Source organism: Mobula birostris, chromosome 2 (assembly GCF_030028105.1).
Source record: "Mobula birostris isolate sMobBir1 chromosome 2, sMobBir1.hap1, whole genome shotgun sequence".
NCBI classification, from domain to species: domain Eukaryota; kingdom Metazoa; phylum Chordata; class Chondrichthyes; order Myliobatiformes; family Myliobatidae; genus Mobula; species Mobula birostris.
This window is the reverse complement of record NC_092371.1, coordinates 147,213,703-147,502,060: the sequence shown is the minus strand read 5'-3', so window position 1 is coordinate 147,502,060 and position 288,358 is coordinate 147,213,703. Positions and strand designations below refer to the sequence as shown.

The 288,358-nt window shown below is 40.7% G+C and overlaps 3 protein-coding genes and 1 long non-coding RNA gene across 5 annotated transcripts; 1 reads left to right on the top strand and 3 right to left on the bottom strand.

Moving 5' to 3' along the window:
• Positions 1-45,594: 45,594 nt before the first annotated feature.
• On the bottom strand, positions 45,595-146,049 carry lca5 (lebercilin LCA5). Of its 2 annotated transcripts, none has more exons than XM_072250170.1 (8): positions 145,773-146,049; positions 121,377-121,748; positions 83,185-83,708; positions 80,615-80,752; positions 79,661-79,757; positions 75,963-76,090; positions 66,315-66,471; positions 45,595-49,102 (listed from the first exon to the last, which is right to left on the bottom strand). In XM_072250170.1, the coding sequence occupies exons 2-8, from the start codon at positions 121,741-121,743 to the stop codon at positions 48,360-48,362; spliced, it is 2,154 nt and encodes a 717-aa protein (XP_072106271.1). In that variant the 5' UTR covers positions 121,744-121,748; positions 145,773-146,049; the 3' UTR covers positions 45,595-48,359. The 2 variants fall into 2 exon arrangements, with proteins under 2 accessions (XP_072106271.1, XP_072106276.1); XM_072250175.1 differs by having other exon boundaries at positions 66,321-66,471.
• Positions 146,050-154,074: 8,025 nt separating this feature from the next.
• Positions 154,075-237,624, top strand: sh3bgrl2 (SH3 domain binding glutamate-rich protein like 2). The gene is made up of 4 exons (XM_072250187.1): positions 154,075-154,140; positions 199,935-200,120; positions 224,663-224,743; positions 235,123-237,624. The coding sequence occupies exons 1-4, from the start codon at positions 154,096-154,098 to the stop codon at positions 235,135-235,137; spliced, it is 327 nt and encodes a 108-aa protein (XP_072106288.1). The 5' UTR covers positions 154,075-154,095; the 3' UTR covers positions 235,138-237,624.
• On the bottom strand, positions 230,412-254,238 carry LOC140192680 (uncharacterized). Its single transcript, XR_011884399.1, has 3 exons — positions 254,202-254,238; positions 233,225-233,306; positions 230,412-231,394 (listed from the first exon to the last, which is right to left on the bottom strand). It is a non-coding gene; the product is annotated as an uncharacterized lncRNA (long non-coding RNA).
• A 1,159-nt stretch (positions 254,239-255,397) lies between these two features.
• LOC140209651 (SH3 domain-binding glutamic acid-rich-like protein 3) lies at positions 255,398-268,362 on the bottom strand. Its single transcript, XM_072277982.1, has 3 exons — positions 268,259-268,362; positions 257,722-257,889; positions 255,398-255,675 (listed from the first exon to the last, which is right to left on the bottom strand). Exons 1-3 carry the CDS (start codon positions 268,301-268,303, stop codon positions 255,604-255,606), a joined length of 285 nt encoding a protein of 94 aa, XP_072134083.1. The 5' UTR covers positions 268,304-268,362; the 3' UTR covers positions 255,398-255,603.
• Between the last annotated feature and the right edge of the window lie 19,996 nt (positions 268,363-288,358).

The window sequence follows — 288,358 nt, the reverse complement described above, 5'->3', positions numbered from 1 at the left end:
GACAACACAAACTCTGTTAAACACTAACTCTGTAGTAAATAGGAGAACGGTTTATTTCAAATTGGACAAGCAGATGATCATATCAAGTTCAGCACACATCACCATTCAGTTTTTGCTTTATATAAAACAAATTCAAAAACAGAAACCAAGGTTACATCTCCACTTTTTAAAATCACATTTGAAGTAACCATTTCAAACAATTAAAGCCCATTGAACAATCCATCCAAAATTTTTCCAGGAAAAAGCATGTTAATGAGTCAAAAATTCTTCCAATTAGAAAACTGTTGCCTTTTAGTTAGTGTACGAAGTCTCAAATGTCCTTATTCTCTTAATGTATATCAGCCTACATACACTAAAAAGTTACAACTTATCCTAAAAATAATTGTATTTACAAAATACTTGATAAAAAATATTTTCAATTCTACAAGGAGGTACACAAAATTGTTTGAAGATGGTGGTAGCTTTCTCAGTCATTCTGATCATTGGCAGGCTCAGTTTTCTGTTCCTAGAAACAGCAATAGTTTGATGAGACAATCACAAATTCAACCAGTCAGATTCACTATAAACTATCCTTTTTCGTTAGCTGAACTAACTCATTATTTCAAACATGGTGCACATTCATATATTATAAAAGATAGTGGATTCATCTATTTAAGTTACTTAAGTATAGTTGACACTCTATTAAGGTCATTCACCCTTGCAGGATTCTCAAAAAATTTGAGGTAGATAGTAAAATAGTCTCTCAGTTTTTGTGTGATGAAAATTTAAACGTGTTGATTTATAACTTATTATCCGATGCATAGACAGATGATATGTTACAGAAAAACGGGAACACAAATTGTTTTCTAAGAATCTGCACCCTCCCACCCACCCACACGTTCTCCTCTATAATGTAGGTTTTGGCTTTAGCTATTTTCACGGAGCTCAGCATGGTATCTGCAATGTTAAATAGCACCCTATAGTAGGCCATAAATTGGCATGGACTGCTCAGGCTGTTTCTCAGCTGCCAAGCTCCATTATCTGCAAGGAAATGGAGCTTGGCAGAAACAGAATTGAGCAACAAAGAAAACTACTTCTGCCCTGCTCCATGGAGCTGAAAATCTGCATTGTAAACACTCTCGCTGTCAATTTTTATGCCACATAAAGATATTTTAAAGTAAGACTTAAAATGCCAAGATACCCAATTAACTATATCACAAAAGGATTCCTCTCAAAGCAAGGTGCATACTATTATTGCATAAATAAATAAGCCAATTATGAATATAAATTTATTGAATCAGCTATTTTATGGAATAACACTGGATAACCATTGCATACAGGGTTTTCAAGATTAGGTTTTTGTTCAGCTATCTTAAGGCATTCTAACTTCATATTTTGCAATTTATAAAAGTGCAAAGCTCAGCATGGTTAAGACTTTTGTTCTATTACTTAGAAATAGCCTTCAATGTGGCTGTACATTGAATCTGGACTGTTAATCTCATATAGGTGACTTGCGAGGCTGGAATGCATATTCTAGACAGAAAGCTATGGATTGCTTGTTCATCCATCAAAATGCAATACGCAAGCTACTGCTTATTTGAACCATTATTTACTACCCAACAAAACTAAATTACTTGTTCAATAGATAAAATTACTAGAGATACAATTATAACAAAATTGCAAATGTACACATCTAGTAAAATACTGAAAATGACAGGAGCACTGCACTCAAAATCTTAACTACAGCACGAGGGAACTCTTTAGTTTTAGTAACAACCAAGCAACCACAGCACACGGTTATATATACACTGCAGATTTTTTTTATACCATCATACCCTTAACTGTCACATGCTTAATCTGTCCTTTCACTGACAGGGAGCTGGGTGGGATACTTCTAGCTGATGTCACGCTAACAGAGGATCGAGAAACATGGATCTGCAACAAGTGTTGAGTAGAAAACAACTGAACATGCAATCAAAATGCTATAACACCACAAGACATAGAAGAATAAGGCCATTCAGCCCATCGAATCTCCTCTGCCATTACATCATGGTTGGTTTATTATCCCTCTCAACCTCATTCTCCTACCTTCTCCCCGTAACTTTCGATGCCCTTACTAACCAAGAAGCTACCAACCTCCACTTTAAATATACCCAATGACTTGGCCTCCACAGTTGCCTGAGTCAATGAATTCCACAGATTCACCACCCTCTGGTGAAAGATATTCCTCTTCATCTCTTTCCTAAAGGGACATCCTTCTATTCTGAAGGTGTGCCCCCTAGTCCCAGGCTTCCCCACTACAGGAAACATCCTCTCGATGTCCATTCTATCTAAGTCTTTCAATATTCGATAGGTTTCAATGAGATTTCCCCCTCATTCTTCTAAACTCGTGTACTGTTTTAATAGTTTTTTTTTCCTTTTTAGATGCAAGTTTTACCTTTTCAGCTTTTGTTTCACCATTCTGAGCAGGTGCAGCTTCTTCCTTAGTTACCTTCTCTTTGGACTGTTTCTTTGGTTTTGGAGAAATCTTCTACAGAAAAACAAAAGTCCAGACAGGGCAAGCATTAAAAAGGGCCACTTTTCAGCATAATTGTATAAGGGTTCAGAGAGTTGTAAAAGGCTTTGTGTGTCAATGCAAGGAGCATTCGTAATAAGGTGGATGAATTGAAAGTGCAGATTGTTATTAATGATTATGATATAGTTGGGATCACAGAGACATGGCTCCAGGGTGACCAGGGATGGGAGCTCAACGTTCAGGGATATTCAATATTCAGGAGGGATAGACATGAAGGAAGGGGAGGTGGGGTGGCGTTGCTGGTTAAAGAAGAGATTAATGCAATAGAAAGGAAGGACATAAGCAGGGAAGATGTGGAATCGATATGGGTAGAGCTGCGTAATACTAAGGGGCAGAAGACGCTGGTGGGAGTTGTGTACAGGCCACCTAACAGTAGTAGTGAGGTCGGAGATGGTATTAAACAGGAAATTAGAAATGTGTGCAATAAAGGAACAGCAGTTATAATGGGTGACTTCAATCTACATGTAGATTGGGTGAACCAAATTGGTAAAGGTGCTGAGGAAGAAGATTTCTTGGAACGTATGCGGGATGGATTTTTGAACCAACATGTCGAGGAACCAACTAGAGAGCAGGCTATTCTGGACTGGGTTTTGAGCAATGAGGAAGGGTTAATTAGCAATCTTGTCGTGAGAGGCCCCTTGGGTAAGAGTGACCATAATATGGTGGAATTCTTCATTAAGATGGAGAGTGACATAGTTAACTCAGAAACAAAGGTTCTGAACTTAAAGAGGGGTAACTTTGAAGGTATGAGACGTGAATTAGCTAAGATAGACTGGCAAATGACACTTAAAGGATTGACGGTGGATATGCAATGGCAAGCATTTAAAGGTTGCATGGATGAACTACAACAATTGTTTATCCCAGTTTGGCAAAAGAATAAATCAAGGAAGGTAGTGCACCCGTGGCTGACAAGAGAAATTAGGGATAGTATCAATTCCAAAGAAGAAGCATACAAATTAGCCAGAGAAAGTGGCTCACCTGAGGACTGGGAGAAATTCAGAGTTCAGCAGAGGAGGACAAAGGGCTTAATTAGGAAGGGGAAAAAAAGATTATGAGAGAAAACAGGCAGGGAACATAAAAATGGACTGTAAAAGCTTTTATAGATATGTAAAAAGGAAAAGACTGGTAAAGACAAATGTAGGTCCCCTGCAGACAGAAACAGGTGAATTGATTATGGGGAGCAAGGACATGGCAGACCAATTGAATAATTACTTTGGTTCTGCTTCACTAAGGAGGACATGAATAATCTTCCAGAAATAGTAGGGGACAGAGGGTCCAGTGAGATGGAGGAACTGAGCGAAATACATGTTAGTAGGGAAGTGGTGTTAGGTAAATTGAAGGGATTGAAGGCAGATAAATCCCCAGGGCCAGATGGTCTGCATCCCAGAGTGTTTAAGGAAGTAGCCCAAGAAATAGTGGATGCATTAGTGATAATTTTTCAAAACTCGTTAGATTCTGGACTATTCCCTGAGGATTGGAGGGTGGCTAATGTAACTCCACTTTTTAAAAAAGGAGGGAGAGAGAAACCATGGAATTATAGACCGGTTAGCCTAACGTCGGTGGTGGGGAAACTGCTGGAATCAGTTATCAAGGATGTGATAACAGCACATTTGGAAAGCGGTGAAATGATCGGACAAAGACAGCATGGATTTGTGGGAGGAAAATCATGTCTGACGAATCTCATAGAATTTTTTGAGGATGTAACTAGTAGAGTGGATAGGGGAGAACCTGTGGATGTGGTATATTTGGATTTTCAGAAGGCTTTTGACAAGGTCCCACACAGATTAGTGTGCAAACTTAAAGCACACGGTATTGGGGGTAAGGTATTGGTGTGGGTGGAGAGTTGGTTAGCAGACAGGAAGCAAAGAGTGGGAATAAACAGAACCTTTTCAGAATGGCAGGCGGTGACTAGTGGGGTACCGCAAGGCTCAGTGCTGGGACCCCAGTTGTTTACAATATATATTAATGACTTGGATGAGGGAATTAAATGCAGCATCTGCAAGTTTGCGGATGACACGAAGCTGGGGGGCAGTGTTAGCTGTGAGGAGGATGCTAAGAGGATGCAGGGTGACTTGGATAGGTTGGGTGAGTGGGCAAATTCATGGCAGATGCAATTTAATGTGGATAAATGTGAAGTTATCCACTTTGGTGGCAAAAATAGGAAAACAGTTTATTATCTGAATGGTGGCCGATTAGGAAAAGGGGAGGTGCAATGAGACCTGGGTGTCATTACACCAGTCATTGAAAGTGGGCATGCAGGTACAGCAGGTGGTGAAAAAGGCAAATGGTATGCTGGCATTTATAGCGAGAGGATTCAAGTACAGGAGCAGGGAGGTACTACTGCAGTTGTACAAGGCCTTGGTGAGACCACACCTGGAGTGTTGTGTGCAGTTTTGGTCCCCTAATCTGAGGAAAGACATCCTTGCCATAGAGGGAGTACAAAGAAGGTTCACCAGATTGATTCCTGGGATGGCAGGACTTTCATATGAAGAAAGACTGGATGAACTGGGCTTGTACTCGTTGGAATTTAGAAGATTGAGGGGGGATCTGATTGAAACGTATAAGATCCTAAAGGGATTGGACAGGCTAGATGCAGGAAGATTGTTCCTGATGTTGGGGAAGTCCAGAACGAGGGGCCACAGTTTGAGGATAGAGGGGAAGCCTTTTAGGACCGAGATTAGGAAAAACTTCTTCACACAGAGAGTGGTGAATCTGTGGAATTCTCTGCCACAGGAAGCAGTTGAGGCCAGTTCATTGGCTATATTTAAGAGGGAGTTAGATATGGCCCTTGTGGCTACGGGGGCCAGGGGGTATGGAGGGAAGGCTGGGGCGGGGTTCTGAGTTGGATGATCAGCCATGATCATAATAAATGGCGGTGCAGGCTCGAAGGGCCGAATGGCCTACTCCTGCACCTATTTTCTATGTTTCTATAATACACAACAAACTAAACAGTAATTTTACTACATGGGGAATACCAAATTCATGACTCAGATTTCCAGTACCTGCCGTGTTATATTTTTCAAGACTAAAGCCATGTTTTGCACAAATTGTAGATCTATACAGCATAAGTAGCTCAAGATGATGCAGAGAGTCTGCGGATGCTGGAAACCGGAGCCACACAGTGCTGGCGGATCTCAGTGGGCCACGGGAGGTAAAGAAGTTGTCAATGTTTCAGGCTGAAAACCTGCATCAGACCCAAGACTGGAGAAGTTGACCAGCATAAACAGAAGGGCTAGGGCAAGAAAGGATTCTGAGGCAATTTGTAGCCTGAGGAGGATGTGAAATGACAGGCAGATAGAGCCAGGTAGGGAAGGTGAGTGACGGTGGCATTCAAAGACTTGACAAGTGAATGATAAATAATGGAGGCAAACAAATCAAGAGGATAAAAGAGAAAAAAATAGATGGAATGGCAGAGGCTGGGAGTGTGAAGATAGGAGACAGCTAGTGGAAATGATCTGGAACAAAATGCTGGATTTGGATTCGGATAAGTAAAGGAAGTGAGAAGGGGACCCATTAGGGGAGAGATGACTGACAGCTGTAACTGGATGGGGTGGGGGCACTGAGTGGGTGGATGATGAGATGGGGGACAAAAGTGAAAGGACTATGGGATCAGAGGCAGAGGCAGGAAAAAATAACCTAAAATTAGAAAACTCGCATATTCACGCCACTGAGTTGTAGACTATGCAGGTGGAATTCAGTCTCCCAACATGGGCTGCTCTACATCGGCGACCATTTCACAGAACACCCACGTTCCATCCAATATAAGTTCACGGTTGCTGACTATTGTAACTCCCTTTCTCACAATGACTTGTCCACCCCTGGCCTTCTGTACTAGCAGGATGAAGCACAACGCCAACTGAGAAGCAATGCCTCTTAGATAGGAGCCACACTCACGTCCCCATCTACATCAACGGAGCTGTAGTGGAGCGTGTATCAAGCTTTAAGTTCCTTGGTTTCCACATTTCTGAGGATCTCACCTGGTCCCTGAACTCCTCCATCCTGATCAAAAAGGTGCAATAGCGCCTTTATTTCCTGCAGAGCATCAAGAAAGCTCACCTGTCCCAGGATACTGACGGACTTTTACCGCTGTACCATTAAGAGCATACTCACCAACTGCATCTCAGTGTGGTATGGCAATTGTCCCGTATTGGACCACAAAGCACTCCAGCGTGTGGTGAAATCTGCCCAGCGGATTATCGGCACCCAATTGCCCACCATTGAGAACATCTACCATAAGCGCTGCCTGGGCAGGGTGAAAATCATTATCAAGGATGTATCTCACCCTAACCATGGACTTTTTACTCTCCTCCCATCTTGTCGGCACAAGAGCCTCCGCTCCTGCACCAGCAGGCACAGGAAGAGCTTCTTTCCTGAGGCTGTGACCCTGCTGAACCTTACATCACAGCGCTAAGCAGTACTGCACCCATATTGTACTGTCTCAGTACTTTTATAATTGTGTGCTGTAGCACTTACCTTTTATTTGCAGATATTTTGTAAATAACACTATTCTTTGCATTTCTGGTGAGATTCCCCTAACCACCCACCACCGATCCTCCCATTTTTGTCCCCCTTACATCTGCTAAGATGGCAGCACACCTGGACACAGCTGCATCTGCATGGCCAAAGTTGTTATTGTCTTTTCTTTCTTTTTTTTTTTTAAAATGTCACAAGATCTGAATGTCATTCACCTGCCAACGTCTTCTAAGTGCAGCTCTGGTCACCTCCCCTGCCTGTCTGCCACCTCATTCCCCTCCTTGGAATCGTCTCACCACTCCTCTTCTCCTCTCTCTGTTGACCATCTCACCCCTCCACTCTCTGTCCTGATGGTGACCCGAACCATTGGCAACTTCCTTCTTCCCTCGGTTCCTGTGTGACCCACTGAGTTCCTCCAGCACTTTGTTCGTAGCTCAAGACATTTTATTGCTTCAACAGTCCTGCAGCAGTTGTGTATCAATGGCTTTCGAAGGCTTCAACTTTTATACTCTTATAGGTGCAGGGGCAGAATTATGCCATTTGGCTCATTGACTTTGCTCCACCATTCCATCACGTCAGCTTTATTATCCCTCAACCTCATTCCCTGCCTTCTCCCTCTAACCCTTGATGCCCTGACTATCCAAGAACCTAACAATTTCCACCTTAAATGACCCAGTGACTTGAACTCCACAGCCATGTTTGGCAATGAATTCCACAGGCACCATCTTCTGGCTAAAGAAATTCCTCCTCATCTCTGTTCTAAAGGGACGTCCATGTTCCAACACACTGTTCTCTGGTTCTAGACTCCCCACTATAAGAATCATCCTCTTCACACCAACTCTATCTAGAACTTTCTATATTCGATTGGGTTTTATTGAGATCCCCTTCATTCGTCTGAACTCCAGAGAGTACAAGTCCCGAGCTTATACACAATGTGTGTATCTACACACATACACATTCACACCTATTATACCTCAAACATTTTGCTATTTTCCCTTTTACTTTGAAACAAAAATCATGACAGTTTATGCTTTTACTACAAACACATACAAATTGATAAGAATCTTTGTTTTTATTATCTTTGTCATAATCTTTGTTGAATAGAAACAGCCCACCAATTTGTAGTGATTATTATCTTGGCCACGGGACCTTATGATCTGCTTCTAAGGTTGTCAGAGCTGAATACCAAGATTCTAACTGTGAAATGAATATTGATTTGCAAGCATTTAATTTTGCCACTCACTTCACATTCTAAAGCTCTATGCACAAATAAAAGAAAACACATAACATATAGGATTCTAAAGCAATCAATATTCTCCCACTGTGAAAAGCTCCTGCACCTTATTATGAATGCCCAAACTCAAAATAAAATGGGAAGGACAAGAGAAATTTAAGATATGAAAAAAAATCATGACTGCAAACCACCCACCTACGCTTTGCCCTCGCTTAATTTGCTAATGACAGATTTGAACTCCACACAAACACACATATCGATTTCAATCTTGTCAAAATAAACAAACATTTAATCTTTAGTAACTATCACTGCAGATTGATTTTGTATCAGTTTCTACATTATAAAAGCAATTAAAGTCTGCAGAGAGTAATTAACACTCATTTTGAATTAAAAGTTAATGTTTGAATCATCAACATTTTACCTTGAGGCTTATTCAGCACTGAAAGTACTTATAAAAGGAAGATGAAAAATCCAAACTACCCAACAAGACAGACAGGAGTTCTCAGTAAGGTTCACTGTCACCAATTTAATTATTTCTTTGACATTCACAAACCTAAGAGCAACAATGATGTTGAATTAACCCTCCAAAGGAATTTAAATGACAGGAGACAACAAAAAGACACAATTTAATTTACGTAAGAACGCAAGAAATAGGAGCAAGAATAGGCCAGCTGGCCCGTTCAGCCTGCTCCACTATTCAATAAGATCATGGCCGATCTGACCATGGACTCATCTCCACCTACCTGCCTTTTCCCCATAACCCTCAATTCCCCTGCTATGCAAAATTCTTTCCAACCTTATCTTAAATACATTAACTGAAGTAGCCTCCACTGCTTCATTGTGCAGAGATTCAGCACTCTCTGGGAAAAGCAGTTCCTCCTCATCTCTGTCCTAAATCTACACCCCCAAATCTTGAGGCTATGTCCCCTAGTACTTGTCTAACCTACCAGTGGAAACCACTTTCCTGCCTCTATCCTATCTATCCCTTTCATAATTTTATATGTTTCTGTAAGATCTACTCTCTCATCCTTCTGAAATCCAGAGAGTACAGTCTAGATGACTCAGTCTCTGCTTATAGTCTAACTGTGGAATCAACCTGGTGGACCTCCTCTGCACCCCCTGTAAAGCCAGTATCTCCCTCAAGTAAGGAGACCAGAACTGCACGCGGTACACTAGGTGCGACCTCACCAGTACCCTGTACAGTAGCAGCATAACCTCCCTGCTCTTAAATTCAATCCATCTAGCGATGCAAGCCAACATTCCACTTGCTTGATAGCCTGCTGTACCTGCAAACCAATCTTTTGTAATTATGCACAAGAACTTCCTTATACATGGCAGTATGCTGCAATTTCTTACCATTTAAATAATAATCTGCTTTCATTTTACCTTCCAAAGTGGATGATCATGCATTTACCAACATTGTACTCCATCTGCCAGACCCTTGCCCACTCACTTAACCTATCTATATCTCTCTGCAGACTCTCCATATCTTCTGCAAATTTTATTTTTCCACTTAATTTAGTATCATCAGCAAACTTAGATACGCTACACTCGGTCCCCTCTTCAACATCGTTAATGTATATTGTGAACAGTTGCAGAACAGACTTCACTCTTTATACGAGAACAAAGACATCAGAAAAGTCAGTTTTAATTTTTTTTCAGTCCATGTTGGACATGCTAATTCTAAGTGAGACAGTGAGGCTGCTGAAACTAATTGTAGCAAAATACATTAAATGCTATTGCTATCTACCCTACCATCAAATAGTCAATAACACTAAAAGTGTGTGCGTGGAGATGTGAGACAATCACTTCAACATTCTTGGTGCAACATCCTTCACAGCAGAATAACCTCCACCATGTTGTGTCAGCTTGCATCACATCTGCAGATTATTTTGTGAATAGAAGGACATCTCTTTAGAACACAGTTGAGGAGGAATTTCTTTCAACAGAGGGTGCTGTATCTGTGGAATTCATTACCACAGACAGCTGTGGAAGACATGTCATTGGGCATATTTAGTGGAGGCTGATAGGCTCTTGATCAGTACGAGGGTCAAAGGTTATGGGGAGAAGACAGGAGACTGGTGTTGGGAGGGAAAATAAATCAGCCACGATTGAATGATGGAGCAAACTCAATGGACAGAGTAACCTAAATCAGCTCCTTATGTCTTACGGTCTTCAGTGTATGAACAAGCCATTAGGAGCTGCCAGATATTACTAAAAGCATCAGTAAGGATACTATTTTCATTGAACACAGTATTCTGTATAAAAGTTATTACATTTCAAAATCACTGCAAAATTAAAATATCATTTCTCACCCTGGCACGTTTCTGTGGCTTGGCATCTTCCTTGGGAGCAGCAGCAGCGGCAGCTGCAGCAGCTGCAGCGTTCTATGATGGAAGGGTTAAATAATTCAAATTTACACTAAGTCAAATAATACCAAGTATACTTCAAAGCTAGTAATTCTGTGATACACACTTGCAAGCTGGAAGGGGGGGCACTAGAAAGAATTACTAAAAAAAAAAAGGTAGCCAGTCTAATTTTGATACAGTGCAAATTACTCGGATCTGCATGTCATTTGAGCAAGCTACATTAAAACGTTTTTTTTTGCCTCATCTGCATTTCAATGTATGTGTTTCAAAATTCCAAGTAAATCTATTATCTAAGTATATAAATTGTATGTCCCTATTTTCATCTTTGAGATTTATTTTCTTGCAGGCATTCACAGTAGAACAAAGAAATAAAATACCATCAATGAAAAACTACACTGACAACGATGAGCAAAAGAAAACAACAAACTGTGCAAATACAAAAATAAAAATAAAAACAAACAAACTGAGAAAATGAGATATAAAGTTCTTCAAAGTGAGTGCATAGGTTGTGGAATCAGTCCAGTGTTGAGGTGAGTGAAGTTACTCATGCTGGTTCAGGCGCCTGATGGTTGAAAGGTAATAACCGTTGCTGAACCTGGTGGTATGGGACCCAGAAAATAAGTGATATGTCACAAAGGAAAGTCAATAAAAGTAAAAACCTTAAAATAAAAAGATTGCCAATCAGTAGCAGTGGATGTGGACAATTCCCATGTACATACAACTTCAAGATACCATTTAGTGATAGATTGCAACATTTTTGTTGTTCTATTTACAGTTACACATGGACTGGGATGGGAAGAGTAAAGTTTTCCAGAATGTAAAGTACATGCAGTACACTGTGATAGTGAGTTATTCGAACAAGTTCAAAGACATGCTAGAGCTAGGCAAGGTTCCTCTATCAGCATCCTCTCAAAGTTAATCGCACTATTTTTAAACAGCAAATGCAGCATTGTTCCACTGGCAAATTCACTGATGTACATGTGTTGGGAAATGATTATGAACAGGTCCATGAAATTCCAAAGACGATTCCGGTAAAGAGCTATTCAACTAAGCAGCTCAAAATGCTAACTAGACTAGTAGTTCTCAACAACACTGAAAACCCCTGTAGTGATGATGGCCAATATTAAAGCTCGCAAAGCAATTTATTTCATTTTCATAGCATAGCTGGATTGTAAACAACTTACTCTTTCCAATCTGTTTGATCTTCTGAGCTGTAAAATAAATTTTAATTTTGTTAGATACATTGAAAAGATTAGCAAGAGAAGACACTGCTGTTATTAAACATTCTCTGCTTGGCTAAGTAACTACAATTCAACTAAGAAATAAAGTTGTATAACAGAGCAACACTGAACTGAAAACTAAACCAAGAAACTCACCTGCTTAACTGCTTTTGGATCCTGTTTTTGTTCACCATCACTTGGTGCCTAAAAAGACATTGTATTTAATTTTAATCTGCAATCTGCCCAATTTCTCAAGAGAGAAGATGCTCTTCCTCTCCTTATGATAACAAAAGCTACAAAAGGGTGTAGACAATATTGCAAGGGACTGAGCAAAACTGATAGGTGACTAAGTCTGAATCATCCACTTTAGATTCTCAAAGGACAAACAGAGTATTTTTGTAATGAACAGTCATGAAGCTGTAAAAGAGCAAGATGCTTTGGAAATCTAAAAATTCTCTTTTCCTGAAGGCTGTCAACATTGGAAACTTAAGCCAGGCTAGATGCTTGTGAGCAATGGCTCTGCCATTCAGACAGTGAAGAGCACAAGGTTCCTTAGTATATACGTACAGACAACCTAACCTGAGCCACAGCAGCATCACTTTCTGAGGAGACTGAGGTGCGCAAGACCTCATTCCCCATTCCAACGACTTTCTACTGGTGCACCATACCTGGCTGCATCATTGTATGGTATAGAAGCTGCAAAGCATCGGACTGCCGAGAGGATCACCGGGCTCTCCCTCCCCCCACTTGTGTCACTTACCGGGAGTGTTGCAGACGAAGAGTTCAAATTATTGTTCAGGATCTCTACCACCATCACAAAAAATTCTTTGACCTACTACCATCAGGAAGCATCAGAACTAGGACTGCCATACTGGTTAACAGTTCCTTCTCCCAGGCTGCGAGATTAATGAATACCCTGTCACTAGGACAGTGAGTTGTTTACTGTTTACCTTTGCTGCACACTACATGCACTTTGAATTATACTTCATTGACTTATTTGTGGTAATATTTTGTTTTATGTGCTATGTGTGATATATGTTTTGTCGGTGTACCATGGTCCAGAGAAACATTGTTTTGATTGGTTGTATATACGCACAGTCAGACAACAATAAACTTGAATTTGAATTTTAGCAAGGACATGGAATGAGGAACAACAGAGATGTGGTCAATAATGCAGACCTGCCTTTATTCAGCACATTATCCTTTGGGCTGAAAGAACTTTTCCACCTGGTAATGTCCTGCCAGTAAGCAACAGTATCCTCTGCAACATTTATACTCTCCACTCACTCCCTTACTGGGCAGTGACATACACTGTTTGTATTCATTTGCACTGCCAGCTATTAGACAGAGAGATACAGCACTGAAACCATTCCTTCCATCCTGAGCCTGCACCAACTATCAATCATTTACAGTCATCTTGTTTTATTCTCTCATTTGCATACCACCCTCCCCCCCCCCCAACTATTCCAATTCTATTGCTCACCTATACATCAGGGCACCATAAAGTGGCCATTAACACACCAACCTGCGGAGTTTAGGGATGTGACTCACATGGTCACAGGGCAAAGGTGAAAACTGCACAGAGACAGAAGAGTGGGGATCGAACCCAAGCCTCTGGAGCTGCGAAATAGCAACAGCACTGGCTACGGGTGCCAGGAACCACTATCAATATCCTAATTGACCCAGCAATGTCACCATGTTGCTGGCCTCCCCAAAGAGCTAAGTGAGTTTGTGTTGTTACCTCCCGACCCTTTTGTAACTGGAAGGCCCCGTACTATCGATGAACAAAGCAGTGTCAATTCTGCTGAATTTCAGGAGAGTACAGCACAGTTCTTTGGCCTTCACAGTTGTTGCCTAGCTTTGCCCCTCCCAAGCACATCCAACTCCAGACATCAGGTGACATCAAGTAATCTTTTAGCAATATTACACAAGCACAGGGATCAGAGATACAAGTTTGCAGTCCAGCAACCATCCCAAATTGACAAGCTGTTATAAAAAAAATAATAATAATGAAAGTCTCCATCCCTCCCAATTGCCTTTTGATTACTAAGTTCCACAGGCCACCATGGACTTAAAACCATGTGCCTTTTGTTCCCCCTGAAACAATAACCTGACCAGTTCTCCTTGGCTCTCTAAATCTGTCCTCACTTCAAACAGCAACTCCTTGGGTTGTGTCCCCTTTCACAGGTCTGGGAATTGGGGAGAATCAAAGTTATGCCTGCAATTTTTTGGGGCCTTGGTCCTCTTCTTTCACCTCACTCCCCACAGTACATTATGGGCTGTATTGCTGTCACTCACCAATCCAGTAAAGCAAATCAGCTTTGCTGTAAATTCCAGCAGAAGTGGTTGAGGCAGGTTCAATGTTGTTGTTTAAAGTTAAATTGGACAGCTATATGGATAGGAAAGGAATGGAGGGTTATGGGCTAAGTGCAAGTCGGTGGGACTAGGTGAGAGTAAGAGTTCGACGCGGACTAGAAGGGTCGAGATGGCCTGTTTCCGTGCTGTAATTGTTATATGGTTATATAAATTGCAAAAGCTTTCTTCCCATTCATGTAATCTATGATCAAAATCACTTGTGGGTGATAAAAACACCCAACATGAAAGACAAATACACCTCCTCCAACTCCCTGTCTTGAAGGACTATTCCAATCTAGTTCAGGGGTTCTCAACCTTTTTAATGCCATGGACCCTTACCATTAACTGAGGGGGTCCATGGATCCCAGGTTGGGAAATCCTATTCTGGTTTCTACACTGCACAGGTTCCAACAGCCCAAGATAGTCTTCAGTCCATTTCATGCTGTTCTTCTTTCGCCTTGAAAACAGGAGTTTTTTTAAAAAAATCTTGTCCTGACCTTTCATGCCACCAACCTCTTCTTGCACAATTCCTAATTTTATTAAGTCCATCCCCACACTACCTCTCAAAATATCCTTCGGGGAAAACTCAGGCTAAATCCTTCATCTCCATCTCTCCGTCTGCAACCACAAAAAGATAAAACACTGGCCCTTTTACAGGGATTCGCTCTCCACTTGGGCTACCTGCATTTGGCCGCACACAACCCCCTGATCTTTCAGTGACTTACTCCTTTAATTCTTCCTCTTTGGTGAGATGGTCCTCAGTCCATAGCTTGTTCCGATGAAGCAGCTCCGGGCACAGCACCCTTCAGCTTAGCACGTTACAAGCTTCTGGACTTGCAGAGCTTACAGACTTTCACACTGGCTTCTATCCGGACATCACATTACTGCGCCGCATCACAAACCCTCCTCTTCTCAAAACCTATCTAAATCTCTAATTTCCAGTCCTGCTGCTCCAGGTGTCGACCTAAAACGTGAACCTTTAACGCTCGTCCCCGTGCCGCGGGTGTCGCGACCCCGAGCGAAGACAGGTACGTGCCGCGCAGGAGGGCGGCGACGCGCGCTGGGCTGAGTGACAGGTACATACGGGCTCCGCTGAGAGCCCAAAGACAGAGATTAGTTTTAAACATGGCTTTGGCTTTCGAAGGGGGGGGGGGAGACACTCCGCACTAAACACCTGATCAAAATATACATCAAATACAGACATTCGAAATCCTTTGGTCCTTTTATTTGTATAGACTATGTGCAAAAAAAAATCTGCCTCGAAACATGTAAGGTATTAAGCTTCAGCATTTCCTAAAGTGAAGAAAGAAGACCCATTTGCTTCAAACATCATGGAGGGAAGAGGACGCCAAACGAGTCAACATCGTTTGCAATTTAATTACTACGCCACACTTTAGTTTTTAAATTTAAAAGTTTTTAGAAACTTCAAAATGCAAAGATTTAAAATTGACAAATGCAAAAAAATGTGCCAAACAAATTATGCACTTTGTAAAAGCAGAGGACTCTTTGAATTACGAGAGAAATTAATACATATAATCGAACTTACCGTCCTTTTAGGGGGCATGATTACTACACTAGGCAGAGATACGTTAATGGGGAGCACTCCACAGCTACTGTTGCTAGTTTTAAGTCCCAAGTAGCGCAGATCAATTTCTAAACACCTTACTAATCGGATGATAATATCATGCTGATCAGATGCAAATTAGGTCCTGCAGTCGGCGCTGGAGTGGTGGAACGTTGATTTGGTCCTGCCCACTTACTCAGGGCTAATGATTTTATTGGTGAAAGGACAATCGAGGATGCCAGGCAACACTGTACAGTTTCACTCTGGTTCGGGATTGGTTCCACAACTTGTCAGTATTGGGTTTTTTTCCTGAAATTACTGCAATTTATTTGAAAATAAAATCATATGAAGGGCGAGATAGACCAAGGGAAACACGCCTTGTCTACTTGAGTCGTTAAACACATTGTGGCTGCTCGGAGCAATTATATTTTTACATCCAATCAAAATGCTGGAAAAAGATGCAATTGCCTGGTTGGTCATTTTGAATCCCTTTTTGAAAAATACGAAGATTTATGCAAATAGGAAACAAGAGCACAAATGCTGAAAACACGTACATAAATCAATATTTCTGGGAATGAAAAAAGTGTACCAGGCAGTCTTTTGAATAGACTCTTGTGATATTTAGCTGTTTTCGTTTAAACAAGTTGGATAACTACCCTCTTTTTTTTACATAAAAGCAAAGTTAAGGCGGCAACAGGAACTCATTTCACATTTTTTCACCATGGACACATTTTCTTTATACCGAAGTATTCACAGCCGGCATCGGTTTAATGTAACTCTGCGCTACAAAGAGCAACTTTTTCATAACAATGTAACATGATTACAAAGATATGAAGAAATATTTCGAAGCAGAAACGGAGGAAGGCGTAAAAATAAATAGATTTATTTTACAAAATCCTATAATGTACGCAAGAATTTAACAATGCTGTGTATTTTTGTGGTAGGATTACAGCCAGCTGCAAAATAGTAGATCTATTCGCGTATGCGGCTGGCTATGCGTGTATCTGGCGACGCCCCGAAATTCTTTCTCCATTCCCAATTTCTCTTCAGGAGGTGGTGATGATCCGTATTAACACCTCCGCAACACTGGTAATAGTGTTGCGAGGTTGTAATGTTGTTGGAGTGTGTGTTCCATGCCCCAGTGGCGATGGAAAAAAGGGAGATATTTAGAAGTAATACGCATACAAAACACCGAGGAACTCAGCATATCAGCCAGCATTCTATGAAAGGAAATGAAAAACCGACATTAGGGGCTGAGACCCTTCCCCTGGACCGAAACAGTGTTAGTTTTCCCCCATGGATGCTGCCTGATGCTGGGAGGTTTGCCAACGGGAGTATCATTGGATGTGAAGGATAGGTGGTTAGATTCTATCTTACTGCCTGGCCGGGTTAATAATCTATTGAGTAGAACCTTATTAGAAGTGATAAGATTGAATACCCAGCACTGCCTATCTGAGGGATAAGGTTTCACAAGGGAATTGCAGGTATATGGTACAAACTACTAGAGGTGGTGTTTGAGGCAGGTACAATTACCGTGTTTAAAAATTATTTGCACAGGTAAATGGGAGAAAAAGTTGAGAGATCTATGGCCACAGGCAAATTGGATGAGCATAGACAGGTATCTCAGTAAGCCTGGACAATTTGAAAGGTTGAAATTGATAAAATTGAAAGAGTGCAAAGAAAAATTACAATGATGTTGCTGGGACTTCAGGACTAGGGAAAGGTGAACTAGGTTAGGACTGTATGCTCAGGAGTGTAGGAGAATGAGGGGAGGGTTGATAAAGGCTTCCAAATTTTGAGGGGTATAGAGGTAAATGCCATAGAGCTCATCTGGTCTGCTCCCTGCACATTGATCACCACTGAAATTCATCTTTAAAGTAAATTTAAGGTAGTTCATCATATTAATTAATATGCTCTTAATTAACATAACTTGTTGTAGGCCAAGTAACATATTCCTCAACACTTCAGCACTATGAAGGTCATCCAAAGTAAATTGAATACAAGGAGGAAAATAACCAAGTATAATGAGGAACATGTAGGAAAGCTGATGCTGCACTGGGAAACTGTGAAAGACCAAGATAATAAAAAATAAAGTACATTAAGTCTATATAAATGGAATCCAACAGTTTATATAAGCATAATCTCAGTTTAAAATTGACAATACCTGCTGTACTCTATTATGTTGGCAGCCATGTTAAAAATTCCCTAATATTACACTATCCCAATTGAGCAAACTACTTATTCACCATGTTACCCTCAACTGAAAGAAGCTTGTTTAAGTCTTTGCAAGGTTGCTTCTCATACCACGAAGATGAAAGCTCTTTAATCTCTCAATATTGTTAAAGGTCATTTAGCAGCTACGTGGAAGAACATGCAGCCTTCAGCACCAAACCAGGCACTGCACTGCTCAGCTTCGCAGAGTCCCAACCCATTTTTCCTGAGATCATCCTGATAATCTTTTATTCAATAACTCCAAAAACCATAAATGCTGAAAATACGAAATAAAAGTAGAAAGTGTAGAGAACACTCAACAGGCCAGGCAGCACATATTGAAAGAGAAAAAGAGTTAACAAATCCGGTTGATTTGTTAGAACAGATCAAAGTAACTCTTCAACTGGCAGAAATAACACTGGTAAACTAGAAACATCACATTGAAAGAAGTCACTTGGCCCTCAAAGCAAGCTCCGACTCTTTTGAAGGGCAAAGAAATTATTTCATTCTCCTGTCTTTTCTCCCTCAAGTGTTTACCTGACTACAAATAAATCAGGTACTCCATATTCTGGCCACTTGTTTTGTAAATTGTTATGCCTCACTGTCTCTATAATCATCTTACTTTGAGTGCTGTAGTTAATTAGTATTCTGTCACTGAAATAGTTTCATTTTATTTACTGCAAATTCTTCATGATTTTAAGCAGCTGCCCATACCTTGGCCTTTTGTGTTCAATGAGAATAACTCCTGCTACCCTGGGCTGTGAACTTAGTTATAGCTCCACAATTGTGAATCCCTTCTGATAAACCTGTTCTATAACCTGTCTAAAACCTTCATTCCTTCCCAATGTATCCTTAACAGAACTGCGATCAATACAAACTGGACATTTTCTTCTTGCGGGTTTTGCATCCTTATGTGGTGGAAATTTTAGCACATTAATATGATGTAGCAGATAGGCATTGCACCGAGATGCCAATCAGCATTTAGATCATAGACCTCCCCACACCGTTGTAAACTTCAATTCTGCTGTTTGATAGTCCATCCTGATCTGGGATTGGACAGTTAGGACAAGCCCATGGCTATGACCCTCATTAAGCCTGTGCTACCATCAGAGAGGGAGCAGCAAAATGGAGAGCAACACTCCAATGGTCATATTAGGTGAGGGGTGTGGTGGAGAGATGGTGGACAATGAGGAAGGGGGATTAAATTGAGGGTTAGGTAGGATTCGCTTTATTGGTCACATATACATCGAAATGTACAGTGAAATGCATCACTTGCTTCAAGGATGTGCTGGGGGTGGCCCACAGGGGTTGGCCTGCTTCTGGCACCAACATACCATGTGCATGATTTACTAATCCTAACGTGCATGTGGGTGGAAACCAGAGCACCTCAAGGAAAGCCATGCAGTAACAGGGAGAACATAGAAACTCTTTGCAGCGGTAGCAGGAATTGAACCTGGATCACTGGCACTGTGAAACATTATGTTAACTGCTATGTTACCTTGTTGCCCTTAGTGTTTAAACTCCTTACCGACAGCAATGGTGATTGATGATTGATGGTGTTGTACAGTGATGTGATAACTGTTACACTGTGGTGTAGAGTTTCTTTACTGAGAGCTTCAAAGGATGGCAAGGCCAAGCAGTGAGAAACTGGAGCACTCAAGCAGCATGTGGGGTGGAATACAGAACAGGGCCAACCTGATAAGCCACCTTCATCTGGCATTATTCTGGAAGTGCCCAATGACAGACTGTCCTAAGGCAATACTGGTAAGTTGTGTTACTATTGTCACGTGTACTAAGGTACCTTGCATAATGTCCATACAGGTGAGTGCATTACAACATTGCATTGAGATAGCACAAGGTAAGACAATAACACAGTACAAAATAGGTAGCTATTAGTTACAGAGAAAGAGCAGTGCAGGTAGACAATAAACTCAAAGCTCATGATCAGGAATTCTGCAGATGCTGGAAATTCAAGCAACACACATCAAAGTTGCTGGTGAACGCAGCAGGCCAGGCAGCATCTCTAGGAAGAGGTACAGTCGATGTTTCAGGCCGAGACCCTTCATCAGGACTAACTGAAGGAAGAGCTAGTAAGAGATTTGAAAGTTGGAGGGGGAGGGGAGATCCAAAATGATAGGAGAAGACAGGAGGGGGAGGGATGGAGCCAGGAGCTGGACAGGTGATAGGCAAAAGGGATATGAGAGGATCATGGGACAGGAAGCCCAGGGAGAACGAAAAGGGGGAGGGGGGGAAAACCCAGAGGATGGGCAAGGGGTATAGTCAGAGGGACAGAGGGAGAAAAAGAGAGAGAGAGAGAGAGAAAGAATGTGTGTATATAAATAAATAACAGATGGGGTACAAGGGGGAGGTCGGGCATTAGCGGAAGTTTGAGAAGTCAATGTTCATGCCATCAGGTTGGAGGCTACCCAGATGGAATATAAGGTGTTGTTCCTCCAACCTGAGTGTGGCTTCATCTTTACAGTAGAGGAGGCCGTGGATAGACATGTCAGAATGGGAATGGGATGTGGAATTAAAATGTGTGGCCACTGGGAGATCCTGCTTTCTCTGGCGGACAGAGCGTAGGTGTTCAGTAAAATGATCTCCCAGTCTGCGTCGGGTCTCACCAATATATAGAAGGCCACATCGGGAGCACTGGACGCAGTATATCACCCCAGCCGACTCACAGGTGAAGTGTCGCCTCACCTGGAAGGACTGTCTGGGGCCCTGAATGGTGGTGAGGGAGGAAGTGTAAGGGCATGTGTAGCACTTGTTCCGCTTACAAGGATAAGTGCCAGGAGGGAGATCGGTGGGGAGAGATTGGGGGGACAAATGGACAAGGGAGTCCTCTTCTCACCCTGTCTCTTGCAAAAATGCCATCCCCTTCTCGCAATTCCTCCGTCTCCGCCGCATCTGCTCTCAGGATGAGGCTTTTCATTCCAGGATGAGGGAGATGTCCTCCTTTTTTAAAGAAAGGGGCTTCCCTTCTTCCACCATCAACTCTGCTCTCAAATGCATCTCCCCCATTTCACGCACATCTGCTCTCACTCCATCCTCCCACCACTCCACTAGGAATAGGGTTCCCCTGGTCCTCACCTACCACCCCACCAGCCTCCGGGTCCAACATATTATTCTCCGTAACTTCCGCCACCTCCAACGGGATCCCACCACTAAGAACATCTCTCCCTCCCCCCCTCCGCTTTCCGCAGGGATCGCCTCCCACACAACTCCCTTGTCCATTCGTCCCCACCATTCCTCCCCACTGATCTCCCTCCTGGCACTTATCCTTGTAAGCGGAACAAGTGCTATACATGCCCTTACACTTCCTCCCTCACCACCATTCAGGGCCCCAGACAGTCCTTCCAGGTGAGGCGACACTTCACCTGTGAGTCGGCTGGGGTGAAATACTGCGAACGGTTCTCCCGATGTGGCCTTCTATATATTGGCGAGACCCGACGCAGACTGGGAGATCGTTTTGCTGTCCGCCAGAGAAAGCAGGATCTCCCAGTGGCCACATATTTTAATTCCACGTTCCATTCCCATTCTGATATGTCTATCCACGGCTTCCTCTACCGTAAATATGAAGCCACACTCAGGTTGGAGGAACAACACCTTATATTCCGTCTGGGTAGCCTCCAACCTGATGGCATGAACATTGACTTCTCTAACTTCTGCTAATGCCCCACCTCCCCCTCGTACCCCATCCGTTATTTATTTATATACACACATTCTTTCTCTCTCTCTCTTTTTCTTCCTCTGTCCCTCTGACTATACCCCTTGCCCATCCTCTGGGTTTTTCCCTCCCTCCCCCTTTTCCTTTTCCCTGGGCTTCCTATCCCATATCCCTTTTGCTAATCAACTGTCCAGCTCTTGGCTCCATCCCTCCCCCGCCCGTCTTCTCCTATCATTTTGGATCTCCCCCTCCCCCTCCCACTTTCAAATCTCTTACTAGCTCTTCTTTCAGTTAGTCCTGATGAAGGGTCTCGGCCCGAAACGTCGACTGTACCTCTTCCTAGAGATGCTGCTTGGCCTGCTGCGTTCACCAGCGACTTTGATGTGTGAAGCTCATGATGAGGTTTTTTTTATATTAGTCTTAAAATAGCAGGATAGAAGTTGTCTAACCTAGTGGTATGTACTTTCAGGCGTTTATATCTTCTGTCGGATGGAAGCGGGAAGAAGAGAAGAGAAGATATCTGGGGTAGATGGTGTCTTTAATTCTGCTGGCTGCTATATTGAAGCAGTGAGAACTATAGACAGAGTCCAAGGAGCTGAGGCTGGTTTCTGCTGTTTTTTGCAGTCATGGGTAGGGTATGCTATGCTAAACTGTGATTCATCCAGATTAGATGCTTTCTGTGGTGCATCAATAGAAACTGGTGGGGATTAAAAAGGAAATTAAATTTTCCCACAGTGCTACAAAGAGAGAAAGACAGTGTAGGATGACTTCATCCTTAGCATCCCAAGATGTAACTGCCTGGCTGAATTCCTGGAGTAACATGAAGTGATCTGGAAACAGTCTTGTGTTTCACCAAGGAGGAGAAAAATAATGATATCCTGTCACATAAAAGACATTACTGGACTCTATTTCCGGGATTGAATTCTTAGCCTGTCATGTCATCTCAAATATTTTCATGCACACTCCTCGTGTCATTCCCTTCTTGACTGCTCTTAATATTGCACCTTTTTGCATGGATTGTCTCTCTTGATTCTTGCTAAGAATGAATTTTCACTCTTTCCACCATTGGATTTTATCTGCAATGTGTTGGCCTGTTCCATTTTGGTCCCTGCTTTCTTTAAACCTATTCCTTTAATTCACTCTATTTACCACACTGTTTCATTGTGTCTGGATATTTCTAACTGGCATCCTGCACCTTTACATCTAAGTCATTAAAGAATCATGCAAAAGGGGCTGCTCCAGTATGAAATCATGGAATGCCACTGCATATTTTTCTCCAGCCGGATAGAAAACAGCCATTCAACACAACTGTTGTCATGAAAGGTCATTGATCTGGTCTGCTGAGCTTTCCAGCATTTTCTGTTTTTATTTCAGATTTCTAGCATCTGGATTATTTTGCTTTTACATTCAGCACAAACCTTTTGTTTAATTTCTCTGTCAATTACAATTACAGCCTTATTACAAGACCTGTGCAGATTTATCTTTATTGGTCAACTGGCTGATGTTTCTCTCCCCAACCATATTTTCTGAAACCTTCCATTGACCACTGACAATTCCTGTATTTTTTCTTCACTGCTTTTTTTAAAACTATGAATAAAAGTTACCACCGCCTCCAGCCATTTATAAAAATAATTGAATAATTGTGTACAACACTTTAGTGAGATCTACCCCTGTTTCCCTTAGCAATCTTGATTGCATTCAATCCAGTTTGCAGCAATACAAAAATGAGCTAAAGGAACTCAACAGGTCAAGCAGCATTTATGAAGGGAAATGGACAGTTGATGTTTCAGGTTGAGGCACTTCTTTTCGATGGGAAAGAAAGAGAAGATAGCCAATATAGAAAGAAGGGGAGAGGTCAAGGAATTTGCTTGTGCCTTTTGGTGAAATAACAATTCTCCTCAAACTCTTAATGAGATATAGCTGTTGTCATGTCTTCTTTGTAATTGCATCAATATGTTAGACTCAGTATAAATCTTCAGAGATGTTAACCCTCAAGAACCTGATACTACTCACCCTTCTGATCCTTCGATGAGGACTGATGTGTGTTCGTTCCCTCCATTTCCCTATCCTTAAGTCCACAATCAATTCATTGGTCTTACTGATGTTGAGTGCAAGGTTGTTGCTGTGACACCACTCACCAGCTGATCTATCTTGCTCTTGTATGCCTCCTCACCACCATCTGAAATTCTACTAACAGTAGTTGCGGTGTCAGCAAATTTATAGATGGCGTCTGAGCTGCGCCTAGCTACACGATCATAGCTTTAGAGAAAGTAGATTAGTGGGCTAAAAATGCATCCATCTCCTCACTGACAATCAACACCTGCAAGTGTTGATTGTCAATGAGGAGGAGATGTTATTTCTGATCCACACAGACTGTGGTCTCCCGGTGAGGAAGTCAAGGATCTCATTGCAGAAGGAGGTACAAAGGCCCAGGATTTAGAGCTTCTTTATTAGAACTAAGGGCATGATTGTGTTGTGTACTGTTATTTACCACGAATCTAAGAGATCTAGATTTAAATCAGAAATATTTAAAAATTTTCAAGCAACACATAAATTAGGGGTGTATATAACAGAGAAAGACTATAAGAATACATAAGTAAACTTGTAGAACAAGTACATAATTATCAAATGATGTTTGGTGTAAACAAGTCAAACTAATGCATTTTCATGGTGCTGCGGTGCCACGTATCTTCCAGAGAAAAAAAATCTTCGTAAAATATTTAAGGAAAGATATATGGTTGTATAAATATGCAAATCAATAAATTCCCACTAACTATTTTTATAATGTTTACATATGAAGTTATCAGTTTAGAGTCCGATTTTACCAATCACAGGATCTAGGATATAGGAATGAGATATGATACACAGTCCAATTTATACAATTTTAAATTTGTGTGAACTTCTTTTTGTCTCACAGCTTCAGTGATCTCTGGCTTCTGTGCTTGGAAAAGTCAAGCAAAGCCAAATATAGACTTTTATTGTATATGCACGATGTTGTGTATTTAGTATTTCAGTAATATTGTAAATATATTGTTTGACTAAGCATTGTTGTTCATTTAAATAATTCATCATGTCTATATGCAAGTAGTACATGAAGGCACACATTATCACACCGCCAAATCATATCCACACACCTCATTAAAAGTAAACTGAACTGCAAACATTTATCCCCTGGCTACTTGTTTTGCTTTCAATTAGTTTTAATACTTTGAAGTTGGAAAACATAAAAAAGGTGACAATGTATTTTTTAAATGAATCCAAGATGACTACCTACCTGTTGAAGCACAGCATTCAGGTTAAGAAAAAGCACAGTGGGAAATTGTCGGCTTAAAAAAAAAGTGCGGCAACTTTTTCTGCTTTGGAGGAATACATTTTCTTTGCTAAAGAAAAGACTATCGAATTTATAAAAAATGGGAGTAAATGGAAGAATTCACTGGTTCATATACAGTGAATATCAGATGAAAATAATCATTAAAAAAAAAGAGCAGAAATGGCTGGCTACTTCAGAAAGATAGATGTGTTTGATACAACAGATAACTGGATTTTATACACTGAGCAAATTGAGCTGTATTTTGAAGCAAATGAAATAGCCAATGATAAGTGAGTGCCAATTTTGCAGAATGTATTAGATTTAAAGGCATACGGTTTGCTTTGAAGTTTAACTGCTCCAACCAAAGTTTTTTAAAAAAGTAGTGAAGAAAAAATACAAGAATTGCTTTGGCGATATTGTGAAAGTAATGTAGGAACATTTGGAACTGAACTATCGTTGATTGCTTTAGGTTTCAGAGTGGAATCAAAAGTAAGGGGAGTCCATTTCAGCACATGCGGTTGAATTGAAGAGAATGCGTCAGTTCGGTAATAGGCTTAATGATGCACTGAGAGATAATTTAGTTTGTGGAATCTTAAAAGAAAGCATTCAAACACAGCTCCTAACAAGCGCAACTTGCATTGATACTGAACTGAAGCCTGCAGATATCTAACATTAAGGTTATTGCACGGAACATCAAGTGGGAGGACAAAAAAAAAACTGTTTGTAGAAGTAGGTGCAAAGACCAAAGTTCAGCAGGATGAATGGAAGGCCAAAAAGAAAGGAGTCAATGGAGGCAGGAAAACAGAGGATTTGTCAGATGATATTGTGGATGAAGAACCCTGGAGGAGAGATTAGATCATAAAGGGAGCAACTGAATCCACCTTCCCAAGAACAAGATGCACATTATAGAAGAAAGAAGAAGAAAGAGGAGGATGACATAAGTGCTACGTAAATGAAAGAGGATTAATTTCTTGAGAAATTCACAAATTCAGAGATATTCACAATAAACGTGAAGAAAAAGGCAGGTGAGAAAAAGAACAACAAGAAATTGACAAGCAGAAAAGAATTGAAGTAGATCCAGAGAGAAAAGCTGAGAAAAGGAGAAGAAAGGTATTCAGAGCTGTCAGAACTACTTCCTGCAGTCTCAGAGTCAACTCTGACAATTACCATGAAAGAGACCCCAGAAACTGAGATTATTTTCACAGCCACAAGTCTCACCTGTCAAGCAGAATGACCTCACCACCCCTGCCCCCCCCCCGCCGTGTCAGAAAAGATGATCATACAGGAGTAAGGAATCTTCCACGGCAATTCAATCTCTAGGCATGAATGGGACAATTTAAAATTTACTATGCTATGGATGCGTATATCATAGTTGTATTATATAGTATACTTTGTACAGTATGTACATGTACACACATATGCACATATAGCATATGTATCTGTAGATATGTGTTCATCTCTCCCCTCTATCTCTATGTGTGTATGTATACAAGTTGAGATGCATTCTTGTTTGTTTAAACAATTCGTTATGTTTATATGTACGAAGTACATGAATTGCCTACATCATCAAACCACGATGTCATATTGGCACACCTCGCTTAAAGTAAAACAAAGTCACCTTTATCTCCCAGCTCCTTGTTTTGCTTTCAACCATTTTTAATATTTTGAAATTACAAAACATAACACACGACAGAAGTATAAGGTATGAATTGCACTGTTCAATATTAGCCTACCTCAAATATATTTTCTTTTACCTGGTTCTATTGTAAAACTCTTGGCTTGTTAATTTTAACCAGAGTAATAGCTTCATTAAAATAAGAGACAGAGTATGTTAAATGAAAGCAGTAATACATTAAAAATATAGCGCAAAATGCCAACCAAGTAAAAGGCAGCGCTCAGTAAAGGTACCATCATTGGTGATCCCTAATATACACAACCTAACAACTCAGATAAATTGACTGTCATAAGGGGATGTTGTCAGACAACTGTCTTGGAAGCATGCTGTGTTCAAATGATGGTTTCAGAGTTCAACTATAAAACTGGTACATAATATTCTTAGTTATGGGATTGTTTAAATTTTAGGAATATCTCAATGCTTTTCATCAAATCATGTGCCTGCTGGGTCAATATCTGTTCTGCAGCACTTGGTTGACTAAACCATCATTGAATTGAATTGATTTTATTACTTACATCCTTCATATACATGAGGAGTAAAAATCTTTACGTTGTATCTCCATCTAAATGTGCAATGTGCAATTTGTAGCAATTTCTAATTCAGAAACTTATATGAACATTCAATTTTGAACGTTTAAATTTACTTATTTATTGAGCTACGGCGTGGAACAGGCCCTTCAAGCTGCGCCACCTAGCAATCCTCAATTTAACCCTAGCCTAATCTCAGGACAATTTATAATGACCAATTAACCAACTAATCAGTAAGTTTCGGACAATGGGAGAAAACTGGAGCACCCAGAGAAAACCCACATGGAGGACGTACAGACTCTTCACAGATGATGTCAGAATTGAACTCTGAACACTGACACCCCTGAGCTGTAATCTATGTTGAACAGGGCTTTTCCCTTTCATCTCTTCTGAACACAAGAGTTTACTAGATGTGGAAATGCACAACCAGTTTCATGAATGCCTTTATGGTTCTTATTGTAATTTTTCAATTCTCAACCTGTCTTCAGGCAGTCATTGTCGTCTCTGCATTGGATATTTGTTCTGCTTGATTAGCTGGCTAAACACTACAGCTTACATGGGAGACGAGAAAAACCAAACCTCTGACTTGGTGTACATTGTGATACTAAGCAAAGGCAACAGCATGCAACCAACAAAACAAATTCAATTTTATTGAAATATCCCATTAGGGTTCTCCACTCAAAACTAATGAAAACATTCAGCTGATCAGGTCAAGCACAGTCACAGAAGATGCAAGCACAAGGTACCTGCCTGAGCCATGACTGTTGACCCAGTTGTAACCTTTGGAGTCAAACCCATTAGCATGCTGCATGTGCATTCTGGGCATTACAGCTGTTTGTGTGGAAGCAGATATGACAGCAACTTTTGAAAGGAAAATAGTACATGGAGCTTAGAAAAATAGTGTGCTATGGGTAACCCGAGGTAATTTCTAAGGTAAGGACATGTTTGGCACAGCGTGTGGGCCAAAAGGCCTGTATTGTTCTTAGGTTTTCTATGTCTCTATGTTTCTAATATACTTGAATATATACAAACCTGAAGTCAGACAGCTAGTTAGGGTCAGATTGCTATAGCATCCGCAGAGCTGCTATAGTTTGCAGCTAGTTGAGTTCCTAGGGGCTGCTCCCTTTAAACACCCAACCTAAAGTAATGATTTAAGTCCATAAAACCATAATACCGTAGTACAAAAATCAGAATAAGGCCATTCAGGAGAGGTCTGCTCCACTATTCCATCATGGCTGATTTACTATCTCTCTCCTACCTTCACTCCATACAGTTTTACTAATCAAGAACCTATCAACCTCCATCTTAAATGTGCCCTCTACAGTCATCTTTGCCAATGAATTCCACAGATTCACCATCATCGAGTAAAGAAATTCCTCTTCATCCCTGATCTAAAGGGATGACCTATTGAGGCTGTGCCCTCTGGTTCTGGACTCTCCCACTATAGCGACCATCTTTGCTATGTCCTCTCTATCTAGGCCTTTCAATATTCAATAGCTTTAGAAAGATCCTCCATCATTCTTCTAATCTCCAGCTAATGCAGACTGAGTTATCAAATGCTCCTCATATGTTAACTCTTTCATTCTCAGGATCAATATCGTGCATCTCCTCAGGATCCTGTCCAATGCTAGCACATGCTTTCTTGGGTAAGGGACCCAAAACTGCGCATCTGACCAATGCTTTATAAAACCTCAGTCTTACATCCTTGCTTTGATATTCTAGTCAAATGAATGCTAATATTGCATTTGCCTTCCTTACCAATGGCTCAACCTGCAAGTTAACCTTCAGGAATCCTGCACAAGATCTCCTAAATCACTTCATACCTCTGATTTCTGAATTTTTTCCCCCATTTGTTAAATAGCCTATGCCTCTATTCCTTCTACTAAAGTGTGTGACCATATACTTCCCACGTTTTATTCCATCTGCCACTTCTTTGCCCATTTTCCTAACCTGCAGATTCCCTGCTTCCTCAACACCATCTGCTCCTCCATCTATTTTTGTATCATCTTCAAAATTGTCCACAAAGCCATCAATTCTGTAATCTAAATCATTGACGAATAACATTAAAAGAAGCAGTCTCAACCTTGAGCCCTGTTGTACACCACTATTCTCTGTCTGAGACTTCCTACAATGCTCAACTAGGGCCAATGAAAGCTTGCAGAATAGCACCACAACATTACTGCCTTTCAAATTCAATATTGAATTCAACAACTTAGGGCAACTCATTTCCTCTGTATCAAAACAGGGCAGTTCTGCTGTTGATCAGCCATCTGTAATATTGGCTACTCATCTCTTTTCAGCAGTCTCTTTCCAGAGGCCCTGCCTGACCTGCTGAGTGTTTACTGTTCATATTTCAGATTTACAGCATTTTCTTGCTTTCTAATTAAACTTCTAAGATACATTTTCACCAGTAATGTATCTAGGAGTCATGAAAAGCATGAGAAAACCGCATGTGTTTCTTCTGTTTGAATACCAGCTGTTAGAAAGACATTTTTGGTCCAGTCGTATTGGATACAGGTATTAATACCAAAGTGCAGATAGCATTAGTGAACACGGCATTATTAGCCAAATGTTTTTCAGCAGTATCTAGATATTCCTGCTAACACTTTACTCAAGAGTATTAGTTATGCGATTGGCGATCATTCCCTTCCCTACATGCTCCACAGACTCCACAGTATCCAGTGGTTCTGTATTAAGTGACACTTTCTCAGCTTCCATGAATGGTTATGTATTACTTTACAGGACTGACCTTTCACTCATTCAGACAACTGAAACACATTCAGATATCTTGCATTTCTATGCCCTCTACATACAGGGATCAAATTACAGGAATATATTGTCAGTACCGCACTCAAAAGCAGCAAATGATTCCCTTACAAGAATGCCTTCTATATATCCATAGCACCATTTATAAGTACCACATATACCATGTTTACTAGCTACTGTCAACAGATACCTTCCCCTGGGTGACAGATAAGAATCGGACTTCCCAATTAGCATCTGAACTGTAGTAATTTCATTACTGTTTACACATTAATGTTAACTTTACACAACCCTGCAGTTCACTGATTCATTATAGTGGTTGTGTTCCTCAACTCCTTATGCTTAGAGGTATAAAACTGATGTGTCAGGAATCTGCTGCCAAACCCTGCCCTTTCTCACTGCTTTGAGGAAAATCTTGGCTTGAATCCCTGCCCTTCCTATTGTTGCACACATACCATTGCCCACCCTCTAATGCTGCACATAGAACCTGGAGTAAACCACCGTCCTCCACACTTGCTGCAGGGAAACCTGGAGTGAAACATTGGGGTAGTGATTCAGACCACAGAACAGTACTGCCAACCTATACAAACCCACTTCATGATCAATCTCACCCTTCACTCCCACACAAACCATAACCCTTCAAGTTTCTTACATTCATGTTCCTATTTAGCAGTCTCTTAAATGCCCCATTTGTGTCAGCTTCTACCACCACATCTAGCAGTGCATTCCAGGCACCAACCACTCTGTGTTTAGAAAGAAACTACCTCCAACATCGCCCCTAAACTTTCCTCCACTCACCTTGAATAGATATCCTCTGATATTGGCCATTGATGTCCCAGGAAAAAGGTGCTGACATTTCACTCTATCAATACCTCTTATGATCTCATACACCACTATCAAGTTGCATGGCTGCCTGGGAGGGTTTGGGAAAAGGGCGAGCCGACATGAGCCATGCAGTTGCTTAGTGCTGCAGTGTGAGGCTGAGGGGTGCTCCTTGGCCATCAGGGTGAGTCTGAGCCATTCCTGGGGAGTGACTGCACCTACTCTAGGGGTTGATAGACTGCTGGGATCCTAGTTTCTCCATGACACTCCTACTGGATGTGATGGAATCACTTCTTTGTTTAGCTCCACAGCTCCTGACAGCCCGAAGTTCTTTATGCAGTAACAAGCTCAACAACTAGTCGGTGGGAAGGGTTAGATTGATCTCAGAGTAGGTTAGAAGGTCAGCACAACATTATGGGCCAAAGTGCTGTACTGTGCTGTAATGTTCTATGTTCTAAGATTGTTCTGAGGGGTGGATCTACCAGTCATCTCCAGTTGGATAAGTACCAGAGACCCTGAATTAAATCTGGAGAGTTAACTCAGCCATTACACCACCAGCAGGCCCAGTGTAAACAGTACACATGGCAATAAGAAAAACAGAAACAAGTGCAAAACAATGGAATAATGCAAACTCTGCAGGCATGTGAGAGGTTCAGATCTTAATTCCCAGTGCTCAATAACACAGAAGCCAAAAGAAGCTAAAAGGGTGCACTATGAAGGCCAGCTTCCTTGCTTTTGCCAAATGTTAGTTTATAATGTTGTGCACGTCCAGTGACGTGATCCCAAGGTATCTGCAATTTAAATTGGTCCCCTGCTCCACTTGGACTTGTGTCTTATTTAATCTAAAGTAAGGGAAAATAAACTGGTGATGTAACAGCAAAACATGTCCAAAATGTAAAGTACCTACTGCCCTTCCCATGTGATCCATATTTTCCTATGAAGACATTGCCCAAGGTTCTGAGTACAGTGGGGTGAGCAGGTATTGGAACAAACTAGGAATGTGTGACTGGAACATGAACTCCCATGTCTGCTGGACATGATCTCGAAAATCACAGCTTTAAGCAGAACAAGTTCAATATGGGTTTACTACTTTGAGCCTCAATTTGCAAGGAAAAGCTCTCATCTTCAAACAGTCAGGCTCCTCTCGTGCTCAGGGTGTTGAGGGGGGAGGGGTGAGGCCAGTCCTGCTGGAGTAGGTAAAACAACTCTGACAACCTTGCTGGAGAAACAGACTTCATTATGCTGTCAGCTTGCTAGGAGTGAATTGCCTGGAGGATCTCATGAAGGTGTACAATACTTTGCCAGAAGCTTCTTAACAGTACAGAATGCTCTACAAAAAAATTGGAATTGTCTAAATAATGACAAATAGGACCAAAATGTAATAAGAGACATATCATTATTTAGCTACTGAATGTCCAGTACGAATAGATGGAAAGTAGATCGTGCACAGTTCAGAGTATTTGCACCCGAGATTTGTAATTGATGTTCCTCATACATTTCCATTGCATTGGCCTTCTGCCTGAAGATAGTGTCCTGTCTAGCTTAGGACCTAGTCTATCGCAAGGCAATGAAAAAAACAGAACAATGACCTGAAATTATATCCAGGCCTTTCATGACAATATTTACATCAGACCAAGTTACATATGACCTTATTGCTTTAAATTTTGCTCATTCTAATTAAAGGCAAGTAAAACTTCATTCTTAAATCACAGTTCACACATTGGTAAGACCGGACATAGATTGGGTGACCAATTCACTGAGCATCCTTTCTCAGTCTTTCCTGGCTGCCTGGGTCTCCCAGTTGCCAACCTTTTTAATTTGTATTCCCACACCAACATATCTGTCCTTGGCCTATCCCACTACTAAATGCAAACTAGAATTTTGTAGTAATGTACAACCTGGCAGCATGAACACCAATTCTCCAATTTCCAGTAACTGCTCCCCCACTGTCCCTTTTTCTCTACCTCCTCCTGATCCATCTGGCACCCCCACCCCCCTCCCCATCCCCCACACTACTCCCACAGGTACCCCTCCCCATTTTCCATGGTCCGCAGTCCTCTCCGATCAAGTTCATCGGCTTCAGCTGTCACTTCCACCTGTCACCTCCCAGCTTCTGAGACCATTGCCACTCCCCGCTTACCCTCCTATCACCTTCCTCGCCTGGATCCACCTATTCCCTGCCAGCTCTTGCTCCACCCCTTCAACCGTCCTTTTCCCTCCATAGATGTTGCCTGATCTGTTGACTTCCTCCTGCTTTTTTTTTGCGTTTAACAAGAGATGTCTTTGTAATAGCAGATCAAAAAGTATCAAGGAGTAACATGGTAGCACCGTGGTTAAATTATTGAATGAATAATCAAGACCAACAAGCCAAGGCCTTCCTTTCTAACCTCACCAAAATGATAGCGGGTGTAAGTAAAAGGAATGTTTGTAGTAATCATAGAATCATATAGTTGTACTGTGCAGAAACATTCTCTTCCATCCAATTTGTCCTGGCTGACTGGGAAGCCCACCTATGGCAATCTCATATTCCTGCATTGGACCCAAACCCATGGTCATGGAATCATAGCACAGCACAGAAACTGACCCTTTGGCTTAACTCATCTCTGCTGATGTGATGCCGGTGTTAGTCCTACCTGTGCCCATATCCCTCTACCCCTTTCCTATTCCGGTGTCTTACAGATCTTGGATGTGCTACAATTGTATCTGCCTCTACCATTTCTTCTAGCATTTCTCCCTATATAACTACCATCCTCTGTGTGAAGTGGTTACCAACAAAGTAACAGACTGTTGTAGAAGCTCATCCATGTCAGTGATGTCATTTAGGGGAGGAGATATACTATTCTCATCCAATCTGCCTACATGGTCCGATCTATCAACCTAGTTGAAATGGCTTATAAGCTACTCAGTTCAATGGAAATTAGATTTTGGCACAAATAGGACATAAACAATACAGTTGAAAATAAAAAACTGGGAGTTATTTTGAAGGAAAACATACTTACTAATTTATGAAATAGAACACAAAATACTGGAAAAACTCAGCAGGGCAGGCAGCTTCAGTGAACAGTGAACAGAGAACAGTTAAGGCAGGGGTGGCCAACCTTTTACATTCCATGCGTCAATTTTTTCATGCACAAGTCTATATTAACATATTTTTACAAGAATTGAATGGGGGTACAAGAGTTGTATGGCACATCTGATCTTGTGAGTGAAAAAATTGACGCATGGAATGTAAAAGGTTGGCCACCCCTGAGTTAAGCGATCCTTCATCATAAGCGAGAAAGAGGAAAACTAAATGAGTCCCAGTAGGCCAACTATACAACTGCCCAGAATTAGCACACACTACACAGACAAAGGCCCCTAACTGCTGCATTATTTCACCCTATCAAAGACAGATATTATGTTCCATCCATTGCTCTCCCCCAACCCATGTTATGTAGGCAAACCTTCATCAGTTCTGAAGGTTCCCAGACCTGAAACTGTTTCTCTTTCCACAATGTCACCTGATCGGCTGTTTATCAAGCATCTTCATCTTTTATTTCAGATTTCCAGCACCTGCAGCTTTAATTTTGATTTCCATCCCTCTTTTACAGACAGATGCTGGGGAGAATGCTTCCTCCCCAGATTTGGTATGTCACAAAAAATACTCAAAAATTTCTATAGATGTATTGTGCAGAGCATTCTAACTGGCTGCATCACTGTCTGGTATTGAGGGATGGTCGGGGGGGAGGGACGAGGGCGCTACTGCACAGGATCGATACAAGCTGCAGAAGGTTGTAAACTTAAGTCATGTCCGTCACAGACACTAGACTTCATAATATCCAGGACATCTTCAAGGAGCAATGCCTCAAAAATGCAGTGTCCATCATTATGGACCCCACCCGCCCCACCATCACCCAGGTCATGCCTTGTTCTCATTGCCACCATCAGCAAGGAGGTACAAAAGCCTGAAGGCACACACTCAACGATTCTGGAACAACTTCTTCTCCTCTACCATCTGATTTGTGAATGGACATTGAACCCATGAACATTACCTCACTACTTTTTTTATTTCTATTTTTGCATTTGCACTACTTATTTAATTTAACTACTTAACACACATATTTTTTCTCACCCCTTATGGGGTTAGTGTATGTGTATTTTCCCTTCAATCTCAGGTTCTCTATCTGAGGCCTGGGAGCTTGAGGTTTCAGTGCAGTATCCTTGCTGTCCCGAGTAGTGCAATTTTCTGGACTGCGATCTCAGACATTCTTCCCAGGATTTATTGGAACCACTCTCCCAATCCAGGTGCCACATCTCCAAGTGCTCCCATCACCACCAGGATTATTCTGGCTTTAACCTTCCACATCCTTTCTATCTGCTCTTTCAAGCCCTGGTATTTCTCCAGCTTCTCTATTCTTTCTTCCTGATGCCACATCTATTACAGTACTATTGCTTTCTTCTGTTCCTTGTCTGGTTGGTTGGCCAGTACCTGCTTATCAGTCGGCATTTGGAAGTCCCACAGGATCTTAGCTCTTATGTACTTACAGTAATTCATTTTTTTCTCTATTATGTATTGCATTGTACTGCTTCCACGAAGTCACAAATTTCACGACCTATTCCAACATTAAACCTGATTCTGATTCGTGTCAAAAATCTTCAACAAAATAACCATCATTTTATTATCCTTTAAAATGAATTTTCATTTGCCACTTTAGTAACCAGTGTTCTTCATTCCTCACATTGTAGAAAACAAGATATTGTTTCACATTTGTCTGTTAACTTTCCTTCCATCTGGTAATAGCCTTATCATTTGCAGTGACCTTATATACTAGAAGGTCCTGTGCACATTGTGGTCTTCTCTCCTGAGATGTAGGTGAGGTGGTCGTTGCTAGTTAGTTGATCTTGTTATAAATGTTGGAAGAGAGAAAGAAACATTATTTACTTTTGGTAAGGGACATTGCTATCACAACTAGCATTGATTTCCCTTGAGAAGGTGTAGTGAGCTGCCTTCTTGTCCAACTGCAGTCCTGGTGAAGTAGAAGGAACACTCATCTGGTGAATTAGCCTGGACCACGAATGGATGATCCGTGTGGTGAATTCCTCACACCATCGGAGTGCAGAACACATACTCAGCTGTACCTGTTACCTTCCAGCCATAGTGACTGGTAAACTCGTGGTTTTCAGGGCAAAGAATGGCTTTTAAATGAGCTAACATCCCATTATTGTCACTGGATCAAAATCCTGCATCAGGCTTCCCAATGTAAAAGTACAATGCAGTGGGTGAAGAAGGCAGATCACCATCACCTGCTTTTGGATGAGTGTGTTAGCAATAAATGTCAGCCTCATCTGCAAAGTCCACATCCTAAAAGAAGCCTACAAGCCCAGCTCCTGTCTCCAACAAGGGCTTCATACGCAAAACAGATGTGTAGCTGCCATGGTATCCTGGACACCATTTTTGAATAAAGGGGCTCTGGAGACACACTTGGATGGAGATTTGCTGCACCCTCCTCAGCCTAGTTGCAGAACAGGAGGAGGAGCAGCAGCAGCGGCAAAGGGAGATTTTTATTTTGATTTACTTATTAATCACATGTACATGGAAACATACTGTGAAATACATTGCTTCTGTTAACAAACAACACAATCTAGGATGTGCAGGGGGACAGTCTTAAAATGAAGACACACATTCCAGCACCAATGGAGCACACCCAGAGAGCTCAGCAAAACAACATGCAGGCGACATACAACAGCAACACAAACCCCATTTCCCACTCTGCCCCACACACACACAGGCCTCCAACCCCAAGGAAGATAACCCAGATGTCGGGCCTGTAGGCCTCCTACCTCCGGACTGTAGCTCTAGATTCACAGACACTAGGGCTATGGACTCGCCAATTTAGAGGCTTGAGATGACAATGTGTGGCCTCCCTGTGCTAAGGGAGAGTCCAATTCTCTGGTCAATCCAGTGAGGAGGCTAAACCAATTTGCTAACAAAGCTGTACAAGGCTGCATTGAGCATGACCTGTACAACCTTCAGACCTGGTCTGGATTAAGTACAGTTAACCTTTGTGCCAGACAATTATTGGACAATGACCACTTCTGAAAGGAAAGGATTTATACATGGCACTTGGCATTCAATGACATTCCTGTCACTGTAACTCATTTGGGATTAAGACTTGCCAGAAACTTACCTGAACCAGATAAGTAACTGAATGATGCAATGATGTGGCAGTGATTGAGAGCTGAATTAACAATCCAGAAACCCAACTTCAAATTCCACCATGGCAGTGGAAATAAATTTTAGATTACCTTCAAAATTAAAATCGGTAATAATGTGCACAAAGTTACTGGATCGTTGTTAAAAAGCCACTGCCTTTCCGGGGAGAAAAGCTGCTCCCATTCTCACCAAATTGTTACTCCAGACTCTCAGCCATGTGGTTAATTCTTTAATGGCCCAGTAAGCTAGGAGCAATTAGTGACAGTCAATAATTGCTGACCTTGTCAGTGATCACATATCCTAAAAGAAACACAAATAAATGGAAAAGGTAATAAGTTAAAAATCCTACAATGAAAAACTCAACTCATGTTCAAGATTCACAAACAGGAGAAAATCTGCAGATTACAGTTGATGTTTCAGGCCGAAACCCTTCACCAGTCCTGCCAAAGGGTTTCGGCCTGAAACATCAATCTTATTATTTTTCATTGATGCTGGCTGGGCCTCTGAGTTCCTCCAGCATTCTGTGTGTGTTGCTCATGTTCAAAATTGTTTGACAAGGATCAGGTCATAAATATAGTGGAATACTCTTCAGTTTCCTGAATGAATGCCTCAAAAAAGACCATGTGGGTTTCCTCCAGGTGCTCTGGTTTTCAACACCATCCAGAACAAGCCAGCACATTGGTTTGATAAATCACTGACATTGCTCCACTTGACATTGAATACCGCCTTCCTCCTCAGTCAACTTCTGTTGCATGGCTATCTGAAAGGAAGACTATTAGAGGTCACCTTGGCGAGGGGAGAAGTCATTGCATAAAGAGGAGAACTTGGATGCAAGAATGAAATAAGTGCAAGGGCATCATCAACCATCTCTGTGCCATGGCCATGGCCATGGATGTCTTGGAATCTACATCAGTCTGCCCAAATTCCTCAAGCCACTGACAATGGTGGTGCACATTAGTGTGTTGGTCGGTTTCTTATATTTGTCATGTGCAATTCAATGGCAGCCTGTGGAAAGCATGAGAGATAGGTGTGAGATCTGGAGCATTGGAATTTATGTGAGGTTTCGGTTGAATATACGAATGTTAGCTAAACATCCTGATTGATGGAAATCCTGACAGATGACTGTTGGGGTGTATAGGATGGTGTACGGTGTCCAGTGGTGTAGCTGTTCAAGTGCTTTGACCACCCTGTGAGGTCCTCTAAACACTCCACTGCTGCCTGCAGGTCCTGGCACTGACCTAGGGTTCATCACCCTCACACTGACAATGAATCAGACACTAGAGGGCTTCCTGTCCACATGTGGTTATAGGATTTCTAGATGCTGTTTTTCCCACTCTTTCATCAAGACAATCAAAGGTGTAGCAGTAGACAGAAGATTCCACTTTCTCCTCCATGCCTCTTCCAATCTTCTAGAACCCAGGTTTCTGCTGCAAGTGCCAGCACTGCACATACTTGGTTTAAAAAGTTACAAACATCTTGAGAAGCAGGCATACCTTCAGTCCACAACATCCAACTTCAACAGGCTTAACCATTTACAAAATTATCTTCCTGGACGCTCACGCAGATAGTAGCAGTTTGATGTTAATATAATGACAAGGTTGTAGCATAACATTTTCTGCATCATGCACCAGATGAAAACGTGTAAGGTTGGATTATTTACATTTCACATTTTTATCTCAGCACACATTTTCTAGCCGTGTTCAATTTATACCCATTTTAAAATGTCTTCCACATTCCAGTGAGAACATGTGATTCAGCACTGCCATCTACTGGTATTGTACCATATGACATGGAAAGATTTTGCAAAGAGATAAGTAGATTTGAAGTAAGACATCTGCTCAGACTAGGCTAGGCGTGAGGAGGTTAGTTCACAACAGGGGGATGGGAACCAGTGCAGAGACACAGAGGGGTGTAAAGTGAGGGTAGAAACAAAAAGAACTATGGAGAAAAGTAAAAGTGGCAGGCCGACAAATCCAGGGCAAGCATTAAAAAGGGCCACTTTTCAACATAATTGTATAAGGGCTAAGAGAGTTGTAAAAGAGCACCTGAAGGCTTTGTGTGTCAATGCAAGGAGCATTCGTAATAAGGTGGATGAATTGAAAGTGCAGATTGTTATTAATGATTATGATATAGTTGGGTTCACAGAGACATGGTTCCAGGGTGACCAGGGATGGGAGCTCAACGTTCAGGGATATTCAATATTCAGGAGGGATAGACATGAAGGAAGGGGAGGTGGGGTGGCGTTGCTGGTTAAAGAAGAGATTAACGCAATAGAAAGGAAGGACATAAGCAGGGAAGATGTGGAATCGATATGGGTAGAGCTGCGTAACACTAAGGGGCAGAAGACGCTGGTGGGAGTTGTGTACAGGCCACCTAACAGTAGTAGTGAGGTCGGAGATGGTATTAAACAGGAAATTAGAAATGTGTGCAATAACGGAACAGCAGTTATAATGGGTGACTTCAATCTACATGTAGATTGGGTGAACCAAATTGGTAAAGGTGCTGAGGAAGAAGATTTCTTGGAACGTATGCGGGATGGTTTTTTGAACCAACATGTCGAGGAACCAACTAGAGAGCAGGCTATTCTGGACTGGGTTTTGAGCAATGAGGAAGGGTTAATTAGCAATCTTGTCGTGAGAGGCCCCTTGGGTAAGAGTGACCATAATATGGTGGAATTCTTCATTAAGATGGAGAGTGACATAGTTAATTCAGAAACACAGGTTCTGAACTTAAAGAGGGGTAACTTTGAAGGTATGAGACGTGAATTGGCTAAGATAGACTGGCAAATGACACTTAAAGTATTGACAGTGGATATGCAATGGCAAGCATTTAAAGGTTGCATGGATGAACTACAACAATTGTTCATCCCAGTTTGGCAAAAGAATAAATCAAGGAAGGTAGTGCACCCGTGGCTGACAAGAGAAATTAGGGATAGTATCAATTCCAAAGAAGAAGCATACAAATTAGCCAGAGAAAGTGGCTCACCTGAGGACTGGGAGAAATTCAGAGTTCAGCAGAGGAGGACAAAGGGCTTAATTAGGAAGGGGAAAAAAGATTACGAGAGAAAACAGGCAGAGAACATAAAAACGGACTGTAAAAGCTTTTATAGATATGTAAAAAGGAAAAGACTGGTAAAGACAAATGTAGGTCCCCTGCAGACAGAAACAGGTGAATTGATTATGGGGAGCAAGGACATGGCAGACCAATTGAATAATTACTTTGGTTCTGTCTTCACTAAGGAGGACAAAAATAATCTTCCAGAAATAGTAGGGGACAGAGGGTCCAGTGAGATGGAGGAACTGAGCGAAATACATGTTAGTAGGGAAGTGGTGTTAGGTAAATTGAAGAGATTGAAGGCAGATAAATCCCCAGGGCCAGATGGTCTGCATCCCAGGGTGCTTAAGGAAGTAGCCCAAGAAATAGTGGATGCATTAGTGATAATTTTTCAAAACTCGTTAGATTCTGGACTAGTTCCTGAGGATCGGAGGGTGGCTAATGTAACTCCACTTTTTAAAAAAGGAGGGAGAGAGAAACCGTGGAATTATAGACCGGTTAGCCTAACGTCGGTGGTGGGGAAACTGCTGGAGTCAGTTATCAAGGATGTGATAACAGCACATTTGGAAAGCGGTGAAATGATCGGACAAAGTCAGCATGGATTTGTGAAAGGAAAATCATGTCTGACGAATCTCATAGAATTTTTTGAGGATGTAACTAGTAGAGTGGATAGGGGAGAACCAGTGGATGTGGTATATTTGGATTTTCAGAAGGCTTTTGACAAGGTCCCACACGGGAGATTAGTGTGCAAACTTAAAGCACACGGTATTGGGGGTAAGGTATTGGTGTGGGTGGAGAGTTGGTTAGCAGACAGGAAACAAAGAGTGGGAATAAACGGGACCTTTTCAGAATGGCAGGCGGTGACTAGTGGGGTACCGCAAGGCTCAGTGCTGGGACCCCAGTTGTTTACAATATATATTAATGACTTGGATGAGGGAATTAAATGCAGCATCTCCAAGTTTGCGGATGACACGAAGCTGGGGGGCAGTGTTAGCTGTGAGGAGGATGCTAAGAGGATGCAGGGTGACTTGGATAGGTTGGGTGAGTGGGCAAATTCATGGCAGATGCAATTTAATGTGGATAAATGTGAAATTATCCACTTTGGTGGCAAAAATAGGAAAACAGATTATTATCTGAATGGTGGCCGATTAGGAAAAGGGGAGGTGCAACGAGACCTAGGTGTCATTATACACCAGTCATTGAAAGTGGGCATGCAGGTACAGCAGGCGGTGAAAAAGGCGAATGGTATGCTGGCATTTATAGCGAGAGGATTCGAGTACAGGAGCAGGGAGGTACTACTGCAGTTGTACAAGGCCTTGGTGAGACCACACCTGGAGTATTGTGTGAAGTTTTGGTCCCCTAATCTGAGGAAAGACATCCTTGCCATAGAGGGAGTACAAAGAAGGTTCACCAGATTGATTCCTGGGATGGCAGGACTTTCATATGAAGAAAGACTGGATGAACTGGGCTTGTACTCGTTGGAATTTAGAAGATTGAGGGGGGATCTGATTGAAACGTATAAGATCCTAAAGGGATTGGACAGGCTAGATGCAGGAAGATTGTTCCCGATGTTGGGGAAGTCCAGAACGAGGGGCCACAGTTTGAGGATAGAGGGGAAGCCTTTTAGGACCGAGATTAGGAAAAACTTCTTCACACAGAGAGTGGTGAATCTGTGGAATTCTCTGCCACAGGAAACAGTTGAGGCCAGTTCATTGGCTATATTTAAGAGGGAGTTCGATATGGCCCTTGTGGCTACGGGGGTCAGGGGATATGGAGGGAAGGCTGGGGCGGGGTTCTGAGTTGGATGATCAGCCATGATCATAATAAATGGCGGTGCAGGCTCGAAGAGCCGAATGGCCTACTCCTGCACCTATTTTCTATGTTTCTATGTTTGGGGTCGATAATTGCTAATTGAATGCACTGAACTTAGAAAGAAAAATTATTTTATATGCAAATATTTGATTTATACTAACTACAATCTTAATTTTACTCCTCGTATGATTAAGAACTCTCGATATAAAATTGAACTTCAAAGCACAATTAGTCATACCCAGTGGCTTGCAAACATTTTTCTGATGAGGCACAGAATTTGCTGCAGATGAAAAAAAAAATAACTTTACAGTATATTGGAATTAAATAATATTAAAGGTATGTGTGTAAAACTGTATTTTGTAATTCTCCTTTTGCAGATTTCAAACCACTGGGTATGACTAATTGGCAATTCAAACAGCCAATTAGGTATATCATTCAAAGAAGACCTGAACTATACTGCTCATGGTGAGAATAATGTATATGTTACCCACATCTTGAATATATGCTGATTGTGGCCAGTGATTTTATGGGTAACATCAAAGTGGGACTCTTCCCCTCTTGAAGAGAAGAGAATCTTTAAAAACTTCAAAAGAAATTTGATTGTTAGGACAGAATACTTTCATCTAGGAGAATATATGGAAAGTAGTTTTGAAGTGGACATAAGGAGTCTACAAAGGAATACAAGGTGAAGCAAGTGTACAAACATCGGAGAATGGAATGTAATGTGGGAAAATGAGAAATTATCCATTTTGGTCAATAAAATCCATAAATATGTTACCCAAGTGATGAAAGAATGCAGAGACATTTCAGTGTCTCTCACCTATCTTAAAAAAGACTGATGTCTAAGTATAGCGAGTAATATGGAAAACTAAGACGATGCTGATTGTTCAGGAATTAAAAATGAATGTAGAGCTTAAAGTTCATCAGTAAAATACTATATTTAGCACAAAGATGTGGCAGTTAGTGCTGCTTCCTTGAGGCTCTGGCAACCTAGATATGATCCCAACCTCTGACGCTGTTTGTGTGGAGTTTGCATGTTCTCCCTATAACCATGTGGTTTTCCCCAGGGTCTCTGGTCTCCTACCACATCTTAAATATATGCTGATTGGTAGGTTAATTGTTTATTGCAAATAACCCCTTATGTAGGTGGATTGTAGGAGAATCAGTGTAGATTCGATGGCCATGTTAAAAAGAGTAGGGTTCCAAGGAAAAATATGGTGAATGGGATTGATGGAAATGCTCTGAGAGCTGGCATAGACTTAAACATCCATTTCTATGTCATAAGAAAACCAGAAAGATTTTCAGCACAATGTACTGTATTGGTCTTCTATAAGAAAGAATGTAATGTGGCAGTTGTAGTTCAAGGATGGCCATTAAAATAACACCTGGAATGGATAGATTGTCTTCTGAAGAGAGGTTGTACAGACCAGGCTTGCATTTGCTAGAGGTCAGGGAGAAAGAGGTGACTTGATTGAAACATGCTTACAGACTTGACCAGTGAATGTAGAGAGGACTTTTCCTCTTTGGAGAATACAGAACTTGGTCACTGTTTAGAAAGTATTGTAACCCATTTATCAGAGAGGTATATTATTTTTCTCTCAGACAGTTGCAAATCTTGGGAGTTTTCTTCCCCAAAGGACAGTACAAGCAAAGTTTTGGAATGTACCTAAAAGCAGAAGCAGATTCGTTGGCTAACTTCTACTCCTAATTTGTATAGTTGCATGAATATAACAGACCTGCAAGTACCTAAAAGCCAAGGGCCAACAAAACATCTAAATGTATTGTGACCTAAAGAACAGGTCAGACGATTGGTGGAAAGAGTGCAGCAGTTCTGGCTTCTCTCTGATAACCACAATATGGATGGTTTCATCCGGCCTGTTATAACCTAAATATCAGGGATCAAATAGACTCAGTGCCAAAAATACTGTGCTCTTATTGAGGCAGTTAATTCTCTTTGGAAGGAGCACTTTCAAGATCTCCTTTGACACAAATCTATTGATTCCATTCTACAGCACAATCTGTCAACTATTTTAGCAGTATCCCAACAATGAAAGAAGCAATCAAAACTACTGGCACAAATTCAATCACACTCTTCGGGAACAGACAAGACTGGGGTGGGGGTTGGGTGCTCAGCTACATTGTAATCATAACCATTCTCAAAAAGTGAGACAAGTTGTACTGGTGTGATTGGAGAATATTCTTGCTGCGTATTACAGTGGAAAACATGACAGGAATCCTCCACAACTGCTCCACCTAGCGGCCAAGTAGTTTTCTCAGAATCACATAATGAATTCAGTTTGCCAATAGGCTCAGTGGACACAATCTTCTCCAGCTATAGTACATGGATATGCTTGTGATCAAACCCTAAACCTCACCTGATTCCTTCAGCAAAGAATAGGAGGGAATGTGTCTTACGTTAAACATCCATAAGATGAAGGTCTTAACCAGCTTGATTGTGATGACATTGCTGCAGTACATCAGGACCACATCAAATCCCTAATAAATGTGAATCAATTCCCACATTGCTCCATCCACTCATAGACCGATGATAAAATCCACAACTGTCTCCACAGTGCAAGAGAAGCCTTCAGCTGGCTGAATAAAAGAATGTTTGGTAACCAAGTGAACCAACGCAATGCAAACAAAATGATCCTTGTTCACTTCAGAGTCATAGACAACCTATGACAGACCCTTCAAGGCAACAGAGAAGTATCACTAATACTATCTCTACAAAATTCTAAATATATATTGGCAAGAAAGGCAATTCAATGTCAATGTCCTTTCCCAGACCAACATTAGGTTGCAATCATGATCAACCAATTCTGAGAGGCTGGGCTCTCCAAAACGACTTCAATCTCTGTTAATGTAAGTTATTGCCAGGAGGACAGAGAAACACTTTAAGGATGTCCTTCAAGCTACCTTCATATTCTTGGAGCCAAAACTGTGGTCACCAAGATTTTGAATCTCTCTGAGTACACATGGAATTCTGACAGGAGAAGCCTAAAGAACATACAATGATCCTAACTGCCCACCTGCTCATTCCATCAAGCTCTATCCGCCCCACCTATGGCTGAATCTGTGGGTCTATATTGAATGTGTCTGTCATACCAGAACCAATAAAACAATAATGAAATCAAGTCATGCTCAACTCTAAAGAACTGCATTAAGAAAAAGACAGACTTGACAGGTAGCTGCAAGAAATAAGTGATAATAAGTTAAGGGAGCAATGGGTTTTGGATTACTTCTATTGAGAACTACTGCTTCTGTGGAAGATTAACACCAATTTGAAATAGTTTCTAGTTGGTGTTCAGTGAGTGCTGCAACTTCCATTTTTTAAAATTTAAAATGGCTATCCAAGTCCAGGTAAGCATCAGCTCATCAGTTTGTATAGAGGTTGCATTGTACATTGTTTTTCCACAAGTGACAAATCTTGTCATGGGTTCCTGATTTAACAGGTAATCAGTTACACCATTTTTTTGTGCTGTCAGTCAATGAGCAGAAAAAGACCTTGAAATGTCCATGTGTTCATTCTCTTTGGATGCAATCCCCTTTGGAAAATTATAACAACAGTAACAGAGGTAATATAGACATTCACATAATAGAATTGTCACTCTTGGTCAAAAGTGAATCTTCAGAGATGTTAAAATGTTTAATGCTGTACTTGAATTCATAGTAATTTCCATTATGTGGAACAAGCAATTCTACATTCAGGGAATGTCTAATTTATTTGGTAAAGTTAGCTTGAACAACAAAGTAGGCAACGGAATTATCAAGTACAATTCACAGCCGAACTTTATTTTTAGGATCAAATATGTAGCATAACAGTAAGGTAAGCAGAAATTAACAAATGGTTTAAAACTGTATAAAAATACAATGTGGCAATAAATAGGCATTTATAACTACTTGACCTATTCTCTGGAAATTGCACAATCAATATGTACAGTAATTAACAGGCAAACGGTTTTGGAAACTTAATCATCATTAGGAACTAATCAGCAAGTGCTCCAAGATAAAAGTAAAATTTTGCAGTAAATCAGACTGTTCTGAATTGTATTTTTAAGCAGCTAAATGAGGAATAAGCCAAACCCTTTATCTAACAGACCTTCATATTCCAATAATCATTTTTAGAAAATGCCACATCAAAATAATAAAATTACTAACAAGTTCCTAGCAATTATGGCTTGCTACACCGTTGGCCACCCTGATGGCAAGTGCTACATAGCATGATTTTTTTAAAATTAAAGGTCAAAAAAATCTTTACTCAAAAGTCATATCTCACACAAGTATATTAAATGCTTTTGAAGAAACATTTTGGGAAATGCAACATGATTAATCATGGAATTCAAAGTATATAAATTGCAAATTTTTCTGCTCTTGTTCTTTACCTCATATATCCATTTGGTCTAAATAACAATTATTTATTGTCTTGAAAGTTATATATTAAGTATTTCAAATGTCTATTCACTTTATAAGAATTGTATCAGGAGTGAAGGAGCACAGTAAACATTGGAAATAATCATCAGCAGGATCACAAGGCTGCAGAGAATCCCTTTCTAATTGTGCATTAAAATTGATTAATGGTGTCATCCTTTTCTCCTGATACAGACCCAGAAAACACTATATTATTGTAGATAGCGTGATATAATGGTCAGTGAACTTAAATATTTCATATTAAGAACAAACTAACAATTGGAAGTTTATTCCACCTTGAAAATACATTATACTACAACTGATACGTAGACCACAAGAAAAGGGATGAGAAACAGAGAAACTGATGATCAAGCTATATTTTTTCATTCATTCATTTAAATGAAGGCTTTCAGTTAAAATACTCCTTATATCACAGTGGCCTCTACCATATTACCTGGCAAACAATTCAGAGTTAACTAGAATTTACTGATTAGGGGTTAAATTTGCTTAATCTCACCCATGTAGTATAGGATAGTGATTGAAATTATTATGACAAATAAACTGTTCATTTGATGTATCTGTATTGTCTTTTGTATCCACTTGTCATTGTATAAAATTCCCCTAACGTTTTTATTTCCCCTGTTACCTGCTCTGGAATTAATAGTTACAATTTTCTTCAATAATTCAAATGCCTAACATTATTTATGGAGGTTTTGAATATAACCTTCAAGTAGATATTGCTATAGCAATCAGACCTGAACCCAAAATGGTAAGATCCCAATGAACCCATTGATTCATAACAATATAAGTGCATCCTTATTGATTTGTTCGCTATAACTTGGCAACAGATTATTTCAGTTTTCAGACATGGTTCTATTCCATCATTTCCCTACCCACACAACGTTGTTCAGATTATAGGTTTCCTAGATGGTACATCAGAGCTTGTACCCAGAGAAGGCACAAACACCGAAAAACACGTAAAGGATGATTTGTCTCCCTAAGCTTACTGTTAGTTTTGAAGTGGACAGAGTGGAGATGCACAGAATCATCTTGATCAGAGCACATTTGATAGAACCCTTCTTCAGGGATCTGCAGGAGACTCCTTGAGGCCAAAGCAGAACAGATTATGCTACACAAAAATCACTGTATTGACACAGGATATCTCTGAGCTATAAATTTCAGCAATGGAGCAGAGGTGAATGTGAACCTACAATATACAGTCAGAGGCAATTAAAACTGGGGAATTAAAATAATTGCCAAACAGATACCAGCAAACCTTTAAAACTAATATCCAACAAAAATGAAAATAGGAGAAAGAATAGAAGCCAATACCGTTTTCCATAGAATGGAACAAAAGAACAATCGGTCAGATGAAGCTCACTAGCCAGGGGTTCAGAGAAAGGCTGGCATATGGGCGCTACACTTCTAGGCCAGTGCTTTTAACTCTGATTCTACCCTTGGATTCTATTGAATATAAGGGCATGCCATATTATCCTGAGCTGAGAGATTTGATTCACTTCACATCTGTTCCCTCAGCTTTGCAGTAGCTGTATCTACTGTATCCAGTATAACGTCATTTAATTAAACATTGAAGTTTAGGTGGGCTATTTTCTCAAACTTTTATTTTAATTATTATAATCTAATTATTGCTATAATTTAAATATGCATTTAAGTAAACTTATAAATGTTGGTAATTTCTAAAAATCATAGAAATATTTAAAAATTAATCAGAGGCTCATGGAAACACTTGAAAACAGAGAGCCATCTATGGTTTTGTCATCCCTTGCAGATGGACAAAGATGGTGTTGACAAGAGGATATTGAATCATGTGACTACAGAAATGTTACCACAGGCTTACTGTGAGTGAATGTGGGATACAGGCCAATTTAGAAAATAAACTATAAACTCACAAAATGGATCAATATGCCTACAATTGACAGGCATATATAAATCATTAATTCAGAAACCTTTTAAATAACAAAGATAAACATTTTATATTTTGATACAAATACCTTTTAACAATCTGAGCTAAACTAATCACTGAGTTAGTTCACTTTGGAAAGTTTGTAGATGTAGTGTTGAATATATTACTGTTTTCTGTGGGAAGGCTCCATATGTAAATAACATTATAACACTTCTGTTTTCACAATACTACCTCTTCTATTTCATCCTCAGGAGAATCAATTGCTTTTATGGCTGGTTTCACTGAGGTGTACTTGGAGCGGTGACGATTGGAACTGGTGATAGCATCAGTAAAGACATGATCACCCATCTCATTTTTCCTTGTGTGCAAGCTTGTTTTTTCCCAAGGGAAGGGGTTGCTATTCCAATTAGACTTCTGTATAGGATTCAATAGTACATCATCCTCCTTGGAGGTGAATCTAACACCACTCCCAGAACCAAACAACTGATCTATCAAATTAGACTTTTTGTCTTTAACAGGAATGTCAAAATAACCATTAGTTTGTTCCCCTTTGTTACTGCCCTTCTGAATAACAAGTCCAGGTCTCCCATTTCCTTTCCCAAAGGAGGGTGCATACGTACCAAAGCTCAGCTCATTACCTATATCTGTGGCCTTGTAGATTCTACGACCATAAGTCTCTGCTGGTGTTTGTCCCGACTCTGGAAAGTTCCTGTTTTTCTGTAATCTTTCTGGGGAGTGGTTGCCAATGGAAAATGTGTATGAAGTATTTTCATGTGGAGAAAACAAGGAATTTCCACTGGTTTCTTCATCGATCTCTCGCATCTTTGCCAACAGAATTTCTTTTTTACGCCTTTCATCCATTTTTTCTGCGTTTTCATGTTCTTCTTCTCTTAATTTTGTTCCTTTCTTTTTCTCTTTTTCTTTCTCCTCACTTTTTCTTTCTTGCTCTTCCTGCTCCCATTCTGTAAATCCAAAAGAAAGTCTCAGATGATCAGTTTCTTCATCACCATTTCTAAGCAGCATAATGTGCAAACATAACACTTTCTGCTTAAATTTAATTTGAAGCACATTTAAAATTTATTCAAAGAAAAAGAATGATAGCTACGACCAGAATATATCATAGTGCTGTAATTGGGCAAGGATGTGTCTAATAGTAGGCTTAGAACACCTTCTAAGTTCACAGTCTGCAAACATTTTGTGCCCCTAGTTGTAAAAGTCTAAATAAAATTCTTACTGTACTTGAACCAAAATTTAATATCAGTTGTTAATAAACACAAGAGTTTTCAAATGAAAGCATATCATTTGATATAAGCAACTGATAACTTGCAGGCTAAAAGTTGTAATTTGTTACCCTGGTTATCTGAAGTGCCCATCTATGGCCTTAATTTATTCATTTGATTTCAGCTTCCAAAAGCCACACAACTTAAACTCAGTTCCTGCAGCAAAGTAGTACTTTAATGTATTTCTGTCAGGTTCTGCTGTTAATAGCAAGTCGAAACATGGCAAAAGGAGCTCCAGCAGTTATTCCTGGGAGTGTTGCCAGTTTCTCAATATAGAATTATAGATTTTGGTTGCATAACACTGTGGGTGGGAATAAAAGCTTTAACTTTTATATTTTTGGAAAGGTTTAAAATTAAAGTCTAACAATAAAAAATGTACTTTGTTCATTATGTAGGAGGAATTTTAATGGGACATGTGAAATGATGCACAATAACATAATATTTTCTTACTTGGGCAGTTCGTAGGTGACTCAGTTTTAAAACTGTTTCAATAAAAAATATCCACGTGCACTATTTGTGAAGAGACTCTAAATAGAATTGGCGTTTTGATTTAATTGGGTCCATAGGGCAAGTGGATTAAAGGCTATGGAAACATGGAACACTGAGATGGACTGAAAATGCATATGTATGTTGAAATATAGATTGAAAAAAAACATACTCCATATGCTTACATTGTTCCTTTTCTCCTCTAAAATTATTATCCTGTTTCCAATGGACAAATGCCATATACTGTAACTCAAGACATATCAGCTATTATAAATAGAAATAAAATGGAGTCCAGATTTTTAGCAAGATTATTTTAAGCATCAGCACAATACCATATTAATTATTAGCAACTTACATGCCTAGCCTGAACTTAATCCCCCACTTTCTGATCATACTTATTGTGAAGAGCTGACAGGCAGAGAGGGATGGGCAAGTTATTCACTCTAATGTCACCAAGTGGCCCGTTCAGCTCTCCACAGGCCAGGTCAGTTTTTAAACTGGCTCTATACAATTAAAGCCTGAGAAATATAAAGATGAAGTAGACAAAACTGAAGATCTTGTTAGAAAAGACCCATTTCAATGGAAGATACCATTATTTTTATCTTTAAAAGCCATTGGGTTGCTCTGTTTGCATTGGCGGAGCTTAATTAATGAATAAAATGAAGGTGGCACAGCGGATAGAACTAAAGCCTCTCAACTTCAGCCACTTGGCAATACTCAAAGAATATTCTTGGAGGATGATTCAATGAGGCGACGTAGGTGGAATTTAGGAATATGTTAATTATTACTTCGATGGGATGGTACTATAGGACTCCAGTGGTCAACAGAATTGCAAGAATAAATAAGTAGGGAAATCACTGATAACCGTAAGAATAATTAGGATATAGCAGTAGGTGATTTAAACTTCCCTCACATTGATTGGGACTGCCATAGTGCAAAGAGCTTGGAGGGAGAATTGTTAAATATGTCCTGAAAAGTTTTCTTAAGTAGTACATCTGTGACTAGTGATATTCTGCAGGACTGCTGCTTACACTGTATGGTATACATGACTTAGATGAAAAAGAAGATGGCTGGGTTAGCAAGTTTACAGACCATGCAAAGATTGGTGGCATTGTGGATGGCAAAGATGACTGCTAAAGGATACAGCAGATCATCAGGTCAGATATCACACATTAACAGTACATGGAGTTCAATCCGGCCAAGTGTGAGGTCCTCCACTTTGGGAGATCAAATATGAAGGAGTGGTACACAGTTAATGACCCTTAACAGCACTGATGTTTAGCGGCATCTAGGGATCCAAGTCCATGGCTCCCTAAAAATGGCTTCACAGTTTGATACTGTGGTAAAGAAAGCACATGACATGCTTGCCTTTATTAGTCAATGCACTAAGTTTAAGAATCAAGAAGTAATGCAGCAGCTTTATAAAACTGGATAGGCCACATATGGAGTATTACATTCATTTCTGGTCACCCTATTATAGGAAGAATTCGGATATCTTGGAGGGGAGGTTTACCAAAATGCTGCTTAGATGTGCTATAAGAGGTTGGACAAACTTGGGTCATTTTCTCTGCAGAAGCAGTGGCTGAGGGGTGACCTGATGGAGGTTCATAAGATAATGCGAAGCACAGTCAGACAGCTGATACCCTTTTCTTCAGGTTGAAATGTCTAATATTACAGCAATTAAGGTGAGGGGGGCAAGTTTAAACAAAATAAACCAACTGGTAGGTACCTGAAATATGCTGCCAGTTCTGGTAGTGGACATAAATATGACAGATGGGTTTAAGCTTACATGAATGTACAAAGAATGAAGGAATATGGGCATTAGTTACCTGTTTAATTAGTTCAGCACAATATTGTGTGCTGAAGGGCCTAGTACTGTGCTGTACTGTTCAATGTTCAGTGACCATAATCCTATTAGTTTCAAAATGACTACAGAAAGAGGCAGGACTGGTCCACAATCCTAAACTGAGGCAAGGTAAATTTTGAGGGCAGTAGGCAAGAACTTATAAGGATTGACTGGGAGAGGCTGCTTGCAGGTAAAGGGAAGTCTGGCAAGTGTGAGGCTTTTGAAAATGAAATGGGGGAAGGGATCAGGGCAGCACATCTGGTTAGAGAGAAAGGCATGGCTAGCAGAATGAGGGAACCTTGATTGATGAGGGCTAGTGTGACAATGATCTGGGGGAAAGAAAAAAGAGGTATATGTTAAGTATGGGCAGCTATGATAAAGCAAAGCCCTTGAGAGTTCAAAAGAATTAGGAGTAGACATAAGAGGGAAATCAGTAAAGCAGAGGACAAGAGATAGATTTGACAGATAAGATAAAGAAGAATCTAAGAACTGTGAAAAGGGAACTAAGGAAAGATCCTTTTGATGAATGATATGGTTGTCTATGTATGGACCCATAATAAATGGGTGAGTTATTAAATGAATATTTATCATTTGTATTTACGGTGGGAAAAATCATGGAAATTATAGAATTTTAAAAAAATGACTGATGATGCATTGGAGCACATGCATTTTACAATAGAGGTGCTGGTGGTCATAAGGCATATCATGGGGTTTCATGCTTGCCTTCATCAGTCAGAGCATTGAGTACAAGTGTTAGGACCTCATGAAGCAAATATTATATACAAGACGTTGATGAAACCACACTTGGAGCACTGTTTCCCACCAGTAGGCATAATGTCAATAAGCTAGAAAGGATGCAAAAAAGATCAACAAGGATGTTACTGGGACTGGATTATATAGACAATATGATTAAAGGAGAGGCTGGACAGGTGGGACTTCTTCCTCCCTGAGCTCAGAAGGCTGATGGGGCCCTTGGAGATATCTAAAATCATGAGAGGTATTGATAATGATGAGACACGTAGGAGACCTGAGATAGGCAAATGAATATGCAGAGAATGGAGGGATATGGGCCCTATACAAGCAGGTAATATTAAGTGTCATTAGCTAAAGTAGTTTGAGACAAATTCATGGACTGAAGAGCCCCTTTCTGTGCTGTAGTGTTCTATGTTTCAATTCTGTGCTGTAGTGTTCTATGTTTCAATTCTGGAATCATTTAAGAACTAATTGCATGGAGCTTTAGGATCTTTGGGCCCTTTTGGATAAACTTGGAGTGACCAGATCACCATCTCATCTCAAGATTAAAATAAGGGCATGATATTTTATTCTGTGCAGCTTGATCTCTTCTTTCTTTTTTGGGACAATGAACACAAAGTTCCTTTGTGTGCATATAACGGATGATCTAACCTGTACCACAACATTTCCACACTAGTCAAGAAATCACAGCAGTGTCCAGTTTCTGAGGAGAATGAGGTGTGCAAGGCTTCCTGCCCCCATTCTGACAGGTTTGTACAGGAGCACCATTGAGAATGTCCTGTCTGGCTGCATCATTGTGTAGCATGAAGGCTGAAAGGCATCAGACCATAAGACCCTACAGAAGACAGTAAAAACCGCCAAGAGGATCACCAAGGTCTCCCGTCCCTCCTACTTCTGTATAACATTTACTGGAAGCATTGCAGGTGAAGGGCCCAAAGAATTGTTGATGATCCCCACAACCCATTCCACAATCTCTATAATCCACTACCATCAGGAAGGGGGTACAGAAGCATCAAGACACAGAGAGAGGTGTGTATGTGGAATGGGCGGCTGGCAACGGTGGCGGAGGCGATAGGGTCTTTTAAGAGACTCCTGGACAGGTATATGGAGCTCAGAAAAATAGAGGGCTATGGGTAACCCTAGGTAATTTCTAAGGTAAGGACATGTTCGGCACAGCTTTGTGGGCCAAAGGGCCTGTATTGTGCTGTAGGTTTTCTATGTTTCCATGATGAGGACTGCCAGACTGGGTTAACAGTTTCTTCCCTTGGGCTATAAGACTAAAGAGTATCCTGCCACCACTGAGGTCACATCAATAGGTCAGCATGCTGTTTATAATTTATAACCAGAAAAATTACTAAACTGAGCCAAACAACAGGAATTCTGCAGATGCTGGAAATTCAAGCAACACACATCAAAGTTGCTGGTGAACGCAGCAGGCCAGGCAGCATCTCTAGGAAGAGGTACAGTCGACGTTTCAGGCCGAGACCCTTCGTCAGGACTATCTGAAGGAAGAGTGAGTAAAGGATTTGAAAGTTGGAGGGGGAGGGGGAGATCCAAAATGATAGGAAAAGACAGGAGGGGGAGGGATGGAGCCAAGAGCTGGACAGGTGATTGGCAAAAAGGGATATGAGAGGATCATGGGACAGGAGGTCTGGGAAGAAAGACAAGGGGGGGGGACCCAGAGGATGGGCAAGAGGTATATTCAGAGGGACAGAGGGAGAAAAAGGAGAGTGAGAGAAAGAATGTGTGCATAAAAATAAGTAACAGATGGGGTACGAGGGGGAGGTGGGGCCTAGCGGAAGTTAGAGAAGTCGATGTTCATGCCATCAGGTTGGAGGCTACCCAGATGGAATATAAGGTGTTGTTCCTCCAACCTGAGTGTGGCTTCATCTTTACAGTAGAGGAGGCCGTGGATAGACATGTCAGAATGGGAGTGGGATGTGGAATTAAAATGTGTGGCCACTGGGAGATCCTGCTTTCTCTAGCGGACAGAGCGTAGATGTTCAGCAAAGCAGTCTCCCAGTCTGCGTCGGGTCTCACCAATATATAAAAGGCCACATCGGGAGCACCGGATGCAGTATATCACCCCCGTCGACTCACAGGTGAAGTGTTGCCTCACCTGGAAGGACTGTTTGGGGCCCTGAGTGGTGGTGAGGGAGGAAGTGTAAGGGCATGTGTAGCACTTGTTCCGCTTAAACAGATAAGTGCCAGGAGGGAGATCAGTGGGGAGGGATGGGGGGGACGAATGGACAAGGGAGTTGTGTAGGGAGCGATCCCTGCGGAATGCAGAGAGAGGGGGGGAGGGACAGATGTGCTTAGTGGTGGGATCCCGTTGGAGGTGGCGGAAGTTACGGAGAATAATATGTTGGACCCGGAGGCTGGTGGGGTGGTAGGTGAGGACCAGGGGAACCCTATTCCTAGTGGGGTGGCGGGAGGATGGAGTGAGAGCAGGTGTACATGAAATGGGGGAGATGCGTTTAAGAGCAGAGTTCATAGTGGAGGAAGGGAAGCCCCTTTCTTTAAAAAATGAAGACATCTCCCTCGTCCTAGAATGAAAAGCCTCATCCTGAGAGCAGATGCGGCGGAGACGGAGGAATTGTGAGAAGGGGATGGCGTTTTTGCAAGAGACAGGGTGAGAAGAGGAATAGTCCAGATAGCTGTGAGAGTCAGTAGGCTTATAGTAGACATCAGTGGATAAGCTGTCTCCAGAGACAGAGACAGAAAGATCTAGAAAGGGGAGGGAGGTGTCAGAAATGGACCAGGTAAACTTGAGGGCAGGGTGAAAGTTGGAGGCAAAGTTAATAAAGTCAACTAGTTCTGCATGCGTGCAGGAAGCAGCGCCAATGCAGTCGTCGATGTAGCGAAGGAAAAGTGGGGGACAGATACCAGAATAGGCACGGAACATAGATTGTTCCACAAACCCAACAAAAAGGCAGGCATAGCTAGGACCCATACAGGTGCCCATAGCTACACCTTTAGTTTGGAGGAAGTGGGAGGAGCCAAAGGAGAAATTATTAAGAGTAAGGACTAATTCCGCTAGACGGAGCAGAGTGGTGGTAGAGGGGAACTGATTAGGTCTGGCCCTTACACTTCCTCCCTTACCACCATTCAGGGCCCCAAACAGTCCTTCCAGGTGAGGCAACACTTCACCTGTGAGTCGATGGGGGTGATATACTGCGTCCGGTGCTCCCGATGTGGCCTTTTATATATTGGCGAGACCCGACGCAGACTGGGAGACCGCTTTGCTGAACATCTACGCTCTGTCCGCCAGAGAAAGCAGGATCTCCCAGTGGCCGCACATTTTAATTCCACATCCCATTCCCATTCTGACGTGTCTATCCACAGCCTCCTCTACTGTAAAGATGAAGCCACACTCAGGTTGGAGGAACAACACCTTATATTCCGTCTGGGTAGCCTCCAACCTGATGGCACGAACATCGACTTCTCTAACTTCTGCTAGGCCCCACCTCCCCCTCGTACCCCATCTGTTACTTATTTTTATGCACACATTCTTTCTCTCACTCTCCTTTTTCTCCCTCTGTCCCTCCGAATATACCTCTTGCCCATCCTCTGGGTCCCCCCCCCCTTGTCTTTCTTCCTGGACCTCCTGTCCCATGATCCTCTCGTATCCCCTTTTGCCAATCACCTGTCCAGCTCTTGGCTCCATCCCTCCCCCTCCTGTCTTCTCCTATCGTTTTGGATCTCCCCCTCCCCCTCCAACTTTCAAATCCCTTACTCACTCTTCCTTCAGATAGTCCTGACGAAGGGTCTCGGCCTGAAACGTCAACTGTACCTCTTCCTAGAGATGCTGCCTGGCCTACTGCATTCACCAGCAACTTTGATGTGTGTTACTAAACTGAGCCAACAAGGATAAAACAGCAGGAATGGATTTCTCAGGGTTAGAAATATACAATAGCAAATCATCTGCATATAATGATAACTTATGTATTTCATTCACACGAGTATTACCAAGAATATCAGGTGAGTCTCGAATAGCAATTGTTAAAGGTTCAAGGGCAATATCAAATAATAACGGACTAAGAGGACATCCCTGCCTAATACCCCGAAATAAGCGAAAAAAGGGAGATCTTTGGTTATTAGTAAAAACCGAAGCTACAGGGATATGATATGTTTTGTGGAGGGTGCACTCTGGTTCAGAGAAACATTGTTTCATTTGGTTGTATATGTACAGGTAGATGACAATAAACTTGAACTTGTACAACAATCTATTCAGTCCAATCTTCATTTCAGTTTCCATAGCTCTGCATTTATTTCATTTCTTTGGAAATCATTAATTATCTCTGCTTCCACGATCATAATGAGAATCAAGATCCTGATTATTACAGCTAGATGTCTTTAAAAGAAAGTCATCATCCCCCCGCCCCCCCCCTACATTTCTTACCCAAAGCCTTTAATTTGTGCTTGGCCTGTCTGTGCTTATATCATCAGCTCACAGCAGCAGCAGCTTCCACTTGCTATTTATAGCAAACAGCAGGAGTTTTTTTCCTATGTGTCTTTTTTTTTGTTGAAGATTATCAGATCAGTTAGTCTCTTTTAAATTCAATTGAAGTTTCCCAAGGGAATTCACTTCAATGCCTGTCTTCCTGATTTACATTATAACTGTCATGTTGCCTAACCACGATTATACTATGTAACTATTTAGCTGCAGTCTATTATTAAACTTAGTGCCTGTAGCAAGGACTGAATTCCTTTGCTTCACACATCAGTCAAGTGCAATCTCCATCTTTGAATCACTGTATCCATGGTGCAGTAAAAGCATGAGTCATCCTGTAGCAGTGGCACTTCTAACTAAGAAGCCTTTTCAAAACTCTTGGAAGGGCCTGGTTCACTGCTAAGGTCATGTCTGAGAAGGTGATTTTGAAGCAAAAATTTGATTCAGTAAGCAGTAGTCAAAGCAATTTCTGTAGATTGCTAATGCTGAAAATACAGTCTTGCATGGATTTCCTACTACATTCAGCAGACACGCCAAACAGCTCAACCATTTTCACCTGAGTTGTCTCCGCAGACTCCTCCACATCAGGTGGCAGGACAAAGTCCCCAACACGGAAATCCTGGAACGAGCTGGGCTCTGCAGCGTCTACACCCTCCTGCTGAAAGCCCAAGCCAGGTGGGCTGGACATGTGGTCAGAATGCCAGACAGCCGATTGCCTAAGCAGCTGCTGTACGGAGAACTGTGTCAGGGCAAGCGCTCAGTCAGTGGGCAGAAGAAACGTTACAAAGACTGCCTGAAAGCGTCCCTCAAAGGCCTGGGTGTCGACATCAACACGTGGGAGACGCTTGCCCTCGACCGTCCAGCTTGGCGCAGCAAGATCACCACAGGAGCCCGTGCAACTGAAGTCAGGCGCATCATCGAGGCACAACGAAAGCGTGCTGTGCGCAAGGCCCAAGCGGCATCCACTGCCACGACAGCACCCACCCACTTGTGTCCCACATGTGGGCGAGCCTTCAGGGCCCGGATTGGCCTCATCAGTCACCTCCGGACCCACAGCCACCAATCTCCCATTTGACTTTGAAGCCATGGTCATCGTCGACTACGAAGGACGAACAACAATATCAATGTACCAGGAGTCTCAAAACAATATTTGGCACCGGTAGTGTCATTATCTCCATCTGAATTTTAGATCTGACTTCCATGAATAACCTATGCGGGAAGTACATTTATACTAATTAAGCAACATATGATTATACTGATTTGATTCAACATATATCTATTAAGTTGCATTACTCTGAAAGATTGTTTACTTGAAATAAAACAATTGAACTATCCTATCAGACCTAACCAGTGCTTTAAAAGGGATTTTCAGAGCTTGATTACCACTCCACCCCCCACCAGTGGTCAACACCCATGAGATCCAAAAGTTAGTAAATGGGAACCAAAATTGGCTTGGTGATGGGAGATACAGAATGATGGTAGATAACTGTTTTTGTATTTAGATGTTAGTGACTTATGATGTTCCACAGGAACAAGTACTTGTAATACACGTGAATGATTCGGTGCGGATATAGGAGACAGGTTCAGTACAATTGCATATGACTCCCTCCTGTTAGGCTGTTTGTGGCAACTTATTTTTCATCCTTTCTACTTCTCTTCCAATATTTATATCTGTGCACTTGTAATGCCACTGTGACACTGTGATTTCCTTTGGGATCAATAAAGTATCTAAAGTAAAGTGAATAGTGGAGTGGTTCATCGTGTGATGGGTGGTCTTAGGTTGCAGAGGCATTAGCAATGATCGTTCAAAAATCATTGGACTCTGGCATAGTGCCAGAGGACTGGAGGACTGCCAATGTCACTCCACTCTTTAAGAAGGGAGGAAGGCAGCAGAAAAGATATTATAGACCAGCTAGCCTGACCTCAGTGGTTGGGAAGATGTTGGTGCCAATTGTTAAGGATGAGGTTATTGAGTACTTGGTGCCACAGAACAAAGTCAGCATGGTTTCCTTAAGGGAAAATCTTGCCTGATGAGTCTGTTGGAATTCTTTGAGGAGGTTACAAGTAGGGTAGATAAAGGGGATGCAATGGATATTGTATACTTGGGCTTTCAGAAGGCCTTTGACAAGGTGCAACACATTAGCTGCTTACCAAGTTAGGAGCCCATGGTATTATAGAAAAGTTACTAACATGATTAGAGCATTGGCTGATTGGTAGGAGGCAGCAAGTGGGAATAAAAGTATCTTTTTCTGGTTGGCTGCGAATGACTAGTGGTGTTCCACAGGGGTCAGTGTTAGGACTGCTTTTTTTATGCTGTATATCAATGAATTAGATGATGGAATAGATGGCTTTGTTGCCAAGTTTGCTGATGATATGAAGATTGGTGGAGGGGCAGGTAGTGTTGAGGAAAAAGGTAGACTGAAGAAGGACTTGGACAGATTAGGAGAATGGGCATGAGAGTGGCAAATGAAATACAATGTTGGAAAATACATGGTCATGCACTATGGTAGTAGAAATGAATGTGCAGACTATTTTTTTAAAAATGGGGAGAAAATCCAAAAATCTGAGATGCAAAGGGACTTGGGAGTCCTCATGCAGAATACCCTACAGTTTAACTTGCAGGTTGAGTCAGTGGTGAGGAATGCAAATACAATGCTAGCATTCATTTCAAGAGGTCTAGAATACAGAGCAGGGATGTGGTGCTGAGACCTTATAAAGGCACTGAGGCCTCACCTTGAGTATTGTGAACAGTTTTGGGCTCATCTGAAAAAGGATGTGCTGGCATTGGAGATGGTCCAGAGGAGGTTCACAAGGATGATTCTGGGAATAAAAGGGTTACTATACAAGAAATGTTTGATGGCTCTGGGTCTGTACTCGCTGGAATTTAGAAGGATGGGTGGGGGGGATTTCAAGAAAACCTTTCAAATGTTGTAAGGCTTTGACAGAGTCGATGTGGAAAGGATGTTTCCCACGGAGGGGAAATCTAGGACAAGAGGGCACAGCTTCAGTATAGAGGCGTCCATTTAAAACAGAGATGCGGAGATATTTCTTTAGCCAGAAGGTGGTGAATTACTGGAATTTGTTACTACAAGCAGCTGTGAAGGCCATGTCATTGGGTGTATTTAAGACAGAGATTGATAGGTTCATGACTGGACACGGCATCAAAGGTTACAGGGAGAAGGCCGAGGAATGGGGTTGAGGAGGGAAGAAAAGGATCAGCCATGATTGAATGACAGAGCAGACTCTATGGGTCAAATGGCCAAATTCTGCTCCTTATTGTATGGTCTAACCTTTAGTCCTCATTAAATACAAGAGCAGGTAGATTATGTTTCAACTTTATAAAACATTGGTCACACCTCAACTGGAGTACTCCCTAAGGTTCTGTCCCCATACTATATATAGGAAGATGAGACACTTCTGGAGAGGATGCTTAGAAGATTCACTATGATGTAGCTTGTATTGAGCAGTTCAGTTACGAGGGGAGACTTGAGAAGCTAGATCTGTGTTCCTTGGAACAATGGAGGTTAACACAAGGGTCATGATCAAAGTGGATAAAATTTGTGAAAGGTATGGATTGGGTAAAATGCAGGAAACATTTCCACATATCAATGTTAGATAAAACTAAAGGCCATAGACTTAGTGTAAGGGGCAAGACATTTGGAGGGGATTTGAGGAAGGAAGCTTCTTTGCCCAGGAGATGGTAAATACCAGGAGTAAAGGCGGGAGGAGAAGATGGTGGCGCGCCTGCGTGTGCGCAGCCCTCCGGTGAAAAATGATATCGTATCTGTTAAATAGGGGCCGTGGACAATTCTGATTTAATGGAGAATGGACATGAAAGCATAGAGGAACATCTGGAGAAATTTCTGAAACGCCCGTTCGTTGCTGTCGTTACTGTGTGGTCGGGAATCTTTCGGAGGGTAGGCCTCAAAATCCCCGGCCTTGCCTGCTTTTGGCGACCGAGAAGGAGGTCGAATCGTTCGGACAGAGATGGCGCTCAGTACTCGGTGTCGGAAGGCTGATCAGAGCTCGAGGTTTTCAGATGACTCAGAGTCGAATTGTGGTCGGCATGGCAGGGAGAGTTTTTCTTCCTTCTCCCGTCTCTGTGAGATGTGGGACATTTGAAAAACCTTGAACTTTACTGTGCTCATGGACTTCATCAAGTTACGGTATTGTTGCACTGTTGTAACTCTATGTTATAATTATGTGGTTTTGTCAGTTTTTTCAGTCTTGGTCTGTCCTGTGTTTTGTGATATCACACCGGAGGAAATAATGTATCATTTCTTAATGCATGCATTACTAAATGACAATAAAAGAGGACTAGGTGTCTTCATAATCCTAAACTGTTTGAGCAGTGGTGGAAACTGTTGATGATAGAATTTAATTTTTAACTCAGCACTTGAGTTCCACAGTACAGAAAGCTGTAGGTCAATTGTGAGAATTGTGAGAAGTGGGATTAATACAAATGGGTGCCCACAGGTTGCCATTGATGTGGTGAGTTGAATGGCCTATTTTTATGCTATGTAACTTAAATCATAAATAAAACAGAAACAGGTTCTTCAGCCCAACTCATCAATGCCTACCAAGATGTCTACCTGTGCTACTCTCATTTCCCTGCTTTTTGGCCCATATCCCAGTAAACCTTCTCTATCCACGTACCTGTTTACATGTCTTTTAAACATTGTCATTGTACCCTTCCTCGAGCAGCTCACTCCCTATACCCACCATCCTGCTTTAAAAAAAAATGCCCCTCGGGTTTTTTTTTTAAAAAGATCTTTGCCTGGTGTTCCCTGTTGTTAGACTCCACTGTCTTGGCTGTGTAGAGGGATTCTCATCACCGATCCTCCACCTACCATTATTAGCCCCTTGTTTTTCTTTACTAATTTTACTTAATTCCTGCTCCAGTTTAAACTAATTTTGCTACCATTTCACATTGTTTATCATATTTTATCAGTTATCATTTTTTAGGTCTATAAATTTGAGTTGTATTTTCGTGCCAGTTTTTAGGGAGGCCATAAAAATCCATATTCTACAATGCAGAATATCCAAAGCATTGTAAAGACAAAAAAAAGCACATCCTAGTCCTGCATTCCAAACCATACTCTAGATTTTTCCACTGCGATCTGTCATCTTGGGAGAATGATAAAGGAAGACATTAGACAGGAGAGTGGATAAATATCACCTAGAAGATGGGATAAGATTGGGGGGGTGGTACTAAAGGGGGAAAGAGTATCTGGATTTATGCAGGATCTTGGTGGAAGGAGCTTGGAGCAGGGGTGGACAGAAGACAGTGAAGAGATAACAGGGTGGAGAAAAGCTCATTGGTATTGGGTAAAGTTCAACTGCTGAGGGGCAGCCTGAGTGTCATTCAAAACCTGGTCAGAAACCAGGACTTAGGAAGGGGATCAATATCCTGGCGGGATAGTTTAATAGAGCTGTTAGGGAGGGTTTAAACTAATTTGGCAGGGGGATGGGAACTGGAATGACAGAGCAGAGGAAGGGGAAAACAGAAATACATCTAAAATAGTGAGCAGTAAAGATGTCAGGAAAGACAGGCAGGTGATGGGGCAAATTTGTAGCCATTGGGATGAGTTGCAGTGCAATAAAGTTGCAATGAAATCAAAGCGAAAAGTATCAAATACTGGTCTTTAAGGTGTTATACTTAAATGCACGCAGCATAAGGAATAAGGTGGATGATCTTGTTGTACAGCTACAGATTGGCAGGTATGATATTGTGGCCATCACTGAGACCTGGCTAAAGGATGCATGCCTCTGGGAGCTGAACGTCCAAGGATACACGGTGTATCGGAAGGATAGGACGGTAGGCAGAGGGGGAGGCATGGCTTTATTGGTAAGAAATGATATTAAATCATTAGAAAGAGGTGATATAGGATCGGAAGGTGCAGAATCTTTATGGGTTGAGCTAAGAAATTGCAGGGTAAAAGGACCCTGATGGCAGTTATTTATAGGCCTCCGAACAGCTGTAGGGATGTGGACTACAAATTACAACAGGAAATAGAAAAGGCTTGTCAGAAGGGCAGTGTTATGATAATTGTGGGGGATTTTAACATGCGAATAGATTGGGAAAATCAGGTCAGCACTGGATCTCCAGAGAGAGAATTTGTAGAATGTCTGCAAGATGGCTTCTTAGAACAGCTTGTTATTGAGCCCACTAGGGGATCGGCTGTACTGGATTGGGTATTGTGTAGTGAACCGGAGGTGATTAGAGAGATTGGGGTGAAGGAACCCTTAGGAGGCAGTGATCAAAACATGATTAAGTTCACTGTGAAATTTGAAAAAGAAAAGCCGAAATCTGACTTGACAGTATTTCAGTAGAGTAAAGGAAATTACAGTGGCATGAGAGAGGAACTGGCCAAAGTTGACTGGAAAGGGGCACTGGCGGGAAAGACGGCACAGCAGCAGTGGCTGGAGTTTATGCGAGAAGTGAGGAAGATGCGAGACAGGTATACTCCAAAAATGAAGAAATTTTTGAATGGAAAAAGGAAGCAACTGTGGTTGGCAAGAGAAGTCAAAGCCAAAGTTAAAGCAAAGGAGAGGGCATACAAGGAAGCAAAAATTAGTGGGAAGGCAGAGGATTGGGAAGTTTTTAAAACCTTACAAAAGGAAACTAAGAAGGTCATTAAGAGGGAAAAGATTAACTATGAAAGGAAGCTAGAAAATAATATCAAAGAGGATACTAAAAGCTTTTTCAAGTATATAAAGAGTAAAAGACAGGTGAGAGTAGATATAGGATCGATAGAAAATGATGATGGAGAAATTGTAATGGGAGATAAGGAGATGGCGGAGGAACTGAATGAGTATTTTGCATCAGTTTTCACTGAGGAAGACATCAGCAGTATACCAGACACTCAAGGGTGGCAGGGAAGAGAAGTGTGCGCAGTCACAATTACGACACAGAAAGTACTCAGGAAGCTGAATAGTCTAAAGGTAGATAAATCTCCTGGACCAGATGGAATGCACCCTCGTGATCTGAAGGAAGTAGCTGTGGAGATTGCGGAGGCATTAGCGATGATCTTTCAAAAGTCGATAGATTCTGGCATGGTTCCAGAGGACTGGAAGATTGCAAATGTCACTCCGCTATTTAAGAAGGGGGCAAGGAAGCAAAAAGGAAATTATAGACCTGTTAGCTTGACATCGGTGGTTGGGAAGTTGTTGGAGTCGATTGTCAAGGATGAGGTTACAGAGTACCTGGAGGCATATGACAAGATAGGCAGAACTCAGCATGGATTCCTTAAAGGAAAATCCTGCCTGACAAACCTATTACAATTTTTTGAGGAAATTACCAGTAGGCTAGACAAGGGAGATGCAGTGGATGTTGTATATTTGGATTTTCAGAAGGCCTTTGACAAGATGCCACACATGAGGCTACTTAACAAGATAAGAGCCCATGGAATTACGGGAAAGTTACATACGTGGATAGAACGTTGGCTGATTGGCAGGAAACAGAGAGTGGGAATAAAGGGATCCTATTCTGGTTGGCTGCCGGTTACCAGTGGTGTTCCACAGGGGTCCGTGTTGGGGCCACTTCTTTTTACATTGTACATCAACGATTTGGATTATGGAATAGATGGCTTTGTGGCTAAGTTTGCTGACGATATGAAGATAGGTGGAGGGGCCGGTAGTGCTGAGGAAACGGAGAGTCTGCAGAGAGACTTGGATAGATTGGAAGAATGGACAAAGAAGTGGCAAATGAAGTACAATGTTGGAAAGTGTATGGTTATGCACTTTGGCAGAAGTAATAAATGGGCAGACTATTATTTAAATGGGGAAAGAATTCAAAGTTCTGAGATGCAATGGTACAGTCCTCGTACAGGATACCCTTAAGGTTAACCTCCAGGTTGAGTCGGTAGTGAAGAAGGCGAATGCAATGTTGGCACTCATTTCTAGAGGAATAGAGTATAGGAGCAAGGATGTGATGTTGACGCTTTATAAGGCACTGGTGAGACCTAACTTGGAGTACTGTGGGCAGTTTTGGTCTCCTTATTTAAGAAAGGATGTGCTGACGTTGGAGAGGGTACACAGAAGATTCACTAGAATGATTCCGGGAATGAGAGGGTTAGAGGGTTAACATATGAGGAACGTTTGTCTGCTCTTGGACTGTATTCCTTGGAGTTTAGAAGAATGAGGGGAGACCTTATAGAAACATTTCAAATGTTGAAAGGCATGGACAGAGTGGATGTGGCAAAGTTGTTTCCCATGATGGGGGAGCCTAGTACGAGAGGGTATGACTTAAGGATTGAAGGGCGCCATTCAGAACAGAAATGAGAAAAAATTTTTTTAGTCAGAGGGTGGTGAATCTATGGAATTTGTTGCCACAGGCAGCAGTGGAGGCCAAGTCATTGGGTGTATTTAAGGCAGAGATTGACAGGTATCTGAGTAGCCAGGGCATCAAAGGTTATGGTGAGAAGGCGGGGGAGTGGGACTAAATGGGAGAATGGATCAACTCATGATAAAATGGCGGAGCAGACTCGATGGGCCGAATGGCAGACTTCTGCTCCTTTGTCTTATGGTCTAATTCAGAAAGATCAAAATATCCTCAAACACATATCAGCAGAATCTCTGGTAGTGGCATGAGTGAGGATATATCAGTAGCAAATTCAGATCTGTCTCTATATTTGATGCAACATTTACCTCTTGAAAATAATGTGGTCTAAAAAAATGAACATATAATGTAGTGTTCTATGTTATCTACAGCAGCAACCTTATAGGATGTCACATAGGATATCATAAAACAATTTACAGGAGCACACTGAATATGCACAAAGTATACAATTTGCCAAAATCTTTAAAACATTATATAAATTTATTTTGTTTTACCTTGAAAAACAATTTTCAGAATAGGTTCTTTTGACCCATCTTTAAAATCTGAATGTCTCCCTTCTATATTCACTTCCATGTACTATCCAAGGGATGACCAATCAGTGCCTCAAGCAGTTTGATTTTGCAAACTGACTTTTATTTCCGTGCTACACAATGAGGTGACTGCACATTGCATTCAGTGCTCTGAATGGTTATAGGAGTAAAAGGAACCAAACACATTGTTTTCTCTTTAAGAGAACTAACAATTGCAGGAATGAAATACAAGATTCACAGATGTTACTTCATGAAAATTTTGGGAAGGTAGCATATTGCATATCTGTTATATAAAGTATGAAACCTAGGATTACTCACTTGGAGCTGGCAATGACACAATTGCAGAATTAAGAGATAACCTTACATGAATATTATCCATTAAATTTTAAAATAATCTAGTAAAACATTTTTTTAGAAGCCAGGATTTAGTCAATCCCTTGGGTATCTTCCATTTTACTGCAAATATTAATAAAATAAATATATACCCTTACTTTCCCTGAGCTTCTCCACTTTTAACTCCAACCTGTGTTGTTGTTCTTCTCTTTTCAGCTTCTCTTCCGATTCTTGCACAGTTTCTTGTATCTCCTCTTGTCTTAGACATTCTGTCCATCCCAGAATCTCTCTGTCATGGTGTTCTTGTATCTAAGGGATTTATTATGACATATTTATAGTATTAAAAGCCTAGTGGATGGAAGAGTGTATTGGATTTCTGATGCAAAGAGTAATTCTGTACAGGTTCATGTGATTCCCTAATTTAAATCTCCAATTCCGGGGTGAGTACTATCCAAATAGTTCCTTAGAGATTAAGATTAAAGTCAAAGACTAATTTTGAAATCATGCTCATGATTCAAATTACACAAATTTTAATAAATCATAAAAAATGCAAACAAATAATTACCCTCAGTTTGCAATCATCATACTATGGATAACCTTTGTTTCATAAGTGAATACGGAATCAACCTCACTTACTTATAAAAAGCATTCAGCCCCCTTGGAAGTTTTCATGTTTCATCGTTTTACAACATTGGATCACAGTGTACTTAACTTGGCTTTTTTTGATACTGATCAACAGAAAAAGACTCTTTTGTGTCAAAGTGAAAGAGATCTCTACAAAGTGACCTAAATGAATTACAAATATAAAATACAAAATAATTGATTGCACAAGTATTCTCCCCCTTTAATCTGACACACCAAATCATCACTGGTGCAGCCGACTGGTTTTAGAAGTAACATAAATAGTTAAATGTGGATCACTGTGTGCAGTCGAGGTGCTTTAGTTAATTGTAGTAAAAATACATCTGTAACTGGTGAGTCAGTACCCTGGCAAAAAATACACCATGAAGTCAAAAGAATGCTCCAAGCAACTCTATGAAAAGGTTACTGAAAGGCCCAAGTCAGGAGATGGATACAAGAACATTTCCAAGTCACTGAATATCCCTTGGAGCCAATCATCAAGAAAAGGAAAGAATATGGCAAAGCTGTAAATCTGCCTAGAGTAGGCTGTCCTCAAAAACTGAGTGACGATGCAATAAGAGGACTAGTGAGGGAGGCCACCAAGAGACCTATGACAACTCTGGAGGAGTTACAAGCTTCAGTGGCTGACATGGGAGAGACTGCGCATACAACAATTGTTGCCCTGGTGCTTCATCAGTCGCATCTCTATGGGAGAGTGGCAAAGAGAAAGCCAGAGGGCATGTGGAAGACTCTGAAGTCAGCTGGAAAAAGGTCCTATGGTCTGAAGAAACCAAAATTGAGCTCCTTGGCCATCACACTGAACGCTATGTTTGGCATAAGCCAAACATCACATATCATCAAAAACACACCATACTGTGAAGCATGGTGGTGGCTACATTAAGCTGTGGGGATACTTCACTGCAGCAGGCCCTGGAAGGCTTGTGAAGGTAAAGGGTAAAATGAATGCAGCAAAATACAGGGAAATCCTGGAAGAAAACCTGACACAGCCTGCAAGAGAACTGTGACTTGGGAGAAGATGTTTTCCAGCAAGACAATGATCCCAAGCATAAAGTCAAGCTAACCAGGAATGGTTTAAAAACAAAATTAATGCCCTGGAGTGGCCAAGTCAGAGTCCAGACCTCAATCCAATTGTGAATTTGTGGGTGAACTTGAAAAGGGCTGTTCAATCTTTCAGAGTTTCAACAGTTTTGTACAGAAGAATGGGGGAAAATTGCAGTGTCCAGATCAGCAAAGCTGATAGAGGCCTATCCACACAGACTCGAGGCTGTGATTGCTACCAACTGATACTGACTTGAAAGGGGTGAGTAATTATGCAATCAATTGTTCTGTGTTTTATATTTGTAATTAATTTAGATCACTTGCTAGAGATCTGTTTTCACTTTGACACAAAAGTCTTTTTTCTGTTGATCAGTGTAAAATAATGCCAAATTAAATCTACTATGATTCAATGTTGAAAACAATAAAACATGAAAACTTCCAAGGGGGATGAATACTTTTATAGGCATTGTATACAAATAATTCATGTAGTACTTGGCACATAAAATAAATATCTTCTTTCTTACAATTTGAATTCTATATGATGTTTCACGGTTTCATAAGTCGAGGGATAGAGTTTAAGAGTCGCAATGTAATGATGCAGCTCTATAAAACTCTGGTTAGGCCACACTTGGAGTACTGTGTCCAGTTCTGGTCACCTCACTATAGGAAGGATGTGGAAGCTATGGAAAGGGTACAGAGGAGATTTACCAGGATGCTGCCTGGTTTAGAAAGTATGCATTATGATCAGAGATTAAGGGAGCTAGGGCTTTACTCTTTGGAGAGAAGGAGGATGAGAGGAGACATGATAGAGGTGTACAAGATAATAAGAGGAATAGATAGAGTGGATAGCCAGTGCCTCTTCCCCAGGGCACCACTGCTCAATACAAGAGGACATGGCTTTAAGGTAAGGGGTGGGAATTTCAAGGGGGATATTAGAGGAAGGTTTTTTACTCAGAGGGTGGTTGGTGCGTGGAATGCACTGCCTGAGTCAGTGGTGGAGGCAGATACACTAGTGAAGTTTAAGAGACTACTAGACAGGTATATGGAGGAATTTAAGGTGGGGGCTTATATGGGAGGCAGGGTTTGAGGGTCGGCACAACATTGTGAGCCGAAGGGCCTGTACTGTGCTGTACTATTCTATGTTCTATGGTAACCACCAACACTCTGACTGATCGCTCCTCAATGAAGTATAATTTTCCAAGTAGATGCAGTTTTATACAGTTTAAAACTAAGCAGGAAATATGGGGAAATTGTGCTTTGGACTGTCCTAGTTTTGCCTTTACTAATAACTTCAATACATGTTTGCCAAACAAAGGAATGGTACCAGTGACGATGAAACAGAGCTTATGACAGAGACAGATGTTTGTGACTTTGATTGTCCCAGTACTTACACAAAAATTCCAGTTCATTCAACACCAATTGTTAGAGGAAGAGTTATATTATCAACACACATAAAATGCTGTAGGAACTCAGCAGGCCAGGCAGCGTCTATGGAGAAGAGGACCGTCGACATTTCGGGTTGAGACCCTTCAAGCAGGACTGGAGGGTAAAAAAAAGATGAGTAGATTTAAAAGATGGGAGGAGGGTGAAGGGAGAAACACAAAGTGATAGGTGAAACTGGGAGGAGGAGAGGTAAAGTAACGAGCTGGGAAGTTGACTGGAGAAAGAGATACACGACTGGAGAAGGGGGGAATATTATAGGAGAGGACAGAAGGCCATGGCAGGAAGAAAACGGGGGAGGAGCACCAGTAGGAGGCAATGGTCAGGCAAGGAGGTAAGGTAAGAGAGTGAAAAGGGGATGGGGAATGGTGAAGGGAGGCGGGTGGTATTACAGGAAGTTCAAGAAATCAATATTCATGCCATCAGGTTGGAGACTACCCAGACAAAATACAAGGTGTTGTTCCTCCAACCTGAGTGTGCTTTATTTTGACAGTAGAGGAGGCTACAGATAGACATATCGGAATGGGAGTGGGAACTGGAATTGGAATTGAAATGGGTGGCCAGCAGGAGTTCCTGCTTCTTCTGGTGAACAGCACATAGGTGCTTGGCAAAGCAGTATCCCATTCTATATTGGGTCTCACCAATATACAGGAGGCCATACTGGGAGCTTCGGACACAGCATATGATCCCAACAGACTCACAGGTGAAGTGTCACCTCAGCTGGAAGCACTGTTTGGGGTCCCTGAATGGCCCCGATTATGTCAATCTAAGACTTCCTCTACTTTCGTGATGAAGCCACACTCAGGTTGGAAGAACACCTTGTATTCCTTCTGGGTAGCCTCCAACCTGATAGCATGAACATCAATTTCTCAAACTTCTGAGAAATGGTGAAAACCCCTTCTTTTTCACCATTCCCCATCCCCTTTTCCCTCTCTCACTTCATCTCCTTGCCTGCCAATTGCTTCCCTCTCACGCTCAACCCCCCTTTTCTTTCTTCCATGGCCTTCTGTCCTCTCCTATTCGATCGCCCCTTTTACAACCTGGTATCTCTTTCACCAATTAACTTCCCAGCTCTTTACTTCCTGGTTTCACCTATCACCTTGTGATTCTCGATCCCTTGTTGCCACCCCGCCCCCCCCGAGCTTTTTAAAATCTACTCATCTTTTATCTCCAGTCCTGCTGAAGCGACTAGGCCCAAAAGGTCAACAGTGCTCTTTTCCATAGATGCTGCCTGGCCTGCTGAGTTCCTCCAGCATCTGCAGATTTTCTCCTGTTTGTGAAGAATTATATTCTGTTGGGTGTTAACTGTGTAGATGTGAAAACTATATTTTTGGATGATATTCCTGACAGGCAACATGTGGATAACAAATGGGGGGATGTCAAGAATAACACAAGAGATTCTGCAGATGCAGAAAATCCAGAGGAATACACCCAAAATGCTGAAGGAATTCAGCAGGCCAGGCAACATCTAGAGAAATGAATAAACAGTTGAAGTTTTGGATGAAGACCCTTCATCAGGATGTCAAGAATGATCCTTGAGAACAGGTAATAGCAAAGATCTGGGTAAAGAAAATATTGTGGGTGAGATTAGCTTACTTGAATTGGGTAAATGAGAATGGAAGCTGATCAATGTGGTACCAACAAACTGGTAAATTAGACAGATGCTTAAGATGACATAAACAAACAACCAATAGTTGCAGGCAGGTTGAGAAGATAAAGGATAAAAAGAATTACCTTTACCAGAATCACATATAATGTTGAATACTGTGGAATGTCAAATACCATGATCCGAGTGCTTCAATGCAATGGCAGAGGCAGGATTAAAAGAGGGATAAAACTGACACAAATTTGGGAGCCATATAATCTGAAGTATGTCTTCAAGGATATTGGAGATGGCATTGATTTTCAAAGAGATTCAAAGATTGTTTTTCAAGGAGAGGAATGATGATCACAGATTTGAAAGAAGAATTTACAGTAACTAGAGATCATTTTAAACAATTTCAGCCAGCAGAGCCAGGGAGGAATGCTGGGTGCTGAGCAGTTTATTTAGGATAATATTAAGTGAGCAAAGCACTGATCTTATTATGAAGACAAGTTTAGAAAAGGGAGATGGAAAATCAGAAAGAAGCCAGATAAAAATGCAGACCCAAAGATTCTTATGCATAAAATATTCAAAAATTTGACCTGTGAAAGACAGGAAAGAAATGTACCAGCACATAGAACATTTGACTCTTAAAGATTGTTCTACCATTTGTTATCATAGCTGATCTTTTACCTCTACCACAGGCTCCCCACATATACCCTTAATTTTCTTAGTATCCATAAATCAACTGATGTCACCCATGAATATACTGAATAAGTGAACTTCTGAAGCCCAGAAGGTAAAGAATATCAAAGATTCCCAATTTGAATTCTGAGATTTATGTGCCTCTTAGTCCTAAAATGGATGACTGCTGGTTCTGAGGCTGTGATCCTTCATTTCCAGAACAGCTCTTTTGAACCTGGTGATTTTTCTATGGTAAGACCTCACAGCACTGTAGGTAAACAAAGAGCAAAAGGGCCAGTAGCTTCCAACACATTCAGTATGTGATAAAAAAGACTGTAGGGTCTATGAATGCATGAAGAAGTTGCTAACACTCCCCACCAACTGCCTAGACTAACAGTGCCAGCAAGGGTGCAGTCCCGAGGCCTGTCCCTCAAGCCGTGAGCAGACACACCACTTGACTCTTCATGCCCAACATCACAGGCAGCTTATCTGCAATGAGTCATGGAGTAATTTATTGCGGTCTTTGCATTAGTTCTCTGGCACAGCGGCATACAGCAACAGGGAAGACATGGTTCACATCAGGTTCCTAACAGAGCAGTGAGTAGCAGGATGGCAAAAATTTGTGCCAGGTTCTCAGCAGAGCAGAGCCATTAGAAATGCATCTCTCCACATAAAAAGCTATGACGACATCTTTTGACACAACATTTCAATCCGAAAAATATATCTTGAAAATGATCTGAGACTGAAATTATTGAATTCATTCTCAAGTCTGGAAGGCTACAACATGCCCAGATATGCTGTTCGAGTTGATATTGAGCACCATGAGAATAACGTAGGAGACCACAGACCAATAGGCCAAGGTAGGAAAGGGATGGATAATTATAGTGACAGACAACTACAGAATGAATGGAGGTGCGCAATAATGTGATCACCCAGTCCATATTTGGTTTCTCCAATGTAGAGGGGATCGATTGTGAGCACAGTTTGCAAATACTAGAAGAACTGCAAGTAAATCACTGCTTCATCTGAAGGAACGTTTGGTTAGATGCTTGCACAACGAGAAGGGAAATAGTTTGTGGGAATGGGAGAGTGAACCAGAGAACTGAATGGAACATTATTTATTTATAACAAACTGTATGGGAGTTTACACGTGTAGTATCTGTGAAATACATTGGAAGTGAGTTGTTAAGATGGTCGAGTTATGTAGTAGGTTGAAATGTTGTGAAGCAGACAGACAAGATCAAGAATGTAGAAAAAAAAGTGAAGTAGAAGCAAGCTTTCAAAATAAGGTAAAAAAAAATGCCTGTTTTGAAGGACACTTCGCACGACGGATACTCATACCAATCACAGCCAAGTTTTACTACAAATCCACAACCACATTACATCCTTCAGGATAACTTTTGTAAACCGTTAGATTGGGTCATTGTACTTAAAAAGAACTTCAAACATCATGGGAAAATGTCATAATTTCAGATATTTTCAGCATTTCTTCTAAGTGGGGGAGTGGGGGGGAGGGAGGAGTACAACTCTTTCACTTTTTATTACTGTATTCTGGAGACAAATGATTTAGTGCTCCTGATGAATCACCTCAGGAGATAGATTTTAACCCAAACAACGCTGTTCTGTTGGAGACATGCAGCAAAAAACAAAGGCATGAAAAACAACGAACTCTAGCTCTGCAATTTGAAGAAGTTTATTGATTTAGAATATGAACATTTCATTACTAATTCTTCGGGATGTAGAATGGCATGTTTATCCATAGCAAAATGCAGAGTACTTTTGCTGTGGTGAAAGAAAAACATTAAAATGAAATACATGCCTGATTCACTTTCAAAATTTGTTCACCGTCTCAGCTCAGAATTAAACAGAAATAGAAGAATAGAAATATAAAGCAAAAGTTAAGAAATCAATTGGAAAATTACTTTTGAGAAATCCAATGCTGATTAAACTGTAAAAGTATATAAGATAAAATAAATTTATTCAAACCTATTTCAGAGTGAAAATGAAACAATTTCATTACTTCAACAAGATAGGTACTACAAAGCATTTAAAGGTATCGATCATTTTGAATGTTACAATGAAAATGAGGATTTGGAGGATGCAATCATCGAAAGTATTGTTTGAAGGCAGCCCATTATCTTCACCAGATGTCTGCACTGGTTTTATTTATTTACAATCAATCAGAAGAACATGGTAGCATACACTAGATTAATTCATTTGTCGATAACTATTAGGAACTAATACATAGTTTTATAGTACTGTATTAGTTTTGGTGGTCTAATTTGTTCTGGATTCATTTAAATGCATAATTTGTTATTCAGTAATATGGTAATTTGTCTTTCTTTTAAATACCTTTTTAACTATTTCTTTGAAACTTCAGCTAATTGGGGTAGCTGCTTAATTGGGCTGAAATCTACTGGTCACCTGCTATGTCCCAGTTAACCAGAATCCACTGTACCTTGATTAATAATTATTGATTTTAGGCAAATTTGAATATGGTGTTGAATTGGAAAATGGGACAGATCAATTTTTATATGTATTTCACTCGAGATTTGTGATCATATCATCTGCAAGTGGGTAACAAAATTTGCAGGTGCAAAAGTATCTTGCATCTTTGAGAGAATAAGTTTAAATTACCCTAGAGCTTCGTCTCAATGTTAGAAAAGCTTTAGCAAATGTCTTGCCAGCTAATCTGTGTGAATTCTCCTAAATTCCATATTGAACAGCTGTGGCCATACTGAACTTAAAAGTGTTGAAGCATCCTGAACATTTCTCTTATTTTTAACTGTTTGCCAATCTTGCAAGACTGGCAAGTGTTGTCCACTGTTGATTATCCCCAAGGCATTTCAGAGCATAATCAATGATAAATGGTGGTCTGGATTTATTTATAGTTCTTGATACAGATTTTTTTTTGATTTCAACAAATCTTCAAGGAATATTTCTTCTTTCCTGAAAGACAACCAGTTGGGTTATTACCATCTATCCTGCAGTTTCATGCTGCTGTTATTGATGCCAAATTGTTATTTCATTTAGTCATTCTTCAATTAAAATTTCCCAACCACTACACTGATTAAAATTCACTTCTGGTTGAGCCATCTTGGCTGGATGTTCAAACCATAATTTAACTTTTAATTCCATGTTTAGGACCCAGCAACACAACCTTAGCCAAAGTCAGAATTTTCAAGTAACAATGTAGAAACTGCTTCAGTTCACTTCAGAGGACAGGGTCTCTGGAAAATTAACCACATAATTCTTCTCACTTTGGACTACCTGGATAACCTGAACACATACATCAGGCTCATTATCTACAGCTTGATGTTCCACATCAGCCCCTCAAAACTTACCAATAGGCTCCAAGAACAATGCTTCCGTTTCTCCCTCTGCATTCAGATCCTCGACTTCTTCACAATGATTAGAAAACTCATCCCCACTCATTGACTATCGTGACAGGCACACTTCAGGGCTGCATGTTTAGCCCTCTGTTGTACTTTTTCCGTGGCTAAACATAGCTTTCATACCATCTACAAATTCACGGATGACATGACTACTGATAGAATCATGGAGGGTGACAAGACAGCATAGTTTTCATCTGGTTGAGTAGCATCATACAACAACCTTGCAAACTGTCAGCAAAACCAAGAAACTGATTGTGAACTTTAGGAAGTGGAAGTCAGCTGAACTTGCACTGGTTTTCATGATATATTTGCAGCTTCAAGCTCTTGGGTGTTAACATCTTGTAAGATCTATCCTGGGACCAGTACAGACATGCAACCATGAGACTGTGCAGCTACCTGTCTACATATACATATATATATATATATATATATATACACACACACACACACACACACACACACACACACACACACAAGTTGAAGGAGATTTGAGATCTCAAAGAGTCTGACAACTTCTATAGATTACAGCATTCTCACTAGCTGCATCACTGCCTAGTATGGAAACTCCAATGTACAGGAATTCAGCCAGTTCCATCATGGATTAAGCTCTCCCAACTATTAAGGACACCTACATGACATTGTGTCTCAAGAAGGAACCACCCCCAATATGTAGGCCACACCATCTTCTCATTGAGCTATTAGGCAACAGGCACAGGAGCCTACACCTCAAGGTTCAAAAGCAGATTGCTCCCAATTGTCATCAGGCTCTTGAACAACCTGAAAAACTAACACCATCTTGGACTACATTTCTTTTTCTTTTTCAATTTGCACTGGTTTATTTTGTTGTTTATATACATCTCCTAACCTGCTGAGTGTTGCCTGCTTTTTCTGTTTTAATTTCCAGTTTTTGCAATTCTGTTTTTAATCTTCATTAGGCATTTTCAAAATTCAACATAGCCCAGTGGGATGATATCATCCCCTTCAATTGTTTTGTTGCACACATACAGCATTAAACATACCGCTTGGGAACAGTCTCCTCTTATCCTCATTTCTTCTTCACTGCCTGTTGTTCGGGGTGGAGTTGGAAATACTGAGGGCAAGAAATATTCTTCAGTCTGTACTCCTTTAACGGTACTAGATGGTGTTGCTGAAGTATACAGGGAAAAAAAAATTATAATGTATCTACAACTGATTTATACTAGTCAACCATTTGTGAAATGGTGGATAAGAATTCCAATTATACATTTAAAACAGACTCAGTCCAACCAACTGGGTCAGATTACAGTAAACTTTGTTACAATTAACAATGTTAATTTACTCAAAACATATTATATCAAGAATGGAAATAATAACTAATGAAATAAAACAGCACTCTCTCCAACCTAAGCACAGTATTTTTTTTTGCCAGAAATGCAGAGAATTAATAGTAAAATCTTTATCTAATAGTTTACAATATAGCATGCTCTCTGGTAATTATCATAGTCCAGTAACTGGGGAGTGGCCAAACCAATAGAGAGGCTGCATCAAGGGTAAACCAAGCCAATAGAGGGGCAGCATTGAAAAATGCAAAGCCGATACAGTAACAACACTGATTAAGTGGCTGAACTGATAAAGAGTCGCACTAAAGGCAGCTGGGCTTAACCCTGATTAAGTGGCACAATTGTAGAGCTTTTATTGTACAAATTGTATTACAAATGACCTCTGCAGTTCTGATGAAAAATTTAACCTTAAATATTAACTCTTTCTCCCCGCCACCACAGTTGCTGTTCGACTTGCTGGAAGTTACCAGAATTATCAGTTTCCACTTCAAACATACAGCATCTGCAGGTTTTGATTTTCAGTTAAATATCTCCCTCACCTCAATTTCCTTCAAATAAATTGTGCAGTCAGTAAACTTCACAAATAGAGGAATTACCTAATTATGCCTTGGGATAGCACTGTTTCTCTATGCAACTATTTAAAATCCAATGCAATTTAGAGGTGGCCTTATTTTCTGCTTTTCAGGATTTTGTTTTACACATACAGAAACCACACACACAGTCTATTCAAATCGCTTCAGTAGGTTCCTCCCTCACTCCACACTTACTTAGTTTTAAAAGAATTCACCTTCCAATTTAGTATGGCTTTAAATAAAATGCACATGAAATCAAAATTCAAGAAATTAATTATCTTGGAATTTTCTGAGAATTATTTGAATTCTAGTGAGTTGTTAGGGCAAGTCTGTTTTATTAATCCATTGTTTGCTGACAGCTCATCATATTTTATATTTGAAAATGACATGCAGAATTTGGAGATTACAGAGGGAAAATTATGTTAACTATAGTACACTAAATATAGCAATGAAACAGCTCATGCTGCTCATGATAGTTTAATTCTCCAAATAGTCATCTTTTGTACATTGGTGCATCAGCAGGCGGCACGGCACAGCAGCAGTGGCCTTATGGAACTGGTGCTATTTTAATTTAGTTTTTTAAATTTAATTTTAAGGCACAATTAGGGTTTAGGCCAATGGATAACGGAGTGGCTATCTACCATCACCAGGTACTGCTACAATACAGAGATCACCCAAAAACAAACCTTCATGAAGATCTGCTGGTTAAATTGTGCAACCTCTGTTTCCTGAGAGAATCAGGCCTCGGAGTTGCCTGATGCCAGTGGCCGGAGGTGGGGATGTCATAAGCAGTGTGCGAGGAAGCGGAAGCGAGATGAGCGGACAGGATTCTGTGCCAGGAAAAAAGCAAGCCCTAGCCGGCTGGCTCTCCCGTCCATTCTGCTCTCCAATGGACATTAAATTGGACTACATCCGACTCCAACGAAATACTCGGCAGGAGTATAGAAACGGACAGAATCCCTGACGCCGCTATTCAGCTGTTTATTTATGTAACAGTTTTTCCCCCAAGCCATTGGACTACCAACCTACTGCCCTCCACTGTGCCTATTGTCTTGTTTATTATTTATAGTAATGCCTGCACTGTTCTGTGTACTTTATGCAGTCCTGGGTAGGTCTATAGCCTAGTGTAGTTTTTGTGTTGTTTTACGCAGTTCAGTGTAGTTTTTGTATTGTTTCATGTGGCACCATGGTCCTGAAAAACGTTCTCTCGTTTTTACTGAGTACTGTACCAGCAGTTATGGTCGAAATGACAATAAAAAGTAACCTGACTTTCATGCCTATTTCAATAATTTTATGAAGACTTTCTTAATAACATTATCTACTTCTTTCTTTATCCATATTGATTTAGGTTTTTTCTATATGCACTCTTTATCACACAGCACTGAATTTTATCACAATGACTATGACAATATATTAATAGTTATCCACCATTCCCCCATCTCTAGTAGAAAAAAGTGTGTTTGAAACACAAACCAAATTAACAGAATCCAAGATAATTAATGACAAAGAAATAGGTTATTTGGTCCTTTGATTCTGTGGCAGTTGAAAAAGTTCTACCCAGATTAATCCCATCCTTCTGCATTTCCTTAAAAACATGGGTAATACGAATCCTGATGAGTCTCAGTACAAAACATCAACTATTTATTTCCCTCCATTGATGCTGCCTAACTTACCAAGTTCCTCAAGCATTTTGTTCATTTCTTAATATTTTAGCCAACTTCAAGGTTTTCTGCTCCCAGTCCCTTACAGAACAGGGTTTAGACTCAAAATACAACCAAGCTCAACTCCTCTCTTTATGGTCAGATTTTCTCCAACAAGCTGTGTATAATTTCAATCTCACCAAAGAGGTCAGCAAGATTTCATATCCTATCCCCAAACTTTGCATCATTGAAATCATCACATGCTTCTACCAATTTTAACACATCTACTCTGCAACCATCTCTGCCCCAATCCCTGTCATTGCCACATGCTGATACTTCACCACTTCATTTTCTTTTGAATATAACACTTGACTACAGGTTAGATTCAGTTAATACAGCAACTTCATAGTCTACAAAATTATTACAATAAATAATTCTTTCATGTATCATATCATTAGATAGGCCATTAGATAGTTTTTGTATTGATGAGGAATAATGCAATATGAGAATATTCACACAAATGCAAAATCTAATGCAATCAAAAGGAATTTAAACTGTTATTTCAAGGCATCATAGATTTTCATTGTTTCCTCAGATATACATTTTTGTTAAAAAGCCTGCATTTGTGAAGACACTTATTACCTTTTCTGAGCTTGAAAAATCTGTACAAATGATTATAGTAATTCATTCCTGAACAGCATTATTAATTTGTTCCAATTCTGATCAGTATTGCTATAATACAATTAAATTACATTTTTAGTAATCTTTGCTTCTCTAGCAAATAGAATAAATGTTTTAAAATGTCATTTTAATCAAGAGACCCAAATTGCTTATCGGCCAAAATTAATCATATACAGACGCATTAATCTCTGGTTGGTCCATGGCATCTGAAAACAAAACAGAACCAAATTTAGCATTACTTATGCTGTATGAGAGAGAGGCCTGGAAATTCACCATGCACGATGCTTCCAGGTGTCAGCATGTCATATGCCTGGAAGATCCAGACAAAAAACAGCAGACTGAACATGCAGCACATGTTCAATCACAATTAAATTTCCTTAAAAAATAAAACCTAAATGCATGGATGTATGTCATATATTTTGGCTATTTTCTCAAGGTGCATAAAATTTTCATATCAACCTTAACAGAACCCAGAGTAGTTTTAGCAATAAGAGAAAAACAATACCTTTTCTCTTAGGTGTGCTTTCACCTTCTTTCTTTGGTGATGACTTCAGTATACGATTGGCATAAATATTCTTCACATCAAGCTCCTTTTCCTTCTCCTTTGAATAAACACAAGAAAATTATTCTGCCACTTTAAAAGAAACACCCCAATTCCAACTTCTTATCAGCCGCAGAAACCAGAGACCATCTATTATGAACCTAACACCATCCCAATTAAACATAGGAAATTCTTGAACTAGACAGCAACTTTGAGTTATCAAGGAGCTCAGGTTTAATTTTAACCTAAAACAAATACAAATCTAGTTATCTCTCTGTGATCTTCCTTCGAAACCTAAATACTTTCCCTTGTCAATGAATGAAACCACTCAGTGGATCAAGGAAAATGCTACATATAAAAAGTGAAGAGGATATCTTGCTTCTATTCCATTAAATTGTTTGAGTTGAAAAGCTGGCTCTCTTATGAATTTAAAAGATTAGAATTAAAAGATAAAAGCTTCTTGAAGAATTTTGTTTACTGGAAAAAAATCTTCCCTTTGAAATGGAACTGGCAATAGGTTATTTAAAAATTCCAGGCAAATCTTCAGTTCACACCTAGCCTGACATCACACAAAAATCTTCAAAGGCCATGGTAAATCCCGATGCAATATATCACACACTTGTATATAATAAATGGTTACAATGACAGTGATCAAATCATATAACAATTATTAATACTCAACATTGTGACAAAAAACAAACTGATGCTTGAATGCCTTACCGATGCAAAAAATTTGTAACTTTAATTGTTAGCCTATATATAACAGTTACATTAAATCTATTCTTAACAGCTAGCTAACAAATTCACATAAGAAATTAATGTCCCACAAAATAAAATTTTAATATAAAATCATGTGTATATTGCTATGTTATGGATAGAAGAACTTTCATTTGACAGAACTATAAAGTGGTGAAATACTTTTAGTTTTTGACCAAGGCGCTGAATTTCCTCCTGGAGATTCCGAATATCTTCCTGTGCCTCTTGCGCCTTCTTGCGTTCAGAAGTCACTTGTCTAAGGAAACTGTTGTTGGTCAACTCTAAATTTCTCTGCAGATCCTGATATTGAAAAATAAGAAAACAAAAATCATTTCAATATTTCAGTCTTCAAATTCATCACATCCTTTGAAATAAAATAAATTACTGTTTCTGGACCATAAAAGTATGGGTTGAATGTGCCGCAAGATTTTCATTTAACTGTAATTGGCTTTCTCAGTGTTGTCCATTGGTGATACCAAAAAAATGTACATAAGAACATGGAAAGATTTTGCTGGGATAGCAGGTGCAAAGCTCATATTCTTTCTGTGCTTCATTAGTAAAAGGCTTCATCCATTGATTCAGCTTTTTACTGAAATATACAAATTTAGTAAATTATGAAGAAATCAAATATGAATTTAAGGCTTCCAGTACAGCTATTTTTTGCTATATAGTAAAAACATAATATTCAGAAAAATGATACAACTCCAGAACGAAGAATTAGGAAATAACTTCTGATTTACATACAATTAACTTTAAGAATGTTAAAATTCAATCCAATAAAATGGCAATGATTTTTCTCTATATTAACTGAAACTTCAACAGAATCACTTCCCTCTGGTGTCCCTCTTTCTTGCCTTTCTCCCACAATCCAGTCCCACCTATGAGTTCCAGCCCTTTACCTTTCCCACCCACCTAGTTTCACCCATCATCTTCTAGCTGGTCCTCTTTCCCCTCCCCCACACTTTTTATTCTGGCATCCTCCACTTTCCTTTCCAGTCTCAAAGAATGGTCTCAGCTCAAAACGTCAACTGTTTATTCTTTTCCATATATGCTGTCTCACCTACTGAGTTCCTCCAGCATTTTGAGAGTTCCTATGGTAATCATTGTTAAGATTAGGTCTTTTGATAAATTTGAAATCATCTGGAAAAACTCCACAAATGTCCCTGGTGGATTGCTATTTCTGGTTTCTGAGTTACTTGTATAGTAATATAACCACTGCCCCACAATCATACAAAAGTGATTTTTTAAAAATATACAAATCTTACCATTACCTACCGAATATTAAAAGGCCTAGATAGAGTAAACGTGGCGAAGATGTTTCCAATAGAGGGAAATGCTAGGACCTGAGGGCACAGCCTCAGAATAGAAGGACATCCCCTTAGAACAGAGATGAAAGGAATATCTTTAGCCAGAGGGTGGTGAACTTGTGAAATTCATTTCCACAGTTGGCTCTAGAGGCCAAGTCATTGGGTAATTTTAAAGCAGAGGTTGATAGGTTCTTGAGTAGTAAGGACAGTAAAGATTACAGAGAGAAGGCAGGAGAATAGAGTTTACAAAAAATCAGCCATGATCTAATGGCAGAGCAGACTAGATGGGCCAAAATGGCCTTACCTCTTTGCTGTTAATTATTGCAAAGTGTTATTGCCAGTCTGTTAGAAATGAATACTAACATAGATGACATTAAAATTTTTTAAAAATCTGCAGGTACTAAAAATTTTAAATAAAAATCGCCAGAAACACTCAGCCGATCAGTACCTGTGTAAAGAGAACCAGAGTCAATACTTCAAAGCTGACACTCTTCATTAGCCTCATTGTAACAGTTTAGGACATCACAGACTTGTAGGTCAGAATGGGACTGGGATTGCAATGAACCAGGTTTCTCCTGTGAACTTAAGTACTTCACAAAAAGACCATCTGATCCTCCAATATAGAAGGGAACACCTATTCAGTATACTAGATTGAAAGAAGAGCAAGTGAAATACTACCTGAAAAGACTGTTTGGGTCCCTGGATGATAGGAGGAAAACAGACAAAATGACGTGGTTGCATAGGAACCAAGCATTAAACAATGATGGAGTTGAAGCCTGTAAGAAAATAGGAGCAACGTCTTGCAGAAATCATAGAACAGAGTAGCAGAGCACAGGAACAGGCCCTTCAGCCAACTGCATTCAACACCCTTCCAATCACCAGGGCACTGGTCCCCAAGCTGCACTTCTATTTACTGAGACAACAATTCCTGTACTTTAATTCCAGTCAGCTGGGCCTGAGTTCCTAAGTTTCCTTTCCAGTATCTGGGGCACTGGTTCCAACACTCACTTTAAAATCATCTGGTTCATTAGAAAATTATAATACTAAGTAACATTTAAAACAAAATTGACTTAAATAGTAATAGAAATAATTATCCAATAGTCCAGAAAATCTACAAGTACTAATCAAGCACCAAAGTGCTGGGTATAAAGGATTATAGCAATTTTACAGTATATTGCATAGAAGAACTCATAAGGCAATGTTATATTAAAACTGTATCATAAAATTTGTAATGCTTAGATAATCTAAGATTGCAGCTTTAAGTAGGCTTCTGGTTAGACAACCTCACTGAGCAGGTCTAAATTTAAATTCCTTGAACAAAATAATAATTAGCATTATTGTGATAAATTCATTAACAAGGAAAGAGAATTCAGTTGACATGTGTAATACGAGTAAATAAAGCTAATGTTCTCAAACAAGTATTACCTTAATTCTCCTTTCACTGTTTTCCATTTTGATTTCAGCTTTAGCAAGTTTCTGGGCCAATTCATCTCTCTCTATCAAATGTTTGTCCTCTGAAAGTTTCTTTAATTTCAGCAGAGAGTTTTTTGTTCGATGAAGTTCTTCCTCTGTGTCTTTCAATTGTTTCTCCATTGCCCTCTCTTTTTCCTGTGATTTTCGAAGCCTTTCCCGAAGTATACGGACTTCATTGTTGTGTCGAGATATGAGCATTGAGATCTCATTTTCTGTGTCTTCAAACTTACTAAGAGCTTTCTCCTGCCTGTACTGGAGGCGCTTTAGTACTTTGTTTTCCTTCTGTAAATCCTCCAGTTTACCCTGCAACTCAGTAACCTCATTTCGAAGCTCATTAATTTTTAGCAACCTAGCAGATAACATGCGTTTAGTCACCAAGTCTATGTCTTTAGAAACAGGTTCTTTGTTTAATCTCTGTGTCCGGGATCGACGACTCCCATGGCTAGCTGGTTGCCTGGCACCAGATTTCCCAACAGCTTTAAATAACAATAAAACATATGGTTAAATTGACACTGGTTGAGATTAAAACAAAAACCTCATTACAGCAAAGACAACCAAATACTAAAGCAACTACATCAATTATCACAAACAAAGGTGTAGGAAGAATTGTCCACGTAGACTGAAACATTGTACAGATTTAAAAATTAACAAAGCCAAACAAAATGCCAAGCACCAAAAATCAAAAAAAAACATGGGAACTAGTGATCTTATTAGCATTGTTAAATATTTTTAGTTAAAAATGAAAAATGAAACAGTATTATTGGCATTTGGTCATATTTATAAAAAGTATGGAACTCAGAAATGCAACATGGACTTTTATATGTTGAAAAGTGATGTAAGTACACAACAAACAAATGAGACTGAACTGTTATAATAAGTGATAAGAATGGAATCCTCAGAATTACGTATCAGTCTCATTCTTACTGCAGTGTAATATATGTATCACAAGTTAAAGAAAATAAGAGAGCTCTTATCAAAAATGCTGGAGGTACTGGAGCTCTCTGCTGATGTAATGTTTATCTAGTACTCACTGCAAGTATTCAGAGACATGAAAAGACGAATAATTAACATGCAGCATTTTTACAAGGAAATGCATACTCAATTGTAAACAATTTATACTGCTGTTTTAGTAATACAAATTGTACTTACATCAATCACACCAATCTTCTTTCAATATTGCTGCAATGTTATGCTGCATTTTTGCTAAGGGAGCTCTAACAGTTCTTCTTCTACAAGAACCCTATGATTCAGCCTTTCCGACATATTATGCCAACAAGGAGTACACAAATGATATCAAATGTAAAATGAAGACATCATTACTAAAAATATTTCACCAGCTTACTAGGTTGGAAGAGAGGAAGTAAATTTACACAATAATTGTATACAATTCAAAAGCCAGTTAAATAAGCCAATTTTATATTAGTGATATGGGAAATGCCACAATTAACCCAGAATTGCTAGACTGGGTGGGTATAAAATAAACCAAACTGATGAATTAAAAAATACTGAAGTTTAACCATTTGTTATTTATTAGCCTTTCTGATGAAGTACATGTATTAACACTGTTCACAGATATAACAGTTTTTGGTATGCAGAATTTACCTGCATGTGCAAAGACTGGGTACTCATATTAGCTGGAAAAGAGCTGCTATGAAGCCTATCAATGAGAAAGGGAGGAAAATCCAAAATGACCATAAAAACTGAAGTACTTCTCTTTTGGGAAACAGATAATTACAAACAACACAAGTTATATATCACTGCAGCCTTCACAGCAGTACAAATAGTTGTAAAACTCTTAGAATCCATTAAAAATAGCTGGCTAACTACCTGCAGCAAAATTAATACTTCAGAACAATGTTTTCCCAAGACTCTCTTGTCAAGGATTATTACATTACTAGTTTAGGTATTTATACTAAAATCCACAATTTAAATGGTTCTATATTGAACTAATCATGCCTTCCCTCTTCTATTGTCTCCTAATGCTCTAATCTAATGAAAGGAGAGCTAATTTATACCTTTCTAGTATGCTTTTCTGTTTTCTACCTTAACAACATCCACCCCCCCCCCTCTGTTTTTACCTCTTTCATCATCTTCTCATGAAGTGGGAAGGGTACAAGCTCATGAACAAAGAAAAGATCTGCTCTGATGAGTGTTATGACCCCGGAGCAGCTGAAAATGGTATAATGTGGCATCAGCAGAGTAAGAGAAATTAACTAGAGCAATATTCTATTGTGACTGCAATAACACCCCAGTTCTAAATAAATCAAGTGAAGGTTAAAGTACCAGTTAAAGACGGAGAAAGGTTGTTATAACTAGGTCAATTAGAAAAAAATATTAAAGATGAAAAAAATACAATGGAAAATGTCTTTCATGATACAAGGATTTTCCAATCCACTTGAATACTTTTGAAATAAGTTACCATTATATTCAGTATGCCAAAAATTCTAAGTGTCAGGGGACAAAATTGAATGTAGTTGCTATAACTGAGAAGGTGTTTGGGAAGCTGATAGGTGTGAAGGTAGGCAAATTACCTGGATCAGATGGACTACACCTCAGGGTTCTGAAGGAAGTTGCTGAAGAGATTGTGGAGTCATTTGTAAGAATCTTTTGACAAACACTAGATTGTGGCATGATTCCAGAGGACTGGAAAATTGCAAATGTCACTCTACTCTTCAGGAAGGAAGTGAGGCAGAAGAAAGGACATTATAAGCCAGTTAAACTGACCTGGAGATGTTGGGAGTTGATATCTAAGGATGTGTTTTCAGGGTCCTTGGAGGCACATAATAAAAATAGGCCAAAGTCAGCATAGTTTCCTTAAGGGGAAATCTTGCCTAACAAATCTGTTGAAATTCTTTGAGGAAATAACAAGCAGGATATGTAAGAGTGGATGTTGTAAAACATGGATTTTCAGAAAGCCTTTAACAATGTGCTGCACATAAAGCTGCAAACAAGATAAGAGTCTTTGTTATTACAGGAAAGATACTAGCAGACATAGAAGATTGGCTAATTGGCTATCTGGCAGGAGGCAGATTGCGAATAAAGGGGTCCTTTACTGGTTGGCTGCTGGTAACTAGTGATTTTTCACAGGGCTGGTATTGGAACCACTTCTTTTCACATTATATGTCAGGGATTTGGATGACTGAATTGATTGCTTTGTGGCCAAATTTACAGACTACAAGATAGGTTTAGGGGCAGGTAGTGCTCTGGGAGTCTGATTTGGACAGATAGGGAGAAAGGGCAAAGAAATGGTAGATGAAATGCAATGTATCTTCTGTAGATACAATGTATCTACAATCATCTGCTGTTAGCTACAACCTTAACCTATTGATACTCTATGCAATTGGAAACACATATTCTTCCATGTTGAAATATTGTTCTTTGCTCCAATTTTTTGCAGGCACTCCAATTCTGAAAGTGGATTCGACCAAACTGAGATTGTTTTGTTAAAGATGTTCTCATTCACCTTTTCATGCCACACGCTACAATTTCAACTAATTCAGAGCCATCCATATCTTTGTTCTCACTGTGCCAGTAACCTCTCCACTACTAATTCCACTCCTTATGCAATGTGTTCCAGCTGTTCAATTCTACTTGGGGATAGGAACTAGGACCAGGTAGACAGGCTTGAGAATAAAAATGGTCAGAGAAGCAGAAATCTCATAAAATCCTCCTTCACCAGTACAACTGAAGACAGTCTTTTTAATTGTTATACCTATGTTGCTCTTCTGTCATGTTTTCAACTCAATAAAACACACAAAATTTTACACTCTCCAACTTATTTCCCTTAGTCTTGAAATGTACTTGAAGTTTCTTTTACCCAAATTTGAGGAATGCCAGTAGACAGTATCAATAAAATTTTGGAATTTTCTATTTTGGGAGCAAAGATGTCAACAACGACTGCTTGTAGTTTGAAATAAAGAAAATTTAAACTTTTTCCAACTCTAGTTCAGTTAGTTGGATATTCAGGATAATGGATTATAACTTTCAATGAACTCAACCTAAGGTTTTGGCACAAGAGTGTGTCTTTCTCACTTTGTAAAAGCTTGGACCATCAGGTTTTTTCCTCCCCTTCCTTTCCCTACTGCTCCAAAATTCAAATTGCGACTCATAATTCGTGCAGACTTCCAATTCCTCCCTCCATATAATTTAAATTAACAAACTGACTGCTTTTAAGACATTATAGAACAGCCTAACAGAATGAGAAACATATGATTTCAAACAGATGACAATAACGAATTGTTAAAGCATGGGTAGAATGACCGCCACCTCTAAAGCAAATTGGCTGAGAACCCACAACTTCAAAGTTGCAACTTTATACCTACAAATAGTGAAATAAATACAAACCGGATAGTTTCATTGCTATTTTTAAGTACATATACAGTAGAATACCTGACCAAAAAGGAAATACTTTGGGGCACATATACAAGTGAACCTATCTGATTCAAAATACACCATAGCAAACCTGCTGAATTATTGCTGAGAGGGACAGAGCATTTCTTAATGAGCATAGTTTACAAGGCCACTTGATGGATTATTATCTAGTCCCTAGATAACTCATCCGTGGAATTATCTTACTATATTTTATTACTGCCCATCCCCTAATTGTCCTTGAGAAGGTAGTTTTGAGCTTCCCCCTCTACACCTGATAAATTCCAACATTTTAAAAGAGGTGGCTATGAGGACGGCAGATGGTCTCCTTAAGATTTTTCAAAATTCCAGATCAGGAGGTTCCCAACCATTTTTTAAAAATGCCATGGGCCAATAAAAGGGGTTGGGTACACCTGTCTAGACTATTTTAGAATGAAGGGAGAAAGTAATCAAGGAACTACATATTTGTTAGCCAGTGTGACGGGGTCCTGAATTACCCCTATGAAGTGCGAGAGAGAGTGCGAGAGAGGTTCAACACAGACACCTTGTTAAAAAAAGAGAAAGCAAGAGAAAGAGAGGCAAAGACTGCTCACAGTTTGTTTATACTTCCTGCAAGGACATTGGCAGCTTCCAAGTTCTTACAGAGAGAGAAGGGAGGAGCTGCTTGATGGACAGCTGGTGTTCAGCACAGTGAGATAAATAGAAGGTCAGCTGTTAGACCTACAGACACATGGTTTTGGACACTGAATGAGCTTTGTTGTGCCTGCAGGAAGGTGGGTTTTGGAGGATCAATCAGTGGCTCTCGCAGCGTGAAAAGGGTGTGACCATTGGGGAGTTATTCGTGTGTCGAACCCTTGCCTGGGTTGATAATTCCACCACCTAAGAACGGTCCACTTTGTTGTGGTCACAGTCGGTGACTCCTAAAGGATTTCGAAGGACAATGGGAAGATCAACAGCATCAGCTCACCTGAAGACTCAGATCTCTCCCTCTCTCCCTCTCCATCACTACTAAACTCAACACCACGAACTGAACTGAACTTTACTCATCAAAGTAAGACTATCTGTTTGCCCCTAGACTTGAAGAAGCTTTGTTTTCATATTTCCACACGTATACATATCTGATCATTGCTAACCTGTTTTACATATCTGATTTTATCTTACTGTATTGTGTAGTTACTAATAAATACTATTAGTTAATAGCAATACTGGACTCCAAAGTGTTTTCTATTTCTGCTGGTTCTTTAACCTGTCATGGGGCACTTGACAGCTAGGAATTTGTAGCTGAGACAATTACAGCATTTATAATATAGAATGTGAAATAAAAACTCCAAGTAAATAATGAAATAAAATGGGCGAAGTCAGCATGGATACATGAAAGGGAAATCATGTTTAACATTTAGTCTGGTTATTTGAGAATGTATCTAGTAAATGAGGAAGCTGAATGTAGTGCATTAGGTTTTACAAAACACTTTTTAAAGGGACGTATTTAAGTCCTCTCAGATAAGTAAGGTACCTGGGCTCTGGCTCCAACTATTCACAATTGTTATTTATAATTTTGTTGAGGGTATTAAAAGTAGCACTTCCAAGTTTCTTGATTATATGACATTAGGTGGGAATGTGAGTAGCGATAAAAATAGAGGTTTCATGGGGAAATTGACGAACTGAGTGAATGGGTAACTACGTGCAGATGAAATACAATGCGGAAAATGTGTGATCATTCACAAGAGCGGAAAAAAACAGAATACAGGATTCCCCCGCCATCCGAAGGTAGAGCGTTCCTATGAAACGGTTCGTAAGCCCAAATCTCGTAAAGCGAAGAAGCAATTACTAGTTATTTATATGGGAAAATTTTGTGTGCGTTCGCAGACCCAAAAATAACCTACCAAATCATGCCAAATAACACATAAAACCTAAAATAACAGTAACATATAGTAAAAGCAGGAATGATATGATAAATACACAGCTTATATAAAGTAGAAATACTTTTCCACAAGCATTGCCTGAACTGTTCTCTGTAGCGAAAATCTCACGCAAGCGCCGTCGGCAAAAACACGGCGCAAGCGCTTTAAGCTATGAAGCTGCCAAATCATACCAAATAACACGTAAAAATACACAGCCGATATAAAGTAGAGATAATGTATGTACAGTGTAGTATCACTTACTGGAATTGGGACAGCGCAGAGCACACTGATGATGGTGTGTTAGGTTGAGTTGTCGGAGTTTGGGTGGTGCAGTGGCCCCCACCCTCCGGGCAGCGAACCGATACCGATCCACGAAGAATGCAGGGGTCCAGCAATAGCTGGGACACACCCGGCACATCTTTAAGAAAAAAGCCGAAATAAACAAGCTAATTAATTAGGTGCCGCCCGGCACATAGTTAATTAGCATGTTTATTTCAGCTTTTTTCTTAAAGATGTGCTGTGTGCCTCCTGGCTACCACTGCATTCTCCACGAATCAGTATCTGTCCGGGGCCTGGGGGTTGGGGTGGCGGGATACTTGGGTGTCATCTCATCGTCGTCTGTTTCCATTAGAGCAGGCAGCTCATCTTCTCCTATGACTGCCTGCCTTGATGTCGAAGGTCGAGGTTCATCGTCTGCTGTGGCTGATGTGGAAGGCTTGCTTGACTGCTGAGCCTCGCGCATTTTTAGATCATACAGTTCTTTGTAAGCACTCAAACCATCCTGCAAATATGCCCTAAACCTATGTACCCTTTCAAAATTAAAGTCGTACTTTATCATTACTCATTCGGTTTCGATTGTTATACTTTCCTCTTCCAATTGCATCAGCTCTTCATCTATCAGTTCTTGGTCATGGGATGCCAAAACGTCTTCAACATCATCTTCCTCAGCTTCCACAAGCCAAACTCACTTAGTCCTTACTATGTTCACCACGATCAAAACGCTTAATTATGTCTAGTTTTATGCTAAGTGTAACACCCTTACGAGCTCTTTTAGGCTTTTCCGATACTTTAGAACTCATCTTGCTAGCGGCTGCTCACAGGCATGTGTTTAAGCAATGCCGGCGAGAATGCAGTTCCGAATCCGGGGGAGAGCAGCTGCTTGGGGCGCTCGCTGCTTTTTTTCGCACGCTGCCTTTTATCACTTGCTGATTTTTTTCGCAGCTGCTTTTTTCATAACAGTGAAAACACCTTCTGTTAGCCAAAACAGGGTACTAATGTAGGTCTTTCGTAACAGTGAGGTTTCGTAAAGCGAACGTTCGAAAAGTGGGGGACACCTGTACTGACAAACATTCAAAAGTATCTGGCAACAAGCATCTTGCCCATAAGTCAGGAGTCCCCAACCTTGTTTGCACTGCGGACCGGTTTAATATTGACAATATTCTTGCGGACCGGCCAACCCGGGGGGGGGGCGGGGGGGCAGGTAGGGTTGCCAACGGACGAGAGTAGCAGTCAAATATGTTGTGTTTACCCACAGAAAGACTACAATGACCATGAAGCCTTGCGTGGGCACCAGTGCGCATCTGTGTACCTGCTGGTTTTTTTTCTGCAAATCGTTTTTGGCGATTCTGTTCGGGGGGGGGGGGGTGTTAATCACGACCGGAATATAAGTGATAAGTGGCGAATACACTCAATTTTGTTTCTAAAAGGGTTTATCTAAAGAATTTAATATTAAACACACAGCACATATTTTCTTCGCATGAATATAGTGGTAAGTCAATTATCAGGGGAGGACAGGGGAGCTTCAAGTAAGTGTTGAACAAACTTCCAGTAGAAGTGGTAGAGGCAGGTTTGATATTATCATTTGAAGAAAAATTGGATAGGTATATGGACAGGAAAGGAATGGAGGGTTATGGGCTGACTGCAGGTCAGTGGGACTAGATGAGAGTAGCGTTCGGCATGGACTAGAAGGGCAGAGATAGCCTGTTTCCGTGCTGTAATTGTTATATGGTTATGTAAGTCAATAGCACCATAACATTTTAAGTACCATTTGGATATTAAACACACAGGACATATTTTCCCCGTATGAAATATGAAATCATTGCAACACACCAATATCACTGAATCAGTGGGAGCCCTGGGCTTGTTTTCCTGCAACAACATGGTCCCATCAAGGGGTGATGGGAGACAGCGATACTCGAAGGGGGTTCCTTATGCCCAGTCTATTCCGCAATTTAGTTTTCGTTGCATTCATTGCAGAAAATCCTGCTTCGCAGAAAAATGTTAGAAATGGAAACAACGTTTTCAGTGCTTTCGTGGCTATCTCAGGATATTCAGCCTTGACCTTGATCCAGAATGCCGGCAGAGATGTTACATCAAACATACTTTTCAGCCCGCTGTCACTTGCAAGCTCGAGGAGTTGATCTCCTTCCCGCGCTGACATGGATGATGCGCGGGTAATGACCTCGCGTGCGTAATGGCTCAACAGTGGCCGTGACAGAGAATAAGGAAAGGTGCCACTGACTCATATCACCAAATCATATCGTTTCCTCGCGGCCCAGCAGCCCATGCTTTGCGGCCCGGTACCGGTCCGCGGCCCAGTGGTTGGGGACCGCTGACATAAGTCATTAAAACCTTTCTTCTCTCAGAGGGAGTGGAAATTTTCACAAGTTTCTGACCTAGAAATACATGTGAAGGACTAGTTTTTGAGCAGACTTTCAAAACAGATGTTACACAGAGTCATGTGACATGATGACAGGGTAGGAAAATGTTCAGGTAAGATTTGTCATGGTTTTGTTAAAAGGAGAGGCAGGGTCAAGAATGGCCCTGAACTGCTGTATCCTTTATGGAGTTTGCAAGCACTGTCTCTAATGGGAAGCAAGTATTTTGTGGGGGAGGCAGGCTGGCAAGCAGTATGGAAGGTGATGCGCTCCTCCCACCACTTAGGAAAGGTTTCAGTGTGCTTATGAAAAATGGACTTGAGGTGCTGAAATACTATGTTGAAGGTTCCTTCAATTTGAACTACCATGAGCCAGAGATTCCCATCAAATAAGGTTCTGAAAACATCTGAATTATTTCCTCTATCCTCCTGATGGTCTCTTGCTCAAGATGCTCAGAGTTGAGAGCTGATTCAGAGGGCTATCTGGGGTATGTGAGCAAAATAGAGCAAACAGCATAATTAGAGTGTCAATGCTGAGGATGTCTGCATTGGAATAAATAGACAATAATAATACCAACTCTCCAAAGCTTTGAAGCAACTGCTTGAGTTCATGATCTTTAGGCACTCTTCTTCAAACAGCTAAAGGTTATACTGTCTGAAGATGAATTTCATCATCTACTGATCTTTGTTGAGAATGATATGAGAGATCAAGGAAGATTAAGACAGATAGGCGATTCTGTGGATGCGAAAAAGAAACAAGGATGATAGAAGGAAGCCAGGGCTTGTGTTGTTTCTGAGCGTGTCCACAAAATCCTGAAATGGGAGGCTGAGAAGCCAGAGGTCATGGTAGATATTGGTAACAATGACATCGGTAGAAAAAAAAGTGAGGTCCTGAAAGCAGAATACAGGGAGTTAGGAAGGAAGCCGAGAACCAGGACCTCAAAAGGTAGTAATCTCAGGATTGCTGTCTGTGCCACACAACAGTGAGTCTAGGAATAGAATGAGGTGGAGGATAAATGCGAGGCTAAAAGATTGGAGCAGGGGGCAGGGATTCAGATTTTTGGATCATTGGAACCTCTTCTGGGGCAGGTTTAACCTATATAAAAAGGACGGGTTGCACTTGAATCTGAGGGGGACCAATATTGTGGCGGGGAGGTTTTCTAATGCTATTAGGGAGGGTTTAAACTAGATTTGCAGGGGGTGGGAACTGAAGTGAAGAGGCAGAGGATGGGGAGGTCGGAGCACAAGTAGACACAGCTTGTAGGGAGTTTGTGAGGAAGGATAGGGAGATGCTAGAGCAAAGATATACTCAGCCTGATGGTTTGAGATGTGTCTATTTTAATGCAAGGAGCATCATAAACAAGGTGGATGAACTTAGAGCATGGATCAATATGTGGAACAGTAACATTGTGGCCACTACAGAGATGTTGATGTCTCAGGAGCAGGAATAGCTGCTGAGTGTGCCAGGCTTTAGAGGTTTCAAAAAGAACAGAAAGGGAGACAAAAGGGGTGGGGGCATGGCATTGCTAATTAGGGATAGTGTCATGGCTGGAGAAAAGGGGTAAGTCTTTGCGGGATGGTGTACTGTGTCAGTGTGGGTGGAAGTCAGAAACAGGAAAGGGGCAATAACTCACCGGGACTGGATGAGGCATACCACAGGCTGCAGTGGGAAGTGAGGGAGGAGATTGCTGAGTCTCTTGCGATGATTTTTGCATCATCAATACAGACAAGAGAAGTACCGGAGGATTGGAGGGCTGCAAATGTTTTTCCCTTGTTCAAGAAAGGGAGTAGAGATAACCCAGGAAATTAAAGATCAGTGAGCCTAACTTCAGTGGTGGGCAAGTTGTTGGAGAAGATCCTAAGAGGCAGGATTTATGATCATTTAGAGAGATATAATGTGATCAGGGATAGTCAGCATGGCTTTGTCAAGGGCAGGTCATGCCTTACAAGCCTGATTGAATTTTTTGCGGATGTAACAAAACACATTGATGAAGGTAGAGCAGTGGATGTAGTGTATTTGGATTTCAGTAAGGTATTTGATAAGGTTCCCCATATGAAGCTCCTTCAGAAAGTAAGGAGGTATGTGGTCCAAGGAGACTTTGCTTTGTGGATCCAGCACTGGCTTGCCAACAGAAGGCAAAGGGTGGTTGTAGATCGTTCGTATTCTGCATGGAGGTCAGTGATCAGTGGTGTTCCGCAGGGATCTGTTCTGGGACCCCTCCTCTTTGTGATTTTTATAAATGACCTGGATGAAGAAGTAGAAGGGTGGGTTAGTAATTTTGCTGATGACACGAAGGTTGGGGGTGTTGTGGATGGTCTGGAGGGTTGTCAGAGGTTACAGCACGACATTGATAGGATGCAGAACTGGGCTGAGAAGTGGCAGATGGAGTTCAACCCAGATAAGTGTGAAGTAGTTCATTTTGGTAGGTCCAATTTGAAGACAGAATATAACATAAATGGCAAGACTCTTGGTAGTTTGGAGGATCTGAGAGATCTTGGGGTCCATGTTGATAGAACACTTAAATCTGCTGCGCAGGTTGACAGCTAAGAAGGTGTATGGTGTGTTGGCATTCATCAACCGTGGGATTGAGTTCAAGAGCCGTGAGGTAATGTTACAGCTATATAAGATCTTGGTCAGACCCCACTTGGAGTACTGTGTTGAGTTCTGGTCACCTCACTACAGGAAGCATGTGGATACTGTAGAGAGAGTGCAGAGGAGATTTACGTGTATGTTGCCTGGATTAGAGGGAGTACCTTATGAGAATAGGTTGAATGTACTTGGCCTTCTCTCCTTGGAGTGACGGAGGATGAGAGGTGACCTGACAGAGGTGTACAAGATGATGAGGGGCAGTGATCATGTGGATAGCCAGAGGCTGTTTCCCAGGGCTGAAATGGCTAACATGAGGGGGCTTAGAAATAGATACTGAGGGGATGTCAGGAGTAAGTTTTTCCACAGAGAGTGGTGGGTGCATGGAATGCACTGCCGGTGACAGTGGTGGAAGCAGATACAATAGGGTTTTTTAAGAGACTCCTAGGTATGTACATGGAGCTTAGAAAAAAATAGAGGGCTATGTAGTAGGGTAATTTTAGGCATTTTTTAGAGTAGGGTACATGGTCGGCAGAACATTGTGGGCTGAAGGGCCTGTAATGGGCTATAAATTTCTATGTTCTATGTTCTACGAAGTGCCCCAGATTCTCTAACACCTTGTCATTGCTGTATTAGAGGATCCCAACTACAAAATCTTGTTCTGCTATAATTAGGCGTACGGTTCATTCACTTGTAAGTTCCAACAAACAAATCAGTGATAGCTTGGAGTTTGGTCTGTGGCATCAGTTGTGCACCCCAGCTCAATGACTACAGGCAACTGCGAACACCATCTGATAGACTAACTACATTCCAAGAGGAAGCTTGTTGGAGGCATTATGGGAAAAGGTTGAGCGGACTGCTAGAGCGAGGTCACAGCTTGCAGATCGTAAAAGAAAATGAAAATAAAAATAACATTTTGTGGGGAATGAAATATGAGAAGTGCTTCAAAGTTCTTCTAAATTGACAAAATAAAAGCTTTTCTTTTAAACATTAAAAGTGGCCAACTGTAGTGATTGATGCTGCTCCCTACCTGTATCCTGTCACAGACATCTAATGGAAAAATCACATCTGGTTTGCCTCTGGAAAGATGGATTACACAATGAAATTCAGGAACCAGCTCTTAAACCACTAGGAGGATAAACCTTGCAATAACCTTCCCTGAGGCAGGTTGCATGAACACCCTCTATAGCTATAAAACTGTAAGACATAGGAGCAGAATTAGGCCATTTGGCCCATTGAGTCTGCTCCACCATTTCATCATGGCTGACTCATTCTTCCTCTCAGCCCCCATCTCCTGCCTTCCCTGCACTAATCCCCCATATACTCTCATGCCCTGACCAACCAAAAATCTATCAACCTCTGGGTTAAATATAAAGACTTGACCTCCACAAATGCCTGTGGCAAAGAATTCCACACTCTGGCTAAAGAAATTCCTCCTCATCTCCATTCTAAAAGGACACCCCTCTATTCTGAGGCTGTGTCCTCTGGTCTTAGACTCTCCCACCATAGGAAACATCTTCTCCACATCAACTATCAAAGCCTTTCAATATGTTTCAATGAGGTCACCCCTCATTCTTCTGAATTCCAGTGAATACAAATCCAGAACCATCAAACACTCTTCATGTGACAAGCCATTCAAACCTAGAATCACTTTTGCGAACTTCCTTTGAACCCTCTCCAGCTTCAGCATATTCTTTCCAGATAAGGGACCCAAAACTGCTCACAATACTCCAAGTGAGGCCTCAGCAGTGCTTTATAAAGTCTCAACATTACATCCTTACTTTTATATTCTAGTCCTCTTGAAATGAATGATAACATAGCATTTGCCTTCCTCAAATTAACCTTTAGGTAATCCTGTTCAAGAACCCCCAAGTCCCTTGGTACCTCAGTTTTTTTTTGTATTTTCTCTCCATTTAGTAGATAGGCAGCCCTTTAATTTCTTCTACCAAAATGCATGACCATGCACTTTCGATACTATATTCCATTTGCCATTTCTTTGCCCATTCTCCAAATCTGTCGAAGTTCTTCTGTAGCCTCTCTACTTCCTCAAAACTACCTGCCCCTCCACCCATCTTCATATCATTGGAAAACTTTGCAACAAAGCCATCAATTCCATCATCCAAATCATTGACATACAACATAAAAATAATCAGTCCCAACAGACCTCGGTGGAACGCCACTAGTCATTGGCAACCAACCAGAAAAGGCTCCCTTTATTCCCGCTCTTTACCCCCTACCAGTAGGCCACTGCTTTAGCCATGCTAGAATCTTCCCTGTAATACCATGGGCTCGTACGTTGTAAAGCAGCCTCATGTGTGGCATCTTGTCAAAGGCCTTCCGAAAATCTACAACATTGACTGATTCTTCTTTGTCTATCCAGCTTGTTATTTCTTCAAATAATTTCAAAAGATTTGTCAGGCAAGATTTTCCCTTGAGGAAATGCTGACTGCAGCCCATTTTATCATGTGTTTCCAAGTACCCCAAAATCACATCCTTAACAATCGCCTGCAACATCTTCCCAATCACTGAGGTCAGACTAACTGGCCTATAGTTTCCTCACTCCTGCCTCTCTCCCTTCTTGAAGAGGAGAGTGACAGTTGCAATTTTCCAGACTTCTGGAATCATTCCAGAATCTAGTGATTCTTGAAAGATCATTACTAATGCCTCCATGATCTCTTCAGCCACCTAATTCAGAACAAACTGGTCCACGTGACTCATCTACCTTCAAACCTTTCAGTTTCCCCAAGAACCTTCTTTCTAGTAATGGTAACTTCACACATCTCATGACTCCTGACATCTGGAACCCACCATACTGTTAGTGCCTTCCACAGTGGATACTGATGCAAAATACTTATTCAGTTTATTCACCATTTCTTGTCCCCCATTACCACCTCTACATCATTGTTTTCCAGCAGTCCAATATCCACTCTCGTCTCTTTTACACTTTGTGTCCGAAGAAACTTTTGATATCCTCTTTAATATTATTCCATCTTTTTCTTCTTAATAACATTTTTAGTTACCTTTTGTGGGTGTTTGATAGCTTCCCAATCCTCTAACTTCTCACTAATTTTTGCTCTATTATTTGCCGCTTTTATGTTGGCTTTGACTTCTCTTGCTAGCCACAGTGGTGTCATCTTTCTCTTAGAATACTCCTTCCTCTTTGGGATATATATACCCTGAGCCTTCCGAATTGCTTCAAGAAACTCCAGCCATTGCTGCTCTGCTGTTATCCCTGCCAGTGTTCTTTTCCAGTCAATTCTGCAAACTCCTCTTTCATGCCTCTGTAATCCCCTTTGCTCCTTTTAATACTGATATCTCCATCAGATTTGTTTCCCTTGCAGAAGGCAGTCACAAATTAAAATTTGCCTCTTTGGTCAAGATGGTGGCAAAGACATATTGGCTAATTTGTTGTAAACTAAATCATGGCCATGTTTATCAAGGACAGAGTCATGTTTGATGATTTTTACTATGTGATCCTCCCACTGAGAGCTTTCATTAAATTATCTTGTTTTCAAATCACCCAATTCATCTTCCTCTTCATCCTACTTGCTTTTATCACTAGCATGTGTCATAAGGTTGTGACATACACAGTGATGACTGTTACATACAAGTTCCGTTTTGTAAGTGAGCCAGATTGGTTGAGAGATGTCATTATTCCATTAGGGCAGTTATTTATCTATTAGAGTAACTGTTAAAAGTATTGGACCCTTGACAACTGATCTTACTCCTAGAAGATGCTGTTGTTCTTCCAATATGTCCTCTTGGAGTACATTGTATCCAATGCCTTGGCTTGTGAACAAGTTGCACTCAAGGCAACAACGTCAAAGTTAAAACTTCCAAGCTCCTAGGCTTTGACAGTACGTCACTGCTGGGGCTTTTCTTGAGGACTCGAGTTATAGGCCCCAAATTTCATGCTGCAGCAGTTAGTGCATAACAAATTTTAGCAAAGGTCTATACGCCAGTCTCCACACAAAGCAAAGGCATTGCTCCCTGTACTAACGTTTAAAAGCACTGGAGAAAGGCTCTGTTGCACATTGTTAGAACATACTTCCATGTAGATAAGATCAAGTGCAACATTCTTGCCTATTTTCTTCCTCAATCGATCTCACTCTTTCCTTCTTTATCAGCAAACTTGTCTACATCAGTAGCCTACTCAACCTCTAATTGCCTCTCATCTTGTCTCTCACTTATGATGGGTAGGGAGGATGAAGGAAAAGTTATTGCGTGCATCATGCAGCTCCATTCACTAACCTTGCCCCAGATTGGCTCTCCCTATCAAGCAGTATGGAAGCCTGTAGTCTGTAAAAAGAAAACAATATTCTAATTTAGTTGGGATGTGTGACTTTCAATATATACAACTTTCTATAATTATTTGTCTATCCCAGCATGTGAAGACAGACTCCGGCGGATTGAGCGGACAAGACCAATGGAAGGTCCAACGGTCAAGAAGGCGGTCTCTGCAAGCGTCGTGGAACGTGTAGAGCAGGACAAGACACAGAAGATGTCCTGGTCATCCACTGCGCCTAGTCCCATCTCCAGCCGTCTCGACTCTGTCTTGCCACTGGATCCAGATGGGAATTGGGAAGACAGAGTGAGGCTGACGCTGCGCAACTCTCCCTCACTTAAATCCAAGTCACGCGTTAGTCTCGACACCATCAATAATGGTGTTGAGGTCCTCATCGACATACGATGGACGAACAACATAATTATTTGTAAGTTTCACTTGAACTACACATCACCTCCAGGAAGACAAATCTGATTAGTGGTAATGCCATTATAAAGACACGATAAAGTACTGAACAGTGAAGGTTGAAATGTCAAGTTACATGAATTAAGGATTTTCTTCATGGTAAGGTTGAGACGGCATGCTAATCAGCTGCCGCTCTCTAGCATAAATCCTGGATAACTTTCAGTCCCTGGACAATAAGCTGTGTGAATTGAGAGTCAGAATTTCCTACCAGTGGGAGACAAAGGAATGTAATGTCTTGTGCTTCGTGAAGACCCGGCTGACAGTTGAGATTCCGGAACTTGCCATCGAGCCCTCTGGATTCTCCCTGCTCCAAGCAGACAGGTCAAAAAATCTCTCTGGGGAGAGATGAGGTGGGGTATGCTTTATGGTCAATTATGCCTGGTGCGACCCCAGAAACATGCATGCCCTCAAATCCTTTTGGTCCCCAGATCTGGAGTACCTGGTGTTGCTGTGTGGATCTTTCTGTCTAGGGAGTTCACAGCTGTAGTTATCACAGCTGTGTACATATTCTGCTGCAGGCTGGTACTGACCTGGCTCTCAAGGAACTTTACTAGACCATCAACTCCCTGGAGACTGCACACCCAGAGGCTGTCTTCATCATCACCTGTGACTTTAATAAAGCGTCGCTGACTAAAGTCTCTCCAAAGTTTTGTCAACACATCCAGCAGAGCACACCAGGAGATAGCATACCTGACCACTGCTACTCTCCTTTCTGCAACAAAGCGCTCCTTCAAATGCAGTTTGGAAAATCAGGTCACTCCTCCATCTTCCTGCTGCCAAAGTACAGGCAGAAGCTGAAACAAAGGCGGCCATAGTTAAAGACCATCCACTGTTGGTCCGACCAATTGGCTTCCATGCTACAGAACTGCTTTAATGACGTCAACTGGAATGTCTTCCATCATGAGGATGTCTCCAAGTTCACGGAAGGGGTCACGAGTTTCAACCGGAAGTGCATCAAGGACGTTGTTCTCGAGAAATCAGTCAGGGTCTATCCAAACCAGAAACCTTGAATCAACAGTTCCATGTGAGCAACACTTACCGCACGACACAGAGCTTAGGTTGCCGGTAATCAGCAGGAGCTCAAGAAATGCAGCGACGACCTGCGCAAAGTTATCAAGGCAACGAAACAACAACACAGGGAAAAAATTCAGACTCAATTCTCCACCAACAACACACGCAGCTCATGGCAAAGTCTGCACACCATCGCAGACTTCAAAGCTAAACGCAGTGGACTTAAAAAAAAAATAAATCGCTGCCTTTCTCCCAGCTGACTCAAATCTTTTTAAAAAAGAAACACTCAATTTGATGTCGCCAATTCTGAGCCACTGAAGTGGCTGGCAGCTTGGTCATTTCTGAGGCTGAAGTACTCAGGTGTTTCCAACAAGTGGACAGTCACAAGGCTGTGGGACCAGACAGCATCCCAGGGCAGGTATCAAGGATGTGCGCAGCAGAACTGGTAGGTATGTTTACAGACATTTTTAATTTCTCCACCCCACCCCCACCCAGTGCAGACTGCCTTCCTGCTTCAAAACATCCGTCAATGTTCCGGGTACCTAAAAAAACCAAGATAATATGTCTGAACAACTGGCATCCTGTTGCACTCACCTCAGTAATAAGCAAATGCTTTGAGAGGCTGATCAAGGACTACATCTGCAGCATGCTACCACCCACACTGGACCCCCTACAATTTGCCTACCAACACAATCGATTGACAGATGATGCAATAACCACAGCTCTACACACCGTCCTTACACATCTAGAGAAGAGGGATGCTTATGTGAGAATGCTGCTCTTGGACTACAGTTCAGCATTCAACACCATAATTCCCCCCAGGCTTGACAAGAAACTGAGAGACATCGGCCTTCACCTTGCCATGTGTAGCTGGATCCTGGACTTCCTGTCAGATTTCCAGCAGGTGGTAAGAGTGGGCTCCCTCACCTCTGACCCTCAACACAGGTGCCCCTCAGGGCTGTGTACTAAGTGTCCTCCTTTACTCTGTGTACCCATGACTGTGTCGCCACTCACAGCTCCAATCTGCAAATTAAATTTGCTGATGACATTAATCCCAAATAATAATGAGTGAGCCTACAGAGAAGTCATCACCCTGACACAGTGGTGTCAAGAAAACAACCTCTCCTTCAATGTCGCAAAAACAAAGCAGATGGTTGAGTACTACAGGAGGAATGGAGACAAGCTAGCCCCTACTGACACCAATGGCTCTGGGGTTGAGAGGGTGAACAGCTTTAAGTTCCTCGCATCCACATCACCAAGGATCTCACGAGATCTGTACATACCAGCTATGTGGTGCAAAAGGCATTACAGTGCCTCTTTCACCTTAGAGGGTTGAAATTTGGCATGGGCCTCCAAATCCGAAGAACTTTCTACAGAGGCACAATTGAGAGCATTCTGACTGGTTGCATCACTGCCTGGTATGGGAACTGTACTCCCCTCAATTGCAGGATACTGCAGAGAGTCTGCGGACAGCCCAGTGCATCTGTAGATGTGAACTTCCCACTATTCAGGACATTTACAAAGACAGGTGTGTAAAAAGGGCCTGAAGGATCATTAGGGACCTGAGTCATCCCAGCCACAAACTGTTCCAGCTGCTAACATCTGGGAAATGGTACCACAGCGTAAAAGTCAGGACTAACAGGCTCCGGGAGAGCTTCTCCCACCAGGCTATCAGACTGCTTAATTCATACTGACACAACTGTATTTCTATGTTACAATGACTGTTCTGTTGTACATATCATTTATTATAAATTACTATAAATTGCACATTACATTATGTCTCCGCAAAATGTGCAAAGATTTTAACTCATGTATATGAACGACGTAAGAAATAAAGTCAATTCAATAAGATGAATGGATATGGATAATGTAAAAAATTAAGTGTTTTAGTTATTGGTAAAACTCCAAGAACATTTCTTGCAAGTGTTTCTCTCCTTTTACTTCTACAAGTATGCACATATTTGCCGGAATTTTGAGTAACCACTGGATACTCAGGAAGAGAACATACCTCTCCTGTATCTCGCTCTAGCCTGTTGGGATCTATAAACCATCAGAAATAGAAACAGGAGCAGGATTTTCAGTCCTTCTGCAAGCTTATGACAGATCACAGGCCTCAACATTATTTTCCTCTCATATCCAGGAGAGAGTATTCCAAAAATATTAGTAGAATCATTCATTCTATTCACAAAGATTCACTCCTATTTCAGTACTAAATTAATTACCCTTTACGTCGAGACCATTCCTCTAGACTGCACTGGCAGGTGAAGTATCCTTTTTAGAATTCTAAGATTTTGTGCATCTCAAAGTCACCTCTCATTCTACTTAACTCTACTTAATCTATTTAATCTTTTCTTACATGACTAACAGAAACCTGTATGGTAAGTTCACACTGGACTACAGGTGCCCTCCGGTTTTTGAACATTCGCTTTACGAAACCTCACTGTTACGAAAGACCTACATTAGTACCCTGTTTTCGCTTTCAGAAGGTGTTTTCACTGTTACGAAAAAAAATCAGCGTGCGGGGAAAATCCGCACGCTATAAAAGGCAGCTTGCGCCTTGAGCAAACGCTCTCCTCCGGATTCTCACCGGCAATGCTTAATCACGAGCCTGTGAGCAGCCATTTGCAGGATAAGTTCTAAGGTATCGGAAGAGCCTGAAAGAGCTCGTAAAGGTGTTAAACTTAGCATAAAACTAGACATAATTAAGCGTTTCGATTGTGGTGAACGAAGTAAGGACAACGTGAGTTTGGTTTGTGGAAGCTGACGAACATGATGTTGAAGAGGTTTTGGCATCCCATGACCAAGAACTGACAGATGAAGAGCTGATGCAATTGGAAGAGGAAAGGATAACAATCGAAATCGCATGAGTAATGATAAAAGTACGACTTTAATTTTGAAAGGGTACGTAGGTTTAGGGGATATTTGCAGGATGGTTTGAGTCCTTACAAAGAACTGTGTGATAGAAAAATGCACGAGGCTCAGCAGTCAAGCAAGCCTTCCACATCAGCCATAGCAGATGACGAACCTCGACCTTCGACATCGAGGCGGGCAGAGATAGAAGAAGATGAGCTGTTTGCTCTAATGGAAATAGACGATGAGATGACACCCCAGTGTCCCACCACCCCAACCCCCAGGCCCCGGACAGATACTGTACCGATCCGCGGAGAATGCAGCGGTAGCCGGGAGGCACACAGCACATCTTTAAGAAAAAAGCCAAAATAAACATGCTAATTAATTAGGTGCCGCCGACACGTAATTGTCGACCCAGATCAGAGACGATGCAATCAGCACTGATCTGGGCCGACAATTACGTGTCGGGCGGCACCTAATTAATTAGTTTGTTTATTTCAGCTTTTTTCTTAAAGATGTGCTGTGTGCCTCCCGGCTACCGCTGCATTGCTGCATGCTTCGCAGCAATGTATCGCTCCGCGGCCTGGAGGGTGGGGGCCACTGCATCATCCAACCTGCGATGACTCAGTCTAACACACCATCATCAGTGTGCTCGGCAAGCTGTCTTCCCGATTCCCGTAAGTGATACTACACTGTACATACATTATTTCTACTTTATATAGGCTGTATATTTTTACGTGTTATTTGGTATGATTTGGCAGCTTCATAGCTTAAAGGTTACTGGAGAGAGTGTTTTTGCCAAGAGCGCTTGCGTGAGATTTTCTGCCGATGGCGCTTACGTGAGATTTTCTGCCGACGGCACTTGCGTGAGATTTTCTGCCGACGGCACTTGCGTGAGATTTTCACTACGGAGAACAGTTCAGTAATGATTGTGGAAAAGTATTTCTACTTTATATAGGCTGTGTATTTATCATATCATTCCTGCTTTTACTATATGTTACTATTATTTTAGGTTTTATGTGTTATTTGGCATGATTTGGTAGGTTATTTTTGGGTTTGCGAACACTCACAAAATTTTCCCATATAAATAAATGGTAATTGCTTCTTCGCTTTACGACATTCTGGCTTACGAACCGTTTCATAGGAACGCTCTACCTTTGGATGGCGGGGGAAACCAGCACTTCAAAAAGCAAATAGATCTTCCTCCGTAAAAAATCTTGCCATGCACACAGTATTCTAAATACACTTTCATCAAGGCCTTATATAATTGTTGTTGAACATTTTTAACTCATGTACTCAAATTGCTAGCAATAAAACCAACACACCACTTATTACTGCCTCAAGAAGGGAAACTCAAAGAACACCCATCATCCAGGCCATGCAATCTTCTTTTCCTACCTGTCTGTTTCTTAAATATATTTAGTGAAGAAGCCTCAACTGCTTCCCCAGGCAGAAAATTCCACAGATTCACCACTCTCTGGGAAAAAGTTTCTCCTCATCTCTGTCCTAAATCTTCTCCCCCGAATCTTGAGGCAATGTCCCCTAGTTCTAGTCTCACCTACCAATGGAAACAACTTTCCAACTTACATCTTATCTATCCCTTTCAAAATTTTGTATGTTTGTATAAGATCCCTTCTCATTCTTCTGAATTGCAGGTAGTCCCAAGCGACTCAGTCTCTCCTCATAGGTTAATCCCTTCATCTCTGGAATCAACCTGAACCTCCTCACTGCTTCAAGTATATCCTTCTTCAAGTATGGAGACCAGAACTGCAAACAGTACTCCAGGTGCAGTCTCACCAGTACCCTGTATAGTGCATGACCTCCCTGCTCCTGAATTCAATCCTTCTAGCAATGAAGGCCACCATTTCATTTGCCTTCTTAATAACCTGTTGTACCTGCAAGCCAACTTTTTGCCATTCATGCAGAAGCACTCCCAAGTCCCTCTGCATAACAGCATGCTGCAATCTTTCACCATTTAAATAATAATCTGCTCTTCTATTACTCCTTCCAAGGTGGATGATCTTGCATTTACCAATGTTGTATTCCATCTTCCAGACCCTGGCCCACTCACTTAACCTATCTATATCCCTCTGCAGGCTCTCCACATCCTCTGTACAATTTGCTTTTCCACTCAAGTTTAGTGTCATCAGCAAATTTTGCTACACTACACTCAGTCCCCTCTACCAATTCATCAATGAAAATGGTAAACAGCTGTGGGCTCAACACAGACCTCCGCAGCACCCCACTCGTCACTGACTGCCAACCGGAGAAACACCCATTTACACCAACTCACTGCCTCCTATCCATTAACCAATCCACTGTCCATGCCAATACACTTCCTCTGACTCCATGCATCGGTATCTTATAGTGACTTTCACTGCTTCGTCCCTTGATATATTCTTGACTTTTATGAAATCCACTACTCAAAAGTCAAAGTTGAGTTTTTTGTCTTATGAACAGGTGCAATGAAATACCTGCAGCAGCATTCACAAAAAAAAAATTAAACATAAATTATACACATTTTTACAAATAACACAATTAAAACAACAAAATGAAGTCCAGTTTAGCTTCTCATTTAGTCAAAATTTCCTTGCCTTCTGTAATTCCTTAGCTGACTCCAGAATATTGATCATGTTTTCAGCTAAATGCCTTGTTTCTTTTCTTGCTTGTTGGCTTTTTACCTTGGAGAGTGTCCTGACAATTGCAATCTTTATTACAGATCTGACGTTTTTATTTGGCAGTGGAAGTTGGCTGCTTGTATTTTTTCACTATGAAGTATTTAGTACAATATATAAAAAAGATTAGCTTTCAAGTGGAGAGACCATTAGCATGTTTCCTTCAAAAAAAGTCTTACATCAAGTTGTTCAGTTCAGTTTAAAAAAAATAAAGAGTTTGCTATGACTGTCCGTTACTGATGTTTCATGTGTGTATAAATCAAAATATTTATGAAATTCCTTTGGAAAGTTGGAATTAAATTCCTTGGTCACTACTTTCAGATGTATTACTTTTGTAGCTCTAAAAAATTACCAAATGAAGTATTTATTTAAATTTCTTTTGCAAGAAAAACGTTTCTATTCATCTGACTTTATTAAAGGAAATGGGAACAAATGAAAAAAATGTTAATTTTAAGTTGTGACGTGGTTCACATATATTGCTTAGGCTTTTGTGAAAGCAAATTTTGTCTGTGAAATTGTCATTCTGTTTTAGAAGCACATCATTGTTAAGCAATTTTAAACAAATAAAACTATACTCATTTAATAAGCAATCTATGTTTGAAAGGTAAAATTAGAGATTTTTTCATTATTCTTTTATTTTAAGATGTCTGCAGTGATTGGGATGAGGATTTTAATTGCTCTTCCTGCTGATGCCTATTGTAATATGGTACATCAGTTAACTATCTCAAGATTTCCCTTTCATCATTCCTGCCTTCCTATGTAACAGATTATCTGAGCATTATTGCTGCTTGTGGGAAATTGTTGTGCTAATTTTCCTGCCAATGTAATTGAAATGGTAACTGCATTTGAAAAGAATTGACTATGAAGTGTTTAAGACATCCTGAACATGTGGAATTGGGTCATTTCTCAGGTGCTTCAGTTTTCAATTATTATAAAGCACATCTTTCTCTTTGCCCTATATACCTCCTGCCATTGACCTTTTCATTCACATGATCATCAGCTGTTTGCAGCAAGTTCTTTGCACAAGCATTAATGATTTGGCCAGCAAATCAAAACACACATCAGTGAGATGAATAATCATTGAATAAAATCCTCTACTATCAATTAGAATTGTTATAAAGTGCAATGAGCATTTTAAATGAAGTCTATATGTATCAATTCAAATGTCTCTTGTGCGACACCTTATCAAACGCCTTCTGGAAAAGTGGCATAGGATCAACGCGGGTACACTTAAGAGACTACAAGGACAAGATTACCCTGATGGAAGTGATATACAGGCTCCCAGACGGTAGCCAGGATATAGGATATTATTTACAATGGGAGACAGAAGAGGCATGTAAAAATGACAAGGTTACAATAGTGATGGAGGATTTCAATACAGAGGTAGATTAGGAAAATCAAATTAGTGCTGGATCCCAAGAGGAGGAACTTGTAGAATGCCCTCAAGACCGCTTTTTAGAGCAGCTTAAGGTTGAAAAAAGCAATTCTGGTTTGGGTGTTGTACAATTAACCAGATTTCATTAGGGAACTTAAAGTAAAGGAACCCTTGGGAGGCAGTGACTATAATATGATAGAATTCACCCGCAGTTTGAGAGGGAGATGATAAAGTCAGATATATCAGAATTACAGTGCAGGAATGAATTACACAAGTATGAGAGAGGAGCTAGCCGAAGTTGATTGGTAGGGGACATTATCAGGGATCTCAGTAGAAGAGCTAGGGCTGGAGTTTTGATGGGCAATTTGGAAAGCACAGGATAGATACATCCCTGAGATAAAATAGTATTCTAAAGGAAGGAGGGGGCAACTGTGGGTTACAATGGAAGTCAAAGACACCATAAGCACAAAGGAGAGGGGCCGGGTGGTGGCACAGTGACATTGGCGCCGGAACCGGGAGCGGAGATTCCCGGGTTCGAAACTAGTTGGGTCCGCTCCCGAGTACGCTTTCCATCTGTGCCAGGTTAAGTGTCGAGATCGCAAATCGACCGCGTAAAATAAAGGGAAAATACTGCGAAAATGTCTGTGTGAGGAGTGGCGCACCACAGTCTCTCTCTCGCTCCGCGCCTTGTAAAAAGCCATGAAAAAGACATCATCACGCATGCACATACAGACTCGCACGCACACGCCAAAAAAAAGAGAGAGCATATAACATAGCAAAAATTAGTGGAAAGTGAGAGGAATGGAAAATTTTTAAAAACCAACAGAAATTGAAAAAAAACCATAAGTAAAGAAAAGATGAAATATGTAAGTAAGTTAGCCAAAAATATCTTTTCAATATTTTTATTAGTTTCTACATAGAAGAATACAGAGCACAAGGAAGTATTTATAAAGGTAAAAAAAACAACTACCAATTACATTATATCTATTCATAATAACAATCTCATTACCTCGTATTCATGCAACACACATAAAAGTTGCTGCCTGGCCTGCTGCGTTCACCAGCAACTTTTATGTGTGTTGCTTGAAATTCCAGCATCTGCAGATTTCCTCGTGACCTCGTATTCATGTAGGTTGGTCAAAGTTATATTGAAATAAACTAATTTATTACAAAAAAAAGTCTAACCCCTACCAAGACCAAAACTGTTTATTAAGGAGAAAAAGGTAAAATACCTTCTCGTATAATAAAAATTAATAATAGCCCACAGCTAAATTTATAGAATTGAGGGTTTTGAAAGTTTTGAAAATAATTCAGAAAGGGCCCCCACAATGTTTGAAAGTCTTGACGAGACTCAGAAATTGAACAACGAATCTTCTCTAAATCTAAGCATGACATAACATCGCCTAACCATTGAGCATGAGTAGAAGAAACATCTTTCCATTTAAACGAAAGCGCCCTCCTAGCTATAAGAGAGCTAAAGGCTAAAATATGTAAATCAGATGTCTTCAACTTGGTATCTTGTCCTGCAACAATACCAAATAGGGTCTTCAGAGGATTAGGCTTAAAATTGACTTTGAAAAGTAAAGAAAAGGTTTTAAAAACGTCCTTACATTCCAATGGTTAAAAAAAAACATAGTTTATCACATTTGCATATGTGAGTTTCTTGTAGAAAAAAAATAGGGACCTTAAATTTCTTAATATAAGCAAAAATCTTATTATGTTTAACAGGGTGATTTAACCCTTTCAAGTTAAAACTGAGTAAATTAATAGTTTGGTCCATTTTGAATATTATTTAAAGGAAGGGTTAAAATACAAGTTAAAACCAAGCCATAAACGTTGAGAAATGGTAACCAAGCAACAAGTTGGCTAAAAATTCGAAAACAGCTTCTAGGGAAAAAAAAATAACCCCACCCACCTCCCAAAGAAAGAAAAATGACCAATAGAAAGTCCGCATCTACAAACTACTGACAACCCCCCAAAAAACCTGGTGATCGCTCCAATTAGTTTCAAGTTTATATTCCAACCTAGATTAAACAATATCCAAACAAGAGATTCAATTCTCGTATATCAAAATTACAGTATTAAAAAATATGAAAGGAAATTAATTACAAAGGTTTACCAAAAGTAAAAGATACAATTATTCCCACAGATAGACATTGAACATTAATCTTATATCTTCATGGGAAAGCAGACTTAGCAATTAGCCTTCAAATTTAAAAAATCTTTGTGCTTCAGCATTCAAACGAAACCATTCGAAGGATCCACCTTTAATGAGATTCTCAGTCAAACTGGTTAGCCAAGGGAAGGGTTAAAACCCTTGTTAAAAAAATTCCAACAGAGCTTGTTTAAACTTAGAACATTCCTGCATAACCTCAAGAGAATAATCTTCGAGAATCTTAATATTCTACCCTATAACCTAGGGGTCGCCAACCCGTTGATCACGATCGACCGGTCGATCTTTGAGACTTTCCCAGTAGATCCCGAAGAAAAATCAAAAATAAATACACAAATATTGTTGTAATGTGAGCATTAAAAAAGTAATACTAATTAGGATAATAGTAATATAGCAATATTTTCGCTAAAAAGCTGTTTGTAAAGAGAGATTGTTTCTGGGTTGCGGGGGTTTAGTTCCGTTCTTTCTGCCCAGTGCACATGTGTGTAGTTCCCCCGCCATGCACCGCGTTTTTCAGCGTAGCCTGTGCTGCATCAAAGTGACCAATCAGATTAGATAAGCGTAAAGACTGTCACAAACATCAATATACGGCAGTGGTCCCCAACCTCCGGGCCGCGAAGCATGCAGCGGTAGTCGGTATGCACACAGCACATCTTTAAGAAAAAAGCCGAAATAAACAAGCTAATTAATTAGGTGCTACCCAGGACGTAAATGTCGGCCCAGATCAGAGGGGATGCAATCGGCAATTGCTCGTGATATCCTGATAGCACAGCGGAGGCTCCACGAAAGAAGGCGAAAACATACAAATTCCATCCAGATTGGGAAGAGGGATTTCTATTTACCTTGGTGAAAGACAAGTGTGTATGTATGTTGTGCCACCAAACACAAGCATTGACTAAAAGAGGGAATCTGGAGCGGCACCGCAACACCAAACACCAGGAATTTAAAGACACCTACCCCGCAAAGAGCGCAATTCGTGCCTGGAAAGTTGAGCTGAAATCGGGGTTGAAGGCCCAGCAATTGTTTTCCACATAACATGCTGCTCAAAATAAGGCGGCTATTGAAGCATCATTTCGTGTAAGTCACCTTTTGGCTAAACACAAGAAGCCTTTTACAGATGGCGATTTATTCAAGGAAGCAATGGTCATTACCGCAGAGACTGTTTTTAATAACTTTAAAAACAAAAACGGCATCACAACTGCAATACATAATATACTGTTTGGCCCTGCAACAGTGACAAGGAGGGTAGATTCACCGTCAGAGGACGTGAATATTTTTCACTACAGTTCGATGAATCCCTGGATGTAATGCAAACAGCTCAGCCTGTTGTATCTGTCAGAAGGGCTTTCAAGGATTTTACAACAAAGGAGGACTTCCTCACTCTTTTGCAATTAAAGGAAAGAATGAGAGGTAAGGATATTTACAAAGAGTTTTAAAAAATATGTCCGTGAAAATGACATCCCCATTCATAAACTGGTGGCAATTACTATTGATGGGGCCGAGAAATGTGCAGTGTGCGCATTGGTTTTATACCACTAAAAGTCAGTGCCTACTTCGGGTCAACTGATCTATGTGAAATTGTATTTTCACAGATGAAAATTATTAAATCTAAGTACAGGAGCTGACTTACTGACAGCCACCTCACTAGGGTCGCCAACTTTCTCACTCCCAAATAAGGGACAAAAGTAGCAGCCAAATCCCGGGACATTTGTGTTTACCCCGAGAAAGACTACGATGACCATGAAGCCTTGCGCGGGCACCTGTGTGCGCATGTGCGTACGTGCCGAATTTTTTACCCTACGAATCGGTTTTGCCTTAATCTTCATTATTTCTACTTTATATAGGCTGTGTATTTATCATATCATTCCTGCTTTTACTATATGTTAGTGTTATTTTAGGTTTTATGTGTTATTTGGTATGATTTGGTAGGTTTTTTTTGGGTCTGGGAACACTCAAAATTTTTTTCCATATAAATTAATGGTAATTGCTTCTTCGGCGTAAAGCATTTCGCCATGAAAGGTTTCATAGGAACGCTCTACCGTAGCGGGGGAAATACGGGACAGTTGGCAACCCTGCACTTCACAGACTGTCTCAGACTAGCTGTCTGTAGTTATGAGCCAAATTTCAGGGAACTAGCAGAAAGTATTCAGCCCCAGTCATCACACTGAGTGCAACAGTCAATTTTTATTCATTTATTTTTCGTGTTGAAATAAAATTAAATAATGAAACTTAGAATTAAAGGTGTGAAGTATTGTAATATTCTTAAAGAAAGACAGCTATAGCCTGTTTGATATGCTTGTTAGTGTTTTCTTGATTGAATTAATTTGAAGGTTTGACAAAAGTATTTTGTGTAATTCAAATACAATTCGCCCAAATAAAAGGCCTCAAATTGGAAGTACAATCTCAGCTGCTTTTTCTCTAAACAGTTTAGTAGGTAGATCTTAAAGGATCTCTGTCATTTTTGGCAATACTATTACAATCGCTGTTGAAAAAGATTTGGGGAGTTTATGTATTTTTTCTGCTTGACGTATTAACTCCATAAAGGGAGGAAATAATAAATCTTTAAACTTTTTATAAAATTCAGGTGGAAAACCATCTCCTCCTGGAGATTTATTACTTTGGAGTGATCCTAAAGCTTCTTCAACCTCTTTTAATGTAAAAGGCATATCTAATCCCTTCTGTTCTTCCAAATTCAATTTTGGAAGAGTTACTTGTGATAAAAACCTTTCTATCTCATTAACATCATTTTGTGATTCTGATTGATATAATTCAGAATAGAAACTTTCGAAGGTTTCATTAATTTCTAAAGGTTTATAAGTAATTTTATTTGCACTTGCTCTAATTGCATTTATCGTTTTGGAAGTTTGTTCTGTTTTCAACTGCCAAGCAAGAATTTTATGTGCTCTCTCACCTAACTCATAATACCTTTGCTTAGTTCTTATGATTGCTTTTTCCATTCTGTATGTCTGAAGCGTATTATATTGTAACTTCTTATTGATAAGTTGCCTTCGTTTTTCTTCTGACAAATGTCTTTGAGATTCTTTTTCTAACTTTGTAATCTCTTTTTCCAATTGATCTAGTTCTGCCATATATTCTTTCTTAATTTTAGACGTATAACTTATTATCTGACCCCTCAAATATGCTTTCATCGCATCCCATAGTATAAATTTATCATCCACTGAATGAGAGTTTGTATCCAAAAAAAATTGGATCTGCTTTTTCATAAAATCACAAAAATCTTGACGTTTTAATAATGTTGAATTGAATCTCCATCTATAAGCCACTTCTTCCTTATCAGTCATTATTATTGTCATTAATAGACGAGAATGATCTGACAATATTCTTGCTTCATATTCCATATTTTTCACTCTGTGTTGAATATGCATTGATAATAGGAAAAGATCTATCCTTGAATAAGTTTTGTGTCTATTAGAATAGAACAAATAGTCTCTTTCTTTAGGATTAATTCTTCTCCATATATCAATCAAATTGAAATCTTTCATCAACGATAAAGTTAGTTTTACTACCTTTGATTTTGTGACAGACTTAGTTGATCTATCTGAGACTGGGTCTAGGCAAAAGTTAAAATCTCCTCCTATTAATATTTTTTCATGTGCATCAGCCAAATTCAAAAAAGCTTCTTGTAAGAATTTTGCATCATCTTCATTTGGTGCATAAATATTCATGAAAGTCCATAAATCAGAAAAAAGTTGACAGTGTATAATCACATATCTCCCCGCAGAATGGGTTATTACATTTCGTATTCTAATTGGTAATGTTTTATTGATCAAAATTGCTACTCCCCTCGCTTTTGAATTAAATGAAGCTGCAACAACACTACCCACCCAATCCCTCTTTATTTTCTGATGTTCTGTTTCTGTTAAATGCGTTTCCTGTAAGAAGGCTAAATCTACCTTCATTTTCTTAATATGTGTTAAGATTCTTTTTCTTTTCACCGGTCCATTAAGCCCATTAACATTAAAACTCAAAAAATTCAATAAGTTAGTCATTATTCTTAACAAAGTTACTCCAATCTAAAACATTACTTAACTTCTCAACTCTCATAGTTCCTTGGGGAATCTCTTTGAACTTCACCATGTTGCTATGTGTCTCCCTCCCAATCATCCAGGCAAAAAGAAAGAAATAAAAGATAGATATGATACAAAAAAAGAAAAAACAAAATACCCCCCCACTAATGTTGTGAATGAAAAGGTACACAACACTACCTCCCTCCATTTTGCGGGTCGTGGCTATTGCCATGCTTGCACACATGAATAGCGTAGTGATTGGTCAGTATTTCTTGCAGCTGCCCCGTAACAAAAAAAATTATATATATATAAAAAAAAATTGTCACTAGTATTCCTCAAATTTTAGCCTTTCTTCCCCTCCCTCATATAATTAATAATGTATTTATATATTCATCCGCCTTTAAAAATTCAACAGGTCTATTCCTTGACCCAGTCTTCATCTTCAATCCATCTCTCTCCCCTGGGATTGTTCTTGTATCTGGTGAATATTCAAAGAATCTCGCACAAACTCCTCCGCTTTCCGGTAATTGTCAAAAAATCTTTTTTCTCCGCCAGCCAAAAAAATCTTCAAGATTGCAGGATAACACAATATAAATTGATAACCGTGATCCCATAGGACTTTTTTCACTGGATTAAATTTCGTCCTTCTCTTCAAAAGCTCATAATTTATGTCAGGGTAGAAAAAAATTTTCTTCCCGTCTATCATCAATGGCCCTTTTCTATTCTTGGCAGCTTGGGCAGCCTCCCGTAAAATCCTCTCTTTGTCTTGAAATCTTAAGAATTTTATTAAAATTGATCGTGGATATTGGTCATCTTGTGGTTTTGGCCTATTTCTTTGTTGAACACGGATTATAAAATAATAGCAAAAATTTTATTGAATAGATTATCTAAATATTTACCAAAATTAATACATATGGATCAAACAGGATTTATTAAAGATAGACAATTGGCAGATAATGTAACTCGGCTACTCAGTATAATTCATTTGGCACAAAAACGGGAGAAGATGAGTATAGTAGTAGCCTTGGATGCACAAAAAGCATTTGATAGATTGGAATGGGATTTTTATTTAAAGTATTAGAAAAATATGGGTTAGGAACATCTTTTATAAACTGGATTAAAACTTTAAATACTAACCCTAATGCTAAAGTAGTGACAAATAGTCAAATTTCAACATCATTCCAGTTAAAAAGGTCAACTAGACAAGGTGGTCCATTATCACCTGCTTTATTTGTACTGGCGATAGAGCCATTAGCAGAACTAATTAGAATTGATCCAGATATTATGGGTTTTAGAGTTAATCAGGAGGAATATAAAATTAATCTTTTTACTGATGATGTTTTGATTTACTTAACAAACCCACAGTATTCGTTACATAAATTATCTTCTAGATTGGATGAATATGGGAAAGTATCAGGGTATAAAATAAATTGGGATAAAAGTGAAATTTTACCTCTTACTAAAGGAGACTATAGCCAATGTCAATTAGCAACCCAATTCAGATGGCAGGTAAATGGCATAAAGTATTTAGGTATAAGACTTGATAATGATGTAAAGAATTTATATAAATTTAATTATTTACCACTATTGAAAAAAATTCAAGAAGATCTTGACAAATGAATGATACTACCAATAACATTAGTGGGTAGAGTCAATGTTGTAAAAATGAATATATTTCCTAGATTACAGTATTTGTTTCAAACATTACCAATATAATTGCCACAGAAATTTTTTCAAGAGTGAGAAAATTTCTTTGGAACTGTAAGATGTCAAGAATATCATTGGAAAAATTGACGTGTAAATTTGAGTTAGGAGGGTTACAACTTCCAAACTTTAATTATTATAAAGCAAATCAACTTCGATTTATTGCATCTTTCTTTGATGATCGAAAACCGGCATGGATTAGAATAGAATTAGATAAGATAGGAGAAAATATACCTGAAGATTTTATATATAAATGGGAATCTAAATGGATACAGGAAAAGAAAGAATCTCCTATATTAAAACATTTGATTGATCTATGGAATAAGATAAATGTTGATAATGAAACACAGAAATCTCTATTAGCAAGGAGACCTTTGTTCCAAAACAGACTTATTCCTTTTACAATGGATAATCAACTTTTATATAATTGGTACCAAAAAGGGATTAGATCAAGAGGAGACTGTTATGAACGAAGCATATTGATGTCATTTGAACAACTAAAGAATAAATAAAAAATATCAAATAATACTTTCTTTTGTTACCTTCAATTAAGGGCTTACTTAAAAGGCAAACTGGGTCAAACAATGTTTTCGCCAAAACCTAATGAAATTGAAATTTTAATTCAAAAAGGAAAAATTTAAAAATTTATTTCTTGTATGTATAATTTGATTCAAAAACAGACAATTAAACAAGGAATCCACAAGTCAAAACAAAAATGGGAAACGGATCTGAATATTAATATTGATGAAACAAATTGGTCAAGACTGTGTCTTGACAGTATGACAAATACAATAAACGTTCGACCTAGATTAGTACAATATAATTTTTTTACACCAATTATATATTACACCACAAAAAATAAATAGATTAAATTCAAATCTATCTGATCAATGCTTTCGGTGTAATCAAGAATTTGGTACTTTCTTACATTCTACTTGGTCTTGTTCTAAAATTCAACCTTTTTGGATAAATTTAAGAGTCTTATTGGAACAAATTACTGGAACTCAATTTCCACATAACCCTGTATTATTTCTATTAGGTGATATTGAAGGGATAAAACCAAAACTTAAATTGAATAAATATCAGAAAGAATTCATAAAAATTGCACTGGCAGTAGCTCAGAAGGCTATAGCAGTTACTTGGAAATCTGATTCGTATTTAAGTATGAATCATTGGAACAATGAAATGGCTAGTTCTATTCCACTTGAAAAAATTACTTATGATTTAAGAGATAAATATGAAACATTTTTGAATATTTGGCGCCCTTATTTACAAAAAATAGGATGGCATATTTAGTTGCTCCGATGATAAAGATCTTGGTCCCTTGGGGAAAGTAATAAATAAATATACTAAATTTATTTTGAATCCCATGGAGCATGTGGAAACCTTCCAATATCCAGGCGTTTTTTTTCTTCTTTCTTTCTTTCTTTCTTTTCTTTTTAGGTAGGAGTATATATCGGGGAGAAAGGTTAAGGGGAAGGGGGAGGGTAGATATTATCTTTTCATGTATTCACTTTGAAAACTCAATAAAAATTATACTAAAAAAAAAAGTAGGTAGATCTTGCCTTTCACTGAGGTCGTGGTAGGGGATCTTGGACTTAAAAAGGTTGGTGACCACTAACCAATCATGCCCCTTTGACGGGATTTGCAAATTAAAAGTTTCTCATTTAATCTTGTGTCTTCATGTAAGGAGAAACTAAACAGTTAGCCTTTGGGTTTAACCTTGGGATTTTAAAAACTTTTGTGCTTCAACAGTCGAGTGGAACCATTCGAAAGAACCATTTTTAAGTGTGATTCTGAGTTGGGCTGGGTAGCGAAGGGAAGGCTTGAAACCCGTATTTAAAAGTTCGGACATAACTTCTTTGAACTTAACACGTTCCTGCATAACCTCAGGCGAATAATCTTCAACAATTCTAATCTTGTGACCATTATAGTCAATCATGCCTCTTCAACAAGATTTGTGAATTAAGAGTTCCTTTGTTTTAAATTCCTGAAAACAGATTATTACTGATCTTGGCCTCTGAGCGTTAGGAGGTCTAAACGCAGATCTGTGAACTTGATCGATCGTAGGCACAGACGTCAAAATCTCCAGAAATAATTCTTGCAAAAAGTTTGCAAAAAACTCCATAGGATGGTTACCTTCTATTAATTCTTCCAGACCCAGAACCTGTAGGTTGTTCCTTCTACTATTTTCTAAGTGGATAATCTTCTGTCTTAACTTTTCATTGGACTTCGATTGCTTTTCACAGAGCTTCTGCAATCCATCCACTCCAACAAATTTTCCTCATTTCTAATACGTTTATCGTGTTCATTAAGAGTTTGTTGGATAAAGTCCAATTTACCATCCATTTGTTTAATTTCAGTGCTGAATTGCTGAAACTTCTCAGAGGCTTCTCATGTATGACTTTGCAGCAATTCCATAATAGAATCCAAACAGGCAGGAAAATCACCCTTTTTAGTACCTCTGGCACTCCTTCCAGCCATAATGAAAGAATATCACACTTAAAGTTTTCAAGACAGGTTGAAAATGGTAAGATAATTAAAGTTGGAGCAACGGCAGATAGCTGCTACTCCATCAACCACCACCAGGAAATCTCACCAAAAAATATCAAGGAGTATACCAAAACATTCCCAGATATGTAAAGAGTAAAAGTGAGACGGGAGTGGATATTGGACCACTGGAAAATGACAATAAAGAGGTAGTAACGCAGCCAAAGAATGCCAGAACTATGAGAGTGTCAGGGGGCAGAAGTGAGTGTTGTGATTACTAAGTGTTTGGGAAGCTGAAAAATCTGAAGGTAGACAAGTCACCTGGACCAGATGGACAACATCTCAGTTTTGAAGGAGGTAGCAGAAGAGATTGTGAAGTCATTAGTAATAATCTTTCAAGAATCACTAAATTCTGGAATGGTTCCAGAGGACTGAAAAATTGTAAATGTCACTCCACTCTTTAAGAAGGGAGCAAGCCAAAAGAAAGGAAATTTACAGGCCAGTTAGGCATACTTCTGTTGTTGGTAAGATCTTGTAGTCCATCATTAAGGGTGAGGTTTTGGGATACTAGGAAGTGGAAGTAGACGATAAAGTAGGCCAAAGTCAGCACGATTTCCTCAAAGGGAAATCTGTCTTGCCAAATCGGTTAGGATTATTTAAAAAATAACAACAAACAAGATAGACAAAGGAGAGTCAGTGGATGTTGTTTACTTGGATTTTCAGAAGGCCTTTGACAAGGTGCTGCACGTGAGACTACTTAAGATAAGAGCCCATGGTATTACAGGAAAGATACTAGCATGGATAGAAAATAGGCTGATTGGCAGGAGACAAAGAGACAGAATAAAGAGGGCCTATCCTGGTTGTCTGCTAGGGACTGCTTTTCACATAATATGTCAATGATCTGGATGTCAGAATTGATGGCTGATCTAACCATGTTTCCTAAATGTATAAATATCACAGACTCCATTATCAATTCAGATATTCCCCCAACTAATGATGCTCAGCTAACAGGTTAGTAGTTCACTGTCCTCTCTCTCTCCATCTTTCTTTGACACTGTGCACTTAGTTTCTAAATCAGTACAGCTGTGACTATGTGTAGTCCAAAACAATATTTTAACATCTGCAGTAATATGATAGTAAATAGAATGGAAGACCTGTTCATACTTTAACTCAGCTAACTTAAACATTGAGCAAATCACTGTAAATATTAGAAAAATTATATATTTGTGCAATAGCCCTCGCATAATATAAAGATCATAGTACTTTCCCCTAATTATATTAAAAACACTAATAGCAAAGAATAAAACAATCAATTCCTGATTGTATTCTGAAATTACACTTGGGCTTGAGCGGCACAGTAGCTTAATGTTAGTGTAATCACTTTACAGTACCAGCAATCACCGATTGGGGTTAGATTCCAGCCACTGTTTGTAAGGAAATTGTATATTCTTCCTGGTTTCCATACAAAGGGCATATAGTTAGGGTTAAGAGTTGCGGGCATGCTATATTGTGGAAGTGTGGCAATCCTTGTGGGGCCTCCCCAGCACAATCCTAGTAGATTTAATGCAGACAATGCATTTCACTGTATTTTTGTCATGTGTACATTGAAACAGAGCTAATCTTTAATAAGTGCTGGTTCTACCAATGATACCCACAATCTGTGAAATAATCAATGAATTCAAGCAATGCCTTCTTCACTAATCTTGAGGTTGCATTAACTAAAATATGAATAGATTATGCACATTAAGCCCATGCAACAAGTACGTTTTAAACTATTGCTGTTTGCTTCTCCACACTTACAGTAGCTAGGATGGAGGCAAATTAGTGACCAAGGCCAGAAACAATCAAAGAATTTAAAAGGCTGAAGTGAGTGCAAGGATTGATAGTCATATGCAAAATTGCCTTGCTTTGCACAGCTTCAACCACTTCATTTTAAATAGGAAAAATAACAATTAAGTATCACTTATGAAAAGGTCAAGTCTGCCACGGACAATCCCAGGACCAGCTGCAAGAGGCGGAGGGTTGGGTATGGGGATAACAACCTCATCCTGTAAGAGCCTAAAGCTACAGAAACACCAACAGAAACTTGGAAGACAACATTCCTGGGAGAAAAAGGATCTTTGAAAATGGGCTACATCTGGGGACAACTTAAAAGACTAGCCCTGGACAGAGGACTCTAGCAGGCTGCTGTTGGTGGCCTATGCCCCAGTAGGGGTGACGAATTTAAGTAATTAAAAGGTTAAATTTAGTCCTTAAACATTAAAATACAAAGTTCACCTTGGCTTGGTTCATCTTTACACTGAGCTGCTCTAGCTGACCATTCCAATGGATTGACCCTTAAAATGAGTTATTTGTCCCTTACTTAACTATGTTTAGAGAAAGTGAGGGGAAGATATGCAACCACAGACCAGCAGATTTCTTACAAAAAATGGGGGAGGTTGAGGAGAGGGATGGCTGTAGACAATGGGTGAAGGGGTAACCGAGGAGTGAGAGGAGGTTGTGATATAACACTTTTAATACTGATTATGGCTCAATTTTGTTAATTGCAGCAGACAAGAAATACATATCTTGTTACACTTCCTGACACAATTAACAGTGGAACCTGTGAATTATTCAGATAAACAAACCGTCCAGTGGGAAGGATTACACATTTTCACCTTGCCTCTGCTACCCTATTTCTAAGTGAATGATGCATTAACAGATTTGGAAAATAATAGATTATTAATAATAATAGATTTAAGTTTGCCCAGTAAACAATAGCTTCTGCAAACATTCAGAAAAAAATCAGAGTACATTACCAAAATATAGAAATAGCATTTGAAAATAGAATTCTTAATGTATTTCACACAAGTTTGTTTTATTTTTAAAAAAGTAAAATAATTTATAACTCAAATTTTTATTTAGCACCCAAGATCTTCAGACATTCAATTATTTACTTTCTGAAGAGCAGGATCACTTCAAGGTAGAACCATATGGCAAACAACAGTAAAATAATCGGAAAATTTAGTTTCTACAGTTTATAAATTGCATAAATGTTCAACAAAATTACAAAAAATACTCCCCAAGCTTCTTTTACATCCAAGAGCCTCAATTTAACATCTCATCCAACAGGTAGCATTTGCAAATGTGTGGCAATATTGCACTAGAATTGTCAGCCTGTCTTTTTGAGCTTTATGTGTCTCCAGAACGGAACTTTAACTTCCTAATTCGGACAAGAACAGGAAATTTGGTTTAATATCTTATCCAAAAGGCAGCAATTTAAACAATGCAGCAGATCCTCAATTCAGAACTGGTGTTCACCAGATTATATTGTCAAAATGTTAAGAACCAAGCAACATCAAACTATTAATAGACTTGTTCAAGTGAAATTTAATTAATTTGGGGGAATTATTTCAAATAAATGCCCCTTTGATGCAAATACATACCTAAAAGTACAATAATTATCTACTAATTCAAAATGCCTATATTGGATTGCACAGTCTAAATTGCTTCAGGGTGAATCTTCAGCTAACATTCTTAGTTTTCTTCTCAAAAATTATTTCAAATATGCATTTACAGAAAAATAAATAAGCTTACCTTGATCATGGATATAACTGCTAGCCTTTTGTTTTACTTGTCCCTTTCTCCTTGGACTTGGTGTTCTAGATCTGGAGTTTTCTGAGCAATAAGAATCAGACATATATGAAGAATTATCATAGTCATCTGAATAATAAGAGTCACTACTCTTGTCATAGTCCATGTTTTCAGTCTTTTCATGATCTCTCATAGTACTCCCAGTAAGCTGAGTTGGTTTGCTTTTATTTTCTTTTTTGCCATTTGTCACAAACTTTCTTTGTGTGCTTGCTCCTGAGCATAGACTCTTTCCAACTTCTGAATTTCCTGAGTTGTCTTCATCACTGTATCCATTCTGGGAATCCATGTTAATTCTTGACAGATTTTTCATAGAATCTGTAGTTTAAATAACAAAAGCAAATTTTTAGCAAGTTGAATGGAACACACCATACTTAACAAAATTAGATACCATAGCCCTGGGAATGGTAACATGTTACCCCTTAATATTACTGACACATCCCTACTCCCACAGCAAACATATCTAGTATGCTGAATTTGCACAAACTGATATTTGGAATACATTTCCCACTGTTTTGGGAAAGCAAGAAATATAATCAAGGATTCCCTCCCACCCTGGTCCTCCTCTCTTCGTCCCCTCCCATCAGACAGAAGATACAAATGCTCAAGAACATAAACCTGACTCAAGATCAGCTGCCATCCCATTGCTATTAGATTCCTGAAAGGACCTCCCCATACATGACAAAAAAAGAACTTTGATCCCTCCACATCCTTCATTTTGGCCAATGCACTTTAGTTATCTACCTGCACTGCACTTCTTTGCAACTGCACCACTATATTCTGTGTTATATTTTCTGTTCAATACCTATGTAATTACATATGGCATGATCTGTCTGAAGGACATGCAAACAACATATCACTGTAACTCGGTACACTTGACAATAATAAATAAATACAATTTATAAAAAGCAATGAAACTATAGTCACTTTAAGCTCAAAAGTATTTTCATCTAGATGATAGCAAAAATAAATCTGCTACAATTTTCATCTGTTTGGTTGGCTGGGTCTGTCAGGTGGCATGTAGTTCAGCTGCAGTGGAGCGTGTATCAAGCTTCAAATTCCTTGGTTTCCACATTTCTGAGGATCTCACCTGGTCCCTGAACTCCTCCATCCTGATCAAAAAGGTGCAACAGCGCCTTTATTTCCTGCGGAGCATCAAGAAAGCTCACCTGTCCCAGGATACTGACGGACTTTTACTGCTGTACCATTGAGAGCATACTCACCAACTGCATCTCAGTGTGGTATGGCAATTGTCCCGCATTGGACCGCAAGGCACTCCAGCGTGTGGTGAAATCTGCCCAGCGGATTATCGGCAGCCAATTGTCCACCATTGAGAACATCTACCATAAGCGCTGCCTGGGCAGGGCGAAAAGCATCATCAAGGATGCATCTCACCCTAACCATGGACTTTTTATTCTCCTCCCATCCGGTAGGCGCTACAGGAGCCTCCGCTCCTGCACCAGCAGGTACAGGAAGAGCTTCTTCCCTGAGGCTGTGACCCTGCTGAACCTCACATCACAGCGCTAAGCAGTATTGCACCCATATTGTACTGTCTCAGTACTTTTATATTTGTGTGCTGTAGCACTTACTTTTTATTCACAGTTATTTTGTAAATAACACTATTCTTTGCATTTCTGGTGAGATGCTAACTGCATTTCATTGGCTTTGCATCTGTACTTGGCACAATGACAATAAAGTTGAATCTAATCTAATCACTGCTGCCATCTAACAGCTTCAGGGAGCCAGGTTCAATCCTGTCCTCAGGTGCTGTCTGAGCACAGTTAGTATATTTTCTCTGTGTCTGCAAGTTTCTACCAGGTTGTCTAGTTTCACCTCAATGACAACAGATTGGCTAATTAGTTAATATAAATTATGTTAAATGATAGAATTTAAAGGAAATTGATGCACGTGCAAGAGAGATTACATTGCAGGAATACAGGCAATAATAAAAAGGGACATTGAGTTGAATGGGATTGCTGCCATGGATCTGATGGGCTGCATACTTTTCTCTGTTTTAAGGTAATTACAGAAATTGTTTCTAGGGATTAGAATGAAAGCTTCATTTACAGAAGCTTTCAGAACATTACAAAATATTTCAAAGCCAATCATAATTTTGAAGTGTGGTCCCTTTCACATCATAGTAAATCCAACCAGTTTACATCCATCTCTCTCCTATAACAGCAGTGTGATGACAACAGAAATTATTTTATAGTGAAGTTAACCAGGGGGTGGGAGGGAGAGGGAAGAGAAACACAAAATGATAGATTACATCCATATCCTGTTTTGAAATTGTGGCTTGGAATCATTCCCTTCCATCTTGGCAAATTAGGTTTTGATTAAAGGCCTCATACAAAATAAGACCCCTGAAACAGTCCAGCACTCTCACAACTACGCAGCATTACCAGTGTGTATATTTCAGCTCAATTCACTGGAATTTATATTAAAACTGTACAGAAATCAACACTGCTGAAAGCTAGTATTAAAAATTGTTAAGAACATTAAAGCTTCTGAAAACACAGAAAAGCAAATTACTTACACTTCAAGCAACTTACAACTGCTAATGAAATACTTAATGTAATAAAATATTTTGCTGCTATACTGAAATGTTTTTGCGCTGTATCTCAAAATGCAAAGGCCCTTCCATCCCTACAAGACACAACACCCAGCAACCCACCAATTTAACCCGAGCCTAACCACAGGACAATTTACAATGACCAATTAACCTACTAACTGGAGCAACACACATCAAAGTTGCTGGTGAACGCAGCAGGCCAGGCAGCATCTCTAGGAAGAGGTGCAGTCGACGTTTCAGGCCGAGACCCTTCGTCAGGACACAACTTTGATGTGTGTTGCTTGAATTTCCAGCATCTGCAGAATTCCTGTTGTTAACCTACTAACTGGTATGTCTTTGGGCTGCAAGAGGAAATCCATGGGCACACAGGAAAGAACGTAGTGCTTAAGAGGACTCTGGAAATGAACTCTTGACACCCCAAGCTTAATAGTTTCACACTAACCACTATGCTACATATGTGACAATGCTCAAGATACGGTTTTGATGCAATGGACAAGCGTATCTGTTTTGCAGGTATCAAAGTATTTTTTCTGCACTGCATTATATTTTTATTGGAACTTGTGTAATTGTACCACTACTGCTTTTTTTAAATATACAATCCACTGGAACACCATCTCTTCTCCACCCCCAAACAACTCTCACCACTCCTTTTCTTCTAATCTGAACCTCTTTTTGCCAGACATTTCTGGCTACTAACTAGGCTTACAAATGAATTATTTTTCTGCAGAAAGTTACAGAAAAGGAAGACGACTTCACACAGTACAAAAAAGCTGCATCAGTACACTGCAGTTTGGGAAAGTACCCTCAAGAAATTGTTACTATGACTTAATTTTTCTGCATTTTATCCACAGTGGGGACAAGCTACAATTATACATTTATTTTCATTGATTCACAAGTCTCACAGCATTACTAGGTAATTCATAGGGTCATGAAGAGAAATTAAGAAACACTACCAAAACGATGATAAAGCCTTTGTAAAGAGTTTCCAATATAGAACTGTTTACAAGTGAAAACAAGTTGGTGTCAGTACGGAAAGGCCATGGAGTGACTTGAATGCCAGGATATTTTGAAATTGAGGAATTGCCAGATCAAGAACTAATGGATGGAAGAGCTAACTGAAAGGAACACCAGAGAGCCACAAGTGTGAGTCTCAACTTAGCTTTTTTCAAAAAACATGGTGGTGACGGTGCATGCCATTCATGTACATTTACATATAACCTGTAATGAATTAAACAAAGAATGCATAATCAAATATATTTACAATATTACTGAAATAGTAAATATACAACAGTCCTCCCTGCTTACCTTTAAGCTCCAACTTAATGTAGATTGAAAAATATATATTTCCTTTACCTTTTAGAAAGCCACCTCACACTGCTTTGTCCATTGCCATTTCTTCCCAATCTGTAATAATCAGTTCAAGGGGTGGACCACAGTAACAGGGTTTGGCAGGAACTTGTTATAGTAATTGACAAATCATAAAAAGGACCGCTACTGTGACCTGTCCTTTGGCCTTGGGGCATCCATCATTGCTTGAAGTTTCATAGCGCAATTGCGTAATCCTTGTGCATCAACAGCATGACCACAGTAATTGACGCTTGGTTTAAAGAATTCACATTTGTCACATCATGCTCTGAGCCCATTATTTTCCAAACATTTTAAAACACGGTCTTGAGATTTGAAATGTTACCGGTAAGGATGACAAGGAACAATGATGTCATCCAGGTAATACTGAGTGCCTGTGTGTGAAGCATCACTGCCATTGATTGGCACACACTCATTCACACAGGTCTTACGAAGTCAGTGACAACTGTAGTGTATTCATTCAGACTCTAAGATGAATCCCCAAATACTGTCCAGTCCACCAACTCAAAGCAGTCCTGCAAGCACTCCTCTGCCTCCCTTCTCCGTACCTTCTTAGCCCTCTCTATTGGTGCTGCTGCCTTTACTTCCTGCCTATACTCAGGGAGTAGAGGCACAGCCAGATGATCAGAATTTGCAGTTTGAGCTTCGGACGGCATGGTAAGCATTCTTGATGGTAGTATAACAGTGGTCTAGTGTGTTGGCTCCTCCAGTTCCACAAGTAATATGTTGGTGATAATTATTTAGGGACTTCTTTAAGCTGACAGTTGAGAATGCTATTCCAAAAACAAGCCTATTATAGTAACAAAGCCCTTTGTGAGTGTTTATGGTGAGAAATACTTTTGACACTTCTTCCATCTCCATCTGCAGGTAAGTTCATTTTGCTGAAGTGTTATCCTGCAGAAGAGTTTGCAAAGATATCGTCCATTCTGGGCAGAAGGTATTGATCTACTTTCAGTACTGGGTTGATGGCGAGTTTAAAATCACCACAGATACTGCTAGAGCCAATCTTCTTGGCTACTGGGACCGCTTGCATTGCCTATGGGCACCAATCAACCTTGGAAAGAATTCCTTCAGCCACCATATGATCTAGCTCACTGTCTACCTTTTCATAGATGGTATAAAGAACCGGATGGGTTTTGCAAACTCTGGGTCTGACATTTTCATTTAACACCATCTTACCCTTGGTATATTTGAGTTTTCCAACACCATTCTTGAACACTGCTGCAACATCAATCAGTACCTTTCTTAATTCACTTTCACTGACTATTGCATGGGGAAGTGACATGCAAATTATGGATGGATCTCCAATAGGTTGTGGTTGGCTCGGTCACTCATGTCCCCACAATGCTGGCCCTCCTGTTTTTTTGTTAAAACTACATACAAGGGCTTCCGGTTATGGTGCGGTGCTGAACAGACGTGTGTCAGAGCTCCTCCGAAAAGTTTTGAAATGGTGCAATCAAACAACCTCAAATTACCTGAACAGATCCAGTTTATCTGATTGGAAACTGAGTGATAGCCTAAATGCCACCAAAGCCAACAAAGCAGACGCAAAAGTCTTTGAAATTAGACCCCACCTGTAACCACGCGGTGCAAGCTAACAACAATGCTAGTGAAGAAGAGGCAACAGATGCTAGTACGGCAGAAGGCCCAAACCAAATTCTAAACGCTATTCAAACAATGGAAGATGACATTGTGTCGAGATTTGACGGGCTACTAAACGCTACACAAGGAGTACAAGCTGATCTGAAAGCTGTCACAGTGCGTATTACAGAAACCGAAGATAAAATTAGCACTAATCAAGATGATATCGCCTCTTTGTGTAATCAGAGTACAACCACGAAAGCAGCAATGGAGGCGTTAGTGTTTAAAGTGGACGGCTTGGAAAACCGTAGCCGCCGTTCTAACCTTCACCTGGTGGGACTTCTGGAGAGGGTGGAAGGGGCTGGTATGGTCTATTTTTTGGAAAAATGGATCCCCGAGGTGCTTGGTCCTGAAAACTTCCCTGGGTCCCCACTGACTGAGAGAGTGCACAGAATTGGCAGGGCTAATGAAGGTGAAGCACAGTCGGCTAAGCGACCCAGGGTAGTGATAATGAAGTTCTTAAACTACATGGACAAGACCCAGGTTATGAAGGCTGCCAGGCTGAAAGAACCTGTACTTTTCAACAATCAGAGAATCACGTTTTTCCCCGACATCTTTGCCGAACTCCTCAGGCGAAGGAAAGTTTTTGATCCAGTGAAGAAAGAGTTAGCTTCTCTCTCCATCCCGGACCTACGGTATGGGATAATTCATCCTGCTAAACTGCTGGTGACCTACAAAAGAAAACGCTACACCTTTGACAGTGCACCAGCAGTGGAGAAATTTGTGCAGGAGCTGAAGGACTACAACTTGGAGGCTGTGGGCAAGTGGGACAGTACAGCAATTTTTTGACTTTTGCTTGAATAGATATGTTCATAGTGCCTAAGGGACATAAATGAATGCTAACAAATGTTAGCAGTGTTACCCACTGCCTTGTTTATGCTAACGAATTTGCATCAGTTCTCATTATCTTCAGTGGCACTGTAACTACAACCAGGTTAAATTTGATTAAGACTCTTGGTATAATTTGGTTGTAATATTCTCTACTGCTGATAACATTGGGGCTCTGTTCTGGCTGTTGGCCATGCTGTTCTTCATCGTGATGACGGCGCAGAAGGACAAGTTAAGCTCCATAATTAGGCCCTCTTTCGGGGCCATCAGGAAGTGTTCATCGTGGGGTGGGTGGGTGGATGGGAAGTACACTTAGTTATGTTTACAATGTTCTAGTTACTATTACTGGGTTTTACTCATTTTTTGTTATGTTGTAATCTCAGTTAGCAGTCATTCTAAATCAATTCAGCTCAACATGATTGCAATTATAACAAACAGTCTATGCCCTGCGATCTTCAGTTTCTCTCCTGGAATGTAAGGAGATTAAATAAACTTGTCAAGTTAAAGCAAGTCATGAGTAGGATAAGACAGTTAAAAGCTAAAATAGTTTTTCTGCAGGAGACTTATTTAACCTCTGAGGATATAGTTAGAGAAGGAGGAGATGGCCAGGACAGGTTTTTTCAGCTCACACTCACAGGGTGGGGGTGGGGGGGAATTAGCCTTATACATAAATTGGTGCCGTTCCACCACCTTGTTAATGTAACTGAAGACCAATCTGGCAGATACCTTATCATTCAATGCAAAATTTTCTCAATCAGGTTTAATTTGGTCAATGTGTATGGGACAAATGATGACAATCCAGCTTTTTTCAGACATCTGTTTTCATCATTAGCTGCTCTGCTGGGCCATCTTATTGCAGGTGGTGATTTTAATTGTGCACTTCAACGTAAACTAGACAGATCTAATTGGATAGATACCGCTCACCATCAGACAAGAAAAGAGTTACTGCAATGCGCTAAAGACTTTAATTCAGTTGATGTGTGGAGAAGAAAATACCTGGATAAACTAACTTTCTCCTGCTATTCTAGCACTTGCCAGACCTTTTCCAGAATTGATTATTACTTAGTTATAATTATACTTAGTTATTATTATTATTACACAGTTATAAGCTGCTGGTACGATAGCATAATTTCAGATCACACCCCAGTTTCATTTATTTTGAACCTGCCTGACATTATTTCCCAAGGTGGCACTTCAGATGATTTGGCTTAGGAATCCAAATTTTATAGTTTATTAGAGAACAGATAGACTACTATTTTAGAGATAATATGGACCGGACATCTGCTGCTATAAGGTGGGAAGCCTTTAAAGCCTTTCTAAGAGGTCAGATGATTAGCTTTACCAGCTTTAAACATAAATATTTTAGATTGGAAATAGAACAGCTTGAAAAAAGAATAAAAGAAACTGAATCTGAAATATTTCAAAATCCCTCTCAGCAGCTATTTGCAGAATTTAAACTGACAGCTAAATATATTACCCATTAATAAGGCAACAAAAAGTTTGATGAGACTGAAGCAATCCTATTTTGAGCAGGGTGAAAAGACTAGTAAACTCTTGGCCTGGCGCATCAAACAGATACAAACAATAAACTCCATACAACCAGATGAGGGGGTGACAACTGCTGACCCAAAAGAAATAAACAATTATCTTTTTGAGATTTACCAAAATCTGTATAACTCAGAATATTCAGATTTAGCTCCACAAATACAAAAGGAATTTCTCAACTTGTTAGAATTTACACCCCTGGATGAAACATCCTTGACCTCGCTGGAGCTTAACTTAGAGGCTAAAGAAATGTCTGAAGCTATAACTAACATGAAGGGAGGGAAAGCTCCTGGGCCTGATGGAATTCTGATCGAAATATATGAAATCTTTAAGACTAAATTAATATCACCTCTGCTTGATATGTAACAGGAGTGATTTGACACTGGATCCCTTCGCCCCCCCCCCCTTAATATGGCAGTAATTACACTACTGTTAAAACCTGGAAAACCACTGTCCCTACTTGGATCTTATAGGCCAATCTCACTTCTGAACAATGATCTCAAAATTCTCTGTAAGGTATTAGCTAGGAGGCTGGAGCCATTCTTGCCAAAAATGGTCCACCCTGACCAAAATGGATTTGTTAAGGGAAGGCAGGGGTTCCACAACATTCAAAGAGTGTTTAATATACTTTATGAAAAGTCCGGAAGCTCTTATAGCACTATTCTGTCATTGGATGCAGAGAAAGCCTTTGACAGAGTGGAATGGCAATATCTATTTTAAGTTTTAGAAAGATTTGGTATGGCGGAAAATTTCTAAGGTGGGTACAGCTTCTTTATTCTCACCCACAGGCTGAAATTTTAACTAATGGGCTTTTTTTTTGGCACCTTTTAAACTCCAACGGGGAACAAGTCAGGGCTGTCCCCTATCTCCCCTCCTGTTTATCCTGGCCATTGAGCCACTTGCTATGGCAATTCGAAAACAGGCTAACATAGCAGGAATAACTATAGGAGATATAGAACATCGCATAGCCCTGTACGCGGATGACATAATTTTGTTTTGCTCCAACTTGAAACAAACATTACCTGCCTTAATTGACCTGATAAGTACTTTTGGTACTTTTGCAGGCTATAAAATAAATAACAACAAATCTACTATATTATTCATGGATAAGGATGAGAGGTTCAATCCCCCACTTCAAACTCAGTTTATGGTGTCAGAAAAGGGTTTTACTTATTTGGGTGTTAAAATTACTCCTACTATTGATAAAATTATCCCAACTAATTATAATTCTCTCACAGACTCAGTTATTCAACTTATAAACAGATGGACAAAATTGCCCATATCTTTGATTGGATGCATAAACATTCCAACAATGTCAATTTTACAGAAGTTCCTGTACCTTTTCCTATCTATCCCACTTTCTCCTCCATCATCTTTCTTTTATTTATTAAAGAAAATTTTTTCTAATTTTATCTGGAATAATAGACGTCCAAGACTCAGGCTGTCCCTGTTATATCTGCTGTATGATAGAGGTGGGTTACAGCTACCGAATCTTATATGGTATTTCTGGGCGGCCCAAATTAGAGCAGGATGTTTTATTTTGTTAAGGATCACTCCCCTACTTGGGTCTCAATGGAATCCCAGTCGAGCAATATCCCTCTAGAACTATATATGTATTCAGCAGATAAGAAAAAAAACTGGTCAAACAAACTAAAAACCCTTTTTTAAAAAATACAATAATGGTTTGGCCCAATGCTCTTGCGTATTTGGGAGAGACATCACAGTTATCCCAATTTACTCTTATCTTTGGTAATGATAACTTCTGGCCCAGCAGAGAAGACCCTGGTTTTAAAATTTGGTTGACCAGAGGCACAGCTAAGGTGTCTGATCTTTATAATGGCAATACATTTATGTCATTTGAAGAAATCAAGGCCACATATGGAATTCCAACAAAACACGTTTTTTCCCCCCAAATACCTTCAGTTGCAAAGTTTTATTATATCCAGGCAAGGTTACAGTTTGAAGCTCCCTCCTTTACCCACCCTAGAAGACATCACTCTGAAATTATCTGCAGCTAGGGGACACATATCTGTATTACACAATTTGTTTGCAAGTAAATGCAGAGTCATCAAACAACGTGCTACAAGCATGGAGAACTGGTTTGCTTGAGAATCTGTCAGAAAAAGAGTGGTCAGAAGCTTGTCCTTAGATCAAACCCAATCAGTGAACACTCATTCTAAATTACTACAATACAAATGGATAACTAGACAGTACATTACTCCAGTCAGGTTGCATCACTTTAACCCCAAAATTCCAGACACATGCGTTAGGTGTAATCATCAAAAGGGGTCTCTGTTCCATTATATGTGGGAGTGCCCCCAGATAATCTGCTTCTGGAAGAAGGTGCTGGATTTGATTAGTCAGATTATTAGAAAAAAGGTGCCCTTTGATCCTAAATTATGTACTCTGAATATTTATCCAAAGGACTTTATTACCTCCAAAAGTGTAATGTCTCTGCTTAATATTTGTTTTTTTTGGAAGCCAAACGCTGCATAGCCTATTCATGGAAGAAACCAACAACTAGTGGACTCTCACAATGGCTGAAAGGAATGACTTTATCTTGCTCTGGAAAAGATCAGCTACATCACAAAGAACAAACTTGCAAATTTCGAGAAATTAGGGACATTTTCTACAAGTTTCTGGAGAACAATATTCAGGATGATGAAAGTAACGGACTAAATTGACTGTTTTTTTTCTAAAATGGCAGGGTGTTTGGTGTGTGTGCACGTGTACGTGTGTGTTTTCTTTTGATTTCTTATGCATTTTATTTTTTCCTTTTCTTTAACTTTGTTGTACTATGGATGATCTAATGTGTTTTCCTTCTGTAAAAGCAATAAAGAGATGTTTAAAAAAAACACATACAAGCCCAATCTGGCTTGTTGGTTGTTGTATTTCATTGTTACAAATGTCATTCCCACAGGAATTATCTTTTCTTCAGGAAAGATTGGATATCTGCAGACATCAATTCATTATCTTCGAAATGCTGCTCAAACTAATTTTGTGGAATAACTGAAACAACCAAGCCAGCGTCAATTCCCTTTTAATTAATTTGCCATTCACTCTGGTGTAAGCCATATTGCTCATCTTTTGTTAGTTTTCACTTTATAAATCCCAAAGGTACCCCATCCTTTGTCACTCTCTTTATTATCTGAATTTTCATCAACAGCATGGAGATTAGTGCTTTTTTTGAAACTGCAACTTGACTATCTTTTTCTCTCCCCTGTTCAGACCATTTATTTTTGTCTGCCCAACATGCTCTTTGTATGCGTCCTGCTTTGTTGCATTTTTTAAAACATATTTCACCTTTAAATTTGCATTGGTAAGCTTCTGCCACAACGGTAACAAAATTTGTTTGGCCAGGCAGGCCTCCATCTAGAAGCTACAATTTTGTTCATGCTCACTTTCATTCCTTACTGCAACTCAATTGTGTCTCTGCTGCATTTTTTTAAAACCACATACAAGCCCAATGTGACTTGTTGGTTGTTGTATTTCACTGCTATGAATGTCATTCCCGCAGGAATGATCTTTTCTCCAGTATAAGCTGGATATCTGCATTTGTTGCAGAGATTGAAGGCAATATTTCACTGGAAGAAATCTCTATTCATCCAACAGTAGATATCAGATGAAAAGGAACTTATCGACTGTTTCATATTTCTTTTGTACCACTTAAGCAGGAATTTTCTTCAGAGGGATCAGGAATACCAATCAAGAATTCTGCCACCATGTGGCAGACCCTGTACGAGAAAACAGTCACATTTGTCATCAAGATACCAAAAATGTTTTGCTCATCTCCTTTTTCCAAAAACCAAAAGAATCAAAATGCTTGTAATAAATTAGGACGTCAAATACTGTGTTTTAATGCTTCCAACATGAGGCCTGAGATAGTAATAGACTGAAAAGAGATACAATTTATGACATTTAAAAAGTAAGATTCAAAGATTCAAAGAACTTTATTGTCATTCTAACCATACATCAGCTCTGCAGGGCAGAATGAGACAGCGTTTCCCAGGAGCAGTGCAATCAAAACAAATGCAACACTAAATCATAAACGTAATAATAAATAGTAAAACACAACAGCCACATCAGTTAAAATCAAGTTATAAGTGTCCAGTGCAAGTTAAGAGTGTCCAAAGCAGAGTCAGGTAGAGCAGCTATTTAGTAGCCTGACTGCCTGTGGGAGGAAGCTGTTTAGTAGCCTTGTGGTTTCAGTTTTGATGCTCCTGTAACGTTTGCCTGATGGCAGAAGAACAAACAGTTCATGGAGAGGGTGTGAGGGGTATTTAATGATGTACCGTGTCTTCTGGAGGCATCAACCCTGAAAGAGGTTTTGGACAGAAGGTAGGGAGACCCCAATAACCTTCTCTGCTCCCCTAACCACCCTCCGCAAGGCTTTTTTGTCGACAGCACTGCAGCTGGAGTACCAAGTTGTGATGCTAAAGGTCAGCACACTCTCAACCACGCCTCTGTAGGATGTAGTTAAGATGTTATTGGAGAGTGATGCTTGTTTAAGCTTCTTCAGAAAGTGCAATCTCTGCTGGGTCCGTTTCACAATCCCAGTGGTGTTCCTGGACCAAGTAAGATTGTCCGAGATCTGCACCCCAAGGAACAAGGATGTTTTCCACTCTCTCCACTGTGGAGCCGCTGATGCTGAGGGGTGTGTGCTCAGGCTGAGACCGTCTGAAATCGACAATCATCTCCTTGATTTTGGTGACATTAAGCATCAAGTTGTTATCACTGCACCAGCTCTCTAGGTGTTTGACCTCCTCCATGTACATTGTTTCATCATTTTTGCTGATGAGCCCCACCACTGTGGTATCATCAGCAATTTAATGATCAGGTTCTCCTTGAATCTGGCTGCACAGTCATGTGTTAGCAGTGTAAACAGCAATGGGCTAAGCACACAGACTTGTGGGGATCCAGTGCTCAGCGTGATGGAGTCAGAGATGTTCCTGCCAACACGGACTGACTATGGTCCCTCTGACAAGAAATCCAGAATCCAGCAACACATGGCAGTGTTAAGGCCAAGGAGTGACAGTTTCTCCACTAGTCTCTGCGGGATGATGGTATTGAACACTGAACTGAAATCAATGTACAGGATTCTGGCATAAGTGTCTTTGTTGTCCAAGTGAGAGAGAACTGTGTGCAGTGTGGTGGATATTGTGTCCTCCGTAGAGCAATTTGGACGATAAGCAAACTGTAGAGGATCCAGCGATGAGGGGAGGCTAGCTGTGATATGAAGCTTGACGAGCCATTCAAAACATTTCATCACTATGGGGGTCAGGGCAACGGGACGGTAATCATTTAGACAGGCTACAACTGATTTCTTTGCTACAGGGATGATTGTGGAGGTTTTGAAGCATCTGGAGACAATGGCTTGACTAAGGGAGATGTTGAAAATGTCTGTCAGAACATCTGCTAATACATCAGCACATCCCTTGAGCACACGTCCAGGGATGTTGTCGGGACCTACCGCTTTCCGTGGGTTGACCCTGGCAAGGGTCGTCCGTGTTTGCTCTGGATCAATGATTGGAGCCGGCTGGTCAGATGGTAAAAACGGACTGGCCCTCCCCCTTGCTGTAGTGTTTGATGCTTCGAAGCGTGCAAAGAAATTGTTAAGCCTGTCTGGAAGAGAGGTGTCGCTGTCATCAGTTTTCGGCCTGATCTTGTAGTCTGTCAGAGCTTTAATTCCCTGCCACATCTGTCTGGTGTCAACTGTGTCACAGAAGTGTCCATGTATTTTGCTTGCGTAGGCCCTTTTTGCTTTCCTGATCCCTAGTGAAAGTGCAGACCTGGCTGAGTGAAGCGCACTTCTGACCCCTGATCCGTAGGCTGTGTCACAGGCCTTCAGTAGTGAACGCACCTCTGTTGTCATCCATAGCTTTTTATAAGGGATGAAGGGATTAAGTAGCTAACATACAGTTACTGAACTAAAGGATAAAATTCAAATGGACAAAATTCAAAGAATGTGGTGTTGCTATCTTCTCTTCAAATACAGGGTGTATGAACAGATCCAGAGAGTAGCAGATGGTACTATCTAATGCCTTTGTTTACAAAGGTGAATGAATACTTGATCAGTAACAGAATTGAAGGCTCGAAGTTAGTAATAAAAATGGGACACCCATAATTATTTAAAAAGACATAAAGGCTGAACCAAGAAGTAAGGACTTAACGCAACAGACACTCAGGTTTGGTAATTATCCTTTGATTTGGATCAGTATTAGCAAATTGAAAGAATTTATAGTTTTCTCAAGAGCTTGTTGGCCCATAGTCAGTCATCAGGGAAAAAACGTATTCAGCCTACTGTGTTTTACAATAATCCACACAAAGTGCTGGAAGAGCTTAGCAGGACAGGCAGCATCTACGGAAAAGAATAAACAGTTAATGTTTCAGACTGAGATCCTTCAACAGGACTGGAAAGAAAGGGGAGAAGTCGAAGTAAGAAGGCCCCCACCTTCTTACTGACTTCTCCCCTTCCTCTCCAGTCTCGGCCCGAAACGTCAACTGTTTACCCTTTTCCATAATGTTGCCTGGTGTGCTGAATTCCTCCAGCATTTTGTGTGTTGCTTGGATTTTCAGCATATGCAGGTTTTCTCATGTTTGCTTACAATAATCTTGTTGTTTCATAATCACTAAAACTCTAAATAAATAAATCCCGTGCACAAAACAACTTAAAATTCACTAGCTGCCATGGATAGATTTGAAGTCTTCAAATCATCAGTGCAAATCCATAGATTGCTAAACCACTAACAATCATCATGCACCACTGTAACATCAAATCAATTTTCTGTTAACAAATTGAAAATAGATTTATAGTGCTTTGTTAAAGTATTCAGCCCCCATCCCTGAGTATTACAACCATGAATTTTGATCAATTAAACTGATTTTTTTTTGTGAATCACATGCTCCTTTTTCCAGTAGAGCCCAAAAAAAACCCAGGGGAAATTGTAATGCATGAAGCAATAAAAATTCAAAAACTGAAATATCAGCAGTTCAAAAGTATTCATCTTTTTTTACTCAGTACTTAGTTGAACCATCTCTCAGCCAAAAGTCTTTTTCGATAAGTCTTTATTAGCTTTGCACAATGTGATGGAGGAACCCATTCTTCCTTTCAAAATTGCTCAAGCTGTGCCAGGTTAGTTGGGAAACAGCAGTGTACAGAAATCTTAAGGTCTTGCCAGAGGCGTTCGATCAGATTTTAGATCAGGACTTTGAATGGGCCACTCGAGGGTATCAATTTTCTTAATTTGAAGCCACTCCACAGTTGCCTTGGCAGTATGCTTTGGGTCATTGTCCTGCTGAAAGACAGGTTTCCTCCCCAGTTCAAACTTTCTGGCAGAGGCTAACAGGTTTTTAATCTGGGATCTCTCTGTATTTAGCAGCATTCATCTTCCCATCGATCCAGATCAGATTTCCAGTCCCTGTTGCTGAAAAGCATCCCCATAGCATGATGCTACCTCCACCACACGTTATAGTAGCAATATTTTACCTGTCTGGTACACAGTATTAGATTTACGCCACATGTGTTGAGGCCAAAAAGTTCCACTTTGGTCTCATCTGACCACAAAACCTTCTTCCACATTTTCACAGTACCTTTGAAGTGATGCTCTGCAAAGTCTTTACAGGCAAAGATATGCTTTTTTTTGATTAAAAAAAAAGTCAGGGCTTCTTCCTTGCCATTCTTCCATAAAAACCATTTTTGTACAAGGCTTTTTGTAGAAGATTTTGGAGCCATCAACTTCATCTCCAGTTGTAGGCACTGACTTCTGCAGCTCACTCAATGACTGTTGGCATAACAGTAACCTCTCTTACAGAGACGAAGTTTAGAGGGGGTGGCCTGACCAAGGCAGTGTGGCTGTGGTTTCATTTTATTTTAAAATGATGGACTGTACTGAGCTCCAAGGTATGTTCAGTGTTTTTGAATGCCAATGACTGAAAACTTATCTTCACATAAACCGTACTGTAAAAATAGTTCAAAGGCTGCATATCATGCAATGAGTGACTCATCTGACACTAATGCAGGAGTTCTTAATCTGGGGTCCATGGATTCCTTGGTTAAAAGGTTGGGAATCCCTGTACTAAAGGTTTTTATCTTCCCTTCTGGTTTGGAAGAGTGTGGCTACAACTACACTCAAGAAGCTTGACGCCATATGAGATAAAGCAAAAGTTCAAAGTAAATTTATTATCAAAGTATATGTGTGTCAGCATATACTACCCTGAGACTCATTTTCTTGCAGTGATTCATAGTAAATATAAAAACACAACAGAATCAATGAAAAAACACACCGAGATAGACAAACTACCAATGTACAGAAGAAAATGCAAATACAAAAAAATTTTTTTAGAAATGAGCAATAAATATCAAGAACACAAGTTGTAGAGTCCTTAAAAGTGAGCCCACAGGTTATGGAATCAGTTCACTCTTGGGGTGAGTGAAGCTATTCCCTCTGGTTCAAAAACCTGAGGTTAAGGTGTAATAACTATTCCTCATCTTGAAGATGTGGGACTTGAAGCTCCTGTACCTCAGTACTGAGAGACAGCATGACCTGGATATTGGGGATCTTATTGATGAATGTTGCTTCCCTGGGACAAGGCTTCATGTAGATGTGCTCAGTGATGGGGAGGGCTTTAACTGTGATGGTCTGGGCTGTATCCACTACTTTTTGTAGTTTTACATTCAGATGTCATGCTGAATCTCTGCAATCTTCTAAGGGAGGTGCTGCCGTGCCTTCTTTGCAATGTCAGTTACATGCTGGACCCAGGACAGATCCTCTGAGATGATCTGAAGTTAAAGAAACAAGTTTTGGGATTTATTTAGTATTATTTATGTTCAGCAAAACCTTTCAAACAACCATGATCTGCTTTTGTTGTGTTGATGTGGGGCTAATGATGGTTCAGTAAAGTGGAAAATGTTATGTTACCTATGGAACAGTTTTTCCTCTATCTGAGCAGTTCCTTCATGATTTTAGATATCATATATTTATATAACCATATAACAATTACAGCACCGAAACAGGCCATCTCGGCCCTTCTAGTCTGTGCCGAACGCTTACTCTCACCTAGTCCCATCTACCTACACTCAGCCCATAACCCTCCATTCCTTTCCTGTCCATATACCTATCCATTTTTTTCTAAAATGACAGATTTTTAAATATCAGATCACTTCACAATCACTATTGAAGGAAAACATACCCAGATTCACCAGCTTGCCCTTGTATTTAAAGTCACGCATCCTTAAAAACATTTTAGTAAATCTTTTCCTAGTTCTTCTCAAATGCAAAGATTGGAGCCTGGTTTCATTATGATCACCCTACACGTTCATCCTTCGTTCAGGATTCCTGATGCTTTTTCAACCAATTTCTCAACCCGTCCATTATATCCATTATTTATACTCTGCCTCGAATTGTATCTTCTTTCTATTTACTCTTCCTGTTTCTCAGCATTAAATTTCACCAGAGTATCTATTTCTTTTTTTTTTTTAAGTTTATTACAGATTATTATGTCTCCAAATTCTGTGCTACTAGCAAATTTGGTAATGGTTTCTGTATACCCAGGATCAAGTCATTAATAAATACTACTAAAAAGGAGAGATGTAAACACTCATCTCTGGTGAATACTAGTATATACTTCCCTCTATTTGGAGGATGTAGTAAAGAGAGTACAAATGTTTTTCCTATTTTGCCTCCAATTTATGGTTTGTTTTTAAATAATTTAAAACTCATTCTTAGGCATTTTCGAGGATCATCGATGACTCTTCCACTTTGGTTTTGTGGTTTTTGAGGCGGCTTCTGAGGCCAGTGTGAGAACCATAAAGTCTATGATAGCACCTTTTAAGATACATGAGTAGACATGAGAACTAACAGGGAATTGAGGGATACGAATTTCAAGCAGGCAGACGTTCAGTTTAAAGTAGCATCCTGGTTTACACAGACATCTTGGGCTGAGGGGTCTTTTTCTGTGCTTCACTGTTCTACGTTAGTGCCATAAGTGAGGTAGGTAGTGACTGGGCAGCTGGTGGAGTGGTTTGTGAGGTGCCTTGCTCTCTGCACTGCTTAAGTAGAGCTTCTGTACGATCTCAATCCCTGACCTTGACGTTTTCAATAGCATTGGAATGTTCCTTCTCCACTTTAAGTGATCTAATGCTGGAAATTCACAGGAATCATTAGTATGTTTCATTTCTTGAAGGAGGCTTTGATCACACCCTTGAATCTTTTCTTCTGTCTGCCAGGTGACTTCCTTTCACAACAGAATCTCTCTTATGGGATTTGTGTGGGCATGCAAAGGACATGGCCTGTTCAATGTAGCTGATTTAGTCAGAGCTCTACAATAAGGAAATGGGTCCTCTGGCCTGTTTCATGCTAACCAACTTATCCAATTGATCTAAACACATTTGCCTGCATTTGGCCCCTATCCCTCTAAACATTTCTTAGCCATGCACCTGTAGAAATAGCTTTTATTAAATGTCATAATTGTACCCACTTCTTCCACTTTCTCTGGCAACATGATCCATACATGCACCAGCATCTGGGTGAAACAGTTGTCCCTCAGGTCCTTCTAGTTGTGGACCCTGATGCCCTGGGGAACCGACTATGGCTATTTACCTTATAGTCATAGTCATACTTTATTGATCCCAGGGGAAATTGGCTTTCGTTACAGTTGCACCATAAATAATAAACAGTAATAAAACCATAAAGTTAAATAGTAATATGTAAATTATGCCAGTAAATTATGAAATAAGTCCAGGACCAGCCTATTGGCTCAGGGTGTCTGACCCTCAAAGGGAGGAGTTGTAAAGTTTGATGGCCACAGGCAGGAATGACTTCCTATGACGCTCTGTGCTGCATCTCAGTGGAATGAGTCTCTGGTTGAATGTACTCCTGTGCCCACCCAGTACATTATGTAGTGGATGGGAAACAGTGACCAAGATGGCATGCAACTTAGATAGCATCCTCTTTTCAGACACCACCGTGAGAGAGTCCAGTTCCATCCCCACAACATCACTGGCCTTATGAATGAGTTTGTTGATTCTGTTGGTGTCTGCTACCCTCAGCCTGCTGCCCCAGCACACAACAGCAGACATGATAGCACTGGCCATCACAGACTTGTAGAACATCCTCAGCATTGTCCGGCAGATGTTAAAGGACCTCAGTCTCCTCAAGAAACAGAGACGGCTCTGACCCTTCTTGTAGACAGCGTCAGTGTTCTTAGACCAGTCCAGTTTATTGTCAATTCATATCTCCAGGTATTTGTAATCCTCCACCATGTCCACACTGACCCCCTGAATGGAAACAGGGGTGACCCGTACCTTAGCTCTCCTCAGGTCTACCACCAGCTCCTTAGTCTTTTTCACATTAAGCTGCAGATAATTCTGCTCACACCATGTGACAAAGTTTCCTACTGTAGCCCTGTACTCAACCTCATCTCCCTTGCTGATGCATCCAACTATGGCAGAGTCATCAGAAAACTTCTGAAGATGACAAGACTCTATGCAGTAGTTGAAGTCCGAGGTGTAAATGGTGAAGAGAAAGGGAGAGAGGGGGAGAGTTTTCTCAGGTACTCTAGTTTCCTCCCACAGTCCAAACAATGTACCAGTAAGTTAATTAGCCATTGTAAATTTTCCTGTGATTAGGCTAGGGTTAAATCAGGGCGGGTGCGTGGAGGGGGGGGATGTTGCTGGGTGGCGCAACTCGAAGGGCCAAAAGGGCCTATCCTGTGCTGCATCTCTTAATAAAAATAAAAATGTAAGGAACTTAAATTTGCCGATTTTCTCCATCTCGGATCCCCTGATGAAGACTGGCTCATGGACCTCTGGTTTCCTCCTCCTGCAGTCTATAATCAGCTCTTTGGTTTTGCCAACACTGAGTGAGAGGCTGGTGTTGCTGGGGCACCATTCAGTCAGATTCTCCATCTCCCTCCTATATGCTGATTCATCAGCACCTTTGATATGATCCACAACAGTTGTATCATCAGCAAACTTAAATATGGCTTTGGAGCTGTACTTGGTCTCACAGCACTTAGAACTCTGCTTGATTGGCAATTATTTCACTACTCAAAACAGCTGTTCTTTCCAACACATCTCTTTGAATGCAGATTGTAATATTTATGGACAAAATACAATGCAGCCATTTACCAATGATATTCTAACAGCACCATCCCAAGCGCAGAAACTCTACTAATAAGGACAAAGACTACATATACAAGGGAACACATTCAGGGTCCTCTTCAAGTTATATACAATCCCAACTTAAAAATGTAAACACTAATTCATCTTCAGTGGTCCAAGTCCTGGAAAACAATATTCATCAATACAGTAGAAATATCTTCATTATAAAAATTGCAGCAATTCACAATGAAGCTCACTGCTGCCTTCAAGAGAAGGAGGGAGAAGATGGAGGCGCAACGCAGCACTCGTGGCCGTTCTGAATTGATATTGATATGTGTTAACTGGGGGGTCGTGCACAATCCTGATTTGATGGAGACAGCCCTGAAAAGTGCGGAGGAACGCCTGGAGAAACTTCTGAAATGCTCACTTCGCTGCTGCTGCTACTGTGCAATCAAGAATCGCCGGAGGGGAAGGCCCCAAATCCTCCGGTTTGCCTATCGCCTGTTGCCGGGGCTGGGGTCAAAGCACTCGGCAAAGATGGTGCTCGGTGCTGGAGAGCTGATTGGAGGCTCGGAGTTTTCGGATGGACTCGGAGTCGGACTGTGGTCGGATGCTTCCAAGATGCTGCATTGGCAAGTTTGCGGCGCTGGAAGTTCACGGCCTGTGTGAGATGATGGGACTTTCGAGAGATTTTGAGACGTTTACCGTGCCCATAGTCTGTTCTTATCAAATTACGGTATTGCTTTGCACTGTTGTAACTATGTTATAATTATGTGTTTTTTGTCAGTTTTTAAGTCAGTTTGTCATGTGTTTCTGTGATATCAATCTGGAAAAACATTGTATCATTTCTTAATGCACGCATTACTAAATGACAATAAAAGAGGACTGCGTGTCCTCATAATCTAATCTAATTATGGCTGGGCAATAAATTTTGGTCTTGCAGGTGACATCTACATGAGTAAAAAGCTTTTAGGTCACTCCTATATATAAAAAAAAATGCTATTGTTATGTTTAATGTGCTTTTGTTTAATTGCAATGAAATGCTGACAGTTTTCTCCAACAGATCCATTCTATTGCTTTGAAGATCAGAATTCATTTTCTAGGAAGCGAACAGAGATATGTTATTTTAAAGTCCTTTCAAACCTATTCTATTAGCGGGAATACCACCTGGTTTTATGCAAATTCAGGTCCCCTGTCACCAGCAGCTGGAATGCTTCTATTCAGAATTTAATGCAGCAGAACACCATAGGGCATTATGACATCAGAGAGTAATTCTGCAAAGTTGAAATTTGCAAATACCTCTGGAAAGAGGCATAAAAGGTACAAAATAAAATTATAGTGGAGTCTGTTTAATTGGTCAATCAGGACAGCCACTATTTTGGTCTTAAAGAACAGCCAGGATTTCCTTCATTTATTTGTGACATTGGGTGCTTAATTGGGACAGGGGACTGTTGCCAGTTTCTAAGTAGTTTCCGTCACATTCCAAGTGTGGCTGTTATCGACACAACATGCTTAGAGCAAAGACTGTCAGTTGTGTGTGTTTGTGCTCAAAAAGCAATGGCACTTTTCATTGATAGTGCGAAGTAAGCAGTAAGACAATTCAGAACTGTTTTGCTCATTGGGCTTTTAAGCATTGAGGCTTGAAGATGCCAGAAAAGCCTGGGAGAGAAAATGCAACAATTTCATTACTTCAACGTTAGGAACTATGAAGAATTTGAAGGTATCAATAATCATCTTGAATGTTACAATGAAAATGAAGATTTGGATGATGCAATCATCGAAAGCATTATATGAAGGCGGCCCATTATCTGCTGTAGGTATCTGCACTGATGTTGTTCATTTACCCTCAATCAAAAGAACACAGCTAGCTCACACTGGAAGAATCCATTTATTGATAACTGTTAAGAACTAATACACAGTGTTATAGTACTCTAGTAGTATTTCAATTTGTTCTACATTTTATTTAAATACATAATTTGTTATTCAGACAGTTGCTTGTCTTTTGGTATACCTTTTTAATTATTCCCATTAACCTCTGGCAAATTGAGTCAAAATGTTCTGGTCCCAATTAACTAAAATCCACTGTATTAAATTATTTCTCTACTACTCCAGAGTTTACAGTAGTGGTTCCAGCTAACTCGCTACAAAGCAATTCTGCCACTTGTAATCACAAACACAAGAGATTCTGCAGGTGCTGTAAATCTAGAGCAACACACACAAAATGCTGGAGGAACTCAGCAGGTCAGGCAGCACCTATGGAGGGGAATAAACAGTTGACGTTTCTGGCTGAGACCCTTCATCAGAACTGGAAAGGAAATGACTACAAACCAGAACTCCCTTCTTTCATTGCCACATGAAAGTCTTCAATCACAGCACCTAATATACTCCTGCATAAGTTTGGTATAAGCAACACTTACGGCCTCAGTTTCATTGTCATCAACATAGTTAGATAAACAAATGTAATAAATTGTGTAATTTAAACCACTGCAATGACTTACCAATAATACTGTTACGCTCAAAATAATTTTGACATCCAGTGTAACTTAAAACAGTTGATTAACAACTATCTCAAAATCTGTGGGCATCGTCACTCTTAAGTGCTATGGAATATCAGTAACAACATAACAGCAATAAGCAGTAAGCAGGTAGGAAGGGCCAGCTAAGTTAGTGGCAAAAGGGACATGGGCTGGAGGGAAAGAAATATTGTGGCCAAGTATGAATCTGTATGTGCTTCTGGGAAACCATTTATGCCCATTTGTCACTGTACTGGGGCTCTAATTCATTGACATAAAATAGCATAGGTATTGGAAGCCAATGTTTTAATGTTATGTATTAGATACATTTTAAATTTCTTGTTACCAAGTACACAGTAGTTTTAGAGATAGCACTGCTGGGTTATGCATCTTCAAACAACAATTGAGTGAGAGGTTTAGTTGGGTTTCAGCTTTCCAATCCATATTTTAATCAGCAGAAACAAAAATGCTGGTTTTCCAGTATGACAATTGTTAAGCAGAGTTGGATGGATTATAGTTTTGTTTATTGACTAGTGTGTTATGGGTGTGGCAATGGATTAAAAACTGTATTTGCCAATCACATCTAGGTTTAAATAGTTAGCAATTCTCTTGCAACCTTACACATGCATATGATCTTGGAAAGAGCATGTATAGAACCTAAAAAGTTAATACCTTTGAGGATATTTTGTCAGACAAACAACAGTTGTTTCAACTGTCACAGATCTCAATAAACTAAAAGAAATATTGTAGCCAAATATGATGCTGTAAATAAAGTCAAAGAAATAGTCAAATCATTAATCATATATTATGGCTGCAGAGGATTTGCACAGACATGTTTGATCAAAGGATCGTATACTTCATTAAATAATGTTGAGTAATTAGTGATCTAATCCCAAAATAGTTTATTTTAATTGAATATAAAACCTAAACATTACATAGAAGTCATGTCTTTATTTAAAATCTGTAGTGCATTAATGCATCAGGGAGAAATATATTTGCTGACAAGGGTACAAAGAAGTTAATTATCCAAACTAAATCAAATTACCGATGTAATATTATGCATACATAACCAGATGAAACGATGCTTAATATTATGCATGTTCAAAATTGACAGCAGCACTTACAATTGTTTTTGAATGTCATTAATACCTACATATTAATGTTAAATTCTACTTGTTTCTTCCAGTATCCTCTGACGAAGATAGCAGTTCATGCAAGAATATGCGTTACCGCCTCTCTGCGGTACTTAAGAAATAGACTGAAAAAAATCAGCTTATTGCCATGGTTTATACGCAAAAAAAGTTCTAGTTGTATTCATAAATACAAGTAGTGTTCCACAATTTTCATATAGAAACAAGGATAATTTTAGTCGTTCACTGTATAAATTTCATATTTGTGTTCTAGCAACATTTTTGTGGCCCATCGATAAACTCACTTGCCTGGGAGTTTGGATTTGTCGCGCGAGTTGATCAGCCCCAGATTTGTAGGCACTTTCGACTTTGCGAGAAAGAAATACATTAGAAATATGTATTCCAAGGTTCGCTCGGACAACTAACAAGAAACTAAGTCTCAACACCGAAAGTAATCGAGGGTGTCACAACCGCAAAGTAATCGGCAAACTGCACCCCCAGCCGCCCCTGTTCTACAGAATCTCAGCCACAAGTTGGCCGGTTCCTTTTCGGTAGTGGAGCGGCTGTGGAAGGGGCTGGCTGGCACAGTACACAACCACAGGCCCAGTTCGGCCAAGGCGCGGCCTGCCGTCAACCCACCCGACTCACCTCCGACCTCGGCCGCCAGCCCCAGGGGGGCCGGGGCTGAAAGGCAATGTCTGGTCGAGTTGGCAGGGTCCGTTTGCTTGGCGTGTCCTGCCTCGCTCCTTGGGCCCCGCTTCCGGCTAGGGCAACTCCTGGCGACCCGCACCCCAGCCGTCGCTGCCGGTTGATGTCGCGAAACCGCGCTCTCCACACTGTCGATGGCCCGAACGCTCGGCCGTTGCTATTAGTGACCCGCAATCTCCTTCATACACCCTGTTGCTGCCGACAACACTCACGCTCTCCGTCGGTTGGTGCGATAGAACCACGTGTCGCAGTTGCTCGTTCCGCCCATTTTCTGTTGCCATTGGTGACCCGCTAGCCGCACGTTCCGCCTACCTCGCGGGTAATATTTACATCGGGAACACAGAGCGGGCCACAGCCAACCATGCTCACTTGCAACCTAAGGTAAAATTCGTGCAGAAAGTGCTGGAATAGCTGTACTAACCAGCATCTTATGAGGAGCGCTGGAGTTTGGTGTGTTATAGAGTCATACAGTGCAGACACAGAACCTTTGGCCCACCGTGGCCATGCCAGTCACCATCACTGCTAATTCAACCTCCTGCAATCGGTCCATAGCCTTCTATAACCCAGGGGATTTCAGATGTTCAACTGAATGTTTACATGTTGTGAGACTTCCTGCCAACGCAACACTAATTCTGTTCCTATGTCTTACGGTCTAAATATTACACGCAATTTGATGTATTTTTATGTAAAATGTTGGATTTTACTCAAATTCCGTTGTAATTGGGGACATCTAAAAATGAAAAAGAAGGAAGCTGGAAATCTGAAAAGCAGACGGCTAACGCTGAAAACAGCAGATGGGGCAACGTTAGTGGAAAGAGGTACAACAACTGATGTTTCAGATGAAAGGCTCTTCATTATAACTGCTTCAGAATTTATGAAATATAGTGGTGGTCAAGTGGTAGGAACCAAAGCAGGCAACAGTTTAACAAAGCTACATCAAGTGTTGATAACAGGAATTCTGCAGATGCTGGAAATTCAAGCAACACACATCAAAGTTGCTGGTGAACACAGCAGGCCAGGCAGCATCTCTAGGAAGCGGTACAGTCGACGTTTCAGGCTGACACCCTTCGTCGGGACTAACTAAAAGAAGAGCTAGTAAGAGATTTGAAAGTGGGAGGGGGAGGGGGAGGGGGAGATCCAAAATGATAGGAGAAGACAGGAGGGGGAGGGATGGAGCCAAGAGCTGGACAGGTGATAAGCAAAAGGGATATGAGAGGATCATGGGATGGGAGGTCCTGGGAGAAAGAAAAGCGGCGGGGGGTAACCCAGAGGATGGGCAAGGGGTATAGTCAGAGGGACAGAGGGAGAAAAAGGAGAGTGAGAGAAAGAATGTGTGTATAAAAATAAATAACGGATGGGGTACGAGGGGGAGGTGGGGCATTAGCGGAAGTTCGAGAAGTCAATGTTCGTGCCATCAGGTTGGAGGCTACCCAGACGGAATATAAGGTGTTGTTCCTCAACCTGAGAGTGGCTTCATCTTTAGAGTAGAGGAGGCCGTGGATAGACATGTCAGAATGGGAATGGGATGTGCAATTAAAACGTATGGCCACTGGGAGATCCTGCTTTCTCTGGCGGACAGAGCGTAAGTGTTCAACAAAGCGGTCTCCCAGTCTGCGTCAGGTCTCGCTGAACACCTACGCTCTGTCCGCCAGAGAAAGCAGGATCTCCCAACGGCCACACATTTTAATTCCACGTCCCATTCCCATTCTGACATGTCTATCCACAGCCTCCTCTAACGATGAAGCCACACTCAGGTTGGAGGAACAACACCTTATATTCCGTCTGGGTAGCCTCCAACCTGATGGCATGAACATTGACTTCTTAAACTTCCGCTAATGCCCCACCTCCCCCTCGTACCCCATCCGTTATTTATATATACACACACATTCTTTTTCTCCCTCTGTCACTCTCACTATACCCCTTGCCCATCCTCTGGGCTTCCCCCCCCCTCCTCCCTAGGCCTCCCATCCCATGATCCTCTCATATCCCTTTTGCCAATCACCTGTCCAGCTGTTGGCTCCAACCCTCCCCCTCCTGTCTTCTCCTATCATTTTGGATCTCCTCCCCTCCCACTTTCAAATTTCTTACTGGCTCTTACTTCAGTTAGTCCTGATGAAGGGTCTCGGCCTGAAACGTCGACTGTACCTCTTCCTAGAGATGCTGCTTGGCCTGCTGCGTTCACCAGCAACTTTCATGTGTGTTGCATCAAGTGTGGATGCTTCCTGCATACCAAAGGCCCTTTGGCCAACCAGGAATGGATACTTGCCTCAGTATTTACTAGTGAGTGGGACCTTGAGGCAAGTGTGGATGCTTCCTGCATACCAAAGGCCCTTTGGCCAACCAGGAATGGATACTTGCCTCAGTATTTACTAGTGAGTGGGACCTTGACAAATGTAGAACAGGCTGATATGCTGGAACATGTTGATGTTAGGAAAAAGAATGTGCTGGATCTTTTGAAAAATATTGGGATAGATAGGTTTCCGCAGCCAGCAGGGATATACCGCAGGTTAGTACAAGAATCGAGGGAAAAATTGCTGCAACTTTTGGTGGTGGTATTTGCATCCTTGCTGGTCACAGAAATAGTACCAGCAGATTGGACTATGGCAAATGTTATTCTTTTGTTCAAGAAAGATAATAGGGATAACCATGGGAAATGTAGACCATTGAGTCTTATGTCAGTGGTGAACAAACTATTGGAGAGAATTCTTAGAGAGAGGATTTACAAGCATTTGGAGAAGATTAGTCTGATTAGGGATAGTTGTAACTTTATGAGGGGCAGCCTGATTGAAATCTTTGATGAATTGACAGAAAAAAAAATGACAAAGGCAGAGGTGTGTGGTGTGACAAGCCTATCTTCATGACGGACTTATCAGAAAGCCCAGGGACATGTATACAGGGAAATCTGGCTGTGTGGATTCAGAATTAGTTTGACCACAGAGGCAGTGGGTGGTAGCAGGTGGAACATATTCTGTCCTGAGGTCCAGCCCCTGGCCTTCGCACATGGCTCAGCTACGAAACCCGGTGGAACTGTTTTTACTGACAGGAGAAGGGGCAAAGATGAATTACTGGCACTTTAAAATCAGTCTGTTTTGGGCAAGTGGGTCTCTTCTGCTGTGGTTGGCAGCTCATCTAGGAGAAGAAAACTCTCATCTCAAACCTTGCAGTTATACCTACTCATGGGGAAGGCTTCGGAAATAAACCTTGTGGAACAATTGAAACTGGAGTCCCTAAGAGTTCAACACTGATGGGCAACTCCTGTGACAACACTGATGCCAAACTGTATCAGTTTCTGCTGTTCCTTTGGATTCATCAGCTATATGGAGAGGGGGAGCCTGCTGCATGGGCAACAACTTGCTCTCCATATTGTATTGCCCTGGCTTGTATATATGTTGAAAGCTAGGACACAATATCCATGGTTGACCCCAACCAATGCAAGGCATCAGAGGCCTTGCACCTTACAATCTCTCTGTACATTATTGCTGGAAAGGGTCATCTCACTTCCTGTATACATTCCCTTTACATTTAACCTTCCAACATGCAACCTCCATCTGCTATTTCTCCTCCCATAATTCCTGCAGACTTATATCCTACTGTATTCTTTGACACACTTCCTCACTATCCAGATAGGCAGTTGTGAAGAGGTAAAAGGCCAGAGGGGGGAATAGAAGATGAGGGGAGGGGAAGGTAATTTTTTTTTTTAACCAGAAGGAGAAATCAATACTCATGTTATCATGATATGTCTATCCACGGCCTCCTCTACTGTCAAGATGAAGCTGCACTGAGGTTGGAGGAACAACACCTTATATTCCGTCTGGGTAGCCTCCAACCTGATGGCATGAACATTGACTTCTCTAACTTCTGTTAATGCCCCACCTCCCCTTTGTACCCCATCCCTTATTTATTTATTTATCTATCTATTCTCTCTTTCTCCCTCTGTCCCTCTCACTATAACTCCTTGCCCATCCTCTGGGCTCCCCCCCACCTTTCTTTCTCCTTAGGCCTCTCGTCCCATAATCCTCTCCCTTCTCCGGCTCTGTATCCCTTTTGCCAATCAACTTTCCAGCTCTTACCTCCATCCCTCCCCCTCCTGTCTTCTCCAATCATTTCGGATCTCACCCTCCCACTTTCAAATCTCTTACTATCTCTTCTTTCAGTCAGTCCTGATGAAGGGCCTCGACCCGAAGTGTCGACTGTACCTCTTCCTAGAGATACTGCCTAGTCTGCTGCGTTCACCAGCACTTTTTGTGTGTGTTGCTTGAATTTCCAGCATCTGCAGATTTGCTCGTGTTCATGTTATCACATTAGAGGCTACTCAGATGAAATACAAGATGTTGCTCCTCCAGCCTGAGGGTGGCCTCTTTGTGGCACAAGAGAAGGCTATGGACTGACATAACAGAATGGGAATGGGAATCAAAATTAAAATGTTTGGCCACTGAGAAGTCCTGATTTTGGCAGATGGAGCACAGGTGCTCGGTGAAGCAGTCCCCCAAATTATGGCAGGTCTCACCAGTGTAGAGGAAGCTGCATCGGGAGCACCAGACACAATAGAGAACCCCATCAAATTCACAGGTAAAGTGTTGCCACACCTGGAAGGAATGTTTGGGGCCCTGAATGGAGGTGACAGAGAAGGTGAGTGGACAGCAGTAGCACTTTGGCCATTCGCTGGGTTAAGTGCCAGGAGGGCGATTCGTGGGGAGGGCTGAAATTCCCTTCCCCAGAGTCTCCTCCTCTATCGCTTTCTCCTATGGTCCACTCTCCACTCCAGTCAGATTCCTTTCTCTCCAGCCCTTTACCTTTCCTACCCACCTGGCTTCACCTATCACCTAGCTGTCCTCCTTTCCCTCCCCATACCTTTCCAGTCCTGAAGAAGGGTCTTGGCCAAAAACATCAACAGATTATTCATTTTCACAGATGCTGCCTGACCTGCTGCATTCCTCCAGCATTTCATGTGTGTTGCTCCACCAATTTTTTGTGTTTAATTGTTATGTTGCATAGACAACCCTGTTTATACAGATTATAGAAAAATTCTTTGGTAAAAATGCTTTCATCAACTTTTACTGCAGACAATATATAAACTTGGTTGCACCTGGTTCACATCCTCTGCTTATTGTAAATTGCCCTCCTTGCAAGATTACTGTTTTAATGTATTCACAGGATGTCAGCATCACTGACAAGGCCAACATTTACTGCTCTTCCTTCATTTTGTCATTAGAGGCAAATTTGGTGACATTTTAAGCATATAGAATAAATTAGGCAGGCAATGGCAAATTCTCTTTCTTAAAGGACATCAGAGGATGATTTTGTTTTTCACAAAAACCCAGCAATTTCACAGTCACTGTTGCTGTTAATAACATTTTATTTCAGATGTATTTAATTACTGTACCTAAACGTAAGATTACTTGTTCTATACTTGAATGACCTTCTAGCCAAATGGAGGATCCTGTTACCCTCCCCCACTCATTCAGGTAGTTAAAAATGATGGGCTCAAATGAAAATTCTCATTTTCTTTCTCTCTTCTTTCCACTTCACGCTGCAGGATAGCTTTGTTCCCAGACCTTTTCATGTTGTGAGCAGGCTACATTCTGTCTTCTACACTGTAAAGCTGGGGCCTTTTACAGTTTTACTGACACCAATCAAATTTCGCTAATAAATTAAAGAAATGCAAAATGGGTGTACACCATGAAAGAGTTGTGATATTAAAAAATTAGCATTGGTAAATTAAATCTCATAAAAACTGAAAAAAGGAACACCAGTTTCTCTGTGGAACAATAAGTTACACTATTGGCTTTTGATGTTTCTGACTTATTAAGGAAATTTCTCCATGATGTTTCTCCTCTCTGTCTCTGCAGATTTTCAAGTCCCATAAGGCACCACTAAAGTAGAGGTTCTACAAGCCCTGTCACTCGATCTACCCCGAATAAGTCACCTTGCCAGTTTGCCTTGAGGTATTAAACTCTGAAATTTCCTCCCTGGACCTATTCACCACTCTACATACCTTTTCTTAAAGATCTTTCATATTTGTTTCTTTTATCAAGTTCTATCAATTGCCAATAAGGTGGCGATCACAGCACCACCCATGGGCACATAAAGGTTAACAATTCAATAGTTCTGATGCAGATGAAACTTGATGCAGCAGTTTTCAATGGATTTTGAAACGATAAAGGCCACATAACATTACAATATAAAATAGGTTTCATTATGTCTTTGGTGTTGGAACAGATTTGTAAAGGATATATTTTGAATGGAAAAATCAAGGGAAGTACATACTAAGTGGTGCATAAGAACACGGAGGAAAACAAGGTGTGTAAATTTACATTTAATTAACTGAAAATGCATATTAGTTCATTTAACATCTATATTTAACATCAATTAAATGCACATGAACACACATTAATTAATATATTGATTAATTTAATTATTCCATTTAACATTACTACAATGCCCTTCCCTATCGCCTGGCATGTTCCCCCACCAACCTATGAGGTGAAACACTTGTTTCTTCACCTCCTATCTCAGCACCATCTAGTGACTTAAACAAGTTCTTCTGAGTGAGGCAGATCTCTCCTGCTCCTCTTCCTACCTCAATGACTGTATTCTGTGTTCACAGTGGGGCTTCCCTCCACACTGAAGAAACCAGTTGTAGACTAGGTAACCATTTTGTGGAGAACCTGCAACCTCTCTTCCATTTTGCATGTCATTTCAACTCTCCTTTCCTTTCTGTCCTTGACCTTCCCCATTACTATGGGGAGACCAAACACAAAATGGAAGAACAATTTCTCATATTCCACTTGGGAAGCTTAAAATCCAATGATATGGACATTTAATTTAACAATTACAAGTAACTTTGCATCTGTTGTTCTCCTGCACACACCCTCTTATATCCATCCAGTTTTTGTCTATCTTTTATCACCTTTCTCTCCCTTGCCTTGTTCCATCTACCCATCATTTGGTTCTACTGATCACCTATTAGCTTCGTCCCACCCTTCCCTTGTACTGCTATATGTAGAGACAAAAACAGATTGCTGTTTGATGGAGGTGGCTTGACCTGAAATGAATACTTACCCTTTCTTTCCATAAATGCTACCCAGCTTGCTGAGTTCCTCCAGCACTGTGTGTGTTGCTATAAAGTGGCTGCCTTTCCCTTCACATTTGGTTTAGGATCTTGTCCTACATTGCTAACTATTACTTTGCTTTGCTTTTATTTACTTAGATTCTGACTGACCTGCTGAGTTTAGCCGTTTTTATTTATTTCGGATTACAACGTGCACTCTCATCTCAGTACTAAAGTAGATCTCATTCCATCAAAAAGCTGTTGACACTATGAACAAACATCTCAAATTTTGGAGTTGTAGATTTCAGTTAGCATTGTGGACCAAAGTGAATAAAATAGGTCGAAGTACTGTAGATAAAAGAAGTTGAGACATAAATCACCGATTTGACGGTAGAAAGTGTTTGAAGGACTGAATAATCTAGCCGATCCGTCAGGTTGAGCTATGAAGTTAAATGTCCGTGGTGCAGGTATATACTGTAAACCAAATGTTCCATAGCAATTCGAAATCATAACTGTCTTCATTATTTATTTTTCATTCACGTGTTCACAATGGCTTTTTGAACGATTCGCATTAAATTTTCAATTCGGAACTCGGACTTTCCGTGATGAAACTCACTGATCTTGACAACAGGTGGCTCCGCCCCTCTTCCTCTGAATTAAGGCTGAATGGGTCCCTACCCTTGGGATACTTAATCTATTAATGCGGTGCCAGAATTCATTATATGTCGTTCAGCTGAAATATTAACTTTACATGGTCTCTCCCAAAAGCTGTCTAACCTTCCGTGTATTTCCAGCATTCTCTGTTTATATCTTAAGTGTAGAAAGCCCTCTCCGCAACTGTCACTGCTGCAGAAGGGAGCTGTGCGCGGTGAGCTGCATGCGCGGAAATGTAGTCCATTTTAATGCGTCCATTTCTAAAAGGGGGGGAACAAAGACTTCATTGCCCAGCATCCAGTGCGCGGCCGAGAAGCTTAGGACCAGGAATAGCTGTGAATTAGGTAAAACGCTGCAATCCCTTGAAGAGTGGCGGAGGTGTGCGCTGTACGGAGATTGGAAAAGTGCATGTCTCTGTTTACTGGCTTCCCACTCCATGCATTCGTAGGTAGCAGCTGCATAGTTTAGACAGCGATTAGATTCTAGGCGTTAAACCTATTTTAGAGACGGATTTATTTATTTCCTTAATCGGCGGATTTTCTTTCTGGATTTGAGAAGATGGTTATTCGTGTGTTCGTCGCCTCCTCTTCTGCCTCTATTGCGGTGAGTAGGAAACCAGCAGCGGTATCGGCTGGTTTACGTTGTGGAAGGTTACCATCGTGTTTCTACTGCAGCTCTGCGTCTCTTCAGCAACCAGAGTAAACAATATTATACCTGGGATTCGGACATCCGTTTCAATGGAATTGGTACACAAACGTGTAAAAAAAACATTAATTTCCTGGCGTCAGTAGTGTATCATAATTTGACCTATTTCCAATATAATGCTTTTCCATTTTACTACTTTGGAACCTTGCTGTTGTATGTGACAGAAACAAGGGAATTGCGTTTTCATTCATACGCGGCAAAACTTTGTTAAGACATTGCCAGTTGTTTCGGATCGTTTGCTAGATTTGCTCTGGATCGATTTCTAGGTTTCCACTGAAATGAGTTACTGGGTGATTATTTTTTAAGTATATGTGCTCCTGCCCGCGCATCCTCTCCATGTTCTCTCGCCTCCCCGAATTTAACTGAACGAGGCGGAGGGTGGATTTGTTTGTTTTTCTTCTAAATGAAATCCTTTAGGAAGTGCGCGATGCGTGAACGGTGTAGAGATTTTCTCTGCCATGCAAACTCTTCTTATTTGTTCTGGAGAAATTTGTCCTGTATTTATGTATTTCTTTTTTTAAAAAGAAGGGGGACGCACTCTTAATAGTCTTTAGCGAAACTGAGGATAGAGCCCCATCTCAACTAATGGCGCACTCCAATGTACATTGTTTCTGACTCATGGCAATAAACTTTATAACTTTATTCCAAAGGTGAAGGACTCCAGTCTTATACGGAATGAATTGTTCAATATATATTTCCACGATTATTTGTTCATTTTATTGCAGTATTTGATTTTATTACAATGTGGCAAATAAAGCTGATGACTCTGGTTATTTTTCATTGTTTTAAGTTATTTCTTACTGAAATGAGATATTTTGCTTGCATGGTACAGATAAGATTTATGTCAATAGCGTTCTCTTTCTAAGCCTTAATACTAGAATAGTTAAAATTTATAATATCCGCGTACTTCATACAAATACTGTAACTTCGGTACTGTTCTGTCACATTGAACATGTTATGAATTGTTAAAAAATGCATTCACTAATTCTGTAAGTAGTATCTGGTGTTTTGGGGGAGTCTGCATTTTGGAGATAAATACTGATGTGTTTGCAAGTGTTATCGCACTGCTTCATAATATTTTTAACTGCAACTTTTTTTGCAGAGGACCTGCCCAAGAATTTAAATCTGAGCACTTTTGGATGGGCATATGCAGACTGTGTGCATTCCTGTATATCTCTAATGTGCTTACTTGTATTTGAAATGAGTCTGTACCCTTGTTGACTACTCCCTTCTTGCATTTTAGCATTTATGTTGACAAATGGTCTTTAACCACATTTAAGATAGACAAACTATTAAAAGGAAATTGGAATTATAAATATTTATAGAACTAAAGTGAGCTACTTAACCCATTATGTCCTTGCCAAATCCCACAGGAGGTTATGGCACTTTTATGCTCCCAATATTCTTTTAAAATCCATTGAGAGATTTTATCTCTATTGCCCTGTGAGGCACTCTTTTTAAGATCTACATCTGCAAGTCCCACTAATTCTTCCAATCAATTAACTTAACTTTACATCTCATAGTTACCAACTCTCCTTAGGGAATTGTGTCCTTCCATTGACATTGGATATTAATGCACTGAAAAGAGCATCTATGTCTATGCTGGACAAAAAGTATCAGGAGTTGGATCTCAGTTAATAATCCAAAATTCTCCCCTGAACTATCTATAGTACTGTCATGTTCCCCTGTAATGTTTAATACAGAGACATATTTAGTCCTGGAGGTGTGATTTTAATTGGTGTATTCAACAGCTTCATTGTGACCTCCCTGTGTTTCAGTTGTTAAGGGGAAGTGTGGTCGTCCAGGTATTTTGTAAATGTGTTGGGAATATCGGCCTCCACAATCCTTTCTGGCAATGAGTTTTGGATTCCCGTTGCTCTTAAATCCACTCCCTCAATTCCTTTCTTTTTTCTTTTAGTTAAACTGATATCCTTGAGCTCCTGCCCTCTCTGCTAAGGTGAACACATCCTCTGTAGCACTCTGTGTGGATGTCATATTTTATGTACCCAAAATAAATCTCTCCTTGGTTATCATTGTACCAAAGAGAGTATTCCCAGTTTAGCCACTTTCTCCTCTTAACCAAAATTTTCCAGCCTTGGCAATATGTTTAGACTTGGCAACATGTGGCAGTCGTGCATGCAGCCTGGTACAGCCGTTCAGATCTATTCTTACTTTTTAATTTACGTTATTTCTTGTATTTTTTTTCTCACGGTAACATGTCGAAGCTGCACCCTCTCTAACATGCTGGTAGAGAGAGTTTTATTTGGGTTTTCTTTAGTGCTGGAAATGGTTACATCCCGACACGCGGGACAGAAGCAAGGTCGCATTGTGTATTCCATGGACCAGCAAAGACCGGCCGGCTTAGTGAACAGAGCGGTGGACACCCCTGCTGAAATCCGGAGGAAAACACACAGAAGGGGATCACAAAGCTGAGGAAGGAGGACCGGGTCGAGACAACAGAGACTTTTGAAGAAGAGGAGTTTGGTGGGTAATACCGTTCCGGCTGACCGGCAGTGCATTGGGAGCGGTAAGCGTAAAGGAGTTGGGTGCTTACTGTTCTGGCTAACAACGGATGGTGCAATCTGGGGTATATTACGATCGAGGAACATGTTTGCAGACTGGATATTGAACTTTTTTACTGTTGGACTTGGCCACATTCCACCGTGATACACTTGGCGGCACGGGAGGTCATTCCTGCCTGTGGCCATCGAACGTGCAGCTCCTCCCGTGGAGGGTCAGACACCCTGAGCCAATAGACTGGTCCTGGACTTATTTTCCATTTAGCATAGTTTGCATTTTGGTGTTTGATTGTTGGGGTTTTCTTGTATTGCTATATGTACGCTCTATTCTTGGTTGGTGCGGCTGTAACGAAACCAAATTTCCCTTGGGATTAATAAAGTATATCTATCTATCTATCTATCTATCTATATGTTTCAGGAAGGACAGGGAGGGAGGCAAAAGAGGTGGGGGCATGGCACTGTTGATCAGGAGGAGGACATGGAGGGATTGTCTACAGAGCCTTTGTGGGTGGAAGTTAGGAACAGGATGGGGTCAGTAACTCTACTGGGTGTTTTTTTTGTAAACCACCCAATAGTAACAGGGACATTGAGGAGCAGATAGGGAGACAGATTCTGGAAAGGTGCAATAATAACAGGGTTGTCATGGTGGGAGATTTTAATTTCCCAAATATCAATTGGCATGTCCCTAGTAGAGTGAGCTGCCAGGGGAAGTAGTTGAGGCAGGTACAATAACAACATTTAAAAGACATTTTGGATAAGTACATAGATAGGAAGGGCTTTGAGGGATATGGGCAAATGGTACTAGCACCATGATCGACAGGATGAGTTGGACTGGAGAGCTTATTTCCATGCTGTAGTATTCTGATATGGGACCCAGCACTATGGCCTGGAGTTTTATAGAGTTCAAGTATGACCTACCTGTTAGTCAAAAAGGCAATTACCCTGTATGCTGTGTTAGCTGCCTTGCATACTGTACTTGTTCTGAAACCTGCAGGAGCATGTATTCCTTCTCTGTATTTTCACTGAGACCTCAGCACAGCAAGTATCTGGTGATGTATGTTTGTTTTCAAGGTCACTCCAATATAACTTTTTTTTGTAGATACTTAACATTTTTAACAGAGCATTCAAACTTTTGTAGTAGGTTCAATATATTTCAATGTGTCTCAGCAGGTGTCATTCAGAGTACGATGGATTTTAAAGCATGTGGGACTGTGTTATTGCTGTGAGGAGTTCAGAGGGAAGGCACTGCAAAACTAATGCTTAGCTATGAGCATGTAAATAAAGGTTTTAGCCTTGACAAGGGTGAGGCTAGGATAAAAGCAAGCAGAGTAGTTCAGTGAGTCAGCATGCTGACATTTCACCACTGTGACAGACCTTTAATCAAAAATATGTGCATTATATTTTCTGGCAGTTAAGTGTTTTATATTTGGATATTGATACCACAGGGTGAAAGCATAAAATAGGTCCTTAGTTTGACATTCACTGTAATTCCTGACGCAGTCTTATTGTGGATGAATTATGATTAGTGTTGTTGCTGATTCAGAAAGATGCTGTATTAGATATTGCTGGAGTTTGAATTTGTATGGAAAGGTAGATTTGTATGTTATTTGATACAAGGAAGAAGAATAGTCAATTACCCAGCAAGATTATGCATTTGAATGCAAAATTAGACATGGCATATATAATATGCAAAATTCTATAGCGGCAATATACCAAATACGTAATTCATCACTTCTGGGTAAGTGATGGATGTGCCCTTTCCTGCGGTTATTCCTTGACTGCATGCCAGAATATTTAATAGCTTAAAACAGCATAAAAATGAAGGGAAATTGTTTCTTGCACCGCCATTCTTTTAAATCAAATCTGATTTTTTTTTTGTGTGTTGATGTAACCTATAGAATGATCTGGAACCTAATTTAATAAATTACTCAGTCATACAATAGCAGCTTGCATTTGAAGACGACTACTGTAAACTATTCTAAGCACTTCACAAAAATGGCGCGGAACAAAATCTGACATGCGCCACAGCAGGAGAAGCCACTCACATTATGACTTTTTTAAAACAAAAAGTCAGCCTTAAAGGATTAGAGACTACTTTGGCAGCTGATATGCCGGGCAATGGTGAAATAATTTCTGATGTTACTGAATGATATGCTGCTGGCGCAATCCCTATTTCAAAAATAGGACATAATTTCAAAACAAATATTGTATCAGCTGTTAAGAACATCCCTGAAAATTGCTGAAGATACAGTGACCAGACTAGGCAGTGTATGTGAAGAAAAAAGCACCAACATCTCACATTGATAGATGTGAGGTCACATGACCATTTCCCGTTCTCTAGCAATTATTCTGTTCACCTTTTATTACAACCAGAGCTTTCATAGAGATTCTGAAGTGTGCTGGTCAAGTCTGTTATTATCAAGTCCATCAGTGTATAATCGGAAAGTTGCCAGCAATATCTCAACCTCACGATGACGTTAAATACAAATTACAAATTCAGCATGAAAGAAACAGCAGCGCCTCATGTTCCATCTGGGTAGCATCCAACCTGATGAAATGAGCATCGATTTCTCTAACTTCTGGTGATTTTCCCCTTCCCCATTCCGTCGTCTTCCATTCCCCACTCGGATTTTCCTCTTACGTGTTCTCATCTCCTCACCTGCTCTCATCTCCTCACCTGCCTGTCACCTCCCACTAATGCCCTTCCTACTTTCCCTTCTCCCTTGGTGCACTCTCCTCTCAAATCAGATTCCTTCTTATTCAGCCCTTTACATTTTCCATCTAGTACCTTGCAGCTTCTCACTTCATTCCACTCCTTTCCCACCCCCCCACCCGATCTTACCTATCGCCATCTAACCTGTATTCCTTCACCTTCTCCAGCTTCTTATTCTGGCTTCTTCCCCCTTCCTCTCCAGTCCTGAGGAAAGGTCTCAGCCTGAAACACTGTTTATTTCCTTCCATAGATGCTGCCTGACCTGCTGAGTTCCTCTAACATTTTGTGTATGTTACTCAGGATTTCCAGTGTCTGCAGAATCTCTTGTCTTCATGAAGAGAAGTAACACTGCAATGTGCCACAAAGAGAAATGTGATAATGACAAAGAAATTCACGTTTTATTGAAACAACGCACACAAAAAATGCTGGTGGAACGCAGCAGGCCAGGCAGCATCTATAGGAAGAGGTGCAGTTGACGTTTCGGGCCGGGACCCTTTGTCAGGACTACCTGAAAGAAGAGATAGTAAGAGATTTGAAAGGGGGAGGGGGAGATCCAAAATGATAGGAGAAGACAGGAGGGGAGGGGTGGAGCTAACAGCTGGAAAGTTGGTTGGCAAAAGGGATACCAGACTGGAGAAGGGAGAGGATCATGGGATGGGAAGCCTGGGGAGAGAGAGAAGGGGGAAGGGGAGCCTGGAGAGTGGAGAGCAGGCAAGGAGTTAGTGAGAGGGACAGAAGGAGAAAAATGACAGAGGGGAAAAAAAAGGGAGGAAAAATAAAAAATATTTTAAATAAATAATGGATGGGGTGTGAGGCTTCCCGTCCTATGATCTTCTCCCTCCTCCAGTCTGCCAATCCCTCTTGCCAATCAACTTTCCAGCTCTTCGATCCACCCCTCCCCTCCTGTCTTCTCCTATCATTTCAGATCTCCCCCTCTCCCTCCCACTTTCAAATCTCTTACGATCTCTTCTTTCAGTTAGTCCTGACGAAGGGTCCCGGCCCGAAACATCGACTGTACCTCTTCCTATAGGTGCTGCCTGGCCTGCTGCGTTCCACCAGCATTTTTTGTGTGTGTTGCTTGAATTTCCAGCATCTGCAGATTTCCTTGTGTCTCTGTTTTATTGATATTGGTTAAAAGGCTTTTGGCTCAGTGGGAAGAGAGGCCTGGTCTTCTTTGAATTTGTGACTTGGGAACTTTGATAAGTAGTCAGAGTGTACAAGAGAAATAAGTAAATGCTCATTTTGACAACTTATCTGAAAAGGGGTACCTTGATGCTGATTCATACCTGTGAATGTTTCCAGTAGTGGGAGAGTTTAGGACCAGAGGACACAGCCTCAGAATAGAGCCCCTTGAACAGAGTTGAGAAGGAATTTCTTTAGCCAGAACGTGGTGAATCTGTGGAACAAATTGCAGTGGAGGTCAAGTAATTAGGTGCATTAAAAACCGAGGTTGAGAGGTTTTTGATTAGTAAGGGTATCAAAGATTACAAGGAGAAGGCAGGAGAATAGGGTTGTGAGGCATAACAAATTAGCCCTGATTGAATGAATCAGTGGGCTGAATAGTCTAATTCTGCTCCTATGTCTTGTGGCTTTATGGTGTCATGGTCTGCACTGGTTCAATATTGAATTATGCACTCAGATTTCTAGAAAACAGTTTTAGCTCACAGCCTTCTGACCTGCAGCTAAGAATTCTAATGAACCCATTCCTTTTGTAATGGGAAGTACTTGAATATGTAGGAACAGAGGAAATTTAGGCTTGATAAAGCTACTCTGACTTCTGTTATCTTGTTTTTATAAAATACGTGACCTGAAGTTTTGTTACATAACTCTGGTTAATTTTGGTGTTGTAAAATAGCAAGTGTTATCCCTAGAGTGAAACATATTAACATCTATTTCGAGTCAAAGTGCCAGAGAGAGATACAGTGCAGAAGCAGGCCCTTCCTGAGCATCAATTGCCCATTAACATTAGTTCTATATTAATTTAATTCTACTCTTCCCACATTCTCCTTTACTCAGGACCACATGTAGTTATTAATCCATATGTCCTTGTGATTTTGGAGGAAACCAGAGTACCTGGAGAAACAAGTGTGGGCATGGGGACAATGTGCAACTTTCACATAGGCAGCAACCAGGGTTAGGTTTGACCGCTGAGTGACAGTGGCCCTACAATTACAGTATGTTACTGTGCTGTCTCGGCTCCTGATAGCACTTCTGCACTGTGTCACATGGAATGTCATAATTTCCTGTTCATTGCTCATTTAGGACCAGTGCAGGGAACTAGTATTCCTTCTCTAAGGCATATTCTTCCCTTCTCCCATTACACTGCCTCCATGCCATTACCATACTCCCCATGACACAAATCTTCCTAAAAATGTCTCCTGCTTGTGCCACCTTCTGAAGCAAATGCACTGAATTTCATATTTCTCTCAACCTTTTTTAAAAAATAAAATCTTCTTGGGTTTGCTCAGTTTTATTAATCTGTATCTCTGTGGCAGCTGTTTGTTTTCTTTGTAACTATTCTGAAATGCTCTGGGACATTTACTTATTTCACATCCTGAACTATAAAATAGGATTATCTTTTAATATGATATTTCCTAATGATATAATGATAAATTAGCAAATTGCAAAGAGGGTATAAATAACCTGCCACAATCTATTCACACAGTTTATGTGAATGGCCAAGAAGTTGGCAGATCAGATGCAGTGTGGGGAAAATAGGAAATTATTAATTTTGAAAGTAAGAATCAAAAGGCAAATTGCTACTTAAAGGGAGTGGGGCTACAAAGTATCGCAGGACAAAGGACTCTGGATGTCCTGAGCAACACACAGAGAACACTGGAGGAACTCAGCAAGTCAGGCAGCATCTATGGAGGAGAAGGGTCTTGACTGAAAATATCAACTGTTTATTCCCCTCCACAGATTCTGCCTAGCTTGTTGAGTTCCTTCAGCATCTTGTGTGTGCTGCTCAAGATTTCTACCTTCTGCAGAATTTGTGTTTATGACTTAGAAGTTTCAATGCATGAAACACAAAGGATTGGTATTACAGGAACTAAGTGGGAAGGATGATGGAATGTGGCACTTGTTGCAAGGTGCTTGGGTAATCAAGTAGGGAGGTTCTGATGCAATGTTAAGGTTCAGAGGAGGCCATACCTGTATTGCTGCATATGGTTTTGGTCTTCATATTTAAGGAAAAAAAGACTTGCATTACTTGCAGTGCAGACAAAGTTCACCCAGTTGACATGAAGGGACTGCTGTTTAAATGTTGAGGTTCTGCTTAATTGGGTTGGATAGAATGAGAACTAATCTTAGTGAAAAATGCACATTTCTGAGAAGAATTCCTCAGGATGCTTGCAATATCTGGAACTGGGAGTATTTATTCAGAATAAGAAGTCAACTGTTTCAGACACAGGTGAGATGGAATTTTGATTGTGAGCATTGTAATTTTCTGGAATACTCCAGAGACAATAGGAGGCAGAGCCATTGAATATATTTATAGCAGGATTTGATGGATATTTGAACTGCTAGGCAATTAAGAGGTTTAGGGAAAATGCAGGAAGTGGCTATGAGGCAGAGATTGGATCAGCCTTGACAGTGAATGGCAGAAAACAACCTCAGGGGAGGCATTTGGGCTGCGCCTGCTCCTGTTATGTGCATTAACAATATTGATTTTTTTAAGAACCATTTTTTATCTTGACTTGCTTTCTGTGCTTTTTTTTTGCTATGTGAGAAGGATAAGATACATTCTATAGTTAAAATTTTGGTGATAAATGTTCCTGAAATCTTGTTTCCATCACAACTAACAAGACAATAAGCACAGCATTTCACTTTGTAAATGTTTCCATTAGTGTATCTTTCTGTGCATTTACTAAAATCAAAATTGATTTTATTTATTTATTACTTTCCTTGACACAGCATGAACAGAGCCACTTAAAACTCAACTGTGGACCTATTAAAATGTACACTTGTAAATTCAAATAAAAACCCAATGTGAAGTGGTGATATAAGCAAAGGAGAGCTCTGGTTTCCAAGAAACACTTAAAAATAAATAAATAAACAAACAAACAAACAAAGTTAATTGCATGAAAATTCCTGCACTCAGAGGATTTTCATGTAAGTGTTCTGTTTTAGATGGTAGAACTATTAGAATATTGTACAAGAAAATAGGAGGAAGAGTGGCTCACCAGAGTCTTTTAGCCTGTCCTGTCATTCAACATGATCATGATTGTTCTTCCTCAGCCTCGATGTCTCCTCTGTGCCAAATCCTCATGGGCTTCTGTCCCTTCATCTTTCAAAGATATTAGCTATCCCCACTTTAAATACTAGCTTCCAAAATTCTTGGGATGAGAGTTAGAGATTCACTACTCTCTGTGTGAAGAAATTTCTATGTACTTTGGTTTTAAATGAGGCCGGCTGGTGGCATAGTGGCATCAGCGCTAGACCTTGGAGCGAAGGCTCCCAAGTTTGAATCCAGCCGGATCCTTTGCACGTTTTCTATCCGTGCTGGGTTGAGTGTTGAGCTAGCAACTCGGCCTTGTAAAAATAAGAAAGCCTGCTAAAAAAAACCCATCATGACAGCGTCCTGATGACTCCACCCGGAGTTAAGGGCTTTTTTCATTTTAAATGATAGGTCCATTATCTTGAAATTATGTCCCCTAGCAGGGGATTCTCCCACTTGTGTTTTCTCAACCTTTGCCCTGTTAAGTATCCTTGGGTGTTTTATACATTTCAATATGATCACCCCTTCAATTTTTAAACAGGAAAGAATTCAGATCCAACCTGTTCAGCCTCTCTTAAAACAATAGTTTTCTCGTCCCAGGAAATGCCCTGGTGAATCTCTTTTGTACTACCTCCAGTGTTACTGGTAAGGGGATCAAAGTTTGTGCAGTACTTTCAGAGGTGGACTTGCCAGTACTCTGTACAATTGTAACAAATCTTCTCTACTTGACAAAATGGCACTTCCCCCGATAACTGATTGCCGCGCCTACCTGCTGACCTTCTGTGATTTATACACAAGAACACCTTCACTCATTTGTAAATTCCATTTACGATTCCTCTTACCCTGCGCTTTTTTTTTTTAAGTTTTGCCCACATTTAATCTACCCAATGTCCTGAGCAGAGTAACAACGTCCTTGTCATAATTTGCCCTTCTATTTTTGTGACATCAGCAAACCTGGATATTTTTCATTCTGCTCCCTTCTCTAGGTTATTAATACAAATAGCAAACAACTGGTGGCCAAAAAGTGATCTAATGGAGTACTCTGGAGTACTCCAGTAGATGCATCAAATAATATTCAAGTATTAATGATAAAAAATAATTATATTAAATATTTTGATCATTAATGTTACAGAAACTACATGTTTCTGTAACCTTTAACTAGCAACAGTAACATGCAAAGTATCTGCACTGTTACAATTTATTGTTATTCGAAGTAGATCTACAGGGTTGTTTCTTCAGCTTTTACTAGCTGAAATTCAATACACTCGGGCCTTAATTTTTTTGAAGCAATTTAAAAAAAAAAAAAAAAAAAAATTTTTTTGAAGCATTAACTAGAGATTGTTACGAGTCATACAACTTCATGCACACAGCTTCCCTTTGGTGTCCCAATAACAAAGGCATTCATTTTCCCTGTTCCTAAGAACAGTGGTCTCCAAATTTCTTTGGTTATGTGTCACTTCAGAGATTTGTTATTTCCCACCCACCAAACCAGTTTTCTCTTCCTCCCATGCTTTCCACATTAAATAAATAACATTTATTGTGCTGCTATTCTTTCACTGACTTTCATTAGGAGGGAATCTCAAAAGTTTCATTTGATGTCAGAAATGTATACAATACTGTATACATCCTGAAATACTTTTTCTTTGCAACCATCCAGGAAAACAGCAGAGTGCCCCCAAAGAATGAATGACAGTTAAACATTAGAACCCCAAAGCCCACTCCAGCTCCCCCCTCCCATGCGTAAGCAGCAGCAAAGCAATAATCCCCCTCCCCCACCAGCAAAAAAAAAGCATAGGCACCCCTCACCGAGTACTCAAGTGTGCAGCAAAGACACAGACTTGCCCTGTTCCAAAGGCTACCCATTCACCCAGTATTCGACAAACCACAGGCTCGCTCTCTCTCCCTAATAAGGGAAAAAGAGGTGGCCCCATTTCACAACGAGGGGGAGACATAACAAACAACTCGCTGATTTACTATGTTGAAAGTCTGTTGCATCGCTTTTTCTGAGTTCTGTGCCCAAAGAACTCGGGTCTCTGGGCACACAGCCAGCAGCCAGCTCTCTGCTTTCGATCTTCCATCTCCCACGACACCGGATTTCTGCAGAGACACCGACCTTCAGTCCGCCCGTCTGCAGAGCCACGGGATCCTGGAACTCCAAAAGTGAGCTAATCTACTAGGGAGAGCGGGTCCCATTCCTGCAAAGAATCAAAGTCAGCATGTAACTCCAGGTCAGGGTCTTCAAAAGAACCCTGAAAGGGAAAAATAGAGATATTAAAGATGGAAATAGAGCTGTGTCTGAAGATGCAAGCAAATGAGTTGCTGTTAGGCGCCATTGTCTCTCTGAAGCTCCTCTTGATTGTGGTGGTAGTGCACGTGTGGTTATGCTGGTAAAACAGGGACTACTGCTGCTTCACAGTTCCAGGGACCAGGTTTGATCATAACCCTACATGCTGTCTGTGTGGAATTTGCACATTCAAGTTCAAGTTTATAGTTAATTGACAGCACATATATACAACCCAACAAAACAATGTTCCTCTAGACCACTGTGCATCCACAAGATATGTACTGTATCACACACAGTAAATAAACCAAATAATTAATTTAAATAAGTAATAAAATATAATTCAAAATGCATGTCATGCTCAACACAGGTAAACAATACAATAGTAAACAGGTTGCTGTTTCAATGACAACACCTTAATGGTGGGCCGATATTCATGAGTCTTACAGCTTGATAGGAAAAGCTGTTATTCAGTCGGGCAGTCCTAGTCCTGATGCTTCCTTCCTGATGGTAGTGGGTCAAAGAGATTGCGGGATAGGCGGTAGGGACCCTCAGCAATACTTCGGCCCTATTTCTGTAATGCTCCTGGTACATGTTGCAAGTAGGGGGCAGGGAGGCCCCTGTCATCCCCTCAGTGGTTTTTACATCTTCAGCAGGATCTGGTGGTCCGATGCCTTGCTGCTTCAGTACCACACAATGATGCAGCCAAACAGGACACTCGATGGTGCTCCTGTAGAAAGTTTTTAGAATGGGGATGGGGAGCCTTACATGCCTCAATCTCCTCAAAAAAAATACATTCTCCCTATGATTGTGTGAGTTTTCACCAGGTGCTCTGGTTTACTTCTTGAAGTATGCTGTTGGATTAATTAATGACTGTAAGTTATGCATAATTAGCTAAAAATATTCAACAGGGAGCTGATGTGTTTGTGGGAGAGAAGGTCTATTGGGAATTAAGAGGAAGAATGGGAGTTGGCATAGATTTATTAGTCTCTTGTGTCTATGTAGGAATATTGAACCTTGACTGAATGATTATAATTCAGTATCATAACACAACTACAATTTCAGACAGGCATCTTGGCAGTTTTTTTTACCCAGCATGAAAACCAATCAGTAAGAAAATTACAGTTATTTAAAGTTTTTAGACTTTGGTTATGATGGGATTAGCTGCAGGATATTAATTCCAGGCTCTGGATTTTCAGAGTTAGTGTCCTAATCCTTTCCAGGGCAGTGGAGAGGCAGAATGAGGTTTATTATCACTGTATGACCCAAAATTTGTTGTTTTGCAGCAACAATCCAGTGCAAAGACATAAATTGAAGGAATATTCAATGCTTTAACTAGAGATGACAAATTGGAAAGGGTTAAGTGAGGGTGCAAGTGTAAGCAATAAGTGAATCTCTCAAGTGAGGTACAGTCATGTAAATTTGGGGCCCCTGTACTCCTATTGGACAGAGGGAAAGCTGCAGACTTTACCCTCCCTTCCCCCCCCTTACCAAATTTTGACTCCCCTCTGAGGGACAATTCTGAGTGTTCCAGCAGCCATTTAAACAACTTAACTCAAAGTGCAAGCTGCTGGAAGAACGTGGTGGGTCAGTCAGCATATGTGGAGGGAAGTGTACAATTCCTCTATTTTCTTTCATAGATGCTGCCTGTTCTGCCGAGTTCTGCCAGCAGCTTGTCCTTTGCTTCAGATTTCAGCATCTACATTCTCTTGTGTGTATCCTACCACTTAATGGTTTCTGATGGCTCATAAGCCATGACTTTCTTAACACTCTTTGCCAGTTTCCCACTTGGAATGATGGCATTGTCATCCAGCAAGCTTTAAAGAAGCTTGGCTGTTTGAAATCAGCAGTTCTGGTGAAGAAACGGATACTTTTGAGAAACACACATCACTGTGTCCTGACGAAGGCTCTCGGCCTGAAACGTCGACTGTACCTCTTCCTAGAGATGCTGCCTGGCCTGCTGCGTTCACCAGCGACTTTGATGTGTGTGCTTGAATTTCCAGCATCTGCAGAATTCCTGTTGTTTGCGGATACTTTTGAGATAAAGTTTTGAAAAGATCAAAGCCTTAAAATCAGCATCAAACTCATGGTCTACTGAGTGCTAGCAATTTTTGCCCTCCTGAATGCTTTGGAGAGATATGAATAACTTGCACTTGGCATCTCAAAGCACTACTAATGCAGTCTCCACAAAATTCTTCCAATCTGTAGTTTAAATATTTTATTATTTGCATCATACACACAGAATTGTACACTTTTTAGTATACCAGCTCATTAATGCACATATCTAATTGGCCTATCGCGTTGCAGCAAGTCATGGTCAGACGTGGTCAAGAGGTTCATTTGTTGTTCAGACCAAACATCAGATGGGAAAGAAATATGATCTAAGTGACTTTGACCATTGAGGTGGTTTGAGTATCTCAGAAACTGCTGATCTCCTGGGATTTCCATGCACAACAGGAATTGAACAAAAAAAGTAAAAAAAAAAAAAAAAAATCCAGTGAATGGCAGTTCTGTGGGCAAAAACACCTTGTTAATGGGAGAGGTCAGAGGAGAATGGCAAGCTTGTTCTAGCTGACAGGATGTTGACAGTAACTCAAGTAGCCATGTGTTACGACAGTGGTGTGCAGAATAGCATCTCTGAACGCACAGCATGTCAAGCCTTGAAGTGGATGGGCTACAGCAGCAGAAGTCCATGAACATGCATCCATTTTATTAAGTACAGGGGATACCTCATAAAAAAGACCAATAATATGTCTGTTCAGATACTCCTGTTGTCCTTCACTTTTCTTTTCAAAGGCCAGAAAGATTTATTTTAATATTTTAAAATTATTATTGGTGTAATTTAATCTTCAGCAATGTTTTTCTTTGATCAGAAGTGTGGCTAAGCATTTGAATGCTGATGTAATACTGATGGCAGTGACATTGCAGCCCAGTTTGCCTGACATGCACTTATAATAAATACCATTGCAAGCATTGGGCCATTTGCTGACTAATGGCTGCTCATCAATATGGAATCAAGTCATACCAAACATAATGGCTTAATTTCCCTTGTACTGATTAGATTTTCAGCTGTGGAGTTAACCCAGCTGGAAGCTTCATGCTCCTTTGGGAAATACTCAATTGCTTTGCTTTCTTGTCAGGCATCATTTGTTTTTATTTTGAAATAAACTTCTATTAGTTATTAAGCTTTTGCTGTTTTAGGATTTGCAAGAGTAACAAAATCTCATTTTTCTTTCATAATCACATTCATCATAGCCTGACTATATACTTGATTTATGAAGGATCATTAAAACCTTCAGGATATTTTGAGGGGATGGGATATAGCGCTAAAGAATAGCACACAAAATAAAGCAGGTTGATAATGGAAATGTAACACTGAGTAACTTTCAATAATGTGGAGTAATAATGAAACAGAAGCTGGATGAATTTCTGCATTGCTGCTTTTGGGTTTCCATCGCAATTTTTGTGGAAAATTCATTTGCGCATTTTTGTGGAAAATTCATTTGCACAATTTTCTAGGGCTTCTGGAGCCCTTCCAACAAAGTAATAGGGAGCGGGAGCTCCTGAAGAAATCTGCAGCTTGATTCCAGCATGACTACAACCCAATCCATTGTCTTGCACCAATCAGCAGGGACCACCACCATTCAGGACATGCTCTCTTGCTGCTGCCATTGGGAAGGAGATGCAGGAGCCTTAAGTCCCACACCACCAGGTTCAATAACAGATATGATCCTGCAGCCGTCAGACTCCTGAGCTGCATGAATATCTTTGCTTACCTCAATAGTGAGCTGACTTAACGACCTACAGACTCACTTTCAAGGACTCTACAAATCATGTTCTCAGTATTATTAATTAATTAATTAATTGTTTCTTTTGTATTTGCACAGTTTATATTCTTTAGCGTATTGGTTGTTTGTCAGTCTATATATGTGTGTGTGTGTGTAGTCTTTCATTGATTCTATTGTACTACTTGGTCTACTGAGAATGTCTGTAAGAAAATGAATCTCAGGGTACTTCAGTATATGGTGACATATACTTACTTTGATAATGAATATACTTTTGAACTTTTTGATGGCCATGCCAGGCTTTTTTTCTCTCTTCTGTGCTGGAGTAAAGAGAACTTGGTGTACTGTATGTAGAGGGCTGTAGGTTTACGTCACAATCTGATCTATCACTGATTAATGTCATGAAATCTGTTACTTTGCGGTAGCAGTACAGTGCAAAGACATTATTGTAAAGTTACAAAATAAATAACTTAAATGGACTGTTCAGAAAGCTGACAGCAGAGGGGAAGACACTGAACCTAAATTGCTGAGAATGGATTGTTACGTACCCCGTAACTGGGTTGCCAAACCAGCAGAAATGGATCACTCAGTTGGAGTCTGGATTACTGGAACTAAGAAAGTTTTATTAAAGAAACAAGCAACACAGTACTCTAATCAAAAAAAAGATAATAAATGCAACAGTTCAGCAATGATAAACACACATGTACACAGAATTAAGATAACAAGATTAATCAAGCTCTATCATTGTCTAGGGGTAAATGACCAGTTTCAAGGTGACACAAAGTCCAGTTCAATTTAGTTCAGTTCGCAGTAATCGTTGCCATGGCGATGGACAGTGGGGGGGGAGGAGAGAGAGCAAAACGAATGAATATTCAACACAGCTTCCACACACAGACTTTTGCAGTCAGCTGTTGGGCGAGTCCTTTGTGATGTCATCTGAGGTCACCGACCGTGACCCCTCCGTTTCCAGATACGATCGTTTCCCTGCGCTGAACCTGGCACCCAGGCAAGGGTGGACACACACCAGGTTCCCGCCGATCGTGCCTTTCCACCCTGTGCGTTTATGGCTTGATCCCGCGATCAGCCGTCCAAAAGCTTCCCACCGACTTGTGAGAGGCGCACCGCTTCCAGGGTCTCGTTACCTTGGGTGTCGTGTGTGTCCTGCCTTAGCGAACCTGTCCCTTTTTATCCCCCTGCTGGGGTATCGCCTGTCCATCACTTCAAACAGTTCAGGGTTCAAAGGGGGAGCCGCTCTTGACAGCTCTCCTTCCCCTTCATTACACATCTCCAAATGCTGCTCCATTGTTTTCCTTATCTCACTGTCTCCTGAAGACAGGTGGCAGACCAACTGCTGATCACCCAGGACAGCTAACATCTATGTGTATTCTTGTCACAGGATCTTCAGGCTACATTGTGGACTGTTCAATTTTCTTGCCCCATTTATAGCTAATGAGGATAGAGAAAAAAAAGAACTGCTTCACAAGGACCCTGTGTATAATTAATTAATTAAATTATACCACCATGCACGGTATTCAAAAAAAGGCATGCTTGTGGAATTGATGCTATAAGAAGTCAATGCAGCCGTATGTTTTAGTACAGTATAGAGATATGTTACCAGCAGTACTGCTTTGTCAGCAACCTGAAACAACCCACCCCCACCTCCAAATGCTATACAGAGACGTGTCAGGGATCTGGTCAAGAGCTCTGCGTCCCATTGCTGCTCCTGCATTAATACAGCAGGTGATCTCTTTAAAGCTGTGTCTTGGTGTGGAGTGAGTTGCAGTGAGAATGTGAACTGTTTCCCTTTGTTATTAGCTGCTGAAAAGCAATATGGCGAGAGTGGTATGGCTTCTACAATGCCTATAAAAAGTATTTACCCCCACCCCCCCGGAAGAGTTCATGTTTTATCGTTTTACAACATTGAATCTCAGTGGATTTAATTTCTTTTTTTTTGACACTAATCAACAGAATAAGACTCTTGTCTCAAAGTGAAAACAGATCTTTACAAAGTGAACTAAATTAATTAAAAATAAAACAAAATGATTGATTGCATAAGTATTTACCCAAAACATCATTGATGCAGCCAATTGGTTTTAGAAGCCACATAATTCATTAAATGGAGAACTGTGTTTTTGGAGACCTGTGTGCAGTCAAGGTGTTTCCATTGATTGTAGTAGAAGTACACCTGTAGTATCTGGAAGGTCCAACCGCTGGTGAGACAGCATCGTGGCAAAAATTACACTATGAAGGCAAAAGAACAAGTAACTTCTGTGGATACGATAGAAGCTGTTGTCTCCTCCTCATTGTTTGCCGAATAGCTTTCCCCAGCCCACAGATTTCTCTTGGATAACATCCAAAGCTGGAGAGCATTGATTTGGGAGGGCAGAAGTTCAGTCTAGTATTCTTGCACAACAACATGTAACAAAAGTGATCATCTTTTTGTATCTAAGAATGTTAGGACTTTAGGAGTAAGGGCCTCTGAGCTGTGCAGGGTAGTGCTAAGTGGGGTACCAGTGTACAGTGTGAAGATAACTGGATAGAGACATAGTTGCCCATTTAAAGTTGCATTGGTTTGGTATTGGTTCAATTATCTGACAAAGTTCATTTCCACAAGCCAGATCAATTTAGCAGAATATTAAAATACTTACTTTCTCTTTTTCTATTCAAAATATGTTATATAATAACTATATATAGCACCTTTTTATACATTAAGATGCAGGCTGAAAGTGCTTTACTATAATAGATGGTAAAGATAAATCAATATAGTCTTAAAAATATGAGACAAAATTAAAAATAATAAGACAAACAAACACAAGAAAGTCTACATGGAAATCCAAAGCAACACACACAAAATGCTGAAGGAACTCAGTAGTTCAGGTTTCAGTCCTGAAGAAGGGTCTCAGCCTGAAATGTTGACTATCTATTTATTTCCATAGATGCTGCCTGACATGCTGATTCTCTATAATATGTAGGTTATGTAGAATAAAATGTAATTGAATATACCAAATTATATAAGTAAAATCAACATCAATAGGCGTTAGGTGATCCTATAAGTAGGCCACATTTTTTAAAAAAAAAAGTAGGTTTTTAGAAGTGTTTTGAAATGTTCCACAGTACTTAATCAAGGAATGGCTTTGTGCAGTTTTATTAATTTAATTGAGTAAAGGTTTATTAATACCCTAAATGAACTTTGCTTTTATTTAGGACGTTCAGATGAGTTCTACATGTCAGTAAGCAGATTTTAAAAACACTAAGGTTGTCTAATAACGCAAACAACAGGAATTCTGCAGATGCTGGAAATTCAAGCAACACACAATCAAAGTTGCTGGTGAACGCAGCAGGCCAGGCAGCATCTCTAGGAAGAGGTACAGTCGACGTTTCAGGCCGAGACCCTTCGTCAGGTCCTCTTCTCACCCTGTCTCTTGCAAAAATGCCATCCCCTTCTCGCAATTCCTCCGTCTCCGCTGCATCTGCTCTCAGGATGAGGCTTTTCATTCCAGGACGAGGGAGATGTCTTCCTTTTTTAAAGAAAGGGGCTTCCCTTCCTCCACTATCAACTCTGCTCTCAAACGCATCTCCCCCATTTCACGTACATCTGCTCTCACTCCATCCTCCCGCCACCCCACTAGGAATAGGGTTCCCGTGGTCCTCACCTACCACCCCACCAGCCTCCGGGTCCAACATATTATTCTCTGTAACTTCCGCCACCTCCAACGGGATCCCACCACTAAGCACATCTTTCCCTCCCTCCCCCCCCTCTACTTTCCGCAGGGATCGCTCCCTACGCGACTCCCTTGTCCATTCCCCCCCCCATCCCTCCCCACTGATCTCCCTCCTGGCACTTATCCTTGTAAGCGGAACAAGTGCTACACATGCCCTTACATTTCCTCCCTTACCACCATTCAGGGCCCCAAACAGTCCTTCCAGGTGAGGCGACACTTCACCTGTGAGTCAGCTGGGGTGATATACTGCGTCCAGTGCTCCCGATGTGGCCTTCTATATATTGGCGAGACCTGACGCAGACTGGGAGACCGCTTTGCTTGAACACCTATGCTTTGTCCGCCAGAGAAAGCAGGATCTCCCAGTGGCCACACATTTTAATTCCACATCCCATTCCCATTCTGATATGTCTATCCACGGCCTCCTCTACTGTAAAGATGAAGCCATACTCAGGTTGGAGGAACAACACCTTATATTCCGTCTGGGTAGTCTCCAACCTGATGGCATGAACATCGACTTCTCTAACTTCCGCTAATGCCCCACCTCCCCCTTGTACCCCTTCCGTTATTTATTTTTATACACACATTCTTTCTCTCACTCTCCTTTTTGCCCCTCTGACTATACCCCTTGCCCATCCCCATCCTCTGTTTTCCCCCCCCCCCCTTGTCTTTCTCTCTAGGCCACTTGTCCCATGATCCTCTCGTATCCCTTTTGCCAATCACCTGTCCAACTCTTGGCTCCATCCCTCCCCTTCCTGTCTTCTCCTATCATTTTGGATCTCCCCCTCCCCCTCCCACTTTCAAATCTCTTACTAACTCTTCCTTCAGTTAGTCCTGATGAAGCATCTCGGCCTGAAACGTCAACTGCACCTCTTCCTAGAGATGCTGCCTGGCCTGCTGCGTTCACCAGCAACTTTGATGTGTGTTGCTCAGGTTTAAAAAGGCTTGTGTTTAATCAGGTTTATGTTGTGAAATTTGTTAACTTTGCGGTGGCAGTACAATGCAATATATGACAATATAGAAAAAAATGTGAGTTACGGTAAGTATAAATGTATATCAGATAGGTAAATTAAATAAGTAGTACAAAAAAGAAAAAAATAGTGAGGTAGTGTTCATGGTTTCAATGTCCATTCAGAAATCGGATGGCAGAAGGAAAGATGCTGCTCCTAAATTGCTAAACATTCCTTCCAGATGGTAATAATGTTCTCTTGTATGACTCAACCAATTGTTTTGATATTGCCAGCAGGACCAAACAGAAATCATCTGAATTGTGCTGTTTCTTGGCAAAAGGAAAAAAAACTAGATTAGAAGGCATCAGTGCAATTGTTGCTGTTACAGATGAGATAATTCACTGGAGATAGTTTTTGCAAGAAACATAAGGGATTTTTAGAGATTTTTCCAAGTAACCTTTCAGAAGTAACTTGATTCACCCAGTTCTCCATAAGTATATCAGGAAAAATGATCCAAAAATTGCTTGAATAGTTTAAATGTATTAACTGCTCAGAGTCTGGATTGTATCTCCTGAAGTGACTCTATAGGTTAATTCTGTAAGTTTCATAATTTGCCTTTTGACTTTCAGTACCAGATTAACAATTACATGAGCTAAATTAATTCTAATTTTATTATGATGTTGGTGAAGGTACGATTTGAGGTATTCATTCATTTGCTGCACGGTTTTAATGCTGATTTACTGTTTATGTCATGTGTTCTGAAGCGAAATAGTCTTTGTCTGTGCATTTGCATGTTGTGAAGATTGAATCCAACAGTAAAACGATCTTCACTGCTTCTCCCCCTTTCCCTAACACTTTGATCTTGGTTTGCAAATACTGACTGTACATAAATAAAATAGAAGGCAAAAAATATCAGTACTCCATCAAAGGGACTGTACTTTCAGAAGAACAAAGAGAATAATGTTGGTAGGATCTACCAAATTAGCTGACTTCCATATAATGAACTAAATGTATTATCAATGTACATGTACATTCAGTGGCCACTTCATTAGGCACACCTGCTCATTTATGCAAGTATCTAAACAGCTAATCATGTGGAAGCAACTCAATGCATAAAAACATGCAGGCACGGTCAAGAGGTTCAGTTTTTGTCCAGATCAAGCATCAAAATGGGGAGGAAATGTGATATAAGTAACTTGGACAGTTTAATGATTGTTGGTGCCAGATGGGGTGGTTTGAGTATCTCAGAAACTCCTGATCTCCTCAGATTTTCACACACAAGAGTCAATAGAGTTCACAGAGAAGTGAAAGGGAGTTCTGTGGCTGAAAATGCCTTGTTAATGAGAGAGGTCAATAGAGAATGGCCAGACTGGTTTGAGCTGATAGGAAGGTGACAGTAACACAAATAACCATGTATTACAACAGTGGTGTGCAGAAGAACACCAACATCTTGTACCTTGAAGGCAATGAGCTATAGCAGTAGAAGGCCACAAACATGTAGTTGAATGCCCAGGAAGGTAGTTCCATGTTGAGGAATAGCTAATATGATATTGAACAAATCCTAATATTAACCATGTGTTGCAAACAGCATGTCACAAATGTCAAAGAAATTCTTATCATGTAAACTGTTTTAGTGATACTGTTATAGGCAAAATACTGCATTTTTTCTTTAAATAGTGTAATGGCAATCTTTACTCTTAACCTTCCATCACTCACTCTGTCTCCTCTACACGTCACTTCTGATCTCTGTCACTTTTCCACTCCTCCCTCCTTTATCTGCTTAGCACCTCCTCCTCACCCGATCTACCAATCAGTTGCTAGCTTTTTCTCCACTCCTTCGCCCAAACCTCTTTACATGGAAAACCATGTGAATCTCTGCATGGATGGAGGTGAAAGAGGAGGTGCAGGTACATTCGTTTGTTAAATGCCATGTCATATGATGAGGGCGATCATAGTCTTGGCCATGATTGTTCTTGGCAAATTTTTCTACAGAAGTGGCTTGCCATTGTTTTCTTCTGGGCAGTGTCTTTATAAGGTGGGTCACCTCAGCCATTATCAAAATTCTTCAGAGATTGTTTGCCTGGCACCAGTGGTCACACAACCAGGGCTTATGATATGCATCAGCTGCTGATATGACCATCCACCACCTGCTCCCATGGCCTCACGTGACCCTGATCAGGGGGCTAAGCAAGTGCTACACCTTGACCAAGGGTGACCTGCAGAGTAGCAGAGGGCAGGAGCGCCTAACACCACCTTTGGTAGAGACATATCTCTACCCTGATACCCCATATAGTAGCAAATAAGAGAAAATCTGCAGATGCTAGAAATCCAAGTAAAACACACACTACAATATTTACAAAAAACTCTACATAAACGAAGATGAACAAACAACCAATGTGCAAATGAAGACAAATTAATGCAAATAAAAAGTAATACTGAGAACATGAGTTGTAAAGAGCTCTTGGAAGTGAGTCTGTATGTTATAGAATTCGTTCAGAGTACTGGTGTATGAAGTTATACTGGTTGTAGTGTAATAACTGTTTCTGAATCTGGTGGTGTGAGACCAGGGTTACCAACTTTCTCACTCCCAAATAAGGGACAAAAGTAGCAGTCAAATACGGGACACTTGTGTTTACCCCGAGACAGACTACCATGACCACAAAGCCTTGCGTGGGCACCTGTGTCTGCATGCGTGTACGTGTGCATACGTGGTGTGTGCATGCGTGTACATGCCGATTTCTTCCCCCCCCCCACCCCCCACAAATCAGTTTTGGCTTAATCTTCCCGATTCTGATACACTGTACATACATTATTTCTACTTTAGGCTGTGTACTTACATATCATTCCTGCTTTTATTATATGTTAGTGTTATTTTAGGTTTTATGTGTTATTGGTATGATTTGGTAGGTTATTTTTTGGGTCTAGGAACGCTCAAAAGTTTTTCCTATATAAATTAATGGTAATTGCTTCTGCGCTTTATGCCACTTCGGCTTACGAACAGTTTCATTGGAACGCTCTACCTTAGCGGGGAAAATACGGGACAAGGGCGGTTCCATATGGGACAAACCATTTTAGCCCAATATACGGGATGTCCCGGCTAATACGGGACAGTTGGCAGCCTTATGTGAGACCTCCTGACCGATTGTGGTAGTGAGAATTGGCCATGGCCGTGCTGCATGTAATTGTACTTCTGGTGGGAAGTACGTTACCTGTAATGGACTGGGCTGTATTCACCACTTTCAATTGCCTTTTCTGTTCCTGGAAATTGGTGTTTCCACACCAGGCTGCAATGCAGCCACAGGATACTCTCCACTACGCATCAAAAGAATACATATCATACATAATACATTAAGAAAATATTATGGAATAGTATTCCACATTGACATACAGAGAAAATTATTTTACCTTGAGATAATTAAGGACAGGAATGGGTTCAGATGGGGCATCCAAGAAGCTGTTATATTTATCTGACTTCTCATCTTGGGAATGGTCCCCTCAGATAATTGATTGCAGGGTGCTACTGGGAACTGGGTTCTAAGGTTGTCAAGCCGAGGAGTGGTAGTGGGGACAAGCTCCTACTACTTAAAAGTGCTCCTCATGGCATGCGCCTCAAATAGCCTCTGACAACCAAGTCCAACTATTGGCCTTCTCGTGTGGCTTAGCCTCTAAGCCCGGCGGAACTGTTTCTACTGACAGGAGAAGGGGCGAAGGCGGGTCCTGGTGCCATAAAACCAGTGCTTCGGGTAGATGGAAGTTGTCAGCCTGGGAAGGCAGTCCATCTAAGAGAGGGAAAACTCTGATTTCAAACCTCCGCTGCCTTGCGGCCATACCCACTCATGGGAAAGGCTTCGGGAGTAAACCCCGAGGACAAATCCTTCAACCTCGTTCTGGCAACTCCTGTGATGACACTGATGCAAAGCTGTATCGGCCCTTGCCCTTCCCTTGGACAACATCAGTGTCGTGGAGAGGGGAGACTTGCTGCATGGGCAACTGTCAGTCTTCCATACAACCTTGTCCCGGCCTGCACCCTGGAAACTTCCAGACGCAGATACGTGGTCTCGCGAGACTAACGGATGCCACTACTGGGAACTGATGAGAATAATTCTACAATTCAGGCTGTCGTTTGCCTTTCTGATTTGGTGTTAATTCTGCAACTGCCTTTTTATTGTGGCTGTCCAATTACATTTTTTTTAAATTACAAAAAAGAACATTAGGCTTAATGGAAAACCAATTATCCAAACCAATACCATAGAATTCCATTTATGCAAATTCCACTCTCAATGCATCAACGTTTTAAACCATGCTAGGGCATGCATTTACATCCAATGTGTCCGTACCCTGAAATAGCTGTAGAATCTTAAACCTACAGAATTGTATATTAGAGTCTGATTGGGTCTGAGTTAGATGGTCTCCAGTGAGGTTATTGTGTTTAACTTCAGCATCCATGATGAAGGGTAGAAGGAAATCGACCAGGGTGCTGCTTCAGGTCAGAATCGGGTTTATTATCACTAGCATGTGACGTGAAATTTGTTAACTTAACAGCAGCAGTCCAATGCAATACATAATCTAGCAGAGAGTGAGAAAAAAAATAATAAAATAATAATAAACAAGTTCGGTCCTGTGCAGTATCCCCTCCATACCAGACAGTGATGCAGCCTGTCAGAATGCTCTCCACGGTACAGCTATAGAAGTTTTTGAGTGTATTTATTGACATGCCAAATCTCTTCAAACTCCAAATAAAGTATAGCTGTTGTCTTGCCTTCTTTATAACTACATCGATATGTTGGGACCAGGTTAGACCCTCAGAGATAGAACATAGAACATAAAATAGTACAGCACAGTACAGGCCCTTCAGCCCACAATGTTGTGCTGACCCTCAAACCCTGCCTCCCATATAAGCCCCCACCTTAAATTTCTCCATATACCTGTCTAGTAGTCTCTGAAATTTCACTAGTGTATCTGCCTCCACCACTGACTCAGGCAGTGCATTGCACGCACCAACCACTCTCTGAGTAAAAAACCTTCCTCTAATATCCCCCTTAAACTTCCCACCCCTTACCTTAAAGCCATGTCCTCTTGTATTGAGCAGTGGTGCCCTGGGGAAGAGGCGCTGGCTATTCACTCTATCTATTCCTCTTATTATCTTGTACACCTCTATCATGTCTCCTCTCATCATCCTCCTCTCCAAAGAGTAAAGCCCTAGCTCCCTTAATCTCTGATCACAATGCATACTCTCTAAACCAGGCAGCATCCTGGTAAATCTCCTCTGTACCCTTTCCAATGCTTCCACATCCTTCCTATAGTGAGGCAACCAGTTACTGGACACAGTACTCCAAGTGTGGCCTAACCAGAGTTTTATAGAACTGCATCATTACCTCGCGACTCTTAAACTCTATCCCTTGACTTATGAAAGCTAACACCCCATAAGCTTTCTTAACTACCCTATCTACTTGTGAGGCAACTTTCAGGGATCTGTGGACGTGTACCCCCAGATCCCCCTGCTCCTTCACACTACCAAGTATCCTGCCATTTATTTTGTACTCTGCCTTGGAGTTTGTCCTTCCAAAGTGTACCACCTCACACTTCTCTGGGTTGAACTCCGTCTGCCACTTCTCAGCCCAGGAAGTTGAAGCTGCTCACTCTTTCCACTTCTGATCCCTCTATGAGGATTGGTCTGTGTTACTTCATCTTATCCTTGCTGAAGTCCACAATCTGCTCTTTCGTCTTACTGATGTTGAGTGCCAGGTTGTGGCTGCAGCACTCCACTAGTTGGCATATCGCACTCCTGTATGCCCTCTCATCAACACTTGAGATTCTACCAACAATGGTTGTATCGTCAGCAAATTTATAGACGTTCACAACCTGATAGCAGGTTTCTTGCCACATGTGAAAAAAATGAACTAGATGTGCCAAAGTGTCTGTTTCTGTGCTGTAGTGCTCAAAGTGGAATTGGCCAAGCCAACTCAAAAAAATGCATTGGAATTTTAAACTAGGCTCTAATATACATGAAGCTGCTTTTTTTTTTGCATTTTCCAGGCTCCTCCACAGATCTTGAAGACCGATTTTCTTTCTCTCTCTCTCTCTCTCTCTCTCTCTCTCTCTCTCTCTCCCTCTCTCCCCTCTCCCCCTCTCCCCCTCTCCCCCTCTCCCCCTCTCCCCCTCTCCCCCTCTCCCCCTCTCCCCCTCTCCCCCTCTCCCCCTCTCCCCCTCTCCCCCTCTCCCCCTCTCCCCCTCTCCCCCTCTCCCCCTCTCCCCCTCTCCCCCTCTCCCCCTCTCCCCCTCTCCCCCTCTCCCCCTCTCCCCCTCTCCCCCTCTCCCCCTCTCCCCCTCTCCCCCTCTCCCCCTCTCCCCCTCTCCCCCTCTCCCCCTCTCCCCCTCTCCCCCTCTCCCCCTCTCCCCCTCTCCCCCTCTCCCCCTCTCCCCCTCGACATTGTGCATCAAGATGACCACTCCTAACCACCAAACCTCACTAGGAAGAGGCACAGTCAACATTTCGGGCCGAGACCCTTCGTCAGGACCCAAAATGTCAACTGTACCTCTTCCTAGAGATGCTGTCTGGCCTGCTGTGTTCACCAGCAACTTTGATGTGTGTTGCTTGAATTTCCAGCATCTGCAGATTTCCTCATGTTTACCAATCCTCACTTGTGACTCACAACAAATGGTGAGATTTATCTTGTTTCTGATAGGCTCATATTCTTGGCAAATAGACATACTTTGGAATGGCTAATATTTTCTAAGTAATTCATTTGCTAAGAAATGAAGTGATGCATACTTCAATGTAGATTATAAAACAAAAATTCAATAGATCAGCCAGTATGTGTGGAAAGAGAAAACAGGTACTGAACCCTTCATCTGAACTGACAATGAGGAAAACAAGTTCGTCTAGGTAGCAGAGAAGATGGTGGAAGATCTAGTGATTGTAAGACTGAGAGAAGATCAGATTTTTTTTTTTATTGATACATCCCATTTCCAGCTTAATACTGCATGCTTATTACTCCTAAATATACTGGTGTGGTTGCTAAGCTGTAGGCAGAAGGAGAGAAGAGTGGGCTCAGATGATCTTCTAACAAGAATTTAAGATTAGACTGGAGGGCTTCAACAGAGATTAGTTTAAAGTGTGTGTAAAATAAATAAATCTACCAAGTCGGAGTTTAAATATTGACCTCTTATATTTACTTTAGCATTATTTAGCTTAATTTACCAGGGTCAATTTATTTATGTTGCGTATAGAGCCTCTGGTAAAATTAAGCAAAATAGTGCTAAAATAAATATAAGTAAATATAATCTAATTACCCTCTTTCTTTATTATTGATGAAAAATAACCATTGAATTTTGTGTCATATTTTTCTGGTGTCAGCACTGGCTTGGCAATTGTATTTTCACATCTGACACAGAAACTTAAGACCATAAGATATAGGATATGTGAATTCTTATGCATTCAAGCTCCACTTTAATGTTTGCGCATACGATCTTCAGCGAAGCATCAGCATAATACTGAAGGGCTGCTATCTTTGATAAAATTCTGTTTGTTCTCTTCATTGAAGTGAAATTACCTTATGGTGCCTATCAAAGATCTGGCCAATATTTTTCCAATAAAAACTCATCTCCTACCTTAGGCCACGAACTTATCAATCATTAACCTCGAACTTTCTGTATAATCACTCAAGAGTTGAACTGCATGTGCATGTAACGAGAGCTGTATAATTCACCTCCTTCTACCTTCCGCCACAAACTTATCTATCACCCCTGCTGTGGACACTTTCTGGAGGTCCAATATCTGTATACTCCCACCACCGCTGGACTAAGTGTGTAAACGTAGGAGGGGACTATGTTGAAAAATAAATCTGCTAGGTTTTCTAAAATTGACTCCTTCTACCTAAGGCCACGAACTTATCGATCACCCCTTGTATATTTTGCTGTGAACTTACTGTGCCTAGCATTTCGAACTTAATTTTATTGCAAAGTCACAGTCGTCATAAAGTGAACATTAAAAAGAACAAATTGCACCTCAGCCGTGTAATATAAGCAGGATTTCTGCAATAATGATACGAACATGATGAAGTTTTGTTTTAGTCCATCACCCCCACTGGGCTGAGGCTGCTGACCTATGTCCTTGGACAGTCTTTCAATTTATTCCCAGGTGTAGCCCATCTTCAAAGATCCTTCCTCTTCCAGGAATGAGGTCTTCGAAGCTTTTATTGCAGTTTCTATAGCTCTGCGTTATTAGAGGATGGGGTTGCTAGCCCCATGGCATCCCTCCTCTTTTCACTGCCAGGCTTGCGACTGTCTGTGGCTGAGTTACTAGGTAGGGTTGTAAATTCTTGAAAATATTTTTGAATTAAAAGTCATTGACTTGAAATAATAAGTATCTGTCTCACCAGATTCTGCCCAATTGCTCAGTGTCTCCTACAATTTCACAAAAACATGACTTTCTGCAGCAGTGAACATTGTGAATGAAACTGATAATTTCTGCTAAATTATTTTTAAGTTATTGGTAATTGATTGTGGTTTCAAATTATTGTATTGATTTCTTTGGTTTGCAACTCCTTTTGATAGAAGCTTGTAATGTTGGTGTAGGGTTTTAAATAGAACGCTTTCATATATTATTCAGGAGAAGGTATTAAATGGATCAAGGTCATGATGTGGCTTTATTGAAGATGTCCTTGTAATGAAAGCAGAAAATGAATGTTTTCAAATTGTAAGTAATGATTTTTTTTTAATTTCAGAAATGAAAGAGTTGGATCATAGCTGCATGTTTGCAGATTTGAAATAATTTGATTTTGCAACTGAATTGAGAGAGCAAATATTTTAGAAAGATTAAAAGCCCTAATGAGACTGTAAGACGTAGGAGCAGAATTAGGCCATTCAGCCCATCGAGTCTGCTCCGCCATTCCTTCATGACTGATCCCACTCCATACACCTGTCCTCTCGCTAAGTCGTTTGATGCCCTGACCAATCAGGAAACTATCAACTTCCACCTTAAATATACACGTGGACTTGGCCTCTACCACAGTCTGTGGCAGAGCATTCCCCAGATTTACTACTCTCTGGCCAGAAAAATTCCTCCTTATCTCTGTTCTAAAGGGTTGCCCCTCAATTTTGAGGCTGTGCCTTCTAGTTCTGGATACCCCCACCATTAGAAACATCCTTTCCACATCCACCCTGTCTAGTCCTTTCAACATTTGGTAGGTTTCAATGAAATTCCCCCCTTGCATTCTTCTAAACTCCAGTGAGTACAAGCCCAAAGTTGCCAAATGCTCCTCATGTTAACCTGTTCATTGCCGGAATCATCCTTGTGAACCTCCTCTGGACTCTCTCCAATAACAACACATTCTTTCTAAGATATGGGGCCCAAAATCATTGCCCATTCTCTAAGTATGGCCTGACCAGTGTCCTATAAAAGCTCAGCATTATCTCCTTGCTTTTATAGTCTATTCCCCTTGAAATAAATGCCAACTTTGCATTTACCTTCTTTAGCACAAGCTCAACCTGTAAATTGACCTTTTGGGAGTCCCTCTGCACCTCTGAAGTTTGAACCTTCATTCCATTTAGATAATAGTCCACACTATTGTTCCATTTACCAGAATGCATTATCATACATTTCCCAACACTTTATTTAATCTGCCACTTTTTTTTTGCCTATTCTTCCAATTTGTAAAAGTCCTGCTGCAATTGCATTGCTTCCTTGGCACTACCTACCCTTCCACCTATCTTCGTATTATCTGCAAACTTTGCCACAAAGCCATCAATTCCATTATCTAAATTATTGACAAACAATGTGAAAAGGAGCGGTCCCAATACTGACCCTTGAGGAACACCACTAGTCACCAGCAGCCAACTTTAAAAAAAGGCACCTTTTATTCCCACTTGCTGTTTCCTGCCTGTCAGCCATTCTGCTATCCAAGCCAGTATTGTTCCTGCAACACCATAGGTTTTTATCTTGTTAAGCAGCCTCATGTGTGGCACCTTATCAAATGCCTTCTGAAAATCAAAGTAAGTGACATTCACTGCTTCTCCTGTGTCCACCCTACTTGTCAGTTCCTTGAAGAACTCTTAACAGGTTTGTCAGGCAAGATTTCCCTTCACAGAAACCATACCGACTTTGACTTTTTTTTAATCATTGCTCTCCAAGTACCTTGAAACCCCATTCTTGATAATAGACTCCAACATTTTCCCAACCTCTGAGGTTAGGCTATCTGGCCTATAATATCCTTTCTTTTACCTTTTTCCCTTATTAAAGAGTGGAGTGACATTTCCAGTCCTCTGGGACCATGCCAAAATCAAGTAACTCTTGAAAGATCATGACCAATGCATCTGCTATCTCTTCAGCAACCTTTCTCAGAACACTAGAATGTAGTCTGTCTGGCCTAGGCAACTTGCCCACTTTGAGTTTGCCTAGCACTTTTTCCTTTGTAATAGTAATGAGATGGACCTCTGGCACACTGCTAGTGTCTTCCGCAGAGAAGACAGATGCAAAGCACCCATTAAGTTCATCTACCATCTCTTTGTCCCCCACTACTACCTCACCAGCAGAAGCTTCTAGTGGTCCAGTATCAACTCTCACCTCCCTTTTACAATTTATATAACTGAGAAAAACTTTTCATATCCTGCTTCATATTATTGGCTAATCTGTCCTCATATTTCATCTTTTCCCTTCTTATAGAGTTTTTAGCTGCCTTTTGTTGAATCTTAACAGCTTTCCAAACATCCATCTTCCCACTCACTTTTGCTACCTTATATGCCCTTTTCTTGGCTTTTATGCAGTCCTTAACTAACTTTGCTAGCTGCGGTTGCCTACTGCTGCCATTCAAGAACTACTACTTCTGAGGGACATATCTATCCTGCACCTTGTGGATTATTGCCAGAAACTTCAGCCATCTCTGCTCTGCCGTCATCCTCCTCCAATCCACCTAGGGAAGCTCTTCTGTCATGGCTCTGTAATTCCTTTCATTTCATTGCTATACTAATACATGTGAGTTATGTTTCTCCCCCTCAAATTGCAATCACATTGTGTTTACTGTCTCCTAGGCTTCCTGTACATTAAGCTCCCTAATAAGATCTGGGTAATTACACAATATTCAATCTAAGATAGCCTCAAGCAAGCTCAAACACAAGTTGCTCTAAAAAACTATCTCGTAGGCATTCAACAAACTCCTTCTCTTGCGATCTGGCAGCAAGGGTCAGTGAAGGGTCTTGGCCTGAAATATCAGGTTTTTATTGCCCCACATAGATGCTGCTGATCTGTTGAGTTTCCTCAGCATTTTGATTGTGTTACTCTGGATTTCCAGCATCTGCAGAAGCTCTCATGCTGAATATTTTTATAAAACCTGAACTTAATAGAAATCATTTTTTAAAAAGTGCAAATGTTGAAATAAAAATACAACAGTGCTGGAAATGCACAGATCAGGCAGAAGATATGGAGAGAGTAGTAGAGTTAACATTTAAGGTTGATGACCTTTTGTTTATTCAGAAAAAAGAAATCCCTAAATTTGATAGGATTGTGTTTTGTGACATTTAAGTCATTCTTTTTTTTAAAAATAAAATGGAATGAACATACTTTCACAAAATAGTATACGTTATTAACCTGAACCTTCATAAAATGTTTATCTACTTTCTCTTGTTGGAATGTGACCATTGCTACACAGTCAAAATTTATTGCCCATCCCCGATTAATCCAGGGGAGGTGGTGATCAAGAGCTGCTGTCTTCAACCTCTGAGACTTTGTTGTGAAATTATTTTTTGCAATGTTATTAGGTACCAAGTTCAAGGAATTATTCCAGAGATGAAGGGTTGGCAACACATTTCTAAATGAGAATATTAGGCAACATAGAGGCATACCCACTGTTCCCAGATGCCTGCCGTGTGTGAATGTTCCAAATAGTAGTGGTGGTGGTGGAAGAAGCACTGATAAGTTGTAGCGGTACATATCTTAGATGGCATGCTCTGTGCTTGCAGGCTGAGGTAAATAGTGAAGTGAATGAGTCATTTCATTGCTTTCATCTAGGAATCATGGGAAGTGAATTTAGATTGAAATTGGGACTGATTCCTTAGATGTTTACTTAAAAAGTTATTTCTCTGTTAAGAATGCAAAATTATTGAACTTGTGTCATCTGCTTCTCCTAGAACTAAGGTTTTTAAAAATACTTTTTTCTTAGTAAAACCTCTATTTTGTCTCTGACTATACTAATGAATTAATCAAGCTACCCAAAGGAAAAATGACCACCTTTTATGTCTGACCATGAAATTATGAATTTGAACACTCCTTGTATGTACAAGGGAATTAGCAAATTACATAACACCATCTGAAACAAGTCTTAAAAACAGGAGATTCTGCAGATGCTGGAAATCTTGAGCAACACACACAAAATGCTGGAGGAACTCAGCAAGTCAGGCAGCATCTATGGAGGAGCATAAAATGTCAATGTTTTGGGCCTGTTGAAGGTTCTTGATCTGAAACAAAATTGTTTGTCTCACACATTGGGGCATGGTCTTATCTGCTGTGTGGCCACGGTATAGTCTTCCATCAGAACTGGGCTTCCAACTTGTCTGCAGGCTGTGATATAGTATGAGAAAGTCTTGGTGCAAGAAGCTGGCTTCACACACGCAGCAATTTTCACAGCCAGTGAGGTCCCACCTCAGGCTTACCAGCTGTCTATGTCTCACTGTTACTAAAGTTTGTGAAGGTCTTTCAGATTCAAAGATGTTTGAATCAACATAATTGTATCATGTGGAAAGTTCTATGTTCTCCTGCCAAATAACCATTCATTTCAGCAGGGTGACAGAACTAGCTTTAGGCTTACCAAGACAACATTGGCTGACAGGACAGATTTCACAGTCTGTGACCTGAGGTGTGTCTGGAAATCAATGATGCCTTACTGAGCTCCATGAAAAATTCGCTGACACCAGGCATCCAGAGCAGATCAGCTCTCATTCAGGATTAAGTCAGTTAAGAACTTCCCTCATGGAAGGTCTACACAGTTCTTACAGAAGATCTGTCCTATATTTTTCTTTAAAACAAGGGCATGCTCTATCTGAAATTGTATTATCTTATTCATTTGAATATTCTTATAAAGGTCATTGAAAGGGCCAGAATACATGGTAGTGCATTTTTCTTTCCAATACCTGACCAGTAAAATTGGTGATAATGTTAATAAATGCAGACTTGTATATGAAAAGATGTATTCCACAGAAGTGCACACCACTTCTAAAACACTAGATTGGGCATAAAATATTTTGAAATGCCTTTGGATCGTTTATAATTAAACTATAAATGCAAGTTTTTTTCCCCTAAATGAATATTGCCGTAAATCCCATGGTTTCCAGACTAAATACAACAACAGCAAACTGACTCTGCCAGCATGACATGCATCACACTCCAGTAAAGACAAAAGTGCTGGAGAAATTTGGCAATTCAGTCAGGTTTTGTAGGGCAAGAAATGGCTGATGTTTTAGATCGGCAGAATATCTCCAGATGCAGAGAATGATGGTGGAGACGACAGTGTTGTTGCCCCTCAGTTCTAGGCATGCAGCTCTGATTCTGACTTCAGCGGCAGTTTCTATGGAGACTGTGCCTTCTCTGCATAAGCTTCCTCCAACGTTCCAAAAATGTATTAGTTGGTTACATAGGTCACATAGCCTGCCCCTTATTGTAGATTAATAGCAAAAGAAATCAGGGGAGCTGAGAGTGAATACAACGGCAAGGAAATAACTAGAGTGGGAGTGGAAGTAGTGGAATTGCTTTCCTGGGAGTCAACATCGTCCTGGTGGACCACCAGGTTAAGATAATGTTGTCCTGTTTTTTATTTCGTATTTTCAACATGTGCATTTTTTTTTGCTTTTCACTTGAGCTCTATCATTTGTTTAAATTAGCTAGTAAATTCCATATTATAGTGAGTCCATTTTAAGACATCACTCCTGAAGGACAGGATTACGTTATGCCTGGAAAGCTGCCAAAATCTTGAGATTGTTAGTATTGTAGCCATGTTAATTGTAAGTAGCATAGCTACATCATTGCCCCAGTGATAGGATCATGAGAGATCTTTGACCTTTTAAAACATCCAGAGAGCTGCGTTCCTTTTGTTTGTCTAATGTTGCCAGATTAATGGAATCTAGCACAATGCCATCATGTTGTTCTTTGTGATTTTTTAAAAAAACAGAAAAGAAGAAGAAATTCCTATTACTGTGCAATACAGAAACAGGTCTTTTAGCCCATTTCAAAGTTGCTGGTGAACGCAGCAGGCCAGGCAGCATCTCTAGGAAGAGGTACAATCGATGTTTTGGGCCGAGACCCTTCGTCAGGACTAACTGAAGGAAGAGCTAGTAAGAGATTTGAAAGTGGGAGGGGGAGGGGGAGATCCAAAATGATAGGAGAAGACAGGAGGGGGAGGGATGGAGCCAAGAGCTGGACAGGTGATTGGCAAAAGGGATATGAGAGGATCATGGGACAGGAGACCCAGGGAGAAGGAAAAGGGGGAGGGGGGAACCCAGAGGATGGGCAAGGGGTATAGTCAGAGGGAGAAAAAGGAGAGGGAGAGAGAGAAAGAATGTGTGTATATAAATAAATAACGGATGGGGTACGAGGGGGAGGTGGGACACAAGCAGAAGTTAGAGAAGTCAGTGTTCATGCCATCAGGTTGGAGGCTACCCAGACGGAATATAAGGTGTTGTTCCTCCAACCTGAGTGTGGCTTCATCTTTACAGTAGAGGAGGCCGTGGACAGACATATCAGAATGGGAATGAGATGTGGAATTGAAATGTAGCCACTGGGAAATCCTGCTTTCTCTGGCGGACAGAGCATAGGTGTTCAGCAAAACAATCTCCCAGTCTGCGTCAGGTCTCGCCAATATATAGAAGGCCACATCGGGAGCACCAGATGCAGTATATCACCCCAGCCGACTCACAGGTGAAGTGTCGCCTCACCTGGAAGGACTGTCTGGGGCCCTGAATGGTGGTAAGGGAGGAAATGTAAGGGCATGTGTAGCACTTGTTCCGCTTACAAGGATAAGTCCCAGGAGGGAGATCAGTGGAGAGGGATGGGGGGGAACGAATGGACAAGGGAGTCGTGTAGGGAGCGATCCCTGTGGAAAGCAGAGAGAGTGGGCAGGGAAAAGATGTGCTCTGGGTTTCCCCCTCTCCCCCTTTTCCTTCTCCCTGGGCCTCCTGTCCCATGAGCCTCTCATATCCCTTTTGCCAATCACCTGTCCAGCTCTTGGCTCCATCCCTCCCCCTCCTGTCTTCTCCTATCATTTTGGATCTCCCCCTCCCCCTCCCACTTTCAAATCTCTTACTAGCTCTTCCTTCAGTTAGTCCTGACGAAGGGTCTTGGCGCAAAACGTCCACTGTACCTCTTCCTAGAGATGCTGCCTGGCCTGCTGCATTCACCAGCAACTTTGATGTGTGTTGCTTGAATTTCCAGCATCTGCAGAATTCCTAGTGTTTACACTTTTACCCATTGTTTGTTCTGATCTTGATTACAACCCAAACTAATCCCATCTGCTTGTATGAAGTCCAAATCCCTCCAAACCTTGCCTGTTGGTTTTTCAACCTAAATGCTTTTTAAATGTTGCTATTGTATCTGCTATTGGATTTTTGAGAAGACTGAACATATCGTGGCAGGACAGAGTAATAAATGAGGAACACACATCAAAGTTGCTGGTGAACGCAGCAGGCCAGGCAGCATCTGTAGGAGTTCAAGGCTGGAGTCGCAGTTGGTGGTTGCGCAATCGCTGTGACGGTGTCCATGGTCATTGCTGGAGTCCGGTTTTGAATATGCCCTGAGGTGTAAATGAGGAAGTGTAGTGAAAAGCCGAAATAAGAGGAGAGCTGATGTTATCAATCAGGAAATGGCAGATGGAATTTTTGGGACATGTACTGCGAAAGAGAAACTCCAACATCTTGCAGTTAGGGAAAAAATTGATGGAAAAAAATAGCGGTTGACATTCATGTGTTGCATCTCAGTTCTAATAACCTCTCAGAATGGAAGATAGAAGACCATGTTTGCTTAGGTCATACAACACAGCACATAATGATGACGATTGTATCTTCTACAATTTCTCCAGCAGCATACGCCAGACATTCACTACTGTCTGTGTCCAAAAAAAAATTTGCCTCCTTTAAACTTGCCCCCTCCCAGTCTTGAGCTTAAAGCTATGCCCCTTATATTTGACATTCTGGGGGACGGGGGGGAGACTTGATCACCTTAACCTATCTGTGCCCCTCATAATTTTATATACTTCTAGCAGCCAGAAGTCTTCACTATTCACAGGAAGATCTGGCTACTGAAAAGCATTGAAATGTATTTAAATCTTGAGCATGCAATAATGATAAAGATTACCATACATCCTTAGAATGTAGGGAGGAACTGGAGCACTTGGGAAAGGTATGTGGTCAAGGTAAGAACGTACAAACTCTTTACAAATAGCAGTGGGAATTAAACACTGACCTTACAGCAAGCACTGTATTAGCAATATCCTTGTGCTAACTACTGTGCTGCCTATAATCTTGAGCATACAATAAGCTGCAGGTGCTATTAGCCAAGTAGTCTCCTTCAATGTCATAAGGAAAGATGAGAAACACAAACCTATGCATATTAAATATGCTTCTTAGATCAGTGATGTGATAGCATGGTAGCATGTCACTGGAATAACAGCCTGAGATCTTGACTCTTGAAAGGAAGACCTGAGCTACCAAACTCAAAACATTGACATGGAGAGAGTCTAGAGAAGGTTCACAAGGATGATTCCGGGAATGAGGGGTTAAGATATGAGGAGCATTTGGCAGCTTTGAGCCTGTACTCACTGGAATTTAGAAGAATGCTGGGGGACCTCATTGAAACCTATTGAATATTGAAAGGACTAGATAGCGTGGATGTGGAGAAGATATTTCTATGGTGGAGGTATCCAGAACTAGAGGATACAACCTCAAAATTGAGTGGTGATCCTTTAGAACAGAGGTAAGGAGGATTTTATTTAAGCTAGAGAGTAGTAAATCTGTGGAATTCTCTTCCACAGACTGCAGTGGAGGCCAAGTCCATGGGTAATTTTAAGGCGTAAGGTGAAAGTTTCCTGATCAGTCACGGCATCAAGGATATGGCAAAAAGGCAGTCTACGTGGTTGGGTCGATCTGGGATCAACCATGATGGAATGGTGGAGCAGACTTGATGGACTAAATTCTGCTCCTATTTCTAATGGTATTATGATCTAATTTTTTTTCACCTCCGCAGATGCTGCACTGTCTGATGTTCTGCAGCAGATTGTTTGATTTTTGCAGATTTCATTATCTGCAGTTGGAATCAGAATCGTGTTTAATATCACTGGCATATGTTGTGAAATTTATTGTTATACAGCAGTACATTGCAATACATAATAATAAAAAAACTCTAAATTGCAATAAGTATATATTTTAAAAATTTAAATAAGTAATGCAAATAGAGAGCAAAAAAAAAGTGAGGTAGTGTTCATGGGTTCATTGTCCATTCAGAAATCTGATGGTGGAAGGGAAGAAGCCATTCCTGAAATGTGTGTGTCTCTTCAGGCTCCTGTACCACCTCATTGATAGTAGCAATGAAAAGAGGACATATCTTGGGTGATTGAGGTCCTTAATGATGGATACAGTCTTTTTGAGGTATCACCTTTTGAAGATGTCCTTGATGCTGGGGAGGCTAATGCCAATGATGGAGTTTTGCAACTCTGCACCCTTTTCTGATTCTGTGCAGTGGGTCCTCTTTACCAGATGGTGATGCAACCAGTAGGAATGATCTCCATGATGCATCTGTAGAAATTTGCAAGAGTCATTGGTGACATACCAAGGCTCCTCAAACTCCTAATGAAGTGTCACTGCTTTCGTGCCTTGTTTGTAGTTGCACAGGAACTTAATCGCTCAGGCTGAATGCCACTCAGAAGGAGTATCAGATCCCCATGTTCGGTAATTTACAGTCTGTTTTGTTGCCTTGAAGGAAGTTGGGTGACTGCTGAATATTATGTTGGAAGGGCAAATAAGACCACAGTGAAGGATAGTGTTCAGAGATTTCTTTCTGCAACCAAAGGTCTTGATGCAATTTTTTTGAACCTTAGCTTCAGTTCAGAGTTATTTTGTAGCGAGATCAGTTCTTCGTCTATCCTTCCTGTTAATTCCTCATTACAAGTATTCAACAATGAATTTATTCCCCGATTTGGAATTTGGATCAAGAGAAGTTCCTGAAATCTCTCTGACATGTCTTTGTGCAGCTCACTCAGGTGGGAGCAGCATACTTGAAGATCACCATCTGGTGTTCTTTCTTTCTCTTCCAACTTGGGGAGGCTCAGAAATTGGAAAAGATTGAGGCCCAATTTATACTTAAATAGGGTTAACTTGGACAGAATTGTGGAGTCGACTGATTTGACTTTGATAAAATTCACATCATTTCCTTGCAGTTGAAGATTAATTTCATTAAACTTTGCAGGTGATTCTGACAAATAAACAATTTTATGCCTAATATTCTTGAGTAGGTTACTAAATTAATCATACAAGTGTTCAAAGAATTTTATCACAGTTTCAAAAGGTGCAAAAAAGCATCTCAGGGAGTTTCCTCTTGCGAGCCATCCGATTTCTGTGTGCAATAGCAAGCATTCAAACTCCTATTTGTTCTCAATACAAAGCTCTCAGAATAGTCAATTCAGTGCATGAGATTTAATTTTATTTACAGTTGTGATAACTGCATTTAATGATTTGTACAGCTGATCACATAAGGTTTTTTTGAAACAATATGCTGTCTGTGAATTATACAGAGAATTGTAAATATGCTAGGTACAGATTTTTTTTTCCAAGAAATTAGTAATCTCATGGTGGTGTTCCATCATTGATGGTCCGCCATCTGTTGCACAAGCAAGAATGTTGGTGAGAGGAATGACCTTCCCTTTGGAATATTGACCACTGACCTGAAATATTGACTCCCCTTTGTATCTGTTTTTAGTTCTCTTGCAAATAACACCTCTTAAACTATTCTTTCATCTTTGATAAAGCAAAAATAACCAAGAAGCAAAGATTTGTTACCTGGTGAAGTTGACTCATCCAACTGCAGAGTAAATTCTGTTGTCCCAGGTATTTTGCACAGTGTATCTTCCACATTCTCAGACATTTCATTTAATCATCTGAACGGTGGAGTTGTGCAGAATCGCTTTAATTTTTTATTAACTTAATTACCTGGTTCTTATGCAAAACTGTACTCAAAACCTTCCTTCCTGCTGGCAGAATCAGTTGTTCTCCAATTGTATGGGGCTTTCCAGGTTTGGCAATGAGCAATGAAACATATGAAGCACATAAACCATCATTGTTTTGTTGAGAAGTGCTGCCGGGTAGGTTTGGAAGTGCTTTCTATTTCTGAAAGTCTTCACAAAGTGACTGAAAGTAAGCCAGGTTCTTATTCCCTTCAAATAGTCAAGGAGCCTGAATGGTTTCATTGCCTCATTTGAAAAAACTTCTTTCACACAACAGACACATTGGCTACCATTGGTTGTTTGATGCTGGTGTAAACTCATATTTCAGCTATTCCACACCATATTGTCAACATTTCTTTTTCATTTAGTCTGCTTCTGCAATTTTCATCATAGATTAACAACCATGGTTAATTGCCTATGGTTTAAGTACAGCATCAAGCACTGATGCTGTACTTGGGTCTCTGGCACCGAGCTTGGCGCTGTCGTGCAGGAGAGAAGGAGGGAGAAGAGGAATGCGGTAGTCATAGAGGATTCCATACTCAGGGAACGGACAGGAGATTCTGTGAGCCTGATTGAGATACCCGCATGGTGTGTTGCCTCCCAGGTGCCAGGGTATGGGATGTCTCGGATCGGGTCCTGAATATTCTGAAGGGGGAGGTAAGCAGCCAGTTGTCTTGGTACATGTTGGTACCAATGACATAGATAGGACAAAGGAGGGGATCCTGAAGAGAGATTTCCAGGAGTTAGGAAGAAAGTTGAGAAGCAGGACCTCCAGGGTAGAAATCTCGGGATTGCTACCTGTGCCACGTACTAGTGAGAGCAAGAATAGTAGGATCAGGCAGATGAATGCGTGGCTAAGAGACTGGTGCAGGGGGCAGGGCTTCAGATTCTTGGATAATTGGGATCTCTTCTGGGGGAAGTATGACCTCTTCAAAAAGGACAGGTTACACCTGAACCCGAAGGGGACCAATATCCTGGCGGGAAAGTTTAATAGAGCTGTTAGGGAGGGTTTAAACTAATTTGGCAGGGGGATGGGAACCGGAATGACAGAACGGAGGAAGGGGAAAACAGAAATAAATCTAAGATAGTGAGCAGTAAAGATGTCAGGAAAGAGGTAGCTGATGGGGCAAATTTGTAGCCATTGGGATGAGTTGCAGTGCAATAAAGTTGCAGTGAAATCAAACCGAAAAGTACCAAATACTGGTCTTTAAGGTGTTATACTTAAATGCACGCAGCATAAGGAATAAAGTGGATGATCTTGTCGTACAGCTACAGATTGGCAGGTATGATATTGTGGCCATCACTGAGACGTGGCTAAAGGATGCATATCTGTGGGAGCTGAACATCCAAGGATACACGGTGTATCAGAAGGATAAGAAGGTAGGCAGAGGGGGAGGCGTGGCTTTATTGGTAAGAAATGAAATTAAATTATTAGAGGTGATTATAGGATCGAAAGGTGCAGAATCTTTATGGGTTGAGCTAAGAAATCTCAGGGGTAAAAGGACCCTGATGGCAGTTATTTATAGGCCTCCAAACAGCTACAGTGATGTGGACTACAAATTACAACAGGAAATAGAAAAAGCTTGTCAGAAGGGCAGTGTTATGGTAATTGTAGGTGATTTTAACATGCAAGTGGATTGGGAAAATCAGGTTGGCACTGGATCTCAAGAGAGAGAATTTGTAGAATGTCTGCAAGATGGTTTTTTAGAACAGCTTGTTGTTGAGCCCACTAGGGAATCGGCTGTACTGGATTGCGTATTGTGTAATGTACCGGAGGTGATTAGAGAGATTGAGGTGAAGGAACCCTTCGGAGGCACTGATCATAACATGATTGAGTTCACTGTGAAATTTGAAAAAGAGAAGCTGAAATCTGATGTGTCGGTATTTCAGTGGAGTAAAGGAAATTACAATGGCGTGAGAGAGGAACTGGCCAAAGTTGACTGGATAGGGACACCGGCGGGAAAGACGGCCGAGCAGCAGTGGCTGGGGTTTATGCGAGAAGTGAGGAAGGTGCAAGACAGGTATATTCCAAAAAAGAAGAAATTTTTGAATGGAAAAAGGATGCAAGTGTGGTTGACAAGAGAAGTCAAAGCCAAAGTTAAAGCAAAGGAGAGGGCATACAAGGAAGCAAAAATTAGTGGGAAGACAGAGGATTGGGAAGTTTTTAAAACCTTACAAAAGGAAACTAAGGAGGTCATTAAGAGGGAAAAGATTAACTATGAAAGGAAGCTAGCAAATAATATCAAAGAGGATACTAAAAGCTTTTTCGAGTATATAAAGAGTTAAAAACAGGTGAGAGTAGATATAGGACCGATAGAAAATGATGCTGGAAAAATTGTAATGGGAGATAAGGAGATGGTGGAGGAACTGAACGAGTATTTTGCATCAGTCTTCACTGAGAAAGACATCAGCAGTATACTGGACACTCAAGGGTGGCAGGGAAGAGAAATGTGCGCAGTCACAATTACGACAGAGAAAGTACTCAGGAAGCTGAATAGTCTAAAGGTAGATAAATCTTCCGGACCAGATGGAATGCACCCACGTGTTCTGTAGGAAGTAGCTGTGGAGATTGTGGAGGCATTAGCGATGATCTTTCAAAAGTAGATAGATTCTGGCATGGTTCCAGAGGACTGGAAGATTGCAAATGTCACTCTGCTATTTAAGAAGGGGGCAAGGAAGCAAAAAGGAAATTATAGACCTGTTAGCTTGACATCGGTGGTTGGGAAGTTGTTGGAGTCGATTGTCAAGGATGAGGTTACAGATTACCTGGAGGCATATGACAAGATAGGCAGAACTCAGCATGGATTCCTTAAAGGAAAGTCCTGCCTGACAAACCTATTACAATTTTTTGAGGAAATTACCAGTAGGCTAGACAAGGGAGATGCAGTGGATGTTGTATATTTGGATTTTCGGAAGGCCTTTGACAAGGTGCCACACATGAGGCTACTTAACAAGATAAGAGCCCATGGAATTACAGGAAAGTTACATACGTGGATAGAGCATTGGCTGATTGGCAGGAAACAGAGAGTGGGAATAAAGGGATCCTATTCTGGTTGGCTGCCGGTTACCAGTGGTGTTCCACAGGGGTCCGTGTTGGGGCTGCTTCTTTTTACATTGTACATCAACGATTTGGATTATGGAATAGATGGCTTTGTGGCTAAGTTTGCTGACGATACGAAGATAGGTGGAGGGGCCGGTTGTGCTGAGAAAACAGAAAGTCTGCAGAGAGACTTGGGTAGATTGGAAGAATGGGCAAAAAAGTGGCAAATGAAATACAATGTTGGAAAGTGTATGGTTATGCACTTGGCAGAAGAAATAAATGGGGAGACTATAATTTAAATGGTGAAAAAATTCAAAGTTCTGAGATGCAATGGGACTTGGGAGTCCTCGTACAGGATACCCTTAAGGTTAACCTCCAGGTTGAGTTGGTGGTGAAGAAGGTGAATGCAATGTTGGCATTCATTTCTAGAGGAATCGAGTATAGGAGCAGGGATGTGATGTTGAGGCTCTATAAGGTGCTGGTGAGACCTCACTCGGAGTACTGTGGGCAGTTTTGGTCTCCTTATTTGAGAAAGGATGTGCTGACGTTGGAGAGGGTACAGGGAAGATTCACTAGAATGATTCCCGGAATGAGAGGGTTAATGTATGAGGAACGTTTGTCCGCTTTTGGACTGTATTCCTTGGAGTTTAGAAGAATGAGGGGAGACCTTATAGAAACATTTCGAATGTTGAAAGGCATGGACAGAGTGGATGTGGCAAAGTTGTTCCCCATGATGGGGGCGTCTACTACAAGAGGGCATGACTTAAGGATTGAAGGGCGCCCATTCAGAACAGAAATGCGAAGAAATTTTTTTAGTCAGAGGGTGGTGAATCTATGGAATTTGTTGCCACGGGCAGCAGTGGAGGCCAAGTCATTGGGTGTATTTAAGGCAGAGATTGATAGGTATCTGAGTAGCCAGGGCATCAAAGGTTATGGTGAGAAGGCGGGGGAGTGGGACTAAATGGGAGAATGGATCAGCTCATGATAAAATGGCGGAGCAGACTCAATGGGCCGAATGGCCGACTTCTGCTCCTTTGTCTTATGGTCTTATGAATATCAATAAATGAGAAAGTTTATGGCAAAATCATAACTCAGGCAAAACCTGACTTTCTGCATAAAGGTACATCAGGAGGGGCAGCAATATCTCAATTGGGCCTTGGGCCAGAGAAATGTGGTCAAGACCATTCGAAAAGGCAGATTATAAACTTTGAACGTCATACCCCAATTCACAGGAATTGCATCACTGCGTGATTAGTGAATGGGAATTGTACTAACTAACACTGCACTACAGTAGTGTGCAGTAATAGTGTGTGTCAGGCCTGGAAACAAAGCGATTTCTTCAGTCCAAATTTGTCATGATATGCCAAATATAGAAGTGTCACATTGCTTTTCAGCAGTTATAAGGCGCTTCAAGCAAAATCTAAGAGAACGGTGGTTAGCAAGAGATGAAGTAATCATTGTAATCAGTTAAGAGCCACTGAGTATCAAATGCTTATAATAAGTAATTCATTTCTTAAATTAAGCCTGTAATCCCTCAGCTGCCCTGTTGCTAACGAGCATTCCTGTCCCTGCCCCTTTTTTTTCTTTACCTCTTTATTAATTCCCACTATCCCGGGGGGTCAAAGTTGCCTACTTTGCGAACCACTGCTCTACATCTTACCTATCTGTCCAATTGTCTTTTAAGCATTATAATTGCACCCGCATCTTCCAATTCCTCTCACAGCTCACTCCACATGCTCATCCTTTTTATGTAAACAAAATGGCCATTTAGGTCCTCCTTCAATCTCTCCCCCCCCCCCCCCCAATCTTTTTTTCCTCATTATAGACCCAGACCCCAAGGAATAAAGGCTGTGGCAATTAATCTTATTTATCCCTTCATGATTTTACAAACCTAAGGTTACCAGCCTCCTTCACCTTGTGAACCCTTTCTATACCTTCTCTAGCTCCCTACACCAGGGGTCCCCAACCTTCTTTGCACTGCGGACCGGTTTAATATTGACAATATTCTTGCGGACCGGCCGACCCGGCGGCGGGGGGGGGGGGGGGGGCGGGTAGGGTTGCCAAGGGACAAGAGTTGCAGTCAAATACGTTTTGTTTACCCAGAGAAAGACTATAATAACCATGAAGCCTTGCGCAGGCACAAGTGCACATGCGTGGTCCTGCTGATTTTTTTTTTCTCTGCAAATCGTTTTTGGCGATTCTGTTCGGGGGGGGGGGGGATGTTAATCACAACCGGAATATAGGTGAGAAGTGGCTAATGCACTCAATTTTGTTTCTAAAAGGGTTTATCTAACGAATTTAATATTAAACACGGCGCATATCTTCCTCGCATGAATATAGTGATAAGTCAATTATCAGGGGAGGACAGGGGAGCTTGAAGTCAGTGTTGAACGAACTTCCAGTGGAAGTGGTAGAGGCAGGTTCGATATTATCATTTAAAGAAAAATTGGATAGGTAAACGGACAGGAAATGAATGGAGGGTTATGGGCTGAGTGCAGGTCGGTGGGACTAGGTGAGAGTAGCGTTCGGCACGGACTAGAAGGGCGGAGATGGCCTGTTTCCATGCTATAATTGTTATATGGTTATATAAGTCAATAGCATCATAACATTTTAAGTAACGCTTGGATATTAAACACACAGCACATATTTTCCCCATATGAACATATAAAATCATTGCAACACACCAATATCGCTGAATCAGTGGGAGCTCTGGGCTTGTTTTCCTGCAACAAGACGGTCCTATCAAGGGATGATGGGAGACAGCGATACTCGAAGGGGGTTCCTTATGTCCAGTCTATTCCGCAATTTAGTTTTCGTTGCATTTATTGCAGAAAACTCCGCTTCGCAGAAAAATCTTGGAAATGCAAGCAACGTTTTCAGTGCTTCCGTGGCTATCTCAGAATATTCAGCCTTGACTTTGATCCAGAATGCCGGCAGAGATGTTGTGTCAAACATACTTTTCAGCCCGCTGTCATTTGCAAGCTCGAGGAGTTGATCTCCTTCCCGCACTGACATGGATGACGCGCCAGTAATGACCTCGCATGCGTAATGGCTCAACAGTGCGTGACAGGGAATGAGGAAAGGTGTAGCTGACTTCTATCACCAAATCATATCGTTTCCTCGCGGCCCGGTAGCACATGCTTTGCGGTCCGGTGGTTGGGGCCGCTGCCCTACACTATGATGAACAAGGCTGGTCAGTGTTCCAAGTGCAACCACACCTAGGTTTTATATAGCTGTATCATCAGTAATCGTAATGAAGTTCTGGTTTCATTTCAGATCAAGAAGCGACAACAAGATGTTGTGGGATTCCTGGAGTCTAACAAGATTGAATTTGAAGAGATTGATATAACAATGTTGGAAGATCAGAGACTGTGGATGTACCACAACATTCCTCAGGAGAAGCAGCCTGCGAAAGGAAACCCACTCCCACCTCAGATATTTAACAACGATGCATATTGTGGAGTAAGTAGACAGGTGTGCTTTTACCAACTACAACATATTAAATAAAATTGCAGTCACTGTTTTAAACCTGTACGTTATGATTCAAAAATCTTGGTGGATGCTGAGATATTTGTATCGCTTTGCTTTTTCATTTCTGATATTTTTGTTGTCTTCATTCCTTTTTCATTTATGCCCATGCTTGAGGCCTTTGTGTCATATACTGAAGTTGTGTCAGCAAAATGGAGGAAACCTATTACAGAAATTGCTGAATTTAAAATAAACATTCAATTAGTATTTAATCTAATGTAGGATACACATTGCAAAAGGAGGTCATTTGGTTTCTTTTTGAAAGAATTATCCAATTAGTCTTCCTCCTCTATTCTTTCCTGCTGACAATCAACAATGGCGCATATCAAGGATCCAGGCTAAGCCCATTACTCTACTCTGCACACACGACTCTGTGGTTAGGCGCAGCTCAAATGCCATCTATAAATTTGCTGATGACATAACTATTGTTGGCAGAATTTCAGATGGAGATGAGGAGGCATACAGGAGTGAGATAGATCAGCTGGTCGAGTAGTGTTGTAGCAACAACCTTGCACTTAATGCTGGTAAGACAAGGATTATAGACTTCAGGAAGAGGAAATTGAGGGAACAGACACCAGTCCTTATTGGGGGATCAGTTTCAAGTTCGTGGGTGTCAACATCTTTGAAGATCTATCCCGAGCGCAACAACATATTGATGCAATTACAAATGAGGCACAAAAGTGGCTTCATTAGGAGTTTGAGGAGTCTTGATATGTCACCAAAGCCTCTTGCGAATTTCTACAAATAGTCCATGGAGAATATTCAAACCGGTTGCATCACCATCTGGTGTTCAGGGGCAAATATACAGATCAGAGAAAGCTGCAGAAAGTTGAACATTCAGTCAGCGCCATCATGGCCACTTGATGCCCCAGCAACAAGGTGATTCAAAAGGTGATTCCTCAAAAGGCAGTATCCGTCATTAAAGACCCCCCTCACCCAGGACTTGCCCTCTTCTCGTTGCTACCTTCAAGGAGGAGGTATAGGAGTCTGAAGACACATACTCAGTGTTTTAGGAACAGCTTCTTTCATTCTGCCATCAGATTTCTGAATGGACAATTAACTCATGTAAACTCCCTCACTAATTTTGTTTTAATTTTTTGCTCTCTCTTTACACTACTTTTAATTAATTTTATATATGTATTGCTTAGTTTAGTTTTATTATTATGTCTTGCAATGTACTGCTACCGGAAAACAACAAATTTCACCTGATATTAAACTTGGTTCTGATTCTGAGCTCTACAACTATATTTCTCCACAGGGATTCTTCTTTATTTCCTTCTGTTTTCCATCTGGTGACCCTTGATTTGTAATTTTCATGCTGCAACAGTGAATATTATTTTTTGGTGAAATGGTATTGGGAGGTTAAAACTCCAAACTGAGTGGGCCAGCATTCAGCTCAACTCATTGGCTTTATTTTTTTCTTCAGTCACGGAGCTTTGTGATATTTGGGCTTGTGCCATCCTTGATATTTCCAGTCTTTCAAATTTATAAATTGCTGTATCCTCCTAGTTGTCACTATTAATTTTCTGGCAGCTTTTACATTCCAAAGCAATAAAACTGCAGGTATTGCAGATTCTAATTAAACCAGTAAATACTGAGCAGTTCTGGGAGTATCCATGAAGATAGGAACAAGCTTTTCTGGTCAATGGCACTTTCTCAGAACTGAAAAATTTTAATTTTACAGAGTTGTGACAGGTGAAGGGATCTCTGGGATAGGGATCAATATTTTACAGATTGGTGCAAATGAGTTCTCTTTTCTGCCACTTCCATCCTACTCACCACCTCATAGAATGGATTACCACCTTTGTTTCTTGCCACCTTCTATGAGTACTCACTGCCTAACGACTCTCTCTTTACCCCCTAGCATTCTGCCTATCATCCAATGGTTCTCCCTTCCAGCTCCATTGCACACACTCTCTCCTCCTTGTGGCTCTTTTCCATGCAATTGGAGGAGAGGCAACACTCTGCTGTTTTACTCTTCCCATCCTCTCATGCAGTGATCCAAAAACCTCTAGCACTGCAAGTGGAGCACCAAGGTAGTTCCTGTTGCACAAGTACATATCAATTAATTAAAAGCTTGCACGTGGGAGAAAGCTTTAGAAGCGATAGAGAGAGAAATGTGCATGCATAGACACCAGATCAATGCATGTGCACAGATAACAGATCATCTGTAGTGCTGGGGGGGGGGGGGGGGGGGGTCATTGCTCTAAAGGAAATAGATCCATACATTACACTTCCTGCCCCTTTAGATTAATGCAATCTAAAATATTATATGTACAAAACATTAAATTTCCCTTTCACAACCCATATTCCAAATAAAAAATGCTTTTACAATAACAGTCCATAACTAACTTCACAGTTCTAAAGTAAGAGAAAATTTGCAGATGCTGGAAATTCGAGCAACACACACAAAATGCTGGAGGAACCCCGCAGGCCAGGCAGCATGCATGGGGAAAAAAATACAGAACTGTACTTGGATGCCACACTGTTTCTTTCAGGATAGTGCTTCTGGACCTGTGGAGTAGCACCAGGTTTGGTAGATATCTTGTCAACGATAACATTCTTGTAGTGCCTCTGGACCTGTGGAGTGACATTGGGTTTGGTAGGTGCCTAAGACAACATTCTCTGTTTTCCATGTCACGTTGCTGTCAGTGACATGATCATCACTTAGAGGCAAGTCCGGTGACTGTAATGTGTCCATCTTGTTGGATGCAATCGACTCAGGTGTGTTCTTCGGTTGAGCATCCGGTATCTGGTCCACATGACATTTCCAAGTCTGATCTCCAACGTCCACTATATACATCAGTGCTTCAGTTCCGTTTAAGATCTCCCTCATCTCTTTTGGCTCCATAAATAGATTACCATTATGATCTTCCAGAGGATGAATTGTGTCCCTTGCAATCCTCGTGTCTTTTAGCTGTCCTGATTTCTTTCTTAAGTGCTCTCTTACATTTCTTGTACTCCTCAAGTACATCTTATGTTCCTACCTGCTTACACCTCCTTTTTCTTCTCAACCAGGGCCTCAGCATCCTAATTCATTACACAGAGTGTTAGAAGCTGCAGGTGGATGCACTTCTTGCAGGCGAAGTTGTCGGGGACACTGGAGGTCTCCCTGCTTTCCCACATCCTGAAGAGGAGCAATCAACTATCCTGCCTGGCATCCCGAATTCTCTAACCGTGCAATTATAAAGAAGGAAAAAATAAATAAACTGGAAAAAAATCTGCCTACAGCTTTTGTCCTTCTCTCACTTAAGCTTCTCTTCACTGAAGCTGCAAAATCCCCACTCTCAACGCTATCCACTCCAACAAAGACTGCTTGCCACAGCCTTATTTTTAATTTGTACTTGCTATTGAATGTTGATATCTGAATCTCTGCTGTTCAAACATCAAAACTCCCGTGAAGCACTGCTTTTTAATGCACACTCACTGACATGAATGACTTGATTCTTTCCTTGCTGCTGATCTCTGATTTGCCGCTGTTCAAACGGCGATACTCCTGTGACGTGTTTCTTTTTAATGCACACTTACCGACTTGAGTGAGTTATTCCTTTTTTCACTGCAGCACTAAAAGCATAGACTACCCCCTTTCCCCCCCACCCCTGCACCTGCACCAGCAGAAGCACTGACCACACCCTACCCTCCCAATGTGCAAGCAAAAGCAGAAGCTCCAAGGAGTCCTTGATCTAGAGAGTTTATTCAATTCTGTAGGTTCTGCCGGACCTGCTGAGTTCCTCCAGCATTTTGTGTGCGTTGCTCAGGAAAACAAGTTGTTCATTTACTCTGGGCAATGCCTTGGGAGGTCAGCTAGTGTTGAGAATATGATGGAAGTGGAAAAAATGGCTAATGCTGGAATTTTAAAGCAACAATAGAATATTCTGGAATTGCTCAGCGGGTTAAATCAGGCTGCAATTGTGGGAAGAGAAAATGAGTCAGTGTTCCAGGCTGTATATATTTTGCTATTAATCTTCACAAATTGGTAGGTACAGGAGCCAAGTAACCAATCAGTATGTCTTTGGGATGTGGGAGGATCTCGGAGCACTTGGAGGAAATCCATCCAGCCGTGCAGAGAATGTAAAATCTCCAGTTGTACAGCACTGCAGGTCAGAATCCAACCGAGAAGCATCTGTGCTACACCATCGTCCTACCCCACCGGAGACATTCTGGTGAAGGCTCATAGACCTGAAATGTTTCTCTCTCCACAATGGCCATGTGACCTGCTGAGTTTCTCCAGTACTTCTGTCTCTATTGGAGCTCATGTATTATGAGTTTCCTGTGATTTACTGTGATTTATTTCTTGTTCTTTAAAAATGCCAGGGAGTTGAGCACAGATGTTCTATGCTGAAATTCTGTCAGATGTCGTGATCTAAACAAGAGCTGTGTGTAATAATTTCTAAACCTACCGAACATATAATATATTTTTTAATGTGATTCAGTGAAGTATATGGGAACTGGATGCAGAGCCAGAGAGGAGAGATTGGCCAGTACTCCCTGTTCGTGATGCTTTAGTTCTCAGGCTTTATCTAGCTAGCAGTTAATTTTAGAAACATATTAAAAAACAATCCCAAGAGATGACAGAGACAGGTTTGATTAGCTCTTGCATACTTTGTTTTATTGTACATTACGATTAGAGTATAATTTAGTAATGTGTGCATCCTCTTCTAAGGTTATGAGTAAAATTGATTAAATCACTAAAAAAAACACAGACAAAGGAGCTAGTGACAAAGAAGTATCTGATTTTCATAGGTCATTGTCAGGGCCTTCTTTCTAATGAGGCTTCAATAATGATTGTAATGAAGTCAGCGCACACTACCAAGTAGTCTCCCAGAAGGCTACATAGCACATTTTTCCTTATACAAGGATAATTATCAGTTGCCATGTGCCTTCTTTGTTCCCACAGAGAACCTGTATTCATTTCAATGACAAAGCCACTCACTCCAAGTCTGTTGTTGAACCCAAATGGATCCAAAAGCAGTTGTCATAGTTGGAGTCTGATGGAACCTTGTATGGTAATAGGAACTGAAAATACAGTTACATACTGGACAGAGCTTTCTAAATATAGATCTTTAACAGATTAAACAAAAAACCATCCTGTGACAGATCATTGATGTATTGGTGTGTAAGAATGAAGTTTATAAGAATGAAGTTTTCAAGAATTCAGTTTAGTGCCAGAAGTTAGCAAAGTTCTTGTATGAAGGAATGCTGTCATATTTACATAATAAAGAAGGGGAGGACCCACAAACAAGAATTTTAAAAAGTCAAATAGTTTAAATTGTTTTTTTAACTTTTCATAAAGTCGTAAAGCATGGAAACACATCATTTGGTACACCATGATCACTGGGCACTCAGCTGTATTAGTTCCATTTTCCAGCACTTGATCCAATCCCTTCAATTCCTTGGCCATTCAAATGCTCATCTAAACACTTCATAGATGCTTTTTTGTAATTCTACTTCCACTGCTCACTCATTTGCTCCAGGGAAACAAACCCAACCTTTCCAGTCTTTTTTCAAAATTGGAACACTCTGTCCCTGTCAATTCCCGAGGAACCTCTCCAGCACAATCACATCTTTCCTGTGTGCTGCTCTATGCTAGCTTTCCAGTAGTGCTCTTCAGGAGTAGTTAGTTAATGTTCACAGCTCCAGCTATGGTGATTTTATTGTTATGCCTATCCTGAAATATTGATGGAAAAACCAAAAGGAAATGAAGAAAATTATATACATTTATATAATGCCTTTGGCTGCATATAGGATGGATCTGTTCAACACATCACGGCTAGTCATTGCTCTGGTCTTTTAGGATCTGCTTCTGACAAACCTTGTCGCTTTCCACACTCATTACCCTGGTGACTACTGAAGGGGAAAAACCAAAAAAAATACAGACACTGGAAACCTGAAATACACCAGAAAAGGAAGAGATTCTCAGTGGGTCAGGCAGCATCTGCAGGGTAAAGAGTTAAAATTTGGACAAGTGTGAGCAGATGTGCTTCCGGGGATCAAATCTAAAGGGAAAGTATACAGAAAAATAGCAGCCAATTTTTGGAGCATTGAAATATAGAGGGATCTTGGGGTGCAAATCCATAGCTCCCTGAAAGTGTCAATACAATATTTAGGGTAGTAAAGAAGGTTCATGGTCAGAATGTTGAGTATGGAACACCCCAGTTTCCTTGGCTGGTAAGTCTAGGGAAAACAACCTCTGACCCCTCCAAACTTTATGGATTGAGGCACACTGGATCCCACCCCAAACTCTGGTTTGTGTAGATGCTGTGTCACTTGCTACCCTGTTACAAATTAATGTCACAAAATAACAGACATTACACTGCATACGATTAAAGGAATTTTATTTATGTATCTTAACTGAAGGGTTAGCAAGGAATAACAAAAAGAAACGGGCGCATTTTAATTAAACAGTCAAATGTGCACAAGTTGGAGCTCATTTTGAACTTCTCTGTCACTCGTGCCCTGGGTCCTCTGTCAACGTGAAAGCACACACCACCTTCCGAACGTCGCTCGTGTTACGTACCCCGTAACTGGGTTGCCAAACCAGCAGAAATGGATCACCCAGTTGGAGTCTGGATTACTAGAACTAAGAAAGTTTTATTAAAAAAACAAGTAACACAGTACTCTAATCAAAAGGATAATAAATGCAACAGTTCAGCAATGATAAACACACATGTACACAGAATTAAGATAACAGGATCAATCAAGCTCTATCGTTGTCTAGGGGTAAATGACCAGTTTCAAAGTGACGCAAAGTTCAGTTCAGTTCAGTTCGCACTAATCGCTGCCGTGGGAGATGGACAGTGGGGGGGAAGGAGAGAGAGAGCAAAACGAATGAATATTCAAACGGCTTCCACACAGACCTTCGATATTCTTCGCAGTCAGCTTTCGGGCGAGCCCTTTGTGATGTCTTCTGAGGTCACCGACCGTGACCCCTCCGTTTCCAGATTCGATCGTTTCTCTGCGGTGAACCAGGCAAAGGCGGACACACACCAGGTTCCTGCTGATCGTGCCTTTCCACCCTGTGCGTCTATGGCTTGGTCCTGTGACCAGCCTTCCAAAACTTCCCACCGACCTGTGGGAGACGCACCGCTTCCAAGGTCTTGTTACCTCGGGGTGTCGTGTGTGTGTTGCCTTAGCGAACCTGTCCCTTTTTATCCCCCTGCTGGGGTATCGCCTATCCATCACTTCAAACAGTTCAGGGTTCAAAGGGGGAGCCGATCTTGACAGCTCTCCTTCGGTTACTCTCTCCCGTCCCTTCATTAACATCTCCAAATGCTGCTCCATTGTTTTCCTTATCTCTCTTTCTTCTGAAGACGGGTGGCAGACCAACTGCTGATCCCACTGGTGCTAGCCCAGGCCAGCTAACATCTTAATTTGTGTGTATTCTCATCACACTTCCCACCTTTAAGGATTTTTACCAGGGTAAAAATTACAAACATGAATACATTATTTGATACACACAAATATACATCTTTATCAGCTATTTGGCTAATACAGCAAATTTTAAGTTGTCAACACCTGACAGACAGTCAGCCATCACATTTTCCGTTCCTTTTATATGTGTTATTAATAATCCCTTAGACCAGGCTCCAACTTAGCAAACTTCATAGTGGCCAAAAACACTGATGAATTGCGATCAATGTACCCTCTCATTGGGTTTCGTCCCGGACCACAATAACAAGGGTCATCCCATTCCGACTTAGTTTTCTCTCGCAAGGGCTTAGTAGGAGGGGGAGGGGTAGTAACCGCAGAGTTATTGCAAAACTTCCAACAGTACCCCACCATCTCCAAGAGCCTTCTGAGGGCCCTCTTGTCTGTCGGGGTTGGGATGTCAGAGATAGCCCGCACTTTAGCTTGCATCGCTGCCAGCTGCCCCTGTGTCACCACAATTCCCAGGTAAGTAACCTTCGTGTGGCCGAACTCATTTTTTTCAAGGTTCACTATCAAGCTGGCTTCAGACAGCCGTATTACATCGCCAATACACACCTCTGTGTTCGTCAGCCCTTTCGTCACTGTATTACTCATTCTATAGGAGTATTGCTCGCTAGGCTGGCCTAGTGTAACAAACACCACCCAACGTCCCAGTTCTTTGCATCGCCTCGGGACAATCAAACACACGTGTGCGAGCCGTTTAATTACTTCTCCTAAAGAGTCGCTTTGTTTGGGGATTAAGGGAGAGACCTTATCAGCAGAGCTGGCCAAAACAATAGCCTTCTCCCATCTGGTCGTTACCATACTCATCTTTTCAAAATGGTTTTTTTCTCTTATCAGGGAGACCCTAGCTTCATTGATTTCTGCGCTAACACCGACTAGGTTTGTTAGCATATCAAAAGCCTGTGACCGTCTCAGTTCGCGTCTGCCATGATCAATAACATCCTTCCTCCTGGGCAGCCGGTAAACCTCTTTCATGATTCCACCAACTGTTTCCTCCAGCACCGCAAAATGTCCACCAGAGGGTACCTTGTGGGCCAGGTTAAAAATCTCATCCCCATAACTCTTTTGCACCACCCCACATTCCTCATCTGCGGGTACGGTACTTGGTTTCCCTTTCTTCCTTAGCACTTCCTCCTCCACACATTAGCCTCCTGGTTCCCTTGTTAATTCTGCGTCAGAGGGAGCTGTCTCCGCCAAAACCATCAGCCCCTCGTCTCGCTCCTGCGCCTGCACAAATTCTTTCCTGGCTAATGCTAAGCCTGTCTCAGCTCCCTCCCTACCTCTTGTTTCACTACACTCCTTCTTTTCACTTTCTACCCCCTTCTCGTACAAGGCTGGCAGAAACGTCTCAGCTAAATTTACTACCGCAGCCCCATGATGAACCTGTGAGTCCATGGGCGGGGCCTCAATTTGGGCAGGCTGACCTGTCAATCTCACTGCTGGGAACACGATTCCCCCGGCGAGGTCATTACCGAGCAAGACTTCCACGCCTTTCATCGGTAATTTGGACCTCACCCCGATCGTGACTAGTCCAGAGACCAGGTTGCTTTGTAAGCGTATCTGGTGCAAAGGGACTGCCTCTGTCCCTTCCCCAATACCTTTGACCTTGACCTCCCCAGTCTGGGTCTCTGAGCTAAACTATAATACACTCTTCAGTATCAGTGACTGACACGCTCCCGTGTCTCTCCAGCTCCGCACTGGACCTGGTTTTAACCCCTCCTTCACTGACACCAATCCGGCCGAGATAAACCTCTCGCGCCCTACCTGAACTTTGGCAGACCTGTCCTTTCCTAGCGGTTCATTTACCAGCTCGATACAGCCAGTCAAAATCGCCGTTTTTCCTTTTCCCGTCTCCTCCTTTGGGGCAAAGCACCTGGACGCAAAGTGTCCGACTTTCCCGCAATTATAACAGACGACCCTAGGAGACTTCCTACCAGACTGCTCCCGGTCTACCTTATCCTTCTCACTAGTCCCCGGCTTACTTTCTGACTTTTCTGGCGGACTCTCCCCACCGTCCTGACTACCCTTCTGGTAGGCTTTACTCGGGGCAAACTTCATTTTATGCATCAACGCATACTCATCCGCTAACTTAGCAGCTGCGGCTAACGTGGCTGCCTCTTTCTCATCTAGGTAGGGTCTCATACCCTCAGGGACACAACCTTTAAACTGCTCAATCAGGATCAGCTGTAGCAGTCTGTCATAATCTCCCTCTACCCCCTTCGAGGCGCACCAACGCTCACAATATGTCTGCATCTCACGGGCAAACTCTAAATATGTGCAGTCCCACTGCTTCCTCGCATTCCGGAACCTCTGCCGGTATGCCTCCGGGACCAACTCATAAATCCTGAGGATGGCCTCTTTCACCACCTCATACCTCTGGGCATCTTCCGCGGACAAAGCTGAGTAAGCTTGTTGGGCTTTCCCTTTCAGTACACTCTGAAGCAAAACAGCCCACTTATCCCTCGGCCAGTCCTGACTTGTAGCAACTTTTTCGAAATGGAGAAAGTACCGAGCCACGTCAGTATCGTCAAATGGGGGAACCAGCCTAACCTCCTGGGTCGCCCGGAACCTTCCACTTTGGTTCGGCACGGGCCCCTGCTCTGCCCTTATCCTTAACTTCTCCAGCTCGAATTCCCTTTCCCTCAGTTTCTCCTCTCGCTCCAACTGTCTCTCTCTCTCTCTCTCCTGCCTTTCTAACTCTTTCTCTCTCTCCTGCCTTTCTAACTCTTTCTCTTTCTCCTGCCTTTCTAACTGTTTCTCTTTCTCCCGCCTTTCTAACTCTCTCTCCTGCCTTTCTAACTGCTTCTCTTCGTGTTCTAACTGCCGTACCCGGAACTCGTGCTCGAGTCTCAGTTTTTCAAGCTGCACCTGTACCGCGTCTCCAGCAGGTTTTTCAATAGACACCACCTCCAGCTCCCCTTGGGGAAACACACCTTTAGATACATAGTGCTCTACGATAGCTCTGTGTATCTCCTCTCTCCTCATTGTCGACTTCCCCTTAGCAAGATTCAACCGTTTGGCCACAGCTACCAATTCCACTTTCCTGGCATCCTCTAATGCCTCCAAGGTCGGTGCCTTTATAAATCCCTCAACCTTCATTTCTGCTGTTTGTCTTTTCTTTCGGGGATTTTAACCCAATCAATTTACTCCGTCCCAAATTTAGCGTTCAAAATCGTGGACGAGAACCCCACTTATGTTACGTACCCCGTAACTGGGTTGCCAAACCAGCAGAAATGGATCACTCAGTTGGAGTCTGGATTACTAGAACTAAGAAAGTTTTATTAAAGAAACAAGCAACACAGTACTCTAATCAAAAGGATAATAAATGCAACAGTTCAGCAATGATAAACACACATGTACACAGAATTAAGATAACAGGATCAATCAAGCTCTATCATTGTCCAGGAGTAAATGACCAGTTTCAAAGTGATGCAAGGTTCAGTTCAATTTAGTTCAGTTCAGTTCGCAGTAATCGCTGCCGTGGGAGATGGACAGTGGGGGGGAAGGAGAGAGAGAGCAAAACGAATGAATATTCAAACGGCTTCCACACAGCCCTTCGATATTCTTCGCAGTCAGCTTTCGGGCGAGCCCTTTGTGATGTCTTCTGAGGTCACCAACCGTGACCCCTCCGTTTCCAGATTCGATCGTTTCTCTGCGGTGAACCAGGCAAGGGCGGACACACACCAGGTTCCCGCTGATCGTGCCTTTCCACCCTGTGCGTCTATGGCTTGGTCCTGCGACCAGCCTTCCAAAACTTCCCACCGACTTGTGGGAGACGCACCGCTTCCAAGGTCTCGTTACCTCGGGGTGTTGTGTGTGTGTTGCCTTAGCAAACCTGTCCCTTTTTATCCCCCTGCTGGGGTATCGCCTGTCCATCACTTCAAACAGTTCAGGGTTCAAAGGGGGAGCCGATCTTGACAGCTTTCCTTCGGTTACTCTCTCCCGTCCCTTCATTAACATCTCCAAATGCTGCTCCATTGTTTTCCTTATCTCTGTTTCTCCTGAAGACAGGTGGCAGACCAACTGCTGATCCCACTGGTGCCAGCCCAGGCCAGCTAACATCTTAATTTATGTGTATTCTCGTCACACTCGCAATCCATCTCGAACAAACAGGTTTCTCAGCGGATTTGTGCTACGACCAGTTCTCTCAGTGTCTTCTCTCTTCATCTCCTCTCGAACAAAAGCCCAAGACCAACCTTATTGTCCCTCACCAAGAAAAACCTCCCACTAATTGGATGGCACACATTCCACATCATCCCTTACCTTCGACAATAACCCAAACAGGCTGAAAACAGAACAAACAGCTCTTACAGAGCTGCTGAATGACATACCTACAGCACAACAAAGATGTGAACCAGGGCATTGCAAGTACAAAATTTGGCAAGTCATGCTATAGCTGTATAAAGCTTTGTTTAGGCCTATCTGGGGTAATGTGTGCAGATCTAGATGCTACATTGGAGGAATGATGTGGAAGCTTTAGAGAGCATGCAGAAGGGTGTTGCCTGGCTGGAACATGTTAGCTTTAGGGAAAGGTTGTACAAATTCCATTGTTTACTCTGGAGCATTGGAAGTGGGGGCGGGGGGGGATGACCTGATGAAGTATATAAAATTGAAAGGTAAGGGTAGGGTAAATAATCAATCTTTTCCCAGGGTGGAAATTTCAAATACTAGAAGGCATAGCTTTTAGGTGAGAAGAGGAAAATCTGAACTAAATTAATGAGGCAAATTTTTTTTACACCAAGGGCTCGTGCCTGGAATATGTTGCCAGGTAAGTAGTGGAACCAGATACAATAGTAACATTTTAAAGACATTTAAACAGGCACACATGAACAGGCAGGGTATGGAGAAATACATGACATGTACGTGCAGGTAGAATAGTTTGGATTGGCATCACAGTTAGCACAGACACTGGGCTGAAGAGCTTTTTTTCTGTGTGTTACTGGTTTATGTCTTATCTCTTCTAAAAGTTAAATATTCTAGAATACTTAACTCTTAAGCTTGGTATTTGACTAAGCACAGTTTATCACTGTTCTTTATCACTATTGTTGGTAAAATCTCAGATGGCAACAAGGAAGTGTAGAGGAGTGAAGTAGATCAGCTGATTGAGTAGTAGTCACAACAAGAGCCTCACATTCAACATCAGCAAGATCAAGGAATTGATTGGAGGAACAACACCTTATATTCCGTCTGGGTAGCCTCCAACCTGATGGCATGAACATTGACCTCTAACTTCCGTTAATGCCCTACTTCCCCCTGGTACCCCATCCATTATTTATATACACACATTCTTTCTCTCACTTTTTTTCTCCCTTTGACCCTCTGACTATACCCCTTGCCCATCCTCTGGGTTCCCCCCTCCCCTTTTTCCTTCTCCCTGGGCCTCCTGTCCCATGATCCTCTCATATCCCTTTTGCCAATCACCTGTTCAGCTCTTGGCTCCATCCCTCCCCCTCCTGTCTTCTCCTATCATTTTGGATCTCCCCCTCCCCCTCCCACTTTTAAATCTCTTACTAGCTCTTTCTTCAGTTAGTTCTGACAAAGGGTCTTGGCCTGAAACGCCGACTGTACTTCTTCCTAGAGATGCTGCCTGGCCTGCTGCGTTCACCAGCAACTTTGATGTATGTTGAAGGAATTGATTGTGGACTTCAGGAAAGAGAATTTGGAAGAACCCACACTAGCCTTCATTGAGGGGTCAGTGGTGGAAACACCAGTGTTTCTACTTCATTAAGAGTTTGAGGAGACTTGGCACATCATCAAAGACCCTTGTAGATTTCTGCATATGTACAGTGGAGTGCATTCTGACTGCTTACATCACCACCTGGTCTGAAGCCTCCCTTGTGCAGGACCCAAAAGAGGTTGAAGAGAATTGTAGATTCCACCAGCTCCATTATGGCACAATCTTTTTCACCATTGAGAACATGATTAAGAGTCAGTGCATCAAAAAGGTGGCATTCATCATGAAGGACTGTCAGCATCTGAGACGTGCCCTGTTCTCATTACTACCTTTGGGAGGAAGTACAGAAGCCTGAAGACCCACACACTCAATAATTTAGGGACAGCTTCTTCCCCTCTACATCAAATTTCTGAATAGTCTATCATTTTTTGTAGTATTTATTTATTTTAGAATTCATTGTAATTTTATATCTTTTGCACTGAATTGTTGCTGCAAAACAACAAATTTCAAGCCATATAAAACACATATAACAAACCTGATCTAATTCCGATTGCAATGGTTTTGGTAGAAATTGCAGGAAACATTCAGCAGGGCAGGCAGCATCTGTAGAAAGAGAAACAGATAATGTCTGTGATCTGGGACCCTTTAACAGAACCCTTCATCTTGGATCAGAGATAAAGATGTCTGATAAAGGGTTTTTTAATTTCAGATTTCCAACATCTGTAGGTTTATTTTTCATTCCCTGTACTGGTCATTAGGTTTGACCCAATTATTTCTACCTGCACCACTAATTCCCCTTTCTTTCTATAAATTCTGTGTGTACTGCCTTCAATTGTGTCCTTGCATTGTTTGGTTTTCCTCGTTCTGGCTCTAATTGAAAGGGAATGTTGTTTTTAAATGGATTTTACCTACCAGATAGACACATTTATTTAGATGTATTTTGTGACCCCAAGTACTTTGTCCTTTCCCTGTAACTTCATAAACTTGACTTTGCCAGAACACTACTCTACCCCCACCGCAAACCCACTATTTAACTTAAAACCTTTTTATCATACATAAAATCTCTGTGTCATACATTTGCAAGGACTCTACTCCCTGCCTGATTCAGGTAAATCCTGTCCCAATGGGCCAGCCTTCTCTTTTTCCAGTTCTGATACTGCTGCCAGTGTCTGATGAATTGAAACTTCTTTCTCCCACACCAAACTTTGAACTAAGCACTTAATTTTCTCACCTCATTAACCCAATACCAATTTGCAGAGGGTTCAAGTAGTAATCCAGAAATTGTTGCCCCTCGTTCTGATTGTTAATCTGGACCCTAGCTGCTCGTACTCCTTCAACAGAACCATCTATACTTTGATCTGTTTATGTTGATGGTTCTCACATGGACAACAGCAACTGGATTTTTCCAATCCTGCTCCAAGTTCCGTACTAGCCTCAAAGATGTTTTCACCCCTGGCACTGGGCAGACGATGCAATCTTGAAGACTCGTGCTGGTGGCTGTAGATGCATCTTCTTAACTGCATTGTATTCCTTTTATTTGCTCACTTGATTGAATGGCTCTTTGTACTTTCGGAATTGCGATCAGTGAATCAATCTGCGTTGCAGTCTCATTCAGACATCAAGAACCACATAGCTGCAACAGCTTAGACTCTTATTATGCCATATTTAGAATCCCCATTACTGCCGTACTTGCAGTCGTGCCCAGCTGACTCAATCTAAAGGATGTGACTACCCCTTGGAACAAAGCATTCAAGTACTCCCCCACCTCCCTCCCTGATGCATCATGATGCCCATAACATAGGTTCTGGCTCAACTGAACAATAGTCCTGGTTGTCATGAATCTCAGTGGCTTCCATTAACTGTCACAAACTGCAGTTGCAGCTCACCGTCTGCCTTTGAGATGCCAATTTTAATTCCTTCAATATCCCTGAGAGATCATGGCCAATGTTGTTCTGACAGACATTTCTAATAGAATCCAGCAACAGGGTTCCATCTTTATGCAGTTTATCCAACTGTGAAATCTACCCTTGAATTTTCCCAGGAGTAGAACCTGGGACATGTTTGTCAACTCCAGTCTTCTTTAAGGAGAGGAGCAATTCTGAGATGGAGGAATTTCAGTTTGTTTTCATTTGTTTGAGTTAATTTAAATGTACATAAGTATTTAGTGCAGCTTAATGTTAATTATTTCAACATTTTAGTTTTATTTCATAATTCACTGAAAAATGTTTAAGAACCGATTCCAATGATATAATTAAATTTTAATAGATTTTTAAATTATTTGCAATGTCTTACTGTCAGTCATAATTTTATTTAGCAGATTTGAAGTCTCAGTAGGAGTCAATGTCTTTGGACTCATTAGGATTGCTCTTCCCAGATACCCAATCTATCCCAACTCCTGAACTCTTCCTCCACTATGCTTAGCTCTGAGTTTTCAAAACCATTTAAACCTAATTTCTATCCTGAGCAGCAGGAAACCAACTCACTCTTGGGTACTCTTCATTCTCTTCAAAAGTAAAACATTGCAATATACTACTTGAATTATCTGTTCCTTTGCTAATATGAAACCCTGGCATGTTGTTTTAAGAGTCCGGGCATAGCAGTTATCATGCTGAACAGTAGGCGGCAGCCAAGCCCAGTACTTTGTACACTATTTTGCGCTAGTTAAGTATCAAGGATATGTTGTTGGCAGGGAATATAGTGGCAGTGAAATGAGGACAATAATGGGTGAAACTAATTCTATTGTTGGAAATACAAAGGGAACAAGGTAGAAATGCTGAGGAAGAGGTTGACCTTGACCACCACTGATTGTACCATCTCTATCATTCAAGTTGGCAGTAAGTACATTTTAAGCAGATGGCTCCCTTCTGATCCAGAATGTTTGAAGGCTTTTGCTGTTTGTCTTTGCCAGTTGGGTTTAATTTAACTTGCCAGCATCCACAGACTCGATAACTTTCCCTGCTGTGTTGCTGCTATTAAGCCCTTTTGAAGGTTTGTATGCGAAAGATCTGATTTTCAGGTTGTTTTTCTTCTATTTGTTCAAATTCGGCAACTAAAGGAAAATGGCAGAGAGCACCATGGTAAAACTGTAATTGTAATCTATCAAAAAAAAACATGGCTCACTTCTGCTATAGAGACTGTAGGAGTCATGTATTCTGTGTTGTGTGTTTATTCTGTTAATTATGGTAACTAGTCACATTAGTGGGGGCGTGGTAAACGTGAAGGGAATAAGTTTCTTATTCTTGCTTATTTTGTGGCAGTTTGTTGCTTGGCACCAGCAGAGGTCATATCTTAGCTGACCACTTGATATTGCTTTAAGATTGTATGTTTGCTAATTTCTAGTGAAGGATCAGAATAAGGAATTCGATTCTTTGGAACGGAGGGTGCGTCATTCAAGTATAACAACTCCGTCAGGAGTCGCAGGGTGCAGCAATTATTCTGTTTTGTTTTGATTTGGGATCATTTTTTTGTCACTACAGGGACCCCAACACAAGTGGAGCTACCCTTGGGCTACTCCAGACTGGGGCCATTCTGAATAGATGGTAAATCATGTCTTGTCAAATGTATTTGATTTGTAATGTTCAAATCGAGCAATTGCACATTGTCCATGACTGTACCTTCCTTAATTTGATTACCTTATTGCAGCAAAGCTGCCTCATGAACCAAAAAATTGATATGGTGACACATAAAGAGATATTGAGGCTGGTGATTTTAAAACTTGGTCATAGAATTTCATTTTATGATTCTTCCTTAAAGAAGAAATGGATAGAGTCAGGGTTAGAGAATTAATTCCAGTACTGAAGGCGTAACCACTAAAGTAGGGAGGTTGAATTCATAGTTGTCTAAGAGATTAGAACAAGGGTTTCAAACATGGGCTCCACAAATCCCTCGGTTAATAGTAGGGGTCCAAGGCATAAAAAAGTTTGGGAACCCCAGGTTGGAATTATAATGTAGATATTTCAGGGGCCATGGGTTGTGGCTGGTGGTTTCAATATTGAAATGAACTTTTTAAAAGAGGGAGGGTTTATACCATGAAGGGCCTCGAAAACAAGAGTAAATACTTTTTAAAAATAAAATTAAGGCCTAGTTAGTCCAGTGAGGCTAACGATAATAGATTAACAGTTAGTGTGAGATAGGATATTAATAAGTTACATAAACATGACTATAGGTTTGTCCATCGTCATCAATGAAGACCTCGACACCATTAGTACTTCTTTACGAGGTCGCGTTGCTAGCTCGACACTCAACCCGGCACGGATGGAAAGTGTGCCCAGGAGCGGCTCGACTAGATTTGAACTCCAGAACCTTCGTTCCCAGAGTCTGGTGCTGATGTCACTGTGCCACCAGCTGGCTTGGTGGTGTCGAGACTAGCGCTTGACTTGGATTTAAGTGAGGGAGAGTTGCGCAGCGTCAGCCTCACTCTCTCTTCCCAATTCCCATCTGCATCCAGTGGCAAGACAAGAGTCGAGATGACTGGAGATGGGACGAGGCACAGTGGATGACCAGGACGTCTTCTGTGTCTTGTCCTGCTCTATACATTCCACGACACTTGCAGAGGCGCCTTCTTGACCGTTGGACCTTCCATTAGTCTCATCCACTCAATCAGCCGGAGTCTGTCTTCACATGCTGGGATAGGCAACTGCCTACCTCACCGAGGGTTTGAGACTCGTCGGCTACCCTCACCTGGTTTAGCCGGCTTGTCGAAGCCGTTGCCCAGGGTGTGGCCGCTGTCGCATGCAAACAGCTACGGGGAGCCACAGGTGAGAGCTGAGTTCCAGGTGGGGACCAAAGGTGGACAAACTGCCCTGAGAAGGACGTGTCATGTTCCCCCACCAGAGGTGCTACCCCTCCCTGATGCCCCATACACCCCATAAACATGATTACGTAATCAGCAAAGGCCAGAGTTTCAATTCCAGAAATAGAGTCGTAGAATTCTACAGGACAGAAACAAGTTATTCAGCCCATCTAATCCATCGCTGGGCATTTTTTTCTGCCTAGTCCTATCTACCTGTATATGTACAAAAGCCCTCCATTCTATTTTCATCCATGTACCAATCCAAACTTCTCTTAAATATTACAATTAAGCCTGCATTAGCCACTTCTGCTGGCAGCTCATTCATCACTCACACCACTGAATGAAGATGCTCCCCCTCAGACTCCTCTTAAATATTTCCCCTCTTACACTAAACTTATGACCTCCAGTTCTAGTCCCACATAACCTGAGGGGGAAAAAGTCTGTGTACATGCAAAATTATATCCCTCATAATTTTGTATAGCTGCAGTGATGTTGCCAATACTGAGCCTCTAAGGAGACCTACAGCTGACGCAACCTACAGCTTGGTCATCTCTGAGGCTGAGGTACGTAGGTGTTTCCAACGAGTGGACAGTCGTGAGTCTGCAGGACTGAACGGCATCCCAGGATGGGTGCTCAGCGTGTGCGTGGCACAATTGGTAGGTGTGTTTACAGACATTTTTAATCTCTCCCTCTCCCAATGCAGAGTGCCCGCCTGCTTCAAAACATCCACCATTGTGCCTGTACCTAAAAAAAAAACAACAAAGTAACATGTCTGAACGACTGGCGTCTTGTTGCTCTCACCTCAATAATAAGCAAATGCTTTGAAAGGCTGGTCAAGGACTACATCTGCAGCATGCTACCACCCACACTGGGCCCCCTACAATTCACCAAGCAACACAATCGACTGACAGATGATGCAATAGCCACCTCTCGACACATCGTCCTTGCACATCTGGAGAAGAAGGATGCTTATGTGAGAATGCTATTCTTGGACTACAGTTCAGCATTCAACACCCTAATTCCCTCCAGGCTCGACAAGAAGCTCAGAGACCTCGGCCTTTACCATGCCTTGTGTAGCTGGATCCTGGACATCTTGTCAGATCACCGGCAGGTGGTAAGAGTGGGCTCCCTCACCTCTGCCCCTCTGACCTTCTACACAGGTGCCCCTCAGGGCTGTGTCCTCAGCCCTCTCCTTTACTCTCTGTATACTCATGACTGTGTCACCACCCACAGCTCTAATCTGCTAATTAAATTTTTTGACAATACTATACTGATTGGCCTAATCTCAAACGATAATGAGGCCGCCTACAGACAAGAAGTCATAACCCTGACACAGTGTCAAGAAGACAGCCTCTCCCTCAATGTCACAAAAACAAAGGAGCTGATTTTGGACTATAGGAGGAATGGCGACAGGCTAACCCCTATTGGCATCAATGGATCTGGGATTGAGAGAGTGAACAGCTTTAAATTCCTCGGCATAAACATCAAAGATCTCATGTGGTCTGTACATACTGGCTGTGTGGTGAAAAAGGCACAACAGCACCTCTTTTATCTCAGATAGTTGAAGAAATTTGGTATGGGCCTCAAATCCCAATAACTTTCTACAGGGGCACAATTGAAAGCATCCTGACTGGTTGCATCACTGCCTGGTATGGGAACTGGACTCCCCTCAATTGCAGGATACTGCAGAGAGCGGTGCGGACAGCCCAGCTCATTTATAGCTGTGAACTTCCCACTATTCAGGACATTTATAAAGCCAGGTGTGTAAAAAGGACCCGAAGGATCACTGGAGATCCGAGTCACCCCAACTCCAAACTGTTCTAGTTGGGGAAATGGTACCACAGCATAAAAGCCAGGACCAACAGGCTCCAGGACAACTTTTTCCACCAGGCCGTTAGACTGATCAATTCATGCTGACACATCTGTATTTCTATGTTAGATTGTTGTACATACTATTTACTATAAATTACTATAAATTGTACATTGCATATTTAGATAGAGATGTAACGTAAAAATTTTTACTGCTCATGTATATGAAGGATGTAAGTAATAAAGTCAATTCAATAAGATCTCCCTTCATTCTTCTGTGCTGCATGACTAATTCAGATTGAAGAATGAGATTTAATTCCTGATCATATTCTCATGGCATGCGCTGCTTCCTAGACAAAAACAAGTTTCGCATTGCCTGGGACAAGCTTGAACAGGAATCCTTCAATATGCACTTTCAGATGGCTGCAGATTCATCATGTTTCAGGTCCTGAAAGTTATCAGAGCAGTTGAGTGGAACCTGCTTGCCTGTGTCATCAGGTATCACTGCCAGCCATTCAGTTGTGTGTTTCTGATGCAGGCAAAAGACATCACCAGCTCCCAGTGACTTCCCTGTCGATATGCAAAAAGAGTGTTGATGTGACTGACATGATTGAAGTACAATAATGCAATTGTACTTCCTGAATGAGCTTCCAGAATAATCTGTCAGAGCCAGATCATAGACATAGAAAATTACAGTGGATAAACAGGCCCTTCAGCCCATCTAGTCTGCGTTGAACCATTTAAACTGCTACTCCCATCAACCTGCACAAGGACCATAGCCCTCCATACCTCTACCATCCATGTACCTATCCAAGCGTATCTTAAATTGAGCTGGCATGCACCACTTGCACTGGCAGCTCATTCCACAATCTCATGGCCATCCGACCTTAAAAGATTCCCCTCATGTTCCCCTTAAACATTTCACCTTTCACCCTTAACCCAAGACCTCTGGTTGTAGTCAGTGAAAAAAGGCCTGCTTGCATTTACCATGTCTCTACTCATAATTTTTTATTATCAAATCCTCCCTCAATCTTCAATATTCCAAGGAATGAAGCCCTAACCTATTCAATCTTCTCTTATAACTTAGGTCCTCCAGTACCAACAACATCCTTGTAAGTTCTTTCTGTACTCTTTCAACCTTATTTACATCTTTCCTGTAGGTAGATGACCAAAACTATGCACAATACTCCAAATTAGGCCTCCATCAATGTCTTGTATGACGTCAGCATAACATCACATCTCCTGTACTCAATACTTTGATTTATGAATATGCCAAAAACTTTCTGAATGACCCTTCTACCTGTGCCGCCACTTTCAATGAATCATGGACCTGTATTCCCAGATTTCTTTGTTCTACAGCTCTACCATTCACTGTGTAAGACCCACCCTGGTTGATCCTACCAAAGTCCAACACCCCGCACTTGTCTGCATTAAATTCCATCTGCCATTTTTTGACCCCATTTTTCCAGCTGGTCCAGATCTTGCTGCAAGCCATGATAGTCTTCCTCGCTGTCCACTACACCCTGTTCTTGGTGTCATCTGCAAATTTGATGCAGTTTACCATGTTATCATCCAGATTATTGATATACAGTAGAAGACAAACAACAACGGACACCTCCTCTCTGAAATCCTTATGTGGTCCATGAAGTTGATGCTGCTTTGCATCACTTCTATAGACTCTTTGGCCATCTCCTGAGTAAATACAGATGCAAAAAATTCTATTTAAGATCTCCCCCAGCACTTTTTAACTCCACACACGGTTAACCATTCTGATCTACCAGAGGACAAATTTTGTCCCTTGTAATCCTTTTGCTCTTACCATATCTGTAAATCCCTTGGGATTCTCCTTCATCTTGTCTGCTAGGGCAACCTCATGCCTTCTTTTAGCCCTCCTGGTTTCTTTCTTCAGTGTTCTCTTGTATTGCTTGTACTCCATAAGTACCTCATTTGTTCTTACCTGCCTATACCTGCAATGCACCTCCTTTTAGTTCTCAACCAGGGCCTCAGTATCTCTTGAAAACCAAGGTTCCCTAAACCTGTTATCTTTACCGTTTATTCTGACCGGCACATATTGTACAAGCTTTGTACTCCCTGAGTTTCACTTTTGAAGGCCTCCCATTTACCAAGTACACCTTTGTCAGAAATTACGATTCTTTCTTAATAATTAGCAGCGTAACTTAAATAATTAACTTTGAAAATAGTAATTTTATTTTTAATGAAGACTATTTTAGAAGTCATTTTCAAGCAAACCATGCATCTTGGTATAAGTTTGGAGAGCACAGTGACACATAATGGTGCATTAGAGAGTGCTGCTGCCACACAGCTGCAGCAACTTGAATCTGTTCCTGACCTTGGGTACTGTCTGGTGAAGTGCATATGTTGTCTCAGTGACTGTGTGTGTTTTCTCTTAGTGCCGCACATCCCAAAGAAATGCTGATTGGTAGTTTAATTGCCTACTTTAAATTCCCCATAGCTTGAGTCGGGGTGGGGTGGCAGAGGCGGTGATTGGAGAATCAAAGTGAAGTTGATAAACATGAGTGAGAGAGTACGATAAGTGGCTGGAATGGGATTAGTCTGAGAGCTGGCATAGGCCTTTGGGCAAAAGGCCTCAATCTCTATGTGCTTAGATTGATCAAACCATCCACTTAAACTGAGAGTGAAGGTTGATTGATCTAAGTGCCAGGCCAATTTGGAAAGATCAGATACGGGCTGAAACATGGTGGCAGGGTCCAGGCAAGGAGCATATCACTGTGATAGTGCCCGGGTTCTAGTGCGAGGAACAACCAGATATTTGGATGATTTAACCGTGGATCCAGATGGATTGAAAAGACAGGGTGTCGGGACAAGAGGTGAGGGTCAGGCCAGTTCCACTCACTGTTCCGTGATATTTACGCGGCCCTGCGCTGAACTGTGGCTGATGCTGTGGACTGTTCAAGCTGCTGCGGGCTTCATGTCTATGGACTCATTTTTGCTCTGAATGCCATTTGCTTTCTTTTATTGTTTGCATGATGTGTTTTTTTGCTCTTTGCACACTGGGAGTTTGATGCAACACACATCAAAGTTGCTGGTGAACGCAGCAGGCCAGGCAGCATCTCTAGGAAGAGGTACAGTCGACGTTTCAGGCCGAGACCCTTCGTCAGGACTAACTGAAGGAAGAGCTAGTAAGAGATTTGAAAGTGGGAGGGGGAGGGGGAGGAAAAAAAGGATAGGAGAAGACAGGAGGGGGGGGGGATGGAGCCAAGAGCTGGACAGGTGATAGGCAAAAGTTATATGAGAGGATCATGGGACAGGAGGCCCAGGGAGAAGGAAAAGGGGGAGGGGGGGGAAAAACCCTGAGGATGGGCAAGGGATATAGACAGAGGGAGAAAAAGGAGAGAGAGAGAGAGAGAGAATGTGTGTATATAAATAAATAATGGATGGGGTACGAGGGGGAGGTGGGGCATTAGCGGAAGTTAGAGAAGTCAATGTTCATGCCATCAGGTTGGCGGCTACCCAGACGGAATATAAGGTGTTGTTCCTCCAACCTGAGTGTGGATTCATCTTTACAGTAGAGGAGGCCGTAGATAGACATATCAGAATGGGAATGGGATGTGGAATTAAAATGTGTGGCCACTGGGAGATCCTGCTTTCTCTGGCGGACAGAGCGTAGGTGTTCAGCAAAACGATCTCCCAGTCTGCGTCGGGTCTCACCAGTATATAGAAGGCCACATCGGGAGCACCGGACGCAGTATATCACCCCAGCCGACTCACAGGTGAAGTGTCGCCTCACCTGGAAGGACTGTCTGGGGCCCTGAATGGTGGTAAGGGAGGAAGTGTGAGGGCATGTGTAGCACTTGTTCCGCTTACAAGGATAAGTGCCTACGCTCTGTCCACCAGAGAAAGCAGGATCTTCCAGTGGCCACACATTTTAATTCCACATCCCATTCCCATTCTGATATGTCTATCCACGGCCTCCTCTACTGTAAAGATGAAGCCATACTCAGGTTGGAGGAACAACACCTTATATTCCGTCTGGGTAGCCTCCAACCTGATGGCATAAACATTGACTTCTCTAACTTCCGCTAATGCCCCACCTCCCCCTCGTACCCCATCCGTTATTTATTTATATACACACATTCTTTCTCTCACTTTCCTTTTTCTCCCTCTGTCCCTCTAACTATACCCCTTGCCCATTCTCTGGGTTCCTCCCCTCCCCCTTTTCTTTCTCCCCGGACCTCCTGTCCCATGATCCTCTCGTATCCCCTTTTGCCAATCAACTGTCCAGCTCTTGGCTCCATCCCTCCCCCTCCTGTCTTCTCCTATCATTTTGGATCTCCCCCTCTCCCTCCCACTTTCAAATCTCTTACTAAGTCTTCCTTCAGTTAGTCCTGACGAAGGGTCTCGGCCCGAAACGTCGATTGTACCTCTTCCTAGAGATGTTGCCTGGCCTGCTGTGTTCACCAGCAACTTTGATGTGTGTTGCTTGAATTTCCAGCACCTGCAGAACTCCTGTTGTTTACGTGGGAGTTTGATGGTCTTCTTTTTCTTTTCTGGGTTTTTCTGGTTTTCTTGTTTTTTGGCTGCCTGTTTGGAGATGAAAATATATACATACTTTGATAGTAAATGTACATTGAACTTTGAAGCATATATGAGAAATAATCCCATCTACCTTTTGCTATTCTTCCTTTCTTCTCAAATGCAATGGTCTATTAAAAATGTTGAACTATAGGTACTCTTGCATTGCTCCAGCATGTTGTGTCTGTACTTAACGCTTTTTCGGTTTGATTCTAGGATTATGATGCTTTCTTCGAATCCAAGGAAAATAATACGGTTGCCACATTTTTTGGTTTGAAACCAAAATCTACATCACAGGTAAATATATCCTTTAATCTAAAGTTAATTCACTTTACTTTTATCCTTGCCTTTTGTAAGGGTTTGGTATAGATCAGGGGTCCCCAACCTTTTTTGCACCGTGGACCAGTTTAATATTAACAATATTCTTGCGGACCGGCCGACTGGGGGCGGGGGGTAGGGTTGCCAACAGACAAGAGTAGCAGTCAAATACGTTGTGTTTACCCCGAGAAAGACTACCATGACCATGAAGCCTTGTGCGAGCACCAGTGCGCATGCGTGTACATGCCGATTTTTTTCCCTACAAATCGTTTTTGGCGATTCTGTTGGGGGAGGGGTGTTAATCACGACCGAAATATAGGTGATAAGTGGCTAATACAATCAATTTCGTTTCTAAAAGGGTTTATCTAATGAATTTATTATTAAACACACAATGCATGTTTTCCTTGCATGAATATAGTGATAAGTCAGTTATCAGGGGAGGACAGGGGAGCTTCAAGTAAGTATTGAACGAACTTCCAGTAGAAGTGGTAGAGGCAGGTTCGATATTATCATTTAAAGAAAAATTGGATAGGTATATGGGCAGGAAAGGAATGGATGCTTATGGGCTGAGTGCAGGTTGGTGGGACCAGGTGAGAGTAGCGTTCGGCACGGACTAGAAGGGCCGAGATCGCCTGTTTCCATGCTGTAATTGTTATATGGTTATATAAGTCACTTATAAGTCAATAGCATCATAACATTTTAAGTAACATTTGGATATTAAACACACAGCACATATTTTCCCCGCATGAACATATAAAATCATTGCAACACACCAATATCACTGAATCAGTGGGAGCCCTGGGCTGAATACTTGTTTTCCTGCAACAAGACAGTGCCATCGAGGGGTGACGGGAGACAGCGATACTGAAGGGGGTTCCTTATGTCCAGTCTATTCCACAATTTAGTTTTTGTTGCGTTCATCGCAGAGATACGTTGGAAATGGAAGCAACGTTTTCAGTGCTTTCATGGCTATCTCAGGATACTTAGCCTTGACTTTGATCCGGAATGCCGGCAGAGATGTTATGTCAAACATACTTTCCTGCCCGCCGTCATTTGCAAGCTCGAGGAGTTGATCTCCTTCCCGTGCTGACATGGATGACACATGGGTAATGACCTCACATGCGTTCAAGCTGAACAGTGCACGTGACAGGGAATGAGGAAAGGTGCAGCTGACTCATATCACCAAATCATATCGTTTCCTCGCGGCCCGGTAGCATATGCTTTGCGGCCCGGTGGTTGGGGCCGCTGGTATAGATATAGCATCATGGTGAAGCATCTTTCTAACATAGTTAGTTCTGCTCTGGATCAAGTGGCAAAGCACTGTCAACTACTGTACTTAAAAGAGGATTCAACAAGTATTTAAAGGAAGAGCATTATGTGACTATGGGTAAGGAGTAGGAGAGTTGGATTAGCGAGTTAGCTCTGGAATGGCTATTGTGCTTCTGATGACATCCATTGTGTGTTATGCTTCTGTACTTGGTCCTTTTCCACATAAGCAATCACTGGACAGTTATGTAAATTGGGACACTTAAGAATGATCTGGGACAAAATAGATTTGTATTTGAGAAAGTATGGGCAACTGAAAATAGTTAAAAACTTATTAAAGAGAAATTGTGCTAGGCAACATGTGAAATCTTGAAACCAATGGAAAAGGTTGATGAGTGTAGATGAACTCTGAAAACCACTTCACAGTCTTCCTGACAATAGATTTATCAGCCGCTGGAAGGATACTCTCAATGTTGGTGTAAAATTTGGCTAATGGCCTAAGAACAGAGTGGTACTGAGTTGTAACTTTTCAAATAGGAAGAAAGAGTAGCATGGTTTCCCAGTGATCAATAGTGGGACCACTATTCTTGATAAACATTGATAACCTGGACTTCATATAGAGATATGATTTCAATGCTTGTAGATAAGAAACATGAATGAATTAAACAACAGGGAAGATAGACTGGTGAATTAGGTAGAAACATGGAACTTAACATTGAATCCGATTATTATCATTGACATATGTCCTAAAATTTGTTGTTTTGTGCAGCAGTACAGTGCAAGACATAAACATTGCTATAAATCTCTTAAATAAATAAAAGGTGTGAAATTGGAATGGCAAGGTAGAGTTCATGGATCATTCAGATGACAGCGGGGAAGAACCTGTTCCTAAAACATTGAGTTAGTCCTGACGAAAGGTCTCAGCCTGAAACGTCGACTGCACCTCTTCCTACAGATGCTGCCTGGCCTGCTGCGTTCACCAGCAACTTTGATGTGTGTTGCTAAAACATTGAGTGTGGGTCTTCAGGTTCCTGTATTGTTCATTCTCATAGAATCAGAGGAGATAATATGTAGTAAGTGGTACTATTTTACAGTTTTAACGACACGGTTTTGGTACCAAGAGACCAGGAATATGGGATGGGGGTGGTGGCACTGTGGTGCAGGGAGGTGTGCATCTTTCCGCAAGTATTCAGTGGTATTAGGGTAGGTAGAGAACACTTATTTAAAAAGTACAAAGCCTTGGGAGCTATGCTGAATTGCAGAAGTGAGGTAAGAGTGATTGTTTTGATATTAAGGTAGCATTTGACTGTTAAAATAACCTTAATAAAACCTGAAATCAAGCTTTGAAGTCATATCATACCTTGTACAGAGGGAAGTGGCTATGTCTGTTGAAGACCATCATTGTCAGTCCCAAGATGTTACTGCAAAACTTTCCTGGTGTACTGTCCTGGGGCCCAGACATTTTCATCTACTGCATCTGACATTCTTTCTATCGTAAGGTCAAGAGGGGAGGTTATTTCATTGCAAACTGAATCGAATATGGGTCAATGTCTCAGCAAATACTTGGATGCAGCAAGGTCTAAACTACATTCAATTATCAGCTGATGAACAGTACGTTACTCTCTGCTAACCTGCCAAGCAATGGCCATGTCCAGCAAGACAGTTTAACAACCTTCCCCATGGCATTCAATGATGTACCATCACTTAATCCCACTCCTTCAATAGCCTCGTGGTCACCATCAACCAGAACTACAACTGGACCAGCTATACCACGGCTGCAAGATCTGGTCAGAGGCCTTGGGTTCTGCACCCAATGACTTACCCTGTGAAACCCCAAGGCCTTTCCACTATCTTCAAGTCATAAGTCAAGAGAGTGGTAGAATAATTTCCATTTGCCTGGATGAGTGCAGCACCTTCAGCAATCAAAATGCTCCACTAAATGCAGGAAAAAAAAACAGCTTGCCTGATTCATACCACATCCAAATACCCTAAATGTTAGTTTTCTCCACCAGTGTTTATGGTGTGTATCATCTACAAAATATGTACTGCAGTTATACAGCTTGGCTACCCTGACAGCACTTCTCAATTCAAGTTTAATTGCCAATCAACCGTGCATGAATACCACCAAATGAAACGGTGTTGCACTGGAACAAAGGTGCAAAACACTGTACCAACAGTCATACACAGCATGTAAGATAGTAAGCTCTCATGAGATATCAGCAAAATACCATCACACAAAAGTCACTCAAGCTCATGACCTCTATAACATTGGGCATTAGGCACCATCTGCAATCTCTCTCCAAATTGCACTCCATCCTGCTTTGAGAATGCATGTATATTGCTGGTCCTTCACTGTCTCTTGATTTCAATCTTGTAACTTTCAAACCAACAGTGCTGAGTGTTATTTCACTAGAAAGGTTAAGAAGCAAGCTCACCACAACTGTTACAAGGCCAGTAATGAATGGGAAATATATGCTGGCCTTGCCAGTAAGACCCATATCCTGAAAATCTGTTAAACAAAATATTTCAAGGGAAAATATTTACAGGAGTTATGAGAAGGCAATTGGGGGGGGGGAGTGTAAAATGGGACTAATGTGATGGCTGTACCATAGCAATGATAGTCTGGAGGGCTAGCAACTTATAAAGGTTGGCTTTATTTGTCACATGTACATCAAAACATTGAAATATAGATTGAAATGTGTTTGTGTTGAATCAAGTGGGTGAGGAATGTGCTGGGGGCAACCTGCAAGTGTTGCAACTCTTCCAGACCTAACATTGCATGCCCACAACCTCCTATTGCTGAGCCTAACCATATGTCTTTTCAATGTGGGAGGAAATGGGAGCACCTGTAGGAAACCCATGTGGCCATAGCAGAACGTACAAACTCCTTACAGACAGCGGTGGGAATCGAGCCCTGATCAGTGATTGCTGGTGCTGTAAAGCATTGCACTAACCATTACGCTAACATACTGCCCAATGGAAGGAATAATTATTTTATGCTGAGTAACATACACCAAATCCTGAAGGAACTTAGCAGGTCATGCAACATGTTGGGAGAGGATTAAACAATCGATGTTTTGTGCTGAGACCCTTTATCTTCTGTAATTTTATATTTCATTATTGACTTTGTGTTATTTATATCTTCCCTCTTCTCTATGATTTAATGAATATAGATAAATTATTTAATGAAGATTTCTAAATGTAGCTATTTTCTAAGGTATGCGGCCCTCTGTTGGTTGAGGTCAACCATGAAGGTTGCATCCCAGCTGTCTTATGTTGTCGCTGTCAGTCAATACACAAGCCATTAAAGTATGAAATGGACAGCAAGCTGTTGCCAGTGCAGCAGGCTCCCCCTCTCCACGCAGCAGATGAATCCAAAGGAATAGCAATGAGTGATATAGTTTGCTATAAGTGGCATCACAGCAGTTACCAGTGTTAAACTCAATGTAGGTCTGTGTTAGGAACTCCAGTTCGAGGTATTTCCTCGGGGTTTACTCCTAAAGCCTTCTCTGTGAGTGGGTATAGCCGCAAGGTAGGGGGAGGTTTCAAATCAGAGTTTTCCTTCTCCTAGATGAGCTTTCAGCCATGGCTGATGAGCCCCACTTTCTAAAGTAAGTCCAAATAAATAACATTTACCATAAATTCAATACATCATCCCCTCAAAACTGATCAATAAGCTCTAAGAACTTGACCCCAATTCCTCCTCATGCAATTGGATCCTGGATTTCCTCACTTGCAGGCACAGGTGAGTTCCAATTAGCAACAACATCTCCTCCACAATCTCTAGCAACACAGGTGCACCACAAGGCTTAACCCCCACTCTACTCACCTTACACTTACGACTATGAAGCTGAGCACAGTTCCAATACCGTATTTAAGTTTGGCTGAATTAAAGGTGTGATGAATTAGCATATAGGAGGGAAATTGAAAATCTGACTGAGTGGTGCCATAACAGCAATCTCTCACTCAATGTCAATAAGACCAAGGAGCTGATTGTTGACTTCAGGAGGATGAAACCGGAGGTCCATGAGTTAGTCCTCATTGGGGGATCAGAGGTAGGTAACGTCAGCAACTTTAAATTCCTCAGTATTATCATTTCAGAGGATCTGTCCTGGGCCTGTCACGTAAGTGTAATTACAAAGAAAGCATAGCAGTGCCTGTTTTTCTTTAGGAGTTTATGAAGATTCGACAAGACATCTAAAACTTTGACAAACTTTTATAGGTGTATAGTATAGAGTATATTGACTGGCTGCATCACAGCCTGGTATGAAAACACCAATGCCTTCGGACAGAAGGTGCAATAAAAAGGAGTGGCTATGCTGAAGCCCTCTTCTCCATGGGTAAAGTCCTCCTCTTCATTGAGCATATCTACGCGGAGCGATGTTGCAGAAGAGTAGCATCCATCAAGGAATCCTACCGCCCTGATCATGCTCTCTTCCCACTGCTGCCATCAGGAAGAATATAAGGGGATAACTTCACTCAGCTTCACTAGCGCTGTCATTGAACTATTCCTACAACCTATGGACTCACTTTTAAGGACCTTTCATCGCATGTTCTCAATGTTTATTGCTATTTATTTATTAATATGATTTTTTCTTTCTTTTTGTATTTGCACAGTTTGCCTTTTGCACAGTGGTTGTTTGTCCATCCTGTTAGTGTGATCTTTCATTGATTCTGTTGTGTTTCTTGGATTTAAGGTTTCAAAGGTACATTTAATGTCAGAGAAATGTATACAATATACATCCTAAAATGCTTTTTCTTCGCAACCATCCACGAAAACAGAGAAGTACCCCAAAGAATGAATAGAACCCTAAAGTCCCCACAAGCTTCCCTCGTTCTCGCGCATAAGTGGCAGCAAGCATTGATTCCCCTCTCCCCTCACCAGCAAAAAAAAGCATCAGCACCCACCACCGAGCACTTGAGCGTGAGCAGAGCAACAGCAAAGACGCAGACTTGCAGTACTCCAAAGACTACTTGTTCATGAGGTATTCCACATGCCACAGGCTCTTTCTCTCTCTCTCTCGAATGAAGTATCTCTGTTTCACAGCGAGAGGGGAGACATAACAAACAACTCGCTGGTTTACGATGTTAAAAGTCCATTGTGTTGCTTTTTTTCAAGTTCTGTGCCCAAAGATCTCGGGTCTCTGGGCACACAGCCTTAGATCTTCCATCTCCCACGACACACCGATCTCCTGCCCAGACACTGACCCACCTCCAGAGCCATGAGATCTTGGCCCTCCGAAGGCGAGCTGAGCTCTTAGGTGGAGCCCTTGGCATGCTGAATAATGGCCAGTCGTGTAACCCCGAGAGTGGGTTCCATTCCTGCAAAGAACCGTAGTCAGTGTGTAACTCTTCAAAAGAACCCTGAAAGGGAAAAACAGAGATATTAAAGATGGAAGAGCTGTTTCTGAAGATGCAAGCAAAGGAGTTGCCGTTAGGCGCCTTTAATCTTCCTAAGCTGCTGCTCCTAATTTACTGTGTATGCCTACAAGAAAGCAAATCTCTGGGTTATATATGGTAACATAAATGTACTTGGATAATCAAGTTACTTCGAAGAGCTCCTCTCTGACACATTGTGGCTCAGCTTTGATGATTAAAACTTATGATTAAAGATATTAGTTGGGATTAATTTGCAGGAATATATTGAAAGCTCCTTGGATAATTGTGCTTTGAAACTCACTGTATAATAGCAATGAAATACTAATATTTTTGAATAATACAAAAGGTAAATGCTATTTATTTGAGGAGGAATTGGCGATGTGTGGAGGACGGGTGAGAGGGAGCAAAGGTATTAATGCTGCTGCAAATTGGTGACCGGAGAATGACCAATGAGTCAAATTGAGCCTCTGTTTGCACTGAAAGGAGCAGCATCTGGTTTATGCCTAGGATGGATAAGGTTTCATTTTATCTTCCCTTTATGGTCATCTCTGAGTTTTGCAGCTTTCCCTCACTCAACCCCTCTCAGGCTCAAACAAAGCCCTTTGTCTGCACCTCAACAGGTTAGCCTCTGCTTCATTCTTCCTTCACTCGAACATCATGTTGGGATGCATTAAGTGTAATTGGGTGACAGGAATTAATGAGTGTGTGCAAGAAAATAGATTATGGAAAATGCATCAGGAATGGGACTGGTGCAATTGTGCGGAAAGCTGAGATAGGATCGATAGTCTAAAGTCTTCTAGGTTGTAAAGTATGAGATGTATTCTATCACTAATCATTTCAGGGGGAAACTGGACACTAAATTTAGTTTGTCTAGCATTGATGTTAAAATGATAGAAGGCTCAGCATCAAACAATAGAACTCATTTCCTTGTAAATATTAGCTATGTATTGGTTGGGAACTTTAAACAATACATGTACAGCAACATTTAGGTTTTTTCTTTCTCCTTTCTGTATTATGGCCTGCAAATGAGATGTGTTTTCCTGTATTGATTTTGCTTTGGGGATGATGCAGTGTTCATCCAAGTTAAGTGTTCATGTCACAGTTTGGCCTCCGTGATCACTAGAGGCTTCTCATGTCACCTTCCAGTATTTTTCCTGATAACTGATGTCAGGCTATAAAGCAGAGTAAATAAATGCCATTCTCCAGCTTTCAAACTAATGGAAGTCTCCCTGATTTTATTGATTTAATGATGTGGACAGAGGGCCTATGGAGCATGTTATTTGAATTATTTATCCAATCTTGTCTGAATACTAACTTGACCTAGTGTTGTCACAAATTTGAGCTCTCCTAATCTACTTTAGGGAGACTGATTATGCATTGTAATATTAATGATGATGTTCAGTGCAGAGCAACCATAATTTTCAGCATAAGTATCCTTTCTGGCGTAGAGGCAGATGCAAAACAGTCATTTAGCAGTTCAACCACTGTTTTCTTTTAGGATCCATATTTTTTGCACTGAGATGAAAAATGTCTTCACTCAGCTTGTCTAAACTCTCTGCCTTGGAAAGATGTGAATGCTCAGTCCTTGAGTGTAGTCAGAGCTCAGACTAAATCGTTTACTTTGAAATGCTAGGGGGATTGAGGTAAACAAGAAACAACAATCTAGATTTCATGAATTTCATGATTTTGTCATACATCCTTTGACACTGACAGATCTTCAGGTTCTCCAAACTGCTGGCTCATCATGTAAGTGTCTGTATTTGAAATAAATGTAAATGCACAAAGTAAGAGGTAGTAAGAATCTATCAGGCTTACTCAGAATCGCCAAAGACCCAGCAGAATTTAAGGCTGAATCCAGTTCAATCCAGTCCTCTTGGGCAGAGACGCCACCTATTGGCTGATTAAAATACATGAGAAATGAGCATTACTTAAATCAGCAACATTGTGATTATCCAGCACCTTTGGGACTTTTGGTACCAGATTAGCAACTTTTCCAAACTATTGGATGTCAATCCTATTTATACTCAAACACCCATTTATGGCCATAATGCAATAAGTTATAGGAGGAGAATTTGGCCATTTGGCCCATCGAGTTCCCTCTGCCTTTTCATTATGTGTGATCCATTTCCCAATCAGCCCCTCTCCTGCCTTCACCCCATAACCCTTCATGCCCTGACTAATCAAGAATCTATCAACTTCTGCCATAAATAAACCCAGTGACTTGGCCACCACAGCCACCTGTGGCAAGAAATTCCACAGATTCACCACCTGCTGGCTGAAGAAATTCCTTCTCATTTTCATTCTAAGTGGACGCCCCTCTATTCTGAGGCTGTGCCCTTTGGTCCTAGACTCCTCACCATAGGAAATATCCCTTCCACGTCTGCACTATTGAGGTCTTTCAATATTTGATAGATTTCAGTGAGGTCCCCCTTCATTCTTCTGAATTCCAGGGAGATGCAAATAAAAAAGCCACTGTATTGTTCCTGTTTTCTAGTCCAGTGACAAATGCAGTACTGTGCAAAAGCTATATAAAACTTTTGCACAGTACTATACAGTATTTATAAAATGATTCAAATGAAGTTTATGTTGGTAGTCCATAGTAGTGAAACACCCACATATAATTGGTATGTGAAAAATGTGATATTGCCTGCTTGGGCAAGTTTTTAAAATCAACAATATGTACATTCTAGACTTGGGCAATGCACATGGAATAAAAATTTAGAAAGGCTTCCCTGCTAAACTTCCTGTTTTGCTCTGGTCTATGAAATGCATTTTGTAATACAACTAGTAATAAAGTAGCTCCATTTTGTACCAGTGATCACCAAGAAAACAAATATAAAAGGTACTGTACCAGTAAGTGCTGTAGTTTATTAAATTACTGTACATTAGATCAGTTAACAAATGCTTTCTCTCTGCAGTCTTTTGCTTAAGGCTGCAGGGAAATGTATGTTGTGTCTGGTCACCTGGGCAGAGGAGTGGTAAATGGAATTTAAGCAAGACTGGTGAGATGATCCATTTGGGGAGGTGCAACGGGGCAAGTAGGGCATCAGGACCTGGGAATGTAGATCCAGAGATCTGTAATTGTTGGAGGCAGGTCTTTAAAATGACAGAATGTTATTCTTCATTGGAGGAAACACAGTATAATGAATGGTGTGTGGAATTATGCTAGAATGTAATACTAGTTTGATTAGAATCCAAGTACCACATACCTTTCCAGTCAACACATTACAGGAAAGATTAGATGAGATTACAGAAGTGACTTAAGGGTACTGCCAGGAGACTAGAGACATAGCTAGAAGGAGAAAAATATTAGGCAGGGGAGTTTCCTTTCAACAGAGGTTGCTGAAAGGAAAACTTAATTATAAGTGTATAAAGTTGAGGTGACTAAAGTAAAGGGAAGGAATATTTCCCTTAGCAGATCGTTGAAAAACATGAGTAATAGATTTAAGATATTTGGTGGAGGAATTAAACGGAAAGGAAAAGAAAAAAATGAATTTATCCAGAGGGTGGTAGGGATTTGGAGCTCACTCCTCATGAGGGCAGATAATTGTATCACATCACATTTAATATTTGAATGTGCATTTGTAGATACATGACCTGGTGGTGGGGAGTGGGATTACACAAACTTTTTCAGCTTGTACAGATGTAATGGGTCAAGAGGCCTCCTGTACTATGTGATACTGTGTACTTAATCTGTTCTGTTTTCTTCATAGGATTCTGAACCATAGTTCCTTGAAGACCCACCTGTACCCTGAATGGTTTGCCTTGTGTAGAGCTGCCTCTCAGCTTGGCTATTCTTTATTGGAACACTTCAGCACAATAAATGCCTTGTGTTATGTCATTGACTATTGCTCTATATCCCAGCTTATCGCAATAAAACCTCTTTGCTGTAATGGCTTTTAGAAGAAAAGAATCATAGGTCATGTCAACTCTACACGAAACAGTCAAGTTTGTGACAAAACTGGATGGCTCCTGTTTGCTGCTTGCCGTCTTGCCTTAGTGAGTGAATTTAGGTTCATCTGAGCAGTGTTGTATCGGTGTTCTACCTTCGCCAACACCATAATTGCCCCTCAAAAATGAAAGGGACAAACCACGGGTTAATGTCAATAGTGCAACGTTTAAATAAGGACATCTCATCTCTATGGCATGCATATAGCCATTAGTGGTGATTAACAGAAGAATAGGAAGATTTTTGTAGATGAATATCTACTGAAAGGGATCAACTTTGTAAAACACTGGCTGCTGGAGGAACTCAGCTGGGCTATTCATTATCGGAACACTTCAGCACTTCAGTGTTATGGTGTCAACCATTGCTCAATTGTGGAGGCAAGGGGTTAGTTGACATTTTGGGTCATTAGACCCAATGTAGGGTGTAGACCCAAAAATGTCAACTATCACTTTGCATCCACAGATGCTGCCTGACTCACTGAGTTCCTCCAGCAGTTTGTTCCTTTTTTTCCTGAAGAGATCTGGTGTTTTATGTCTCTTTATGAAACTACATCATACAAAAGGCTGAAGAGTTTTGAGGAACTGCTGCTGTAATTTCAAACTCTACTGTGCAGAAAGCATGCTGAGATCATTACTGGAGCAATGCCATCATTATAATGCTAGCAAAGGCACAATACTATATCATGTGACCTGGCAGGGATGTATTAAAGGCTTTTTGTTTTTGCTGAGATATCTATTTGCCAAACATTTCTTACTGTGTTTTTGTATGTACTTTCCAACAGGTCCGTATCATTAGCTATTAATAGTTCTCCACAGAAGTTTTGTCAACAGCAAGTCATATTTAATTCAGCTAAAGGAGTATGATACATCTTGCAGAGGCAGGCCCATTAACTTAGTAATTACTTATTTCTGTCTCTGGCTATGTGACATCATGAACAGTTTAAAAGTCTCATTGTCAAACAATGTCCTTCACCAAATATATTTTTACAGCATCATAAAGGTTGAATCCTCAAGGACCACATCAGTCATTTCATCTGGTGAATGGGAAGCAACACAATGGGCAAAATCTAAAATGGATTAAAATGATTCTACCTAGTCATGAATCTGTATTTACTAACCAAAAAAGTAGTAATGTTTGCAAGAGAATCTACTGTCTGATTGACTTATCAAATCTGAATTAAATAAACATGAAGCTGGTAGAAACAGGGTGAGACCATGGATAAGTTGTATTCTAAGGATTATTTTGTCAACATATAACAAATCCTATATCTGCTTGCTGTGTTCAGTGGGTTTTGGAGCTTAGAGTTAATTGTGTTTTACTTGGTGTAACATATGAGTTTAGGTTTTCTCCCAACTTATTAGTTGGAAACCAAAGCTATTGTCCTCCATTCCAGCCATGAACACTATTGCCTTGCAATTCCCCCTTCCCTATCAAAAACAAAAAAGATTACTCTCAGCTTCAGTGTCATATATGATTGCCAAATGGGACTTGGGTCAAATACAGTACAGGTCTTGAACACTACTTATCCTTACCTGAACTTCCCCATCCTCAGTTTAGCCAAAGCTGAAAGCCTTGCCCCTCCGTTCTTTTAGTCTGTCAATTGCACTGTTGAATATTTATGACTAAGCATCCACTGTTCTCAAAATAGAGAATACAAAATATTTGCAGCCCTTTGATAGAAAATAGGTATTTTTTCTTTCATCTCATTCCTTATCCAGAGACTAGGCTTCCAGTTTCAGACTCTTCATTCAGGGAAAACATACTTTAGACTTCTAGCCAATCGCCCACTAATGCTTCAGTGAAAGCACCTTATGTATTTCTAAACTCCAGTGAATACTAATTCTATTCATTGTCTTTTCACTGGGTAAACCAATCTACATTACAAGGTAGCATGCCCTTCCTTTGCTATGGAGACTAGAGCAGTGCTGCAGATATACGGGCACAGCAAGATTCCCTTTCTCTTCTACTCGAAACACCAACCCACATCCGATAAAAGCCAATATACCATTTGTCTCCTTAATTGCTGGCTGGCCAAAAATTTGTAGATTCATTTGTACCTCATAATTTATTCACTTCTGTCCTTTAAAAAAATCCCATTTTCCATTCTTCCAACCAGAGGGAATAATGAAATGCTTCTTCACCTAATGCTCTATTTGCCACCTTACTAAATCACTTAAACTGCTATTATCTTTAAAGTCTTTGGATCTGTATCACTAAGGTAAATTGTTTCAACAATTAAAGAAAACAATAGCTAACTTTATTTCCATAAGTTTTTAAATACCTCCAGCTATATTGTAATGGTTGCCAATTTGTGGCCGAAACTAGATTGCAAAGTCACTCAGCTACGTAAAATATGATCAAAAGTATCAGACAAGTTGACACACTTGACCTTCTGGCCAAAACTGTGTGTAAAAAATAAATAAATAAATTCCACATATGGTTATAATCATTTCACAAGATTTCAGAATCAGACATTTTGACAACAATCTAGTTAATATTATATAGGTAGTTGTACCAACTATCAACATGCTGCATGCATCTGGGTGCACCCATGTCTTGTTCATCTTGTAACCCATTATTCACTACTCCTCAAGCACACGTTCTTAACTGGTTCTGGTAGACAAGGTGTGATGGATCGAAAAATGCCTGTCGTGTTTCTTTTCAAATCAAATAGTCTTTTATACTTTAAATGTGTACGTTTGAACTTTGCTGTAAACATGAGCATCATCTCGATGAGTTACTAGAGATGCATCTTTATTTTAATGGTCATCTGGACTAGGTCACATTAATTCTTTTGTTGCATATACCGCATGTGCTATTTGTGTTTTACACACGAATCTGTGCTGTTTGAATACTGATAAAACCTGAAGAATGCCTGTGTATGATGCACATGACTTGCCACAAAGTTTTTAGTCAAATCGCCTAACTCTCTTTGGTAAAGAGATAGTAAATTATTCTGTTGTGATGACATTGATTTGATTCTGTGGTGGTTGGGATGCAGCTCCCCTCTTGACAACTGGACAACCAATACAAAATCTCAGCAGCAAAGGTGCTGTAGATTTCAAATGCCATTTGGTAGAGATATGATTTTCTAGCCAAATCTGTGCCATCAATGTGAAAATTGCAATGTAACTGGAAATTTCATTTCTGAGGAGCATTGCTGCCTCATGTCTTGATCGTGATCTCTGGCTATACCTGTATGAAGATTTTTTTTTTAAATTTCCCAGTGACCACATGGCTTTCTGCTGAGTGCTTCTATTTCCCCTGGTATCTCAAAGGCACATAGGTAGATTAATTGGCAATTAAATCAACCCCAGTGTAGGTAAGTGGAATGAGGGAATTGGTGAGTCATGAGCAGATTCTGGTTGTAAGGAGACTAAGTGGAGACATAGGGCTGATTGATATGCTTTGAGAAGTGCCATTGACCCATGGATTAAATGGCCTCCTCAGTTTGAGGAATTTTAAAAATTTGTATTGCAGTCTGGTTAAATTTTTCTCACAGATTTTTCAGTTAAAGCTACATTAATAAAAAAAATGAGCTTTTTTTAAAACAACGCTCGCAGATGCTTAGAATAATCATTTTATCAATATGACTGGGTAAGCTTGACTTTATACAATACTGAGAAACAATGGATGTAATCAAGACCTGCTTAAAGCAGACTGCTTAGTCAAAAAGACATTTTCCTAAAAGTGTAATGAAAACAAAATGATCTCCACTGAGTGGGGAGCATGCGCACATGACTATTCAGCTGCTTAAAGTGATTACAGGTTCTGAAGAGAACTGCTGCACACATTGGAATTAAAATTTGCTGAGTAAGCAAATGAAGAAATACTCAGGCTATTTATTATTTAAACTACTAGCCAAACAGATCATGAGCTTCTGTCATTACTCATAGATTTTACCTTTCTGAAATGTATAGTCCGGTGAAAATTGTTGTTTTTTTTTTAGTTCAATAACAGTGGGAAAAAGTGATTTTTTTTTTGCCAAAGGCACATAGTAATGTAATGATTCCTCTCCTTCCTTAATATTTGTATTTGCTGTAAATTGTTTTCACAATTGCAGTTCATTACTTGAGCATTACAGAGATGAGTGCATTTACAAAATAAATGATTACTTTCTGATTCACTTTAGCTTTTCAACATAGTGTACATATTAAAAGGTACATTGCAGTTTACATTGCAGTTTATTTTGCAAGCATTTCTCATGCCTCCACAGACTGAAGAATTCAGTCACCCTCTAGAAAATCAACAGAATTAAGATTATAGAAACAAATTCTGTGTGGAGCAAGATGGTTCATGCACTACTTCAAGTGTGGATGAATCATCTGTGGAATGAAACATCAGTTACGAAAGTGAGGACTGAAACCTGTAATTTGCAGAAGTTTCCCTTTTAGCTTTGAACTTAGCTTTTAAATGATTTTATTCTGATGAAATATGTTCTGAAAATTTATGGCTTTCAGTTTATGCTTAATTAATTTTTCACATTTTGCATCTTTGAGATTGTAATCATCATAATTTGAAATGTTTGTATATTTGCACATTTCGATATTTATATGAAGCCATTGCACAACTATTGTTTCATTGAGATATTGACAGAGAAAAGATTTGGATATTGAATGTATAATCCCAGCTACTTGACCTCTGATTTTTCTGGGAAATATGATGGTTGCACAGTACTAAGGGAAAGTTCTCGACTGCCTTGAAATTGGCAGTCACTTGCACTCTGGATTATGTTTTTTTTTCCTCCTATATGGTAAATTAGACTGGTTTCCAGCTCTTTGGGATGGTCTAAGAGATGAAAGGACCTCTCCCAGTGCACTTCCAATTGCACTGCCAGAACTATTCTAACTGCCCTAACCATGGGGTTGAATAATCACAAACATGAGAAAATCTGTAGATGCTGGAAAGCCAAAGCAACAGGCAAAATGCTGGATGAACTCACCAGCCAGGCAGCATTTATGGAAAAGACTAAACAGTGAACGTTTCCGGCTGAGACCCTTAATCTAGATGCAGGGTCTCGGCCCAAAATGTCAATTGTTTACTCTTTTCCATAGATGCTACCTGGCCTGCTTAGCTCCTCCAGCATTTTGTGTGTTTTAAGGGACTATTAAATATGGTGTCTAAATTGAATGTTCATGAATATGTTCATGTTCACTAATTCAGGACCTATTTAAAAGAAACTTGACCACAGGCACAGATGCACTCTTAATAAACCATTAAAAACTTTGAAACTAATGAAATGAAACGAAGACCATTACTTACCTTTCTCCTATTACCAGACTTCCTCCATTTCATTTCAATGACCTTACTATTCTGGCAGCAGTTTTCCCAGCCCAAGACTCCACCTGCTGAGCACAGGTGTCCAGCAGTTTGCCGGTCTTGCAGAAGATTTGCAACTGAGCTGTGTGTGTTAGGTACACCAACGTTAAAGAACCTAAATTACTTTGATCATATAGAACATAGAACAGTATAGCGCAGCACAGGCCCTTTGGTCTATGCTGTGCCAATCTTTTGACCTATTTCAATCTCAATCTAATGGATCCCTCTAGTATAGTTCTCCATTTTTCTTTCATCAAGGTGCCATCTAAGAATCTCTCAAATGTCCCTACTGTACCAATCTCTACTATCACCCCTAGCAGTGTGTTCCATGCATTCACCACTGTTTTAAAATTGAAACACCTACCTCTGATATTTCCCAAATCACCTTAAAACTATGCCATCTCCTATTAGCCATTTCTACCCTGGAAAGATGATGCTGGTTGTCCATGCTTTCAATACTTCTTATACACCTCTGTCAATTCTCCTTGCATCCTTTTCCACTCCAACGAGAAAAGCCCTTACTTGCTCAACCTTTCCTCATAAAAGATGCTTTCTAATTCAGGCAGCATACTGATAAATTGTCTGCACCCTCTCTAAAGCTTTCATATCCTTCCTATAATGAAGTAACTGGAACTGAATGCGCCAAGTGTGGTCCTCACTGTTGTTGCTGTATTCCATTTAACATACCTTATTACCTTTTGTGTCTTGTATGTTCTAACTGATCCTTTCTCAATCCAAAATTACTCAACATAGAAGTCAATTGTCAAACTAAGCAAAGTGTTAGCATTCCTTGTAAACAATGGGTTCCTACTGGATTTTATTCCAGATGGTAAAAAGCTTTTCTTGCTCAGCTCTGCCTCCCACATTCTCACTTCTCCCAATGAGTTGACAAAGGCACTTCCATCCAGAGTATGATGAATCAACTAAGCTTTATTTAACTCTCAGCCCACCAGTGCATTGTTGGTTTTATGAGCTTATAATGTTGAGCTTCAAGCCAATTTAATATCTCCTTGTTTTAGAACATTGGATATTATAACAGAGGACACATACCAATATGCAAACCATTTTCTGTTTCATAGTTCTATTGTAAAACAGTACACTTTAAATGGAGAAATACTCCTTGTATCAACACAGCTTACTGCAATGCTTCCTTGCAACAATGAAGCCATTATAATTATTTAATAATGGCTTACAACTTCCTGTGTATTTCCACCCACAGATGCACAATTGGGCACAATTACAAGTTACTTTAGGCAGAAGATAGAAGCACAATAAATCAGTATGTCTGAAACAATTGTGTTTTTTTAATTCTCTATTTAATTCCCCAGACTGAATACATCTCTGCCTGTAATAATGGCCAAATTGTAGAGCTTTTTTGCATGTTTGGTGAGTTTCTTGCAGTTATGAGTGTTTAAGGGAAGGCTTTCCATTGTGTGGATTTATGATGTAGTGGAAGTCCATTTTTCTACTGTGTTTGTTAAGACCGAGAGTTGGGGAGTTGTGGAATTGTTTGAATATAGCAGGTGTTAATTCAGAAGAGCACCAATCTTCAGTTCATTACTATAATAAAAGAATTAATCCAATTTCAAATTATGCAGACAGAGCACTGGCTCACAGTAGGAGACTGGCTGCTCAAGAGATCTGGTTTGAAATCTGACAAGTCTATGAGGCCTTCACATCAGCCAAATATAAAGCAACAGATATATTCATTAGTCTGCATCAAACCAGGCATCAGACACCTTCAGCTAAGCTATTTTGCATATTGTTACAGAGATCAAGGAAGCTTCCTAACTAGCACATCAAACCTGGTTATCAGCATACTTGCCCTGAATATCAATAACTCAGATATTAGTGTACACAACACCAACAGGTGCCTGAGTTCTCAGTCCTCAGGCGGCTTTAGATCATCCATGTAAATTACTTTGTCTCAGAAAAAGTGATTAAACAGTCGCTGTGTAACCATTGCAAATTCAATGGAACCATTTGTCAGACACGAAATACTGAAATAAACACTATCATTATTGCTACTGAAATTGTATTGAATCACCTGCTAAAGCATGGTGTACTTTGAGATGAGGAGACAGAGAGGGTCTTCAAGAGAATGTCAGCTTGCCTTGTTGAAGAATGACCATTTACAAGAACTAGCTTAAGTCTCTGAGTGACTCAATTCAGCAGTCTGGGTTTCTTTTAATCAGTCCTCACTGTGATGCATGCTAAATTTTCTTTTTCAAAGTTCAAAGTAAATTTATCTTTTTCTTTTGAAAACATTTTTCCAGAGCTTCATATGATCACGGGGATTAGGAGCACGATAGATCATTTCATCTTTCTGGCCTGCTTTGCTATTCACTATGATTATGACTTAACATCCACTTTAGTGCTCTGCTCTTTCCTTCTATCTACATAAATATAGAACTTAATTTGTTCCCAGGTTGCCAGTTCAAATGGCATTACATTTCAGAAGAAAAGCTTGATGTGCATCTGCATGTATGTTCTGTGTTCAATTCAAGCTTATTTCTACCCTGCTATGTCTATTAAAGTTCAACAGAGGCTAACTTATTTTATACTGAACTCAGTATTTACGTATATTTCTGTTATGCAGATTTCCATTAATTTCCTTCTATTTTATGGTGACTATAAACTTGAGTTTGGCAGGAAATTGTAGGGCAATCCTACGGAGGCTAAACAGGCATGCAAAAAAGTTAGCGATTTTATTGTTCCACAACAGGAAACTTGCAGTGTAACCTATGCCCTATAACTGATTTAATAAACTAAATTTACAGTTTATCCACAAATTTCCTGTGTTCTTTATGCATTGATGAGTCTGTTCAAATGTGATCTAGCTCAATGATAAGAAAAGGTTTGGTGCTAAGAATTTCACTGCATTATTTCACATTGTTATTGAAGCTCTGGTAACTAGTCCCTGTCATATTTAAACTAGGTTGCTGGAAACATTTTATTCCTGCATTAAATAATAAAATTTATTTATATTTGTGTCCTACTGATGTTAATGTAGTTTGTTGTTCTAAATGTTGAATACAAGAGTTTTTACATTGCGTGAGATTTTTTTCTGATGTCTTCAAATCATGTAAAGTAATTGTGAAACTATTGGCACAGTCCTTGTGTAATGTATACTGTTGAAATAAACATGTATTACTCAGTACAATACTAAGTGTTAAAGTCGCATTACGTCTAGGTCATAGAATCATAGAACATCTAGTCCATGCCAAACAATTATTCTGCCTAGTCTCATTATCCTACACCCAGACCATAGCCCTCCAGACCCCTCCCAACCTTGCACTTATCCAAACTTTTCATAAATGCTGAAATCGAAGCTGCATCCACCACTTCCACTATTATTCCACACTCACACCACAGTAAATGGTGGCCTTATTAACAATGCCCATATTCCTTAAATTAAGTTTGCATAAAATGGGTACACTGCTTACCTGACAGAGATAGCAAATGCTTTTCTCATGCAGCCAAAGCTATTATCTTTAGGTATTACTTCAGCAATATGTACGTTCTGTGAAGGTAGGCATTTGTTTTGATATGGTCTCCAAAGTTAAGTTTTTTGAACTTCTGTGATATAGTTTCTAATAGTGGAGACCTCTTTTGCAAAATTACACCTCTGCCCTCATCAGACAAAGCGGTAAAGACCTTTGCTTTGTCTGTTCCTATTGTAGACCATCTGCTCTGAAGGTGGAGAAGAGAGAGGGTCTCCATCTCTAATAGTCAGTGTATACAATCATCTAAGTACATTGTGTTTGTTAACAAAAGCCTTGGTTTGAAGAATATGGTTGGAATGGCATGGTGCAATAGCTGACAGCATGAAGTAACTTAAGGGTAACTAGTTCTTGTTACAGCATGTGAACACAAGAAACTGCAGATGCTGGAATCTGGTGCAGTCTCGACCCAAAACATTGCCTATCCATTTTCCTCCAGCCTGACCTGCTGAGTTCCTCCAGCATCTTGTTAAGTATGTATTGTGAGAAGAGTGGTGCACTTTAGGAGGGAAGACCTGGTCAGCACCTTGATTTAGTATGTGTGTGTTATTTTTATGTGAGGGGACTTTGAAAATGTTTAGTCAACCATTGAACATTTTAAAAGTGCCTAACCAACAGAGGTTGACAAGATTAATTACAAGTTTGTCTTCATAAATTGCCTGCATTTTGAAAGCCTTTAAATTGGAAAAACAAGGGAAGAAAGCTGTTGATGCTGGAATCTGGAACAAAAGCAAAATATGTTGAAAGAGCTCAATCTGTGGAAAGAGAAGCGAATCAACATCTGTAGCCAGGGACTCTTCCTCAGACCTGCAGGAAGAGTGAAGGTTTACAGATGAGGAGGAATGAGGTGCAACACAAAAGACTATATAGAGATTAGGGGATAAAGGACACAAGACATTCTGCAGACACTGGAAATCCAGAGTTACACTTACAAAATACTGGAGGTACTCAGCAAGTCAGGCAGCATCTATGGAGAGGAATAAGGAGCAAATGTTTCCAGCCAAGAACCTTCATAAGGACATGTGTATTGGAATTGATTTTCATTACCATATATACTGAGACAGTTAGAAATTTAATATTTCAGTAATATTTGAATAATTCATGCCAGCATGTTATTTGTGTGCATACACCTCAGTTAAAGTAAAACCAAAGAAACACCTTTATCTCCTGGCTCTTTGTTTTCCTTTCCATTAGTTTTTCTGTTTTAGAGTCACAAAATATAATAGTGGTGACGAGATTTTTATAATGAACCAGAGATGATTACCTACCTGTTGAAGCTTTACTGATATTATGAAAGTAATGCAGGAACATTTAGAATCAAAATCACTGTTGATTGTAGAATGCTTTAGGTTTCATAAGTGGAATCAAAAGGAGGGAGTCCATTTCAGCTGAACTGAAGAGATTGCTTGAGCATTGTCAGTGTAGTGGTGGGCTTAATGATGCACTGAGAGTTCAGTTTCTTTGTGAAATCTTGAAGAAAGCATTCAAAAACAGCTCCTAACTGAAGCACAACTCATGTTTAAAAGAACAGTTGAAATTGCTGTGTTAATGGAAACATTTTATATATAGGCATCCATTAGTCTCATGAGACCATGGATTTGCACCTTGGAAGGTTTCCAGGGTGCAGGCCTGGACAAGGATGTATGGAAGACCAGCATTTGCCCATGCTGCAAGTCTCCCCTTGTCCATGCCACCGATGTTGTCCAAGGGAAGGGCATTAAGACCTATACAGCTTGGCACCGGTGTCGTCACAGAGCAATGTGTGGTTAAGTGCCTTGCTCGAGGACACAACACGCTGCTTCAGCCAAGTCTTGAACTAGCAACCTTAAAATCACTAGATGAATGCCTTAACCACTTGGCCATGCGCCAACACAAATAATGGAAACAGCAGAGATACAAATGAGTTGCAGTTAGGAATGAGAGTAAGTGTGAACTAAATTCCAATGCTCAATAGAAACTGGCCTGGCTGAACAACTAGTGCTACGTTGTGACAGGGGCTCAGACACACCAGACCAACGTAGGTTTAAAGGCAAAACTTGCAGAAAATGCAACAAAGTAGGACATATACAAAGAGCATATTGGGCAGACAAATGAACAGCACAGGATAGAGAAAAGGATAAAAGTCAAACTACAGTTTCAAAACGAGTACAAATTGCATGCTGTTGAGGAAAAAATCTGATAATGAGAGTGACACAGGGCTAAGTGAAAACTAACCAGAAACAATCAATATAGCTTATATCAGAATGAATGGTAAATTAAAATGGAATTGGACACTCACCCAGTCATTCCACAAAATGAGATTGAACAGCCTTTCAAAGATAATGAACTGAAACCTGCAGATATCCAACTAAGAACTTATACTAGAGAAAAGTTACCTCCCGTGGGAATGACATTTGTAACTGAAATACAACAACCAACAAGCCCCATTGTACATGAGGGCCAGCATTGTGGAGATGCAAGTGGCTGAGACAACTACAACTTAATTGGAGATCCATCCATGATTTGCATGCCACATCCTCTGCAATAAAGTCAAATGAATGTTAATTAAGAAATATACTGGATGATGCCACAGCCGTGTTCAGGGATGGCATTGGAAAACTCAAACATATTAAGGGTAAAATTGTGTCAAATGAAAATGCCACACCCAAGTTTTAAAAAGCCTATCCAGTTCCTTATCCCATCTGTAATAAAGTAGCTGGTGAACTGTATTATATGGAGGTTGAAGGAATTCTTTCCAAGTTTGGGTGGAGTCCATGAGCAACACCAATGGGGACAGATGCCAAGAAGAATGGGTCTGTCAGGATCTGTGCTGATTTTAAGGTCACCATCACCACGATCCTAAAATTAGATCAAAACCCTCTACCCAGGATAGAGGATATGTTTGCAAACCTTTCTGGAGGGAAACACTTCAGCAAAGTGAACTTAGCTGAAGCTTACCTACAGTTGGAGATGGAAGAGTCCAAAGCATTTCTCACTATTAACACTCACAAAGGGCTTTATCGATATAATAGACTTATTTTTGGATGTCCTGGCACTCAGTACTACCTGGATGACATCATTGCTACCAGTAAGGATGACAAGGAACACTTCCAAAATCTCAAGACAGTGTTCAAGAGATTAGAAGAGATGACTCAACAAATGTGAATTCTTTAAATCAAGAATTGCTTACAGTGGTCACACCATCGACACACAAGGATTACACAAGAGTGCCTAGAAAATTAAAGCAGTGTTGGATGACCCAAGGATGAAGGACATCTCACTGTTGCAATCCTTTTTCAGGATTTGTCAATTATTACAACAGCTTCTTGCCAAATCTGGCTACTGTGCTCCACCCCTTGAACTCATTACTACAGATCGGAAAGAAATGGCAATGGACAAAGCCGTGTGAGGTGGCTTTCCAAAAGGCAAAGAAAATGGTAAATCAGATAATGAAAATCAGACACTGTACGTTATGATCCACATCATCCAGGGAAACTTGCAATTCACTGTTCAGAAGGAAGGTGTTCAGAGCAGTCAGAACCCCTTCCTGCAGACCCAGAGTCAACCTCTACAACCACTACGGAGGAGGACCCTGAATCTGAGATTGTTTCACAGCCACAAGTTTCACCTGCCAGACAGAGAGATTCCCCTTGTCAGGAAAACATTATCATATAAGGATAAGAAATGCCCCACAGTGATCAAATCTTTAGGCCTGAATCTAAAGATTTTGTAGTTAATTGGCAAGCTTCAAACCTTATGCATTTGTAGCTGCCTCTGCATCCATCATGATCATATCTTTGGAAGTTTGCATTAATCTTATTTTGTCTCAAGCATTTTATTGTCTACTATTTGTCAATCTGGAGATGAGGCAACTTGGTTACTTACAAAAATGTTAAATATAAACAGTTATGAAAAGAAACATTTAATTACCAAACAGCCTGGAAATATTTTTCAAGCTACAAAGCCAATGCATATAATTATTTTAATACCTATCATTTGATTAATACAAAGGAAAGGATTTCCACCTCAGAAATGCCAGTTGAATCTGTACATGTTCAAACATATACAGGCCTCACCCACTTCACTTCTGTGGGAATGTACGGGTTGACCAAACATTCAGATACAATTACTACATTTAGGACATGTTTAGACAAGCACTTCAATAGGCCAAGACTGAGAAGGATACAGTCCTAATCCAGGTTAATAGTATTAATGTAGATGAGCAAAAAGGTTGGATTGAACCTGGAGGGAGGTAAGGTGTACTATATAACTACAAGGTGCTGGGTGGACTGACTAACAAAGATAGATTAGGAAAAGGTTTGGCATTCAGATTGTGCTGTCAACAAAGCTGAATCTCAAAGAGGTAGGTGAGTGAGGGAGCATTCTTGGTGGTGGGAGGGCCATGTATTGCATTACCTAGTGACTGAGAGCTGCAAGTAGATAATCATGGTGCAGAAGGTGAACAGCCATCACTATGCATGTCACAACAACGTCACTGCTAAGCCAGAATAGAATCAGAAACGTTGGACACCAAAGATTTCGCTTCCTGAAGACTTGTAGGTGGATTGTATGGATTTTGGACTGCTGATCATGAAAATCATCATGAAATTTCAGTATCACACACTTTTTTTAATTGAATCCCTTATATTTGTTACAATTCAGTATTCAACACCATAATTCCCTCCAGGCTTGACAAGAAGCTCAGAGACCTTGGCCTTCACCCTGCCTTGTGTAGCTGGATCCTAGACTTCCTGTCAGATCACTGGCAGGTGGTAAGAGCAGGCTTCCTCACCTCTGCCCCTCTGACTCTCAACACAGGTGCCCCTCAGGGCTGTGTACTAAGGCCTCTTCTTTACTCTGTATACCCATGACTGTATCGCCACCCATACCTCCAATCTGCTAATTAAATTTGCTGATGTCACTATACTGATTGGCTTAATCTCAACTAATAATGAGGCAGTCTACAGAGAGGAAGTCGTCACCCTGACTCAGTAGTGTCAAGAAAACAACCTCTCCCTCAATGTTGCAAAAACAAAGGAGCTGGTTGTGGACTACAGGTGGAATGGAGACAGGTTAGCCCCTATTGACATCAATGGATCTGGGGTTGAGAGGGTAAACAGCTCAGCGTGAACATCACTGAGGATCTCACGTGCTCTGTGGTGAAAAAGGCACAACAGCGCTTCTTTACCTCAGATGGTTGACAAAAGTTTGATATGGCCCCCCAAATTCTAGGAACTTTCTATAGGGGCATGATTAAGAGCATCCTGACTGGCTGCATCACTGCCTGGTATGGGAAATGTACTTCCCTCAATCGCAGGACTCTGCAGAGATGCAGAGAGTGGTGCAGACAACCCAGCGCATTTGTAGATGTGAACTTCCCACTATTCAGGACATTTACAAAGACAGGTAGGTAAAAAGGGCCCGGAGGATCATTAGGGACCCAAGTCATCCCAACCACAAACTATTCCAGCTGCTACCATCCAGGAAATGGCACTGCAGCATAAAAGCCTGGACCAACAAGCTCCGGGACAGCTTCTTCCACCAGGCCATCAGACTGCTTAATTCATGCTGACACTACTGTATTTCTGTTATATTGACTATACTGGTGTACATATTTATTATAAATTACTATAATTGCAAATTGCACATTTGAACAGAGATGTAATGCAAGATTTTTACTCCTTATGTATTGGAAGGATGTAAGTAATAAAGTCAATTCAATTCAGAATTCAAGTCAATTAAAATGTTGCCCACAATGTAAGCTTAAATGTTTTCTATCTTGTCCAGGTATGCCTGGGCACGCTTTGGGTTGGCAGTATGACCCACAACAATGGTGTCTTTTTATTGATTCTTCAGTTTTAAGCCTGAAAGCTGTGCAGCTACACAATAGCAATGTCCACCCTTCGATATCAATCAGCAGTACAGTACACATGAAAGGAAACTACCAAAATTTGGAAGTCTTGTTGAAACATACCCAGTACAGCACTACAACTGGAACATCTGTGGCGATCAGAATGTACTAGCACTGCTACTAGGAATACAGCTTGGCTACACCAGGTACTGTTGTTTCATTTGTGAATGGGACAGCTGTGCTAAAGAATCCTATTGCATTAAAAAGGATTGACCATTCCATAAGCAGTTGGCTTCAGGGCAGAAAAATGTGGCACATAAGCACTGATAGGTGCTACAAAGGTATTTTGGCTTTCTCATCATATAAAACTGGGGCTATGAAAAATTTTGTGAAAGCAATAAACAAGGAAGGTGAAGGATTTTGATGCTTCCCAGAATAACTGATGCCAAGATTAAGGAAGGCATTTTTGTTGGCGCACAAATCAAACATGTCATCAAAGACAGGGAATTTGAAGAACTTCTAGTGGGATCGGGGAAAATCACACAGAAGGCATCCAAGGATCATGTTGAAAAATGTTTTGTCAACTACAGAGCACCAAATTATGTGCAGCTGGTTGAAAACATGCTTCAAGCATACAAAACAGTGAAGTGCAATATGTCACTAAAGATGCATTTCCTGCATTCCTGTTTTACACTCTCCCCTGCAAACCTTGGCGCTGTCAGTGATGCGCATGGTGAAGGGTTTCACCAGGACATTGTGGTCATGGTATCAGGGCAACTGGAATCCATCAATGCTGTCTGATTATTGTTGAACATTTAAACAAGAAGCCTCAGACACTGAGTACAAATGAAAGTCATCAATGAACATTTTTAGCTCAGTTAAAATATTGCAAAGGGTCAGCACCATTATGTTATTAAACACATTATATTCAATAAAAGTTAATTTCCTTTTACTCTAAATTCCTACATGATATACGTAGTCTGAAATTATATTTGTGTTCAGCTTCAAGCAGTCCATCATAACCATAAGGGATTTCTGAGGAAGCAACACATTCAAAAAAAATTTCCTGTCCAATGAAATTAACTGCACAAAGTGACATTCTGCTTATGGTATCTATACCAGTGAAGAAAAGCAACCCAACATAATCCCAACTACTACCTCTTGGTCTGTTGTCCTGGTTCTTCAAATACACACCAACATCACTTCTATTGGTATTGGTATATTATTGTCATACGTAACAAGAAACAGTGAAACACTTGTCTTGCCTACTGTTCATACAGATTAGATCTATTACACAATGCATCAAGACAGAACAAGGTAAAATAATAACAATGTAGAATAAAATGCACCTTACTCTTCTAGTAAGATGGCAGCACATTTGGACACAGTGACCTCTCAAGGGTTGATAGGTTCTTGATTAGTCGTGGCGTACAAGGTTATGGGGAGAAGGCAGGAGAATGGAATTGAGAGGGACAACAAATCAGTCTTGATGGAATGGTGGAGTGGACTCGATGGGCCAAATGGTCTAATTCTGCTGCTATGTCTTATGGTCACCACAACTTTAGTCCTGAAGTACACCCATAAAAGATCCACAGCAGAGGGAGATTGAACCAACATAATAGATACGCTTATTTGACCTCATTTAGAAGGAAACATTGCACAGTCTATGTAGAAATTCATGAATATACTAATCAGAGGCAAGAATTCCCACTGTACCCTGCTATGGTAATCTGATTGAAACCTCAACTTCTACCACAGCTATCTTGAAAGATACAGGTAGATTGGTGACAACAAGGTTGAGGGAGTTTATCGATGTTGATTCATGTACCACCTGCTGCAGGTGTGTTCTGGTACTTGCATCCTTCAGGTACAGTGGCTGTGCTAAACATTTCACTTCTGCCTACCTCTGATAACCTTCGACATCCAACCTTCACACTGAGGACACACTAGATTGTTACGTTCGACACCAGCATTGTTTTAAGTAGGTGGCACATATTCCCCGTCCTCAGTGATGGTGAAGTACAGAGGACAAGGCTGAAGCATTTTCACCCACATTTAGCCAGAAGTGCTAAGTGGTTGATACAACTTTGCTTTCATCTGTGACCCCACCATCTTGTTCTTCAGACAAGGTGATTCATTCCATGCAATACCAAAAAAAGAGCAAAGTCAATGGGATCGGGTGACACACTAACTACAACCCCAAAGACCTGTGGTCTGGAACTAGCCCTGCCCCTTGGCAAGCAGTGAAATGACTTTGCCTGTCACCCAATCATGCAGAAGCTTGAAGTGTCCTGAAAATAGAAGGAAGTCCGAGCTCAAATAGTAATTTTAAATTAGTTTCTTCTTAATTTGCTATAAAAATTAAGATGGAATAAAAAAATGGAATGAAGTCACAGGTCAAGCATCAGCTATAATAGGTAGAACATGTCTGGGAGACTAAATGGTCTCCTTTCTCCTATGAAGTTGAACATCACACAAAAAGAAAATTCTAGCCTGAGAGCCAAGTTGTGATTCACAATGCCACTGGAAAAGAACAATAAATACAGCCTCATTTATGTCATGCTTTTAACAATTGCAAACTGGAAAAACAGTGATATTTTTGAAATACAAGTTGCTACCTTTTAAAGGTAGATAAGATTTGAAAGAAAATCAGAGTCCGACTTCTCATTTTTTCCCTCTCCAGTCCTGAAGAGGGATCTCAGCCCGAAAAATTGACTGTTTACTCATTTCCATAGATGCTGCCTGGCCTGTAGAGTTCCTCTAGCATTTTGTGTGCTGCTCAGATTTCCAGCATCTACAGATTTTATTTCATTTGTGATTAGATTGACAATTAGCACCTCCCAAGAAAAATGCATGTCCAGTAGATCAATTGGATCAAAGGGCAGAAGTTCATTGTTGTACATGAATTTGTCAAAAATCACAAGCCATTCCCAGGGTTTGAATGCATTCCCTGTTTACACAAGACCATAAGTGAGAAAATACACAAAATCACTTGATAAAGTAACTTGGTTTTGCACCTTGCTATCTACCTGCATCAAGGTGTAGAACCTTGTTAGCATCCCCCACCCCCACATCAGGGTCAAGTGAAGCCTTGAGAGCAGGTGGTGGGTGGTCACTTGAGTTGCTTGTGCACATCACAAGTCTTGGTTATGCAGCCACTGACACCAGGCAGACAGAACCTGGAGCAAGTTAGTACAACCTGCACCTACACAATTACTTTGATGAACCATGATATGAAAGTCCTGCTATGGATCATCATGATGAGATCGAGAGAAAACACAAAATCTACAATCGCACAAAAGCAGAACAGCTTCATTGAAGATAGTGGAATGCAAAATGCAATCTTCAACCTTACAATGATTTATGGGCACCATATACGTCCAGAAAGACCTATAACCATGTTTCATTGCTTACACCAAAGCTTTTGATAAGGTGAGACATGAAAACTTATAGTAGTCCTTCAGCACTGCAAGATGACCAAATGTATAGTTATCACAAAGAAACAGAAATACGAATTGAAAATGAGCAATGAAACAATTAAGCAAACATGGAAGTCCAATTGCTTTGGGAGCACAGTAACATCTGACAGTAGGGTTGATGTCAAAACTAGGGGATTGAGATTGCTAAATGCACATTCAAGCACTTGAGCAAGATACTAAAGGACAACAATTCTGTGGGTATGAAACTATTTGTCAAGTCAGATTTCTATTTCTTTGAACATGTGCAGCTTCCCCACTTGAAAGGGATTGAATGCATCTACCTGAAGGTTTTTTTAACTAGATTCCACTCAATGACCAAACAACTTTTCCTTTTTCCTCCTTTTATTTCTTGCAAGTGTGGCAGTTTGATAGTTCCATTAGTTCCACCAACCATTTGATGTGTCATTAGACATTTCATTAGTCACCAGACACTAGTCATAAGTTATTAGGTGAAAAAAAAACTGGCTACCTCTCCGGACTTTGCAGACGGATTCCCACCTGCACCTCTCCGCTCCTAATAGACCATTATGTTTTCAAACCGGGCGACCCCTCCCAAAGGTTTGCGCTCTTCTTAAATCTCGTGCCATTTCCCAGAAGCACCTGCGCGCGATGATCTCCGTGACGTGAAGCTCACACTAACCCAAAATGCAGTGACAGCAGTGCTCTTTTGCATGAAACAGTCTCTCAAGTTATTTAAAGTTCAGCATCTTACCGCAGATTCCAACGCTGCTCCTGGACTGCCGCTGTGATGCTGCCCGGTCCTCCCGCTGTTCCAGGAAGCAGCAGCACTCAGGCAGCGGGTTCCATCCGGTCTATAAGTGGATTCTTGCTATTACTTTTAAATCGTATTTTCTTTTGCCTCTAGGTCCCAATACTTTCCAAGAGGTCTAGTCTGACTTGACTGTTCATTCCACACTAACATATGGAAGCGAATGTTGGACTATGTCAAAGCAGAATGAAGGAAGACTTGAGCTGCAGAAATGTGGTCTTTGAGAAGAATGATTAAAATATTGTGGAAGCACGAAGTAAAAAAATTGTGGAAGTGTTGCAAAAAGCTGGAATAAGAAGAAATGCTATCAATCAGGAAACAGCAGGTGGGAATTTCTGGGACATGCACTGAGGAAAGAAAAGCTCGAGTATCTTCCAGTGCCAGGAAAATTGATGGAAGTTGCCACAGTTGATAGCCCATGACATTCATAAGTTACATCAAGGGATGGGTAAGCAAAAGTTGGAGAGCTTATTAGAACTTCTTTGACAACGGCAATGACATCTACCTGCACTGCCCTCTAATACAAGAGATTTTGCACTATACTGTTGTTTTACCATGTCCTACCTCAAAGCATCATTGTAATGAATTGATCTGCATGGACAGAATGAAAGGCTAGTGTGTGTGTTTTTTTTTAAAACTATACCTCTGTGCCTGTGACAATAACAAACAAACTTAGCATGGCCTACCAAATATTCGAAACAACTTAAGAGTTGCTTTCTACAGTGAAACTAGTAGCTTGTGTTCTCAAGAGATAATGACATCATTACTGTGGGAAGGCTACAGCCTTTATTCTTTAAGACCAATTCTTGTTGAATTTAATAATATTTATTGGAGCCCTCTTGAATGGATGGGTATCCATAAGGCAGGCCTTCGTAACCTATCTGGGGGCCTCCCGTTGTCTCTTGTGCTTCCAAGGCCTGTAATTTCCTTCGTACAGAAACTGTCACTAAACGTATACTTTCTAAAACACTAAATAACCTTCAAAAATTGGTGGGGGAGGGGAAAGTAATCAATTTGCCCTAACACCAAGAAAATTACCTAATCCAGCATCCAAATGAACTGTTTTTCTCAAGCAAGCTCCAGTTACCCTCAATATATTCCAGCAGTCAGTATAAATAAGCCATTACAAAAACAGAGGAAAGGATTGAAGCAATTTATTTGTTCTCATGATTTACATGACTATAGAATTATTACTTCCAAAATATTTTCAAGAAATAAACTGCAGAAATGCCCAAAATAAGAACATTTTGTCTCGGGTACTATTACCATATAGATATTTGGAAAAAAATTACTTCGTACCAAAATACGCAAGATATTATTTGCTGATACATTAATTCTCCTGATTCTAGGCAACCTCCAACTTCAAAAAGGAGTCTATCTTCTCAGATTCCACAGCCTGGAAAAAGGCATCATAATCCTGAAAATAGAAACAAAAATGTAATTATTGCTCACCCTTTTCTTCCCCAGGTTATTTAGCTTACCAATATTCATGGTTTTCAAATCTCACAAATGTCTAATGGAGATGCCATACTGGATAACAAAGCTGGCCAGGTGACAGGTATCTCAGTGGGAGAACATTTTGGAGACAGTAAACAATTATCTGATCATTATAACCATGGAGAAGGATAGGAACAAATGGTATGGGAAAGTATTTAATTACAGGTATGTGAAGGCTGATAATGTAAAATATGTTAGGCAGGAACCTGAAAGCATATATTAGCAACACATGTTCTCATGGAAAGGCACAAAAGTGTAGAAGTTGTTTATGGACCATGTGGTCACTTGTAGGTTTGTCCTACTGAGACAGAAAGAATGGTGGTGGTAACAACAACAAGTGGTATATCCCAGGTTACTTTGGAAAGCAAGGGAAGAGATTGGTGGGGCATTTACAGTGATTTGTGTGTTTTCCCAGGCCACAGTAGGATCAGAGGACGAGATGATGGCAAATGTTGTTCCATTGTTCAAGTAATAGGGGTAAACCTGGCAGTTATATACCAGTGAGTCTTATGTCAGTGGTGGGCAAGTGAATGGAGAGGATTATTAGGGACAGGATTTATGAGCATCTTAATGAACAGTCTTATTAGGAATAGTCAGCATGGATTTGTGAGGGACAAGTTGTGCCTCATGGACCTGAATCTGAGTACTAGGTTAATGGCAGGATTCTTAGCCGTGTAGAGGAACAGAGGGATCTTGAGGTCTAAGTCAATAGATCCCTTAAAGTTGCCACACAAATTGATAAGATGGTTAAGGCAGACTGTGGTGTGGAGTTTGAGTTCAGAGTTATATGTTGCAGCTCTGTAAAACTCCAGTTAGACCACACCTAGAGTGTTCTGTTCAGTTCTGGCTGCCTCATTATAGAAAGCATTAGAGGGGATGCAGAGAAGATTTACTAAGATTCTGCCCGGATTAGAGAACATGTCATGCCATGAGGAAAGGTTGAGTGAGGTAGTGCTTTTCCCTTTGAAGCAAAGGGCCAGATGTGACCTGACAGAAGTATACACAATAAGTGGGAGAGAGAGGGTGGACAGCTTTATTCCTGGAGTGGCAATGGCCAACCCAAGAGGCTATCCGTTTAAGGTGAGTAGTGGAAATATGAGGGAGATGTTAGAGGTAGTTTTTTTAAAAAAAATATATAAATAGAGTGGTAGGTGCCTGAAATACACTGTTAGGAGTAATAGTTGAGGCTGATACAACAGGGGCATTTAAGGGACTCTTGGATGTAGGAAAATTGGAGGGCTATGTGAGAGGAAAGAATTAGCTTGACCATGTAGTAGGCTTAGCTAGGTTGGCACATGGGCTGAAGGGCCTGTACTATTCTATGTACTATATGCTCGATGGTCACTTTGTTTGATACACCTGTACACTTCTTCATAAAAGCAATTATCTATTCAGCCAATCATGTGGCAGCAACTCAATGCTCAAAAGCATGCAGACATGGTCAAAAAGTTCAGTTGTTCAGACCAAACATCAGTATGGGGAAGAAACAAGATCCAAGTGACTTTGACCACGGAATGATTGTTGATACCAGACAGGGTGATTTGATGTAACTTAGAAACCACTGATTTAGAATTCTTTTGCACAATCGTTTCTAGAGTTTACAGAGAATGGTGTGAGATACACAAAAAAAATCAGTGAGCTCCAGTTCTGTGGGCAACAACACCTTAAATGAGAGAGGTCAGAGGAAAATGGCCAGACTGGTTCAAGCTGACCAGAAGGTCAAATAATCAGGCAATATTATAAAGGTGTGCAGAAGAGTGGCTCTGAATTCACAACAGGTCGAACTTTGAAGTAGATGGGCTACATCAGAGGACCACACTGGATTCCACTCCTGTCCCTCATAAAGTGGCCACAGTGTATATATAGGTTGCAACTTTGGTACTCGACATACAACCAACTCACCCAGCAAGAGAGGGGCTGATGGGAGGGTGACAAGGTAATTCATGAGGATAAGGTTACAACATACCCCACAGTATTGGTTTCCATTAAATATTTGTGGTGCCATTGCATTGGGATCCCCTACTTTTGCTCTCATTTCATCTTTAAGTTCCGCATTTGCCGACAGATCCAGTAATGTGTAGGGTATGCCCTTCGAAGACAAGACACTTTCAATATGTTTCTGCTTCTTCTCCAGCTAGAAAGATTTTTATAAAATGAATCCCATTAACAATAATGGAGAAACAATTGTTACAAATAAACAGTTGAATAAGTTCAATAAAAACTGGTCTCATCTTATTAACAAATCAATTTTGACATTATACACAAAACTGCGATACACTACTGTCCAGATATTGAGAAATCAGTGGTTTGGTTTCTGATCAGCAGTGTGGTGATGTCAACCCATTTCCACTCACCAGGATCCTGGTTCCTGAACACTACAGGAAGATGGTGAATGTGGCTGATGGAAGTGCTCCACAGGGTTGAAAGTTCTCCCATTGTCAGAGGTGGGTGGTGGGAAAGATGCATACATTTCATTTCATGCAGGACCCATTTTGTGTCCCATGTTCCCTATAACCTTAGTGGGTTCTCTGGAAAGGTTTCTTATTCTACTGTAACTTCTTTAACGAAAGTGCAGCATACTATTAATAGGAATACCATTCCTTGTCTGCAAAATCTGGTCATCTGACACCCAAAGTCATGAATGTTCCAGCTTAATCGAATTTAACTACATCATCAGTGGATAGGTTCAGTATATAACCACCTGCTTCTTAAAAACAGATGGACCTATTTTTATGAACATACTTTAATACTAAATAGCTAGAGACCTGTCTGGTCAGCAGGAAAGCTCCTTGGCTGCAGTTTGCCATCACAGCAGGACTTGTATGTGCACAGGACAAAGAATCAGACACAGAGGATAAAAAATTATTGCAGACATGACCAAACCAGCAAACTGCCTTTTCCAAAAGCTACACTCTGGAAAGCACTACAAGGCTATTAAAACAAAAACTTCACATCATAAAAGTTCTTTCCCTGAAGCAGTTAACCATTCTAATTAGCACCCTCCCTTCCATCTATTACCTCAGACACTGCACTGTAAACATTTTAAACCACTTTTTAATATTTACACTGTAAATACACTGTATGCACATTTTATTCAACAACTGTACTTTGACTTTACTTTTTAATACAATTCTTTATAATTGTAGCAGGTCACACCAACACACTGAAGCAAATTCCCAATAGACAGAAGTATATGCCGAATGAAGATGATCAATAGTTACCTTCTTACAAACAAAAGTTACTTTAATTCCCTCATGAACTAATAGAATTCCAGGGTCTTTGTGATACAAATGTCACAAATCATTTCAAAGAAACACAGTTAAGCAAAAAAAAAGACACACAAAACACAGGTGGCCCAAAAGAAAACATTGAAGAAAAATTTAAGGAATGGCATCAGGAGCAATTGAAAGCATAGAAAAGTTTATGGAGTAAATTCCAGATCTTACAGCCACAGCAGCTGAAGGCACAGCTCCTGACGTTGAGACTGGAAATAAGCTTCCTTCCCCAGGCTATTAGATTTCTTAAAACCCCACTGCCACCCAGCACACATGTACACCCTGTCTGAATGCCCAGCTGCCCCTCCCACCAATCCCCAGCTCATGTCGACACTCCCATCCTGCACCGGTCACTATTCATCTTTTATTGCAGCTGTTTTACATATTTATTACTGTTTTATTTATTATAAAAGTAACATTATACAGTCTTAAATAAACATGCATCTCACACTATCAAGCTTCAGGCCATGCCACTCAGGCAGTGTTCCCTCTCATGTTTTAGTAGTCAGTGTGTGCAAAAATCTTTTGTGCAAATTTTTTCCTTGACAGAAGTATGTGTGCACTGAATGCACACATGACACAGTTTATGTAGGTTTACAAAATACTTGACAAAACTGCAAACAAAATTACATACATATTTAAGTCACTCAGTTATTTTTTCCTTCCTCCCGTCTGTGGCATTTACCCATTCTTTGTAAACTCTATCTGGACTAATAGAACTTCCATCCATTTGATGCTTTTGATTCTCATTAACATATCCAAATGACATTCACCAAAACAGTTTCTCAGCTTGTTTTTGAGTTGATTCATTAGGCTAAAACCTCACTCACAGTCCGCACTAGACGCAAGAAAGGTTCCCCCAACGTCCATCAACTGTGCAAGATCGCAAAACTGTTCATTTTGAAGTACAAATGCCACCATTTGAGCAAACTTTGAAATCTGCTTTGATTTAATTTTTTCTTGCACAGAAAATTTGAAATCGTTAAACTGTCTATTACGGTATTTTCAGCTAGAAAATCAGATATTTTAGACATAAGGTATTAACTTGTTCATTGCCAAATGTGAAGTCACAATCTGCAATTGCAGAGAAATCAAAAGCTGACCATTCTTGTACCTCATTATCAGGAGACCTTTCTTCTAAATGAACACAAAGACTATTTTTGAAAGTCAACAGCGAACTTGTATCTACTGTGTCGTTTTCTTCACGTTGTTGCCTTAGCAAAACTTTAACTTTGTCACTCCACGAAACATTGTCTCCCAGATACTGCTTTCTTACCTTGTTAATTTTGCCTCGCGCAAAATGAAGTGAATCAATTCGTGCCAGGCCACTCTTTCGCAAGATCTTGCACAGTGCAGCCAGTTCAAAGACATAACTTAAAACCTGTAAAGCTACTTTGTATGTAATGTTTCTCAATTTCTTGTGACAGTATTTAGCCACCGGGTCATTTAACTGATCTTCTTCAAAGTATGTGATCAGTGCCTCAATTTTTTATTATTGCCTGCAATGCAAAGTGTCAGATGGTTATCTAGACTTCATTAAGTGGTCTGAAAGCAACAGCTTCATTTTCAGAGGCCTTTGCAATTTCTTTAAATTCACATCTTTTAACTGCAGATCAAGAAAACCTTGTATAGATTGTCCTCAAAGTTTCACTGTGTCTGATTAACTTTACTTCTTTCCATGCATCACAAATCCCCAGATCTTCACGGTGTGCTACATGGTGTTGCTGAACCAAGTGTGGAATGTCCTGTTTAAGTCTTGCTGCAACACCATTAACTCTGCTCAACATTACTGATGCTCCATCAGACGTAAACATCACCATTTTATGAGGTCAAGTTTCTTCTCTTCATAAAACTGCTTGATCGCTGAAACAATAGAAGCATCACATGCCCGCAGCTGAACTATTCCACCAAAAAGCATTATAAACAGTACAATCTTTAGATCTGAATTTGAAATATAGAATGAGACACATGTTTACAGATATGTCTGTGGTTTCGTCAACTGCTCATGTGTGAAAATCCACTGATGCTACATCTTCAAACATTTCTTTCTGAACAATATAGTTGATAGTCTCCAGAAATTCAAACGCATAATTTTTGCTTTGCCAGCTGTCTGGGAGTTGAACATACTTTTCCATATGTTCATTAATGTGTTGAACTGAATGTAAAGAGTTATTCATTTTAACAGCTAACAAAACTGTTGATAACTTCGATCTCCACTGGGTTTGATCGTTTTCATTCTCACTCATCTGCACTCAACCGCAACATGCGTAGTGTGGTAAACCATGTATATAGGTTGTAACTGGGTTACCTGTCTGCACATGCCTGGACACGCCCCTCTGCTGACTGCTCCTGTGGCTCCTCCCACAGACCCAAGAATAAAGGTGATTGTGTCACTGCTCCTCCCACAGTCCAGGACAGACATACAGCATGGACGTGGATCCATTTTACTGTTAATAAAAGCCTTTCAGTATTTACTCTACTTCCAGTCTTTTGTAGTAATTGATAGTGCATCACGTAGCACTCCTGTAATGGGTAATGACGGGTTCTGCTGCCTGTACACTGTCCAAATGCGATTTACTTACCAAATTTGCAGTTCTTTTGCACTTCACGCCCTTCGCTTCTTTTGAATTTGACACAGTGAATCAATATTTTTTCCAATAAAAACTTAGTAAGCTATCTACAGGATTTGAAACAGATTTTTGTAAACTTTATGATATGAACACTGTCCGCCAAACATGGCTGCCACTGTGATGCAGCTGTACAAACCGGAACACGAAAGGTGAGGTGACATAAATTTGTAACATGCATTGTGGTATTTGAAAAACGGACTAACTAGTTAACAGAAACAGTTAGCTAAAAGATTTTCAATAAGTATAATTATTACTAGATTATTTTAGGTAACTAACCTTTTGTGTGCACATTTCCTTTGTGCACTGGTTGAAAAACGTGTGCATGCGCACAGCTTAGAGGGAACATAGCATTGTGACTACATGCTCTGAACTGTAACTATATTGTATGTGCTGTGTGTGACTATGTACTGTGTTTTGCACCTTGGCCCCACAGGAGATAGATTTCATTTAGCTGCATACATGTGAATGGTGAATAACTATGAACTTGAACAAGAGGCCAGACCTGTTAGAATGCAGAGCTATGAAATTTATTTATTTATTTACTTTTTTCAAAAGGCTGAGTGGGAGGATAGTTAGAGGTACAGAGTTTAAAAGTGGGTATTACTCTATTTTTGAAAGCAACGTTGGGAAAAAAGACAAGTAGGTAATAAAAAATGAGAATGCAAACACGAGGAATTCTGCAGATGCTGGAAATTCAAGCAACACACATCAAAGTTGCTGGTGAACGCAGCAGGCCAGGCAGCATCTCTAGGAAGAGGTACAGTCAATGTCTCAGGCCGAGACCCTTCGTCAGGACTAACGAAGGGTCTTGGCCTGAAACGTCGACTGTACCTCTTCCTAATAAAAATGAGAAAATGAGAATGAAGGAAGATTATAAAACTATTTTTAATTAAATGAAATTTGTACTAGTACCAAAGGAATAAGAATTAAATTAGAAAATGGACAACTACAAAAGCTCATTCTGTACTTGAAATGACATGTGCATCCTTCCTAGCCTCCCCCACCACGCAGTATTTTGCTACAACAAAGACGATCCTTCAGCCCATGCAGTCTGTGCCAGCACAGAGCATTTCCATCAGTCTCATTCAGCCGCTTTCATCCCATTTCACCTGTCCATCACCCGAGGACAGTTTACAGAAGTACTGCTTTCCAATGATGCAGGAAAGCAGAGCATGAATGTAGAAATCTATGTTGTCATGGGGAGAATGTGCATACTCACAGACCTGGGTGACATTTGGGTCAGTGGAGTTGTGCAGTAGCAACTTTATAGAACGCAGAACAGTACAACACAGAAACAAACTAACGAATATAGTCAAATAACCAACTAAACTAATCCTTTCTGCCTACACAATGTCCATATTCTTCCATTTCATGCATGTTCATGTGCTTGTCTAAGTCTCTCTTTAATGCCTCTATCACATTTGCCTCCAACACCACACAGCACATTCCAGGCATCCACCACACTATTGGTGGTTGGGGGGGGGGGGGGAAGAGAGAAGAAACTTGCCCCAAAGATCTCCCCTTAAGTGTATGCCCCCTAGTGTTAGGTATTCAATGCTGGGAAGATTCTTGCTACCCATCCGTGGTGCTCAATCTTATAAAACGTTGCCAGATCTCCCCTCAGCATCCAATGCTTAAAAACAAAAACAACACGTGGCCAAACTCTCCTTATAAGAAATGCAGTTTAGCACAGAGCATGCTGGCAAACTTCTTCTGCACCCTCTCTACAGCCTCCACATCCTTCCCACAATGGGGTGCATTTAACTAGCATTTTATAAAACTGCAACATTAAACCATAGCTTCTGAACTCAGTTGCTTGATTAATCAAGGCAAGTTGGCCATATGCCTTCTTTATCACCCTACAAAGAGTAAAAGAGACGAGTAGATATTGGACTGCTGGAAAATGACACTGGAGTAGTAATGGGGGACAAAAAAAAAAAAAGGCAGATGAACTCAAGAAACATTGTGTCAGTCTTCACTGTGGAAGACACCAGCAGCATGCCAGAAATTCTAGAGTGTCAGGGGCAGAAGTGAGTTTTGTTACTAAGGACAAAGTGCTTGGGAAGCTGAAAGGGATGAAGGTAGATAGGTCACCTGGACCAGATGGACTTCACCTCAGGGTTCTGAAAGAGGTAGCTGAAAAGATTGTGAAAGCATTAGTAATGATCCTTCAGCAATTGCTAGTTTCTCCAATGGTTCCGGGGACTGGAAGATTGCAAATGTCACTCCACTCTTTTTAAAAAAAAAAAAAAAGGTGGGGGGGGGTGAAGAGAAAGGCAGAAGAAAGGAAATGATAGGCCAGCTAGCCTGACTTCAGTGGTTGGATGAAGTACTGGGGTACTTGGAGGCATAATAAATTAGGCCAAAATCAGCATGGTTTCTTCAAAGGGAAATCTTGCCTGATTTGAGCAAATAACAGGCAGGACAGTCAAGGGAGAGCCAGAGGATGTTGTTTACTTGGATTTTCAGAAGGCCCATGACAAGTTGACAATCATGAGGCTTCATAACAAGATAAGAGCCCATGGATTTACAGGCAAGATCATAGTATGGATAGAAGATTGATTGACTGGCAGGAGCGAAAGAGGGGAATAAAGGGCAGCCTATTCTGTTTGATTGCCATTGACTAGTGGGACCATTTCTCCTCACATTATATATCAACAATTTGGATGATGGAATTCATGGCTTTGTGGCCAAATTTGCAGATGCTACAAATATAGGTGGAGGTGGGGGCAGGTAGTGTTAAGGAAGCAGGAATTCAGAAGGACTTGGAAAGTCTGGGAGAATGGGCAAAGAAGCAGATGGAATATAGAGAAGGGAAGTGTACGGTCATGCACTTCAGTAGAAGAAATAAAGGCATTGACCATTTTCTGAACGGAGAGAAAATTTAAAATCAGGCACAAAGGGACTTTGGAGTACTCATGCAAGATTCCCTCAAGGTTAATTTGCAGGCTGAGTCGGTGATAAGGAAGGCAAATGCAATGTTAGCATTCATTTCAAGAGGACTAGAAATTAAAGGCAAAGTAGTAATGCTAAGGCTTTGGTCAGATGGCACTTGGAGAATTATGAGCATCTTTGGTCTCTTTATCTAAAAGTTTATGTCAGTATTGGAAAGAGTCCAGAAGAGGATCGTGACAATAATTCTGGGAATGAAAGGGTTGAAGTATGAAGAGCATTTAATGGCTCAGGGACTATACTTGCCAGAGTTTAAAAGAATGAGGATCTCATTGAAGCCTATCAACTGTTGAAAGGCCTAGATAGAGTGGATGTGACAAGGATGTTTCAAAATTCAAAAGTACATTTATTATCAAAGTACATACATGTCACTATCTCCAACTCCAAGATTCATTTTCTTGCAGGCATACTCAATAAATCCAATAACTATAATAGAATCAGTGACAGACTGCACCAACAGAGTGGACAACCAGTGTGCAAAAGACAACAAACTCTGCAAATACAATGAGAAAGATGTTGCCAGTCTGAATTTACTGGGGTGGGTGGCACAGTGGTTAACACAATGCTTTATGGTACCAGTGGCCCAGGTTCAATTCTTGTTGCTGCCTGCAAGGCGTTTGTACATTCTCCCCATGACAGCATGGGTCTCTCCCAGGTGCTCCGATTTCTTCCCACAGTCCAAAGATGTACTGCTTGGTAGGTTAATTGGCCATTGTAAATTATCCATGATTAGGCTAGGGTTAAATCGGGGGTTGCTGGTGGCATGGCCTGAAGGGCCAACTCTGTATCCCAATAAGAAATAAAGCGAGGAAATCAAAGATCCAATCGGACAAGGAGGTATTGAGACCAAGGTATTGGAGCTTTCTGATTAGTTTTGAGGGGATGATGGTATTGAATGCTGAGCTGTACTCAATAAAGAGCATCCTGATATATGCATCTTTGCAGTCCACATGCTCTAGGGTTGAGTGAAGAGACAATGAAAAGGCATCTGCTGTGGACCAGGTTGGTAAATTTGAGCAGATCCAAGTCACTTCTCAGGCAGGAGTTGACACATTTCATCACCAACCTCTCAAAGAACAATCACTGTAGATGTAAATGGTACTAATGGTAGTCATTCAGGCAGGTTATCACACTGCTTCTTATAGTGGGAGTGTCTAGGAACAGAGGGATCAGCTTCAGAATTGAGCATAGGTTCCCAACCTGGGGTTCATGGACCCCCAGTTAATGGCAATGTCCCATGGTACAAAAAGTTTGGAAACCCCCAGAAAAGAGGAATGTCCATCTGGAACAGAAATGAGGAAGAATTGCTTTAGCCGAAGGATGGTGAATCTGTGGAATTCATTGCCACAAACAGCTATGGAGGCAAGGTCACTGAGTATTACTAAAACAGATTGATAGGTACTTGATAAGTCAGGGCATCAAAGATTGCAAGGCGGCAGGAGAATGGGTTTGAGGGGGATAATAAATTGCTCATAATGGAATGGCAGAACAAACTAAAAAGGCCAAATGACCCAATTCTGCTCCCATGTCTTAAGATCTGTGTCGCCATTTTCAAAGAGCTTTGAACTTTGACTCCAAGATCACTGTTAATGACAAAACCCTTAAATGTTGATATGCAGTGTACTGTCTCTTAACAATGGCTCTCCCAAAGTGTAATTCTTCACATTAAGTGGGGTTAAACTCTATCTGCCATTTCTCAACCATATCTGTAACTATATTCTGCTGCATCAGTTGTGAGTTGTATACACTATCCACACACCACCAATCTTCATATCATCTGCAAACTTACCAACTCACCCACGTACAATTTCAACCAGTTCACTTAAATATAATCACAAACAGGAGAGGTTCCAGCAAAGATCCGAGGAACACCCTGGTCACAAACCTCCAGGCAGAATAAGTCCCATCAACCACTATCCTGTTTTCTATGGGTAAGCCAATTCATAATGGATCCCATGCATTTTAATCTTCTGAATGAGATTCCCTTGAGGAACCTTGTGAAACATCTTACTAAAATCCACGTAGACAGTATCCACAGCTCTAATTTCAATTACCTTCACCTCCTCTTCAAGAAACTCATATCAAGTTAGTAAGACAACTTTCCCAGCACAAAACCACACCTACTGTCCCATGGTTTTTCAAATACTCGTAAATTCTACCCCTAAGAATCCTCCACACTAGCTTTACTAGTGCTGGTACAAGAGTCACTGGCCAAAATTTCCGCTACAATCCCCATTTCCCCTCTTTGATTAATGGATATTTGTTGTTCAGCAGTACTCTAGGACCTTGCCTGAGGCTAGAGAGATCCCCCTGTTCGTCAGCACTTCTGTGCCCTATCATTCACTATACAAGTCCTACGTGGTTGTTCTCCCAAAGTGCAACACCTCACACTTGTCTGCATTAAACTGATCAATCCAACTTTGATCAAATATCATGCTCACATCACTACATGCCTTCAAACCAATATTGGAAACGTATCTTCAGCCAGGTAGAATACGGCGTCATCACTCCAATAGTCCCCACCCGTCACCGTTTTTACTTCCCTTTCTTAAAAAGTCCCTCTTTAACCTAGTATTATCTTGAGATAAAATTTTGTGCAACTTTGCAATGACGTGGCTCGTTAATTGCAGTCCATTGGATTTTTAAAAAAAAACTAGTCGACCTCCGAAGTGAGCAACAATTCAATAGAACAAGAGGACAACAGGAAAAAATCTGGGTTGACCGTATTCGTTCAAAGTTGCGTTCACTAATAAGACAAAAAATACAGCTTTCTTTTTCACCAAACTGCCCTAGTAAAAACAGGAAGACACATTTCACGGAATTTCTTAATTTAGTTCAGCGTGCTGACTATTGCTACAACTTCATGATTTGGTTTACACTGTGTCAGGCAGAACAGCACATAATAGGACTAGCTTTTTAAACTCCACTTCTGAGGAGTGTGTATCGAATTCAAATATAGCTGCCTTGGGCAAATATTGATTCTAGAGCTGGAAACATAGGACATAGAATAGTACAGCACAGTACAGGCCCTTCGACCCACAATGTTGTGCCGACCCTCAAACCCTGCCTCCCATATAAGCCCCCACCTTAAATTCCTCCATATACCTGTCTAGTAGTCTCTGAAATTTCACTGGTGTATCTGCCTCCACCACTGACTCAGGCAGTGCATTCCACGCACCAACCACTCTCTGAGTAAAAAACCTTCCTCTAATATCCCCCATGAACTTCCCACCCCTTACCTTAAAGCCATGTCCTCTTGTATTGAGCAGTGGTGCCCTGGGGAAGAGGCGTTGGCTATCCACTCTATTTATTCCTCTTATTATCTTGTACACCTCTATTATATCTCCTCTCATCTTCCTTCTCTCCAAAGAGTAAAGCCCTAGCTCCCTTAATTTCTGATCATAATGCATACTCTCTAAACCAGGCAGCATCCAACCACATTAAAGTTTAAAATTTTATAAAACTCTTCACGCTTTTCGACATTAACGAAACACTTCTCCACCCTAGTCAGTCAACAATAATGTTTCAGATAAAGACATTTCAAAACCACAGTTTGCTGCCACAGTTTACGGTGTTTAAATCCTAACGCAGCGAAATCAGGAAAAAATAATGACAGAAAGTAACTTTAATAAAACGCAGTAACTACCTCAACTTTGGCAGTAATGCTGCAGTAGTAAACAATAATAGCCATGCTGAAAGCTTGCAAGTTCCACGAAGAGTTTCCACAGACTAACTGAAAACTACAGCCTCGCCCTTCCTGTTTTTAAATAGTAAAACGGAACGTAAGCAAGTCATTTGCATATTGAATGTGGAAAAGACGTAGCGAGGTGGATTTCAAAACAATTTAAACAAAATGTGTGACTCAACCAAATCCTCGCTGAGTAACTCAGCAATACAAATACAACAATACAATAGATGTTAAAGCACAGGTTTTACATCTCCAAATATTCGAAGCTGAACTCTTGGAAGGCGGGGTGAGCAGAGGAGTCCATGAATGGGGTTAGGTGCGATTAGCGATTGACCTTCCTTTCTGGGACCTACAGGGTGTTGCTGCAGTACAAATGTCAGGTGAATCACTGAACATAAAACCTAGGTTAACACTTGAGGCGGTATCTATTGTACAATGAGTACTGTACTTCAGATTTAGACTCATTTTAATTATCACGTGTGTGTATTTTATATATATATATATAAAGAGAGAGAGAGAGTGGTAGATATGTGTCCATTGCAATAAAAAAAATTTTTTAAAAATAACCAGCACACACAATCCAGGTGAGCTGGAGGCAGCCTACAAGTGACACCACACGTTCTGACGCCAACACAGCATGCCCACAATGTTCAGCGGAAGAACAGTAACATAACAAGCCCCTTTCCTCCCTCCCAGCTACCCACCTGTTATGCTTTGTACTTCCAGAAACTAAATGAAAAAAAGCACTGGAGATGGATAATTGTCCACTTAGTTTTTCTTTTCCTTTCCTTAAGTGGAGTGCTCACATGTGACGTGATGGCATAATGATGTATGGCATTCACGTACTTTTTACACATAAACCATAATGAATTATGTAAGCAAAGAATGCTTAATCAGACATTACTTTTACAATATTATTCAGATATTACTGAAATATTGAATACACCACACTTCTCTCTGCTTAGCTATATGCTAAATTAAAAAGCATCTTAACTCAAATATGTAACATATTGTTCTCAAGCCATCTTATATATATGATACAACCACTATACTGGCACCCACAACATTGTAAATTTTAAACTGTCCCACCCATTCAGGACTAAAGATTTAATCACTGTGTAGGATTTCTTACTCTTGTGAGATAACATTTTTCCTGATGGGGGTGGGGGTGGGGGTGGGGGGGTCACTCTGCTTGGCAGGTGAGACTTGTGGCTGTGAAACAATCTCAGGTTCTGGGGTAGATTTAGATTAATTTATTTATCACATGTATATATACAGAGAGATGAGCCCGTTGCGATAATAACCAACACAATCCATGATGGTGGTAGGAGTTGACTCTTGGAAAGCAGGAAGTTGTTCTGACAGCTGAGGACACCTTTCTTCTCTATCAGTTGACTTGGCTCTCGTCAACTTATTGATGTGTCGTCTCCAGGTGACATTAGATGCAATCTCCATTGTGCAGGAGAGTCGTCTAGCGCTGTCCTTAATCTTCCCAGGTACTTGCTTTTGATCATCTCCATGGTCCCTCGCTAGAGCTGCTTGTTTGAGGAGCCCTCAATTTGTCTCAACCATTTGTCCTGCTTACTCATTCTGAAATTGTGTTTGAGGAGACCCAAGCTGGATCACAAAGGATGTCCCAGGAACAGCACAGGTGGTGAGTTGCTGGTTGTTGAGTTTACTGCCTTGGTATAAGCATGAAGGAAACTGGCGAACATCTGATTCAGTGTCAGTGTAGTGTGTTCTGCTGACATTGCTAGTAGTGTATTGTTTAGACTCTGGACAACCTTTCTGCCAAGCCATTTCTTAGTTGGAGGGTATGATGCAGATGTAATACATCTTATTCCATTCATTTTCAGGAATGACTGAAATTGTTTCGCAATAAACTGTGGTCCATTTTCACTGAGTAAGTGTTCTGGAACTCCAATGAGAGACTCCTCAACACATCTACAGTGCACGAGGTTGTAGTGGAGGCTATTGGGAACACTTCTGTCCTCTTTGTAGTTGCATCCTCTACTACCAAGAAGTTTGTGTCCATGACTGGTTTAGCAAAATCCATGTGATTCCTCTGCCAGGGCAATGCAGGCCATTCCAAATGATGGGAAGGCGCTGCGCTTGGCTGCTCCTGGATGTGTTGGCATCCCAAACAGTGCATGTCAAGCTGCTCAATCTGCTGATCTATCCCAGAACACCTGACAAAGCTTCAAGCCAACACTTTCATTTCAACCATGCCTAGATGACCAGCATGTAGCTCCTCCAACACTTTAGCTCTCAGTTTCAATGGTGCACCATCTCTCAATCCCTACCTAAGGCAACAGCCATGAAGGGCAAGTTCATTCCAGTGCTGGTAAAAACTGGGGGAACTGGGATTTGTTCGGCACACTCCAACCATTTTGGGTTACCTTGTAGACCTGAGAGAGTGTGGGGTCTTTTCTGGTTTCTCTTTGGATCAACTCTGCCATAACAGGAAGACCTTCAATTTAATTAGGGAGAATATATCAGGAGGAGTATCCTCTTTTGTAATTTTTTCAGGTGTTTCCTTTTCCAAAGGTAAACAGGACAATCCATCAACATTTTCATTAATAGTTGTCCTCTTGAATTTGATCTTGCAATTGTGTCCTCAAGAAACAGAGCCTGCCTCAGCATTTACACCACTGCTGTTAGTAGAACATCTTTTTGTGGATTGAAAATTTACGCCAGTTGAAGGTTAGCAACGAAGGTAAATTTTCTCCCATAAGAGTAGTCGTTGAAATACTTTACACCCCAAACCAGACTCAAGGTCTCTCTGTCAAGCTGTGCATAATTTTTCTCTGCAACCATAAGGGAATGTGATCCAAAGGTTATGGGGCGCCCAAAGCAGTTCACTTCCATCACTCATAACATGTGACATGACTGCACCTATATCATATGGCAAAGCGTCACAGGCAAGACTCACTGGACAATATGGACCATAATGTGTGAGTACAGTGGCTAACATCACCATTTCCTTTGCCTTTTGGAAAGCCACCTCACACTGATTTGTCCAATGCCATTCCTTCCCAAACTGTAGTATTGAGTTCAAGGACTGGAACACAATAGGCGGGTTTGCCAGGAATCTATTATATAATTGACAAATCCTAAAAAGACCACAACTGTGACATGTCTTTTGCCTTGAGGCATCCACTACTGCTTGAATGTTCTCAGCACTCCTGTATAATCTTTGTGCATCAATGGTGTGACCAATGTAAGCGATTCTTGATTTAAAGAATTCACATTTGTTGCACCACTTTCTGAACCCATAATCTTCTTATCTTTGTAATACTGTCTTGAGATGTTCCTTGTCAAGCAGGTAACACCGAGTGCCTGGACAGCCTTGCAGCACCTGGTCCATAGCTTTCTGCCAGAGTCCAGGTGCAGGTGCTTCTCCAGTAATAAGCCTATTATAGTGATAAACCCAACTGAGAGTGTTCATGTTGAGAAACACTTCAGATTCTTCTTCCATCTCCATCTGTACTTATGTCTCCACTAGGTTCACTATGCTGAAGTGTTTCACTCCAGAAAAGTTTGCAAACACAGTTGCAAGAAAAGGTGTGTGAACCCTTCACGATTCCCTAGTTTTCTGCGTTCGTTACTGATAAAATGAGGTCTGATCTTCATCTAAGTCACAATAATAGACAAATACAATGTGCCTAAACTAATAACACACAAACAATTGTACTCCTTCTCGTCATTACTCAGTACACCATTTAAACAGCATGGTCTGTGAACCTCCGGGGTAATGCCTTCCATGAAAGCAATTTGGAGTCAGGTGTTCCAATTATTAGAATGAGATTGGAGGTTTGGGTTGTGGAGGTGCCCTACCCTATAAAAAGGACACACAAAGTCACTGACTGACGGAGTTTACACTTCACAAGAAAGATCTGTTTATTTGCACCATGCCTCAACCAAACAACTTCCAGAGGACCTTAGAAGAAGAATTGTAGAGATGCATAAAGCTGGAAAAAGCTACCAAAACATTTCTAAAGAGTTGAGTGTTCATCAGTCCACAGTAATAGAAATTGTCTCCAAATGGAGGAAATTTCATGCTGTTACTTCTCTTACTAGGCATGAGTGTCCTGCATAGATCACACCAGCAGCTCACTGTGCAATGTTGAAGGGGGTGAAAAAAAACTCAGGGATAACAGCAAATGACCTGCCAAAATCTCTAGAACTTGCTAAAATCTCTGTTCCACAATCCTTCTAGGACAGATGAGACAAAAGTTGAAATTTTTGGCAGAAATGCACACTGCTATGTTTGGAGGAAAAGGGACACTGCACACCAACACCAAAACCTCATCACAAATATGAAGCATGGTGGAAGGAGCATCTTAGTTTGGAGCAGTGTTGCTGCCTCAGGGCCTGGAAAGCCTGCAATCATTGAGGGAACAATGAATTCAAAATTGTATCAAGACATTTTACAGGAGAATGTCAGGGTAGCGGCCCATCAGCTGAAGTTTAATAGAAGTTAGATGATGCAACAAGACAATTAACCAAAACACAAGAGTAATTCAACAACAGAATGGTTTAAGAAGAAGGAAATATGTGTTTTGAAATGGTCAAGTCAAAGTTCAGATCTTAATCCAATTGAGATGCTATGGCATGACTTGAAGACGTCTGTTCATGTAAGGTACCCCAGAAATATTGATGAACTGAAACAGTTTTGTATGGAGGAATGGTTTTGTGTGTCCTTTTTACTGGATAGGGCACCTCCACAACCCACACCTCCAATGTCATCTCATTGATTGGAATCCTCCAGGCTGATGTGCAGGATGGATCAACAGTTATCGGAAATGTTTGGTTGAATTTATTGCTGCACAAGGGGAACCCAGTTATTGAAAGCAAAGATTCACATACGTTTTCCAAAAAACACATGTAATATTGGGTAATATTTTCAATAAATAAATAAATGAACAAGTCTTTTTTTTGTTATTTATTTAATTTGGTTCACTTTATTTAGTTTTAGGACTTAAACATGAAGATCTGATCACATTTTAGGTCATATTAATGCAGAAATAGAGAAAATTTTAAAGGGTTCACAAACTTTCTAGCACCACTATCCCCTATTGTGGGCTGAGGGTATTAACCTACTTTCAGTATTGGGTTGATGGTGAGCTTAAAATTATCACAGATCCTGACACAGCCATTCTTCCATTTATGAAACCAAAAGCATTCTGCAATCAGCAATGGCTTCAGTTCTAAATATTCTTGCATTATGTTCACAATATCAGCAAAGCTCATTTTGGCTTGTTTTGCTTGAGCAGTTAAACTTTTAAGCAAGCTGTATGTTCTTTTCACTCATTGCTCTCAGCAACGCTGGAACTCATTTTTTATTAGCTGTTTCATTTGCTTCAAAATATTGCTTAGTTCACTCAGTATACAATATGCAGTTATCTGTTGTACAATTGAACGCATGTCTTTTTGATGAAGCTTGCCATTTTTGCTTTTTTAAAATTTATTATTAATATCACTTGACACTCACTGTTTATGAACACGTGGCCCTACACATTGCTTCATAATTTCATCCATTTTCTGCCTTCTTTCTAAACTGAATTATTTGTCTCCCCTTCTGAAGAAAAACATGCCGCACTTCAACAGGTAGGTTGGCATCTTGGGTTCACTTTAAAATATCCTCACCACCACTGTTATGTTCTCCAACTCCAGAAATTAATCAAAAGGGAACCATGGAAGTCGGAATAATTGCCTTGCCAGTTTTTCGATTTCTTTCGTTTAGTGAGGCACTCACATATGACATAGTGGATTAATGACCTATGCCATTCACTTAATTCTTACATGTAACCCATAATAAACTATGTAACCAAACAAAGAATGTTTAATCAAACAGTATATTTACAATATTACTCAAATATAATCGAACTATTGAATACATTACACCAGTCGCCCATTCTCTCTCACACACACATATACGCAGACTATTCTAACCCTGGCCCTCTAGCCTCCATATGATTTAAAAACATCGGTCTCCAACTTCCCCTGTGAGCTCGCAGACCAAGAGTCTTAACTTCCAGACTTCTAATCGGCTTTTGGGCTTTGATCTTTGGTATTGACCCCAGGACTTGCCGCTGACAGGATTCTGACCCAGAACAGTACCAACAGAGATACTTCCCTCCTGTGACTACTTGCAAGAAATGAAATTGTGCAGCATCAGACTCAAAATTTAGTATAGGAAATATTGACTGAACCAAGACCATCACAATACAAATTCTAGTTATGTTGTATTGCTGCTTTACTGGAGTCTAAAAGAGTTGCTTAAGCCCATCAGCTACTATGAGACAGAGCAGCCTTTAAGCTAAGATAAAAGATTCATCTTGTTTTCAACCAATTTGATAGTGGGAACTTTGGCACAGCAGTAAAACAGAAATGTGGCAAATGCTCTCTCTGGCAGCATCTAACATTCTGTTTGGTTCCGCTTAGGCTTGTATTTCCTACAGTCTCTGTGTTATTTCAGCAATTAACCACTACAAGACTTTTGCATCATTCAAGGAAGTAATAGTTAATGTACATCCTATATTCTCCAATACAATTAGTTATTTTTGAAATTTTAAATTAACAGCTGACAAGGTATTAGCTGCCAAAACTCTGCACTTTTGTCATCTTTTGTGTGTAGAGACTTAAGAAGTGTAGCTCTAATGTTTACAGCTGCAGACTTAGATTTTGAACATAGTTTCCATCCTGGTAATTCCCTTATTCCCAACATCAAGGACCTCCGCCATCTAGGACATGCCCTCTTCCCACCACTATCATCAGGTAGGAGGTACAGGAGCCTTGGGCCCCACACCACCAGTTTCATGGACAGTTGTTACCCTATAACATTAGATTCCTGAACTGGCATGGATAACTTAACTCACTTCAATGCTGAACTGATCCCATGATCTATAGGCTCACTTTCTAGGATGCTTTACAACTCATGTTCTCAGTGTTTTTTATATTTGCACAGTTTGTCTTTTTTTGTGCATTGGTATTGCTATTGAATCAATTGAACTCTGAAAGATTATAGAGCATCAGCAAGGTTCTCCATTCCTTTACAATCTGGCATAAATATAATTTTCCCTTGTCAATCTTTTTACTGTCAATATGTAAATGTCAGTATTAATTTTGGAATATCCCCATTCCTGTTTCAAAATAAGTTACTTGATCTGCTAGAATGTATATTTTACTGCAAAATTGTTGTTACTAACATCCGTCATTCTCTTATTTTCATCTACAGTATGGCAACTTTCAATTCTCAGAGGCTATCAATGCTCCAAATCACTCTCCTTTTTTGATTATAATGGTCAAACTGTTTTGAAAGTCAGTATAGTAACTTTTACAATAGTTTTCAACTTTTTGTTGTTGCTCATACATTCCTTTCACCAGAATCTGTTCTTTTTTTATTTTGGGCCCTTATCTAAGAAAAGCTGAACTGACATTGGAGAGAGTCCAGAGTCCAGAGGAGGTTCACGAGAATGATCCAGGGAATGAAAGGGTTAACATGTGCGGAGCGTTTGGTGGCTCTGGGCCTATATTCACTGGAGTTTAGAAGAGTGTGAGGGAATTTCACTGAAGCCTATTGATTACTGCAATGTTTAGACAGAGTGGATGTGAAGTAGATGTTTCCTGTGGTGGCGAGTCTAAGACCAGAGGGCACAGTTTCAGAATAGAAGGATGTCCCATATTATGATGGTTGGTGAGGCAACCCTGATGAGCCAAGTAGCCTAATTCTGCTTCTTTATCTTATACTCCTAAAATCTTCAGTATCCTGTCTTCACACTGTGGACATACTGGACTGTGATGTGTGCCACCCACATTGTGCCAGTTTTGCCAGTTTGAAACTGGCCATCCACGAGGCATTCTGGACCATCAGCAGCATCATGTGCCATTAATCTTCATGGCCTCATGGCCTGTCACATTGTTCAAATGACCATTATTGGTAAGTAGGGAGAGTGAACTCCTTTTCGATAAGGAATGCAGGAGAGCATGCAGGAGCAGCGCAGAATAATCTATAATGTGGTGAATTTTATATCTTATTCCCTTCTCCCTTCCTGCAGAAGATATAAAATCCTGGCTCAAGGATGACTTCTTCCCCACTGTTATAACATTATTAATGGTTCCTTATTACGATAAGATGGAATATTGACCTCACAGTTTACCTCATTATGATCTTGCACCTTATTGTCTACCTGTACTGAACTTCCTCTGTACCTGTTGCACTTTATCCTGTATTCTGTTATTGCCTTACTTTGAATTACCTCAATGTACAGTGTAATGATTTGATCTGTGCGAACAATATGCAAGAGAAGCTATTCGTAGTTCCTGTGTACATCTGACGATATTAAAAGGTTTCCTTTTCCAGACCTAGTGAAGATGAAGCACAGGGCAACGTGCATATGAAGCACCAAAACTGATATGCCGAAGAGCTAAGTGATCACACAATCAATGACTGGATTAACATGTTGCAACCCAGCCACATCTAGTTGTGACAGGTGGAGGATAATTAAACAGCTAAATGAAGGGGAAGCTCTGGGAATATCTGCATCCTCAGTGATGGTGGGCCTTGCCATCCAAGTGCAGAAGACAAAGTGGTTGATGTAGGCTTCACTCACCACTGCACTGAACTGTCTCCACAGCTGTGGCCTGCAGCCACTGGGGCCCTGGACCAGCCTCACTCGGCTCAGTGCTGAATGGACTCTTCAGCAGTGACCTGCAACCATCAGGCTCCTGGACCGGCTTCACTCGGCTCAGTGCTGATCAGGCCCCATGTCTGTGGACTCACTTTTGGAGACTCTGCAGCTCATGTTCTGTGTATAATTTGCTTACTTCTTTATTGTTTGTATGATTTGTTCCTATTTTCACACATTGGGCATTTGTCCATCTTTGTTGTATGGATTCTAATATGTTTCTTTGTTTTGTGGCTGCCTGCAAGATGTTGAATCTCAAGGTCGGATATGGTATACATACTCTGATAATAAATTTACTTTGAACTTTGAACATCTTGGCTTTCTCCTAAGATACCCACCATCTGAGACATCATTCTTCAGCCAATATGATTTACTCCATACATGCAATGCCATAAAAAAAAGACTGAGCGTTCTACTGGAGCAAAATTATTGGGACTAGGCAGCACACCAACTACTGTCCCAAAGACCTGTGCTCTGGAACTAACCCTGCCTCTTAGCAAGCACTGCTGCCCTTGTAAAAATGATTTTGCCCGTCACCCACTTGGTATGGTGAAAGCTTTGAATGCCCTGAAAATGGCAGGAAATCCAAACTCAAATATTAATTTTTCTGTTTTCTCTTAATTTATTAAAAAATCTGCGACAAAGATGGATTGATTGAGGTCACAGGTCAGGAATCCATCAGCTGTAGTAGTTGAATATACTTCATCCTATGGTTACATTTTGCCTTGGACGGAGATACAATTGCAGTCGACCCACCAGTGAATGGTGAGGTCCTGCTGCAGTGTTAGAACATGATGTTGTTCTGATCAGTTGGTTATATTCCCTGTTAATTCATTAGATTGTGGAATCTCTGTTCCACTTTCCCTAAGTCATTTCCTTTTATTCTCAGAAAAAGGTTAACTGCTTTGGAACAAAGAATAAAAGAATTTTTTTTTAAAATGGTGACTTCAAAATATCTGCTTCCAAAGCAATCTGTAGTTTAGAGGATGTAATTAGAAGGTTAATGAAAAGTTGGTCATTATTTCGAGGGGTGTGGAGTATTAAGGGAGGGATGTTCTGATGCAGCTTTACAAGACTTCACATAGTTTTCATGAAGTTCACATGAAGTTTTGGTGTCCATATTTAAGGACGGATGAGCTTGCTTCTCACAGCTACCATAAAGCAAGAGGTACAGAAGCCTGAAGTCCCACACAAATGGACCTTTTAATCTAGTTTTGTTCTTTCATGTAAAACTTTGTGAGCAATTTATGTTTTTCTCAGGAATGCTACATAGCTGATGCTATGTGTCTGTGGTGCTGCTACAAGTAAGTTTTTCCTTGCACCTGTGCATATGTGTACTTGTACAAATGACAATAAACACGACTTTTTGAGAAGACTCTTCAGGTTCATTCTTGTGATGGGGAGGGGGATTAAAGTATGAAGAAAAGTTGAATTTATGCTCATACTGATTAACAGTTAAGAGATGATCTTATGAAAACATAAGATTCTAAGAAGGATTACCAATACGAATGCTGGAAATATATTTCCCTCAGTGGAAGTATCTAGGAACTTGCAGCCAAAGTTTCAGAGTATGGTGTCAGACAGTGAGGAGGATGAATTGCTTCTCTCAGAGGGTCATGTATTTTTGGAATTTCCTACCCAAAGACAGAATCATTGAATATGATCAATGGCATAGTTTTAAGGTAATTGGAGGAAAGTACAGAGAGGATGTCTTAGGTAAGTTTTTTTTACAGAGATTGGTGGATGCATAAAATGCCCTGCCAAGAATGGTGATGGAGGCAGCTACATTAGGGAAACTTTGGAGACTCTTAGGTACATGGGTGATAGGGAAATGAAGGGTTATCTGGGAGGGAAGGATTAGAGTACGTTTAGAGTACGTGGGCTGAATACTGTGCTGAAATGTTATTTATTTATTACTTATTTATTGAGATACAGTGCAGAGTAGGCCCATGCTGCCCAGGAATTCCCCAATTTAATCCTAGCCTAATTATGGGACAATTTACAATCAGCAATTAATGTACCAAAGGCATATCTTTGGACTGTGGGAGGACCATAGCGTTTTATGTTCTATATTTATGTCAATGATTGACAGACTTTTAAACTTCAAGTGAATGAAGGGCTACAGGAGCGACCAGGAAAGTGGTCCAAGACAAGACTGTTACCTTAACGACTTACTCCTGATTCTCATGTTCTTACAAAAAAAATGCAGTAAATTAGTGATGATTTCCAAAATTATCATGAGGTAGAAGGTAAATTTCAATACTTATAGGATGCAAGTTGCCATTATAAAAGGTAGATGTGATGTTTGAATGAAAATCAGGATCAGATATTTGATATGCAATGTGTTTCTTTGCGTAGGTCTTCATAAATTTCACCTGGCTTGTGGAATTAAATGCACATTTATTTATTGTCTTGCCCTGCCTAGTTACATTGCTGCAAATCAGGATGTCCCACACTCAGTCGGTGGTTTTGATGGTCCTGAAGTATCAGTGCATATTCCATTGTTTAATACAGAATCATTTCGTAAGTATCAATAGAAGTGATTGCTTGTCAATAAGTCAAAGTAAAAGTAAATTTAGTATCAATGTACATATTTATCACCATATTCTATCTAGAGATTCCAACTCTTTTACAGACATTTACAGGAAAATAAATACAATAGAATTTTACGAAAACTATCCAGAAAAAAAAGGCTAACAAACAAGCAATGTGCAAAAGATGACAAATTTGTGTAAATAACAAAAATAATATTGAGAAAATGTGTTGAAAAGTCATTGAAAGTAAGTCTGTAGGTTGTGGAATCAGCTCAGTCTTGAGATGAATGAAGTTATCCACACTAGTTGAGGAGCTTCATGGTTGTCGGGTGATAACTGTTTCTGTACCAGGAATCAGTCCGAAGCTTCTGTACTTTCTGCCCAATGGTAGTAGCAGGAAGAGAGCATAGCCTATCAAATACTCAAAGCAAATCTTAGTGGTTTCCGACAGTGAAACTGGCAGCCTGAGTTCTTAAGGAATAATGGTGTCTCATTACTGTGGGCAATTTATTTGTTTTTGTTGTTTACACATTCCATAAAAGATGCACTACTGTATAGAATTAATACTTCCAAAAATTTTCAGAAAAGGAATAAACTGCAGAAATGCCCAAAATAAGAACATTTTGTCTCGGGTACTATTAGCATATAGACATTTGGGAAAAAAATTACTTCATACTGAAATATGCAAGATATTATTTGCTGATGCATTAATTCTAATTATGAACAAGGTCCAATTTCAAAAAGGATTCTTAACTCTCATAAAAGGTTACAGAAGGTGATGAACACAGCCCAGTCTATCACGTGAAAACATTCCCACCGTTGGATAGAAACCATAGAAACTACAGCACAGAAACAGGCCCTTTGGCCCTTCTTGGCTGTGCTGAACCATTTTCTGCCTAGTCCCACTGACCTGCACACGGACCATATCCCTCCATACACCTCCCATCCATGTATCTGTCCAATTTATTCTTAAATTAAAAAAGTTAAAAAAGAACCCACATTTACCACCTCGTCTGGCAGCTCATTCCATACTCCCACCACTCTCTGTGTGAAGAAGCCCCCCCTAATGTTCCCTTTAAACTTTTCCCCCCTTACCCTTAACCCATGTCCTCTGGTTTTTTTCTCCCCTTGCCTCAGTGGAAAAAGCCTGCTTGCATTCACTCTATCTATACCCATCATAATTTTATATACCTTTATCAAACCTCCCCTCATCCTTCTACGCTCCAGGGAACAAAGTCCTAACCTGTTCAACCTTTCTCTGTAACTGAGTTTCTCAAGTTCTGGCAACATCCTTGTAAAGCTTCTCTGCACTCTTTCAACCTTATTTATATCCTTCCTGTAATTTGGTGACCAAAACTGAACACAATACTCCAGATCCGGCCTCACCAATGCCTTATACAACCTCATCATAACATTCCAGCTCTTATACTCAATACTTCGATTAATAAAGGCCAATGTACCAAAAGCTCTCTTTACAACCCTATCTACCTGTGACGCCACTTTTAGGGAATTTTGTATCTGTATTCCCAGATCCCTCTGTTCCACTGCACTCCTCAGTGCCTTACCATTAACCCTGTATGTTCCACCTTGGTTTGTCCTTCCAACGTGCAATACCTCACACTTGTCAGTATTAAACTCCATCTGCCATTTTTCAGCCCATTTTTCCAGCTGGTCCAAGTCCCTCTGCAGGCTCTGAAAACCTTCCTCACTGTCTACTACACCTCCAATCTTTGTATCATCAGCAAACTTGCTGATCCAATTTACCACATTATCATCCAGATCATTGATATAGATGACAAATAACAATGGACCCAGCACTGATCCCTGTGGCACACCACTAGTCACAGGCCTCTACCCTGAGAAGCAATTCTCTACCACCACTCTCTGGCTTCTTCCATCAAGCCAATGTCTAATCCAATTTACCACCTCTCCATGTATATCTAGCGACTGAATTTTCCTAACTAACCTCCCATGCGGGACCTTGTCAAAGGCCTTACTGAAATCCATGTAGACAATATCCACTGCCTTCCCTTCATCCACTTTCCTGGTAACCTCCTCGAAAAACTCCAACAGATTGGTCAAACATGACCTACCACGCACAAAGCCATGTTGACTCTCCCTAATAAGCCCCTATCTATCCAAATGCTTGTAGGTTCTGTCTCTTAGTACTCTCTCCAATAACTTACCTACTACTGACATTAAACTCACCAGCCTATAATTTCCCGGATTACTTTTCAATCCTTTTTTAAACAACGGAAAAACATGAGCCACTCTCCAATCCTCCGGCATTTCACCCGTAGACAGCGACATTTTAAATATTTCTGCCAGGGCCCCCGCAATTTCAACACTAGTCTCCTTCAAGGTCCGAGGGAACACTCTGTCAGATCCCGGGGATTTATCCACTTTAATTTTCCTCAAGACAGCAAGCACCTCCTCCTTTTCAATCTGTACAGTTTCCATGGTCTCACTACTTGATTTCCTCAATTCCATAGATTTTATGCCAGCTTCCTTAATAAATACAGACGCAAAAAACCTATTTAAGATCTCCCCCATTTCCTTTGGTTCCGCACAAAGCCGACCACTCTGATCTTCAAGAGGACCAATTTTATCCCTTACAATCCTTTTGCTCTTAATATACTTGTAAAAGCTCTTTGGATTATCCTTCACTTTGACTACCAAGTCAACCTCATGTCTTCTTTTAGCCCTCCTGATTTCTTTCTTAAGTATTTTCTTGCACTTCTTATACTCCTCAAGCACCTGATTTACCCCCTGTTTCCTATACATTTCATACAACTCCCTCTTCTTCTTTATCAGAGTTGCAATATCCCTTGAGAACCAAGGTTCCTTATTCCTATTCAATTTGCCTTTATATTTACATTTACACGCAGCCTACCCCAGCGGCAGGTGAGGAGAACCAATTGCTAGGGAGTCAGCAAGAAAAATATGGGGAAAAAGTTCATCACTAAAAGAAGGAAGAGAGAAGTATCAAGTATGTAGATTTTTTGGTCAGGCCATTAGAAAGAAGGTGGAAAGCAAAAACATTGTATTTTATAATCAGAAAATAAACATTTAAAACTAATGAGCATAATGTGGTGTGATTCTTTCATTTGATCCAATGCAGTTCTTGAGAGCTGAATGGAATTCTGCTCTGTAAAATGCTACGGCTCTATGGAATGTACAATGTTCAGTTTCTCAGAGTGCAGCAGGAAAATATAAACAAGGCAACACACACAAAATGCTGGAGAAACTCAGCAGATCAGGCAGCATCTACAGAGGCAAATGGACACTTGCCACTTCAGACGAAGACCCTTCATCAGTCCTGAAACCTCAGCCTGAAACAATGGCTATTCATTTTCCTTCACAGATGCTGCCTGACCTACTGAGTAATTAGTGTGTGTTGCTCAAGATTTCCAGCATCTGCAGAGTCTCTGTGTCTCCATATAACATGGCATTATAACTCAAGATGATGTTTCACATTGTGGATCTGACAATGACATTAGCAAGGCGTAATGTGTTTCACAATTCTTCTTTCTTATACTCAGTTCTATCTTCATTAAATTAATATTTTCATGAAAATTATAAAATATTGCTGAATGAAAAACAGGGAATCAAGATCAAGTGAAATAAAGGAGTCAATAACTAACCAAAACACATAAAAATGTAATATACTTTCCTGGTGAGTGACTTTGCATTCCCATTGATAAATCTGTGCAGCTGGTTCCCAGCAAAAATACAACTGAATTATGGGAATAAAGATAAATCCAGCAATTTGCACTACCAACATTAAACATGAAGCTTAGAACATAACAATAGAACATTATCTTCAGCTATTTTGTTTTTAATTCCCTAATGGATTGTGGTTCCATTTAATGAACATCTCTAGTTGCCTTTGGGGAAGATGGTGAAAGCCAATTGTTACATTTCACTCAGGCTACCTTGGTCAGCCAGCAAGTGTCAGCTTTCGACCAAAGCTTCACCCTATTGTCGGGAAGTTGAGAACTCTTGTGGAAATATATGCAGATGTGGAAGAGCTCCTCTGCTCAGCTGAACACTGTTGTGCCCCAGTATCCATTGTTTACCAGTAGGCATGTCAGGAAGATTGCCCTTTAGCTGCTCTGGATTAGACCTGGTAAAGTCCAGCAAGTTCAACCCACTTCAATGGAAAGAGAGTCGAGATATAGACAGGAAAGTAATATGCAATTTCTTTGAATCAATTGAATTAATTTAATATAATTCATCATTTTTGTGTTTACTGTTTAGTTTTGAAATTATTAAATTATTTTTAGTATCATATTTAATTTAGAATTGGGGTGACGCAGTAGCATAGCGGCTATTGCAATACTATTGCAGCACTAGCGACCTGGGTTCAGCTCCTCTTGCTGCCTGTAAGGAGTTTGTCTGCTTTCTCTGTGACCACGCTGGTTTCTTCTGGGTGCTGCAGTTTCTTACAACATTACAGAGAAACAAGGGCTAGTAGTTTACTTGGTCACAGGGTTGTAATTGGGTAGCACAGGCTCATGGGCTGGAAAGGTCTGTTAACCTGCTGTATCACAAAGTCTGAAATAAAACAGGATTTGCATGGTTAAGATGCCAGAGGCGGTTAAGTTAGTTTGCAATTCTGACAGCTTGTACAGCCTGAGGGGGTGGCTTCACAGTTGCAGTGAGCACATTGCAGCCAACTTCCTTCAATAAGCTATTGCCATGATTGTAAAAGCTATTGCTGATTGTAAAAGTTGATGCACATGTAAACTGCTCAAGAAAATTATAGGCTGTGGAACTTTGTATCATCGTACAATTATTTGACAGAATTTCATTTTGTCAACATTTACAGTGGTTGCTTATCAACATCTAACCTTTCTTTTATTGTGCAGTACTGTATATGACCCATTCATTTCCATCAAATGATATACAGTACAACACATTGAATTGCTGTTCTCTCACATTTTTTGTAAATCCAGGACTGCTGTTCCTTCAGACTGATAGGGAAAGTAATTTGCTAACAGTGCGTTTAAATTGGAAATTCAGGGGAATGGCAGCATTGATACTATGAGAATATTTCACTTCATGGATGAATCTAGAGCAAGGGGCACATTTTCCAACAAAAGAGTTGCCTGTTCATGACTGCGATGAGGAGAAATCGCTTTTCTGAGGATCATGCGTCATTAGTCTCTCACCCAGAGAGCTATGGAGACGAATTCATAGAGGTTGAGCTGGACACATTTTTGATCTAAGGGAGAATTGAGGGTGGTAATGAACAGCATGACAGTGGAAATGAGAATAGGATAAGATCAGCCAATTTATTCAATGGTGGAGCATATCTAACTCCTGTTCCTTCTTCTTATGTACTTAAATTATTACACAATAGAACATAAAACATAGAACATTAGAGCACAGTACGCCTCTTCAGTTGTGATATTGTACCAGTCTTTTAACCTACTCCAGGGTCAATCAAATCTTTCCCTCTTACATGGCCCTTCATTTTTCTGTCATCCATGTGCCTATCTAAGAGTATCTTAAATGTCCTTAATGTATCTGCCTCTACCATCACTACTGACAGGGTATTCCATGCACTCATCACTCCTTGTGCAACAAAAAAATGCCTCTGAAATCCCCCCTATAATTCCCTCCAATCACCTTAAAATTATGTCCTTTCACATTAGCTATTTCCATCTTGGGAAAATGTCTCTGGCTATCCATTTGCTCTTTGCCTCTTGTGATATGTACACCTCTATCAAGTCATGGGCCTATACTTCCCTTCCCTGTAATAAAAAAAAAGTCATGTAATCCTTGATGAGAAATATGATAAACAAGAAGGTAAATTGCTAAATGGTTAATGTATGCAAATTACCTTCTGCATAATTGTTCTGTTATGAATAAACTATTAATTGGATTACAAAATGACTTACACATGTACATTTGCATCTACTTAAGACAACAGTCTGAAAGGCAGAAAGAGGTCTTTTTAGAATCTTCTGTTTTCCATTAAAGTAAGGCCTGTTTCAGTTGTGGTCAGTCAGCTTCTATCTACCATGATGCTCGATCTAATATAAAGTTAAAGTTCTGGCCTGGGGTATAATAATTAAAATATCATCAGTTCATTGCAAATATTAAAGATAAAACTTAAACGTCTTTATTTACGTTTGAAACAAAGATGACTAGAGAAGGATATACTTCATTGGTTATTGGATACCCCTGTCTTTGTCCATCTGCTCCTGAAGTTCTCATGTTTGATTCTTTTTAACCTTTAATTTCTAACTTCAACTATTGCAACACTACGTATTTTGCATAAACCTGAGCTCATTGAAAACCATGATGCCAATATCCTAACATAATTGCAATTGCCAGGTAATTTCTGTGGTGAGGTAAGCAGCGAATTGATCTTTTGGAAAATGACTCATCCCTATAACCTCTGTACAGCCTTCCTGCAATCTATAAAGACAGGTTGAGAATGTGATAGAATTACTGTATTTGCATTTGTCTAGGTAAGTGCAGGCCCCAACAACGCTCTTAAGGTAAATTCCAATCAGGGCAAAACAGCTGGTATGACCACAAGAAGCTATAGAAAATAATGGATCCAACCCAGTCTATCACAGGCATAACTCTTCCCACCAAAAAGTTCTATTTTAACTTCATCAGTCCACAGGACTTGTTTACAAAATGCATCAGGCTTGTTTAGATATTGAATAGAACTTTTTGGCCGCAATGAGCAAAGGTATGTTTGGAGAAAAAAGGGTGCAGAATTTCATGAAAAGATCCCCTCTCCAACTGTTAAGCACGGGGGTGGATGGATCATGCTTTGGATTTGTGTTGCAGCCAGTCTCATGGGGAACATTTACTGGTAGAGGGAAGAATGAATTCAATTAAATACTAGCAAATTCTGGAAGCAAACATCACACCATCTGTAAAAAAGCCGAAGATGAAAAGAGGATGGCTTCTACAACAGGATAATGAACCTAAACACACCACAAAGTCCACAATAGACTACCTCAAGAGGTGCAAGCTGAAGATTTTGCCATGGCCCTCACAGTCCCCTGACCTAAACATCATCGAGAATCTGTGGATAGATCTCAAAAGAGCAGTGCATGCAAGGCGGCCCAAGAATCTCACAGAACTAGAAGCCTTTCGCAAGAAAGAATGGGTGAAAATTCCCCAAACAAGAACCGGGTACAAAAAGCGTTTACAAACTGTGATACTTGCCAAAGGGGGTGTTACTAAGTACTGCCATGCAGGGTGCCCAAACTTTTGCTTCGAGCCCTTTTCCTTTTTTGTTATTTTGAAATGTAAAAGATGGAAATAAAAAAGTGTCCTTGCTTAAAATATTAAAGAAATGTGTCATCTTTAACTTTATGCCTTTTGGAAATCAGTTCATCTTTTACTCGCTTAGCTATTCACAGTAACAGAAATTTTGACCAGGGGTGCCCAAACTTTTGCATGCCACTGTAATCCAGTCATAGGACGTACCACAACAACTTATCATAACTTTCTCAGCATAACCAAAGAAGAACTGGAGCAGGGGGCAGGGGTTCAGATTTCTAGATCATTGGGATCCATTCTGGCAAAGGTACAACCTGGACAAAAGAGGCGGGTTACACCTGAACTCGAGGGTGACCAATATCATTGTGAGCAGGTTTGCTAGAGCTCTGTGGGAGGGTTTAAATTAATTTGGCATGTGGAGGGGAACTGGAGTGATAGAACTGAGGATGGAGTACTTGGTTTACAAACTGAGACAGTGTGTAATGAGACTGCTAGCAAAGACAGGATAATGAAAGGGCAAAATTGCAGTAAACTAGATGAATTGCAATGTAAAAGGGGAACAAAATCTAAAAGGGTGATGATTACAGGACTGAAGGTGTTATATTAGAATGCACACAGTATATGGAATAAGATAGATGAACTTGTAGCACAGTTACAGATCAGCATTTATGACATTGTGGACATCACTGAATTGTGGCTGAAAGAAAGTATAGTTGTGAGCTTAACATCCAAGGATACATATTGTAATGTATGGCCAGACAGGTAGGCAAATTGTGTGCCGTGACTCTGTTGGAAAAAATGAAATCAAATCATTAGAAAGAGGTCACATAGGATTGCAAGGTGTAGAATTGTTGTGGGTAGAGCTAAAAGCTGCAAGGATAAAAAATCCTGATGGGAGTTATATACAGATTAGTAGCTAAGATGTGGTCTACAAATTACAGGAGGAGATAAAAAATGCATGATAAAAGGGCAATGTTAGGATAGTCATGGGAGATTTCAATATGCAGATAGATTGGGAAAATCAGGTAGGTGCTGGGTCCCAAAAGGGGGAATTTGTAGAATGCTTAGGAGATGGCTTTTTGGAACAGCTTGTGGTCGAGCCCACTAGGGGATCAGCTATTCTGGATTGGGTTATTGTGCAATGAGCCAGAATTGATTGGAGGGCTTAAGGTGAAGGAACCCTTAGTTGCCAGGGATCATAATAATATAGAATTCCCCCGTAAGTTTGAGAGGGAGAAGTTAAAGTTAGACGTATCAGTGGAGGAAAGGGAAATAAAGAGGCATGAGGGAGGAGCTGGCCAAAATTGATTGGAAGGAAACACTAGCAGGAAAGACGGCAGAGCATCAATAGCTGTTGTTTCTGAGAGCAATTTGGAAGGCACAGGGTAGATACATCCCAAGGAATAAGAAATATTGTAAAGGCAGCATGGTACAACCATGGCTGACAAGAGAAGTCAAAGCCACCATAAAAGTCAGAGAGAGGGCATATAATGGAGCAAAAATTAGTGGGAAGTTAGAGGATTGGGAAACTTTTAAAAACCAACAGAATGCACTAAAAATGTCATAAAGAAGGAAAAGAT

Bases quoted from the DNA above. Each gene is read 5' to 3' on its own strand.
- sh3bgrl2 (XM_072250187.1), top strand. From the start codon at position 154,096: ATGGTTATTCGTGTGTTCGTCGCCTCCTCTTCTGCCTCTATTGCG. The intron at 154,141-199,934 runs GTGAGTAGGAAA...GTTTCATTTCAG, and splicing joins CCTCTTCTGCCTCTATTGCG to ATCAAGAAGCGACAACAAGA. The intron at 200,121-224,662 runs GTAAGTAGACAG...GTTTGATTCTAG, and splicing joins ACAACGATGCATATTGTGGA to GATTATGATGCTTTCTTCGA.
- lca5 (XM_072250170.1), bottom strand. From the start codon at position 121,743: ATGAAAAATCTGTCAAGAATTAACATGGATTCCCAGAATGGATACAGT. The intron at 83,709-121,376 runs GTAAGCTTATTT...TGTTATTTAAAG, and splicing joins CAGTTATATCCATGATCAAG to CTGTTGGGAAATCTGGTGCC. The intron at 66,472-75,962 runs GTATGTTTAATG...TAAATCCCTTAG, and splicing joins GAGGAGACTGTTCCCAAGCG to ATACAAGAACACCATGACAG.
- LOC140209651 (XM_072277982.1), bottom strand. From the start codon at position 268,303: ATGGCTATTATTGTTTACTACTGCAGCATTACTGCCAAAGTTGAG. The intron at 257,890-268,258 runs GTAGTTACTGCG...AAATCTTTCTAG, and splicing joins GCATTACTGCCAAAGTTGAG to CTGGAGAAGAAGCAGAAACA. The intron at 255,676-257,721 runs GTATGTTGTAAC...TTCTATTTTCAG, and splicing joins ATGGAAACCAATACTGTGGG to GATTATGATGCCTTTTTCCA.